The sequence below is a fragment of the Coturnix japonica genome, chromosome 20 (assembly GCF_001577835.2).
Source record: "Coturnix japonica isolate 7356 chromosome 20, Coturnix japonica 2.1, whole genome shotgun sequence".
Lineage (NCBI taxonomy): Eukaryota > Metazoa > Chordata > Aves > Galliformes > Phasianidae > Coturnix > Coturnix japonica.
Window position 1 is genome coordinate 2296744 of NC_029535.1, and position 283331 is coordinate 2580074.

General features: G+C 47.4%; 8 protein-coding genes and 1 long non-coding RNA gene across 17 annotated transcripts; 4 read left to right on the top strand and 5 right to left on the bottom strand.

Annotated features, from left to right (window-relative positions):
• The first annotated feature begins 6461 nt into the window (after positions 1-6461).
• LOC107322864 (ER degradation-enhancing alpha-mannosidase-like protein 2) lies at positions 6462-12739 on the top strand. Its single transcript, XM_015881390.2, has 11 exons — positions 6462-6827; positions 6902-7012; positions 7098-7141; positions 7703-7816; positions 7967-8092; positions 8516-8727; positions 9310-9451; positions 9769-9893; positions 10570-10714; positions 11237-11358; positions 12083-12739. The coding sequence occupies exons 1-11, from the start codon at positions 6700-6702 to the stop codon at positions 12566-12568; spliced, it is 1755 nt and encodes a 584-aa protein (XP_015736876.1). The 5' UTR covers positions 6462-6699; the 3' UTR covers positions 12569-12739.
• Positions 12740-13797: 1058 nt separating this feature from the next.
• Positions 13798-42904, top strand: TRPC4AP (transient receptor potential cation channel subfamily C member 4 associated protein). Its single transcript, XM_015881358.2, has 19 exons — positions 13798-13963; positions 21668-21796; positions 22057-22173; positions 23624-23681; positions 24791-24846; positions 26336-26464; positions 27489-27690; positions 29716-29904; positions 31356-31498; positions 33458-33589; positions 34139-34197; positions 35598-35699; positions 37039-37122; positions 37472-37562; positions 37923-38063; positions 39211-39319; positions 39444-39556; positions 39764-39970; positions 41006-42904. The coding sequence occupies exons 1-19, from the start codon at positions 13847-13849 to the stop codon at positions 41141-41143; spliced, it is 2316 nt and encodes a 771-aa protein (XP_015736844.1). The 5' UTR covers positions 13798-13846; the 3' UTR covers positions 41144-42904.
• Positions 42905-43862: 958 nt separating this feature from the next.
• On the bottom strand, positions 43863-65706 carry MYH7B (myosin heavy chain 7B). Its single transcript, XM_015881346.2, is given in 45 exon segments — positions 43863-43871; positions 43960-44003; positions 44006-44096; positions 44173-44268; positions 44535-44639; positions 44738-44908; positions 45021-45146; positions 45239-45442; positions 45548-45740; positions 45885-46000; positions 46177-46301; positions 46555-46904; positions 47071-47267; positions 47460-47578; positions 47691-47817; positions 47955-48036; positions 48123-48430; positions 48564-48654; positions 49218-49363; positions 49691-49867; positions 50242-50484; positions 51026-51281; positions 51560-51696; positions 52114-52237; positions 52816-52933; positions 53326-53413; positions 54645-54721; positions 55250-55382; positions 55466-55645; positions 56066-56236; positions 56329-56478; positions 56686-56804; positions 57088-57226; positions 57447-57550; positions 58545-58643; positions 58765-58828; positions 59256-59348; positions 59912-59935; positions 60855-60951; positions 61897-61924; positions 62029-62185; positions 62290-62433; positions 63715-63821; positions 64659-64814; positions 65506-65706. Coding segments are annotated over 44 exon segments (5826 nt in total). The 5' UTR covers positions 64756-64814; positions 65506-65706.
• A 3735-nt stretch (positions 65707-69441) lies between these two features.
• GSS (glutathione synthetase) lies at positions 69442-75993 on the top strand. 2 transcript variants are annotated; one of them, XM_015881367.1, is made up of 13 exons: positions 69442-69552; positions 69930-70059; positions 70137-70282; positions 71048-71123; positions 71361-71500; positions 71586-71702; positions 71947-72027; positions 72442-72519; positions 73360-73426; positions 73837-74031; positions 74214-74295; positions 74528-74717; positions 75234-75993. In XM_015881367.1, the coding sequence occupies exons 1-13, from the start codon at positions 69461-69463 to the stop codon at positions 75355-75357; spliced, it is 1518 nt and encodes a 505-aa protein (XP_015736853.1). In that variant the 5' UTR covers positions 69442-69460; the 3' UTR covers positions 75358-75993. The 2 variants fall into 2 exon arrangements, with proteins under 2 accessions (XP_015736853.1, XP_015736854.1); XM_015881368.1 differs by having other exon boundaries at positions 69548-69562.
• A 1097-nt stretch (positions 75994-77090) lies between these two features.
• Positions 77091-105718, bottom strand: ACSS2 (acyl-CoA synthetase short chain family member 2). Of its 7 annotated transcripts, none has more exons than XM_015881360.2 (20): positions 105542-105717; positions 105249-105444; positions 91446-91537; positions 91087-91190; positions 90744-90816; positions 89864-89939; positions 88207-88318; positions 87772-87831; positions 86649-86687; positions 83938-84075; positions 83544-83714; positions 82528-82661; positions 81884-82016; positions 81453-81509; positions 81262-81342; positions 80785-80887; positions 80567-80635; positions 79701-79877; positions 78919-78993; positions 77091-78704 (listed from the first exon to the last, which is right to left on the bottom strand). In XM_015881360.2, the coding sequence occupies exons 1-20, from the start codon at positions 105663-105665 to the stop codon at positions 78577-78579; spliced, it is 2142 nt and encodes a 713-aa protein (XP_015736846.1). In that variant the 5' UTR covers positions 105666-105717; the 3' UTR covers positions 77091-78576. The 7 variants fall into 7 exon arrangements, with proteins under 7 accessions (XP_015736846.1, XP_015736845.1, XP_015736852.1 ...); XM_015881359.2 differs by having other exon boundaries at positions 80779-80887; positions 105542-105716; XM_015881366.2 differs by lacking the exon at positions 79701-79877 and having other exon boundaries at positions 105542-105718.
• A 2806-nt stretch (positions 105719-108524) lies between these two features.
• On the bottom strand, positions 108525-111956 carry LOC107322855. Its single transcript, XM_015881371.2, has one exon. The coding sequence runs from the start codon at positions 111922-111924 to the stop codon at positions 110740-110742; it is 1185 nt and encodes a 394-aa protein (XP_015736857.1). The 5' UTR covers positions 111925-111956; the 3' UTR covers positions 108525-110739.
• A 725-nt stretch (positions 111957-112681) lies between these two features.
• On the bottom strand, positions 112682-131769 carry SOGA1 (suppressor of glucose, autophagy associated 1). 2 transcript variants are annotated; one of them, XM_015881370.2, is made up of 15 exons: positions 131393-131769; positions 126683-126907; positions 125658-125816; positions 123440-123502; positions 120389-121600; positions 119311-119430; positions 119005-119130; positions 118480-118710; positions 118277-118384; positions 117949-118116; positions 117024-117275; positions 116879-116950; positions 116427-116497; positions 114735-116184; positions 112682-114647 (listed from the first exon to the last, which is right to left on the bottom strand). In XM_015881370.2, the coding sequence occupies exons 1-15, from the start codon at positions 131633-131635 to the stop codon at positions 114498-114500; spliced, it is 4650 nt and encodes a 1549-aa protein (XP_015736856.1). In that variant the 5' UTR covers positions 131636-131769; the 3' UTR covers positions 112682-114497. The 2 variants fall into 2 exon arrangements, with proteins under 2 accessions (XP_015736856.1, XP_015736855.1); XM_015881369.2 differs by having other exon boundaries at positions 119311-119427; positions 131393-131747.
• On the bottom strand, positions 131689-132154 carry LOC116654301 (H/ACA ribonucleoprotein complex subunit GAR1-like). Its single transcript, XM_032448637.1, has 2 exons — positions 131772-132154; positions 131689-131701 (listed from the first exon to the last, which is right to left on the bottom strand). The coding sequence occupies exons 1-2, from the start codon at positions 132092-132094 to the stop codon at positions 131689-131691; spliced, it is 336 nt and encodes a 111-aa protein (XP_032304528.1). The 5' UTR covers positions 132095-132154.
• A 2783-nt stretch (positions 132155-134937) lies between these two features.
• LOC116654295 lies at positions 134938-159599 on the top strand. The gene is made up of 3 exons (XR_004309435.1): positions 134938-135601; positions 157299-157459; positions 158712-159599. It is a non-coding gene; the product is annotated as an uncharacterized LOC116654295 (long non-coding RNA).
• Positions 159600-283331: the final 123732 nt, after the last annotated feature.

A 283331-nucleotide genomic window follows, 5' to 3' on the forward strand; every position in this document is an offset into this window, starting at 1 on the left:
ATTTTCTTGCCCTGTGCTGACTTCAAGATGACCTTGTTCAGCCTGCAGGATTCAAGCTGTGGCTGCTGTAGCTCTCACTCTCACAAACAACAGGAACAACCCATGTTCAGCAGTCTGGGTTCACTCCCACAGTCTGGACATGCAGACCTGGCCCTGCTCTGCAAACAAGCACTGGGGGCTAAGTGTAGTCACAATATGGTTTTTCCAAAGGTTTGTGATATAGCCAAACTGGGGCGCATATGCATAGAGAAAGCAAAACATCCCCGTAGCAAAATGATGACCCCTTACCTGGTTCCAAAGCCTGGCTGAACCTGCACATATATTACAAATATTGGTAGGAGGAGGACAGTTGGACTAAATAATCTTGGATATCTTTTCCAACCTTGGTGATTCTGTGACTCTATGATTATATGATCATGACTTTGTAATGGACCTTCTCCTTCGATGCCTTAATAATTGTAGTCAAAAGATCCAGAGCTCACATGAAGCTGCCAGCCCAGACAAGAGGGATTATACAAGATCCAGAAGCCTTTTGTCCTCGGTGGCCTTTTACAAAACCAGGTTGTTGTTGTTGTTTGTTTGTAGTTTCATATGTATGAACTGCATATGAATGACTGCATATGAATGACTGCATATGAATATGACACTGGGAAATGCATGATTGCATTTCCCAGTGTCAGTCCATGGCAGCACATGGCTGAGTCCAGTGAGACTCAGGACGAAGACTGGAAAAGGGCAAAGCCTTCACATGGCTTTTGATGAAGATTCACCCTCTGCCTTTCTTCTTTGTGTTCAATGAGTGTTTCCCAAATGGGCACTGGTCAGGTTGGTCACTGGTCCCCAAATGAGCCATTGCAATGTGGAAACAAAGGTCCCTCCAGAAGCAGAGCTGTGATAGATTGCATCAGATCTTGAAAATGAACAGCAAGGACAGGTCTGTGCAGCTGTGAAGAGCTTATGGACATGGCCCAACCCAAGGAACAAGGGCCTCACCGCAAACAAAACATCCTCATTTCTCTTCACTTGCTCCTTCTCAGCTCTCTGATGGTGATGTTTTGTGCAGCTCCACCAATTGGATGTGTCTATCTAAATATTTTGGCCTGTCTTTAAGTCCAGTTCAGGCAGGAAAACACGCATGATTGATTGGACAGTTAGAAACAAAGCAGGCCATGGCATCAGATCCCACAGTATCACCATCCAGGGATGGTTTTTGGCATGGCTGGCCAAAAAACAAGCCAAGGTTGGAGAAGACTGACAGCAGCCATGCCCTTAGTGGAGCAAAGGTGCAAAGACGAGACTTTCTGTTTTACTAAGACCGAGCCAGGTGGAGGTAAATGGGAATTTCCTAAGTACTCTGTTTTGAAGCATTTGACAACATTACTCTGTCTTGGAAAGTGTGGATTTGTTGAAGCAGAGTTTTTTCCTCTGCCATGAGTTAGGTTTTCTGAAATTTGCATTGAAAAATGTTTCTCTGGTCTGGAAAGAACACCTGGTTAAAACCAGAGACAAAACCAGCAGCTCTTAGAGACTTTCTATAAGGATGTTGATGACCATATTTGAAGTGTCTGCTCCAGAAAATGAGCGTTTTGCTCTATTTGTTCGGGACACAGAGAGCAAGGAGCAGGGATCTGGTAGACAGCTGAAGACCACCTGGGGCCGGGCAGGTCTGGAGGGAGGGGGATGTGACACCCTCAGGAGACCCAGCCCCATCCTCACCACCAGCTGTGTTCGATCTCAGCGGGCAAGATTCTCACAAGAAAAGTCAGAAAGTTGTGTTTCCACTTCAACCCGACAAGGGAAGGTGGCTGAGATCACGACTGTGCTGCAGAGCGGAATTAGCGCTGCTCACCACCCGCGTGCATGGAGCACCAGCAGCTCTGATCGCTATCGCTGCTCGCTTCGCTTCCGCGCATCGCACGGCAGTGATGGCAGTTATGAGATGAGCTGGCTAATGAGCCCCAGGGCAGCACTGCAGCTTGGCTATGGATGTAACACCAGCATGCGAAAAGTCACAAGTGCTAGACCTGCAGGATGGCGATGCTCTGTTGGCAGCCCAATAGCAACCAGACAACAAATAATGGATCTGAGATCTCAAGAAGAACCAAGCTCAGGCCAATGGCACCCAGGAGATTGGCTTTGTTTCCTAAAGTCTCAGCCAACGTGGGTCAGTTAGAAACCTCAGCTGTCAGTAAGAGAAATGCTCTGCTTCTGGCCCTGAAGGTAGCGAGAGAAGGTTGGAAAAGTTTTTCTATTTGACCTGTCAAAACCCCGAAACAAAGAGAGAAACCTCAGAGTTTTGCAGCCCATCTCCTGATTTCAAAGTCCCAAAGACTAATGGAGGGATAATTTACCCTCTCCTGCACAAGGACTCTTGCAGAACACAGTTTGAGTTTCCTTTGGCTGCAGGTTAACAGATCTGTCCCTCATCTGCAGAAGGAACCTCTCAGAGTTTTGTCCCATTGGATTTTGATTTGGACAGGTCATGTTTTTTCCGTTCCAGCTATGAAAACTGCTCTTCATCTGTATACATGTGTGCAAATTCAGAAAGCATGTGTTGGCACAAGATATTGCCCTCAAAGTCTTGTTAGATTTAAATCTAGATAAGCAGTCAAGCTTAGTCATCTGAATTTTAACTACATTTTACTAAGCTTGCTACATCTTGTGAGCAAATGGTACAAGAAGAAATTGCTCCAAAATGGCTTTAAGGCATCCAAGTGTTGTTCAGTAAATTCCTACCCTAGTTCTAATTCCCACCAATTCTGATTCTCCACCAAATTTTGACACATCACGAGGAAAGAAGACAGAGGAAAAGACAGGAAGTGAGCCCTGACAGCCAGGTCTCACCATAAGCAAAATTCAGTTCAGATCTGTTGGCAGCATCCAAAGAAACCTGGTCCCAAAATGGCAGTGTGTTCTTGCAGTAGGCTGGTATGTTGTTGTCATTATTTGCTTGTTGGTACTCTTCCAATTTATGAGAAATCACAACTATAAACATGAAAGACGAAGCCTCAGCACTGATATGTTTGGCACAGAAGAGCAGATTCAACGCATGCTGACATGGAGGCTTAACAAAGGCAAAGACTGATTGGTTATAAATGCATTGCATGCTAAAAGTGCTTCAGAAAGGGTGCAAAGTGAGGGATGTGAGGTGTGCTCTGGTTGTTTTGAGCTGCAGGTACCCACCCCATGACCAAGGAGAGGCTGGGATGCCCCTCATACCACTGCTGGTTACTTCTTTGCATGTGGCTGAGCAAAATGGTTGGGTTCACAGGGGCTGAGAAGCTCAGAGGCAGGAGGTGCCTTTACATTCTGCTCAATCATGTCCAGAACTGAGGTCCATCCATAGGTGTCAGATCTGTTGTGTTGGTTTCAGTGGGAACCTACTTCTGTTTCAGTGGAGCTGGAAGCTTTCAAAGCCCAATTCCATCACATCAGCAGACCAGACAGCAGCAGAACTGCTAGGAATACAGATCTCTGGTGTCACAAAAGCTACCTGAGCACCCATAATGATTGTAACAAGAAATGCAAGACTTCTTAAAAAGTAATTTCCATGTTGACAATTCTCTTAGTTGTTTGCATTCTCTGCAGTGCTGTGGTCACCCCTCTGCTTACAGCCAGTGGCAGAACAGGCCATGGGAGAGGAGACAAGAGTGTCACAAGGGCTCAGACACAGCAGTGATGCTCCTATGGGCCAGAGCATGCTACAGAAAGACAAAGAACCCAAAGGTCACTGCCAGCATCCAACAGCACAAACACTGCTCTAAAGAGATGATAAGATCAACTGCAGCACTGTCACCCCTGTGTTATGCCTCAGCAATCTCATGTGCTTCAGAGGAAGATAAAATGAATGGCAGCTGCCAAGTCCTGCTGCAGTGAATGAGGGGCAGGAGCTCCCTGGGGAGAAGAACTGGGAACACAGTGATGTGAGGCCGCCTTCAGATCCCTTTTGGTTGCCCCAAATGACTTTTCACTGCAGAAGTGGCCAATTCTGGATGGGTTCTGCCCATCACATCTGTCTTTGTCCACAGCTTTGCCAGACAGTAAAGAAAACTCCAATGGGAGAGGAAGATTCGCTGCCTGCCCTGACACCCAGCAGCATCAGCAGCTCATACACACAGCCCTTGTCTCTTGCCTCAAAAAACAAACTTACCTTTGTTCCAACCTTTTCCTAGCAGCAGGAGACCCCTGTTCTGCGACAAGTGTATTTGTTTTACACAGTCATAAACTAGGGAATAAAACATCTCTGCAGTCTCTCTGTGTTTCCAGACACAGGAGGATTAACTCATTGTTTCTTTCCAGCTATGAACTCCATCCTTTTGCTATGTTCAGCATGAGAATGTGAAAGCTGGGCTACACTCAGACAAAAAGAAGAAAGGGTTTTTTTTTTGAGTTTTTAAATCAATCTGGAGCCAAGAACCAAACTGGATTTCCCAACCCTTTCCACCATGTGTGCTATAAGGCTGAACATCTATAGTCCCAAGCTCCATCTTTTTTTCCCCTCTATCTCTGAATGAATCAACAAGAAAAACACAGGATGCACAATCAATGCCTTCCCAGACAGCCCAGGCTCATGTGGCCCAAGGGACTGACCGCAAAACATGATGAACTGAGGCAGAAGGAAAATGCAGCCCATCCTCTGCTCTGCCCATCTGAATTCTACAGACACCAATCATCCAAACACCTCTAAATCTTCCTGGTAAAAGAATATCAAAGCCACAATCCCTATGGGAAAATGCTGGCACTCGGATCAAGAAAATGAAACCTCATTTGCACCAGTTGGCAGCTTTGGACTTTATCGATGTCATGTAACGTGGGTGCCATCAATCCTCACACTAAAAACCAAGACACATTGATGTTAACTCCATTTTATTTTTGCTTTCTCACTTGTCAAAACCTCAACAGTAAGCCAGGCTTGCATAAAATATTCAATTCTATATGGAGCCACAACTCTTTGTGAACACAGTACAACAGCTCCCGCATGAGCCTGTTTGGAACAGGAGCTCTCACTGCATTAATTCTCTGGTTGCTGCCTATCAACAGCTTCTGCAACGACTTGTTAGTTAAGTTAGTCGGGATGGTGAAGGAAAAAGAAAGGATGGGGAGATGTAAAGAGAGAGAGTTGAACTCGGGGAAGGTGCACGGAGGAGTGCTGCAGAGCCTGCTCATCTCATCTTTGCTGTCGCTTCCAAGTGCTGTCTCTGAATCTGCAGCATGGCTTAACATCACAGCAGCAAGAGGAAGGCCGTGTCTCCAATTGGGCTGTATGTCTTTTACATTCGGGTGCTAAACAAATAAAATCAATTCTGAACTTATAAAGAAAGCAATTGGAAATGTCTTTTATAGTGAAATCTCAACTGCAGCAGCCCACAGCACTCGGAGAAAAATCAATCATCATTTCCATCCCGCTCTGGGTGCCACTCAGATTAAGAATCGATGTTTGGCTGCAAAGGAAAATTGTTTCAAGAGAACCACCTCAGCAACAGTTTTCAGAGCTCAGAAAACTCCTGTTTACGCCCCTTCTCAGAACAGGCAAACTCCTACATGAATAATAAATATTAATGGCTAATCCTGATTTACATACTTTCCATCTTAATGGGCATCAAAATCGCAAGCAGGGCAACAGCGCTACTTAGTGTACTAGCGAGTAGTAAACAAGCCGTCAGCCTAAAGATGCCATAATGTTAAGTTAGTTCAACGTGTTCAACACCCCTGTCATTACATTCCCCCTCACATCCAAATGAAACTTGGTATCATTTTGCCTTTTCATAAAGTCCTAAAGCCCGAAGAGCCATTGACAGACATATGGAGCAGCACTTATCTCCGAGGCAGCTGAAATATTGCAGTCTTATGTCTGTTTGAAAGCACTGCTTCCCCAACCTCTGATTTGTTGCATCAGTGCAGATATCACTGCATGATCAGAGGAAACGTGCATGCTGTGCTGGTGTCCCTCTGCTGTGTGCTATGGGCGCATCAGACACCATTCAGACCTCCAAGTGATGTCCATCCCATGGCAGCTGTGTGTGTTTGCTGACTGTGCTCCCCACAAACCACAACCTTAGAACCCACCTGGTCCATCAGTGTCCCCGGAGCAGTGACAGCACTGCCCTCGGTGCATGTTGGACATCGACTCTCATCATCCCTCCCAGCTGGAGGGACAGAAAGCAGCGTCACTTCTGATACTTCCCCGTGCAACAGCTGCAGCCTGGAGAATCGGAGAGCTGCTAAACAGCCCCAGAACCGAAATGAGAGCACTGACACCTAGCGGGGCAGCACGGCGGAGCATCGCTTTGGCTTTAGCTGATGGGGGAACGCCACCTGCAGCCCCTTGTCTTGCTGAACAGCAGCACGGGCTGTCAGAGCGCTGGGTTGGCTCTGCTATGCATCCTATGTCAGAGCGCTGGGTTGGCTCTGCTATGCATCCTATGTCAGAGCGCTGGGTTGGCTCTGCTATGCATCCTATGTCAGAGCACCGAGCTGCCTCTCCTAAAGCATCCTGCTTTGCAGCTCTAATAACTGTTGGCTCCAGCTCCCTCCAAAGCGGAGCGGGGAGGTGGAGAGGGAGGGTTTGTTTAGGGTCAGTACCGAGCTTGAAAGCAAGAAGAGGAGCAACTATTTGCATGATGTGAGGATGAGGAGGAGCGGCTTTAAGCCAGCAGAGGAGATGTGCGGGTCGGATGTGAGTTGTTGAGCTCTAAGCGCATGCGTTCTGCCGGCGGCCCGGCCATGGCGTTGCTCCGCTCTCTCGGTTCGCTGCTGTGTCTCTTCTCGCTGCGGATCCCCGCGGTGCCCGGTGCGGCCGCCCGAGGGTTGGACGTGGCTTCGTACCGGTGAGTGCGGGGTTCGGAGGGGCGGTGTGCGGGGTTAGGAGGGTGTGAGTTATGTTGTGCTGTGTGTGCTGCAGGGAGAGGGTGCGCGCCATGTTCTACCACGCCTACGAGCACTACCTGGAGAGCGCCTTCCCCTACGACGAGCTGCGGCCGCTCACCTGCGACGGGCACGACACGTGGGGCAGGTATTGGGGACGGGGAGGGGTGGGGAGGGGCGACGGGCTGAGCGTGAGCTGCTCCGAGCTGCAGCTGCTCCGTGATTCCCCGCAGCTTCTCGCTGACGCTGATCGATGCGCTGGACACGCTGCTGGTGAGTACGGGCAGCTGCAGGGATGGCACTCAGAGCTGTGAGCAGCGGTGCCAGCTCGGCATTGCCCTGTGAGCAATGGAATAACCACTTATATCTAACCCGAATCTCCAGTAAACTCTTGGCAAAGGGCTGACAAAGCAGGACTAGGGGAAATGGTTTTAAAGTTAAAAAGAGGGAAGATTTAGTTTGATGTTAAGGGGGAAGTTCTTTACTAGCGAGAGTGGTTAGGCCTGGAACAGCGCTTGCCCAGGAGGTGTCGGATCGGCTCCCGTCCATTTTTTTTTTTTGTTTTTGAAGGTGTTCAAGGCAGGTTGGTCGGGGGCCCTGGGCAACCTACGTGTATCTAGTAAAGAGGCTGTATGTTGGTGGCAACCTGCACAGGCAGGGGGTTTGGCAACTACATGATCCTTTGAGGCTCCTTCCAACCCGGGTCATTCTGTGATTCTGTAAAGCATTCCCCGATCTCCTACCACTCCCTGCCCATGTAAGAAGTCAATTTATCCCCCCTGTTTGGGGGTTGTGCCCCTGTTTTCCTGTGCTGTCACACTCTTGTCACACACTGCAGATCCTGGGAATGTCACTGAGTTCCAGCGTGTGGTCACGGTGCTGCAGGAGGGGTGGATTTCGACAATCGATGTCAATGCATCTGTCTTTGAAACAAACTATCCGAAGGTGAGGTGCTTTTATCTGTGCTTCTTTTAAGGCATCGAACTGGGTCTTAACCATGTACTATCCCATTCTGCATCAGGGTAAAATGCAACCGGTTTGGGACTTTGTTCTCCCTCTATCCCAGCATTTCCTAATGGGATTCTTGCTATGCATCTTCCAGTGGTTGGTGGCCTCCTTTCTGCTCACTTGCTGTCCAAGAAGGCTGGCGTTGAGGTGGAGGTGGGATGGCCGTGCTCTGGACCTCTCCTAAGGATGGCAGAGGAAGCAGCTCGTAAACTGCTGCCAGGTGAGAGCTTGGCTGTTTTGTGCTGCTGAATTGTGGTTCCTGAAGTGACTGGTGTGCTGGAGGGAGATGGCACTGCTTGATTTGTGAGCTTACAGAATAGCCCTGTCTGCCCCTCTTTGGGTTGTGCTGTGTGCTCTGACAGCATAACACCATTTCCTTCTTATGCTAGGCTACCCTTGAGCAATCCTGAGCTCAGTTTTTATCTGCTGCTGACCATTGTTTGTAGTCATGTTTCACTGCCTGCTGTGTTTGTGCAGGGATGCAGACCCTGCTCTGGACAGTGAGGAGTAGATCTGCAGTAGTTTCTGTAGCTCCATCCCAATCAGTTGCTGCTGTATGTGCCTGGGATTGCAGGGTGCACCTTATCAATCTGATAAGATGTGACAGTGAATGCCTTCACGTGATCCAAATATCTCATTTCAGCTTTTCAGACTCCCACTGGGATGCCCTACGGAACAGTGAACTTGTTGCATGGAGTAAACCCAGGGGAGACCCCAGTTACCTGTACTGCTGGAATCGGTACTTTTATAGTGGAATTTGCCACTTTAAGCCACCTCACTGGTGATCCAGTGTTTGAGGATGTTGCCAGGAAGGCTCTGAAGGCACTGTGGAAAAACCGCTCAGATATTGGTCTGGTGAGTGAGGAAATAGGCTCTAAGCTTCATGTAGCTTAAGGGGATGCTATTTTAAGTGTCGAAAGTATAAACTAAGGAAAAAGGGTTTTTTCCCAATTGTTCTTAAATTCTCCTACAGCTCTTTGAAGGCTGAAGACTGCCAGGTGTGAAGGATCTATTTAAACATTAGCATGGCATCTCTCTCATGCCCCTGATGTTCTTGGCATCCTGCTCTGTACCTTGTCATCCTTCTCTATGCTTTCATAAGATAGAAATTAGCACCAATCATATGATGTGCAGACTGTGGATTTTTACAGTAGCGTGATACTTTGTTTTGGCCAGTGCAGTGTTTGTACTGGAAGCAGAAAATCCACGAGTAATGATTTCCTATGGCTTGTACTTCTCTAGTGCTGGTAGACGTCTCTTGTACTAGAGAAAACACTCATTAATATTGTCACTGTATTACTGTTTATCTGTTAGAGGCTTTTTGTGTGGTGTTGTCGGGGAATTTAATAATTTAATATTTCAGTAATTTAATTAATTACAAGATGGGCTCTGTCTCCACTCTAACATTCCCTTTCCTTCTCCCTACACTTCCTCCAGGTTGGTAACCACATTGATGTGGTAACTGCCAAATGGGTGGCCCAAGATGCTGGCATTGGAGCAGGAGTGGACTCCTACTTTGAATACCTTGTTAAAGGAGCCATTCTCTTGCAGGACAAGGAGCTGATGGCCATGTTCCTCGGTAAGCAGGTTTGTTTGTTTTCCCTAGTGTTGAAGGGTCCCAGGAATGTGCCCTTGTATTCACCTGTAAAAGTTTCCCTGTGGGAGTATAAGGCTAATAAGTTCCATTTGGGACTGTTCCCAGTGTCTTTGCTGTAATGCTTTGGAATGGTCTGTGATAAGAGTTATCACATTCTGACAAGGAGGAAATGCACACTCAGCACAGCTCATTCATTTGACACAGCTGAGGTGAAACAGGGACTCCAGTCATTCTGAAAAAGAACATTAGTTTTATTACCACCTCACCTTTGCTTTTTATTTCTCTTTTTTAATACATAGAATATAACAAAGCTATCAAAAATTACACAAAGTTTGATGACTGGTACCTCTGGGTTCAGATGTACAAAGGAACAGTGTCCATGCCTGTTTTTCAGTCTCTGGAGGCTTACTGGCCAGGCCTACAGGTGAGAGTTGTCGCATTGGTAGCATACAGCGGTGTTGTTTAAGTTGATCTATAAGTCACATATGTAACCCTCGTCTGTGCTGGCTTAAAGCTCTGTTCTAAACTCTGGTGATGTCTGCAGCAGTACTCAGTTTCTGGAAGAGTAAATGTTGACTACTCCTGTAGTCTAATTAAACAAAGTTACTAAGCGTAGAAGGTGGTTTTGATGTAGCAAACTGATGGTGGCCTCGTAATCTGGATGGGGACCTAAAGGGAAAGCAAGACAGCTTTGCTGCTGCTACCACATAAACACATGCTTTTTGGGAATGCTTCCTACAGGAATACACTGAGAAGTTTGCTTTCTTATCTCTACCTATGTTTGGTCTGGGACTTGGTTATCCCTACTGGAACAAACTGGATTCTAAAGGAATCCCCACCTTCTGTTAACTGGAAATCAAGGCGACTTGGAATTTTGCACACCCAAAATAATGTTATCCAACAGAAAAGCAGTATCTGATATCTCTTCATTACTACCTATTCTTAAGACATCATGTCTAAATGCTTATCATACCATTTAGACTTCCCGAGCAACTCATTTCTCATCCCTTGTTTTGACTATGGGAGTGTTACTGAATCAACCTTTGTACTGTTTCTTCTTCACTCTGACGTTGCTTTGCTGATTGTTTTGTCTCTCTCAGAGCCTAATTGGGGATGTAGATAATGCCATGCGAACCTTCCTCAACTATTACACTGTTTGGAAGCAGTTTGGTGGGCTGCCTGAGTTCTACAACATTCCTCAGGGCTATACAGTAGACAAGAGAGAGGGATACCCACTCAGGCCAGGTAAGCAAATGAAAGAAAAAGGAATGTGAAGTTCTGGTTTTGTTCTGGTGCTGAGATAAGAGCAGATGTTTGCAGTAACTGCCATTGAAAAGCTCCTGCCCAGCTTAGTTCTGACTGGGTCCTGCATGGGTTTCACCAGTGATGTCCATTGGTCAAAGCCAAATGCTTTGCTTTCTGCTATTCACAAAGGCAGGGTTATTAAAGAAAGCAGACAGTAGTGTTATTATATAAAGAGGCCCTGTTAATGAATTGAGTTCCTGGTGTCGGATATGACAGGTTTGTGTTACGTTCTCTGACGTGGAATGGTTTTACTTTAAAGTCATGTGAAATATGAATGTGACTGCTTATACCCTTAGATTTAAGAAGTGAAAGACTGTTCTAGTTCTGCTGAGTTCCCGAATCAAATTAATTCCAGTTATATGAGCAGACATCAATGCATAAGAGAATTAATGTTGTCTGTAGTACTACAGTGCAATCCATTTCCTATTAAGATCTTTTGGGTTGTTTTTTTTTTTTTGGCAGAGCTGATTGAGAGCGCAATGTATCTGTACCGTGCTACACGAGATCCCATACTCTTAGAACTGGGAAGAGATGCAGTGGAGTCCATAGAGAAGATCAGCAAGGTGGACTGTGGGTTTGCAACTGTAAGTGTGGCTGCTAAATAGCAGCTTTTGGGTAACAAGTTTTACTTATGGATGATTTTGTGCTTCAAGTCAAACGATCACATCTATTAAAACACAGCTTCTTTTTCAAACAAACCCCATGTTTTTCTCTAAAGCTGAACTGACAATCATGTTTCTGGGAGTACTCTTCCCAGGCCACATGTACAGGCAGTGGAAACAAGAACATCTCAACATAACATCTCAATTTGACCAGCTTAGCCTTGCTGGTTTCATCCTTCCCCGTTTCATTTCTTACATATGAGGATGGAGAGCTCTGGTACTCTAATAAAAGCATCCTTAAAGAGTTGCCAGCTCTGATCAGTTCATCTGTTTCTATAGTCAGTTTCCTAGGGGATCCCATCCGCTCATTAAACAGCTGGAAGTTCTCTTTTCTGAAGATTGAAAGTGTCTGTTTGTTTGTTTGTTTGTTCGTTTATAATTAGGTAAATGATGGGAAATATTCTCCTTACCCCTGTAGGAAGCATATTTCTTTTGACTTAGTTCCCTGTTTTATATCACTGGATTATACTAATTCAAAACAGCTGAAAATGTGTTGGTAAACTGTATACGACCATCTAAAATATGGGCTGTGTTGATACTGTGCTGGTTGGCATAGATGAACTGCAAATTGGTTTTACTTTCTTTTTCCCTTCCTGAGTTCTTGAATTGGATATAAATGTAACCCACTGGTTCTCTTCTTCTGTAGATCAAAGACTTGAGAGACCACAGGCTGGACAACCGCATGGAATCCTTCTTTTTGGCTGAAACAGTGAAATACTTGTACCTACTGTTTGACCCAGACAACTTCATTCACAACGATGGATCAGACTTTGATGCTGTGATCACCCCTTATGGCGAATGCATCTTGAATGCTGGAGGGTACATCTTCAACACCGAAGCTCATCCCATAGACCCTGCTGCACTGCATTGCTGTAGGAAGAGGAAAGAAGAGCAGTGGGAAGTGGAAGATTTGATGCGGGAGTTTTACTCACTTCAGAAAAACAAGAAATTCCCCTTAAAACAGACTTCTGACTGTGGTGAAGGGGGATGTGTGAAAGACCCCACGGGTGCATCTTTAGGTGGAAAGAAAAGAAACTCTAAGAAGAGCTCACGCTCCCTTTTGAGTTGCCCCAGTCAATCTTTTAACTCTAAACTCGCTGTACTGGGACAGGTCTTCTTGGACAACACTTGAGTATATGTTTATTATCAGTATAAATAGTAATTTATACTTGAACTTGATCCGGACTCTGGGAATATATTTTTCTAGTTTTGTAATGGGGAAAAAGTCGTACCTCACAATGTGAATTGTATGAAGTGGAAAAAAAACTTCACATTAAATTCTGCTGCTGCTGATTAGACTGGACATAAGAAAGAACTTTTTCTCTCAGAGAGTGGTCAGGCACTGGAATGGCTGCCAAGGAAGGTTGTGGAGTCCCCATCCCTGGCAGTGTTCAAGAAGCATCTGGATAGGGAGCTAGGAGATATGGGTTGGGGTTTTTCTGTAGGTATGGTAAAGGGAGGACGGTTGGACTAGATGATCTTGTAGGTCCTTTCCAACCTTGTGATTCTATGATTCATAAATGTGATTCGCTGTTGATGCTATGAAGTTGCTAACTTCAAAACAGTTGGTTACCTGAACAGCAAGCAGGCGTTCAGAAGGAAAAGCCTGTCCAGGTTGAGAGGTACTGTGTTTATTTCACAGTAACTTCGAAGTATTGCAGCCTTTTGCAGAGTCCACAGCTTACTGTGCTCCATAAAAGCGAGCCTAAATGGTTCCTTGTCAATAAGGAAGAAGAACTGAATTATGAGCTCTAGTTGCAGCTCTGAGATGACAAATCCCTCCTCTGTGATTTGCTTTGTTTTGTTTTTCACTGGCCTCATTATGAACGTGTTGTTGCCTGAAATGCCTGTGATTTGTTAGGAAAACCTTGTGATTCATGAGGTGAGGGCTCGTGTTTGTAGATCTAGCACGTCTATCAAGCACAAAGGATGGCTCAATGGATGGAAGGCATTTGTGACATGGGGAACTGAGCGCGTAGAATCAGCACGAGTCAGTACTGCCCACCTGAAACTGGTTTAGGAAGCATCCAGGTAATGCCATCTGCAAACTGAGGTGTAACATGGCTTAGCAAAGGCTTGGTTTACCCTGCAATGTGCTCTTTTCTTCAGAATCTGATACGCTTTTCCTATGAAATTGCCCCATTTCCTTCCTCTTTTTAAACTTCCCCTTGGGGCCTCACTTGTTCAACTCCACATCCCCTCCGCCGTGCTACCTCCCAGCGCGCACCGCGCATGCGCCAAGCCCCCCAGGGCTACATTTCCAGGACTACATTTCCCAGCATGCTCAGCGCGCGGCCTATTTCCGGCATGGCGCCCGCTGACCGGAAGGGGGCGCTGTATCCGTCCGTCGTACAAAGCAGCGGGGGAGGGGGCGCTTCCTGTTTGTCTCGGGCCGAGCGGGGCAGCGGCCATGGCGGGTGTAGGCCCTGCGCCCGGCGGCCGGAGGCGGCGCGGAGCCCCCACGAACATCCTGGCTCAGCTCCGCCACGGGCAGCTCAGCGGGCGAGGCCTCACGCGGGGGGCGCAGGTAACGTGGGGAAAGGTTATGGGATGGGGGAGCTGCGACCGAGGCCTTGTGGGGCGGGCGGAGCGCTGTGCTGCGCTTTGGGCCTGCCCCGGGGCCTGGCCATAAGGCCGCACTGGGAGCCGTTCTGGGCCCGCTTGAGGCTCCCCCACCTACGTGGGCCAGGCCTCCTGCGGGCTCTTTATCTCCCGTCCTATGGATAGGCCGCAGGGCAGAGCCGTGCTGTGCTGCTGGGCTGGGGGCTTCATGTGGCGATAGGCGGCCCTTCACAGAGTAACAGAATTGCAGGGGTTGGAAGGGACCTCTAGAGATCATCGAGTCCAACCCCCCTGCCAAAGCAGGCTCCCTACACCATGTTGCACAGGTCGGCGTCGAGGCGGGTCTTAAATATCTCCAGAGAAGGAGATTCCACCACCTCTCTGGGCAGCCTGTTCCAGTGCTCTGTCACCCTCACAGTAAAGAAGTTCTTCCACATATTCGTGCGGAACTTCCTATGCTGTACTTTCATCCCATTACCCCTAGTCCTGTCCCCACTCACTACTGAAAAGAGACCAGACTCGCCACTATGGCTCCCACAGCTCAGGTATTTATAAACCTGAAGCTCCAACCAAACACGCCGTGGGATGAAGGGGTTTTTCTGCTGTCTGGGGCTGTGAGGGGCACAGCTCCGTGTGGGTGGTTATCCTTGTGTATGTTCCAGGTCTGCTGGAAATCGTCATCCTTCTTAGCTGATGATGTTGGGAAATAGTGAGGAATGAAAGCAGCTCGTTCACCTGGGCTGCTGCCTGTCCTGTGTGTGTGTGTGTGTGTGTGTGTGTGTGTGCAGCTTCCTTAATAAGCTGCTCTGGCATTTTGGACTGGTCGTTTCTTCTTGCCAAGAACAGTCAGTATTTCTTTTAAAGGTTAAACGTGGAAAGGTGCAAAGCCAGGAAACCGAAGCACGGCGTAAAGAACTTACATTTTGGTTGTCGCTTATTAAGCTACAGTATCTTAAGTCTTAAAATGTAATGGAAATGGGATTTAATTGATTTTCATTAGTTCAGACATCAGGGTGTTTTCCTCCATTAAGAAGGCTTCTGAGCGATTACTAGGAGAGTACTTGTTCATCCAAATCAGCATCTAGCCCTAATGCTGTACATGAGGTAGGTAGAAGAGGCAGGAGGTGATTTGTAAACTGCTGCTTTGTCTTGCTTCTACTCCTCATTCAGATGCCAGTTTGGTTAATGCTTGGAGAAAAAGCACATTGCTTGCTTGGATTTAACCCTGTTACTCTCTGTTTTACAGGCAGTTGTTTCAATGGGATTGTTTTAGGAGAGCATTCTGCAGGCATGTAGGCACAGAGCGTGTTGTCTCAACCAGCTCTGCCTCTACGCTCTGGCTCCCATAGCAATTGAAGCCAAATAAACCTGTAACCATGCTGTGCACCAACATGAAGTGCTGAGCTGCTGTGTCTGCTCTGGGCTTCGTTTAGCTTGAGAAGCACAGTGTTGTACCATGTTTTAATTGTTTGATCCAACCACAAGTGGCCAGACTTGGAGAAATCAAGGAGACTTCTGCCAGTTACATCCTCCTTCTCACAAGGCCTGAATTCAGGGAGGATTTTGTTGCTTCTTTGTTTGTTTTTCTCTATAAATTTCATTGTGTCTTTGCTGAGCTGAGAAACTTCAAGCTTGGGCCGTAGGGCTCCCAAGTGCTTCACAAATGTGGTAGGAATGCAGTTTTGAATCACTTAGACTGAGGGGAAGGGGAAGGAAGAACACCAACAACACGAAACTTCTTGAATGATTTTCAACGTTGTGAATTGTGCCTTTGTACAGTTACCTTGAAGCGAGTCTTTTGTTTGTAGATCTAAATTTAAAACGCTTTGACGTAACCTTTAAAGAAGCACGAGGCAGTTTTGGGTACTTCAAGTCTTGTTTTTATCAGAGCTCATCAGACCGTTTTCCTCTTCTGACTCCTCGGTAGCAGCGTGGAGCCCTGGATTGGGGTTCTTAGCTCATTTGCTTTGGAAAGCCTGAGAGCAGAGGGCTTCCAAACTGCTGTGTTCGGGTCTAGAACAGAGTCAGGAGGGTACCCTTACTGTTCTCTGCAGGGAAGCTGTCTCAGGCTGTGTGAGCTGCACATCTGGTGTCCTGTGGAGAAACTCTTTTCCAGCACTTACTTCAGAGAGATTGGGAAACGCTGTTGCTTATTGTGGTTCCTGCCATCCGAGCCCTGTTCTCCCACAGTATTGGTGCTACTTCCAGCATCTGCTCCCTGGGAAGCAATTAATATTCTTCTGTGGGTAACAGCGGAGTTGCTTTGTTTGTAACCAAGCTCTGAGTACTGATTTTAGGTGATCTCAGAATCTCTTTTGATATGAAGAAAACAGTTCTTGAGATGGTAATAACACGTCTGTATGTCTGGAAATTCATCAGTCTGATCGTACAAGGACGTGAAAATAATTTGGACAACAGCTCCGTCAATATCTGGCAGCACTGAGGCCAACTAAACCTCTACAACCTGGATCTTTGCCACATGCTCACCTACCAGAAGTCACCATGTTCTTGGCAGCTGGCCTGTATGCATTATTGTTACGGTGTTAGATGAATTAAGCAGGTTTTAGTAAACCTTGCCATTACCTGTTCATATATCCCTTTTAGCCATATTGCTAGCATCAGTTGCTACCCTGGATGTCTCTGTTTCAGATTGTATAACCTCGTATAAAGGTTTGCCCTGGTGCTGAGCACTGAGCAAGTGAAAGGGGCTTTTCAGGTGCTGGTAAACAAGAAGCAGACTGACTTTCCAGAACTGACACACAGCCTATAAGGAAAATATTACTTGTGAACTGGCCTGTGGTGCCTGTCCTGGCACAGAGGGATTGTAAGTAACACACAACAGGGTTTGTGCTGCAGTTACATCAAGGTAAGGGAACATTTTGGTTCACCTGACCAGGCTCTGAGCAAAACTTCATCCCATCTGTAAGAGGGTATACACCTCATCTGCTGCAAGAGACCTGTGAAAAGCACGTCTACAACATGTAACCAGAAGACATTTAGGTGCAGCAATGTGAATCCCTGTAGAGAAGTGGTATAATAATGGATTAGGCAGAGATTTGCTGGCAAATTAGCATGCTTCTGGTGCAGTCCCAAGAGCAGAGCGTCAGCACTGGTCTCACACTCTCACAGGGCTGCCAAGGTTTAGCTGAAACAATCGGAGTGGAAAAGAGAGTCCATTTTTTCCAGCTCTGTCTCACAATCTGCTGTTCTGTGGTTCTCCTTGGCTGTGTAGTCCCTATTCACTTTGAACTATTTTGCTGTGAAAGGAAAACATTTTCTACCATCTCATGCAGATTTCCATCTCCTCCCATTCTGAAATCTCTGAAAATATTGTGTTTTCCAACCAATTTTGTTTCCTTCTGACAGCAACAACGAATGGACGTTCACGTGAATGTAATCCCCTCTAGCAGCTCTAATTGTATTGCTCTGAGCAGGCTTAGACCTCTTCAGGAGAGCACAGCCAGCTAGTGCTGGACAGCCTGCACTGGCTTTTATGTAACAGGGAGCAGAGCTCTGTCATATGCTGGAGATGATATTGAGAAGTAGCAGTGTTAGTCTCTGGGAGTGTTATTTTGCTTGACTAAACGTGAGTGGGAGGCAAACAGTTGCAGGTGTGATAGTTCCTTGCTCCTGCCTTTTCCTTGCTATCTTTACATGTTGTTTGCTTTCAAAATGGATTTAAGAAACTGGCAGTTTTAAGGCAGGAGTAATCAGTGAAAAGTTAATATTTTACGATCTTATTGATGTTTTTTTGTTTTGTTTTTTTTTTCTCTGAGCAAGAGATCGTCACAATAAACACTGGTAGCCATTCCACTAAGCCCTGCAGTGATTCTGAAGAGCTGCTGCTGCTGAAGATCTGCTTTGGAGTCCTTCTGCTCTCAGAGAGGGTTGTAGATTTTGGAGGTGGACGAGGTGTGCTCTCTTCCTGCAGACACAGGGAGTGGAGCACTGCTTTGGGGTTCACAGGGGTGGCTGAGCCAAGCTGGAAGCTGTGGCAGAGCCTGTCCTTGTCACTGTGCCTCTGTGTCTGTCCCCTCTTTTGGGATGTCAGGAGGAAGGTGGCAGGCTCGGGCTGGGCCTTGCAGGAGCCATAGTGTTAAGAAGTGTAATCCACACCCCAGGGCTGCAGGGAGGCTGGCAGTAGGGATTTTTGCCAACTTCATGCCACCTGCAGAGAGAGCTGCCTTTACAAATAAAACACTGGGGGCCTCTGACGTGTTCTTACCCCGGTCTCCATGTGTCATGGTGAACCGCTGACACCATGCCAAAGACCCAGCAGATAACTGGGAGCTGTGGGCTTCTGCTCTTAGTCCTTAAGCACTTACCAGAGTTGCTGCAGAGGCCTGAGGTTACGTGTCTGTAATGCTGCCTTGTAAAAAGAAATGGGGCAGGAGTTAGCCTGGTGGTAGTAGGATGTCTGCGAAAAGGAGAGGGAGGAAAGAAACAGATTGGCCAAAGGACAGGGAAGGAAAATGCAATAAAGAGCAGAAATGATTGGACGGTCCCCAAAACTGTGAATAATCATTTTCCTGGCGGTGTTTCAGAGACAACTTCCTAAGTTAGTGCTGTGGGGAGGAAAATTAAATATTTCATTGCACAAATATTAGTTTCCTGTTTTATAAAGATGCAGCCTAAAAGGTTTGGCAGAAGGGATATAGGAAGGATTTTGTTTCCTTCTAAATACATTGAGGCCACGTGCTTGTATCTGTTCCTTGAGATCTGTAATCAGGGCCTACAGATGGGAAGATGGTTTTAAAATCTGACCCAGAATGAGTCCTTTAGTGGTGTGAAAGATGCATGGACACCTGAGTTAACTGTTTTTGCCTTTTCAGATATCAGTAGAAAGCACCCTCCTGTAATGACTGCTGAGTAAGACTGAAACATTTGAAGGGTAACGTGAAATAAGGCGTACAGAGGCTTTGAAGCAATCATCACTGCGAGAGGCTTTAGGCAGGTAACAGGTGTTGCAGCACATGGTGCAGCTCTGACCATTGGCAGCAGGGGCTGTGCCTGGAGCACTGTGGTCCTGCGTGAACACAGCAGCAGGTGCTGGGGAGAAGGGAAGGGGGAGCTTGGCAGATGGGGTGTGCATTCAGGGAGATAGGAGCACAGGGCTGCTTAGGGATTTGTTAATATTTGTTGAATGTTAGAAACTGCTAACTGATGCCCTTAAGGAACACAAAAGGATTTCTAACAGGAGGAAGGAGGAAAAGTATATAGATTTATCTGCGGTCTCTTTGACTTTGTGTATAATTCTTCCTCAGCATACATTAACTGTTGGGAAAGTATTCCTACTGTAGCTATAGGTGCATGGGTAATCTGCTGGGAACTGATCGGTTGCAATCCTCTGGGTGAGAAGTGCTGTGCATGCCCTACCTTGCTGTACTGGGGGGGCTTGTTGCTGCATTTCAACTCAGTGCTTAAATCCTCCTGAATGTCTGTGCCCTTCCAGCAGATCCAGGCTGCCACAGCTTGGAGCAGGAGGTGGTTGAGACAGTCCCACCAGGCTAGGTGGTTGGCGAGTTTGGATAGGGTCTAACATCACAACTTTCCTGTGGGGATCCCTCAGGTATCCTCTGCTGCAGTCCAGTGAGTGAAGAGTTCTGAGAGATCTACATTTGATTGAGTTTAGCCTGATTATGTGAGACCAAAAATGTATTGGAGAGAGGGAAGGGGGCCCCATTAATCCTGATGGCTGCTCACGGGATGTCTACCCAAAGAGAGCAAGGAAAAAAACAACTTTGCTCATAAGGGAAAACTGGTGACTTGCTACAGTTACAGCAATCAAGAGATACACATCTTAACCAAAATGGCTGTAAAGGAAGACAGCTCCGTACGATTTAATTGAGTTTGAATCCCTCCACAGAATCCAAAATCTTCATGTTGGCAAATACAGCCCTACCACAATGGAAATACTCAGAGCCACAGCAGCCTCATGACTGCAGAATGGGGAGCACAGGCTGGAGTTTGCAGTGAAACCAAAGATGGGTTTTAAATCAAGAGAAGAAAAAAATTCTCTTGGAAAGAAGTTAAAAGAAGATGAGAGTAAGGAAACGTTTACTACAGTCTTTCAGAAATTCAAGGCTGGAAGTTTTCTGCAGATTAGCACAAATACATCAGTTGGGGAGAGGAGCCCATGTACCTCAGTGTTGCTGCAGTATCATCTCCATCAGCTGGATAGCTGGAGCCTTTCCCTGGCGTTCTTTACACTTTACCCAGCAATTAATCTGGTTCCTCCTGCAGCTCAGTGCTGTGTGCTCCTCCCACGCCGAGATGGGGCAGTGGCAGAACACATCGTGCTCTCTGCTGGGTGCTGCAGGGAGGAATGGGGATCTGTGGCTTCAAAGGAGCTGACCCATTATTCACAGCCCAGGTGACGCAAAGCCATTTTGACTTTCTGGTTTTGCCCTACCATTTCTTGTAGGAACAGCTTCCATAGAAGGAGCTCTGCGTCATTTCCCAGCAATGCTGGTTGATGACTCTTATTCAAAGTTGGAAACATGAGAAAAGTTGAAAACTGAAGAGAACAGCATTATGGACCAGGTTTGCTCATATCGCTTTGATCATTCTTTGTAACAAGAAAAACTGACCCTTAAAAGCCTTGAGATTCTTAAAGTACCGGTTTGAGTATTTGATTGAAGGAAAAACAAACAAGCCTTATGTATCCGGGAAGGTAAGAAGGGAGAGGATCCACAGATGCTGCCATCATGTGCTTGTGTTGGTTTTCAGGATGCATTGTATGCTGTCTTGCACAGAGAGAAAAGAAAAGGGTTAAATTCTCACTCAGAAATTGGAGTATATTTGCATATAATTGTGTCTAATCAGGAACTGAACAGCCCTTGGGGACTGTTCTGAGGTATAGCTGAGAAGGATGCCTGGGCTGAAACAATAAGAAAGGAGATTTCCTGGCTGCAGCTTGGAACAATGAGCATGGAAGGAAGCATGGAGTTAACCAGGGATCAGGGAGTGACTGCACATAGAGAGGGCAGATGGGGTCTGGGGTAATTGAAAATCCACTAGCATTGCACTGAAATATGGTCCTGCTGGCCTGGGGATGGGTGTGTAAAACATATTGCCAGAAATCTTGCAGGATGGACAAGATTGTCATCATCGGCCATAACTTTCTGTACAAAAGTCAGTCCTGCAGATTTGTTAGGTATGTCTGGTGAAGCCCCATTAAGGAGAGGGGTCGTGTTTTGGTTAACATTAACTGCAATGGGGGCTTCACAAAGGAGTTCCTCCTTTAGAGCATCTGCTGGATCACCTTGGAGGCCTTCCTGCTTTGCAGCACTTGCTGCAGCTTCTTTGAGTGGAATATTCATCAGCGTTGTGCTGCAGCTTGATTTTTTTTGTGTTCAGGTGCAATAAATATTGTGCCACTTTTATTGTAAATAAACATTGTGATAAATATTGAGGATTTTTGTGTGTTTTGAGAAGGTGGAAAGCTGGAGGAAGTTGGCAAAAATGTAGTAGCAAATGCTGAGATGTTCTTGGTGATTGCAGCCTTCTTCTTAGGTGATAACACAGTGCTGTTCCCCTGGTGGTGGAGGTGCTGGTTGTCATTTATGACCAATGTGCTGTGCTGTTCCTGTATTGTTATTGTGGACGAATTGTTTTCCTGAGCATTACGCACTGGACACGTGGGAATTAAATTCTTCCTTTGTTGCAGATCACAGAGGCCTTGTTGAAGGAAAGAGATAAACAAGCGAAGTGGAATGGGATTCCCCTGCTGTTACAAAAGCTATATGAGCACAGTCACCCAAACAGTGATTTCTCCCAGTGCCAAAGCATCTTAAAGGTAGTGTCCACTGCTGTGTTCTTCTGGAATCCATGTGCTGTTTTGTTGTTGCTTTCTATAAAGGCTTACTTTACATGTGCATACTAACAGTGATTTTAGAAACTGTTTCTATGATTGTACCTGTGAACTGAATGTAGATAAGAGCTAGGAATGCCTGTAGTTGATTAGTCAGTAGATCACATGGATGCTCTATGGAAGATGTGTATATGCAGATGAATAGTATTCGTTGTGAATCTTTCTTTCTTTTCCATTGCATGCAGGAAATCTCTCCACTTCTTTCAATGGAAGCCATGGCGTTTGTGACAGAAGATAGAAAAGCTGCTCAGGAGTCCACTTTCCCCAATACATACACATTTGACTTGTTTGGAGGTGTTGATGTAAGCATGCTCTATTTGGTTTGCTGTGTTTTGGGGTGGTTTTTTGGTTGGTTGATTGTTTTTTCCAAATATTTCTGCAAAATAGTTGTGCCATTATTACATTCATAAATAGGATCTTTGAGACTCTTCTAAATGCAATCTGCAGAATGATTTTACTGTATTGATGTTAACCATTACCATTGTGGCTCTTCTGCCCCTCTACTCTATGCTGGTGAGGCCTCACCTGTAGTACCTAGTCCAGATATGGAGTCCTTGGTGCAGGAGAGACATATTTCCATGTTACATAAAAGACAGGATTGTTTCTTCAGGTAACCTGCTTGTAATGAGCTACAAGACCTCTAGGATATTAAGAAATAGCTTCAAATGTTTTCTAGTTGTAAGATTAAGTGCAATACAGTCAGATTTAGAGCACTGAGAATTTCCTTTACCACTGAAGGTGTGTGGGGACTTGTTAAGCACACTAAGTGTGCTCTGTTAGCAAGATGGTCTGTGTTTATTGCTGGCCTGCAGTGCGCACCATTTTATCTATGGAAAAAGAAACAACTAAGCAGGGCTGCTTGGTTTATGTGTAGATATTGGTTGCAATTTGGTGTTACAGAGATACCTGAGTCTACTCAAATTCCCAATCATCAGCCGCTGCAGTCTTAGCTTTCATTAGAAACATCTGACTCGTGTTTCTCAGTGGACTGACTTTATGGTTCTTGCAGTCTCTTTGCTGATTCACTCTTATTACAACAGCATGCCTTTGTTTCAAAAACATCTATTTAGGGTGTATTGTTCTGGGAACAACACTGGCTTAGTTGCTAATATCTTGTCAACCGAGGACAAAGTTCTTCAGCTACCCAATAAATTTGGAACATAATATGAAACTGCTTAAAATAATACCTTTTATTTTAAAACAGAAACAGCAGTACTTCTTGTTGCAGTACATTTACTACAAGAATATAAAGAACTTTTATGTTTAAATCTAAGTGCACACGTTTGAGCTTTCAATTGGTAGCAGGTTGTTTTAGGTTTAGTTTTCTTTTAGCTTTCTTGGGTTACAGAGTACAGATCAGACTGAAATCTATAGTTGCAATGTATTTTGAAGTCCAGCAAGATTTGCTGTTTCAAAATCGGTATGTATTTGCAAATTGCTGAAGGTTCATTACTTTGGGAGATGTGTGATACCCATCCTTCATGTTACCTGGAATGTGAAATCACTTTCTTTGTAGATTCACTTTCTTAATAGTTTGCCATAGGAAGACTATTTCATACAATTGTTATTCTTTCTTCAGGATAAGCACAGCTATTTCTGTTAAGTCTGACATCAGTGGTTTTTTACTGTACAGACTGAATCTTAGTGATTTCAGCAGAGGTGGGACTAAGTTTGGGTTCATCACTGACAAATTAATTGGTTATTTGTATCCCAGTTATTATTCCCTTTATTCTTTATCTGTTGTCATTTCAGCTTTTAGTAGAAATTCTCATGAGACCAACTCTTATGACACAGAAAAAGAAACAAAAAAGTGAGTAAATACTTCTGCTGCCTTTTCCTTTGTTCTTGCTGTGTGCCCTTCTTGAGACAGGAGCTGTCCCATTTTTCTGTTGCTCTTTTCTCCATGCCATGGATTTCCTGTTCCAAAATGAGTCACTGGTTTCTTTATTTTCAGTAGTACTGATTCATGTTGGGGTTTAGGATACTCACCTGCTGTGAAGCTCAGGAGCAATCATGCTATCTGCATAACTTTTCTCAGTGCAGAAAATCTCCAACCACGAGAAACTTTTCATCTTACTGTTACTACAGCTGCTGTTAACGATTAATAACAATAACCCACTAACATTATTTATGTAATAGGATTTGTGTGGATTGTAAGATAATGTAAAGTATGCTTTTTCCCAACCTAGGCATAGTGACTAGTAATTTCCAAAATGATGTAAAGAGCGTTTGTTAATGAGGAGCAATGACTTCAGGGCAGTTTTCCTGCTGGAGCAGCTTGAATTTAGTGTTTTCATTTATCTTGTCTGTGATTCGCTTGGTTCCACACAACCCTTCTGAGGAAATGTCATGCTCTGCGCCATGCCAGAGAACTTCAAAGGTGAAGTGAATTGAGCTTGAGGCAGCTGTTTGTCTGTACCAAAAATACATCTGAAATATTGAAATGCTGGTATAAATAGCATTGAAAGCTTTTCTGACATTTTCTGATGCTGCATGAAAAAAACCACGTGAAGAGGCCTTTTTTGTTTTCATGTTTAATAACTGGAATTAATACATCTGTCAGCAGGCTTTCACTTGACAGACTTTGAGTTAATTTCTGATTTCCCTCTCCCCTTTTGAAATCTTGCTTACGCTCTGTCTTTTACTTCTGTGTGTGACTAAGCTGTGCACTAGACTTCAGATACACCTTATTGTCTGCAGTCCAAGGCAGAGGTGAGTAGTTGTTGTGGAAGAAACAAGCAATTAGGGTAGGTAGTGATTCTTCCTCTGTTTTTTCTTCTCCAAGTATTTGCAGGTATGGTGTAAGCCAGCACTTGACCTGAAGTTCTTGCTCTTTTCATAGCTGTTCATATCACTGCTTTGGATGTTAGTATTCCTTATCATCATAAGGCTAGTGAATGTCTGTGTTCTCCTTTGCAGTAAGTGATGACCTCATCAAGGACTGTTTAAGCATACTGTACAACACGTGTGTATGTGTAAGTACGACTGCTGTAAAAAAGTGTTCTTCTAGCTTAACTGATACACTGGTTGTGTTTTAAATGATGTGATTGTTTTATACTTGACAAGATAACAGGCCCTTTTAGGCATAATATGAATTTACTCTGAAACTTTTCATTACAGTCCCTTTAGAATACACAGCCACCCTATATTATGGATTATTATTCGGATATTTTGTTTTCTTAGGCACATTGTCAAGCTTAACTTCTCTTGTTTAGATCTTTGAGTCTCCATGTTCCCATTAGAAAGCTGTGTGGAGCTTTCTAACGTCATGCGTTCAAGCTTGAAGTTGGAAACTGGGATTGAATGCCCACATTGTAACCCAAGCTATATTGTATCTTGTTCAGTAACACTACTGAGAAACACTTTTTAAGTTCAATTGTGCAAATTCTTCATATACTAAATATCAGTTCAATTACCAGTTGATGACAGATCAGTGGCAGCTATGGAAGCAGCTTTAGAATTTTAATGGAGATCTAGAAGGGCATGCCTCTCATTATGCTTACAGGAAACATCTTCAGCATTGTTTACTTAATCACACAGTTCATTATGTCATAGCCTAGGGAGCATTGTTTAATGAAAAAAAAACAACAAACCAAGAAGGTAGTTACTGGGCTGGAGCTCTTCCAAAGACAGCAGCTTTATCTCAGGAGTTTGAGTACTCTGTATCTGACTGCAGAAAGGAGAGCAGAGGGAATGACGTTTTACTTACACAACTTATATTTCTTAAACCAGAGCTAATGTGACTTTTGCAAACTGTGCATACTGTAATAGCTAAGAAACAAGCTGTGTTTGACTTGATTTACTGTGTTGTTACTGCTTGCTTGAAGAAGCAGTGTTTGGGATCGTGGATATCTTGTGTGTGCAGCATTAACCGTTTTCGTGCTTTCAGCATAGAGATTTAAGTTATGTTTAATTCCAGAGTAGATAATCTGTGTTGTCAGAGATCAGAGCACGAAAACTACCTGTAATGAGCTGTGTGGGGGCCCCAGAAATTACTCTTTAGCATGCTTTAGTATGTCTGTTCTGTTCTTTGCTGAGTTTGTTACGGCTGACACTGGATTCTGGTTACTCATGCTCTGAAAGCAACGCTGACAGTTCAGGAGGAATTTGGGAGCTGAATTTGCATACTATGAAATGGAGCTGATAATAATTTGTATGAGAAACTAGAGGCAAGCCTCTCTGACGTGTTTCCAGGCATGCAGTGTTTACTCTTGGCTTAAGCAAGTAAACAACACTGTTCTGAGATGTAGCCTCCCATCCTGGAGTCTGTAGTTCTTGTACAGCCCATTTGAACTTCAAACAAGGGTTGGAGTTACTTTTGGTCACCATAAACACAGTGCTTTCTGGTCTCAGGAGCAGCTGATTTAGTAACACAGCCTCTGAAAAACTATCCTACATGTGCCTGTGCCAGGTGATTCATCAAGGTGGGTTCTAACTGTGTCTACTTGTGCTTCTCCTTTCTAGACGGAGGGAGTCATAAGGCGATTGGCAGAAAGAAATGACTTTGTGCTCTTCCTGTTTACACTGATGACAAACAAAAAGACATTCCTACAAACTGCAACACTCATTGAAGATATCTTGGGAGTAAAAAAGGTTTGTTACTGGTTTCTTATTTTTGTGTGGCTTTCCAGGCCAGTGGGGATATGACACTCTTAAGATAGTATTCTGAGTTCTTGTAGCTTGTTTGAAGCATGACTGTTTACACCAACATTATCTTTAATTACAGTTCAGGCAGAAGCCAGATTATGTATGTGGCTACTTGTAATGGTTCTGCATGACTTGCACGGGATGATAGTCCTTTCCTTCTAATTACACATTGATTATTTCTGTTATTTCAGCTTCTTGTGCTTCTCACTTACCATGGGTTTTGTCATGTCTCTGAGATTACCTGAAATTGTTTGCTGCAGGCTGAGGGAACGGGCAAATGAGATCATCTGCATGAAAAAGGTTTTTGAGCCTGCACTGAAATACTTGCTGATGTCATTGCAGCTTAATACTGTGACATGGTGCAAGTAAAACATCTGGGGTGTAACCCTGAGTAAATGCACCTTGTGTGTGTTAATATGGAGAGTGTCAGGGGCTTGTAGCTGTTGCTGGTTTTGCTTTTTAGTTTTCTGACTGAAGTTGAGGGTGTTGTACTTCCCTAGGGAGGAAACTATCTTAGTTCTTAGTAAAAGTTTATGCTGAAAATGGTTTCAACATCATTCTTATCTCTCTTAATGAAGTGGACTGGGAGGAAAAGAAAACTAGGAGTTAGTTGTTGTCTGTGAGCCTTCAGGAGACTGCAGATAGAAGCAGAGGACAAACCTGAAACATAATTTCTGAATGCCAGTGGTCTATTGAATGGTTTTGAAGTAGTCTACACAGTGAGGGATGGGTTCTTTGAAGACTTTAAGGATGCATTTATACCCTTCTGGAATTGATGAACATAAGTGATGCCAGTTGTGGATGCACAGCTGTTTTCAAACTCTTTACTTGTCACTGCCTATTTGCTTCTCTTCTACTAACACTGAGATACACAAATCTCACCAGGGAGAAACTGTAGACGAAACTTTCAGGCCATGCCTTAGTGAATATCATGTGTGATTCACTCAGCAGATTATGTTGTCTCTTCCAGGAAATGATACAACTGGATGATATTCCTAATCTTGCAAGCCTTGTGTCCAGTTTTGATCAGCAACAGCTTGCAAATTTCTGCAGGATCCTTGCTGTCACAATTTCAGAACTAGACACAGGAAGCGATGACAAGCACACCCTTCTTGCAAAAAATGCCCAGCAGAAAAAAAACTTGGGTCCTTCTCGAGCTGAAGTTAATCAAGGTAATTGTTACATTGTGAACAAACACATAAAAATCACAACCATTTACAATCTAGCTCTTCTCAACGTCAGATCCGTACTGTGTTTGTAGCAGATGCCCTGAGTGATGTGCCTTAAAAAGCATTTGTCTTTATTCCCTTTCTTCGAACGGTCTCGTAGAAATGGTCTTCTCAGTTAATGAAACTTTCTAGCTTTCACTTTCATATGTGATCAGTAATTAGATCAGATGAGTTCTGTCATTTTAGCCCTCTTTGATCAACTGAATGGCTTAAGATAATTGGATTTGTTTTCTGTAGCTTGGTTGTTTCCACGACCTTTCCTTTAGCGTCTCTCATTAATTTCCTGTCCTCCTTAATTCCTGAACTGAATTTCTACAAGCTTTGTTGCTGCTTTCAGAATAATCCCTGCTCTGATTTTAATCAGGCATTGTCATGAGCAGGATGTCTGTCTTTATCAACAAGGGAAGTATGTTTGATGTTAGTCATGTTGTCTACCATTACCATGCCAGCTTTTGCAATCTATGGGTGTAATCTGAACTTGAACCTGGGACACAGTGCCCATTTTCTCATTGTGCTGTAGAGATGCAGAAGCCACACTTAGAGGCACAAGTCTTGAATTCATACTCAACTTTCCAGGCAAGATATTTGAATTGAAATACCCTCAAAGATGGAGTCTGCTGTTTTCAGCTCTTCATATACTGAAAAGATTTTGAGCTTCTGAAGCAGACTTTTCTGTAGGCTCATGCCAGGTCATCTCAGGACTCAGGGAAAATAAAGAAAAGAGTTGGAGGGTGGGGGTTGGAGCTGTGTCTCTCATCTGCATTCTGCATTAGCCATGATTGTTAAAGCTCTGTTTGTAACCACTGCCAGATATGGAGTACATAGCAAGAGACGGAGAGTATAATATGGCTGGCAGAAGCTGAGAACCTTTAGTGGAGTGTATTGTCTTCTGCCCTGTGATCACCAGAGCTTGCTTGTAAACAGCAATGAGCATATGCTGCTGTGGGTGCAAAGATTAATTTAAATTATTTGAACAATAAGCTTAGATCCTGCAGAGCTGAACTTACCTAAGCAAATGTTTAACTAACCGTTTCTTGTTTGCACGGTCGGAGCTGTGTCTAAGATTATAAAGCTTATTCAATTTTAAAACCTTTTATCACGGTGTTTATTCTTTCCAAGATGGTACCAGTGGTCAGAATCACAGCTGTTAGCATAGAGTTGATGGCTAAATTGTTTGTGTTTTTCTACATTATTTGCAAGTGCAAAGACTTAGACGTGTGTCTGAACAGGTCTTGCAGTTACAATTCTTTGAAAATACTGGGACATAATGTACCTCCTGGCACCTTCCAAGTCCTCCCCCAAAGATTTCACAGATCGGTGACTTCTGGCCTTGGACTAACTGCTCTTTTTAAGGGTGCAGTGGTTCTATAATCCTTCAGTGTGGGGCAGGTGTCGTGTGCTCCCCTCCCGTTCTGCTCTGTGGTGAACTAGCTCAGGAAACTAATACATAAGAAACTAAGCCTTTTCCAAACAGGTACTGAACTGAGTTGGTTCAATTTGCTCTGAGGCAAAGGTCTGCAGGAGGTAAAACGTTGGAGGTGGCATTGTACAGAGGAACAGGAAGGTAGAGCTGGCCCTTGCATCGGCTGCTGCTTAATTTCTTCCTACTTAAGAAACTAATCTTGCTGAAAATTGATACCGACTCTCTGTGGGCTGGATAACAACAGTGTTGGCAAAAGGGAATTGGCCAGAAAGAAGCAGTCAGAGTAGGACAGAACTACTTTTTATCCATTGTCAGTCTAATATAAACCAAGTCAGTGCTGAGTTATGCCTGGGTTATGAATGCTGTCTTCCAGTCCTTTGTAGGAGAGTGTAATCAATCTTCAATCTTTGGATTTTTTTAAGTAGGTGGAATATGTTTCTCTGTACTCTTCCGTATTACTAATGCAGGTGTTTTGATACTTGGTGGTATAGAGGATTTGACTATTGATGATCTTGAATCACAGCAAAATGATTTTTCTTTTTCAGCTACACTTCTGAATATACCAGGTTTCATTGAACGATTATGCAAACTGGCAACACGGAAGGTATCTGAAACAACAGGCACCTCCAGCTTCCTTCAGGAGCTTGAAGAATGGTACACCTGGCTGGACAATGCCCTCGTGCTTGATGCATTAATGAGAGTGGCAAATGAAGAGGCAGAGCAGAGCAGTACAGGTATCTGGCCCACATTCCTCTAGCCACCACCAGCTAATGTGTATTTTATCATCTTTGGTGGTTGTCATTTGTTGCTTTTCCTTTCAAACAGTATCAATTCTGGTTTTATTGCATGAAATACTGAAATATGAGCACTTAGGTCTGACTCCTGCTTTGTTCTCTGGTAGCACTGATTTAGTTTTCATAAGCTAAAGTTAGTGAAAAGGAAAAAAAAAAACAACTCCTTTTCACACCATTTATTTGTTATCCTGTGCACCTTCATAACTAATCTCCCTCTGTGACAAGAACATACCTGATAAGTGGGGTAAGTGACTTTACCAGGGTTTGCTCTGAAGCTTAAGCAAATGGAATTCATTTCATACACTTGACATGAAGCAAGCAACCCCCTCTTTCAGAAGGAAAATGGGGTTAGTTGCTGGGGGAGCTTCTTCCAAGGGACTGTTCAGAAGAGTCAATGCAACCATAAGAGAAGGCTGTGAAATAAGGTTGTATTCTGAAAAACACACAAGAAGAGGAGGATGTGAATGTTCCAATAGTGCCTTGCACGTACCTTTATGCACCCTTTTGTGCAAACGGGGACTACTCAGTAATCTGAAATAGGATTCAGAGGGCGATTTTGCTGAGGTGCAACGTGCTCAGTTGCAGCTCTTGACCCACAACATCAGTTAGCAGACAAACCTAGACATACTTTCCCAGAATACTGCCTCAGTCTTCACTGACTTGTGGCTTAGGGATGTATGAGTCAAAGGCGGCGTCTGTGCTTTTTAGCCTTTGATGGTTTCCTTCTTCCATGTTCTTGTCTACTGAATGTTTCTTCACAAGGCTTCAAAAACACTCACACTATCCTCCAGCAGCGTGGTTGGCAGCTTAGTTATGAATGTTATAAAGACCTCATTACTTTTTGAACTGCAACCTGCAGGTTTTTCTGCCCTTATTTACTTTATCCACATCACTCGTAATTTCTGTTTTCTACTTAAATTTGTGGCATCCAGTTTCTTCCTTCAGCAGTGTAATAGGGCATGAAAATGGTTTAACTGTGTCCTAAATATATACTGATAGTGAGGTACAAAATGCAAGTAGATTAACAGTAAATGTTTCTGATACTCTCACCCCTGTTTCTATAACCTTTTCTTTCATGCTCTTTCTGATTCATTGATATACTAATGCATATTAGTTGATCTTGCTTATTTTGATGTATGATTCATTCAGCTTATGGAAAAATTAAACTTTAAGAAGTCAGACTTTCTCTTCTAAAATTTCAGCTGTATTTTTTCTCCTTCCTTTGCATTTAATTTAAATTGGTTATTTGTTGTACACCACCACTTTTAGTTGAGGATTCATGCACACACACTGCTCTTACATCTGCTGTGTCTGAGTGTAGAAGTAATAGCTGTAATGAATCCTTTCCTGTTGAAACCGCCTTAGGCTCACATCTTTGTCATCTTGTTCAGAGTCTTCTGATGAAAGTGGTTTGGCCAACACCTCAACACGAACACAGCTTCCACAGTCTATGAAGATCATGCACGAGATCATGTATAAGCTGGAGGTGTTGTATGTCCTCTGTGTGTTGCTCATGGGGAGACAAAGGAATCAGGTAAGTATTTATGGATGGTTACATGCAGAAGTTGATATCTCTTTAGGCTGAAGCACTCATTAATTAGGTCATGGATAAAGAAACATGAAGGGCAAAGCTCAAGACATAAAGCTGAGAAGATGTACTTCAGTTTTGTCAGTTCTGGGTGCTTCATAGCAGTCATATCCATATGTTCCATTTGCATTTCTTGCATTTGAAATGAAAAGTAAATGATTTGTTCCCTATCTTATGTAACTTCTGGAGAACCTATCACTGCAGCGTGGCTGTAGTTGAATTTCAAACAGGTTGAAAGCATGTTGAGGAGGTAAAGAGGAAGCAATCTGCTGGTGCAGGTTTGACAGATTTCCAGTACTGGCAATCTGCTCAGCTTAGCAGAGCAGCTTGGAATAGCAGTATATTGGGATGCCCTAAAGACTGGGAGGATCCAGGATCTTTTTTGTGTCCTTGAAGGGCTGTTGTATTAAGCAAGAGTTAGCTGTACTGGGGGCTGTTGCTTGAGCACACCTTCTACCCTATAGGAGTCACAAATACTTGTCATAGGCAATCCTTTAAATATATTAATTTGAATTTAAAGTAGAAGTGTATTTGTAGTACAGTTCTGCAAGGTGACTTATCTGTTCACTGTGACCCTGCAAAGAGATGCTCTGCATTAGAAAGAAATTCTATATAATAGTAAACAGAGGAAATATGCTGCTGAAGTAGCTGGCTTTGAAGCTGACTCCTAGTTTTATTTGCTAGAAAAACTCCTTACTCTTCCTTTGCCCTCATGGGAAGCCTTGGGGTAAAACTGCCTTGGCTTCTTGTTCTCAGGAGTTCATTCAGGATGGGATTTGAATTGTTGCAAGATTTAAAGTTACTTAATTCCCAAACAGTTACTGCTGAGAGCCAGATCCTTATGTAGAATTCCCTGTTCTTGCTTGACACATGATAACATCCTTAATTCTTTAATCTGTTTAAAACTTCCAAGGAATTTTGTGGCAGATATAAATCCATTCCCCTTCTTGAGAGGAACTCATGAATTAGAATTGAGCTACTCTATGTGCAGCTGAGCAGCAGTGGGCAGGTAGTGGCAGTGTATGCAGTAGCATTCTTGTTGACAAGCATTTCAGCTGCTTGATGGTGTCCTTTTTCTATCAAGAAATAAAAGCATAGGATCTGTAACTTCAGTCTTCCAGTGTAAGCAACTGCAGGATCTTACTAGTTGTATATTTTGTGCAGAATTTCTAAAGGGCATCACAAATCTGCTTCAGTTCACTGTGGTCATCAATGTAATGATCTGACATTTGCTTGAAGCATGATGCATGTCCTTAACAAACTAAACCTGTTGTTGAATGTTTGTTCTAAACCCTTGGTTTAAACTTGACATACTTGCATGTATTGCAAACTATGTTTGCAATGACTTGGCTCCTGTTTGCTGCCACCTTGGGATGATCACACCCTTGGGGATGAGTGGTGTCTCACTGCAGATCTGTGCCTCTGCTTCCTTCTCATTATGGTCACACCCTTAGTTAACTCTCCTCATTCATTTTCTACTCTGTCTTGCATGTTCCTATTGTAACAGATATTCAGCTCAAAGCTGCCCACTGCTCTGTAGATTGTGTGAACAAAAATTGTCTCCACGCTTTCTGTTGTCTTCAAAGGGCAACCTAAGCTTCAGCTGCATGAACTAGAAAGGCAAAGGACGCTCAGAGGGTGACTGGCAGCAGAGAATATATGCAGCTTAGTGTTGTGACACAGGTTATGTATGGATGTATTCTCAGGGTGTTGCAAGCGATCTCCCAGCTTTTTCCCAAAGTGTGTGTTCTGTCTGTGCCCACCAGGCTGCACACCATGCTGAGTGTCTGTTACTACATGTATATGCTGTTTGGTAAAGAATTTCCTTTTTCTGTTGTCAGGAGATGCTGTTTTATCTGTATATGAGGCTGCAGCAAGTGAATCCTTTTTTCTCTTCTTTTCCAGGTTCACAAAATGATAGCAGAATTCAAACTGATTCCTGGCCTCAATAATTTGTTTGACAAACTGATCTGGAGGAAGCATTCAGCATCTGCTCTTGTTCTGCATGGACACAATCAAAACTGTGACTGTAGCCCAGTGAGTCAGTTTTTAAGTTCTGTACAGATTTTGATGTTATTTATCATACAGATCTAAGAAATTGTATTGAGTAAAGGAATGCCTGTACAATAAGCTTAGTGAAACACGGTGGAACTCTGGGTTTTCAGGTTCTTCAGCTGCAAATTATTGTTTTCACTGTAGTCTTCATCTGTGGTGCATTGTAGCATTTATCAGAGGGCAGTTTCACTTCTCCTCTCTTCTGCACTGGGAACTGAGAAGAGCATTCCTTCTGTGGTTCCTGGAGGCCAAAGCTAGGAGAAGACCAAGACTTAATGAAATAATTACTGATGGGTCTAGCAATGAATTAACTGTTGCATGCATAGTCTTGCTGGCAGCCTCCAGTACTGTTTGGTTTTTGGGAAGCCTGAGAAGTGCAGCCTTCCCTGTTTATGCAGATCATTTGCTCTGCTGTTCAAATGGGTTTGATTTGGGTAGGTTTCCAATTCAGCTGTTTCATGTCAGCCTCATGACCAATGATGTCCAAAAATACTGAAGCAGCTTTGTTGACATTTCTTTATTCTTTTGTAGGATATCACTCTAAAGATACAGTTCCTGAGGCTTCTTCAGAGCTTCAGTGATCACCACGAGTGAGTATGAGAAGCTGTGGTATATTGTGGCTGTTATACAGAGATAATTGTTGTTCTAGTTTGACTTGAAAAGTCATATCTTGAATTCTGTCACTGTCCTTTTGCTGTAATTGAGCCCTACAAGATGGTTTCACGTTCCACACAAACTTCGGCATTTGAGGCATATTGCTCTAAATGTGCACATCTGCACTTGTTGCCTTGCAGGTATTTTATGTGTAGGATTTATCTGGTACCATTAAGCTTGTTACGTATGTGTGCTGGAAGTGGCAGCCTTTTTGATTTGGCAATATTAGCTGTTAGAACCAGGGATGTGCTGAGCTTTTAAACATAAGAGGAACAAATCCTTCCTTAAGGCATTGTTTGCTGAGGAATCACTCTGAGTTTTCCAATAGAATCTCTCTGGATGATGCTGTTACTTTGATAGCTACTACAAGGATCTCAGGCTTGCTTAGGCAGAAAACTGCTTTCATCTGTAGCACTTGAGCAGATGGTATGTGTGGAATCTAGTCAGGGTTTTTAAACAAGCAGTTGCCTGAACTGTACGAAATGAGTTTAGTGGAGTTAGCTGAGGACACAATGGGAGGAAGTATTTATATCCTGATAGTGGCTGCAGTAAAATGACGAATAAGCTAAACTTGCAGAACTGTTTGTGCATGGAGAGAGAGGCTGTATTTTCATTACAGAAACCTGCAGATCAAAAGAAGCTTCACAAGGCAGTCTCATTGGGCACTAATCTGGAAGATAGAGTTTGAAGCAAGAAGGCATTCCAGTCACCTTTCTGGTCTAATAACTTATTTTCTTTATAATTTCCATGTTTTGATTAATGGCTTCTAATATCCATTCCTGTTTTCTGTGTTTTATGAAGCCTTCAGATATTTTCAGAGTAAACAGTTTGTTCAAAGCTATAAAACACTAGGAAGACTGAGTACTCTTTGGCAGTTGCTGCTTTCCAGTTGAGGCTAATTACTGATCAGCAGCATAGTCATTATTTGGTGGAGAAGACCTATTGAAAGCTATGATAGAAATTGGCTATTTATGTCTGCAGAAATGCATCCAGCTGTTGCAGAGGTTTTCTAAAGCCATCTGGAAGCAAATATTTGTAAGACTCTCCATGTGATGATGAACATATAAGCACAGAATAGGCATCTCAGAGCTGCTTGGTGCTGAAGTTGTGTGGGAGACCAGTTACTAAACAGCAGCTGGTGGGCCTAGCATGGGGGAGTGCTGTGGAGGAGGGTAATAGAGTGAAAAGGTGTGAGAGATGGAGGTGAAAACTGATTGCCTTGTTCTGCAGCCCGCAGAGGCCTGTGGCATTACTTCCAATAGAACTGCAAGTGTGCTTGCCACTTGGATGGATTCATCTTGTTTTTCCCCCCTACTCCCCAATTGTCTTGTTTTAGGAACAAGTATCTCCTGTTAAACAGCCAAGAACTTAATGAGCTGAGTGCAATCTCCCATAAAGCCAACATCCCTGAGGTTGATGCAGTTGTCAACACAGACAGGTGAGTTGAGACAGAGGGTTCATGACAGCAGCTCCCAGCATTATGCAAGTACTTACACTGGAAATTTGATGTCACCAGTTTTGTTTGAGATCCACCATACTTGCTTTGATTTCAGTCGCATTTTTCAACAGGAAGTGTCTAGCTTTCTGTGGCATTTATGCTCATTAGCAAACTTTAGTGTGCTTGTGCTCTCTTTAAAAAGAGAAGCAACTTAAAATGAAGATTCTAATTTCACAGCCCAGACATACAAAGTACTTGGCTTGGCTGCATGTTGGGCTTATCACACTACTGGCATTGCAGACACAGCTGGGAATTAAGCTGGGATCCCTCTAATGCATCAATTGCTGCTACTGGGAAATCTTAGTTTTCAGATTCACAGTCAGTTTGTGCACACAATGTCAGTTTAGGGGCTGCATAAGTATTTCCAAAAATGTCTGCCTAAAGTCTGTATTTTAAGAGTGGCTAAAAACTAGAGTAAGCTAGAATACATTGATATGTTCAACTGCTTACAGAATCCCTAGTGCTATAGTTGAGTGTTTGTTAGACTTGCTGCTTTGGTTTCAAGAGCTCTTTTAATACGTAGCTCTGATACAACCTCAAAGGTTGGTTGTCAGAGTACTGCTAGAATGCCTGCTAAACCACTTCCCACAAGGGTGTGATCAACACACTCTTGATTGTCCAGCAGAGGCGCTGGTGAGAATGAGCAGGTTAATGCATGAATGCATCAGATGAATGCGCCTGCTGAGGATCTTTGAGTAGAGAAGCGTGGTGAGAGGCATCCTGCTCTGCCTCTTTAAAGTGGTTTGTGTAGCCACATGTGCAACACTGCTTGGTTTCTGGCATGAACCTGGCTTCTTTTCTATCTTTCATATTTTGTTTCCATGTTGCCTTTCTTGTTACAAGAGTTCAAGGCATTGCTTCTGCACAGAGTTCCTGTAGGTAAATACTTCACTGAGGATGTTATTTAATACAGGTAGTACTGCAGTCCTTTCAGCCCCTATAGTTTTATCAGTACATGCAGGAGGGTCCCTCATGTAGAGTCTTAGAATCATTAAGGTTAGAAGAGACCTCTCAGGTCATCTTGTTCAACTTTTGACCAGTCCTGCTGTTAAAACGTTGAGAGAAGAGGAGTGTTTTTCCTTCTAGGATTTATCTGTAAGCTGTATTGCAGGTATTGCAGGAGTTTACCAAAGCCAGTGAGAAGAGGTAGAACTGTTAATGCATTTTCATGATGCATATTGAATACACTGCATTTATCTTTCGGAGCACTTCAGTCTTGTACAAGGTGCGGTGTTCGCCAGCCCTCCCAGTCACACTGTCATTTCTTCCCATGCTTTAGGAGTCTTGTCTGTGATGGGAAGAGAGGTTTGTTGACCAGACTGCTTCAGGTCATGAAGAAGGAACCAGCTGAATCCTCCTTCAGGTAGGCTGGCTTTACATTGCATTGTGATGTTTTGAGTTGAACGGAAGGTTGTTCTGTTTTCGTGCAGCTCACGTGAAAATGCAGTTGAAAATGCTCAGGAACCATAAGCTGTGAAGATAATGTGGCTTTGTTGTGCTTGGCTAACAGTGGCAATGCAGGTGAGGGAGAGAGCCAAAGCTTGCATTGGACCTCATACCCAGTACAGGCAGTGGTTTTCTGCAGGATCAACACATATCTCTCCAGCTTCAGATTGGCATGAAACTGGTTAGGAAACTTGGTTTAAATTGTAGCTGTGATAGAATTCCCGGCCTTATTCCAAAAGTAAAACTTCTTTTCTTTCATTTCTCAGGTTTTGGCAAGCAAGGGCAGTTGAAAGCTTTTTGCGAGGCACCACCTCCTATGCAGACCAGATGTTCCTGCTCAAGAGAGGACTCCTGGAGGTAATGAATTACTCATCAAGCTGCCTCCGTAACATAACTCTGTAGTGACTGAGAAGGATTTATCTGTAAAGAATTCAAACGGGGGTAAAAATCCAGCATTAAATACTCTGCTCTGTAGCAACAGAACAAGTTTTGCAAAGTGTTTGTGAGTTCTGCTCATGGCAACCAGTTACAGGGTGGCCAACTCTATAGGTTTGCATCACTGGGAATGTCAATTAATAGGAGACTCCTGAATTTTTGTCCTTGGTTCAAATTTAAGACCTAAACCTGCAGGAAAGTGTTTGAAATTAGTGATTAAATCAAAGTTTGTGCTGAACTTGGGCTCAACTGTGACAATAACACGTTTTCCTCCCATGCCAGCATATTCTGTACTGCATTGTTGATAGTGAGTGCAAATCACGGGATGTGCTTCAGAGTTACTTTGACCTTCTGGGAGAACTGATGAAATTCAATATTGATGCATTCAAGAGGTTCAACAAGTACATCAACACGGATGAGAAGGTAAATATTTGTAAAAGCTGTCACCAGCGGGTCAGCTTACACCCTGTTATAATCAAACATAGCACTTGGAAACTCACATTCATTTGCTGCTTTTGGTCCAACCATTGAGCTTGGTGCACTGTAAACACAGAGCAAGCTGCCAAAATCTCTTCATGGGCACACGTGTCGCTGCATACAGTTGTGTTTACAGGAGCATTCCCTGTTGCTCTGAGTCAGCAAGTGCTGAGAATGTGTTGCCCAGGTATGTGGTCAGACAGGGCCAAGGTCAGGGCTCAGAGGCGATAGAACAGTGTGAAGTCACTGCCACTTGGGTTACCCTGCTGGTTACAAGCATTCAGGTGGGCTCCAAACAGTGTTTCATTGGAGCTTGTTTAAAAGAGTAAATGCATCCTTAATGGAGATGACTTAAAAACACCCATATGCCTTTTTGCACCATCAGATGTTTTCTTTGATATTATTTGGACTTGTAGGCATTTTAAGTCCCATCTGATGTGGTTACATAGGAGGCTGGGTTGTACATGTAGGTCAAGAATGGGTAGCTCTCTTTTTACCAAGTGATTTTGTGCTTTTATGCACAGCCCTTGGGTAGGTTTTGAGTTGCCTCCTACTCTTGTTTATGTATCTTCAGTTTTCCTCTGGTTGCTGTCAGATCTGGCAGATCATGGAGAACAGAAGCAGAGATGTATTTACAAGGCCAGGAATTCACATCTCTTTTTATTCTTGTTAGGGTTAACACAAATGAGTGTATGTGTTTGTGTGAGAAGAAAATAACCAGATGTGTTTTGGCGTTCAGACTTAGCCTAGGCCTCACTCTCCCTTTGGAGGGGAAGTTCTCCACATCTGTGCATGCTTCAGGTGTTTGTGCTCAGAACTCAAGGTGGTTTCTCTGATAACCTTCAAGAACTGTATTCGTTCAGTGTTGAGAATCTGGATGAACTTACTGTTGCCCAACTCTGTATCTCTTCCTGCTTAGGACTGCAGTTCCCCTGTACTAATGAGGTAATTAGTTTGTTACACCTGCAGGCCATACACAGTCTGAAAAGGGCATGAAGTGCTGCCCTGTGAAACCTCATCAATGTGTGCCCAAGTAAGATGGCCTGTTGACTTCTGCTTTTCTTTAATGGAATTTTGAATTATTCCTCTTTAGTTCCAGATATTTTTAAACCAGATCAACAGTTCACTGGTTGACTCCAACATGCTGGTTCGCTGCATCACGCTGTCCCTGGACCGGTTTGAGAATCAATCTGATGCTAAAGGTAAAGGAACATTGCCATGCACGTTTGTTCCTCTAGCCTAACCACAAGCTTCTACTGCTGTGGTGTGTGCTCAGAGTGTCTGAACTTCAAGCACCTGATGAGTGTCTTTTTCCTCTTGCTGCAGTTGCAGAAGTCCTGTCAGAGTGCCGCCTGTTAACATACATGTCCCAGATGTCCATGAGAATGTCCTTTCTTTTCCGTCTCATTAATATTATTCATGTACAGACACTTACACAGGTAAAGAGCTGACAGTTACTTTCTTGTTATCTCGCTGGTACTGCATGTTGAGGTGCTGGGCTGGGATCAGGCTTTGCTTGAGGAGATCTGCATCTCTTCTTTCCTGATGCAAATGGGAGCACTTCTTCCACGTGCTTCCCATGAGCACGCCTTGTGAGGACACATATACAGCTGAGATGTTGATTTTTGTGTTGTTTTTATTTCTAGGAAAACGTCAGTTGTTTGAACACAAGTTTAGTTATCCTAATGCTGGCCCGAAGGAAAGAAAAGCTACCATTTTATCTGCGCACTTTGCAACAGATGGAATACACAGAGAAGTATCCAGGCTTCATCCTGAACAACTTCCACAGTCTTCTGCGATTCTGGCAACAGCATTACCTCAACAAGGATAAAGACAGCACCTGCTTAGAAAATGTATGTAGACCTATGACCAGAGCCAGAATCAATTGCAGCAATATCTGACAACTGGCAGAAGTGGGGCTGGCTGTGTGCCCTGGGCCCTGCAGTGGCCAGGCATTGTGTTGCAGCTTGTGCCATGGCTTGCGTTGATGCTTCCATGGTTGCAGACAGGAGATGCTGCTGAGGGCAAAGTTGTCTGCCACACTGTTTTAGGGTGCTGTGCTTTCATACTACAGTATATGCTGTGTTTTGGGCTACTGTTTGGTGCGTGGAATCAGATGTGGCTGTCCAGTGGGTAAATAGCAGACAAAACATAGTGTGAAATGGGGCTGCTGGCATCTGGTTGTTGCAGGAGATGCCTTTTGGCTTTACAAGATGGATATGAGCAGGGAGGGTGTCTTGTCTCTGTGTCTTGCCCAGGAGTGGGAGTCCCTCTCCCAGCTCTGGCATCATCTGCAGCACCACAGTGACCTGCTTTGTGCCTGATTTGGGCAACAGAGGAGGAGTTGGCTTGTGAGCATGGCCTGCTTCTGAGCAGCCCTGCCTGCCCACCTTTGTGCTGCTCTCTGCAGGGTTATGAGTTACCCAAGGGCTGGAATGCCTCTCCTATGAGAACAGGCTGAGAGTGCTGGAGCTGTGCAGCCTGGAGAGGAAAAGGCTCTGAGGAGGCCTGGGAGTGACTTTACAGTATCTAAATGGGGTGTAAAAAAGGGGCAAGCTCTTGAGCAGGGTCTGTTGTGATGGGAATGGCTTCAAACTACAAGAGGGGAGGTTTAGACTGGATGTAAGGAAGAAGTTCTTTAGAATGGGGGTAGGTGGTGGGTGCCCCATCGCTAGAGACAGCCAAGGTCAGGCTGGGTGGGGCTCTGAGCACTGATGGAGCTGTGGGTGTCCCCATTCATTGCAGGGCAGTTGGACCAGGTGGCCTTCAGAGGTCATCCAGCTCAAATGATTCTATGAAGCTGGGCTGCATAGGAAGCAATTTTCAGTTTTCTCTGCTGCTGCACGTCATGTTTGACCACACTAACTGCTCTCCATCTCTTCCCACAGAGCTCATGTATTAGTTTTACCTACTGGAAAGAGACTGTATCTATACTGCTCAGTCCAGACCGGACATCCCCCTGTGCCATAGTTAGCTACATCGACGAGGCATACATGGACATTGACAGAGACTTTTCTGAGGAGTAATTCTTTGCTCTGGCTTCTGATGGGCAGCACTCAGAGGGTACCTCTCAGCCCGTGGATTATCAGGGATACGCTGTGCTGTGCTGTGTGTGTGCGACTCGGAACCCCACCCCCATCTCCGACCTCTGATGGATGAGACTTTGAAAGCTCTCTGGGTTCACATTCAGGGATGTATTTTCCAGTTGTTCTGGGATAAAAAGAATCACCTGCAAAAAAAATGAGCTCCCCCCACCCTTTTTTTTTTTAACCCCACTTATTCTCTTTCCCAATCAAATGTGGATGAGTTTTGAGCTGGCAGATGAGGACAGTCTGTGTGTGCCAATTGAGTTATGATTCTTTCCCATGGCCATCACAATTGGTAAGTCGACAAGCACAGCAATTGCCCTCCATCCAAATGTGAGCTTCAAGGAGCCGCTCTGTTTGGGACCTGGATGCACCACACACACAGAGGGCTCCCTCCAGGTGCAGCTCCTCTGTTGGGGTTTGGAGCAGGGGGCTTAGGGTTGGTCAGAGTGCGAGTGTGTGTGAGTGTAAGTGTGTGTGCTTTTAATTCCTGAGAGCCCTTGCTCCAGTCACCTCTTTATCATCTACTTTTGGATCACTTGGTACTAAATCTGTTCAGCCGCTGTCTGTGTTAGCAGAGATCCTCTGCTCCTGCTCTCTTTCCTGCAGATCCTCCCCACCCAAAGGCATTTCACAGTGCTGCAGAGCACAGGGACATTGCAGTGGTGGAATTGCAGCAGGCGTTGCCTTGTTCCATGGAGCACTAGCATTAAAATGTACTAATTCTTTTTTAAACTTGGGGCTTGTAACTAATCTGGTTTTAACTCATTTTCAGGACCCACTGCTCTCAGTGCTCACCTGCAATGTGTGACAGTCTCTGCTTTCAGTCCTTAACATCAACACACACGTAAATCTTTTAAGTGCAATATTGAGTGGAGACGTCAGTTATTCCTGGATCTGTTTGAACCAGCACGTGTTAAATGCTGGGAATAAACACTCTTAGCTGAAAAAGAACTGAGCAGGATGTGTTGGAAGGGGGAAAGCAGGTTCTAGCAGTCACAACTCATGCTTGCCAGGTTGATGCACACCCTGCCAGCTCCCCAGTGCTCATTGTGTTGCTCCAAGAATGTCATGTTCTTGGAGTTGAAGTACAGTCTGCAATCCTGCACCACTGCATTGCATTCAAACATTGCATTCAAACCATCTGCATCTTGCAGCTCCAGCTTCAAGGAAGGGGAAATGCAGCTGAGTTTTTAAAGGAATCTTTTAACTTCTGTGAGTCAATGCGATGTTGGCTCTCTCTGGGGCCCAGAGCTGGTTGGTCTCTATCCCTTTACCAGCAGAACGAAGCCCCCTCTGAGGGGTCCCCTGTGCTGGGACCTGGCTGAGAGGAGGAGGCTTCCAGCCCCACATACAGGACTTGCTCTCTGAATCCACCCCTTGCTCATCTCCCACGTGTGTCCTGCTCCAGCAGCAGGCACTGCTTTGCTTGCAGGGTGCTCAGAGCTGCTGAGCTGGAGCAGGAGCTCCTGGGGGCATTTAGCCCCTGCTCAGCCTCTGCCCAGCTCCAGCTCCTGGCTGCCCCTCTGCTCTCCATCAGCTCACCCTGTGCTCTCCCTTCCCCTGGCTAATTTCTTTCTCATCTGTAATTTTTTTTTGTTCTTGTGTATTTGTGTTTTTTGGTGTATCTTTGCATCTTCTTAACTGTAATAGATGTACACTTCAAATAAATGCTTCAAATTAAAAGGCTTTTTAAGTTAAGGGATGCCTTTTCCATAGTCTAGTTAATTGGTGTATCCAATGATTGCTGCTATCAACCTGCAAAGTCTCATTTACATCTCTGTATTTATGTAACGAGCAGTGAGGGACCAGGCTCTGTCTGTCCTTGGCTGGTGAATCTTCCTCCCCATGTGGGTGTATGTATGGCCATTTCCACTCTGCCCTGCATTGTGGGCACTGCCTGCTGCAGGCAGCTTGGCTCTGCATTCACCTTCAGGCTGAGCTGGCTGCAGAAGCCTCCAGCAACAGCAGGTGCTGGACTGTAGGAGCTGGCTCTGTTTGTAAGGGGCACAGAGCCCAGCACAGGGGCTGCCCCGGGCAGTGCTCCTTGGGACCAGGCAGAGGCTGCAGTGGGTGAAAGGATGGGGACAGAGCTGGGATCCCGGTCACTAACACATCTGGAAGGCTGCACTATCCCCACGGAGCGCTGAGGTGTGTGCTGCCCAGGTGAATGCCAATTTACTAACTGCAAAGTAAAAGTAAACGTATTAAATGGAAACCTATTAAAGAAATCTATTTTAAAAGAAACTAATGGAAGGTGTCTTTTCTTTCACAGTCCCTTCGCCAAAGCCCTGATCAACCTCTTTGTGCAGCTCAGGATTGTGCTTAACGATGGTTGGAGGTTTGGTGAGGTCTGTTCTGCACTCCACCCTGCCCCAGCTCAGTGATGGGAGTGAGGACGAGGCTCTTTTTGCCACCTGAAGCAACGTGGTGCATGGTGAGGAAAGGCCTCTTTGCTGCTGCCTGGCTGTGAAAGATGCTCCCCAGAGATCCCAGCTCACCCTGCACCTCATGCTGCAGCCCCCAGTAATAGCACAGACTCAAAGGAGCCGGTCCTGGCACAGCTGCATTTATTCACTGGGTGTGAAGCTGGCAGTGACTGTTGCAGCCATTTGCCTCCGAGGTGCAGCAGGTGGCAGGGCAGGCAGCCAGGCTCCTGCTACTCGTGCTGGTGAGAAAGAAGGGTGGAAAAGGGTGTTGGTGCCACGCAGCTGCTCCTCTGGCTGCAGAGTGTGTGCAGCAGGGCTGGGCCTTACCTTGAAGGTGATGACCTCCTTGGTGCGGGCACGCAGCTTGTTACCTGGGACTCAGCCGTGTCAGCACGTTCCTCTGCCTCATCCAGCATGTGCTGTGCCCTGGGGAACTTGGCCAAGTTGGAGTTGGCCTGCTGCTCCTGGGGGGGCAGGGACAGGGTGAGGGACTGACCTGAGTACCCCCATAGGATTGCAGGGGTGGGGACGTGCACTTACTGCCTCCTCAAACTGGCGCTTGTAGCTCTTGACTTTGCTTTGCAGCTTGTCAATCAGATCTTGCATCCGGGTCAGGTTCTTACGGTCTTCCTCAGTCTGCAAGTGCCCCCCACCCCAGTCAGCAGGGGCCCAGTGCTGGGAAAGACCCCTCAGCCCTGCAGCCCCAGTCCAAGGCAGCTCTGTGCTTCCAGGGGCCCTTTGCATCCACCAGCTCCATGCCACATAGGCTGCCCCTGCTGTGTCCCAGTCTTCAGCTGAGTCTATGCCATCAACACTGAGCAGGGGGTGGATGCTGGCAGTGCTGAGTAACATGAGGGTCAGAGGAAAGGGGGGAAAGTGTGGGACTGGAGCTGTGTCCATACCTGGTAGCTCAGCTCCTTAATCCTCCGCTCATACTTGCGAATGCCTTTCTGGGCTTCAGCCATCTTCTTCTGCTCCGCATCCAGCTCTCCCTCCAGCTCACGCACCTACAGCCAGGAGAGGCCACCTCAGCCACAGGACCCCAGGCAGGGACAGCCAGAGCCAGCCCCTCAGTGCCACCAGGGCTCTGCCCCTGTTTCCTCACCCTGGCCTCCAGCTTCTGGATCTGCTTCTTGCCCCCCTTGAGAGCAATCTGCTCCGCTTCGTCCAGGCGCATCTGCAGGTCCTTGATGGTTTGCTCCATGTTCTTCTTCATCCGCTCCAGGTGCGCGCTCGTGTCCTGCTCCTTCTTCAGCTCCTCTGCCATCATAGCAGCCTGCAAAGCCAAGTGCCCAGAGACATCACTGGGCAGCCCTGCCTGGAAGAGCTCTGAGACCCTTTCCTCCCACCCACTCACCCAGCAGCATGCTTTATAACCCCGCTCTTACATCCGTAATGGCCTTCTTGGCCTTGTCCTCAGCATTGCGGCACTCCTGCACAGCATCCTCCACCTCGCTGCTCAGCTGGGAGATATCGGTCTCCAGCTTCTTCTTTTGGTTGATCAGGCCGGTGTTCTGCAGGCAGACAGGCAGTGCCACAAGGACTGGCCTTACCCAACAGGCTTCTGTTTCACCTGTGTCCCAGGGGCCATTTTGCAGCCCCTCACCTGTGAGTGGAGCAGGTTGACCCTCTCGGTGGCCTCCAGCAGCTCCTGCTCTGCCAGTTTCCTGCTCCTCTCAGCCTGCTCCAGGGCAGCCCGCAGCTCCTCCACCTCCGCCAGCAGGAGGTTGTTGCGGCGTTCCAGGGCTGCTGTCTGCTCCTTCAGATCATCGTTCTGACGCTGGGTGTCATCCAGCTCGATTTGCAGGTCCTGCCGGGCAGCGTGGGGTCAGTGGGGATATGAATGAGGAGGAGAGAGCTGGGAGAATGGGGGGGTGGCACAGGGACAGCAGTCAGCACATCCCCCCACACACACCTTGATCTGGGCCTGCAGCTGGCGGCCCAGTTTCTGGAACTCAGCAGCCTGGCGGTTGGCATGGCTCAGCTGGATCTCCATCTCATTTAGGTCTCCTTCCATCTTCTTCCTCAGCCGGACAGCCTCATTCTTGGCCCGAGCTTCAGCATCCAGTGTGGCTTGCATGGAGTCCATGGCACGCTGATGGTTGCGCCTGCAGGAGGGATGGTGTGTCAGCCCCACTCATACAGGGCACATTGCTCTGGGTCAGCATCAGCCAGAGGCGCTTATCTCATCATGGCCATGATGCTGGCTCAGCCCACAGCAAGAGCCCAGCCTGTCCCCATGCAACACACACCTCAGGTTCTCAAACTCCTCATCCTTCTCCGCCAGCTTCCTGTCCACATCAGCCTTGATCTGGTTCAGCTCCAGCTGGATGCGCAGCGTCTTGCTCTCCTCATGCTCCAGGGCTCCCTACAGACAACAGCAGCTCTGGGTAAAGTCCCCCATAGAAGCCTCTCCTCCCATCCCAGCCCCCACAAGCAGAACACAGGGGTGCATCCAGCCACCCCAGCACCATTTCCCCATAGCTGCAGGGAGTCCAGGGGCACAGATGCATCTGTGAGCATCTGTAAGAAGCACAGACACACCTCAGCCTCCTCCAGCGCTGCCTGGATATCGCTCTTCTCATTCTCCAGGGCTTTCTTCAGCTTTTCCAGCTCATGGATAGTTTTGCCGCTCATGCTTATCTGGTCAGTAAGATCAGCAATTTCCTCTGGCAGGAGCAGAAGGTGTTTGGTCAGGAGCAGGGCAGCAGGGCCAGCCCCATGCAGGACACACTCATCACCACCCCCCACCACCCCCGTCCCCCCGACCCCCCAAGCTGAGCCCATATTTCCCCAGACCCTGGAGGAGCAGCAGCCTCAGTGCTGAGGCTGTGCCTGGGGAATAGGAACCAGCCCCCTTTGCTGGGCCCTGCTGTGCTCCCTTCCAGCAGTCTGAGTGGAAAGCCTGACCCCAACACCTACCCTGCAGGTTCTTGTTCTCCCTCTTGAGGGTCTCCAGGTTGTCCAGAGATTCCTCATAAGCATTCTTGAGCTTGAAGAGTTCCGTGCTCAGGCTGCGTGACTCTTTCTGCGACGCCTCCAGCTCTGCCTGAGTCTCCTCATATTTCTGCTTCCACTCGGCCAGGATCCTGTCGAAGTTGCGTTGCTTCTTGTCTAGGGCAGCACAGGCAGAGTTGGCTCGCTCCAGGTCCACCGAGAGGTCCTCGATCTCCTTCTGCAGCCGGTGCTTGGTCTTCTCCAAGGAGGAACACTTGGCATTGACTGCCTCCACAGCCTCCTCCGCTTCCTGCAGCCGAATGGCCAGCTTCTTCCTGCAGACAGCAGCAAGGAGTAAGCGCTTCCAGCCCAAGTGCCAGCCCAACTGCAGCTCCACAGGGAAGGCCTTGGCCTGTTCCAAATGCCTTGGATTTGGGAGGGCTTCAACCTTAAATAGAAACCTGCCACCCACAATTAACCTAATCCTGGCATGAGACTCACTTGGCTTCCTCCAGCTCCTCTGTTCTCTGGATCGCATCTGTTTCGTATTTGGTTCTCCACTGGGCCACCTCAGCATTGGCCTTGGACAAGTTCCTCTGGAGCTCGCTCTTGGCCTCCACCTCCTCCTCGTACTGCTCCCGCAGCAGGTCGCAGTCATGGCGGGCTGCTTGCAGGGCATGTGCCAGGGCATTCTTGCTCTGAGGGAGGAACAGCTCATGAGACGAGCAGTTGGATGCCAGCTGGGATGTTAGCAGGGAAGGAACTCTGGTTTTCAGTGGCTAAAGGCTGTTTTGGTGCATCTGTATGTAGGTTACATCCCACCTCCTCAGTACTGCACTGCCATCTGTCACTGAGCCACCCTGAGACCAGCCATACCCCAGCAGTCTCACCTTGGTCTCCTCCTCTAGTTGCCTCTTGAGCTCCTCAATGGTCTGTGTGAACGAGGTCTTGCCACGGCTCAGCTGGTTGATGAAGGACTCCTTCTCCTCCAGCAGCCGGCTCAGCTCCCCTGGTTTCAAACAGAGCCGAACAGCCGTGATGGGGCTGGAAACCCATGAACGAGCCCACAGCCACACACATCTTGTGGCCAGTACAGGAACAGCCACACATCCCCCACCTACCATTCTCAGTCTGCAGCCTGCCCCGCTGCGCGCTCACATCATTCAGCTGCCGCTGCAGCTCATCCACCTTGGACTTGGCTTCGCTCAGCTGGTCCTCATAGGTGCGGCACAGCTTCTCAGCATTGGCCTGAATACAACACGTAAAGTCCACATGAGACGAGGCTCTGCCCAAAGAGCATCCTCCCAGGAGGGGCTCAGCGACTGCATTGCCCTGGGACCTCACAGCCCTGCTCAAGAACAAGCCGCCCAGCGTGGAGCGCCCACCTTGTTCTTGGTGAGGTATTCGATGTTGGATGACAGGTCGTCCACCTCCATCTTCATCTCGCTCTTCTCTTTCTCCAGCTTCAAACCTTTTCAGAGTAAAATTTGAAACTATGAAACTTCAAAGGACTATGGAAATATTTGCCCAGACATCTGAAATTNTCCAGCTTCTGCTTGACACGCTGCAGGTTGTCGATCTGCTCGCTCAGCTCAGCCACGCTGTCTGCGTGTTTCTTCCGCAGGGCAGCCGCCGTGGACTCGTGCTGCAGCGTCGCCTCCTCCAGGTCCCTCCTCAGCTTCAGGAATTCAGCCTCCCTCTTCTTGTTGAGCTCCAGCTGCACCGACGTGGCTCCACCAGCCTCCTCCAGCCGCTCGCTCAGCTCCTCCAGCTCCCGGGACACTTCTGCCCGCTGTTTCTCCACCTTGGCTCGAGCTGCGCGCTCAGCCTCCAGCTCCTCCTCCAGCTCCTCAATACGGGCCTAGGAGGGACAGGATGGGGCAGATGCTCCAGCATCTCTGCTCCCCACAATGGGCCAACCTACACAGATGACCCCGGCACGTTACATCTGATGGGAATCTGGGGCCATTGGGCTATTGAGAACAAGACCATACCTGGAGCTCCTTGATCTTCTTCTGCAGCTGGGCCTCAGTCACTTGCTGATCCTCAATCCTTGAGTTCAGCTGACTCATTTCAAAGTCTTTCCTGTACAGAAAGAAGGCAGAGCTCAGCTCTGCTCAGACAAACGCTGTCCTGCCCTTCATATCTTGAAGCTGGAGAAAACGTATTCCCTGCACTGTATTATCCAGGATCAGAGGAAAAATAAACTAACCCTCATAGGAAAGTGACCAACAGGGTGAAGAGCAGCAGATGGGATGTTCTGAGGGAGGTGGCAGATGGCCTGGCTGTTAGATTTTACCTGCAGGTGCCCCAGGTGCTGCTCTCCAGTTCCCCAACTAGAGCTGGGGATTGGAGCGACCAGGTGATGAAGTTTGTACTTATAGCTGAGGTCTCAGCTCTGAATTAGAATCAAGTTTGTTCAAAGGAAGCCCTATAACTCCCTGATCTGACAGTCTCTGCAGCTGAGAAACCCCTCAGGACCTCTGCAGCACCTCTGCACAGCACCCATTAAAACTAAACCCTCCTATTGCTTTGACATGATCACATGTGGCAGAGCGCAAAGCCACATCCCAACAGCTCCTGCAAAGACCATGTTTCTACCTGGTCTAGCAGGTAGATACACAGCCCTGCCTGCACCACACACTCACTTTTTGAGTTTCTCCTCCAGTTGCTGTTTGTCATTCTCCAGATCCATCACAGACTCCTGTGTCAGCTTCAGATCTCCTTCAAGTTTCCTCTTAGCTCTTTCCAGGTCCATGCGGATTTTCTTTTCTTGCTCAAGAGAGCTTTCCAGCTGGAGAAGAAAGGGCAACAAGGCTAGGGAGGGAGAAGAACCCCCAGTAGTGCCTGACCTCCCCCATACCCATTGCTTGGGAACTTCACCCAGCCCTGAGAGTTGAGCTGTTTCCCAGTTGGCCTCCTGTTCCTTTCTGTTGGCCCAGGGGTGCTCTCAATGGGCCACCACTTGGTTCAGGGGCAGTTTGTCAATGAGGTTGCTCACCAGTTGGTCTTATTGCATGGGAATCAATAATCACCACATATTCCAGACCCCACTCAGTGGCAGCCCAGAGGTGTTTGAGTCAAACCACTCTCCCTTCAGTGTCACTGGCCCATGACTCACATCATCCACTTGCTGTTCCAGTTTGACCTTGGCTTTGGTCAGCGTGTTGACCTTATCTTCCTCAGCCTGTAAGTCATCCAGGGCCTGCTGATGGGCTTCTTGTAGTGCTTTCTTCTCTTTGGTCAGCTTGGCAATAATCTCATCCAGAGCAGCCATCTCCTCGATCAGGTTTTTAACCTAGATCAGATAGGTTAAAAGTGCAACTTCTTAGATGATGCAAAGCTAATACAGCAGCTTGGCCTACGAAAGGCAGGAATCCACGATCAACAGCAGTTCAGCCCCACAACAGCAACCAGCTCCTTTCCCCTTGGCTGGCTTTGGTCAAAACCCCCAAACATTTGCTATTACACAGAATCATTTGCCCATGCCAATCCCATGCAGTAAGACATGGACACTGTGGGGTTTTGCTCTCTCCCACACCTTTTTGCACTCTTCTCAGCCTCATCTCCCAACACATTAACAGTATTGTCCCCAAGAATTCCCTTACATACCCCTATAGTGGCTGGCATATCTTAGCAATTAGGCTGTTCCCTGCAGGAAGGGTCAGTTACCTTGTTCTCGGTGGCATGCTTCTCCTTTTCCACCTTGGCCAGTGTGATCTCAAGATCATCAATGTCTTTCTTCAGCTCTGCACACTCATCCTCCAGCTTGCGTTTCTTGGCAGTGAGGTCTGAGTTCATCTCCTCCTCATCTTCCACACGCTCTGTCAGCTCCTTCACCTTGGCCTCCAGTTGGATCTTGGACTTGATCAGCAGGTCACAACGTTCCTCTGCATCTGCCAGGTTGTCTTGCTCCTAAGAAAGACACAGGAAAGCTGGTGTTCACCCACTGCCCCAAAAGCATACAGCAGTCACAATGTCCTTGCAAAAGTCAAGAAGTGGAAGACAGAGCAAACCCAAAGTGATCAGGTATAAAGAAAGGAGCTCCATGCCAGGCCATGAGACAACAGCTAACACTGATCAGAGCCAAAGAGTTAACTGCACCAACTCTGCCCAGAGGCAAGAAACACTGAACTGACACTTCCTGGCACAGAACTGCCACACATCAGCCACAGCTTGGACAGCAAACATTCCCATCACTTCCACCTCCACGTGAGATCACCCTTTTCAGAGCCAGGGAACCAGGAATTCCCACAGCAGCCATAAGACAAAAAGCCTGGAATGCAGCTTCAGGTTTTCACCGAGTCTAACACTGTATTTCAAATGGATTGTGGCAATGCCTGGGTCTCAGAACTGCAGGAGTCTGAAGAAGGGAACTCCAGAACTCTCTGCTCCTTTCTCTACCCATGGACCCTGCACTATGTTTGTGCTGCCAGAGAGAGGGTGAGGCACTCACTGCCTGTAGCTGGAGAGCCAGGTCATTCTTCTCCTGGATCATGGAGACCTGCTTCTCTTCCAGCTCCTTCCTCTTTGCCTCTGACTTCTCCAGAGCCTCCTTCAGCTTCTGGAACTCCTCCTTCAAGTTGGACATTTCCTTCTCAGTCTGAGCAGACTTCAGCAAAGGCTTGATCTTGAAGAACAGTTTCATCCAGGACCAGTTCTTAACAGCATTGAAGGCTCGGATGTTCCATTGGATGGTATAGAGGGCTTCCCTGGAAGAATACAAGCACAAGGATCATCATGGGTGTAGATGACCCACCTCCAGCTCTAATTGCAGCAGAGACCTGACTCCATTCTCCACCAGCAAGACAAATGGCAGTATCACAGAATCACAGAATGGCCTGGGTTGAAAAGGACCATAACGCTCATCCAGTTTCAACCCGCTGCTATGTGCAGGGTCACCAACCAGCAGACCAGGCAACCCAGAAACTGAAATGCACAGAGGAAAAAAGAAGCACTCACAAAACTCTTTCTGCCCCCACAACTCTACCTCCTGCTGATGATCTTCTGATACTCAATGCGCGCGAGGTGCCCACGGATCCTGGCCTGCAGCATGGTCAGGATCTTGGCCAGGCGCTCATCTCGCATCTCTTCCAGCAAGCCCAGCAAACCAGCCTTAAAAAACACCTGTAGGCAAAGGTGTGAGAACAGAGTCAAACATAAAGAGGACAGAGAGCTCATGGGTGACATGACCTTAGCAATATGTGCAGCCCAAAGTGGGGATATTCAGAGCAGCAGAGCATGAGCCCAGGCTCTGCAGAGGGGGGAGCAGCTGGACACCAGCTCTCCTTGCCTTGCATCCCTCCCCACATACCCCCAGTAGGATTTGTTGCTGCAGTGGGTGGTAGGGGCTCAGGCAGCAGCACCCTCAACTGTTTCATCTCAGCCCACTTTTCCCTTCCCTCAGTCTCATGCAGAGCTCAGGGCTTCAGCAGAGCTGCAGTCAGACAGGGGGCAGGCTGGGAAGTACCAGCCAACTGGGGTTGCAGTGAGATGGGCAGTATAATGCCTCCCTCCCAAGGACCAGCAGTTGCCTGATCTCACCTTGGTATGACCGAACTTGTACTGGGAGTGATCCAGTTCCAGAGAGCTCAGCAGCTTCTCTGTGGCCTTTCTGCTGTCCACAAACTTGTCATCTGGAATGGCTGCTGGGTTCAGAATACGGTAGCTGCAAGCACAAAGCAGGGGGAGGGAATTCAAGAGGACTTCAGCACAGAACTGGTGGCTCCATCATTGTCCCTATATCCAAGTTATGCCATTTCCCCTAGCAGTGCATCACTACAGTATGTGCTGAAGCCACAAATGGACCAGGAGCTCCAGGCTTCAGTTTGGGATCTGCTGCAGAGTAGACAGGAGACCTTGTCATATCTTAGCCCATATCCTAGTACAGGAGGAGGACAGTGCAGGAGGAGGCCACTGGCCTCACTTTGGCTCAGGCCCAGGCTGAACAGGATAAGTGGAGCCAACTTGGGGAATGGTAATGATCCCAAGAGCAGAAGGATATCAGAACCAGGATCAGAGGTCCTGTGCCTTGCCACCAGTCACCTGCATCAGTCCTGCATTCAGCACCTTAAATATCGGTACTCCTGCAGTCTCACTGTGCCTGGCACAAAACTATCCACATTTAGCACCACAGAGATAACCACACAGCTATCCTGCCCTGTGTACACACTGCACATAGTGTGGGCTTCAGAGCAGCCGTGCACAATCTGGGACTTTATCTGGGAGGGGAGAAGAGGGAGTTACCGCTGCTTGAAGTCTGCATAGAGGATCCTGTTGGGAAATCCCTTACGGCAGATGCGGATACCTTCAAGGACACCGTTACACCGCAGCTGGTGCAGCACCAGGAAGGCATCCATGGCTCCTAGGGGTGAGAGAAGGGACAGATGAAACACTCAGCCCAAGAGGAAGCATGACCTGAACTCTGCAAACAGCCTATGAGAGCTGTTCTGGGAACACAGGTGTTAAGCTGTTTTCTAAGCGTATACAGAGCAATGGTGCTGCAGCCCAGGCCCAAGAGGATAGAAATCAGTCTGAGTAATTCATCTATGCCTGATGTCAAACAAGTGCAAGGCTGGGAGCCTGGCAAAACTACATCCCTGATAGAGGAGACTGGCAAGGGCCACACAGAGATGGAGTCAGGTCTCAGCAACAGCAGAACTGCTGCGAGGAAAGGACCATGTAGCAGGTGGGTACAGGAGTGGGGCAGGAGGAGCCTGGACGAGCTGCCAGGGTGCTGTCTCGGTCCATGCATACCTGGGGTCTTTGTCTCATTGGGGATGATGCAGCGGACAAAGTGGGGCTGGGTGGAGCGGAGGTTGGTCATCAGCTTGTTGAGGTTCTCCTGGAGGGCAGACATGGGGCATCCATATCAACTGCAGCACTCATCTCAATAGGGGTTTTCCCTGTACCCCAGAGTGCTGCCCATGCCCTTTAGCAGTGACAGAGGACCCTGCCAGGCCAGCCTGAGCCTCCTCCATCCTTGCAGTGGCTTTGTGTCTGCTCTGGCTCATGAGGGACTCCATGAACATCTGCTTGGAGACCAGCATGCCCTGGCAGGACAGCAGAGCTGAGGATTAAAGCCCTACAGTAGAACAATGTCAGAGGCCCTGAATCTTGGGATGACTCACAGTCCTGCCTCTTCTTGTGGGAAAAGCATTTGCATCCTTGTTTTTTTTCCCCAGGCTGCCTTTCCCACCTTAGAGGTTCAGCCAGTCCAAGACCAGCTCTGGCATGTCCTATCATGGGGCAACTTCTCACCACAGACACCTCCCAGGAACTGAGTTGTCCAGAAGAAAAAACACCACCTGCTTCCCTGAATGGGGTTTGCTCAGGAACCTTGTCCCCAGGAACCTCTCCTTGGCTACCAGAGCTCTCAGTGGATCTGATAGTAAGAGTCTCTATGAACACCCTGCCACCATAATGTTGACACAGCAGACCACAGCTTTGGGATTACAGACCCAAATTCTCTGTGCTGTTTTTAAGTTGACTGAACTCTGGGATGGACAAATAAATGCCATGGTCAGCATGGGATCAGGGGCACGTGTTATCCTGAGCTGTCACATAGCTCTCCACGGATAGGAGAGCAGAGAGCTGCCTGCTCAGAGACCATTTTCTTCTGCCCAAAGGCTGTCCTTCCGGCCGACAAGAATGAGGAGAGAAGTAGCACAGACTTAAAGTGATGTTCATGTAATACATTATCTAAACATCACTACAAGTCTTAACTGCCGCTCCCTCAAAGGTGAAGGAGCTGCAACAAGCATCATGTGGGGCAGAAGCAACACAAGCCCCAGCTCAAAGGGAGCCATGGCTCTCCCAGCCTGGAGCCCCACATCCTTCCCTAGCAGCACGGGGACAGGGTTGGGACTCTGCCAGGCACAGGATCAACCTTTGCCCAGGGATGAGTAGAAGACACCAGGAGTTTTTGTCTAGTCAAGAAAACTCTCTAGATCCCTTGTGATCCTTCAAAACTGAGGAGCTCATGTGTAAGATAGATCTGGAAGGGGAGTAGGACTGGTGCTGGGATGCTCTGTACATAAATCCCTCATGGCCACATGTGAGGGGTTGGCTCTTACCTTGTGTAGCTGGGACACTGTTTGGAAGGAAGCTGCCTTCTTACGTTTCTCCTTGGCCCCTGGTTTGTGAGGTTCCTCTGTTGGGTTAAAATATGGATTAAGTACAGCAGCAAAGTGTCAGCTTGCTTTGAAGGACTCTATAGCTTCTCTGTACTGAAAATGTCAGCAATATGCCCACAGCCCCTGCTCTCCATAAAGCAGAGACAGCAGAGATATACAGAGATACAGAGATAGCTCTCTGTAAAGCAGAGAACACCCAGCTGCAGACTTAACCTGACAAAAACTCCTCCCACAGCATCCAGCTTTGATGTCATCCCCCCCCATCTCTTGGCAACAGGTCAGTCCTTCACACATCCTATTTCACTTCTTGTAGGTCTACCAGTCGTACAGACCTACATAGGCTCAGCCTGCTTCTGCACGGCCACCTAAAGCCCCTTGGCTAGTGCTGCACATCCAGAGCACCCACCCAGGTGAGAGGTTTTAAGGGTTGGTATGGGTCCTGCCTTTGCCCAGGCTGCTCCACCTACAGCTGGGTGTGGGTGTGATGAGGCTCTGCTGTTAAGGGATCAAAGTCCAGCTCAAAGAAGGATGAGGTTGTTCCTCACCTGAGCTGGAGCCCACATAGTTCTCATAGAGAGAGGCCAGGAGCTTGTTTTGGGATTTTTGGAAGACAGACACCACTGTCTCATTCAGGGGGTCCTTGTTTTTGTCCAGCCACCCAATGATGTTGTACGGCACCTGCGGGTAAAGGAGAAAGGCAAAGTTAAGCTCAGCCCTGCAAGAGGAGTGTGAGCGCTGCAGAAGAGCAGGCAGAGACATACCACACCAGCATAGTGCACCAGCTCAAAGTGAGCCTCGTATTTCCGCTTCTTATCAGGCCGGGGTTTCTGGAAGTTGGGTGACTTCCCAAGGTGGTTGTCGTAGAGCTTAGCTTTAAACGACATGTCAGAGGCTTTGGGGAACATGCACTCCTCTTCGAGGATGGACAGGATTCCCATTGGCTGCAGAGCAAAGGCGGCATGAGAAAATCTGATATAATTCTTGCCATGTGTCATCCCAGAATGGAGAACCCTCCGTGCTACTGGGCAAGGTGAGGCAAGGCCTGACTTGGTCACGTCCTCACTCAGGCAAATAGTACAAGATATCTGCCATGGGGCAAACTCCCCTTGCTCCCAGTGTACCCCAGGCTGCTTCTTCTACCCAGTGAGAGTGGGACTGGCCAGGCCTACAAGACATTGCTCTTGCCCAGATGCAGAAGGTCCAATCAATGAGCTGAAGGCTCTTAGGGAAAATGAAGTTGTCCAGTTGCCACTGACTGGGGAGAGACTAACTATTTCTGGTAGCAAAGCACCTCTCATTGTTCCAGTCTTTGCAAACAAGCTATCAGAAATACCAATTCAGTGTCCTGGTTCATGCTTTACCTTCTCAATCAGGTCAATGCAAGCCTGTAGGTCCAAGCCAAAGTCAATGAAGACCCATTCGATGCCTTCCTTCTTGTATTCTTCTTGCTCCAGGACAAACATGTGGTGGTTGAAGAACTGCTGCAACTTCTCATTAGTAAAGTTGATGCACAGCTGCTCAAAGCTGTTGAACTGCAAGAACAAAACCAACCTGGTTCAGCAGGTAAAGCTCCAGAGCTTTACAACATTCCCCCGAACCCACTGCAGGGGGATATAGAACTCACATCAAAGATCTCGAAGCCTGCAATGTCCAGTACTCCAATGAAGAACTGCCTGGCCAACTTGGTGTCCAGGGTCTTGTTGATCCGAGTCACCAGCCACTTGAACATACGATCATAAGTGGCTTTAGCCAGGGCTCCCACAGCATAGACAACCTGCCAAAGGAAACAAGGGAGCAGGTGTGAGCACCACGCATCATATTGCTTTTGCAGGGATTAAGCTCCAGCAGAGCACCTTATAGCGCTCTGGGATCTCCTCCCTAAATACCAGGCCTCCTGTGTAGGTAACACTATACAAAGGGTCTGACTGCAGAGGATAACATACCAGCATGAGTATCGATGCCTGTGTCCTGAAACACCCACCTGCTCCACGTTCTGACCTTTGGTCACGTACTCATTGCCCACTTTCACACGAGGATGGAGCAGCCCCTTGATGAGGTCAGCTGAGCTGATCCCCATGAGGTAGGCAGCTTTGTCAGCACCTGTAAAACCATAACAAGACATTAGGAAACTAGAAAGTAAGCCATGTGAGAAGAAAAACCACCAGGTATTCTGCTGATCAGTGCTAACTATACTGCTTCAGAGTATGCTCCAGTGGCTGTACAGTGATTACACATTCCTCTGTGTCCTCACACTGCAGCTGCTTGGGATCACAATCACTGACACTCACAGACCAGCCCAGGGCTGCTTTCACAACCTGCCCTCACTGGAGGTTGGATGCTCAGCTCAGACTGAGTGAATCTGGCAGCACAGGTTAAAACTCACTTTCAGTGCCGTCAGCCTCTGCCTGCTCTTCCCGCTGCTTCTGTTTGAACTTCATGTTGCCAAAGTGCATGATAGCGCCCACTATTTTATAGGAGCCGTATTTCTCATCGTTGCTGAAGCCCAGGATGTCCATGGCATGCTGAGGGGGAGACAAAATAGCACAGACAGAACAAAATCAGCACCCTGAGGCGAGGGTGGGTGCTCCCGTTGTTTCCCTATGGGGCTGAGTGGGACAGGATGCTCTAATTGGTGAACATCTGGCTGAGGAATCCCACTCTATGAGTCCAGCTCCCCCAGGACGCCCATGACCTCCCCCAGGTCCCACTTCTGGCTCTGTGGCATGAAGGAAGCACACATACATCTGTTGCCATGAGCTCCTCGCCGTCATCCAAGTTGTCCACAGTTGTTACACCCTGAGAGCAGAAGTGGTAATCGTAGGGGTTGAGGGAGAGCAGCAGCATGTCTGTAGTGGGAAGACACACATGCAGTGAGGCCAGAGTGACAAAGCTGGTGCAAAAGGGGCAACACTGGATACAGAAGAGGTAAGACCACGCTGGCCTCAACTAGATGGCACCAACCAGCAGGACAAGCCTTCCCATGGGTCCACCTCTCTGTGATGTTCCTCCTGCTTGCTATCTTGGGAGATGGCTTTGTTGCAGACTGATTTAGAAGTGGCCATCCATGTCCTTGTGACCACCAGATAAGATTACTGCTCAGTGCAGCAATCCAGACCTGCCTAATAAGGTATTGTTCTGGAGCCAGCAGAGGGCTCGAGAGCCTGCAGCCAAGTGGCTGACCTCCGCAGGGCATTGTGCCACCCATCTTTCTGCAGCATGGAAAGGTTTCCTGAGCACTCCGTGCAACCTGGCATCTAGAGGGCAGGGCTGCCCAGCACACAAGAGTGGCTCCAGGGCAAATTCAGGGTTAGCTGGGACTGTATTGGGGAACACATTTAGGATATGTCAACACCTGAGTTGTTGCAGCAAGAATGAGGTGCAGCTGTTTGCAAATTCACCTGAAGGAAAATGATGGCTGTAGGGTGGAAGGAGCTCAGATCAGACTGCAAAACACTTTCCCTCACCCCAAAATGAGTAGATATCTCACCTGCATGTGAAGTCAGTGCAGAGCCACTCAACAAGGAGTTTCTGCACAAGGCACTTTAGCAAGGTGCACTCCCACCCTGCAGACAGGCTCAGCAACCACTGTCCCTCCTCCAGGCAGCTGCAGAAATGGCTTTAGTTTTCAGACTAAAGCGATTGGTTTCTCCACCCTGAATTACCTGAAAATCCTACAATCCTGCACAATCATCAAAGCATTTGAGGGCCAGACCTGTATAGTGAGCTGGGTTTGCTCAGCCCCTGTGCACAGCAGGGCCCTGGCACCCAAAGCAGAGCTCTTCCCAGCTATATTCAAGCTGTCACACTGTAAAGGTTATGTTGTAATTTTCGCTGCCTTACCTTGCAGCTCTGGTTTCTTTCCAGAGAGGATTTGGTAGTAGATATGGTAGCTTCGCTCTTTGGGTTGCTGGAAAATCACTCTTGATTTTTCCAGAAGATCTAGAAACAAACAAGGCACAGAGGTTAGAAAGAGGGTTTGCTTTTCCCTGGAGGTGACCCAACATCAGCAGAAATAGGGAGAAAGAAATCCACCCCCCTGCAGCTGGCACGTGGTACTCACAGATGTCGATGTCCGCAGAGGCCAACTTCCCTGAGGGGCCAAAATGGATGCGGATGAACTTGCCCTGAAAGCATTTACAGGGAAGTAAAGACCGGGCTTTGTCTACACAGACACAACTCCAGCTCCTAGTAAACTCGTATAGCTAAAGCACAAGAGCAGACATCAAAGCCACCTGTGGTCAATCAGCTCTACAGCCCAACGCAGACCCAGGCTGGGCTTACAAAAGGGATGCAGCTGCCTAAAAGGCACACATTTATCTGTCTCAGCTGAAGTACTCCGGGCTTTGATTGCTGGTCCACGGAAGGGACAGGGGCAATTCATTCTGACCAACACACCATCCATTGCACCAATTTAGTCAGCAGAAGTTTGGCTCTGCAGTCCAGTCCTCCTAGAAATGAGCTACCTCTGCACCCCCACCATACAAAAGCAATAGTGATGCGTTTAGCTTATGCATATCCTGCACATCAGCAACGTCTCTCTAAGACACTTACAAAACGTGAGGAGTTGTCATTCCTTATGGTTTTGGCATTGCCAAAAGCTTCCATAGCTGGGTTAGCCTCAATGATTTGATCTTCGAGGGTGCCCTGTAAAACAAAACCAAGGAATGCATCAGCTCTCACTCAGCCAGAGGGGATCAGTCACCAACATCACAAAGAAATGGAGTGTGAGGTTCTGTGCCCATCTGCCTGCTGCGCTTGTTTGTTGCCTTTAGAGCCCACTGTTCCTGAAGTCTCATTTTGTCTTATGAGGGGATGCAGAGAGCTGGATTTTGCAGCCATGCTCTCTCTGGGATTCCCCTTGCCTAAATTGCACCCAGAAATCCTTTGCTCCCTTCCTAGGTTGCTACATGTGCCAACCAAGAGCAAGCACACATTGCCACACAGTCCGAAGCATTTTAGGTTCTGCCAGGCATTTCCCCTTCCACCAAACCAAGGACTTGGATAGTTCAAGCATCAGTGAATGCAGTTGGCCATGTGTATAAGCTAAATGCAGCCCCTTGGTGCTCCAAAAGAGGAGCTGGAAGCCACGGGCATACAGCTGAGCTGCTACAATGGCTGAGCCATTCCCTATCAATCACCCTGCCATGGCATCCACTGCAGCAGAACCCTGTCGTCAGCATTAAAGATTAAGAGTCTGTAACACTTACCCCAGTTTTAGTGGCAAGAGCTGCCTAAAAGAAAGAAAAGAAGATTATCTTTAGAAATCCAGAAAAGCCAGGTAAGAACCACAAGAAGCACGGTCAGAAAAGCAGGACATGGCCATTTAGTGCCAAAAACGGCCCAAGAAAAAAGAATAATGGGAGGATTAAACTTTTTTAAGAGATGCCAAAAAGTTGTTAAATAGATTAGCTCAAGAAAATGAAGAAATGCATCAAAAAGCAAGAACAGTTAAATCCAAACCAAGTAAGAGTAAAGAAAATACTGAAGTATTGTTTGTCTGATACCTAAAGCAGCCAGTTTGCTTCTATAAGGGGAAAGCAGGCTGGAGCCTCAATGTATCAAGAAGAAAGAAGCAATTGCAAGAGCAGCACAAAAATAACCAGCACCAAAGAATCAAAACAAGAGCAAGAAAAGCACAAGGTAGAAAAGGGTCAAAACAACAAAAAGGGGGAACAACAAAAGAAAAAGAGGAGAAAAGGAAGAAAAGCAAGGCTTAAAAGAGCCAAGGTGGGAAACGGCAGCTTTACTCCATTTCTCATTGAGCTCCTTAAGAAGATCTGTGGGGTGTTGAAGAAGGAAGGAAGAGAAGATAAAGAGGGCATCTGAAATGACTCTTCCAGGATGCTCAGAGTGAGCAGGTGCTTAAAAAAATATCCATTCCCCCCCTGAGCAAGATAGTTTCAAGCCTTGCTTGTTCAAAAGTCAGGGGAAAAGCCAAGCCCTGAGCGGGTCAGACCAAAACACGTTTCCAAATGCAAAAAGTTGAGAGAAGAATTAAAAAAGGAAAGTAAAAAGAAGAAATGGGGAAGGGAGAAAGAAGGAGGGAGGTGGGGGGAGGGAGAAAAACAGAAGAAAAAGGGGAAAAAACAAAAAACAAAAACAAAAGGAAGGAAGAAAACAGCAAGAATTTCTTTCAAAAGAAGGTCTTACTAATTTCTTGCCCGGTGTGTCGCCCAAGGCTGCGACAATGGCAAAGTACTGAATGACCCGCTTGGTGTTTACAGTCTTACCAGCACCAGATTCTCCGCTTAGGGTAACAGAAATACACAGATCAAGGATATGAGGCAAAGAAAAGGCAACACTTCAAACAGAGACCCTGTGAACCTGCCGGCGTTGCCCAGCCACCCCACTGGTTGTGCTGTGTAGGGTAAGCAAAGCACGAGGGAGGGATGGGGTGATGGGGTGATCTCCCTGCCGTTCTCAAGGGAGGGCAAATGTGGTGTGGAAATGAGCAAAACCTGCACCATGTCAGCCTGCCGTCATAGCCCCTCTGCTATGGGGCTGTGTGTGGCTGTCGGGAGGTGCCAGCAGACATTGAGGCGGTGCTGAGCTTTGTGCTGGTGGGCACACAGCCCTGCCCCAGGGCTTCAGCTGTCTGGGATTGAGTACGGGATGAGTGCTGACTGGTTTCAGCACACCCTACTTTGTTGGCTGCTTGGACATGGCCAGGATGGCGTGGCATGGCCGATCCTGCCCAGGTTGTACCCACACAGGGCCGGGTGAGCAAGGGGCTTGGGTGGCTCATCGACTGCAAAGGGCCTGGTGAGCTCATCCCTATAGATAGCTGCTCCCTATTGTAATCCCAGATGACAAAGAGAGGGGGGAGCCGGGGAGCACAGCACGCAGGACCAGAGCCAAGCATCTCTCCTCAGCCCCTGCATTACCTAATTAGGCTATGGCCGCTGCTAAAAATGTCCGTGGCTCCTGGCAGAAGCCTGGGGTCCTTTTGAGTCCTTTATATAGCCCTTATCTATATGTCACTTGAAATCAACCTGGCCTACACCCTCCCACGTCGCCCGCTGTCCCTCCGCCCGCCATCGCTGCCATTTCCCTCTGGTCACGGCCACCATCCATGGTGCAAAGATGGAGCCTGGCACTGTAGGACAGACTGACAACCTCTAGGGTGGGATGAGGGCAGCAAGATGGCGGCTGGGGGGGAAAATGAAGGCAGGAAGCGAGGGGAGAGACTTACGTGATGAGCATGGACTGGTTCTCGCGGTCTGCAAGGGAAGGAGGCAGCAGTCAGTGCATTTTGCCCCCCCCAACCCTCCGCCATTGCTGGCAGCAGTGCCCCCCTTACACCACTATTGCCCCCTGCCCGTACTGCGCAGCATGTCGTTGTAGGCGTTGTCGGCGATGGAGTAGATGTGTGGTGGAGCCTCAGAGCGCCGCTTCCCCTTGTAGGCCGCCACCACGGGCGCAGTGTAGACCGGCAGCCATTTGTAGGGGTTGATGGTGACGCAGAAGAGCCCCGAGTAGGTCTGTGGGTGGGAAGGGGGTGGTTGAGGTGATGGGAAGCCCTGGCAGCCCACCCCCTCTTGGTGGGGGGAAGGGAGGCAGGGACCCCCCAGCCGTGGCAGCTTACGTAGATCATCCAGTGGGAATAGCGGCGCTTGAGGTTGTAGAGCACGGAGGCCTCGTTGAGATGCGTCAGCATGGCCATGTCTTCGATCATGTCGAACTTGGGGGGGTTCATGGGCTGCAGCTCATCCTCCTTCACCACCCGTGTCTGTCAGAGTGACATGGCGGCACTGGGCTTGGACCCAATGCAGCCTCCAGCCCTACATCTTCCCAGCTCCACTATGGGGACATTTCCCTGCAGGTACCACCTTTGACCCATGGGGTCCTTCTGCCCTCTTTGGGGTGCCACCCTCAGGGCAGGGGAACAGGCACAGCCCCTGTATAGTGCTCAGCACCCCTTGTCCCATCAAAGAGGTCTGTGGTTATTTGGGCAGACAGCTGAAGTGCATACCCCACCACTTCGAGCTGGATCCATTTAATCCTTCAAATCCCAGCCTTGGGGAACTATCACCTTACATATCTAGATGCAAGGGCCTGGATTTAGCAAATGGGCTTGTTAATGCATCTGAAACAAAATCTTTCCTAGATTTTTTTTTCTTTAATAGGTGAGCATTAAGCACGGGGTGTTGAAAGGTGTTAGATGGGTTAGAAGGGAAATAGATGGAAGAATAAGAGTGGGGTTGTCTCTTGAAAACATCTCAGTTGGAGAGTGAGATCGTGAGGCAGCAGGTACAGCGCTTTTCAGGTTTTGGCAAACTCCCTCCACAGTAAAGTTACCTTTCATAGGAGGAATTCTTTTATTATTATTATTATTTTTCCTCCCATTTCGGATAAAAACCTTTCCAAAGCCTTGGCACATTCCGAAGGCAATTAGATGTAGTTAAGTCAGGCAGGCACAAGGCAGTTCTCAATGCCCGTGAAATCTAGCTACCGTAACAAACACAACCAGGTCAGCCCTGGTTCTTTTTCCCATGTTAATTACCAGTAAGAGTTCTGCATGGCAGCAGTGTTGCCATGCACTTTGCATCACTGAGGAGGAGATATTAATTCATCTAGTTTGCAGCTATTTGTAATGCTCGTTGTTCTTTGCCTGTTCTCCGTTCCCCAACCAGTACTGCTTAATCTACTGCAAATCCAGGCTAAAACAAGCAAGACCTGTCTCCTTACCTCTGCTTTTTACCTCCAAGATTAGCAAGGCTAATGGTTCAGCATTGCAAAACGGGCTGAGCTGGAGCTGATTCCTTTCCCCTTCTCTCTCCTTGCCCGGTACCCCAGGTTTGAAACATTTGGTGGGGGATGCTGGGCGGTCCTTGGCCTACAGTGTGCTGACACTGCACAGTGACAAAGCCATGGGCAGCCCTCGGGGGACAACTGAGTGCTAAGTGGGGATGGGTTCTCAGCTTGGCTAGGTTCAGATGTGATCCTGTCACACATATCCCCTCCACACATAGTTGCAGGCCCTTGGAAAAGGAAAGGTATTTTGGCTTACTTGGTCTTATCTTTCCGTTTCCACAGTGACTTTGCCACCGGTGCTTTCTTTGATTTCCACTTCAATGTAAGCTTCTTTCTCATCCGGTATCCAGGCACGCTTCTTCCCTGGGGAGGGCAGGGGAGGAAGGGAAAAGAAGGGAAAGGATAGAAGGAACGAGAAAGGAAGAGAAAAGGAAGGGAAAGAGCAGAGGGAGAAACAAGAGGGAAGGAAGGGAAGGAAGGGAAGGGAAGGGAAAGAAGGGAAGGAAGGGAGGAAGGGCAGGGAGGAGGAAGGAAAGGGAAGGCGGAAGGGAAGGGAAGGGAGGAGGGAAGGGAAGGGGAAGGGAAGAGGAAGAGGAAGGGGAAGGGAAGGGAAGGGAAGGGAAGGGAAGGGAAGGGAAGGGAAGGGAAGGGAAGCATATGGTGATTTCTAGAAAACTACTTAACAGTGTCAAAAGAATGCTGCGTGAATGCAGTGTGGTAATGTGGAAGGACAGCGATTATTCCTTCCTACAATCTCAGTGATAGGAGTGAGGATTTTTTTTGCCTTTTCCATGTTTGGCAGCTGTTTAATTTGCCTGCGTCAAATATATGAATGAAGTCTGATGTTTTCCATGTGCCTGCAGGCAAACTGTAATAAAAAAGGAAGGCAAGAAGTGAAACTCCCCTGGTTTGATGTGTCGGGCAGAGTGGGATGGCTTAGAGCAAGTTCTGCACACTTCCAATAGAGATGCAGGAGGTTTTGCCACTACCAGTCCCTCAGCCCATCTCCCCCAGTCCTCCTGTCCCTCAGGGTCACAGAAGACCCTCAGCCAAAGGGACACTCAGAAACCTTCTGAGATCCCCCCATTCTCTGGGGTGCCGGGGGTAATTCTGCAGCACCTGCAATGTCTCAGGGAGCAGACCCAGGGAAGGGATGGGAGCATCTCCACTGAGAGCCATGACCGAGAGCTTGGGGCTTACCATCAAATGGGATCGTCTGAAGCTTCAGCTGCTCTGTGTAGCTTTTCCGGAGGTATTCAGCAGCCTCCCCAAACTCGCTCATGTCCAGCATAGACATCTTGTCTGGCTGGAGGAGGACTTGGCAACAGCAAAAGAAGAATGAAAGACACCTGAACGCTGAAAGGAGGGAAGAGGTAAGAGGTCAGTGCACAGAGAAGGCACCCATCATTGGGCTGCTATCAGTCACCAAACATGCTCTTGATGTTAGAGAGTGAGAGAAGACAGCGACGACAATACTAGCAAATAATAACTGCAGTAACAACACGATCCCTTCTGCTGCTGTGCAAGCCTGTATCACACTGGTGTCAAAAGCAACACTTGTGTTTTAGGGCTTGGCGAGATGTTGGTGGTGGCACCCATTTTCTTGACAAAGCCAGCTAAAAGCTACTCCAGTCCTGCTGGAGCCTTGGTGCTCTACACAAAGCCTCTGTAAAGACCCGTGTTCATGCTGCCGAGCAATCTTGCAGAATGATAAAAGCAAGAACGGAGGCACGATTCCCTTGGAAGACCTTATTCTAGAGGACCGAGCTGACAGCTGCTTGGAAAGGCACTTTTACGACACTGCTTTCTAACATCCATCTCATGCAACATCCCACTGCAGGACGCCAAAATGCCAACACTGTTAGGAACAACACCACCAGGCAAGCTGGCAAAGCACAGAAACTATAGCAAAATGCTCTTGGTTCAGGTTCATCCCACCCTGTGCCTGCAGTCAGCCCCCGTCCTGCAGAAACATCCACCCTGCGGAGGTGAGGAGGGTTAGTAGAGGAAGAGAAGCGCGCACACAGACATGCTCTTTCTTACTAACCTTAGTGATAGGACTGAGTGGCTGTGTGCATGCTGCAAAGCCCCTTTTTATTGTGTCTGTCAAGGTCAGAGTGGGAAAAGATATGTCAGAAATTCCCATGTGTCATGTCCACACAGCTCCATTGGTGCTGCTGTCCCACTGCCCGGACAGACACAAAAGGCAAACTTCACTTTTATCTCCCTGCAGATGCAGCCTGGTTATTTTTACTCCTGTATTGTCAGGCGAGCACAAAGGCAGAGAGAGGGACTGCAGTCCCTGCAGGCAGTGCAGCTCTGCAAAGCAGCAAGGAGTTGAGAGCTTTGCTTTCTGCCTCCCTGGGTCAGCACACCCAAACCTCTGGCTCAGTGCTGGTCCAGTCACTCCTCATTGAACAGTGGAGAACCAGGGCTCAGGGCTCAGGGCTGGCTCCTACTACCTAGGGGTAGTAGGGTCACACCAGACCCTTCCCATTTAGCACCAAAAGTCTCAACTTTGCTTTACTGGTAGGTGAAATGCAATGGTTTTAACAGGGACTGATTCTGGGAGGATTCTGCCCATAGCTAAATGCCCAAACCCTGCTTCCAAAGCATAGTCACCTCAGTGAGGGAGCTTGGTTCCTGTCTAGGAAGGATTCAAAATCCCTCAATACAGAGGGGCTGTGGAGTTTCCTCCATATCATTTTACCCATGCTGGCCCCAAAGACTCCACAGGCAATGCAGCAATCACCACCCAAAGCACAGCCCTGTCCTGACAGCACCACCATGAACTCCAGTGCAAACCACCTTGCCACTATGGAAGCAGGTAGTTTCCAATGATGGAAGTGAGTCTAACCAGAGAAGTGATAGGAATGGTTTCTGGATGGGGACAGCTGGTTGCTATCCCCCTCCTTAGCAAGGGGAGCATCAGTGCTGAACTGTCCCTTGGCTCCCCACACCTGTGGCCATGTCCTGGAGACACGGAAATGACAAACAAACCCTTTAAAATGACTCTGGAGTGATGAAGGAGGACTGCAGACCTGTCCCTGTGCCCTGAGCCCCAGTGAAGGGGAGGAACTGGCATTGCTTTCATTGATTGCACAATATAATGTAAGGGCTTTGCAAGGTACCAGTCTTCCCTGTGAATTAAAATGGAGAGGAGTCTGTAGGCATGTTCTTTTGGCACTAACAAGATGGTATGGAGCCCATCAGGGTAGAGCAGTCTGTAAGCCCCTACCTAACCCTAATCCTAACCTTACCACTGTGTCCCATGTGGGCAGCCTCCCACCAGGCTGATGGCCAGAAGCCCATGACTCTGTCAGGACTCAGGAGCAGCTGATGCAGAACTGGGCTCCATGATGTGACTACTGCACCTCCCTTGGGGAAACCATCGAGGAAACACCAACCCTGAGATCCCATTTGGCCACGGTGTCACAGAGGCATTAAACCTTGCCCAGATGGCAGCGTTGCCATGTCAGGAAGAGCAGCAGGCGTTTGTAGACCACGGGTTCCTCTGAGGTCACCCTGGTGGTCTTCTGCTTTGTCAAGGGCTCGGAGTCAGATTTCCACCCACACCCTGGAGGGGCCCAAGGCCTTTGGTACCTTTGCCATGAGTGCCCCGGCAGTGGGATGAGCTCTTGGCCCTGGCCTACCAGCTGCCCAAGCCTTGTACATTCTTCTCAGGGCACGTACCCGTCCCGTGCTGTGCTCACCCCCACCCTGCCTTATCTTTAAAGAGATTTTATTTTTGGAGATTCCTTCTGCAGTTCCTTCTGCTCGCCCTGGTTTCTGTCCCTCTTTGAAGATGTTCCAGCGGGGTCCATCAAAGGCCGAGCAGATCTGTAGAAAGGGAAATGTGGAATGGTCACTTTGGGCAGCTGCTGAAAATGCACTTCCCGTGAGTTCGGGTGTTTTCAGAGCTGGCCTTTGTGATGTGGTTTTCAGGGTGGTAGGAAGCTCATCCTCACGTTGCTGGACAGGCCTGAGCCTCAGACAGGTGCAGAGCAGCATCCTCTGCAGAGCAGCAGCTCCCATGGAGCCCCATGGGCACAGTGAGGAGCCCACAGCTATAGCTATATAGGACTTGCTTTAGGCTGGCAGTCTGCTTGGCCAGCCCACAGCTCTCCACAGCCATCCTCAGCAATGGGAGCATCTCTCCAGCCATTGAGGCACCCTTGTTTTCCCTTCTGTAGCTCTCTGCTTGACATGTTGGCATCCTGTGAGATGATGGATGAGGATGGGGCTCCTCAGCTGTGCCCCTGAAGGCTGGATAAGTATCTCCCCATGGGCTGGGATAACACCAGCACCCAACTGTTCAGTGTTTTGCAGTCAGATCAGCTCCTCAGCAGGCCCAGAGATCCATGGGGTGCTGGGGAGCTCAGCCACCCCTCGGTGATCCCCCTGCTGCTCCCTGAGCCCACAGGAGGAATGCTTCCCATTAGCAGTCTCTGATAAGTGGCTGGAAGGAGAATTACTCTCCGTGTTGGGCAGTTTGCTAGAGGTTTCCACACTTAACATATCATCGCTATCAGCTCCCTGAAATGCACAGGAGAGGAGTGTGAAGGCGGCTGTTCAGATAAAGACAATCTGCAGAAGGGCTATTTCGGGCATATTTCCATCCAGAGGGAATGTCTGCTCACAGGAGGGGGTGACAGCCCAGCACTGCCACCTGACAGCATCTCACCAGTCAGACTGGGGCTGCCAGGCTCCATCCAAAGCAAATGCATGCTCTGCAAAGCACTTTTTCACCAAAAAGCCTTTGGGGACGTATGTGAAGTTGCTGCTGCTTGATGTGGCAAAAGACTTGGGTAGAAAGAGGGTCCGATCACTGTGCTTCTAGTGCATGCAAGAAATGAATATCCAAAATGACTATCAGGACTGAGAATGTACCTGGAAGAAACATGACTTGATAAATCATGGCTGCTCCATGGGCTGGTGGAAGAGCTAAGGAAGTGAAATTACTCTGGGGGAAGAAATGACACTACTCGTATATAAATAACTCAGGTTTCATTGATCTTTTAGATGCTCCCTTGGCAGAGGGTCCAATGTCACCGCTCCAGTCATGCAGACAATACTCGGGCATTGTTTTATTCTCAGTTACAGGGGAAAGGACAGCACCAGCTGCCTGGCTATCTTTAGCCCATGAGAGCACCCCTCAATTGTTCTGCACTTCAAACAATAGGCACACGTGTGGAGGGTTTAAGATTGCTGGCCTTAGCAGAGCATTTCACATTGCAATGCAGACAATAGATTTCTTTCATGCCCTTGCTCAAGCTGGTATTCCTATGACGGAGAAGCCGGGGTGCAGGAGCTCTGCCTTGTTTTGCTCTATCAGGATGGGACAGCGAGGGGGCTGGGCTCCCTGGGGAGCCCTGTGAGCTCCATCCACATAAATAGCCCTATTGTTCTGCCTCTATTTGGCAGCTGTGGAACATCACATCATCCCTTTTTGCTCGCAGGGTCGAACCAGAGGCTCATTGCTACTCCATTGCACAATGTGTTTCAGTGCCTGCATGCAAACATCTCAAGACACAACAGCATCGGCCAAAGCACCATGAGTTGGTTTCCCTGCAGCCGGAACTGCAGCAAAGCAGAATGAAGCGATTGTGTTTTAACAGGGTACCAGGGGAAGCGAGCACTGGGGACACCAGCAGCTGTATCGTATCGAATGCCTGCATACCTCGGCAGCACGGCCGGCTCACAGCCGCCCTCTCCCTGCCCACTGAGTAGCAGAGACATGGGTTATCTGCATGCACTGCTCATAGCATCATATAGAACGGCTTAGGTTGGAGCAGACCTTAAAGATCCAGACCCAAGGTCGTCTACACCCACCCCGTACTATACCCAATGCATCCAACACCCAGCGCATCTCAAACCCAACATGCCCTATACCCAACATAAGCTCCCATAACCACCCCCCACACCCCAGTGCCAAGCACGCATGTGCTCTCTGAGCCCTACCCTCCCCCTTTACCGCTTTATTCCACGTTGATAGGCCGGAGATGCTGCCCATCGATGGGCTTTTAGGGGCAGGACCAGACTGTTGTCCTATCGCCGGCAAGAAGGCGGGGCAGCCCGGGAGCGCAGGAAGCAGGTAGGGGTTGGTGTGTGCGGCTATAGGGGGCTTATGGGGTGTAGGGTTATGGGGTGCAAGGGGGGGAGTGGGGTGCTGCGGGACTCAGGGCTGTGGGGTGAAGGGAGGGTGTGAGGTGAGCCATGGGGTGCAGGGTGGCAATGGGGGACTGGAGGGACATGGAATGCAAAGGGGGGGAGTGGGGTGCCTATAGGGTGCAAAAGGGCTGTAGGTAACGGGGAGGCCGTGGGGCTGGATACTGGTTATAGGGTTCCATGGGTGTCCATGGGGAGCTGTGGGGTGCTGGGTTCCAGCAGTGGGGCAGGGCAGGCACTGCAGCTCCTCACCCCAAAGCCGGGGCTGCTCAGGGGGCTGTGGGTGACCTTATGGTGCTGCAGCATGGCGGGGCCGTGGGACGCGGTGCTGAGGGATGAGGCAGCCCTGAAGCAGGCAGCAGTGGTGGCGGTGGATGCGGCGCTGCTGGAGGGTGTGCTGATGCGAACCGATGCTGAGCCCAATGCCTCCGAGGTAAGTGCAGCCCCTCCTGGTCCCCCCCTTAGAGCAGCACAGCCCCATACCAAGACACTGATGCTATGCCCCTGCAGGTGGTGAGCTATGCGCCCTTCACGCTGCTGCCCTCGGCCGTGCCCCGTGCCCTGTTTGAGCAGGCGTATGCTGTGCAGCGGGACTTCAACCTGCTGGTGGATGCCATCAGCAGGGACAAGGAGTTCCTGGAGCGCACCTTGGCCAGGTAACGTGTTGCTGGTTGTGTTTAGTGCAATGCAGAGCCATGGAATCATTGAGGAGAGTCATTAAGGTTGGTAAGCACCTCAAAGATGGTCTAGTCCAGCCATGAGCCCACCGTGCCCACTGCAGCACAACCCTCAGTGCCGTCATTGCTGCCTGCAGTGACCTCTGCCTCCCCATTACTCGAGCCTTGTGGCTTCTTGCTTTGCTGGCACTGGGGCTGTGAATTCGAGTAGCCTGAGGCTTCCTCAAGTCTTGTCTGTAGCAACCTGCTTTGGTCTTGTCTGCGCTTGCTGCCAAAGCCTTAAGTTGCCTTACATTGTGTCATGGGAAGTTCAGCTTGGAGACTTCTGTAGTTATGCATTGGGACAAACAGGAGTTGGTACAGTCACTGTCCCTGGGGGCGTTCAGGTAATGTGGAGGTATGGCACTGACAGACATGGGGAGTGGGCATGGTGGGATGGGTTGGGGTTGGAGTGGATGATCTTGGAGGTCTTTTGCAACCTTAATGATTCTGTGGTTCTGTGAAGCACTCAGCACTGCAGCACGTGGAAACCCAGCAGGACAGGCAGCTGGTGCAGCCCCTGAGCTGTGTGTGCAGGCACAGGGATGCCTATGGGCCCTTCCCTGTATCTTCAGACCTTTGTCGTGTTCCTTTGCTTTTGCTCCCACATCCCCATGCACTGCACTAGGAATATCCCCAGCAGGGATTCTCTTAGTGCCTCTGTAGTGCGGTTATTGGACTGACCTGCTCCTGCTGTCCCTCCAGCACCATCAAGGTGGACGATTTCACAGCACGGCTCTTTAGGATCCATCAGCAGGTTCTGGACGAAGGGCTGGCACAGGTAGGATGCAGCTGGGTGGGTGGGTGGCTAAAGGGATGTTCCATGCCATATGGCATCATATGGAAGGGGTTTTCAAGGCAGTGGGAGTTCATTTCACTCTCTTTTGTTTGCTAGGGGCTGGCTGGGCATCAGTCGCGGGTGCTGGGCATCAGTTGGGGGTGCTGAGCAATTGCTTGTTCATCACTTGTATACACTATGGATGCAGGGTCCCACCTCACTCCCTCCCCTCCTTCTCAGTCCGTGTTTTTAGGCATCAACCGCTCTGACTACATGTTTGACTGCGGGGCAGCCAGCCCTCCAGCACTGAAACAGATTGAGATCAACACCATCGCTGCCAGCTTCGGTGGCCTCGCCTCCCGCACTGCTGCTGTGCATGGGTATGGAGCAGCTGCGGCCCACCCTGTGCCCCAGCACAGACCCGTGGTGCATGGGGTCAGGTTTGGAGCCATGTTTGTCCTGCAGGAGGGTGCTCAGAGTGCTGGGGAAGCCTGAGGAGGCGGCGAGGTTGCTGCCCAATAACCCTGCACTTGGGTTGGCCATGGGCATCGCCAAGGCCTGGGAGCTGTACGGCTCGCCAAGGTGAGTGCTGCCAGCTCCTGGAGCTGCATCTGTTTAGTTTACAGCTGTATTTCCTGGACAGTTTAATGACCCTGATAGAGCCCAGCCTCTTCCTGCCTTTCCCCTTTGTGTATGTGCTCAGCACGTGGTGCTGTCATAGGGCAGGTCCTGCTCTCTGTGCCAAGAGGCTGTGGATCACAGAGCAGTGGTGGCTGAGCCTGGTGAGAGAGCTCAGGGTTCATGGTGCTCCGTGTGTCTCTTGCAGTGCCGTGGTGATGTTCCTGGTGGAGGAGTCCCAAAGGAATATTTTTGATCAGCGATGTGTGGAAAATGAGCTGTGGGACAGGTAAAGCAGAGTCTGTCTGCTTCTCATTTGGCCACCTATGCAAGGTTAAGGTTAATACATATCCTGGGTTCCTGGCCTGTTGGCTGAGAGTGGTTGGGGAAAAGCCACGGCCCCAGCATGAGCTCTGCAGGGCCACAGTGCCACTGTGTGGGGAGGGACGATAGAGCTGAAGGGAGGAGGTTCCCCAGGAAGCAAAGTGTCTGCAGCCACAGGCTGGAAAGCCAGCAATGAGCCTGTCCTGCAGGGTGACAGAGCAGAATGGACATGGCTTCTCTTAAGAAAAGCTTTTGGAAGTGAAAAGAAGGCGGGGTGTTCAGCACATTCTGCTTCTGCAGCATTATGGGCTGGGTGCTGGAAATGGGGCTGTTCTATGAGCTGTGTGTGCATCTTGTGACCGCCCTGCTCCTCCTGCAGGAACATTCGGGTCATCAGGAGGCGGTTCCGGGACGTGTATGAGCAGGGCTCCCTGGATGGCACCCGGAGGCTCTTTGTGTGAGTAGGAGCAAGGTGCGCGCTCTGGCTCTGCACTGGGCACACAGCAATAGGAGTCAGTGGGATGCTTTTGAGTCTAAATAATAGCTTTCTGAGAATGCAAGTCTCTTCTGTGCCCCAGGCTGCTGCTGCTTCCCTTAGGGATTATGTGATTGTGTTTTCACTGTGATGGGATTTTGCATGCGCACATCAGCCTTTTGCAGCTGATGCTCCCCCAGATCACATCCTCTAAGCTCTACGGGGCCCTTTCTTCCTCCGTGCACATCTGCAGCACACCCAGGCTGTCTCTGAAGTTTGCACCAATACATTTCCTGTTGACCCTTCACGTGATGCTCTGCCTGGGTCTGTGTTACCCGTGCTGGAGGAGGAAGCAGCGTGTCAGTGAAGCATTGGCACTGAGCACACTCCACATCTCACCCACGCAGGCAGCTGATGCCAAGTGTGACGTTAGTCCTATCCCCAGGCTAACGTGCTCGGAGCTGCACGAGCCCAAAGGAAGCTGTGGTTGCATGCCAGTGTTTTTTCTGTTGTCAGGCAGATTTTTTCCATGCTCTGACCTTTGGGGCCTCCGCTACATTTAATTAATGAATACAGTTGTCAGCGCCGGGCGGTTAAGGGAAAAGCATTGCAGTGCTTCCTCTGGAGCATCCTTCCCCTGGGCTGCGTGCCTGACTTATGGAGACTGTGCTTAGGGCAGGGCTTCCCATGTCCCAGCTGCTCGGGAGGCAAAGCAGAAAGGGCAAACCCCATCACACGCTGCCTGTGGGCCTGTCAGCCCCTACGTGCTGGGCTTTGGGCAAAGGAACTGCTGTTTCTGATGGCTGCTGCTTTCTGTTCCAGGGACGGCCAGGAGGTAGCAGTGGTGTACTACAGAGAGGGCTACGTGCCGAGCAACTACGATCAGCAGGTCAGCACCCACTGCTTGCTCCTAGAAGATGTGGCAGAGGTTTGGAGCACCCCACGGTCCTGTCCTGGCTGGTGTGGGATGCTGCTTGTCCCCACTGCTCATGTGGTGCTCCTGTAGTAAGGAAAGGGGGTGACTTCCTTCTGCAGCCACCACTCCTGTGGGCACCTCCTGTCTGAAGCACTGAGACGCTGCTGAGCAATGCAGGTTAATGCAGATGAGCACCTACTTAAAGGCTTGAACTACAAACCTTTTTGTGCCCTCAGCTGTGCATTAGGACTGGTAGTAGCAGGTGAGAACAATACAGAGCAGCTCTTGCAGGCAGAACAGGGATCTCACATGAAGGGCTGAGCAGAAACAAGAGGTGGAAGCCTGGCTGTGCTGAGGGGCTGATTGCTCTCCCTCTGTCTTAGAACTGGGAGGCACGGCTGCTGCTGGAGAGGTCACGGGCAGTGAAGTGCCCCGACATTGCCACACAGCTGGCTGGCACCAAGAAGGTGCAGCAAGAGCTGAGCTGCCCAGGGACACTGGAGAAGCTGCTCCCTGGTAACGCCGAGGCTGTCAAACGCATCAGAGCAACATTTGCTGGGCTGTACTCGCTGGATGTGGTGAGTGGGATCAGAATGAGGGTGAAGACGAGACACACGCTTGGCCTGCATGATGTAATTCCATGGTTCAGAAACTTCATTGTGTTTTGCTGGCCTCGGGCCCCTGGTAGTCATGCTCAGAGAGGTATCTGGAGGAGCTCCTGCTCCTCACTGATGCTTTGCTGTTGCTGTCTGTCTTCCAGGGTGAAGAGGGTGACCAGATTGCTGCCACAGCTATCGCCAACCCTGAGCGGTTTGTGCTGAAACCACAGCGAGAAGGAGGAGGTATGAAGTGGAGCGGGTGCCCCTGGGTTTTGGTGTGATTCACACTGTCGTGTCCAGGATCACTGTGATGTCTCCTGGTCCTGGCTGGAGGGGTGAGAGGCAGGGTGGAGTGGAGTGACTTTGTGCCTATGGGGATGAATCACAGTGGTGAGGGAGCACTGCTCCTGCTGAGCTCCAGGTCCCAGTGCTGACAGGGCAGAACAGGCACCTGACCCATGTGTTCCACCCTCAGGGAACAACCTGTATGGTGAGGAGCTCAAGCAGGTCTTGCAGAGGATCAAAGACAGCCCTGAGAGAACCTCCTACATCCTGATGGACAAGATCGAGCCGCAGCCATCAGTGAATTACTTGTTGAGGGCACGCAGTCCCCTAAAAGCCTCCAAGTGCATCTCAGAGCTTGGTATTTTCGGTGTCTATGTCAGGTGAGCATTGTGCAGTGTGGGGTGGTTCCTGTCCCTGCTCCTGTCTCAGGGGAACATCTCAGCAGCAGGGCAGGTGTTCCAGGGTGGAGGGATAGGGACAGGTGGCATTGGGTGGGATATGTGCCCAGCAGCAGCTTTCCAGACTGGTGGTTAGTGGTGTGACAGCTACATGGAGTTGGAGCATCCCAGCACCAACACAGCCACACTCAGAAAGACCTGAAGGTGGAGGTGGTGATGTTCAGCTCTGAGTAGCTGCTGCTTCTGTTTAAAGCCCTCCATAGAGGATCCACGGAAACACTTCCACAGCTTATACATTGAAGCCCTCCTACAACTTTTAGAAGCAATTGCACTCTGGCAGCACTCACAGCCCAGCACTGCTCCCGTGCAGAGCATTCCAGCCACCAGTCAAAGAAGGGCAGCATCACCAGCAGGGGCCACGACTCAGATTGTTGCAGATGGAAGAAATGCTGTGGGCTTTCTGTTCCACTATGCTTCCCTGCTCCCTTCTCTTTGCAGGCAGGGCACAGAGCTGGTGCTGAACGAGGCAGCCGGGCACCTGCTGCGGACGAAGGCAGTGGAACATGCAGATGGTGGGGTGGCAGCCGGGGTGGCAGTGCTGGACACCCCCTACCTGGTGTGAGCTCCTCGTGCAGTGCCCACAGGGCTGGGCTGTCATGGGACTGCTTCCCTCAGGGTGTGCCTGGCAAGGTTGGACGGGCTGGAGACAGCCAAGGGGTTTGTATTGGTTTGGAGGCTGCTGCAGAGCTGGAGGTGACCCTGCTCAGTGCCAATCCCAGTTTTGTTATGCTCCTATATACGTGGACAGCTGCCGTGCTGTAGCTTCCCCAAACCTCTATCACTGTCCATGCAATCTCTTGGCTTCACTGTGGGACCAGCACTGAGGGATGACAAGATGCGTCTCCCCCAGGTTTCCTGAATTAATGGGAACAGAGCAGTGGGTGCTCCTGCCCATGGGCTCATGTCTGCAGTGCACCCCTGTTCCACTCCAGCCCTGCTCAGCTGAGCAACTCCAGGTGTGACACAAAGTGCCCCTTCCTGGTGTGAAGCACCCAGGCAGCCTGAGCTCTGCTGCTCAGTGACTGCAGCGAGGCTCCATGCCTGTGTTCCTGATGTCCCTGCTGGCTGTGCCTACAGCCTGCGGTCCAGGTGCCTCAATCAAGCATTGATCTGCCAGCTGATTTCCACGATCTGTGGCTGGTGTTCAGTTGGGGAGGCTGATTACCCCCACCAGAGATTAAAACATGCTGAATCTAAACAAGGCTCTGGGGTCAGTTTTGTCTGAGAATAGCTGTGCAAAGAGGGACACGTATCTTAAATTGTACCTGGAGCTGGGGTAGCATGATGGGTGTTTTGCAAGCCAGGCTGAGTGCAAGCTGTGGGGGTATGCCCTTTGCTGAGCTCTGTCCCCAGCTTCAGGTGAAGCCATCAGGGCTGCTGGCTGCTCTGGGCTCTGCTCGAACTCCGTCCTGTAGTCAGAGCTGGGGTCACAGCCTCCTTTCCACGCTTGCTCACTGCTTTGACACCCGGGGAGCTGGCTCTGCTCAACTTGGTCCCTGCAAAGCCAAATTTGATCTGACAAGCTGTGGTGGCAGCTGAGAGCTCACTGCAGCCCATCAGTGTCATCCTCCCCTCCAAGCTCAGCTGGTCCAGGCATGGCTTTTGGGCAGCTGCACACCTGTGCGTGGACATTTCATGTAACTTAGCAACCTGGCAGCTTCTGCTCTGTTCAAGTCTGTGCAGCAGCATTGGAGATGTGTCCTGTGCTGCAGCCCAGCATGAGCAGCCAATGCTGAACTGCAGGTGTGAGGCATGATGGACTCCAGGAGGAAACAGTTTGATCTTAGTCCTTGGGTGCGCATTTTGCTGGAGCAATGAGCAGAGAGGTTAGCTGCTGCCATGAGGAGCAAGAGATGAGCAGCACTGGAGCAGGGCTCTGAGCTGCTGGAGGCAGCACATGCTGTTTTCTCCCTGGTACTGCTCCTGAATCCATCCTGCACGTTGATGACACGTGGGTGTCATGCAGTCTGGTGCTTTCCATACACCTTGGTGGAATTATGTTGGCTGCAGACCAGTTAAAAAATAAAGCACAGGCTGTGGCCCTGGAGTTTCTGCCCTCTGCCCAGTGTAGGGGCAGCACAAACTGAACCACAGCCTTGGGAAAAGAGATAAACATCACCTGACACCACTGCAGCCACATAAGCATCCTCAGTGCTCAACCCCAGCGCAGGGATGAGTGTCTGTCCTGCAACACTTGTGGGTCCAGAACAAATCCTGGCTATGGCACAGGGGTCTCCCCTTGGACTCTACACCAGACAAACATTTACAATGCACTTACTCCTGCACACGCTCTAAACCCATTTCTGTTTTGTTTTCTTGATTTTTTAATTCCATTTTGCATAGAGTTCTAGCTGTCTCCAGCCAAAATTACACAACAGTAGTAACGGAGGAGGAGAGCAGATGTAGGAACTCATGTCAAAGTGGCACAGTCCTGCGGAAGGGAGCAGTGGGTGGCACGTGGGACACAGGCACGACTGAGGTTACACGTCACAGACAGATACCATGCTGGTGAGAGCAGCAGGCAAGAAATGAGACTTGGGCAGCAGCTCTGCAGAGCACCTGCAACAACAGCTGCCCTGAGCTTTGGAAGAGTTACCACCTCCTCCCCAACCAGCCAAACACCAGCTCAATTTCAAGGTAAAACCTGTTGCAACAAGATTTAAAGCTCATTTCTCCTTTGGTTTAAGTGTAGAAATCAAATGGCTCAGGTGTGACTTCAATACAGACATTACAAGGAGGTATCTTTCCCAGCTCAATCCAGGGCTGATGTTCAGTGTAATCAACTTGATGAGGAAACATTGGCTTTGGTAGTACCGTCCTGGTGTTCAGGCTTGGGCTGGAGTTACTGTTTTCTCTCATCATCATCAAGTCATGCCAGATTTAAGCAGAAGTAACACCACATTTGGTTGGTTGGCAGTGGGAAAGGTGCCTCTGCAGTGCTCTGGCCCTGCTTCATTTGGTACCAGCAGCACACACCTGACCCAGCCCTCAAAAGGAACATTTGGCTGTGCTGCCTCTGTGAGGATGAGCCCATGTAAGCTGGGTTGCAAGCACCCAGACCATGGCCACAGCCAGCAAAGGACCCCACGCTGGGAAACATGCACCAGCTGGCACTACATGGGTAGCAACAGCAGAACCTGGTACCAAAGAGCTCTAAAAAATCCAGCTAAAACACAGAGCTCCCAAACCTTGCCTTGTTCCCTTTCAGGTATGGGACCTAAGCTAGAAAACAGTGGATGCTAAAATTCAGTTGTGCTTATGATGTGAGAGTGCTTTTAAGTTTTCCCATAGCTCTGAGTAGAAAAGGAAGCTTACTCAGCATGTGGACAGTGGCAAGTGAGCCTCCCTTGCCTGCCTGCATTAAGTAACTCCAGTACCACTTCCCCTACAACCTGCTCCCAGCTCCTTCACACTAAGGGAAGGACACCAGGACCCCTCAACTACATAAAGTTAATCAACACCCCCCCAAGAGAAAACAAATAAAAATCAAGATCGAGGTGATGGAAACAGAGGAGCACAAGTCACAAGTCCCTGTGTAAATGAGGCCAAACCTCAGATGCATGATACTCATCTCTGATGCGACATGCAGGCTCCTCCAAGGCATGAACACACTGGCAAGACACAGCCTCTCCAGGGTCAGCCTTCCTTCGTCTCTTAACATTTGTACATTCAATTTCAACAGGTGAAGGTTTCTTTCCCAGGGCAGACAGTAGTTACTCGAGGGACCTGCTCATTGGGACACTGCTGCTACAGTTCTGTTCAGCAGGGAGAGGTGATGCTGCTACAGTTTGGTGTTGCATCTGTTGTTGAAAAGCTGGTTTATAATGCCCGGGTTTACCAAGGTGGAGATGTCCCCCAGATCTCTGTCATTTTGAGCAATCTTCCTTAGTATCCGCCTGGTGATCTTTCCTGTAAGGACAACCATAAAAAGGAAAGCAGGACTTAGGATCTCTTCAGCATCCTTAACAGGAGTCAGTGCCCAGACCTACAGCATCCCATATATGCCCTAGGGTTGCCCACAATGGATTCAGCTGTTCCCTGACAAACATTTCAGGGATAGTTAATTCCTTTCCACTGGCAGGAACTGATTGATCCTCCCCAGCACATTAGTTGGGTGCCTTACCTGATCGGGTTTTGGGCAGGCTGGGTGCATACTGGATGTAATCAGGTGTTGCTATCGGTCCGATTTTTTCCCTGACTGCAAAACAAAAAAAAAAACAACAAAACAAATCTTCATTATAGGTACAAGAAGATCTTGCATCTATTTTTTTCTGGCAGGACTACTGAGATCAGGCATGCAGAGCCCAGCTCCCAGGGCAGCCTGGTGCTCACAGAGCACAGGGCTCAGCACATCTTCCCAAAGGCAGCTGCACTCCACTTCTCATTCTCTCCATTTCCAAGAGACCTCAATAACTGCTGCACCAATCACTGTTACCGTTTTGACAGAGCTAGGATTGATTCTTCCTAATGTGTTCCTGCAGAGAAGAAAGTCCCATGGCAGGTCAGTCCCTGCTCTGCCAGTGCTCTCTGGCTGCAGGAGATGGGTTTGCAAATGTTCCCTTCTGCCTCCCAAAGTAACCAAACAGTTCTGAAATCAACCAGGGAGAGCCACAGGAACCATGCCCTCCATGCAAACAAAAGCTACCTAAATTCTCCCTGTGGTTGCCAGCTCCCAGGAGGTAGAGATGGCATCACACGAGCAGCCAAAGGCCAGGAGAACTAATTTTAGTCTTTGCCAGCCATGCTCTGTAATCAGAGGGGGCACCTTGATGCAGTTGTCCATGCTGCATTCCCCAGACTACATGCACCCTCATTTATGCACCCAAGCCCTTAACCCCTCCACTCCCTGCCCATCACTGCCCTTCTCTCTGCAACACAGCCTCCAAGCAGTTTGGCTGTTACTACCTTGTTTCTTCAGCTCATCTATCATGTTCTTGGTGAATTCATGGCCATCTTTCAGCGTCACGAAGCAGTAGAGGCATTCGCCTTTCAGGGGGTGTGGGTGGCTGACCACAGCGGCCTCAGAGATGGCTCCATGCTCGAGCAGAGCTGACTCCACCTCTGCAGTGCTCAGCAAGTGGCCTGGGAACAGAGAGGCAGCGCACTGCAGAGCTGCATGGAGGCCTGCAGTCCCCCACAGCAACTAGGAAGAAGAGGTGTGCAAGTGTAAAACGCCCTGAGCTGCATGTTTGAGAGGACTGGTTTCACTTGCTTCTCTCTCCAGCTGTTTTCTCAAACCAGTTTGCAGTGGTGTGGGCTGCCAGGCATCACTCACATGAGCTCAGGCTGCATGGTGAGGCTACCATCTCTGTCTGTTCTCCTTCCCATCTTTAGGCTTCCTTCTTTAACAGGTCTGTGAATTGTTCACAGACACAGGATTAAACATATTACAGGCTGAGAAGGAGTTGGATTTGGTAAAAGGAGAGCTGCCCACAAGGTCAGCTGAGGAGGAACAGGCTGGACCTGCGCTGCTCCAGGTCACTGCTGTGCAATGAAACAGAGCTTTCCAACACAAGGCTGGGGCACAACTCACTTTTGTATACTGCCTGCACTCACACTCTGATGTTCTGGGACTGCTGCCACAGAAAACCACAAAGTCACAGGCATGTCTGATTTGGAAACAAACCTGACCCAGCAATTAGATCCATCTAGAGGACAGGCTGCTGGGCAGTCTCACACATGGGGAAATGCTGCCCATAAAAGCAAAGAGGCTCTTTTAACTAGCATCAGGAAGCACAGTGGCTCCCACTGAAGACAAAAGTTGTTCTTACCAGAAACATTCAGCATGTCATCAATTCGCCCTGTGATCCAGTAATAACCATCTTTATCTCTCCTGCAACCTAAAAATAGCCAGAAATGACAACATGAGGAAGCAGTGCCAGCTCTTAAAGCAACTGATAAGGAATCCTGAGGCCAGGACATTGCAAGATTTTAATTGCTATCCCCAGGCCTCTGCACCCACACGCTGCCCAGACAGCCTTACCATCACCTGTCACGTAGTACCCAGGGAACTTCTTGAAGTACGTGGTTTCAAAACGCTGGTGGTTTCCATACAGTGTGCGCATTATTCCTGGCCAGGGCTGCTTAAATACCTACAGTGAAAAATGCAGACCTGAGTCAGTGGTCAACTCTTAACCAAGCAGCCTGATGCTAGTTAAAAGAGCTGTGCAATGATAGAGATGCTGAAGAAGTGGCCATAAGAGATGGCACTCAGATAGCTACTGCCTTGTGCTACTGAGAAAGCCTCTCCACTCCCTCCTGCCATGCTCATGCATACAAGTGCCTTTATGGATCATTTAACCAGCTTGTTCATGGCACAAAATTCACAGTGAGTTACAGGAGTAAAGGGAGCTCCTACCACCCAAGGGATCCAGTGTAAATAGAGATGTGCATACACTACCCAGAACATCTTGGAGCTTGTGGGGAACAGACAAGGGTATGGTGAGGAAGATCAGCCCCTCTTTACCAAGTAGCCTTCTGCTTCTCCTTCCAGCTCTTCCCCCGACTCGTTCATGATGGCAGGGACCACACCAAAGAAGGGGAACGTCTGTCATGGGGACCAGACAGCAAGGAGACAGAAAGATGAGCCCAGGCATTCAAACTTTGCAAACAAGAGGGGTGGGGAGTCCTGTCTGTCAGGGCAACAGCGATACTCACAGCAGAGCCTGGTTTCATGGGGGTGGCAGCAGGGAGAGGCGTAAGCATGTGGCCACCCTGAGAAGAGAGGCAAAAGGAATGAGGTTAGATGATGCCAGCCTGTGGGGAAGAGGAAAGAGAGTCTGTTTGGGTACAAAGCTTTGTAGCTGCTGGAGATGATAAAGAGTGAGCGCAGCGTTCAGAGCAGCAGACCTTGTCAGGAACCCTTCTGAGAAGGTCTCCCCATGTAGCCTGTTTGAGGCCATGGGAGAGAAGGGGAACCAACACTTGCAAGCTACATGAGATGCTGGGAAAAGCTCCTAGACAAGGAGAACAACTAGTCCCTGTAGAACCAAAGAAACATTAGGGGAAACCTGCACAGACACCCACACTGCCTGCTGGGAGCACATTCTGCTGGGAGAAGTCCCAGAGACACCCAGGTGAGGACTCACCGTCTCTGTCTGCCAGAACGTGTCCACGATGGGACACCTCTCCTCTCCCACCACACGGTAGAACCACAACCAGGCTTCAGGGTTGATGGGCTCCCCAACGGTCCCCAGCACCTTCAGAGACTTCCGGCTGTGCCTGCAGAAAGGAGGGGGCTCACGGGGGCTCAGCAGGCCGCAAAGAAAAGCAGCTGTGAGCCTGTGGCACTGCAGAGCCTGTAGGAATCCCCAGGCCTCTCAAATATATTTGATGTTTCAATGATTCAGTCCCTTCTCAGCTCTCTGCCATGGGGGAAGGAAGAAGGGAAACCCCTGTGGTTTTGTTGCCTCCTGCTTGAGCTCCCACTTGGCTCTGCTCCTTCCCTTCTTTGGGCCAAGCTGCAGCACAGAGAAGCCCTCTGCCCAACACACTTCTGTGAGCTCTGGGTGGGGTAGCAGGGGAGAACCTGCAGTCTCAAAGCTTAGCTGCAGCTCACAGTGAAATTAAGGACCTGCTCTGGGGTGCCACAATGGAGATAGTGAAGGGGTGCAAATTGCTGTGTTGAAGGCCAAAGATCCTGTTTTGTTCAGACAATATGGTGAAATACTGCTGCTCAGAGAGGAAGCTGTGCTGGTGCCAGGGACCCCGGTGTTCCTGGGGACTAACTCACTTTTTGACGGGCTCCTCCCCACTCTTCATCAGCAGCCGGATGGCTGTGGGTGCCGTGTAGAACTTGGTCACCTTGTACTTGTCAATGATACTCCACATTCGCTCAGCGTCCGGGTAGGTGGGGATACCTTCAAACTGAGTGGGAGACAGGGCAGTGATGCAGCTGTTCCTCACTGCCATCTCCCCACAACGACCTGCAGCCCTTCCTCAAGCAAGAGAAGCTGAGAGCAGCTGTACCCCTGTGTGTTCTTAGAGGCATGCCAGGGGCACCACGCAGTGAAACCAGTTCAGGACCCTTCTTACTTCTTCCTCAGGACGGATTTTGCACCCTCTCACCTCAACTGTCCTAGCAAATGTCCCCTAAAACATCCTAGCAGGGAGGACACTTGGGTGGCTATCACAGTGATGCAGTCCCACCAACCCAAATGACTGTCCATGTGGCGCAGGGTGATCGGTCCAAACACAGTGACAGACCCACAGCCAACAGCACTAAGAACCCTAAAAAGGATTCTCCCAGCATGACATATTTTCCTGTTTGCTCTTCCACATGGGAATCTTGGACCCAAGCCTTTGGTTCCTGATGTGTATACAAGTTACAGCCATATACTGACAAGGGAGAAACAGGAATTAAATGCAGGTTGTCAATTTAGTGCCAGCAGCAACAGCTTTACTCCCTGGCTCCCAATCCAGCTTTCACATTAGCTTGTAGTTGTCCTGATGCCTGTTTACACAAGGCTGGCACTTCTAAGAGAAAGAAATGTGAGCATTTGAGAAACAAATTACCTGGAAGTCATACATACAGCCTAACCATCCTCTCTGCCACTAAGGAGTAACCCATGTCCTCTTTGGGGAATACCATCCTTCCTCACAGACCACAGCATGCTACAGCATAGCATGGATGGTACAAAGGGCTTCATACAAGGGAGAAAAGCAAATCTTAACATTCTCCTTGCAGAGCAAACACCACCATGCATAACTTCTTAGAGGACAGGCACCCAATGGCCATCCAGCACTTACTAATATGCTAGTTGCCCCATTTGCCAAGGGTCCATATGTGATGTAGGAATGGCCTGTTATCCATCCAATGTCAGCTGTGCACCAGTAGATGTCCTCAGGCTGGTAATCGAAGACATACTTAAATGTAGTGGCAGCATAAAGCATGTATCCACCCACCGTATGCAGCACACCCTGAAAAGAGAAGGCACAGAACCATCAGGTCATGTTCCCACCAAGGCCCTCAGCTCCCAAGCCAAGCAGAGCATCACTGTTTCACTGACATTACACAGCAGCTGAGCACAATGACAAACACAGCCCCTCCACCAAGGCGGCAGGACCTCCCTCACCCCATCATTGGGGGGTTGCTGTGGCTCAGCCCATCCCCACAGGGCAGCAAGCTATATAGGACACGTACCTTGGGTTTCCCAGTTGAGCCACTTGTGTAGAGGATGAAGAGTTCATCCTCTGAGTCGCACCACTCAGGCTCACACTCCGTGCTGGCACCGTTCATTAGATCTTGCCACCACACATCCACGTGTGGATCCCAGGGGATCTGAGAAAAGCACAAGACTAGGAACAAGCCCCCCACAAAGGCACAGAGAGGGAACAAGTGGCTGCAGCCCCAACCTTGTCACCCCTTTTGGCCTATCCAGGCAGGAATTCATGGCACAGCTTCTGCCCAGAACTGCAAATTATGCATCAGAGCTGCAACTTCCCAGTCAAGAAGTTCCTGCAAGATCTGAAGTAGATTTTCCAAACCAACAAAACCCCCCTCAGGAGCAGCTGTGGCTGCTCTACACTTTCATAGAAAACAGGATCCCTCCTGGCTCTATGGGCCGCCACTGAGCTGCAAAGAAACAAGCCAGGAGCCTTGTCACAGCCACACATCCTCCAGTCCCAGCCACCTTGCAGGATCTTGTTGTCATGGGAGTCACAAGACCAAAGGAACACATCAGTCTTCTTGTCTCTGCAGACCCGAAAATCTGTTATACCCAGATTTTAAGACAACTATCTTGATGAGAAGTGGCTCCTCCGGTGCTGAACCACCCAGCACTGACTGCCCATGAAGGGTGCCAAGGCTATGACAGGGCTACCAGCACCCATAAGTTAGGCTGTCATGGGGGCTGAGGTCACCCTGAGAGCTGTGCTGGCTGGCACCATCACTGGAATGGACATCTCAGTGCAAGACCCAGTTCCACCCAACCTTCTCTCCACTCCTTGGAGGAGCCTGGGGATAGCTCAGACTGAGAGCAGACCTCCACTGCCCCCACCTCCACAAAGCCAGGCACAGCGATCCCCAGTCTTGCAGCACATGGAGAGTTCACCAGGGGCACATCAGCTGAAAGAACAAGGGCCCACTGTGTAGCGTAGCTTGTGCAGTGTCCTCAGGATGTCACCCCATTCTAGCAGTCACTCGTACAAGAATTTCTTGTTAGCAAACAGAAATGGAAAGTGCCTTTGGTCCAAGAGGTAGAGACTCAAACAGTGAGATGTCACTTCAGCAAAGCAGGATGGAAAGATCAGCACAGGGATCTTGTGGTTCTGCTGGAACTCTGTGGCTGAGCAGACACAGCAGCTGCCTGCTCCTGGCACTCACCAACACAGGGAACCTGCTCCATGTACTGGATCCCAACAGCTCACGGCTGCAGGCTATACAGAGCAGCCCAAAGGAAGCAGATGTACCCCAGAATTCCCTCAGCTGGAGCACCCCTGTGCACAGAGTAGCCACGGGGTGGCAGTGATGCACTGCAACCCTGAGACGTGCATAGACCATTTGGAGGCGCTGAGATTCCACTGCTCCGGTACGTGGTGCAGGAACACCAGCCCCTCTGCCCCTTCACTGACAGCACTGCACAGCTGAGCCCATTTTGAAAGCTCTCACAGAACCCCACGGCACCTGGATTTACTTAGGAGGGAATTTCCATAAGTGTGGTACATCAGCAAGCTCTCAGCAAGGCACCACATGGGACACATCCATACTCAGCTTGTACCAGCCTATCTGTTGCCTTCTGGCATCTCTCCTCCACGGATCACTAAATTTTAGCACCAAACTTCCTCTTTCTCATGGAGCAGCTCAGACCTGTGCATGGCACACAGCCCCCAAGGCCAGGCCTGCTTGGCAGCACCCAGACCAGTGCACACAACAGGGCATCCTGCCTCTGTCCTACACAGTTTCTCTACCGGGTTAGAAAGGAAAGAGACCTGGAGCTATGAGGCACAGCAGTGATAGAGGTGCCTGCAGTCTCTGAGAGCTGAACACCCTGATCCAGGGACATCTGAGAGCTTGATATAGCTAGGATGGGAGCTAGCACGCACCTGCCCATCACCGGACATCCCACCTGGGTAGGCAGCAAGGCCATGGGGCAGCTGATGCCAAGGTACCAGAGAACATCTGAATCTCAAAAAGTCACACAGTGATGCTGACTAATAAGAGCCCATTCAAGTGTGCAAACCCCAGCTCTCCTAGTGCTCTAGCAGAGGACATGTGCTGGGTGGCCTGTGTTCAATTCACACAAACCCTGTAACTGCAGCTCCTTGGTCAGGCAAGCAAAGCCCTGGAGCTGGGCTGGGCTGTGGGGCTGCAGGCTTCCTGGCCCTGCACACCACTGTGCCTGGGGAGCTGCCCGTGGTTCCTGCCGGCCCGTGATGATGGGAAGCACATTGTGAGAACTGCCTGTAGAGGTGAAACGTCATCCTGATGCTGGCAGCAAGTCCTACTGGTTCTGAGTTTCACCTTGCAAACATACTCACATGCATCCAGGTGTTTTCACAGAAGCCAGTCTGTTTCCACCAGAACAGAAAGGGCTGGACATCCCCTTTGTGAAGAGGAAGCAGAAGGCAGCCAGGCAGTCCCAGCACACACACACACCTCCTCACACTCTGATTGTATCACAGCCACTGCAGGATCCCAAGCCACACTTGCTGCCCTTGTGCATCTGGGCAAAGGGCTGCACACTCAGTGTCTGCAGCCAAGCAGAGGGTGGCACCTATTGCTAACATGCAGCTGCTGGTCACACAGTTAGCAGGACACGCGTGGCCGTGCAGATTCAGTGTGGTTAGAAAGGGATGAAGGGGGGAACAAGAGGGAAGTGCCAAGAAGAGAAAGACAGCACTGCACGTAAATACCTTGGGATGGAGTCTCTGTGAGCTCTCAGACTTTTTTTCCTGTTAAAAATCCACAAAGAGGGTGTGAAAGTTGAGAAGAGGAGGATCCACATAAGGCTTTGCAGGCAAAGAGTTGCATGCTGATCTGGCAGGCTGGAGACTGTTCTGATCCGGAGCCCAGGCCAGGAGGTGCTCTCTGAGCACAACCGTGGCCCAGTTTGCCTTCTCTAGGGGCCTCAGCCAGTTGAGTACAACAGCACAGAGCAGGACACAGTGCACTGACCGCCCAACAAAAGCCAACAGAGCAATAAAAATGCACTCAAAGGGGAAAGTGACCCCTAATAATGTGTCCAAACAAGAACCAAAGGGTAAAAGGCAGCCCAACTCCATCTCTGCCTGGATGGCTGTTCAATAACCTCACATCCCCAGCAGTCAGAATAGGGATAGGCTTCACCATAGCATCTCATCCAGGAAACGCAGCACAGAAATGCTGCCCAACTCCACTTTTCACACTCCTTGCAGCTCCCCACGGCACGTAAGAGACAGTCAAATGAGCTCAATGTAACATGGCCAGGCTGGCAAACGCTGCACAGCATCCCAGTATCATCAACACAGCTGAACAAACAAAGGTAACTCAAAGACACAGTCTACTGCCAGAGACGTGCACCAACCATCCTTCTGAAAGCAGAGCCCAAGACTCTGTCAAACACAACCCCAAAACAAAACCCTTTGCTGGGCAAGCAGCCACCTGCCCAGGCCATACCCCAGCACCTGGGGATGGCTCCATGCACTGATGTGAATTAATTGGCCGACATTTAGGGACAGAAGATACAGAGTGTGCTGTTAGTGTTGGGTGGTGACAGAAGCATCCATCAAGGCAAAGGCAGCACTTGGCTGCACTGTGCAGCAGGATTGTGCACAGCCTCAGGAGCTTAGTAGGAAGCCATGACTCCCTGACACCTTCTCCTCCTTCCACCCCATCTTACCCCATTGTTTCTGGCCCACATCCTCCCAACTGGTTTCATTTACAAGGGACAGCCCCAGCAGCTGATGCAGTTCTTGTGCCAGATATGCAGGGACTGCACTATTCCCAGTGTTTCTGTGATTGTTATGTTGGGGCCTGAAGCCAGGCACAAGAACATACCTTCTGTTTCTCTCTTCTGTTTCCACTGCTACAGCTATAGCACAGGAAAGACATTGCTCCCTGCACAAAATGGGAGACATATATGATTGGAAAGGAAGAACCCTTCAGTGGTCAGAGAGAAGCAAATATCTTGTCCTTATCCTGAGAGCTTCCAGCCTGTGGAAGCTGTACCCTGCTGTGCAATCAGGAGCCCTGTGGGTTGGCAGCTAGTGATGGTGTTAAAGGAAGCAGCAGGAGGGGATCTGGGAAAGACAAAAGAACCCTTCTTTGTATCACTCACAAAGCAGCAACAGCAAGCAGGGGAGAAAGCAGGAACAGGAGTCAGAAAACAGAAGCAATGAGAGAAACACAGCAGTGGTTTCACACTGAATTTGCTGAGGGAAAAGAAATAATAAAAAATACCCTCCCTCAATTCCCAACCTCCTGAGAGCATACCTGCACATCCTGGCACAGCCTTTTGAGAGGAGGAGACTGGCTGCATGCCCCATCAGCTGACTCCTCCCGTCCAAGGTGCTTCACCACAATGCACTTCTTCAAAGGGAAGCCCCTGTAAGGAGGAAGGAGCTGTCAGATGGGGCTGCTCAGGCTATGCCTGCCCTTTGTGTTATATGGGCTGTGCTGAAGGCAGAGCTGAGAACCTGAGCTGCTTTTCTTTAGCCAGAGTGTATGCTGCCTGCACGCCCTCACAGGCAGCTCACTGGGAAGAGCTGTCCTGCTGCCTGACACTCCTGGGAGCCAGGGAACAGGAGAGCAGTCTGGACACAGCTGCACAGGGAGGCCCTGCTGCACATCTCACCCCTCATCACCGCTCTTCCATCTGCACTGCAGTTGCAGCCATGCAAACCCCAGACATATCATGAACTGCTGTGGGACACGAACAATGCCACAGCACAGGAGTGGAGTTTGGAGAAAAGGAAAGGTCTGTGCAGAACTTAATGGGGTATTATTAGGTAAACCATACGTGTACCATTCCTAAAGAAGAAGGAAGGATTCCACAAGCACCTCTCACAATTCGCTGCCTTGCAAATCCCTAATTTGCCTGTCTGTGAATCTGCACAGGACCTCCCACAGCACCCACAAGACACTAGGCAGCTGCTTCCATCCCTAGGAGTCATCAGCTGTGCACTCCAGAAAAGGGAAGAACTTCCAAAGCCAGATCGTACATCAGGAAAAAGAGCAGGGCTTTGTTCCTTCGTGGGGACTAGCAGAGCATCCTGTCTCTGACCTGTCAGGGCACCAACACATTATCAGTTAACTCCATCAGCTTTAAGTTCTAATTCTGTCCTACCATGTAACTGCTTTGAAAAACAAAAGACTTGAAAACACTTCTAAGCAGTTTCAATTTTGAACATTCTATCTGCCCTAGATTTGCATGTTTGATCTAACAAGTTGAATGCAAAATCACAGTGAGTGTTAGCAACTCTCTTCTACAAATATGTTGCCTTTATTCTTACTTACTACACAAGGAATACTTTGCCTACTAAACAAAAGGTTACAAAGAAGTCATGACCAGCATCTGTGTGTTTTTCTCCCCAAGTGAAGTCATCTATTATTATGACGTGCATCTGTCTTGTCAGTGCAGAAGCCAGAGCAATGGGAAGAGGAGACTTTGGCATGGAAGTGTAAGGATCTGGGTGTGGTCTCCAGCATGACAGTGACTGTGTCTGTAAGTCTAGTAAAGTCATTTCATCACATTTATTTCCCTTTCTTTAAAATGTGACGGTAATATCTGCCCCTCTTCATGCTTCACCAGTATTACAGTGAAGGCATTCAAAGAAATGGAGTCAGGTATTAATCCTGTGCATAGACTGCTACCTGCCAATTAAAGTGCTGCTTCCTACAACACAGCCATCTCGCACAGCTGAAATATTTATCTCATTACTGTTGAGCAAGTGGCTTTTGGGCAAGGTTTAAGCTCCATCTTAATATGCACCACAGTACGGTGTCAGACTGCACAAAGGTGTGTTATTCCCTGCCACAGCACTGGGAGATCCACCATTGCTCACGGCTATTTTCACCATGAAAATTTACATTCCCATTTCTTAGGAGTAGATTCCAACAAATGCCCTTTCACAAAAGAATCTGAATTTACTTGTCTTTGCTCTTCTGGAGGGCTTCATCTGCAATTTGTTTCAGGTTGACCAGCTTGTCCCCTCGATAAAAGGCATCTGCAAAACAGTAAGGACGGTGTGAGAGGGGCTCTGCAGCCAAGTCAGCCTGGGACAGCTAGAAACAACAGGCAGCTTTAGGAGGTCAGAGTAGAACTTGTGCACCAGAAGGAGGGAAAGCAGTCAAGCAGCTGATGGGAAAGGTTTCCTAATACGCCCTTTTAGCCTAGAGAAACAGATGCCAAGGGAAATGGTGAAATTCCTTCCCTGGGAGAGGTTCAGATTTGACCTGAAAAGTCTCTTAGGAATATTCTGTGGGGAATAATCCAACTTGGCCAGAACACACAATAATGGGTCCCTTCCATGCCATGGACCTATTAACAGTAACAGCACTAACTCAGAAAATATAGCTTTGGAAAATGCATTGGGTTTACATGCAAACACTGACACTTTCTTGATCCCTTGCTTTGCAAAGCTGACGGCTTTGACAGGAATTTGCTTGAAATAGGGAAGAGAGGGAATCCCTCAAATTTGGGCTGGCCTGTGAACAATACATCTTGCGAGCATCTGGCACGTTCTGAAGAGGAACATGGATGAGAAGTGTTGGGAAACATGCTATTAGCAGCTGGTGACATCATGCTTTACAGGACAAAGTGGGCGGGCTGCTTAGATGCTTCACAGTACATTCAAAGAGGAAAGCAGTCCTCAAGCACAGCTACAAGCAGCACATCCGCCTTGCAGCAGCTCAGCTGAAGCACTGCCCCTTCCTCTTCCAATTCCAAGCACATCTGGCTTTTAAAATACAGATCTTTCAGACAGCCAAGAGAAACAGCTCGGAGTCAGGGACACTGAAGCACGTTTTACCTGCTGTAATGAGGAGGGAGCAACCGCAGTCAAGGATCCGCTCACAAAGAGAGTCTGCGGAGAAACCTGCAAACTGGCAGACCATACAACCAAGTTAGTAAGCAACACAAAAGGAATGGCCACAGCCACACTGTTATCCCATGATAAATGATAACAACATGCATTGATGGAAAGAGTTAGAACAGCTAATTCTGTGGTGAAGGACAGGGCTAGGATGCACCACATTTAGTTTCCATCCATCTTATGGTCAGCACCCATCCTTTCAGCTCTTCCAGTTCTTCTTCCTCATTCCCCCAAAACCAAGAGATGCTCCCAAACACTGAAGCACAGGGTTTGCTCTTACCACAACAGAGTGGATGGCTCCAATCCTGGCACAGGCAAGCATGGCTATGACCAGCTCCAGGATCATGGGCAGGTAGATGGAAATTCGGTCACCTTTCTTCACACCTACGGAAGGAAAATGAAAATGTCATGGTTGTTCCTTCCAGCTTCCACAGAGTTCAAAACAACTGTGTAAGAACACGCTGCAGAGTAAACCTGCATACACCCTCCTCCACAGCTGTGGAAGCAGCCAGAGAAATGAAGCATTTTGCATTTAATAGATTACCAAGCATGCAAAAAAGCTCATCCCATCTCCAAAAGCTGGTCTAGTATGCAAAAGATTTCCCAGTATGTAACACTCCCCTTGCTTCAGCCACCTACCGTGGTTACGGAGGACATTGGCAAACTGACAGACTTTGCGCAGCAACTCGCCATATGTGATCTTCATAGAATCCCCTGGTTCATTCCCTTCCCTGGAAAAACAAGATCTTTATTACTGTGCAAGCACTATAAGGGAACTGTGTACATTCAGAAGTAATCTCCCCATGGACAACACTGATGTTCTCACTTGTTCGCCTGAGCACAGAGCACAGAGTAACTGAATCCAAACCCAGACTGAAGTTCTCCATCAGTAGGATGATTTAGGTCCCCATTCCATTCAGATCACTACATCTACAAGCAATTGAATGCATGCAGTGGAAATGCATGGTACCTTCAGACAGGAGACAGAGGAAGAAGGGGCTGACAGACCCAACAGTAAGGATGGCCACACTTGAAAGGAAGCTGAGATTTATGGTATGACACCCTTGCTCACATGCCTGCAGACACGTCTGGTTGAGACACAGGCCAGCACTGTCCTGTAGGAACACCCTGCCCTTACATACCTACCTTCTGATAGCCTGGGATTAATGCCAAAGGCTGTCTTATTTTGCAAGGTCACACATAACAAATGCACGCAGGTATATTTAAGTTACTGCATTATTATGCATTATCATACATGTTATTAGTGTTACACTTCATTAAATGTGTTAAATTATGCATTATTCTCTCTGTGATTCTCCACAAACAAGCTCTTGGCTCCTGCTACAAAGGTGCCAGTTCAGTGGGACCTTGGCATTAGACACAGCAGTGTGAAGAAGAGCCAAGAGCTGCACCCAGAGATGGAACAGAAATGTCACGTTCCTCAAGGAGACAGTCTGTTACCAAAATAAAAACCTGCTGATTTAAAGGACGCTTCAGCCACTGCACAGTGAGGCAGGAGACTAACAAAGGAAACCTGAAATGAGCTCCCAGGTGGCAGAGCTGTGGTCCCCCTATGCCTAGAAAAGGAGGAGACACCTCCCCACGTCTCTCCCCAAGGCAGACAGCACAGCACCATCAGTGACTCCCAGAAGAATAGCTATCGCTCTCAGCTGCTTGTTCCCCTTGAAAAGTGTCCCCTGAGGTATGTGGAGGCACATGAAAGCCAACACCAGCTGGGGAGCTGCCAGGATGCACCTCTGTGCACAGGATCCTGCCCCATGGCCACGCCAGGCTCCCTCTAACTTGGGAGCACAAACCTCACACCTTGAACATCTCAAACAGCCCAGAGCACACAAAGTCCAGTGCTGCATTCTAGCTGAAACTGCTGCTTCCTCTTCCCCCATTAACACGAGCAGAGGGAGGGCTGCTGCGACACTGAAATGTGTTAAAGAAATACACCCATTTCCCACGTAACTCCCCAACAAGGGCTGTTTTGCATCAGCATGACAGTGCCAGGGAGCCATGCGCTCTGATGGCAGATGTGCTCTGGGTAGAAACAGCACAGTGGCGCATGTACAAGCTCTGCAACTTCTGCTGCAAGCAGGATGGGGCTCTCAGGACTGGTGGCTTCATCTGGGTCACCTGTTTTGAAAACCACTCCTGGATCTGTTGTTTATAAACTTGACCCCTCACTCTGGATACTCATTCATACTTGTGGATTCCACAGTGCTCCAGCAATCAGGCCCATTGATACCTACACTGCTGCACGGCCTATCTTCTGACCCAGGGTTTTAGACAGAGGATTCCTGGTATGATCCTGAACCAAGTTTGACCCCATGTAGATGCAAAGTGAAAATCAATGGGAACAAGAAGCAGCACTCAGTGCAGGCAGCTCAGCCCTGGCTCGTAACCAAGAGCATCACTTGGAACTACACAACACAAAACTGTTACATGGGTTCCTTACAACAGGGCTCACAGCTTGTAAAGAGAAAGCAGGAAATCACAGGGTTTCCTTTTAGATTTTATTACTTGAAGGTCAAAGATTCAAGAACTGATTTCAGGGTTGGACTGAGCAGCTGTAACCGATCTGACTCAAAGCAAGAGAAGCTGCTTCTGTTACACTGCTGCCAGCCTTTACTATGCAATGATTGCTACTAAGGCATCTAAGCTATGGAGGTACAGCAACACTGAGCAGCGTGCTGTGCAAAACAGCTTGGGGCCAGACACACAGGAGTGCTGCAAACCCAGCTCTGTGCTTCAATAATTGCATTGGGTTTATGTGGCAGGTGTTGGGTAGTAGAGGGCTGTATGGTAGCCTGAGTGAGCAGGGAGAAAAGGAGGTACTCCAGCCACAGAGCAGAATTTCCCTGCAGCCTAGACAAGGCTTGTGATAGAACAAGCTGTGCATCTGCAGCCCGCAGGCACCATACAGAGCAGATCTCCCTGTTCAGCCACATAGGACCTATGGTACAGCAGTGGATGTGGACTGAAGGAGGTACAGCCCTCAAGGCCCTGAAGGAGCAGGGCCCATCCAGAGCTGTAGCCCATGGAGAAGAGCTGCAGGGAGCAAGAGGCCTGTGGGAGCTGCCACCTGCTGGACCAGCATCACTTCTGAAGGATGAGCCCCATAGCAGGGTCCATGTTGGAGCAGGGGATGGAGAGCTTCAGCCTGTGGGAGGCATACACAGGAACCATTCAGGAAGGAGAGCATCCATGGAATGGACATTCCTGTCCTCATCTCACCCCTTAAGTCCAGTTCAGTATTTTCTCCCTTTCCTCATTTGAGGAGGGAGAACAAGAGAGCTGTGTGTGGGAGTTCAGCCACCTCATAGGGTAAAACCCTAACCATCTCCTTGCACTACAATTATAACACCTCCAAATAGGAGCAGGAGCACTGCAGCCCTTTCCTTGGCTCCATCCTCACAGCTAACATCAGCAGGGGTGCCTCAGGCTTCAGAATGATGAGATCAGATCTTAAGATCTGCACCTTAATGGAGTGCTGGCCACATCTCTATAGAAGATGCCCACTTGCATCTCCTGCAAAGGCCTCTGAGCACACTCTCAAGAGCAAGCTTCCTTTTGTCTGAAAATAGTTTGTAGTGCCCACAGCTACACTTGGGCTGCAACAGCACTCAGGCTGCTCCATGCTTTTCTCTGGCACAAAACTGAACACAATTACACATTTCAGATGGAGCATTTAGAGGAATGCCCACTTGCAAGCTACAAAGTAAAGTACCGCATGTCAGAAATGAGTTTGAATTCCTGGAAGCAAAGCTTTTTGAGCAGCATCTTCCCTCTGGTGCCCAGCAGATAAAAGCCAGAGCTATCAGCCCTGAGCCTCTCATAGGGAGCTCGCTTGTCCAAATTCAACTGACAAATAAATAAATACAACTCAAACAGCATGACAGCAAGGCGCTCAGCTCCACAGCCCTGACTGCATCTTCTTTAAGCGCTGCTGATGAGAACCAACAGCAGTGGCTCTGCTGCAATGGGAGGTGTGTGACTGAGCTAACAGCAAGACTTCCTCTGAAACAGAAAGCAATTTTCGGCTCCTCAGGCCTCCCAGAATGGATGAAATATGTGGCAAACCACAGGTTGAGCCTGGAATTAGACCCTGCATTTGACAGCTTGCGATCCAAAATGTTACATCATCATCTGGACCACAGCAGGGATACATTTGCATTTTTCAGCACTTGAGAAGCCTGTGTTTTTACATACTCCACGTTGTGTGCATACTCAGCTGGAGAAAAGTATTTTTTGGCTCTGCTGAGCCTCCCACTGACTTCATTAAATGCAAGATCTTTAAGGTAAACACACAGATGCGCACCTTCCAGAATGCTCTGATGAGAAAGGCAAGTTTCCTGCATGGGTGAGAGCCTCCCAGCTGCCTGCAGCCATTCACCTGGGACCACACAAGGACAGCAGTCACCAGCTGCACAGCAGCACGCAGGACACCAGTGCCAGGCTCTGCACAACACAGATGGGAATCCTGAATGGTTATCACCTCTGCAGCAGAGCCACGCTAATGGGAGGATTGCAGACTGGCTGCCTGCACAGCCAGGAGCCTGACCTTGGAGATGCAGAGCTGCTAAATCAAGGCGAAGCCTCCCTGTAAGAGCGATCACACAGGTTAGCAAAAGATTTAGCGTTGTGCTGTGCAGTAAGAAAAACGGTTTGTAGGAGCAGGTAAGTGTTTCTTGAGGCACATTAACTCAAGCAGTGACCCTGTGGAGCAGCCAAGGCTCAGGAGCAGCCACATGGGAGCAAAGCTGTGGCAGATCCACGCCTGGGCAGCTGCACTGCAGCAGGTTAAACAGTTTTGCGCTCCATCAAGCATCAGAACTGACTACCAGGCTTGTTATTCCTCAGCCTGCTCCAGCCAACACATCACATAACCAATGGAGCATGACTGTCCATCCAAGCACACTGAGCCCATTTCAGCTGCTAGATCTCAGCTGCAGTGTAACAGGCAGCAGAAAAGAATGGGAGCTTCTTAACCTGCTACAATTCCAAGGAACACATGCTTCCCAGAGCATCCAAACAGCCTCAAGTGAAGCTGAACCACCAATAAACCAGTAGCACTCTCCCATTTCTCTCTTTCCTTGGAACTGACTAATAATTATTTGAATAACCTGTTTGAATAATAGGGAATAGAGCTTCCTTGTACTATGCTGACTGAGCAATGGCACGGAGCAGCAGGAAGCACAGGTTGCATCAGTGGGAATTATGATTTGCAAGGTAATTACCAATGATAACTGTGGTCTACAAGGGTTGTAACGCCAGTAAGAGTAGCTGGTGCACAGGAAAGTGATGAAGTGAAGCTGAGCAAGTGAAGTGTTAGAAGCTGTCAAGATCTGTCAGACCACCCACAGACCCACAGTGTGTCAGCTCTAATTAGAGAGGTAAGATAAAGCTTTAAAAATAATACAAATCACACAAACCACAACAACCAGGGCACAAAGCCAAAGCCTACCCAACCCTTGTCAACATTACTGCTGAGAACTTTTGTTTCTCCTCTAAACTCCTGTGCCCACATCACACCCAAATAACAGCAGTGACTAGTTAACAGACAGGGGTGCTCATCAGCCCTGGGGACACCAGCTGTCAGCCCCCCAAGGACAGCAGGGATCTGGGGCATGGCTTGGCTCCAGGTGGAATCCAGCAGCAGCATGGAAAAGCTTCCAGCAGGGCAGGCACAGGGACTGTGAGAAGGTTACTCCATTGCCATCCAAACCACAGCAGTCAGAACTGTCCTGAGCAAGGAACCAAGCTGGTGCAGGAGCAGCGCAGGATGGAGACAGCAGCCCTCCAGCTCCCCAGCCAGCAGCACGTCCCAGAGCTCAGAAGGCAGAGATCTTTCCACACAAGCTCCTCCTCACGTGCAAGGTCATAGGGGGCAGCCAGACAGTCCCTGGCTTCCCATCTCTCAGGCTCCAGAATTAGAGCAGCCAAAATGCCAGGCACGGTGTGGCTGGGCCGAGCCACAACCATCTGGGGAGCGGGTTCACATGTGTGCCACGTGGGCAGCAAAGCCCCCAGTGGTCCAGAGCCGTGCCAACACGCGCCTGCCGCATGCAGAGCTGTCATCGTAAGCCTCCACGCTGCCATTTGGCCTCACTGCATTCAGAGCCAGGAAACCTGCAGTCTGAAGGAGAGGCTGGGACAGCCTGGTGGCTTGGTAACAGCCACCCAGCCTAAAAATGGCCATGTGTCACGCTGCAGCTCGCCTCGCTCATCCGTCTGACACAGGAACGGTGCTTGAGTACTGGAAGCCCTTCAAATCTGTCCTTGAAAAAGCAGAGTAGGTTGAGATTGAAGCCTGAAGAGCTCAGTTGTGCAAGAACAGTTTCACTTTAAAAAGAAAAAAAACACACAAAACCCCCACCACCACCACCACATGTATTCGCTTGCACATGGATTGTTCAATATGGGAATACTCCTAAACTGACTTCCCAAAAGCACAAGCACAATCCAGCAGGATTCCATTCCACACACCATATAGGATTGCAGAAAGCCTCCAATCAAACACTTCATAACAGTGGGACAGATCACCCACCTCAGTAAGACGCAGCAGGAAATACCCAGCGGAGTTCTGGGAAGGCTGAAGGTTTTTATAGGGGGTTGCCAGAAAGCTCAGCCTCCACATTCCCTGCGGTCACACTCAAATCCTATTGCATCATGGCAGGATCAAGAAAGAAGAAGTTGTGTAAGGGCAGCGCAGCCAGGGAGGGGCTGGTGCAGGGTTTTCCCACCCCGCACCCCCCCAGAAACATTTGGCAGCACTGTATGAGAAGACTGCAGGGCAAACCTGGCAGCTGCAGTCCAGGGGAAAGGAAAAACATATCCATTTATCAGCATCACCTTCTAATTCTAAGTCCACACAGCTAACTTGGAGACTCATTTTCCACTCCACTGCCCTCTACACACAGATCTAACAAGGCTCCACTGTCAAACCTGTCAGTGTGAACTAAGCCATTTCAACCAGAAGCTGACCACGTACCTGGAGTGAGCAGGTTCCTACTGCTGCAAGAAACCCAAACAAGGGCAGCACATGGTGCACAGTGCCAAAGCAGGGCCTGCTGAGCTGCAGTCAGCCTCTCCCTGCTAAGTGCCTACCAGTGCCTGTCCTTCACAGCACTGCTATATGATGGTTATCTCTCCAGAGACACTGAGCCACCACCTGCTTTACAGGCAAGGAATCGGGCTTCTCATTGCCTGTGAAAATGGCCATATGGGAACACAGGCTAGAATGAAAACACTAAAGACAACTGCATGGTGTCCCATAGCAAAAACCCCAACCAACCTTTGTCCTTCCTTCTCATTAAAGACACTCACAGCTCCTCCTACTACCCACAGCCTTTCTGAATCTGAACAAGTACCAGATGCATCTGAAGAAATAATATTCCCTCCTGCATGGATGGAAGACGTTCAGCAGGAAGGAGAATCCTGCTCTTCTTGCAGCTTTGTTCTTTCTGCTTGTTTGATTCTGGGTATCCATCAGGTAGAGGTGATATACATTAACTGTCGGTATGTTGCAGGTATTTTACAACATGGGAGCAGCCAACAGGAAAGAAAATGATATCTTATTACCTATTTTATTTAGAACCCGCTCCATTTAGCTTGTTTTAAACAACATGCCTTAAGGATTGTGGTGTTGCAACAGGGCTCCTTCAGCTGGGTGACCTCAGCCATCACTGCCGACCCTGTGAGCCAAATCCTCTGGATGCTGCAGGAGAGGAAGATAACTGACAGGAGAAGAAACATTTTAGATGTTGACCATAAGGAATACTGTCAGGAACATGGACTATTTTTACCAGCCCAACAGGAGGGGAGCTTATTTCCAGCACCACATGCTGAGCCCTTGTTTAGACAATCTGCAGTCAGGCCATGACATGAGCTCCACTCAGGAGCTGCTTGCAGATGGGAAGTGCTCTGCTTTGGAAAGTGCTGCATCCCTGCATGTGCTGCCAAATTGCCAAGGCCTGGAAATTGAATGCCAGGCAAGTCGATTTCAATGGAGGCTCAAAAAAACATCCACTGAGCCCACAGTAGGAAGTTATGCCATTAATCAGGTGGTCTTTCAACTTCATGCCTTGAATCTCCACAAGGTGATGGCCAGATGTCATCTGCTGGACTGCCCTCTTGTTCGGTGTCAGAACAGCCCTTGGAAGATGCTCGGTGGTAATGCAGAATGCACTCAACTCTCAGGTATGTGGATGCAAAGAATAAAACAAGAAGCAGGAAGGTCGTCCATTTCCTTGAGGGATCCCCCTAAACAGTGAGCAGACACCTGCTAACACAGCCAGCTGTGAACTTGCTAAAGCTCGTGACTTTGTACCACTCCATATATCAACCAGCGGTGTGCAGAAACACAAGCAGACCCAGAAGGCTGCTCCAGCCAGAGGGGCTCCAGCACAGCATTGTGTGGAGGAAGGCAGCTCCTGGTGCTGCTGAGAGCCAAGGGGTTTTGTCAAAGCACTTGTAAATCAATAGCACAGCCCTACAGCTCTGGCACAGAAACCCACCAGGCACAAGGTACCCAATATCTGCCACAATTGCAAGACACAAGTTGCACTGGAAACAGAAAAATCCCAGACGAACTGTGCACACCACCCTCCCTGTACTTCCCCAGGTGGGTATTGTGCAAGCACGCACCCATAGGCATGCAGAGGTGGCTCTGAAGAGGTGTAAGCCAGTGTTAGGACAGTGGTGTAAGAAGCAACTCAAGAAAGATGAGTGACTCCTCCGTGCTGAATCAGAGCCGGACCCTCTGTCAGTCCAGTGAGCAGCATGAGAAAAGCAAGTAAAATATTAAATCAAACTAGATAACATAGAAGCTGCCCCACATCTTGTGTATATTGAAGTACAGCACACCAAGCAATAGGATGTTCATAGCAGCTCAGTCAAGAGCCTGCCAGACTAAACCAAAATGCTGCATCAAGTCAGAACCAAGGCCCAGAACCTGGTCTCCAAGAGCAGCAGCAGGACAAGCTGTTCCATTCATGGGCAAATTAGTTTCTTGATTAACGTTTTTTACAAAGCCTCATGAAGACTGGCTGAGAAAGGCTTTACCCACATGCTATGGCACCAAGCTCCAGCTGGCCTTCATTTTACATAACCCCATCAACCCTGCCACTATTCCATTCACACAGTGACCCTACTCCCACCTCCAGCACCCACTGCACCACTGGGGATGGTTCACATCACCACCAGGCTGCTTGCCAGCACACCTCACAGTTTAGAGCCCTCTCCAAAGCCATCCAAGCAGCCTCCCAGCCCTGCATACAGGCCCTGTGAGCTGCTCCATGACCTGGTCAGCAGCTCTGCTATTTCACACGCAGCTTCCTGCAGCACTCTTAGGGGCACAGCATTTAATCCCAGGCATTTAGTGACATCTAACTTGTTTAACTGGTCAAATACTTCCTGGACGCTCCTTTGTATTTATACAGGCGGATATCGTATACCTGTCAGTAGCAGCTACCAAGGAGTGCAAAGCAAAAGGCTGAGAACAAACAGCTCTGATTAACCAAAAACAAGCTGCTCCACTGCCTCACTGCTGCCTTGTGCTCCCAAACAGGACAGCTTCCTTGTCCAACCCCTTAGCATGGAGCAATCACACCAGTGCCATGCTCCTACACTGCCAGGGTGCTCACAGCAGAACCAACAACTGCTGCTAAGGACACATGCCAGCCCTCTGCTTTGTCCTACCCTGCCAGCTATCCCAAGACAGAAAAGGCCGTGGTGTGGATTTATGTATGCATGGGGAGGCAGGATTTGGATTCAATGAATTTTGAGTGTCCCTTTCAGCTCAGGATACTCCATGGAATCAGCCCTGAGAAGGACAGCACTGTGTTTGTGTCTGTGTGTGTGTGTCTGCTGAATAACATGATGCTTTTAACACCAACTCACATCCAGGAGAGCACAACTCATGCATCGCTCCTTTGACTGGAAGAGCACAGGACAGCCATAGCCTGAAGAAGGCATTTCACTGCTCTCACCCATTTACTTCAGCCCCCTGGCACAGTCCTTCAGCTGGAAGCCGTCTCAGAGATTTCACTAGAAATGAGGATGGAGGACACAACACAGAGCACAAGCTATTAACAGAAATGCTCAGGATGAAACAACCTCGAGGTATGACAGAAGAAAGCTGGCAGGAGCCAGATCTCAGCACAAACACACACAGCCTCCAGAAACAAGCACTCAAGCACAGCAGCTGCTTGCACTTCCACTACACCATTAACCACACCAGGAGGTGACTGTACCTGCATGTGGGACAGAAGAAACCCCAATGAGATGAGTGAAAAAACACTTCTCCAGAAGTGTTCAAGTTACAACAGCAATGTGTTGTAACACTCCTTGTTTTAAGGCTAGGTTTCTGCTGATGCTCCCCCGCAGCCAAGCAGCAGCGTTGGGAAGGGCCCTGCAGAGTCATCACCATCTGAAGGAAAAGCACTGCTCTCAAGCATTCAGGGGCAGCTACTATAGAAAGCTCTGCAATCCCCTGGTCGGCAGAGACCAGTAGGGTCACCCCTTCCCCAGTGAATAGAGGCAGAGCCCTACACCTGGATGGTACAACAAGCATACATCAAACACACGGTAATTTTTCCATAGCACTTCTTGCTGCTGTAGGACTTCCTCTGGTTCCCCTGCAGCTGGGGGCATGGAGGGGGGGCAGCAGTTTGGTTGCACCTGTACTCCAGCTTCTCTCTGGCTGGAGACCACAGAATGGCCTGGGTTGGAAGGGACCTCAAGGATCACGAAGCTCCAACCCCCCCTGCCACAAGCAGCGCCATCAACTTCCCTATTTAATATCAGCCCAGGCTGCCCAGAGCCCCATCCAAGCTGGCCCTGAACACCTCCATGCACGGAGCCTCTCTGAGCAGCTGTTCCAGCACCTCACCACTCTCATAGTAAAGAGCTTCCCTTGGTATCCAACCTAAATCCTCCCTCCTTCAACTTTAAACCATTTCCCCTTGTCCTGCTGTTACCTATCCCTGAAAGAGTTGAGGTGGACATTGGGAAACACAGCCTTCCCAGGTTAATTATTTTTTTCTCCTTTAAACAAGCTGCACAATTCAAGGATGAGTTTTCGCTGTCAGAACAGCATTGAAAGTGGCAAATCATCCAGGAAGTTACCAAAGAAACAGAGTCCACTTGGCACAGGGTTTGAGTGTCCTAAAGCTGGTGGGAGTAACAGAGCAGAGCACATCAGATGGAAGCTGACTCTAATTAACACAAAGAGATTCAGAGCTGTTTAACAGCCAACATCCTCATTTACAGCATCCACACACATGACACTGATAGAACACACTGATACCTGTGAAGATACCCAAAGGAATTAAAAGAAAGCACACAAACTCATTCTGATCTGGATTCTGGAAACCAAGCAGTGAGTAAGTACTGCTTTGCTTTCCAATCAATTTTACTGACCACAGCCATTCTCTTTATGTTTGTTACTGAAAGATGAATTAGAAGAAATTCTTATACCTGCTGGCCCCCTAAATCCTTTATCACATTTAGATGAACACCTTGTTGCATTTAGATCTAGTTCCAGAAGAGGAAAGATCCGCATTTAGTCTTCCATTAAAGCAAAGCTGCAGTTGAGCTCTGGCAGCCATCACCACCTCTTCTCTTTTCTTTTCTGCATGCGTCCCTTCATATGCAAACACAAGAAAGCAGAAAGAAAAAGAACAGATCTATCCTTCCAAAGGTGGCAGAAGCTGCAGCCCCACTGCTAAACCCACAACCAATGGGGAAACTACAAGCAGTGCGTGCCAAGCTCCAACTTCTGCCTCATTTCCATCAGATACCACCAGTGCTTCACCCCACATCGGTTACAGACAACGTGCTTCCCTTTTTCAAACCCCATCTGGTTAAATTTTTACCTCCACTGCCTCACCAGGCAGACGCTCCCACTAGATGATTAACAGGCATTTCAACAGAGATGAGAGTTTGCCCACACAGTGAACATAACTCCTACGGTTGCCAGGGCAGGAATCTACCTGAGCTGCACCCACCAAGTGAACAGCCCCCTGCTTTCCATACAGCTACAAAAGATTTCCCTTTTCAAAACAGCACTTTATCAGGCATTTCCTGCTTCTTCTGTTCCTTCTTAGACCACATCAGCAATACCAAACAGAGAAAGAGGAATCAAAAGCAGCAGGGGCAGAAATACTTCTAACGTTCACAAGCAGCACGAGATATCATACAGAAACAGGCAACGGAGAAACAGCAAGTGCTTCCTACCAACCCAGGAGGGTCACTTGAACTACAGCTCCAACTGCACCAACAGGGTGACACCCCAGCAGTGTCACCTGTGAGCAGGTCATATAGCATGGAGCAATCCCACACACCACTCTTGGTGCTGGAAGAGCACATCCAGCTCTGAAAGTTGCTGGCCCATTGTAGCTTTGCTTCATAGCCTCAGAGTGGGACCCACGCTGTCCTGTTCCGGCAGCAGTACACAAGTCTTCAGAGCAGCAGCACAGCCCAGCTGGTGGAAGTGCCAGCTCTCCCCAAGCTTCACACAGCCATAGAGAACTGCTCTTGCTTTCACCAGGACACATTTCTTCCTAGAGACACCCAGAAGCGCTTGGATTTATTTCTTCCCTTTTTCCTATTTCCTCCCCTCTGGAAGTGAAGCCATGACATCTAAAACTCTCATACAGCCAAGCAATGTTAACCTCAGCACCATCTCAGGCTACAGGCAGAACTTGGCCGTGGTATTTCAACACTCTAAATTCTCCCTAAATTCTCTTAGGCTTTTGGAGGCTCTCATTCCCCTCTTGACCGCTCACCCACTATGACAAATCTCAAGCGTTTCTAGGAAGCTGGGCTTGTTCAGTAACAGTGTTAAAGGCAAAATGGGAGAGGACAAGATGACAGCAAGTATATTTTGTTACTGAAGATAAGCATGTGCCCTGAGAGGCATGTGTGCTTCCCGGAAGAGTGATTTTACAAGTAACAACCCTTAGCCCAGCTTCTCAAGGCCCCAGTGCCATGAGTTCACAGGTCAGCACTGCACATGTCATGCTGACCATGCCTCTTCTGCCTCTCACACCGTTACCTTTCACAGCTGACAGCCCCAAACAGCACCAGCCACAGAATCAGTCTCATATCAGACCCAAGCTGGGAGAAATTAACCCAAAATCACTGTGGGGATAAAAGCACGTTAAGGTGGAAGATAGCCCATATGACACCCATCATTTGCACCATGAGTGTTGCTCGGCGTCACAAATACCCCACAAAGGCTGGGAGAATAACAAGAAAATCCCTCACTAAGACCAAATGAGAGCTGCATGCTGCCATGCTGCCAACTGAGTGCCACATGAAAGGCTGTGCCCGCTGCCCCCAGAACAGCTGGCAGCTCAGGATCCTGCCAAATGGCTCTGTTTGCTGACACACCTTCAGCAGGGCGAGCTTCGTTCAGAAGCTGAAGTCATTTCACATCTGAGCGAGCTAGAGAATGTGTTTGACTAGTGGGGAAGTAAATACTTCCCACCATTTCGCCTGTGTAAGATACAGTATCACCAGCGCTATTATCTCTAGGCAGCAAGTGCCATTTTCTCCTGCTGAAGCAGCAGCCATATGGATAGAAATACCTACATGAGCCAAGCTCCCCATCTGCAGCTGTATCCATACCATAGGAACACGCTTCTTCCCGTAGCGTGGTTGTTACAAAACAGCCCTATGACAGCCACACACAGTTTGGCTGCACAAAACTACTGACACTCAGGACAGCTCTTTGTAGTTGGAGCACCTGGTGTTTTTATCACAGTGACAGGAGGGCTCCTGAGCCACACACAAACAAGTCACTGCATCCTAACTGCCCGGGTTATGCTCTACTTTGGTTCCACACTGCAGCCATGGGAACACAGATGCAGTGCAAACACTGATTGTGAGGTGGGTGATATTTGGCTTCTCCAAATATTGACTACTCTGGAAATAAAGACCAAAAAAAAAAAAAGGGGATAAAGGGAATAAAACACACTTCATTTTTTCTTCCCAAAGGCTGAACTTGATAAGGCAGCCTTTAGGACAGCACCACTGCATTATAAACACCCCAGTACAAAGCACCAACATATAAAGCTCAGGACTGTTTTTACAACCTTTCCATCCCAGGAGCAAAGCCTGCCAACCCCACGGAACAAGGAAACAAGCTCAATTTGCATCTCAGCCCCTCCTGAACCCACATCACCCACAGCTCCCTACCCTGTTAGGGGCACGGCCCCATGCACACCTGCAAGCGGGGACAGCCATGTAGGGGCTGTGGGCATCACAGCACTTCAGCACAGCCTGTAATGGCATGGAAAGCAAACACTTGCTGTATCAGGTATAGAGCTGAGCTCTTCACTGCTATCGTGCTTTAATTCACCCCAGCTGCAACCAACACCACACATACACCTTGACGTTACGTTCTATGTAACAACAAAAGGACTTTACCAGTAAAAAGCCACTTTGTCGCCGAGTTTCTTCTCACCGACGTTCCTATCCAGGAGGTTGTAACAGATGTTGGTCTTCGCCCCTTTCATCCACTCGACGAAGATCTCCCCCTTGGTCACATCGAAGTTGTACCTGAGGAACGGCCCCGAGTGCTGCTGCTTCCAGTAGAACTCCTTGGCGATGTCACCCCAAAACTCTACAAAAAAAGCAACGGGCACAGCTTAACAACGCGAAGGGCCGAGAAACGGAAACCGCTCCGACACCACAGGGACGGAGAGAGAAGCGACCCTCACCCTGCGGCTCCTCCACGGAGCGCCGGTACAGCCGCCTGTAATCCGGCAACGAGGTGACGTGAGCCGCCGGCAGCAGCTCGGGCCGCGGCCGGTACAGCCGGGCCTGCTCCTCGGGCTGCACCATGGCGGGCAGCGGCGGCTCTGAGCGGGATCGCGGCGCTCAGCCCGCTTCAAAGCGGCGCGGAGCCGGGGGGCGGGGACGGCAGCGCCCGAGCGGCTCCGCCCGCCGCCCCCGGGGCCGTTGGTGCCGGTCGGCCCGGAGCAGCCGAGGGGAGAACGGGAGGAGGGCCCGGCCCAGCTGCGCGTGTCCCGCTGTGTGCGGCCGACCCCGCGGGTGTCTCCCGTCGGCCATGTCGCCCTGTCGGCCCTGTGCCCTCAGCGGCTGCGTCCCGCTGTCAGCCATGTTCCCCCGCCGGCTGTGCGGCCCCATTGGCGGTGTGTGGTGTCGGCTGTGCCCCCATCGGTGCTGTCCCCACACCACTGCTGTCCCCACACACCAGCAGTGTACCCCCATAGCTGCCCTGTCAGCAACACCTGCCCCATCAGCGGTGTCCCCATGTCCCTCTCCCCTCCCCAAGCACACTGGGAGGATGCTGAATCCTTGAAGATGCAATCTTCAATATATATATTGAAAATAATCCTTCAGCACCGATGGGTATCATCCCTGCCAATGGAACTTTACCACATCAGGGTTGCTGCTCGCCATGTGGTACTTAGTGCTGGGGCCCAGGAACACCCAGAAGATAAAAACCCAGAAGCTCGTGCTTGGCACGTATTCCTGTCAGTGATTAGGTCCAGTCTATTCTGGGATCCTTGGTATTTTCCATGTTCAATACACACCCTCGGAGCGTTGTGTTGCTACACAGACAGACCCATGGGCACCCAGGCTCTCTATATGGGCAGACATGGCACAGGCACGGCCAAAGCCTGCAAGGTGTTTCCCTCAGCAGCCAGTGCTGTCATTACCTCCTGAAATATGGAAACATCCTGGTCTCTCTGCAGTTATATCCTAGGCTCCAGGGCACGGGCAGGATGCTGCATGACCACACTTTGCTGCTCCATCTCCCTTGGCTCCAGAGCAGCTTGCATCCAGCTGGGCTCCTGCCCTGGAGCCAGGCCTTGGTGGGGCAGAGCTCAGCTCCAGGCTCACCAGGAAACCTTGGGAAATCAGCTTCTCTTCAGGCCCTTCACTTCCACTCATAGTAAAGGAATAAAAAAGCATAAATAGGGCACATAGGGTTTTGCATAGCAGGTGATGGAGTGTTCTGGAGGTTAGCTGTGTTCAGGACCAGCTCTGAGCAATAGTCATAGAAGGGGCACATCCGCAGGGATGTGGCTCTTCCCAATGATGTTTCCACTCTACTTCTCATTTCAGAGCCAGGCTGGGCAGCCCTTCACATGTGCCAGATGAATCAGCACATCGTGGTGGTGGGGTTAAACACGAGGACGCACATCTTGCTGCAGATCAAACTCCTCTGTGTTGGCTGCAGGAAGAAATTTTAATCAGCGCTGTGATAACAGCCTTTGGGTCCTGCTGAGACTTATCAGTGCTTTTGTTTGCAAATGGGGCTGCTCGATACTGCTGCAGCTCTGGGCATTGTGTGGGCAGCCATGCAGCCCCTGGGCTCCTCAGTCCTCTCCTCCTGCTGGCATGGGGAGCTAAAGTGGGTCTGGTTGGGAAGAACCAGGTCTGAGCCATCCCATCCCTCTGCTGTCACAGGGAGACAGATGGCTGAATTTCAGGCTTCAGAGAGAAGCTGATGAATATCAGAGCCCGATGATTTCGCCTTCTGCAGAGTGCACACAATATATTCATAATCATTTTGCATGTAGATGAGCTTATAATGCAACCATGGTTTTAAATCAAACCCAGGAGACACATTACTGCTGTTTGCTTGAGCTTTCAGAGTGATTGAGCCACACAAAAATGCTTTTCTGTCTCCTAGATGGGGCCAATTAACCTTATAAAGATGCTCTCCCTCTCACAAAGGCTTGTTTGTTTATTTGGGCTCTGCTGGTTGCTGCTGTTTTCCATCTGGAAGATGGAGCCGAGTCAGAGAGAGAGAGATGGTGGACATTAGGCATGCAGAGGAAGGTATACCAGGCTTCGAAGAGTCTGTACTGGTCTGCAGTGCATTAAGAGAGACAGGTTCAGGAGCTGCTTTTGCCATGGGGTTTCATTGGTGTCTCATGACTCCCATGGCAGCGACGTGCCCTCTGCTGCTGAGCTCCAGCCCTGCAAGCCTGAAGTGCCAGCCATGCCAGCACCACTGGGGCAGTGAGACAGAGTCTGGGGGGGCAGAGATGTGCAGCACATGGGGCCAGTGATGTGGGGTCCCAGGGGTCAGTGATGTGCCTCCAGTTCATGACAGCTATGTTTCATGGTGCAGCACATCCCAGCCATGGCATCCAAGCACACACATCCCTGCACTGTTCCCTGGCACCCTCTGCTTTTGCCCTAAACCTGGAGCAGCCTGGAGCTGAGAAAGCTCCTCCAGCTCCCAGCATTAAGGCTACTAGCTGGCTGCACGGGGGTGACTCAGGGCTGGTGGTCAGCCCTGAATCCTGATACCTCACTTGAAACAGCATTTGCTCCTGCATGGAGATGGGTGCAGAGAAGGGCTGGGAGCACAGCTGGGCTTCAGGTCAGCCCAATGCTTCTGAATGGGAACTCTTTCATTCATTGCCCAGGACATCACAAAGCCTCAGGAGCTGCCTTCACTGTGGCTGACACCCACAGGGGCTGTGGCAGGCAGTTGCCAAGGGGCACCTGGAATAGGAAAGCCAACATTTAAGGTGGTGGCTGCAACACACTAATGAGAAGACTACTAAAAAGGCAGATTTTATTCCAGCTTTTTTTTTTTTTTTTTTTTCATAGAGATTTTTTATTGTTTATTTTTAAACAGACTCGGTTTAGATTTTTGTTTTCTACAATAATTCAATGTAAAAATCCCAGTACAATATACAACAGTTTGAATGTTTGGAATAAGAAATCCAGCTTGGGGAGACACGTAAGTTCAGCTAGGTTCTAACACAGGTAGGAAATTCTCTCCACCCTCTCCCAAATTCACCAGCCAGGAAGGCATTTGGATGGGATCGCTTTACAAATGTCACCTCTGCCCCATCCAGACTCTGGCTGCCTGTGTTGCAGTGGGACACATCACCTCAGGAAGGGGTAGAGACCCTGCTCCTCCATGGGGTGGTTGGGAGCCTCCAGCATTACAAGGCAAAGTCTGCATCAAGTGAGCTGGCTGGCCTTTGTGTGTGAAGGATGTAGGATGCTCTGAGAGGGTCCTCCACGAAGGTCCCTCAGGGTCTGGGGCTCCCATGGGATGGGGAAGTCTGGAGAAGGAAGGCCTGTCCTCCCATAGGCAGTGCCAGCAGTTTGTGCCCTGCTGCAGTCGAAAGTGGTAGGGAGGGAACAGTCATGCCTTTGCATGGCCCAATCCAAGGGAAGGAAAACAAAGATGATGCAAGGGTTGCTGGCTTGAGGGGCTGAGCGGTCATCTCAGTGTATCTCACTGGCCTGGGATCTGGAAGCCACTTTGGCTTGGCCTGTGGTACTCAAGCAACTTGGGATGGTCCTGATTGAGCAGCCTGGAATGGTCCCACTCAAGCTACACGGGATGGTCCTGCTTGAGCAATATGTGAAGGCCATGCTCAAGCTACATGGGATGATTCTGCTTAAGCAGCCTGGCGTGGTCCTGCTTGAGCAGTGTGGAATGGTCTTGCTGGAGCAGTATGAAGTGATCCTGTTTGGGCAGTCTGCAATGCTCAAACAGCACAGGGTGGTCCTGCTTGAGTACCACAGAGCAAGCAGCAGTGATGGCTCCTCATGTCCCACAAACATCACACTTAAAGCCATGTCTGGCCTTTCTTGACACTCTAGGAAATCCTCCATTGTTTGGAGAAATCTCTTACGGGTGTGAGTGCTTCAGTGGATTCCAAGAGACTCTGGCTGAGCTCCCATGTTCCACAGGGTTATTGCTAACAAGTCAGAACACCAGTGACTTCAGCTGAGTTTTGCGATCTAATAGCAGAAATCTTCCCACTTCCCCAGTGACCAGTTCCAGCTGTACAGCTCAAGGAAGAAATGTTTCCTGACATCCAGCAGGAATCTTCCAACCTGCAAGCTATGGCTATCACTGCTGCTATGCAAATGTCATGAGTAGCAGGGATAGGGTGGCAGGCTGGCCCTTCATCCAACCTAGCCTCAGCTCAAGTCTCTGTCCTTCCTGCTTGCAACAGGGATGGCTGTGCTGGAAGTGGCTTTCCTGGGTTGGTGAGGGATGGGATACAAGGCAAAGGGAGGAGGAAGAGAAGGGGGCAATAACAGCAGGGGACAGATGTGCTAGGAGTAAGAGTGCAGGATGGAGGAGAGCAAGAACAGCAGGAGGGTGGGCTGGGAGAAGATGGAAGGCAGGATGGAGTTGGGAGGTGAAAGAGAATGAGAAGATGGCAAAGGAGGGAAGTATGAGTTGAGTGAGGATGAGTGGAGGTCAGGAAGAGGCGGCGGGGAAATCAGTGAGGGAGGTGGGACACTTAGAAAATGAGGAGGGATAGGAAAGTGGAAGAATAGGAGGAGAAAGTGAAACTGGGAGGTGAACAATGATAAGGGACGGTGAGATTGCAGGAGAAAAGGTATGAGGAGAGACAGGGCAACAGCCAGAGCTGAAAGAGTATGAAAAGGGATGGGGAAGGATGGAAGGTGGAAGTGGGCAGGAGGGACAGAAACTGAGATGGAAGAAGAGGTGAGAGACAGAGGAAAGAAAAGCAATAGGAGATGGTGGAAAGCAGAGGAGGACAGTGAGATACAGGGAAGATGGAAAGTGAAGGATGACAAAAAGACTATGAAAGGTTGCAGGAGGATGAGGAGAACTGGACAGGTGTTAAGGAAGAGGAAGAACAGGAGGTGTTGGGGAGCTGAAAGGGATTGGGGACAGCAGGAGCTGGAGGAGAATGAAGGAGCATAGAAAAACAGGCAGTAGAAGAAGACAGGAAGAGAGATGGTAGGTGATGGAGGACAAGGGGGGGGGGGAGGGAATAATGCTGGAGGTATGAAGAGATGATGGGAAATCACAGAATATCATACAATCTTTTGAGTTGGAAGGGTTCTTTAAAGGTCATCTAGTCCAACTGTCCTCCAGGGAACAGGAACATCTACAGCTAGAAGAGATAGATGAGAGATAGAGAGGTGCTCAAAAGTTAGAGAAAGACAGAGATTGGTGGGAGATGGAGAAAGATGTGAGAAGATGATGGGAAATGGAGAAGGGGTTGGAAATGTTGACAGCTGGAGGTGCAGGGCAAAAGTGGGAGGTGAGAATGGATTTTGAGGTGGGGAAGTGGAGGAGGATGAGGGAGGTGAGGAGAATGGAGGAGGTAGAGGTGGATGGATAAAGATAGGGAGGGGAAATGAAATAAAGCAGGATGTGATGATGGTGGGAGCTCATGGAGGATGAGAAGGGATGGTGAGATGTTGAGATGAGGACAAGGTGATGGAGGATGAGGACAGATGAGACAGGGAGGTGGGAGGAAGAAAAGATGGGATGTCGATAACAAGGGATGGGATGGGATGTGGTGGGAGATGGAGGAACACAGGAAGGAGAGATGGGAGATGGCCAATGGGAGAACATGGCAGGGAAGAATGAGATGCGGAGGTGACAGAAGTGAGGGGATGTGGTGGCTGACAGAGAAGCACAGAAAGAATGGGGACATGGTGAGTGATGGAGGAGCACAGTAAGGATGAATAGGACATGCTGGGTGACGGAGGAACATGGCAGAGAGGGATCAGACACAGAGGTGAGGTGACAGGTCACAGGAAGGAGGAATGGGAGGTAGGTGATGGTAGAACACAAGGAGGGACAGCATGTGGTGGGTGAAGAGGGAGCAAGGAAAGAGGAGGTGGCAGGTGATGGGAGAATAGAGAAATGAAGGACGGTGGAAGGAAGAATGAATAGGAGGTTGTGGGTGATGGAGAAGCAATTAGGGGAAATGAAACATGATGAGTGATGGAGGAGCATGGAGGAAGGGATGGGGAACAGTGGGCAACAGGAGCTCTGGAAGGGGGGGATATGGTAGAAAATGGAAATGCAGAGAAAGAGAGGTAGACTGTGGAGGGCAGTGGAATATGGGAAGCAGAGAAGAGATATGTGGATGATGTAGGAGCAGAATAAAGTGGTGTGGGATACCATGGCCAATGGAAGAGCACATGAAAGTGGAAAGGGATGTGACTGAGGATAAAGGAGAATAAGAAGAAAGGATGGGATGTGCTGGGAGACTGAGGAGCAGGGACAGAAGGGGTGGAATACAAAAGATAGAGAAGGAACATAAGGAGGGGTGTGACACAAGAGATGGTGGAGGAGCTCAGGGAGGGGAAGTTTCATTCAGTGAACCTAGAGGGGGGCTGGGACCTGCAGGTGATGAGGGCAGGAAGCTGGGGCAGTGATATGGGGTCTGTGAGCAGGTTGGAGTGAGCAGCTAGGCAGGATGGGGCAGGGAGGCATGAGAAATGCCAGCAACATGAGAACACGGAGCTGAGAGGTGTCTGTGTGGGGTGAGAGTCCATGAGGACACGGGGGTGATGGCAGGGAGCCATGCGGCACAGCCACGGTCAGTGCTTGGAGATGGGGAGCGGATGGGACACCAGGTGTGGGCAGCTGGCAGGGATATTGAGGACAGGACCTCCCACCCCTTGCTGCCCCCTGCAGCCTGGGAAAGCAGCACCGAGGGTGCGGGAGGGTTTGCAGGGCTTTTATTTATCACACGACAAGCAGGCACAGCACAGGGCGGGCAGGCGCTGTCATCGGGGCAGAGCGAGCCCTTCATGTGACCTTGGGGCAGGGACAGGGACTGCGGAGAGGACAGGGGCAGATGCTGCAGGGGCTGAGGCCAAACCTGGCACCCCCACAGCGTATTCATTATCCCCATCTCCCCAGGCTTGGCTGAATCAGCTCCTGCCTCTCGGTGATGCTGCCTTCACAAAGCCCCTGCCGTCCCTTGTCCCTGTTCCCATCCTCGTGGGTAACACCCAGCACCGCTATTTACAGAGTAAGACAGAACTGACTAATATTACAAATAATTAAAAGGCGGTTGTAAAAATGAGAAAGAAAAAAAAAAAAAACAAAACCAAAAAACCACACATTCCAAAAGTAGAGTCTTTAAAAAACCAAAACAAAGCCTAGTTTTCAAGGAAAATGCTAAAAACCACCCCGAAAGGATCTATGTACAGCAGGAGAATGCCGGCGGCAGTGCCGGGGACGTGAGGGTGGCAGGCAGGGATGCTGCCTGGCCTTGGCTGCTGGTGCTGGGGGCAATGCCTGCCCCACGGCTGGGTGACAAGGACCTCGTGGGGCCGGCCAGGTGCCCTCGGAGTGAAAGGCCATCAGTGCTGGGCCGCCTGGCCCTGGCTCATGCTGGTGTGTCCGGAGACACAGGCAGTGAGCAGCCATCGCGGAGATGCTGACGGAGGCTGCGACGTGGCAGTGATGCAGCCGTCCTGCTGCGGGCAGTGTGCGGCTGGACGGGAGGGGGCAGCAGCTGCGGCACAAGGAGCAGTTTCTGAGCGTGGCTGCGAGATGACAGCAGCGCACAGAGCCCCTGCGGCGATGTACACAACACGAGAACAACGCCCACAGGCTCTGGAGCGGGGTAGAGAGCCCCAAGGGTAATGTGCAGAGCCCCCAGAGCACCGTACACAGCCCCTGAGCAATGCAGAGGTCTCTGGAGCTGTGTACAGAGCCCCCAAAACAGTGTACATGGCCCCTAAAGCAATGCACAGTGCCCCAGGGCATTGCACACAGCCCTGGAGCCATGTGCAGAGCCCTCGGGACCATGCACAGAACCCCTGGAGCATCGTACAGAGCCTCAATGCACGGCACTCTTGGGGCCATGCACAGGGCCCATGGGGCAACATACACAGGCTCAGAACAATGCACAGAGGCTCTGGAGCAATGCCCAGAGCCCCTCCAAGCAATGCCTGCAGCTCCAGTAGGCAGAGGCACCTGCAGGCAGTTCCATCTGTGCAAATCCCTGCCCAGCCTCTGACACGCAGCTCAAAAATAGGTCAAGCAGCCACCTCGGAAATCTCCCTTCTTGCCCGGCACCAACACTGCCAGGATGCTGCTCTCCCCCCTCCCTGGATAAGGCTTTTCCCCATGGTGATGACCCAACCTCTGGGCAGTGGAAGCTGCGGAACCACAATGCAGCCTCCCAGCCCACAATCTCTTAATCCAATTGGTACATCTCCAATTTAGCTCATTTCGGTACGTTTGGTTTAAATTGCACTTGGTTTTACATTGCAGGCTGTTCGGAATTGGGTAGAGCCAAAAGCAGATGGAGGAATTAAAAAACAAAAACAGAGCGAGGAATATGGAAATTCAGCACTTGGAAGAACAAATAACTACAAGTGGCCCCAGGCAGGGAGGTGGGGGCTCAGCGGGGCTGAGGCTGCAGTGGGGGGGGGGTCCCACACACGTGCATCCAGCACCCGTCCCAGGAGCCGGATGGGAACGCCTCCGCACACCGCCCAGCCCAGGGACCCCCCCGCCTTCCTCCTTCACAAGGCTGATGCAACCACGCTGCAAGCAGAGCTGGCAGGGATGCACCCAGCATTGGCCATGGGGCGGATCCATCTGTCAAATCCAACCCCTGCTGTGCTTCACCCCTCCCCGGACCAGCAGCATCACAGCCACCGCCTCACATAGCAGCTGTCCCACTCATAGGACCATGGCAGGGACCCCGGTGCTTCCCATCCTGCCCGTGCCACGGCCACCCTGGTGGGATGCCCCACTGCTGCCGGCAGCCTCCGCCGCCCGGCGCCCTTCACCATCTGCTTCCTAAGCACCCCCACAAGAGAGGGGATGGTCAGGAGACAGATGCATCCCCAAGAGGGGCCCCGTGGGCTTTCTTGGGGAAGGAGAGTGGGAAGCAGGCCAGGCTGCGTGCCCCATCTCAGTCCTCACTCACTCAGCGGCCCGGGCTTCTCCTCCGCCCTGGGGATGTCTATGGGGTGCAGCCTGCACTTGGAGGGCGAGTGGCGGGCGGCGGAGCGGGATGGCCGGGCAAAGCAGGAGGTGAGGGACTGTGAGCTGCAGTCGCATGCCATGTCCTGCAAAGAAAGATTGAAGGGCAGTTAGAGAGGGCTGCAGTCATCCCCACCGCACAGCCCAGCACATGGGGGCCCCCACCTCATTACCTCGTTGGCCATGGCTGAGATGAAGTCAGGGTCCCGGGGGAATGCCTCTTTGCTCCCTTGGCCAGGGGATATCAGCTTGGGGTCCTCGCAGCTGCTTTGCTTGAGGACTTTTTTGCTCAGGATGCGGGAGGTGCTCTCGGTGGGGTGGTAGGAAGTCAGGCTGGAATGCTCGGTCTTCTTGGAGCCCTCCTCCCCTCCACCAGCATCCTTCTTCTCTGGGGGGGCTGTGGGGCTCTGCGCCCGCCCACAAACATTCCTGAAGAACTCCTGCACCAGGCCGTACTTGGGAGCCTCAGCCTTGGCCCTGCTGCCCTCAGGGCAGCCCGGCTTCCAGATGGACTCGGTGCTGCCCGCGTGCTCCACCACACTGAAGAGGCTGGACAGGCCATCGTTAATGTTGCTGAGGACGGGGCTGTCACGGGTGGTGGTGGAGCGGGCCCAGGCGGAGCCATTCTGCTTGCCCTGGTGCAGGTTCCAAAGGCTCCTGTCCTTGGAGGCATCCAGCTTGGAGGAAGATCTCCGCTGCAGCTTTGGTGAGCCGTACTTGGGTGAACAGCAGGGCCGCTCGATCCTGGCGTGCACCTTGTCCAGGGAGGTGGAGATCTGTTTGCCACGCACCGAGACGAGCGAGGAGCTGCGCGGGGACCAGCTCTTGCCGTGCAGGCTGCCACGTGGCAGGTCTGTCTGCAGGCCCACGCTCACTGTCTGTGTGGTCTGTGTCCCCACGTGGGCCAGCCCCACGGTCTGGCTCGAGGTGCTCTTCACTTTCCTCTCCAGAGAGCTGGAGCGGATGGCCTGTCGCACGCAGTTGGTGATCTCCTTCATGTCATCACTCATATTGCCAGAGATCTCCAGGTCGTGCAGTGAGGGGGGGAAGCGGGGCACTGGTGGCACCGTGCTCTCCCCTGTGCTGCTATCAAGCAGCTCTCGCTGCTGCTTGGAGAAGTTGCACAACCACTGGCTGTACGTGCTCTCTGCCCTGGCTGACTCTTCAGGCTCCTTGGGCTTGGCCATGGTGAACAAGAAGCCAGGCTCAATCATGATCTTCCCCTCCTTGTTGTGCACCACAGCTGCCTCCAGGCGCCGCACCACAGGTGGGCTGTAGTAGATGCGGATCCCTGTCTTGTCAGGTGCTGTATAGCTCCTCTGCATCTGCTTCTGGGCTGGGTCATGCCCTGAGAGGCTGCTGGCCCGTGAATAGTCCCAGGAGGAGATGCCCAGCTTCTCCTTGGCCAGGCTGTCGGAGACGGGTTGCTCGATATTCACATAGGTACAGTTTGGGGGAGGAAGGCCGGTGCTGTCCCGGATCCCGTTGGGCAGCAGCTGGGAGGCTGCAGATGACTTTTTGCCTCGGGAATGGTCACCCAGCCCAGGCACAGTCTTTCCAGAGAGGTAGGGAGAACAGTCGAGCAAGCTTTCAAACTCTGACATGGAGGAAACGGACTTGGTCCTGTGAGAGAAGAGAGAACAGGGCTCAGCAGTCACCCATCCAGGCAGTGGGACAGGGTGATGATGTGGGGTGCTGGAGGCACCACCCCAATGGGACCCTGCTGCGCACCCAGCCCTACTCACTGCCTCCAGGATGATAATCCTGGACCACAGCTGTGCCCAGATGGAGCTGGATGCTGATCCAGCTGTGAGAGCCACTGATAACCCCCACAGCATGGGGATGATGGCCACCACCATGCTCACCTTTTTAAGTTGGTTCCCTTGGCGTCTTCTTCAGAGATTGTCTCTTTGTCTGTGATTTTTTCATTCAGAGCCTAGGAGGACACAGAAGAACGCTCTGGTGGAGTCAGGCACAGGACCACAACACACAGATGTGTTGGAGTAAGGGCTGCACCCTGCTCCTCTCCAGCAGCACCTCCCCATACACAACCAGGTCCTGCACCTCAATCCCAAAGCTACACAGGGCTCACTCTGCCCACAACTATTTCTTAACAACTTTCTGAAGCCCCTGCGGATTGGCACAGCAAGATGAGCCATGCTCTCTGCTGTCTCCATCTACTTAATTCCCCCTTGCAACTGCTTGAGACTGCTGTTCAGGGAATGTTGCTGCAGGGTACACCCAACCTCCATCTAATTTTTAGCATAGACCCGAGCCCAACAGGAAGCCACAACACATATAGTCGTCTTTCGCCCACCTCTTTCCAGTTGCTGCCATGCTTCTCCATTTCGGAGTGCTTCAGAGCCCACGGGTTGGCTCCTTTCTGCAACTGGAGAACACATCTGTCACCAACATGTGCACAATGAGCAGAGGCAGATGACACATGCATGGGGACACCATACCTGGTTGAGTTTGTTCTGCAGGTCCTTCGCTTGCTGCTCTGCCTGCTGCTGCTCTTCCTTGAAGCGGGCCAGCAGCTCCACCTTCTCCTGTTTCCAGTTCTTTTCACTGATCTGCAGCTGCTTGGTCAGGTCCATGACGGCACTGTAGGATTCAGCCAGGAGATGCTGATGCTCTTCGCGCTCCCTCTTCAATGCTACCTTCCAGTCTGGTAGTGTCCGCTCCGTGATGCCTTTGCCTGCTTTTGCCTCCAGCTGCAGGAACACAGTGTTGGCAGCCAGATGGTCACCCAATGGGATGGGGGTTGAATGTCCCCACAGCAATCCTGACAACCCCGAGAGGGTGGCATCCCTGTGGGGCTGGCAAAGAGCACCCCAGAGCTGCTGCTGCTGGTGGCCAGGATGGCATCTGGAGCAAGAGAACTGGCACCATGGAGGCTCTCCTTGCTTCTGGGGAGAGGGGTGCTGGGAACTAGAGATGGAGACTATAGAGAAACATGGCCCAAGAAGTACTGGCATCACTCTCATGAGCAGATGCACAGCCACAGGCTGCTGCCAGAATGGCAAAAGGGAGCTGCAAACTGTCATCACCAGGAGCTCAGGGCAGACTGGGGCTGCGGGCTGATGGGACAGGAGAGGAAGGCTTTGGTGCTGCTGCAGCCTGGGGTAACGAGCATTGTGCATGACCAGAGCACGCTGAGCCCTGGTGCCATCCTACCCGCCCTAAGCAAGCCTGTCAGAGGAATAAAGTGCATCCTCTGCTCCCACTGCAATTTTCATGCCAGCTCTGTTGCTATAGAAACTCGCCTGCTAGAGTGGTTGCTCATTGTGATTCCTGCCGTGCCATGCTTCCTCCCAGCAGCCAAGCTTTGACTGACAATGCAGGCAGCCCCCCAAGCCCCACATCCCCCCCACTCCAAGCTCCCACCTGGGCAATGTGGCACTTGAGCTCAGCACGCTCCATCTCCCAGGCAGCTTTGGCCTTGGTGAACTGCTGCTGCAGCTCGCCTGCACCACGCCGCTCCTCCCTCAGCTCCGTGCACAGCTCCTTCAGGGTGACCTTCATGTCCGCCAGCGTCTTAATGCACTCGTTGGGCTGTCAGGAACCAAAGGTGAACAATGGGAGCCACCTTGGTGCCCCAGCTCTGCACACTGCCACCCCCATGTTACATACATGGGATGCCAGCAGAGCACAGGACCCCCCTGCAGTCCAGCAGTGACACCCAGCAGGGACCAATCCTGCCCACTCTACTCACCGTGTTGGGAGTCCAGGCATCCCCAGAACAGGTCCTGTTATCTGCCTGCTGCTGCGGGGTGAGCTCCTCCTCTTCCAGTAGCATGTACAGCTCCTTCATGCTGTTCACCTGCAGGAGATGTCGTGGGCAGGTTGCTGAGGATCCCAGCCAGGGACTGGGGACAGCTGAGTGCCCTATTGCCCTATTGCCCCTGCCCACAGTACCTCCAGGAAGTCATCGCCCTCGCTGTGCACCGTCTTGCCCTGGCGCCAGCACTTGAGGAACCACTTGAGCTTCATGAAGAGCAGAAGGAAGCTCTGCCTGAACTGCTGCGACTCCTGCACCAGCAGGTTCTTCTCCTGGCTCCAGAACTTCTGCTCCAGCCTCCTCTGCAGGTTGAGGCTCTGCAGTTCAAACTCACGCCGCAGCAGGGCTTTCTGGTGGTCCTCCTTCAGCTGTGGAGTGATGCACTGAGCCATCAGCATCCATACAGGCTGCTGTGCCTCCTCCCAGAACCAGACCCAGAACATGACTCTGCCCCAGGGGGAGCCACAGCATCCATGGGACAGTGGGGTCATGAAGGCAACGGGGAAGTCCTGCATGGCTCTACCCTCACGTACAGAGATTGGCAGGCTCAGCCCCCACGTTTCTTGAGGACTGTTCTGAGTGTCCTCATGCAGGTCACCAGCCTGGGGATGTCCCAGCTGTGCTCACAGGGATCCCATCTCCTGAGGGCAGCACCTGCTCACCTGGCAGATCTTCTGTGAGAAGTTGTCCACCTCGTCCTTCCGCAACTGCCTCTCCTGCGAGAGCTGCTCCTGCAGCCCCCTCAGGCTCTCATTGGCTTCTGACAGCACCAGCTGCAGCTCCTTCATCTGCAAAGGTATGGAGAGGGTAGTGGGTACCCACCGGGCAGGGCTCAGCATCTCTACATAGCTCCCTGACCCCGCATCACACCCACTGGGGCATCAAGTTCCAACTGGGGCATCACCAACCCTCCAGCCCCACTGAGGGGACACAGCTCCTGCTCCACTCTGGGACAGGTGGCTTCATACCTCGGTGGCATAGGAGTCGTTCTCGTCAGGTCGGCAGGTTTTGTAGCTCCGGGAATGTGTGGGGTCTGTGTCCTTGGTGTGGGTGATGCGATAAGGGTCGGCGTCCCTAAAATCAGGCTGCTGCATGCGTGGGCAAGTTAATGAGAACAAACCAAAAGAGCGGGAAGAAAAGAAAGCCAGAAAACAAAACAATGGGTTTCCGAAACAGTAAAGAACTACAAGACAACAAAAAGGATGATGAGGAGAAGGAACTTCATCACCATGGCGGGAGACAATGCGGAAACCAAAAGGAAACACAGGATGAGACACGTGGCCTGGATTGTTTGGGGAAAGGAAGGGAAAAAAAGAGAGAAAGAGGGAAAAAATGTGCAAACACCAGTTACGGTGCCATGCAGTGACTAGGGGGGACCGGGACCTGGGGCTGGTGGGACTGCAGTCCAGCAGCATGCAGAAAAATAGGACTCTGAACAAGTGAGTGTGCTCCAGAAAGGGGCTCATGCCCATGATAGGACCTACATCCCCAGTCACGTCCCCATCCCCGGCTGTCCTGGTGAGGAGGTGCACAGGATGCTCACCGTGGATGTGCTCCCCATCAGACTCAAATTTGCCTGGCCATCTCTGCTCTGCAAATTACCCTGTCTCAGTGCATGCCATAAGGCTTTTTCCAAGCTGGCTGCCTGCAATTCAGGGGGTTCTTAGGATGCCGCCCATCCCAATAAGCAGAGAGCATCAGAGGAGGGGACACTTGGCTCTGCAGGGAGCCTGGTGGCAGTGGAGGGGAGCAGCTGGGTCACCAGCCCTGTCTAGGCAGCTACACAGCACTGCAGCCACGCAGACTCCTGCCACCACCTCCTGCCTCACACACTCTGTTGGAGCAGAGTCCTATCTTGTCCCAGGTGCCACGGCATGCAGCGAGGTGAGCATTAGTTTGGGGATTGCTCTGGAAGAGGCACAAGGAGCGGGGTATGTTACAGGTTGGGGTTTGTTCTGTTAAAGCAGGAAGAAAAAGGCAAAAAAGTGGCAAATAAAGCAACAAGTGCTGTGGGGCGGCCATGGGGCGTGGGAAGGAGCCCCGTACCTGCAAGTCAGAGCCATGCTCCTTCTGCAGCCCCTCTTTGGTGGCCTCGTGGCTGCTGGAGAAGTGGAAGGAGCCGGAGTGCTCTTTGAGGCCGCTGGAGAGGAGGTCCACCTTCCGCATGAAGCAGCCCAGGTCCTGCTGCAGCACACCCAGCCTCATGAGGAGCACATTCATCAGCTTGGCGTCGCTGGGGCTCTCGCTGCTGTTATCCAGGGCCTCAGCAAGCAGCCCCCCCACGCACTCGTTGTCCAGGCACACCTTCAAGCTGGAGGTGAAGCCATTGGCATCTGAAATCAAGATGTCAATGGCTTTGCTGACGAGAGCTGCTTGGTCCCGGATGCCCAGCAAGGTCTCCAAGTCCTTGGCCTTAAGCAGCTTGCTGCTTGAACCGCCATCCAGCACCCTGTCCTGCACCTCAGCCTCACTGCCACGCTCGTCCCTCCAGCCAGCAGTGGGCACACACTGCGCTGAGTCACCGGCCTCAGCATCAGTCTCCAGCATGGGCCGGGTGGTCTGACAGGAGGCCAGGTCACAGCGCTGCACATTGGACATCAGGACCCTGTTCTCGTACTGCAGCTTCTTCACCTTGCCGCTCAGCTCGCTGATCTGCACCTTCGCCGTGGCCAGCTCCTCCTGCGATGGCTCGCTGACCACCGAGCAGCTGTCCTCCGACAGCGTCACATCCAGCTCGTGGTCCGACTTGTATTTGTTGAGCTCGTTCAGCAGGAGCTTGTTCTGGTCCTCCAGCTCCAGCAATGAGCGGCGCAGCAGGTCGGCCTCCTCCTCCACAAACTGCAGGTGCCGCCGCAGCTCTGCCACCGTGTCCCCTCCATCCCCGCAGGTTGAGGTGCAAGCCAGGAACCGCAGATCCTGCCCTGGCAGCTCCCTGTCCCCTTGGCCCTTCATGTCGTCCATCTCAGCCCGCAGGCCGCGGTTCTCCACCTCCAGCTCCACAATCCTGCGGCTGAGGATGTTGGCTTCTTCTTCCACCAGCTTGAGGTGGACCTTGAGCTCAGCCTCGCGTGAGTGGGGTGAGTCAGCAAGCTCCTCCACAGACAGGGAGCTGTCGAGGTCCCCATAGAGGGATCTGTACTTCAGAAGCTCCTCCTTCATGCCATCGTTCTCCTTGGCCAGCTTGGTCAGCTTCTTGCACATCAGGGCTGACTCCTCCTTGGCAAAGTGCAGCTGGCACTTTAGATCTGCACTGTCCTCCTGGGGACACAGAGGGTAGAAGTGTTAGGGTGACAGGCTGAGAGATGGTGGCTCTGAGGGACATGGAGCATGGACATGAAGGGGGGATGCGGGGACCTGGCCTTGACACCGCCCAAGATGGGGAGGAAAGCTGTCAGATGCCACAGGAGAAAACTCCAGCCACCAACAGACTTCCTCTCCCTCTGCTTTGTGGTGGCAGAGCAGCCACGTGTGTTTGTTTTTCTCTCCCATGCTCCCACCCCTCACCCAGCCTCTTTCCCCCCAGCCTTCCATCCCCACCCCCATCCTGTACCTTACAGCCCCAGCCAGGACCCTGGCCCTGTCCAGGCTCCTTTGCTTCCCCTTTGCTTGGAGCTGTGCTCAGGCTGACTTTAAATTTATCAATAACCAGATCTGCTCTTTGCTCCGAGAGACGATTTCTCAGCTATGGAAATGTTTCTGGACAGAGGACCAGGATTTCCTGACTCCCAGCTCGTGACTTCCTGTCCAATGTGGTCACTCTGGCATAGCATCTGCCCAGGGGGGACCCACTAGAATCACCCACCAGGTGGCACCCACCTCCAGCTCCCCCTGCCCCCAGCACCCCAGTGCCCCCCCAGCATAGCAGAGGTGCCTACAAAGCTCTAGGAGTCACCAAAAATTGTGGTGCCCCCATCCCAGAAGCACTGGCGGGGGTTTGGGGTGCTGCTTTATTCACCAAAATAGCCACAGGACAGTGTAGGGGGGGGATGGGGAGGGAGGCGGGAGCAGGGCCATGGGGCTGTTATCCCAGTCAGGCAGACATGACCTCAGTTCCTGTTTTTCCAGGAAAAAAAAGCTGCAGCCGGGCACTTCCCCCTGCCTGAGTGACCAGCAGCACCTCAACTGCTCCTTGGGTTGGGGACAGAAGGGACAGAGCTTGGTTTTCAGTTTATTCTCCCCCAACAACTCCATTTTCTATGAGTGCCCAGCACTGCCAGGCAGGAAAGGAACCCAAGAAGCTACTAATAAGTCACAGATAGCTGTGCCTGGAGGCACCCGGCCATGCTGCACAGGAAGCAAGCAGGGACTGGGGGATGCTGCCAGCCCAGGAAGCTGAGGCTGGCTTTGAACCTCCAGCACTGAGCCACAGTTGGGTCCCATGTCCCTAAATCAAGGGGTCTGTGAGGATGACAGCATGGGAAGCAAGGAAGCAGAGGGGTGTTTTACTGCATTTTGTCCCCACATGGGGTGAGATGTGATAGCAGTGACACAGTAACCCCAGAAATCCCAGGGTCACCATGATGAGATGCTTACAGCTTTATGGGGCTCCCTCCCTGCCCAGGCTTTAGGAGAGCAGCTCTACTCCCCAGAATAGATCCTGTGGCTGCCTGCCTTCAGAAGAGGATTTTTTGGGTATTAAAACACTCGTATATCTATCACCACAATGACAAGTCTGCCCCTCTGAGCCCTGGTAACAGCATTAACGTCTCACAGCAGCTCAGTGCAACCGCAAGTGACAGATAAAATCCCCCTGCTGCCAGCACAGCCCCTCCCCACAGCCACCCAGCAGGCTGCACAGGGCAGGGATGGTGACAGTGGCCTCGAGCTGGTGCCACAGGACCCCAGGCCTTTGCCTCTCGGCCATTGGCACAGGCAACAATGACACATGGAAGGGGCTAAAGGCACTGCCTGCCACTGGTACTGCATTGATAAAGGAGACAAGGGACCCCTGAAGACAATGACAGCTCAGTGCATCAATCCCTGCCTTGTGCAGGGGCTGGGGAAGGCAGATGAGCTCTGAAAGGAAGAGATGGCTCTTCCCTGCCCAGGATTTGCTTCCAAGTTGCAGTGGCCAACAACTGGCACCATGGCCCATACCTGCACCGACGGCTTCTTCTCGGTCTTCCCAATGGAGCGAGACCCTCTTTTCTTCAGGGAATTCTGCAGAGAGATGAAGGAGATGTAACCCACAGCCAAAGCATGGCACTCTGCTGCAGACAGACAGAGCAACCAGGACCCTCAGCTTGGGGACACTGCAGCCAGGGCACTGCTGACTGCTCACAGTAGCTTGAGAAAGGGACAGAGCACTAGTGGGATGAGCCCCTGGTGCTGGGGGAGCCAGGGTGTCTGACATCATGTCATGGGGTTTGGCCAGAGATGTCCCTTGCAGGCAGAGAGTAAATGGAAAGGCTGAGTCATGGGCCGGATGGAGTGGGGAATCCCAGGCTGGGATGGCTTCAGGGCATCCTGGCTTGGGAGCTCCTCTGTGTCTCTCCCTTGCCCGCATGCAGATGCAAGCACATCCCAGCTGCCTTTCTCCCATCCACCCAGGGATGGGGCCTCAAATGGGGAACTGGGATCAGCCACGGGCTCTCACACTGCTAGAGACAGTGACATCTGGGCAGAATGGGACACCGAGATTCCCAACCCTAAATCCCCCAGCAATCATCCTCCTGTCCCTCTGATCACCCCAACACAAAGAGCGCCTGGTAACATCTGAGGGGCTCCCAGTTATTAATGGAGCAATGCTGGCCCCCCCTCCGGGTCCCTGGGCAGACAGGGGCCAATCCCCAGGCTAGCAAAGACTGCTGAGATACAGGGAACCCCATATAGGAAAAAGAACCCACACAAGTTGACCTGTTCCCAGTCATGCAGTGCCATGCTGTGCCTTGGTGGGCGATGCAGTGAGGCTGAAGCCCCCCCAGGCTCACAGAGCTGGGGCTGCCCCAGGCACGTTCCCATGCTGGTGTTGAGGCCCCAGCAGCCAAAGAAAGCAGCTGTGAAATGTAAGCTGCTGCCTGTGCCAAGGTGCAGGGCTCCAGCTTTCCTATTAAGGCTAAGACCAGTGCTGGAGCTGCTCGAACCCCACCCGGGGGCTGTCTATGCCACGTCGGCATTGCTCACCCCGGCTGTGTTAGGGACAGTCATGCCCTTACCCCACAGCATAGTGGTCAGGGGACACTGCAGTCCCTGCACCCAGGATAGAGCTGAGGGAGGGGGTGTTCAGATCTGGGGATGCACTGCCCAACCCACAGCAACCCAACCACGGGTAAACCTCTTTCAAGCAAGAAATAAGTGGCCTCCAGGGGAAAGCCCAGCCCTGCCCAACCTGCTGCTGTTTGCACGCTGCTAACAAGCTCTGCCACTGTTTCACATCCTACAGCAGAAGGGAGGAGGAGGCTGAGGCTGGTAACTCACCCTGCTAACTCGTTTCCTAATTAGTGTTCTGGAATAGGTGAGTAACCCCAGTGCCTGGGGAAATGCCCTTTCCAAGAGCGGATGTAAACCCATGGTGCCTGCTGTAGAGCCCTGCAGGAACTGCAGGAACACAACACTCAGTCCCCACAGGGCTCATCTATGGTGACAGCCAGGTTTGTGCCCGTTAGCATCCCACCAGCACAGACCTGCCAGCCCCAGGGAACTCAAGCAATCTCAAGCACATAGCAGCCTGTTCTGCACCAGCCAGCAGCAGCCCACTGGGGCTCACAGGGCTGCAGAAGGGACACCTCCCATTCTATTCTCACAACCTACTGTCCCCACCCCTGTTCCTACACAGACAGTGAGGGCATCAGGGCTGGGCAATGGCACCACATCCTCTCTGGCATGCTGCCTGCAGATCCCTGGGGACCCATCGCATCCCAGGCAGTAGGGAAGTGGGTTATGAGTGCTGTGATGGATTACGTGCCTGTGCTGTCACTACGATGCCTTTCCTGTCACCTAGAAGGGATGTCCCCTCACTGCACTGGGACCAGCAGCACTCCTGGCCAGGAGCTTGCTCCAGACTAACGTATCTGGAGTCAGATACACAGATACACAAGCACACATGTGAATTTCCAGGACACACACAGAGGAACCATGTGTGCCAGCTATGCCCCAAAGGACAAGCCTGATCAGTGTGAAGCTGTTCCCCCTCCCAGGCAATCAGGGCACAGCCCAGCATCACTCCACACAGAGCAGCACCGCTCGAGTTTCATGAGCATCTGCAGCACGGTTTGGGTTTCAGCGATATGAATGCCCTGTGGCACCAGGCCAGGCCACCTGCTGGGGGCTGAGCCTTGGGGTCACCCCCTCCACGTGCCCCCTGTGTTCCCCTCACCTCTCGGAGCTTGTCCATCTCATTCTGTACCACTTGCTTGGCCAGCTCCGTCTCAATCAGTCGCTGGCGCAGGTCCTCGTTCTCCTCCTCCAGCCTGATCCTTTTCTTTTCCACCACCTCCAGCTCATTGTGGAGCCGCACGGAGACATCCTTGGCCACCTGGGGACACAGTGGGACCGTCACTGGGCTGGGTGCAGCACACTGGGACCACAGCACAAGGGCAGGACCTCATGGGCACCTACCAGCCCCATACAATACCCACAGAGATTGCCACAGGACTCTCTGGAGCAGACACCATGCCAGGTAACATGCTGTCCCCAGTTCACATATCCCCTTCATCACCACCATTACTCCTGCCCCTGCTTCTACTGGTCAAACCCTGCTTTCCCCAAGCACAGCACAGTGCTGTGGGATGGATGCCCGTCAGCTTTTTGTGCTTTTTTGTCCTCCACTGTGCTGGAAAGCAGCTGCTGCGTGGCTGGGAGGGGAGAGGAGCAGCCCCTCGGGAAAGGAAAGACGAGCTGCTGCATTAGGTTACGGAAAAACTGCACAAGAGCCCCCAGAGCTGAGTGAGTCCCTGCTGCAGCCCCTGTGGGGGGCATTGCTCAGGGTCAGCACAGTGCTTGGTTTCAGGCTCCTCTGTCACCTCTTTCCAAAATCTGAGCTGCTCCTTGAGCCACTCCCCAGCACTGGAGACATCCCCTGCTGCCAACACTCCTTCTGGCAGCAGCACAAGCGATCAGCAAATACAGCTTAACAGCAGGCTGGTGGCCGGGGTAAGTGATGCGAGGCCATCTCAGAGTCATCATCTTGTCCCTGTCCCAGCCTGGGACCTTGCAAGGCTCCCATAATGGCCAAGACAAGAAGCAGCTCCCAGGTCCCCAGCTACAGAGGAAAATTGTGCCCCAGCAACTCGCTTCCTATCTCAGCCCAAACTGCTTTAGGACAGATCCCTCCCCAACCTCTATGCACTGCCCCCAGCACTTGGGATGGGAGATGTGGGAAGCAAACCCCCTGAGCATCACCTTGACATCCTGCTCCAGGCTGTGGATGAGCTCTCCATCCACCTGGCCAGTCTGTGCCACACGCAGGCTGCGCCGCTCGGCCTTGCGCAGGCGGTACTGCAGGATGCGGCACGTCTTGCTGGCCTGGTCCAGCTGCTGCCGCAGCTCCTGCAGCTGGTAGACGTCCTCCTCCATGTAGACATCTCTCATCTCCAGCATCTCAGCGCGCAGCTCCTCAATCTCATCCTGCAGGGAGAGGCATGTTGGAGAAGTCAGAGCCTACAGCCGGTCAATCCCTTTCCTTGCCCAGCTGGCAGCATCAGGCCTGATGTGCCCCAGGGGACGGCTGACCCTTCTGGATGCCAGTGACTCATGGACAACTCACCACAACCCACAGGTCCCCTGTAGGATGAGAATGTGGATGTGAAATCACATGAGCCCCATAGAGCTGTAGGGGACTCTGGGGCTCCCGGTGAGCTGAACACCACGTGTGCCGCTGCCAGCACCTCTCGTATAAATAAACCAAAATAAAAGAGGAAGATGGGGGAGGGAAAGGATTCACCGTGGGAGCAGCCCAGGCAGCAGTTACAGTGAGAGAAATGTAGGTCGCCTTGCAAAAGATGTGTCAGGAGGAAGGAGGCAGGCACAGAGCAGAGAGGCAATGCAGGGACATGAGCGAAGCTGCCAGCGCTGAGCCCTGAGGCTGCCCCACTGTTTGCCACCAGGCAGCCACAGAGGGGAGCACGAAGCTGGGCTGGCAGCACACACAGCGCCTGGAGCTGCCCCAGATTTGGGTGGCAGCCATTCTGCCCAGCTCCAATACAAAGCCCCAGCTGCATTTTCCCTTTCTACAGCCCCCCCCCCTCAAAACCACCACCCCGAAAAACAAAGCCTGAGGGCGGCAGCTGCAGGGATCAGCCACAGTCGCACACTGTTGGCTTTTGCAGTGAGATGGCAAATCGGGGACGTCACCGAGACAATCCCTGATTATCCCAGAGCTGCCAGCACTGTGGTGGCTGTGTGGCACCGTGCCGGGGCTCTGGAGCAGGCAAGAACCAGGGGGTGACCCTTGGAAGGAGCAGGGTGATCTGGGAACTGCTAAGTCTGCCCCACTGAGGGCATCGCTACAGATACATCCCATGGCTCTAAAACCCCCAGGCACAAAGCACAAGGATGTACAGCACCAAGAAACATTGCTGTGAAGGCTGTAATGCTCCCCAGGGTGACATCCCTACTGGAAACCCCACACCGACTTGGGGTAAGAAGGCTGAAATCAGCCTGGGTTGGGTGGTTCAGGAAAGCTCCACCACTAAAGCTATTTGAATGGTGGCCTGAACAGGACTGTGAGGCAGCTGAGGTGCTGTATGGGACACTCCGTGCAGGGCACCCTGCAGTGCTAAGCTGAGGTAATGGGATTAGGATCGGAGAGCAGCAAGATGCCAGCAGGCTGAGGGCAGCTTAGGGCGCTATGCTGACACCCTCTGTGGGCAGAACAGCTCACCCTGACCACCCTGCAGCTGCACCTCTGTGGAGATGCTGTGCATATTGCAAAATGCAACCAGAAAATGCAGATTAATGCAAGGGTAGAGCCAGGAGCAGAGGAAATGCTTGAGAAACAGGACTGGCATTGCAAAAGCAACGTATGTGGTGCTGAATATGGCATGCCATGGAGGTGAGGGGGGTGTCAGGAGACATGATGGGGTGTGCAAAAGCCAGTGCTCAGCTTGTATTTGCATGAGCCGAGCATTGGCTATGGAGGAGCACAAGATAAACACAAACCCATGAGCCTCAGAGCAACTGCATCTTGCCAGTGCCGGCCCCAAAAGGCAGCACAGCATGAGCACCATCTCCTACAAGCAGAAAGCAGTGCAGGATGCAAAGCTGGATGATGCAAATGACAGCACTGCTGGCTGTCATGCTGGGGTTGGCAGCGTTTGGCTCTGGGGCATAGCCAAGCAGCAAGCACTGAGCCCTGGGGACAGCCCTGTGCAAACACTGAGCCCCAGCACAGGATGGAAAGAGCGAGGAGGGGCGTGGGTAGGGGCTGCTATACATCCCCATCTCTGTGCAGAGCTGGGAGCAGCAGGAGAGCCCACAACAAGCCAGGACCAGCACCCTGCAGCTGTACTGGGGCTACAGGGCACGCACAGCAGCTCACAATGAACTCTGAGCCCCCACTGGACAGAGGAGGGAATTATGCTATAATTTGCTACGGGAAAAAAATAGAGACCCCCCTAAGCAAGAGGGTCCTGGCACAGACCCCAGTCTACCATGCAATGCAAGGCTGGTAAGGGGCACCCTGTGTGACAGCACCAAGGGTTTCTTCAAGTGCTCCAAGAGCACAGCAGCCACCCTTCTCATTGTGCCTCACAGCAAGACAAAACCCAGCGCTTCCCAGCTTTGCACCTGCCCCCATAAATTACCCTGCACACAGCTGGGGGCTCACTGCTGGCTGGGCAGCGGTGATGGGAAGGGTGCTGCCAAACCCTTAGTGGGGCTGGGAACGATGAGGCCCTGGGGCTCATTCCAGCACTGCTGGTGTTTTGCTGAAAGCCTTTGTCAAATGATGTTTTTCTTCTAAGCCTGGGGAAATCGCTGCTGCAGGGAGCAGCGGGAGAGGCATGCTGAAATATAGACGTGCACCGGGTTAGTGCAGCCCAAGAGCAGCACAAGCTGGCAGCTTGCCCTGCCCAGGTGTAGCACCTCAGTGGCACCATGCACGGCCCCAATGACAGCACCCAGTCCATCCCCAAACCCCATCGCTTTAAATGAGACTTGTATCCAGCTGTAACCAAGCGATATTTCATCTGTAACTGTTCCAGTTAGCACCAGGATGGGCCACCTCTGACAGGTCAGACAGATCAGTGCCGGAGGGGAGGGAACCCTAACCCATCAGCATGGAGGATATGGGATGCTCAAAGCACTTTCAAGCCAATTTCACATCTCACTTCTGCTTCCCCACCCCCCCTGGGACTGCAAGGGGAATATAGGGCACATGGTTGGGGGGTCCAGAGGGCAGCACTGCCACACAGTGGGAGTGGGGACACCAACATCCCTGCAGCCCTTCTGGACACTGCTCCATGACAGGGCTGCTCCTTGCAGCAGAACACCCCAAGCCCTGCAGCCTGCCGTGACATCACGTGAAGATGGAGGAAGCAATAGCACGGCCAGCCGGCACAGCAGCATTTTCACACGCATTCTTGGAAACCGGAGGGGCCTCATCTGTATTTTTCCAGCTCTCCATAAATCAAAGCCCTTAAGCTCTTGCTGCTAATTCTGGCAGGGGTTCGGACACCAGCTGCGAGCTGGGGCTTTGCTAATGGACAAAGGGCTCGGCCAAGCATCTCCAGGGTGTTGCACCCGGCTCTCCCCAACACGTTCCCAAGCTCTGGCACTGTGAGGCAGACCTGGCCTGCTCCCACCTGCCACAATGAAGGGATGCCACCAACACAGCACTGACACTTGGCCCTTCTCATGGTGCTGCTGCAGCCTGGATAGTGGCATCAATGTCTTACCCTGAGGAAGAGGGAAGGATACAAAATGCCTGCAGCCCGCCAGGTCACAGCATCTATCCCCTTTCTGTCCCCAAGACACACATCCCCAAACCTGCCCTGGCATCACTGTGTGCCCATCAGCCAGTTGCAAGCCTGGAAAAAGGCCCCGGGGAGTCTGAGGCCCCCGTGGAGAGCAAGCACAGGGACTGGTGGAGGGAAATGAGCTGGAAAATCTGCCCCTGGGGACCTGCCAGTGTCAGGAGGCAGAGAGGACAGTGGCAGCATCCCACTTTGTGCTGTACCGTGCCATGCCATGTGCTGGGCTGAGCTGGGTTTCTCCACATTGAGCTTAGCTTGGCATTGCCAGACCATCCCATGGCATGACAGGCTGTGCCAAGCCAAGCTGAGCTCAGCACTGGCTGTGCTGTCCAGCTGAACCATGCCAGGCTCTGCTCAGTGATGTTGGGCTGAGCTGTGCTGGGTTGAGCCGAGGTAAGCCTTGTATTTGCCTGTGCCATGCCCACCCATGCCCAGTGATGCTGTGGGATGCCACATTGTGTTGTACCCAGGGGTGCTGTGGGATGCCATGCCCAAAGCTGCTGAACTGTGTCATGCCTGGGGATGCTGTGCCTTTCCCAGGGATGCCCATAGATTCTGAGCTACACTATGCCCAAGGAAGCCATGTGATGCTGTGCCCAAGCCATGCCATGCTATGCCCAGGGATGCTGTATTATGCCCAAGGATACCCAGAGATGCTGGGCCCTGCTAAGGGATGCCCAATGATGCCCAGAGATGCTAAGACACACTATGACTAGGAGATGCCATGGGATGCCATGCCCTGCCCAAGGATGCCCAGAAGCTCTATGCCCAGAAATGCCATGCCCAGAGAACAAGTACAATGACCACAAAAATGCTGTGTTACACCCAAGGACGCCCAGAGATGCTGAACTATGCTACATACAAGGATGCTGCGGGATGCCCAGAGATGCTGTCCTCTACTCATGTGTCATGGGATGTGCCCAGGGATGATGTGCCATGCCCAGCAATGCCACGTTGTAAGATAATGAGCTGTGCTGCACCTGGCACGCCGTGGGATGCTGTGTCCCGCCCAAGGATGTCATGGTCTGCCACAAAACGCCCAGGGATGTGATGCTCTGCCCAGGGATGCTGTGGGATGCCGTGCCCTGCCCATGGATGCCCAGGGACGCCGCACCCGGCGATGCCGCCCCGTGCCCACCTTCAGATAGTCGTTCTCGGAGCGCAGGTCCTCCAGCTCGCGGAGCAGCCCGTCGGTGCCGGCGTCCAGCAGTTCCTCGGTGAGGTCGGAGAAGGCGAGCGAGGTGCTGAGCTGCAGGCGGCTGCTGGCCATGGATGCGGCCGAAGGCTCCTCGGGCAGCGGCGAGGCCTCCCCGGCCGAGGGCGGCGGCGGCGGGGCTCTCCCCGGGGACTCGCTGTCGCTGCCGCTGAGCTCCAGCGACATCAGCTTCGCCTCCTCCGAGGCGCTGCAGTCCGACACCTCGGAGCTGCTGTCCGTCAGGCCGCCCCCCTGCCCCGGTCCCGGTCCCGGTCCGGGTCCCGGTCGCAGCGCCCCGGCCGCCGGCTCCGCCCCGCGGCACCGCCCCTTCGCCCTCGCCGCTCCGCGTCCCGCCGCCCCCCCCCTGCCGCCGCCCCGGGCCGCCGCCGCCGTCGCCCGCGGCCGCTTGTCGGGTCGCGGTTCCTTGCCTCCTCCCGCCCGCCGCGGGTGCCCGGAGCCGCCGCCCGCCGACAGCCTCGAGGCCGCCGCGCTGTGAGCGGAGCCGCCGCGCCGGCTCCTGGCCAGCGACCAGCCCGGCACCTCCTTGGGCCGAGCCGGGGACGGCGCCCGCTGCAGCTTCTTCTTCTCCGGGAGCGGCGGCGGCGGCGGCCCGGGCGGGCACGGCTCCGTCGGAGCGGCCTCCATGTCCCCGCTGCGCTGCGCTGGGCTCGGCCCCGGCTGCGGCTGCGGCTGCCGCCCGGCTCCGCCCGCCCCGCACTGCCGGGCGGGGACGAGCGCGGGCGGCGAACAAAAGGCGGCGGAGGGGGGGGAGAAAGGGGGGAGGTTTGGACGATGCTGGCGGCAACAGCGACCCCTCCGTGCGGCCGGGCGGCATCGGCATCGCCGCGGGTGAACGCGGGCAGCACCGAGGATGGTTCCCCCCGCGGATGGTTCCCCACGATGCCAGTGGTCCCTCCCGGGGCATCTCCGGCTGCACGCAGCCTCGGGGCGTCCCCATAAGGTCCCCAATCTCCCCCGCATCTCCACGAGCGAGGTCCCTGCAGGTATCCCATAAGGATGGGGGTCTCCCCTGGGTGGGAGCTCCCCCTGGGCATCACCGGCGGAGGGGAGCAGGGTGAAAGGCCCATAAGGGTCCCCCTCAACGCATCCTCGGCAGCGCAGGTCCCCTAGGAGTCCCTGTAAGTGCGGGTCCCTTGGGACAGCCTCAGCAGTACTGGTCTCAGGGGTCCCAGTGGTGTATCAGGGTCCCCAGGGCTCCCTTAACGTCCCCGTGGGTGAGAGGGATCTGCCGGGAATGGGGTGCTACCAGGGCACTGCTGCAAGCACTGGGCATCCTCCGAGACAAAGCTCTCTCGGTACCCCATGAGTGCGTGCCCCCTCGTGTCCCAGGGCCGCCTGCCGAGCCATTGGGGCACACACGGCCCCGTGGCGTGCGGCTCGGTGCCTCTCGGGGGAAGCCTTCAGCAGCAAGTGCTCCCACCCACCAGCACGCGTCTCTCGTACGTTAACAACCCGGCCCCAAACCCGCCGCGAGCGGCCAAAAGCTGGGTTTGAAAAATGCTCTGGCTGCAGCGCAGCAGGAGCGCGGCGGCTGGATGCAGCCCTGCAGCAGGAAACAGACCCGGTCCTTTACGCTGCTCAGATTCGGCTCCGCACAACGGGCAGCGCGACCCCAATGCAGATGCCGGCGACATAATTCTGTCACCGTGCTACAGGCTGCCTTCACATTCGAGCAACCCGCTCTCCTAAGCAACTGGGGTCTGCGTCCCCAGCTCAGTGGCTTGCAATGTTATTAAGGGAGCTGCGATCCAGTCCTGCTGCACAACTACCCGTACCCCTGTGCAGGATGCTCTGCCGTGACCAACTGGTGCCACGCTCATTAGTGAGGATCGTTATTTTTCCATTGGGCAGCAGTTAATTGCGTAATGTGAGACACATCATGTGCTGTCCTCATCAGGCTGCAGAGCAACAGGGGTGCAGACACAACAGCAGTGTGGCTCCAGCCTTGTCCTTGGGGACGTGCTGTGAACCAGGTAGCCCCAGCACTGGACCCTCACCCTTGTTTAGTGGCACTTTTAGGCACACAATGCACACCCCATCCATACAAGCAGGCTTACACGTGTTTCCCAGCACAGCTGTGTGCTCCTCAGGGATACTTGACCATAGGACAGTGCATGCAGTGGCACATGGCCATCCTGCTCCCATCCATGTGGCCCCAGGCTACACAGCTCCATCCACATCCCCACCTCTGGAACCAGACAAACCAGGACCATTCCCTGGGGGAAATCTGCTCAAGGGCAGGGCCAGGTTTGGGGAGGAGGAGGGAAGGACATTAACAGACCTCAAAACATGCCCTGGGGCTGGAGGCAGTGTGGGCAGCCAGGATTAAAGAGCTCGGCGAGAGACGCTGAGCCAAACCCATCTCATCGTGGGTCTGGTTTAGTGGCCGGCCTTCAACACGCTGCTCCCAGGAGAATTATTCAATAAATTGGAATTAAATGCAGGCGGGCGGCTTTCTGAAGCCTCAGGAAGAAAAGCAATGAGCTTAACCAGCCCCCTGGGCCCTGGAGGGCTGGCTGGCAGCCAGCAGTGCCAGGATGCAGCACAGCCCATGGCAGGGAGAGGGAAGCTTCTCTCATCCACCTCCAGGCTCACCTGAGCACCCTCCTGGATCAGGCCCCAATAATCCCAGCCCATGGCAGCTCCCTCTCTGCTGGCTCTGCTCCAGACCTCTGAGGCTGCTGTCAGCTGTGTTTGGGGCTAAGATGCTAAAAAGCTCATAGCAAAGAGCACTGGGGCAGCAACAAGCAGAGGATGCAGCCTCTGAGACTGTAGCAGGTCCTCAGCTGCTGGCCCAGTTCATACCAGATTGACCTAAAGCTGAGAAAACCCCATAAACCAGTGATCCCCTAATTTCTTGCCAGAAGAATATTTACAAGTGCTTAGCCAACATTCAGCATCTCTTTGATGCAAACAGTGTTTGACAGCAATACTGAACACCTACATTTAGATATGACAAATACATATGCAATTGCTGAGCTTCCCTCTCCCCAGTACTGCACTGACAGAAGGGTTTTGCTGTTAGGAGGGACATAAATAATGGACACAGAGCCAAAGGAGCAGGCAGTGCACGGGGAGACCAAGGCCATGGGAATGGAGGGGACAGGGTGGTGACAACCATGCCTTGCTGCCATGCTCACACCTGGGAAGGCATTTGCTTTCCAGCTGTGCACATCATTTTGCTGCTTCATGCAGCGCTGTGCTGGGGCCAGCTCTGCTGCAGCCATAGCAACGGGGCTGCCTTCATTCTGCACCTTTCCCAGCTAGTAGAGATTACACTGATTTCTCCCAAATTTGCCACTGCCTGAGCAATGCCAGCAAAAACCTCTGCCCAGGGGCTGATGTGCCCCCAGGAAGGTGCAGTCCTGCCTCAGCCAAGCCCCCATGAGCATCACAAATGATAGCTCCCTCCATGCATCATCAGCAAAGTGCAAAGTGCTGCCTGCCTGCAAGAGAAGGGAGGAAAAGCAAAGCAGCCAGCATCACTGGAGTCAGGAGCAACCTGTGAGCATGCAGCACAAGCACCAGCACATCGACGTTCCTCTGCTGGGGTTTGGAGGTGAGGCCCTGGGTCTGGTCATGGGGACTTAAGGGACACGATTAGCCCTAAAGATGACAGCGCTATGGGATCAGGGCAGCATCTGGTTTATAGGGTACAACACAAGCAGCTTCCCAGTGTACAAACAGGCATAAAACCACACAAGGGTGGATAAAAGACCCACCCCAGCCTCCCCTTAACACACAACCCGTGTGGCTCTGCTGTGCAGCAGGAGGCTCCCCTAATCCTCTCCAAGAGAGCTGTTACGCTGGGGGTGGGGGGACATCATGGGGGACAGGGATGTCCTCCCACCCACACCACACGCCTCTTCCCGGCCCCAAAGCCCACAACAAACCCAGACAGACACAGCCCTGCGGTAACCGTCCAAATCTGCATTTCCTGCCCCATTTCTCTCCCTGCATTGCCACCTGGTGACCACGGGAAGCAGAGCAGCTGCCTTGCAGTTCCTCTTAGCGGTGCTGGAAGGAGTTTCTTAAAGGCAGGGTAATGGAACCGTTTAGCAAGAGGAAACGAGACAAGAGGATTTACACGCATGGATGTTGCTGTGCTCGTATTTCTGCTGATAATATCAGGTAGGTAACTGAAGGACACAAATTGCTCATTCATTTCTTTTTCTGGATGCCCAGCAGAGCTTCTCAGCAGCACTGGGAGCATGAAGTGTGATGGGTGTGTATGGGTGATTTTGTTCTCACTTCTCAGAGGGAGCTTTGTAGCCTGGAGCACAGCACGGCCCTTGTACAGCGAGGGGAAAGGGGCAGGCTGAGTGATGTCTGCTAAGGAATGAGCGTTAGGCAGCACTATAAGCAGATCACAATAACTTAATCTATACAGATGATTAAGTGTAAAGGAGAGAAAACACTCAGCTTTGCGTTTGGGCTTCTCAAACCACGTTGGCTGAGCTGCTCCATCTGCTGGCCTGAAAAGAGCTCAGCACATAAGCCTTGCTCACCCAAGGAACACGTGTACTTAGCAAACCACCACGAGGCAGCCCTGGGTTCAAGCACTAATTAGCCTCAACACCCTAATGAGCCCCATCTGGGACCCTGCTCATCCAACCCCCTGCAGCACAGGTGCTCCATTTAAGCTCAGTCCCTTCCTGCTTTTCTGCTCCAGGAGTGATTTTTTGGAGAGGATTCTGCTGTTGGGACTTTGTTTCAGTTCTCAACCACTGTTGCTGTCCTTCTGAACATGGTAAGTGTGGGCTCTGCTTGAAGTTGAGTGGCTGTTTTGTGTGTGTGCCACTGCAGGTGGGATAAGGAAGCACTGAAGCCAGGCTGTGTTACAAGGAGTGTGTTCTCTAGTAGCTGGCTGTGCAACATGTGGCTCTTCGTAGGAAACCCTGGGGGGCTGTTACTCCCCTCACCATGTCCCCTGGGTTGTTGTAGTCTGTGGTCTTAATGTGCATCCCTGGGCAGCCCATCGTGGCTGCTTTTGTAGTGCTGCAGCTTGGATGATGAGAAACTTGCTTTGCAATGAGGTTCTTTGTGGTGAAACCTGAACACAAATGGGGTTTGGCAGAGAAACCGTGTTCCTACGTATGTGTGTGTTTAGGGCTTGTGTCAGTGCAGCTGCTCCTGCTGATTGGGCCTATGGAAAGCTCATGTGGAAGGGGCCAAATTGCACATGGGGGCTGGCAGCAGCTCCCTCTGAGGGCTCTGTGTGGTGAGGAAGAGGAGGGCTGGCTGTACATGAGAAGCAATCCAATGATTTCAAATGCATTTTAAACTTTAAATACAGTGAGGAGGGCTCTTTGATCAAGAGCAGAGCCTTTTACCACTGCCTCCCCTGTGCCCAACATCTACTGCTCCCTCCTTGCCTTTCATATCTGTTTCATGTGCTGTCTAAAGGCTCCTTCTAATTAGCAGAGTGAGACTCGGGCTGCAAAATCCAGAGGAGTGGCAGTGCAGAGGCCAAGCCCTCTGTGCTCAAGGGGATTTAGTTCAGCCAAAAAGAATGGCCCATTTACCAAAAACTTGGGATGGCACCAGGGTTGCTTGGCTCTGCCTTCTTGTTAATGGAAAGACTTTTTGCTTAATTGCTGGGAAGATATTCCTCTGAATTATAGAGGGTCTAACCTTGTTTCTGCTCTAAACCTTGTCCTGTGGTGTAGGCAGAAATCTTGGTCTCCTGTTGATTGCAGCAGAACTTGAAATGGAGTAGAAGCTTTTCCATGCTGTGCTTGAGTTCCTGAAGTTTTAGATGCCAGCAGCGGATCCCTTCAGTCTTTCCTCTTAGTCAAATCTAAGTGTGAGAGAGGCCTTAGTGTTGTGAACTGGGGTCTGGGGGCTAATGGGCTGATAGGTTTCTGCCACACTGACCCCTTCTGGGTGGGCTTGTGGTGGCCAGGAGTCTCTGCTGAACTAAGAGAATCAAGGAGAGAAGGTAAGGGTGGGTAAAATAGCCCAAACTTCTTTGCAGGATCATTCTTTGGACAGATCTAAATGGGGAGGTTGAGCTGCTTGCCCAGCTACTTATGTCTGATGCTGGTTGTGGGACCAGCATGTGCGGTGCTCCCTTCATCACCAGGATCTCACTGCTCAGAAAAACAAATCAGTCTGGATGTAAGCTCTGCAGGATGCCTGAAAGCAGAGCTTAATGATGTTTGATACCCCACGCTTCCAATGTGCTGGAATAAATTGAGCATGTTGGTAACCCTTGGGGGTGGTATCTAAAGGAACTGGAAGCACTGAGCTCTTGCAGTCACAGGCTGTGGACCAAAGCTGAGTTTTGGGTATGTATATTGTTAACACAGTGTGAGTGCCTGCCTCTGTGAGCATCTGGCTGCTCACCAAGGGGGATCCCTCAGTGGCTGAGGGCAATGTGCTGCTGACCACTGCAGGCTGAGCCATTAATACTGAGCTGTAGTGCTGGCTTGGTGTGCCTTATCTCGGAGGACTGCAGCACACACAAGGCAATGAGCTGTTTGGTGCTCCTGTGTTCTCACAGCAGTGCTGGCTGAGGGTGATATCATCCTCAAAGACAACAGATGTTTCTGGGAAGCAGTTGGTGCTGGTGCCCATCAGGGAAAGGGGGTGAAATGAGCTCAGTGTTCCTTTTCTGGGGGAAGGGGGGAGCATCAGATGTCCATGTGTCCCATGGGAAGATCCAGGCAATGACCTGCAGCAACAGTGTTTTCCTTCTGATTTCCCTTGTATCCAAGCGAGCCATCTGCAGCTGCAGGCAAGCTTTTTTTCCCCATAAACCCATGTGGAAAAAAGCCCAACTTAAAGCCTATTTTTTGCATTGCTGTTGCTCTGAGGTGGGGGTGATTACCTCCTGCAGTGTCCTCTCCATGACATTGGGAAGGACAGGCACAGCCCCTGCACACAAGTCACCCAGCTTGGCTCTCCTTTCCTTGCTGTACAGAGCCCACCTGTGGGAGAAACAGGAGGGGATTTGGGCAAGCAATGGCTGCCCTACTTCAGTCATAGCCTCCAAGCTACAGGACCACAAACATAAAATATTTTTGAAGATGAAAATATCCCCTAATCCATATATATATATATATATATATATATATATATATATATATATATATATATATATATATATATATATATATATACATATATATATATATATATCCTGAAGATGTATGGCTTAGGGTCCACTGATGACCTGTCCAAAGGAAGATTTCATGAAACTGCTTTGTCTGAGGGGTACTTGTCAGGGTTATTTGGTGCTTTGTCAGCTGTTGGGCCACGTCTTTCAAGCTGTGGGGACTCATTTGGGCTCTCTTTACCACTGATTGTGTCCCAGGAGCTGAGCATGTGGGGTTAAGATGGCTTAAGAGAGGGAAGAATTGCAACAGGGTGTTTTTTAGTTGGGCTAAATAATTGCTGCATTCCAGCTCCTGCTTGAGCCCTCATCCATCCCAGTGTGTCAAAGAACGTGGGTTTGGCAATGCAGTTTGGTGTGCTCTGCTTTTTACTGGAGAGATAAGCTCATGCTGATGCTGTGGGTTGGGCTCTGTCCCTCTCTGTGTAGTTGCACTCAGGAGATGGTATGAGCTCTGCAGAGGTGCGGTGTTAGTCCTGCTGTGTTGGGATGCTTGGAAGTGAGTTTATCCCAAGTTGGTGGCTTTGCTGGCTGCTTGTCAGAAGGTGGTGCTGTGGGACAGGGAACTGCACCAAATATGATGTTAATGTTAGGGTTTTTTGCTTGCTCTGTTGTGCACTTGATCTTTTTTCCTCCATGCTTTAGCCTGTCTTTTGGCTTTTGCTCTTTCTTCATCGGTCTACAGCAGGATGTCCGAATTCAATGTATGCACTTCCTTCTGCATGTATGAGGCACTGCCTTTATGCTCCTTGTCACCCCTGAAACTGGTTCTGCCCAGCTTCAGGGCTGCATTTCATTCTGTGCATCCACATTGCATCCCATGTCTCTGTTTCTTTGCATTCCCGAGTCCTGGCAAACCCAGTGGCCAGATCAGTGTAACCTTATGGCCTCTTACAGGTGATAGCAATTCTGTACTACATGGCATGTGGCCATGAAGAGCACATAGTCTCTAGAGAAGATGCAGTGTTTCTGCCCTAGAGCTCTTCCTGTGGATTTCCCCTCTGTTTTTGATGCTTTCTGTGTAGGAGAGTTCTTTGGGGCATTTATGTTTTGATGCTGTGCTCCTGATCTGAGTCTTGTTAAGGAGAGAGGTCTTTCTGAATGTGTCCTGTCCAGTGATGTTCTTCTTTAGTAATGATGCTTTTGATCAGTGTCATGGAACATGTGGGCAGTTCTTGCAAGATTTTTTTGGTGTCTTATAAAGAAAATGAAAAAAAAAAAAAAACCCCAAAAAACAGGAAAAAGTCCAGGTGCCAAATGTTAACTTCTGCTTTATTTTATTTGTAATTTCAGATCCCCACCATGTAGAAATGAAAGTATTATTGGGGTTTGATCTGAAGTCCTCTGAAGTCAGGCCAAGACTCTTTCCTCAAAGTGATCCTGCAGCAGTTAGTACTGGACTGAGAGAGGCTTAATAATTTACAGAGCAAAATTCCCACTGCTGTCTGTTTGCTATTCAAACATGCTCTGAGCCGGGGGGTGCAGGGAGACATCCACAAATAGAGACTGCCTTGACTTCGGTACATGAGCTGGATCTGGAGGCTGCTCAGCTGATGTCTTCCTTCCCATCTCTGTGTGTCTGTCTGACTCCTTAAAGCCTTCCCATGGGTTTTGCCCACGTTCCCAGCACTGGTGTGAGATCCGTCCAGCCTGATGTGCACATGGCTTTGTGCTTTGAGTGATGCTCGTGACTGTGCCAGGAGAGCTGCTGCACTGCTAGAGGCAATGAGCTTTCAATGCTGCATTGGTGAAGATAGGTTATTAAAAAAAAATTTGGCTTCTTGTTTGTTCCAAGGAACGGCTGAGCCAGGTAATAGGCATCACACAATGTATTTCAGTAACAAGCCAAAACCCAAATCCCAGCTTGTTTTTCTTCCTTCAGGATTCTTTGTTAGTGTCCAAACAGTGACTTTGAAGCTCCACTTCCACAATAGCAAGAGATGATCAGTTGTGTTTTTCAAACTATTCCTTTTTCTTATTTATATAACCCTGTCATTCAGGTGTAACCTTCCCTGTATCTTCCTTTAATGAGCAGTAGTGTATATTTTACTCCTCTGCTCTAAGACCTGCTCCTTGCTTTTGGAGCAATGTGGCTGTGTTTGGTACTTTGAGTGTCTGGCACAGCTGAGTTGCACACCAGTTTTTAGACATTAGTGCCAGTAATTACTAGTTGCATCTCAGGGAAAATTGTCTCCTGTTTTTTCTGTTGGCAAAAGCTTCTCCTATTGCTTTGGGAGAGAAATGGGATATGGCTGTAGCCTGGATCACTTTGGCTTGCTTTCTCTGCACCCAACAGGCTTTGTTAGTGGCCCTCGGTCCCCACAGTTGCAAAGTAGAACAGCTGAGGCTGTGGAAACTGGGTCACATTACTGAGGAGGAATACAAAAGGACAGTGTGTGAGCCTGGCAGGACAGAACCGAAAGGCCAAGGCACAGGATGATTACAGAACCAGGAAGAACACAGGATGAAAAGAAGCTACAGTACGGGTGCATTAGATGCAAGAGAAAGGCAGGGAAGAGTTGGTCCTCTCAGTGAGGAGTGAAGGCTGTGGATGAAATGCCTGGCATGCTGCAGTGTTTCATGATGAATTTCCTTCAGCTTCAATTAAACTGTCTGGCAGCCAGCACAGAATACAAGAAAAAGAATGTGGACTGTTCTGAAATCAGATAGGTGCGGGGAAAGTCACTGCAAGGTGTGTGGAGAAGAGGCTGGAGCAGCCTAAGAGCTGCTCACTACTATTATCGAGACCTTACGAAGAATGAGGGATGTTGTGGGGAATACAAGGAAAACTATTCAGAGCAGCAGCTGTGCAGCAAGATAAACAGCATGAGAACCAAGGCCACCTCAAAGAAGAGACAAAGCAAAAGGAATGGCTCGTGGCTCTGATTGGATAAGCACCTGCATGCACGGTTATGTTGTCATGTAAAGGTGGATGGGAAAGCTAAAAAAGGAAACTTGTGGATGTATATAAAGGATGTGAGAGCTTGTAATAAGTGATTTGGATTGTTCAAGTCTGAGTCTGTGCATCAGATGCTGCAGAACTGTGTGGAGCAAATCAAGAATAGCTCCACTTTCTGGTCATTGATCACACACAGTGGATGATAACCTGGTACCACCTTGTCTAGAACATTACACAGAAAAGCTGTCCAGGCTGTACTGAAGACTCAGGCATGATGTAACGATCAGAAACAAGTTTACTTGAATAACAGCATCTCATCTCAATCATCAGATCCCATAGTTTATCAGTTGTTTCTGTGCTGTAGATGTGGATGTAGAACTCACTGGGAGAGACAATTAAATTCATAATTGAGCCAGGCTGAGTGAGCCCAGTCCAGCAGAGCTGCCTGACTGGACTGTGGAGAGATTTTGTGTGTGTGCCCACACCGTTCTGCAGGACAGAAGGCATCATTCAGCAGATTGAAGGGTCACAGAATCACAGAATGACCTGGGTTGGAAGGGGCCTCAAGGATCATGAAGGTTAACAACCCTGCCTTGTTTGCACAGCTCAAGGACTGGCTCTATGTGGGTTCCAGCATGATATGCTTGGACTCATCTCAAAGCAGAAAATAGCACCCAGCCCTTGTAATGACTGGGATTGTGTGTTTCTTACTTACTGGTATTGTTTTGTAATTAGTTGTTTTGTAAATAACATATAGGTGCCATAATGAGTGATGAAAAACAGGTGCATTACCCACTGATGGTATTATAATAAGATCAGCGATGGTATGACAAACTGGGTCATTTTCCTGTGTTACCAATGCAGTCTCCAGAATTAGAGTTCTTAGATATTAAAGGTTGCTGTGTGCTTCTTCTATTTTAGTAGCAGATCAAATGTGAATTGAACAGGATTTAATGTTACCAATGGTGGCATCTATGAGAATAGCTCTTTTAGTATATTAGTAACATTTAGTTATGATGCTATTAGCCTTTCCCTAATTGGATGCCTGTGTAAGCGTGCATATATTGACTAAGGCTCATAACCCTCAGTGCTGCTCTGAATGCATGGTTTGCTTGCCTCTATGCTCCTGTGACATCCTGTCTCTTGGATCCAAATGTATCTTGAAACAGTACTGCTCAAGCTTTAGCCACACTCCCCAAGTTAGGCTGCTAGCCAGCTGAGGAAAGTAATGCCCCTGGTGATACTCTAGCAAGATTGCCCACCAATATTGATTCTACATGACATGCAGCTTCATAAAGTTGTGTGACCATTACTTTTCTATTAGCCCAAAGGCCAAAGAACTCTAAAAGCTTTTGTGGTACAAATCTTAGTGGTCGTTCAACATCTATATATCAGTATATGAAAGTTGAAGGCTTTTTCTAACCAGTTATAGATTAGTACAGAATGGGACCCTCAGGGATTCTTTTCCAGGTTGCAGAAACTTGGGCCACAGGCCAAACATGTGTTTGTTCTTTTTAATGGGTTTAACAGCGTTTCTTGTCATTATGCTATGTTTGCCTTGTCTCTTTTCTTATGTTTAGAGTATTGTGAATCGAGGCCTTGATTGAGTTATAATGATTATGTTATTAATGTAATTAGTGCTATTATTTTATGGTATGGTAATAGATCCCTAATAAATAAAAAAGGGGGAACTGTGGGAATACAAGAAAAGCTATTCTGAGCAGCAGCTGTGCAGCAAGATAAAACAGCATGAGAACCAAGGCCACCTCGAGAAGAAGAGAAAAAGCAAAAGGAATGGCTCATGGCTCTGATTGGATAAGCACCTGCATGCACGGTTAAGGAGTGTTTGTAGAATACTCTGTTGTCATGTAAAGGTGGATGGGGAAGTCATGAGGGTGGATGGGAAAGCTGAAAAAGGAAACTTGTGAACGTATATAAGTGGTGCAAGAACTTGTAATAAATGATTTGGATCGTTCACACCTGAGTCCATTCATCAGACGCTGCAGGATCTGTGAAGATCAAAAGGAATTCCTTGAAGTGGGGGTAAGGAGGCTCCAGAAAGGTGCAGACCAGTGTGTTTAAGTTCATGATTTGTTCCAGTGTTTGCCTGGAAGGCTGGCACAGAATGAGGTCAGCAGTGCCATGTTTAAGCCACTCTTAAACCGTCAGCATCATCCGCTGTTATGGTGCAAGGAGAAACAGAGGATGTAATGTAACCTGGTTTTAATTAGGCTTCTGAAATATATATATATATATTTTCCCCTTCCCTTGTATTTTCATAAATAAACTGCATTGTAGAAGAAACTATCAACTGGTGGTTGTAAACTGCTAGGTAAACCATACTAAAAAGTTGTTTCTCCTTCAAAACTGAAGGCTTTGTAAAGTGGGCTCCTCCAAGAGTGTATCCTGGGTTTACAATTAGCATTTTCATTAATAATGTGGAATATGGTGTAGTTATTACTGAATTTGTGAGTGAGGTGAAGCAGAAGGCCTTGGCTGAAGCGTGTCAGAAAGTTTAAGATCCAAAACAGTCTGAAAAGCAGTTTCTGGACTGATGCAGCTCAACATGTTTTGCTTTCAGTTTTGAACTTGAGGAAGATGTCGAAATGAAACCAAACTTGATAAGGGTTTTCATTTTGCATCCCACAGCGGTCAAGTCTTGCTGTGTGTGGTTAATTCTTCAGGACAGAATGCTTCTGTGTGATGTGATGATGAAGTGAGATGTAGTGTCCCATAGCTTGGGATTTGCTTATCAGTTTTGTGTGCATGTTTCTTCTTAGGTCTCACTCCTCTCCTTTGCAGAAAGGCCTTGTCAGTCTTTGCCTTTTTGCAGGTCCCCTTGACTTACCCCTTCCCCATTCAGGGCTGGGAGGTGATGAAGATGAGCAAAACCCAGCCAAAGACTTGGGTTGGCACACAGCCTGTCCTGGGGCCACTGCCAGCACTAGGAAAGGTGAGTTCTGTGCCACAGGGATATCCCTAACTGCTTGAATAGCCTTGGCTGAGGTGCCTGCTTGCACCACATCTGTCTTTTATGTAAAGTAATATTTCTTCTACTCTCTATGAGTGGTCAAGTAGAGAAGCCCAATCTCAGGTTGGTCTCTTACTTTGTGGGGAAGCTCAGGGCTTAGTGCTATCAGTGCTGTTCTCCAGCTACTAGGTATAAAGTGCCCAAGGCAGAAGAGACTTTGGTACCTTAAAATCCAAGCACAGCTGGTAATCCCTTTTCAGATGCATTCACAACATGTACGTGGTGATGTTAAGAAAAGCTCTTTTGGCCAAGGTGATGCTCTGAAGCTGGAACTTGCCTTGGTTATAAATCTGTACAGTGTTTTCAGAGATCTCTTCTTTATTTGAATGATTAAGAAACAGTTTCCCCCATACCCTATTGTTATTGTTAATGGCGCTATCTTGCTGCCGGAGTTTCAATTTATGGAAGCATTTCTTTCAAGAGCAGCTCTCTGACTGCCTTTAGGCTAATTGAGCTGAAGCATCAAATTACAATTAAATCAGAGCTCAGAAAACGGTTGTAATCAGGACCCTCTGAGGGCTGTTATTCCAGCTTTTTGTAAATCAAGATGCTAAAGCGTGTTTCGAGTAAAACTTCTACCTTTATTTTTTTCCTTTAACAAAAGGCTAACTTGAGAATTGTTGGGGTTTTGCCTTTGTTTTGTGTGGGACGTGGCTTGAAGCTGCAATCTACATACTGTGGTCAGAGGACAAGACAGTGCATCTGTAGGAATAAGAATGTATTGGGTTATGTGCTGTTTGCCAGCGGAGGAAGCAATTTCCCCATGGTGACTAGAGGCCTCCATTTCCCTGCCAAGGTCAGTGGAACCATCCTCTGCCTTTGGCTACATCATAATTGCATTAATAAAGACTGAAGCTCCCAGGGGCAAAGGCTGCAATTAGAGGCAGTATCAGAGGCTTCACTGCTCTCTACTGTGTTCTCCTGCAAGCAGACAGGTTATATCTGAATTCATAGATGTCATTCTCTGCCTTTGAACATAAAGCTCCCGCTTGCTTTCTGCACCTAGCAGGCCTCTCTGTGGCTGTAAATGGGTGCTGGGGGTGCTAGTGTGGAAATTGGGTCTGCTCCTCACTGCCTGCAGCATGGGGGGGATGACACAGGAGTGGTCCTCAAGTCAGCAATGAAAACTGGAGGGTTTTGAGTGTATCAGTTGGTTTTTATCAGGAAGGAGGACTGTGATCACCATGTGATGGTGTCTTGGTGCAGTTTCATGGCCAGAAATATCATCTGCACAGTTCATGTTGTCACTGTGCAGCTACTTCTGGAGAGGTTGCTGTGCTTGGGGTTGTCATGGCTGTCCCCATGTGGAGCTGGAACGTACCAATGAGAAGCACTCGTGGTGATGGAGAAGCTGCTCCAAAGCAAAGCAAAGTCTCCACAGCATCTGGGTATGGAAAGGCTGAGCATGAGGAATGGGGGGAAGCTGCATTAGTGGCAGAAAAGCTTCTCAAAAGCTTTTTGTTTTGGTGGAATAATAGAACTTGGTGCAGACAAAGTGAGTAGCAAAATATCTTACAATCACGTATGCTTTGATTTTTAAACAAATGCTAATAATGCTGGATCAATGCTTGAAAGTCAATTACAGTTCAGCTAAGCCGTGGCCTTTAAAACCTCCCAGAATTGCTTTGCTGTTGTTGCCAGTGACACAGTGAAGCTTCCAGCTCTGCTTAGACAGAGTGGGATGCTGTATTCACTTCCAGAGCCTGCACTTTGATTAGACTAAAATGGTCTTCAGCCTTTAGTCTTCTGAAAGAGGGCAGAATTCCTTCACATCTGTGGAATCATCAAGGAGAAGTAATGAAAAACAGAAAAAACAACACAAAATACTTCAACAGCATAAAGAAAAGCTAAGTAAGGATTTGCATTGCAGCACTGATTGATGGAGGTTTGCCATTGTGGCTGGGCTGTGGGCATCTCTGCCCTATGGTAAAGGAAGAGGAAAGAGCTGTCCCTAACTCCAAGTTAATCTGTGAGCATCCTTTTAATTACACTGATGCCGATCAGGATGTGAGCGAGCGTCTCTGCGTACCTTGGCCTCATCGATGCACTAACAAACCTGGGGTGACTTTATATGGAGTAGAAGCTTCTGGAAAATGCACCTCCTGATGTTTCCCAATTACCGCTGCCCTTTGTGTGTTTTGTTCCTTTTGCCTTGATTTGGATGGGTTCTGAGATATCAGGCTAGTCAGGATGATAAATAAATTAACCTTTATTAATTAGACTATTTAGGAGTGATTCATTTATTTCATTTCAGTATTTGTGATTCACCAGCGCTATTTTCTGCTCTGCCTCACAATCTGTTTGTCTCGAATTTCAGTTTATTGTTGCATCTGTTTGAGATCTTTTAATAGGGGAGAGAGTTACGATGGCAAGATTATAAATGCACACATAAACAATGTATGACTAAATTGAGAGGCTTGGCATATTACCTCGGGCTTTGTGCCATGTTAACGTGGCTACTACTGTCTGGCCTGGAGATGCTGCATGTGAGTCTGTTGAAAAGAGGTGATAGCAGCAGCTGCCTATGTCTGCCATGCTGATGTACCTGGCTGCACAATTCCACCTGCATAGCACAGAGCACATGGCCATCTCTGTGACCTGGTTTTGAGATGAAATTGGGTTCAGCAGAAGCACGACATGCAGTTTGTTTGCTGGATGCTTCTGAGGCTGAGCAGAACTTTGCTATGTCTCCATACTGTGGATATACACAGAGGATGGTCTGAGCTGTATTTTGGTCTATCATTGCTGAGCTAATGCCATAGCCATGGCTCCAACATGCCCCACTGCCTCAGGCACCAGCCATGCCCAGCAGTGGTACAGCTCTTGCCTCACCCATCCTGGTGGTGAGTGGAAGCAAGACCACGCTTAGATTGTAGTTGCACTTCTCTCTGCTCCAGGTTTGTGCTTATTTAATATTCTCTTCCTGAGGCGTCAGAAACACAGCAGAAACTGATGTATTTTTTTCATGTGACTGCAGGAAAGCTGCTCAGGAAGGGAATTTAGGGAGATGGAGAGAAGGGCAAATGTTCTGGGAAGGGCATCTTGATGCTCTGCGGGATTTTAAGCAACTACATTTCCCAGGGTTTTGTGGACATGTTTTATCTTATCAAAGTTGTTCCTGGCTTACACAGCCTCAGTTATTCTGAGATGTAGCTCTTAGTTGCACCGTGGATGGATCCTGCAGGTCCTTGTGACGTTGTGCACCCAGCCAGGCTCTGCTATTTATCTCACTGCTGGGGTTGAAGCTGTCGTTGCACAGAGGTTCTTTATCACGGACAGTGAAGCAGTGTCTTCTGCATGGGGTCAGGGCTGTGTGTTGACAGGCTCTAATAAAGCCATTTTTCTTCCCGCAGCCTTGATTAGGCAGGTCTGCTTGGGATGTGGATCAACAATTTAGCTTCACTTCAGTGCCTTGGAACAGGCCCGACTCTTTCAAGGCCAAGTGGAAAAATGAGCCCAACATGTTTGGTGGAAGACCTCAAAGATCTGCCTGCAGCTCCTATGCTGGTGCATCCCCCTAGGCATGTGATTCACGTCTTTAAATTCAGAGCAGAGCACAGTTAGCCTTCACCAGCATCCTTTCATTTGCAGCCCAATCAGCATATCTGAGAGCAACATTAATACTTTACAGTGCGAGACCCAAACACCACAGCTCTGCTAGGAGCGAGCAGCAGGCTAAAGCACCCTGTGAGAAGTGAGCCTGGCAGGTGGTTTGTAGGGGGCAAGGAAATAGCTGTGTTGGAGCAAAGCAAAGCATGAATCCATTTGTTTCTTCACATTTTCTAGAAGGAGGCACAAATAACTTGCACACAGTGCTTTTTATTTTTGGTTTGCACATTTCTGGTGTGTTGGTGTTTGTCTAATAGGTGATCTATCATAATAGAGGATCTATCATACTTGCTTGCAAAATAGTTATATTGCTTTTAGGCAGCAAAAGGCACCGTCCCTGCAGACCAGGGAGATGCTGAGGCTTTGTGCATGGCTTCTGTCTTAAGGTCTGCCTTCAGACATTCCTTAATATTGGGAGTATCATACTGACTACTTTCAGGTAGGGTGCAAAGGGGCGTACAATGTGGCTTTCTTAATATGCATTAGGATGGATGAAACAATTCCCTCAGCAGGTGGATGGGATTAAACCCCCCCAGCTGATTAAGCCCCCGTGCTGTTGGGCTGTACCTCTAACAATGGCTCTGTCTCAAGCTTTGAAGTGTCCGTTTCTTACTGGAAACATTACGGTGTAGCTGGAGTGAAGTTCTCGGAAATCCAGCCTTGGCAATAGGCAGCTTTCTCTGCTGGAGTACACAGCAAATCCACAGTTGTTTTCTTTTAAATGGATAACCTACAAATAAAAAGAAAACAATAACCAAGCTTGACTCTAAACAGATTTAAAAATTGCTTGTAGGATGTCAAGGTTGCCGATTGTCAAGACAGGCTGGTGAGATAAGAGCTCCGATCAGTCACGCTCCAGCAGTTGTGCGCGTTGAGTAAGTGAGAGGTTAAGAAGTATCTATAATAGAGGTGGTTTTGGCAGATTGGTTAATGGGACCATAACTTCCTCCACCCACACATCCTCCTCCCTGCAGACAGAAGTCACAAAGCGAGGCTTTTTCTCTTTGTCTGTCCCTTACAACTTAACTTGGAGCTGCGCAGCCATCTGTGCTTGTAAATCAGCAAATTCTCAGCTGAGCTCCTTTGTGTGCTGTTTTTACAGGCAAATAGGAATACCTTCCTTTGCAGCAGCCCTGCTTTATGCCCAACAACTTCAGCAGCAGCTCCTCCTGAAATAACTGCAGCCCAACATGCCTGAGGTGCTTTAGCAGCAGCATTGAGGAGGATTTGCTAAAAGGTTTTTCATCTTGACAGCGAGTGGCCTCTGCTGTGTATGCCCTGCAATTAAATAGGAAAGGAGAGGGCCTGTGTGAAGTTTGCATCCTCAGACCCGAGGCTTGGCCACACATCCCTGTGAGCAGCTCCTCATGATGTGTATGTGGGTATCTGGCCATAACGTCCGGCTGGTTTCAGGCTTCTATCCCAAAGCCATCACTTATGGTTTCCTCAGCCTCTGCTGAGCGGCACTGTCTGCCACGTGAAGACAGCAATGATTTGTTTTACTAAACTCACCCATTTGTGGCTACAGGGAGAGATTCAAATGCTTGAATTCCTCAAAGCCCTGGATGCAGTTTGCAGGACAGCACACATACCCACTGTGGTGCTGATGGGGAGCTCTGGGAAGGTGCAGCTTGGCTTGCTTCACCCATTGGACAGGGTTGTTGGAACAGAAGAAGTGTCTACATGGGAAAGAAAGGGTTTGCAACACATACAGTTTTTCGAGGTGTGCATAACAGTGCAATTATCTTGACAAGACCTCCAGCTCCTCCTTGTTCCATGGTGCCAACACTCCCAGCAGCCTGCATGTCCTTTTGCTCTCTTATTGTCTCCTATCCATGCAAAAGGCCCCAGGTTCTATAACCAAGCAGGTGCCTGGGTGGCAGCAGGAGCTATGCAAGCAAGCAGCCAGGGAACAAACTCCTTGGGTCTATCTCCCCTGCTGACAGGGGTCAAGCAAAGTGGCCTGGCTGCAGAACAAGTGCCCATGGGGAGCAGCATTGTGCGTGGGTCTGCTTGGTGCAAAGTAATATTGATCCTGTGTTCAGGCATTCAGGAGCAGCTGCAATACAGAGAAATAAAAGTCACACTCATAAATAAGAGTCAAGCTAATTTAAATTGCCCTTGCAAAATAATTAGGAGCTATTACAGCTCCAGATCTGCGTGCTCCCTGCTTGCAATACATCACTGGCAAAGTGAAGAGCCCCTTCCTGCTCTATTTGCTCTATTTTGCTTTTGGAGCCTTTTGAGGTATGGTCATATTGGACAGCAGTGAGTCTGATGCTTACAGCACAAGTTGGGCTTCTTGCAAAGCTCCCCCAAAAAAGACCTTTCCTCATTCCATCTCAATAAAACAAAACAAAAACAAGAAGGATGGAGGGCAGAGAAACAGAGCCTGAAGTGCTTAGGAGCAATCTTTCTAAACTTGCTATTTCACACTGCTGTCTTTTAATTAAAAGTTTACCTTTTTTGTTATTATCTTCCTGGGTGCTCCTGGCTGTGGGCACTCATGGTCCCTGCTCACCTCCAGCCTTCCCACTGCCCTGTGCTGTGTGTGCTCAGCAAAGGGGACTGGGAACATCACTGTCCCAAATGGAATCTGCTCAGAGACTGACGGTAATTGCAAGAAAACAGTAAAGACAAAAAGGGATTCTGATGAACTGGAAGCTTTCCTGGGAAGATAAAGAACTTCATCTGATTGCCTTGAGCCAACTAAAGAGAAAAATAAACCCACAGAGGGGAGGGGTGAAAAGAAGCTTGATGGTAGTGTAAAAGGTGCTGTGCTGCGTGTTATAGGTAATAGATTTAAAATTACCCTGTCAGCCTCAATGGAGGCAGAACAGTTGGGGTGAGGCTCAGCCAGCAGTGGATTTGGGCAGAGCTGTGAGCAGTGCTGTCCCTGTTCTGTTTGCTGGTGCTTCCCCAGCCCCATGCAGGGACCTCTGCTCACGTCCCACCGTGCCTCACTCCGTGCCCTTTACCAAAGCTGAGAATAATCTCTATTTATTTGCTGGCATTTGGCAGTCTGGCGGCATAAACCTGTTTTAGATTTATTTTGTGCACCTGTGGCTCTTAAAGGTTGGGGCAATGTGCTAAATCGTTGCTGCTGCCCTTTGTGCTGTGATCCCAGGTTAGTAAATGGGACTTTTCTCTGGCCCCCAATGCTGTGCCTTCTCCCTAGTGAGGTTCAGAGCCCCATGGAACAGCTGCTCAGGGCTTGTCTCGTGCATTTGATGGGATAAGAAATGTTATTTTCCAGCTTATAGTCAAGTATTGCAAATAATTACAAACCAGAGCTCCGTATTTGTGTAGCTCAGTGTTATTTTAACTCTCATTGATCAATGCTTGCCTTCAATCTAATGCATGAAAAATTCTATCAGGGATAATGCTCATGCAGTGTGAATCTGTTAGAAACAGGTTCTTGGGTGCCGCATCTGTGATGAGATGTTTTCAAGAGGGTATTATGTGTCTCTCAAAGACTTTGGGGAAGGAGGAGGAAAGAGTCCTTTGGGACGATGTGAGGCTGATCTGATGGGTGCATACCAGGAGGCAGCTTGTGTGCAGCACAAACCATTTGGAAGCAGTGATGAGAAGGAAGAAGAGAAAGGAAGGCTAGAGCAAGGGGCAGTTTAACATGAGATGGGTGCACAACTTGGAAGGAGAGCTGTGTTGCTGCATGGATGCTGGCATTGGGCTGCTGGCTGGGGCAGGGGGTGCTGAGCTGCCCAAGGTTGTCTGACAGGCCCAGAGGGATGGATGAGCCTGGGATGTGGCTCCTAAGTCCTCAGTTAATGATTCTTTAGCTGAATAACTAACACCTGGAAGATGCTTTTCGCTCTTCTCTTAAGGGTACAGTGAAAACCCAGCATAGTGGAGACAGGTCTGATTTAAAAGTTCATGCTGGTTTGTCTCAGTTCTATCACGTGCCACACTACCCTCTGCTTGAGCACAGAGCAACTTTGAGAAAGGAAAGCCATCCCATTGCTGGATGGCTTAAATGCCATTTGTGCATGACAGTGATGCGCAGAGCAGGGTCACAGCCACACACAAAGCACGTTGTGGGCATTCAGGGGTCTCAGTCCCTCACAGCATCTCCCTGGACATCCCTGCAAAGCAAACCTGGTGACAAAGCCTTCCAGTCTGGTTCATCATCCTTGAATGAAACCACTTTTATTTTTTCCCAAATGCTGTTTTGGTAATAAAAGAGTTCACAGCTAGAAGTGGGTGAGACTCAGGGTATAATTAGAGGTGCATTCATCACTCCTGCTGGTAATTGTTTTCTAAGAACACATGAAAAGAGAAATTAATGCCTTGTGAAGTGCTGCACAGCGTGCAGCTATGAGCCGCAGCTCTGTGGAGTGGATGGCCCCTGTTCCCCTGTTCCCTATGATGGACCCCAGAGGTCCCCCAGGGCCCTGAGGGGGTGTAGGGGAACCCAGGGCTGTGAGAGCATGCCAGGTGAAAACCTGCTGGGGGGATTTATGGAGCTGGGAGGGAAACCCAGTGCTCAGTGCTGTGTTCTGAACTGCTGAGACCTTCTGTCTGCAGGGGGGCGAAGCAAAGAAAAAGGCAGAAAATGAAACAAATAGTTCCTGCAAGTTTGGGACTGAGCCTCCACCTTCTCCGTGACAGCTTGCATCAAAACAAATCTATATTAAATAACTGTGACTGAAAATGATGCATTTCATGATCTGGTAGTGGTGAGGGGGGGTTTAAAAGTCTCCCAGTGAAAATGAGGTCAGTTGATGTGTGTCTTGGTTGTTTATTCCACAGAATCAAAGCGGAACAAAGCGCTCAGAAGCAGGATAGCAGCGCTGCCACCAACAGCAGTGCCTTCCCCTGGCTCCCCTCCGTCCCACAATGGGTGGCCCAGCATGGTATGCAGACATGGGCTGCTATGGCAAGGAGGAGGATGAGTCCCCTATTTGGGCTCAGGAAAGAGCAGGGGGTGCCAGCTCTCAATGCTGGGCTGGGGTGTACAATTCAAGTGCTGCTTTAATGAAAGTTCTCTTATACCAAGCTGAAATCAGTGCCCCAGACAGTGCTGCTGCTTGCTCTACAAACAAGTTACTTCCACAGAAAAATGCATGCCAGCATTTTGTTTTATGGGACTTTTAATGGGCTGTGCAGCCCGTAATGCATAGTATCATACCCCGGAAAATGACTTTATTGTGGTATTGCAAAGTGTGTGATTAGGAGGGCTTGCTGCAAACACTGTTTTGCACATGCTGCAAGTGCTGAATAGAAAAATCCATTCTTCCGTGAGCTTTCCTTATTAGCAAACTCTAATAAGCTCTTGAGCAGAATTCAGTGCAGGCATTGAGAAATCTGACCACACGGACAGCCCCTTCCCCAGCCCGGCATGCTGCTTGCAGAGCTGGGTGAGCACAGCAGCAGATGGTGCTCGTGCTTTGTGTGAGCTGCCTGCAGCAGCGGGAGATGTCGCGCATCAGCCTGGCCCTAGCAAGAGTCCTCCAAGAGGCAGAGCTGGAGATGCCAAGCTTTGGTGAGTTGTGTTAAGCCTCTCGATGGTGCAGCCCCCACATGCCATGTAGGCAGCCCACCAGCATGTCCTGCAGGAGGGTGCTGATGTTAAATTACGTGCAGGTGGTGGTGCAGCCCCTGAGAGCACCGTGTCATAGAATCATATCATTGAATCATAGAATGGCCTGGGTTGCAAAGGACCACAGTGCTCATCTTGTTTCAACCCCCTGCTATGTGCAGGGTCACCAACCAGCAGACCAGGCTGCCCAGAGCCACATCCAGCCTGGCTTTGAATGCCTGCAGGGATGGGGCATCCACAGCCTCCTTGGGCAACCTGTTCCAGGTCCAGTCACCACCCTCTGGGTGAAAAACCTCCTCCTCATATCCAACCTAAACCTCCCCTGTCTCAGTTTCAAACCATTCTCCCTTGTCCTATCACTATTCACCCTCACAAACAGCCATTCCCCCTCCTGTTTATACACTCCCTTCAAGTACTGGAAGGCCACAATGGGCTCTCCCCACAGCCTTTTCTTCTCCAAGCTAAACAAGCCCAGTTCCCTCAACCTTTCTTCACAGGACAGGTTCTCCAGCCCTCTGATCATCTTACTGGCCCTCTTCTTCAAGACTCATTCCAGGAGCTCTGCATCTTTCTGGTGTCCTGGAAAGGTCCCTCTGCAAAAGAAAACTGGAACCTCAAGAAAGTGCCCCGAGCATCATGGTGCAGTGTCCCATGTGTGATGTGACCCTGCATAGCAGCCTGCTTTCTTCTTTTTGATGCCCCCTCTGTGGGAAGTGGTACACGATTTGGCTTTGGGATGAAGCTGGGAAAGTCTGAGATAGTTGGACAAGGCCCTGAAAAATTAAATGCACTGGAATAAAGCAAGGGGAAATGGTTTAAAACTAAGACAAGGGTGACTGGATATTATAAAACAGTTCTTTACACTAAGGGTGGACAGACACTGGCACAGGCTGCCCAGAGATTTGGTAGCAACGGCAATGGGAGGACAGCTGGACTAGATGATCTTGTAGATCCTTTCCAACCTTGTGATTCTATGATGTTTTGATTCTATGAGATCTGGACACCTGTAGACAGCCAAGGTCAGGCTGAGCTCAGTTGGAGCTGTGGGTGTTCAGTGCAGAGGGGTTGGACCAGGTGGCCTTTAAAGATGTCTTCCAACTCAGTTCCACAGCTCTGTGATTCAATGATCTCTTCAGTCCAAATGCACTCCTAACGCAAAAGTGCTCTGTGAGGGACTTAACGATTCGTGCAAACTCCATGCACTCAACTTTATTGGTTTATCACCACCAGTTTAAGACCGTATATAATCTACAGAAGAGTATTTCTGCTTCAGAAGCAGTTGCTCCAACAGGAAGGAGAGTAACTAAGTGGGGCTGGAAAGGACAGCAGCAGTGATGGTCATACGCGTGCAGATGCATGCAGTGATGTGCCCGCTGCATGCAGAGGCACAAACAGGGTGTTTTAAATCCTCCATGTTGTCTGGATATTAAAAGGCTTTAAAAAAAAGGAAGAAGAAAATGAATGCTTCTGCGGTTTCCTCCGTACTCATTGAATTTCTGTCCATAGCGTTTACAGGCTTTAAGAGGAACCCGCATAATTACCTTTTCTCGTGATAGTTTTTTTTTTTTTTCTTCTCCTCTCCATTTAAAACTCATTGTATTGTGTCATTTTATAGGCGCCAGGAATAAATCTTTTGTCAGCTCGATTGCATTATTATGCAAAGTACACACACACAAAAAAAAAGGGCAGGAATAAAACAGGCCGGGAGAAGCGGAGCGCTGTGCTTCCAACCACTGCTCTGCCCAGCAGCAACGCTCCCACTTTGCTACCACCACCTTTTATCCCAGGCAAACTTCCTCACCCGCAGCCACTCATTGCAAAGAGCTCACTTGACCGTGCTAATTCCTGCTGCAGGGATGTGGATTTAGTGTGGGAAGAAGGACTTGTCGAAGGAGCCATCAATTACCTTTGGTCCAGAGGGGAAGGAGCTGCTGAGGACTCTTGGCAGGATGAGAGGGGTCAGCCCAAGTTTGCTCCTCTCCTCCTGTATCCCTGTGCTGAAGCATCCCAAGAACTGATGTGGGGAAAAACAATCAGTGTCGCTCAAAATATTTCAATGGGAAAAGCTCAGGTGGTGCACGGGAAGCTGGCAGCTCCATCAGGGGCCTCCTTGGGCTCTGTTTGATCTGGGATACTGGTATGGGACAAAAGACCCCAACCTGGGGCTGGCCCTGTCTTGCTGTGCACTGCTGCTGTCTTCCAGCTGGTCACAGAGCTCTGAGAGAGAACTCATTTAAACTCATTAATGGGTGCTTTAACTTCTCGCTGAGGCTTGTTAGCATTGCTGGAACAGAGCTCTGCTCCCACAATGTAGCGGCAAAATGGAATTAAGGAACTTAATTAAGTTGGGTTAAACACAACGAGGGGTGTCATTGCAGGGGGTTGACAGCTGGGAAAACTCACTTACTCTCCCCGCATGGCAGCTGGGATGTCCTTAGCAAAAGGGCTGGAGAAGGTGTATGTGCTGGTAAGTGGGGTTCTGTCCTCCCATGCATGGAGCACTGCGGAGAGCAAGATCATGAGGTGGGAATGCACGAGTGCTCCTCCAGCTGTTTCCCTTGCTGTTCTTGTTCCACCTTGTACAAGCAGCAGTCCTTTTCCTTTGCTTTGCAGAGGAAGAGGATAACGACTGGCTGTGCTGGTGGAACCAAGGGAAAAGCAAGGGAGAAAATGGTGAACCATTAGAGAGCCAGAAGCTCAGCTTACTAGGAGATGAAAGATGAGTCTGTGGTGACTTGGAAAGCTGTCTCCAGGGGCTCAGCCCGCATTTATCCACTCATATCTAGCTACCACTGTCATTATTTTTTGAGCTGGCAACAGAGATTGCAATACGGTGTGAGAACACTTTAGTCCCCATGGTAAACTGGAAAGTCTAAATCTTTTCTTCATTATTTAATGACATAAATCTTTAGACAGAAGGCTGAGTGCCCTGCACACGTTTTCTGGTATGTTGTGGTGGACCATGGGTGCACCAGCAGCAGGTCTTGCTTTGGGTCTGTGCAGTGGGGTGTGAGGTCCTGGGAGCTTGCAGTGATTGTGAAGGTGAAGGAGATGCTGAGAGAAATGTCTGGCATTATTCCTTGGGCAAATCAGATGCTTCTGGAAGTTAAGATGGAGATATGTGACATGTTTAGTGGGGCTGCTGCTGTAATGGCCCAGAGTTGCCATGTTGGAGATGTGATGAATGGGGTTGGGTTACTCTTGCTTGGCACTGTGGGCACTCCTCTCATCCCCATCTCCACAGCTCCAAATTGCTCGCCCTGAGCGTTCCCAGAACTACAAACCTTTATATCCTATAAAATACTAACGAAACCGGGCAGATCACACTTTCTCAGGGTTTTAGAACATCTGTCACTGTGCCTTATCTTTCAGTACAACCCGTTGCAACTCTCTGCTCCGCTTCCAGGCTGCTGCTTGCAAATAGTGACGGGAGAGGAGCTTGAGCATCACTGCACAAACAGATTGCTGTTTGCGTAGCTGTTGGTGAACTGCCGCACTGTGCACCAATGCCAGGCTGTGCAGAAACAAGTATTTATGAATTATTTACATTTCTTTAGTTGCTGCTCATCGTTTGTTGTTTTTCCTGTTTAATCAGTTTGTCCTCTGTTCCAGGAGCAGGAGGAAAGCCAAAATGACTTCAAGTGACAGCTCAGCTATCCCACAGAACGACGAGTGAATAGTCGGAGTAAACAGCTTAGGAAGCAAATACAGACAGAAGAATTATTCATCTCATCCACACGGCAAATTGCTTGGAAGAAAAAAAAAACAGAGAGGTTTGTGTTGTACAGAAAAGCATCAAATTTTAAAAAAAAGTTTAAAAAAAGAGGGGAAAAATTGTTTGCCTTTTGCACGGAGTGAAAATGTTATGAAAAGTGTGTATCGTATATAATTGTGCTTCCTTTGTTTCTAAAATGGGAGAACAACAGAACCACACAGGAAAGTGAAAAAGAAGGGAACTGAGCCAGTTAAGTCAGAGATGTGGTGTTTTTTCCCTATCAAAATGAGAGAGAAGTGCTCTATTTTGACTTTCTCCCATCAGAAATGTTGTGGAAATCAGTAGTTTCCTATACAACACGGATGAAAATGAAATCCACATTTGCTAATGAAACATTGCTGCAGTGACATCTCTAGTGCATCATTGCAAGGTATGGGCCTGATCCTGGCACCAGTCCCCCCAGTAAGTCTGCTCAGTGAACTGGAGCTGCTTCGGACCTACACAGAGGTTTCCTGCTGCAGGAAGGGGCTGTGCTCCTCTCTCCTCTATTCACCATGAATAATTCAACCACTACTTGTCATTGCTTTGCAACGCAAGTTTCTGCCATAGGCTGCATGAATGCAAACCATAAAAAACCTGGAAACTGGAGACAGAAAAAGCATAAGATGTTTTTCCCACCCTGCAGGCTGAGCTGCTCCCTGCACTGTGCTTGGTTTGGAACCAAGAAGGCAAACATGGGAAGCAGAGAACTGCAGCATTGCTGTCTTAGTGAGGGTGTTTGGCACAAAAAACTCATAGTTGGTTTCTAAGCACAGGTGAGATATAGATAAAGAAAAAATGTGTTTTTATGTAAATAAAAAATGAAGAGAAAAAACTTAATTTAAGCCCAGCTTAAATATGAGGACATACTTTGGGGTTTATTTTCCAGGTGAAATTTCAGAGCTTTAACTCTATAAATAAGCCTTGCTCCATTGATCTCAAGGCACGATGCTGATTGACACCTACTGAGGATACATGCATAAGTATTTTTCCTAATGAGCTCCTTCTGAGCCTACGATTGCCAATTGATGTGGCAATTACATATTAATATGTGCAACTGTGCACAATCAAACTGGGTTAGAAGGGATGCAACCTTTTGTTTCTTAAAATTAATAAAATATTTATTGCAATCAGCTCATATCTCCCAATTTGTTGCTAATTAACTAAAGTGTTTGGCGTGCAGCTGATTGAGGCTGCAGTAACAGGGCTGCACATGGGGAACAAGTCGGAGGCTTCTTGTACTCAATTGCTCTCTTCTCATGCCTTGCAAGGAGGAGCACAGCAGCAGGAGCTGGAAATGGTGATGACTTTACCTCCAGGGAAAGATCTCCACTTATCAAGAGGAGCTGAAGGCTCATGGCCAGAACACCGACAAACTTCAGCTGGTGAAGACCAGATATTTTGGGTTGTAAGTGGACTTAAAAATGCTTTTCTTTTTATTTTAGGGGGAAATATTGGCTAAATGGGATGAAGATGGAGACAGTTGCAGAGTGATATCAACTACGGACATTTATTTGTTGTGGAAACACAGATCCTATTTTTTATGTGACCTGGTTTATGGCATAAATTAATTCAATATTATGGGATTCCAGCATTATGAGACTTCACATCATGGTAGCATAACTATATGCTTATGTAGTGGCTAAGAAAGGAGAGATAAAGTTCCAGAGATGATATATTTGAGTGATAGAGGGCCTTCAAAGGTACTACAGGCCACAGTAGTGCTGCTGGAAGGCTGACATTGAATATCCCAAGTTGGAAGGGACCCACAGGGAAACCCTTCCCAATCTACATAGCCCTCCTTTGGATGCTCTCTAATAGCTTTATGTCCTCATATTGTGGCACCCAAACCTGCACACAGTAGACGTGACTGCTTGGATGGTGTTACGTATTTCAGTGGTGATGTGGCAGCTCTGCAAGTCAGGCAATGGGATTACCTCAAGTATGAGGCACTAACGAACATCCATTGCTGTCCAGAGCTGCTCCTGGCCTGTTATGAACATGCCCTGCCCCTGGAAGTCAGCAGGAAGAGTACAGCCAATGTCTATGTGTGCAGCCAAAATGCCTATGCAACCCAAAGCCCAAGTGAGTCCGCTGCCCCTGTTCACACTTCTGTCCCATAGAAATGAGTTATTTAAATTCCATTCGCAGCCTGACTGCTTTGATGGCTCTTTTTTTTTTTTTTTTTTTTTTTCAGAGCTTTTCCCTCCCGACTTGTTTGTTGTTTTTTGTTTTTAATTTAAACTAATGAGATGTTTCTGTGTTCCTTCCTCTGTGTCTGAGAGCTGGAGAGTCTCATTATAGAACTCCTGCACATTCTGGAAATGAGCTTGTAAAATCTTTTCTTGGGATGTTTGAGGTGTGCACAAACCTGCCAGGGGAAGAGCCAGATCCTATTTGTTAAATGCTTTTTGTTCTTCTCTTTCAAAGCCGAACCAACCCCTGTAATGAGGGACTGCCTCTTCATAACATTTCTCCTATGGGATCTTTGATCTTCACTAGGAAGTGGAACTCAGTGGAGAGAGAATCATCATCAGTAGCCCATTTCATCCCAACCCCACTGCTCTGGGGCAGAAAGGATGATTCATCCCCCGGCCAGGCCATTCTTTTCAATGAACTTGCCATTGTTGTGAATTAGATCTAGTGCACGCCACCCTAGCTCACAGAATTGTTAATAAACGGAAAGTTTGCATGTAGAATAAAATCAAAGAGCTTCTCATTTTCTAAGAATGGCTGGGCAAAATGCAAAACTAATTTTGTTCTGGCTTAAAATATTAATAATAGCAAATGAAAGCAGACTCTTGCCAGCAGGGTGAGTGCTTGACATGGTTTCACACCAGCAGTGTGAAGAGCCACAGGACACGGGAGGTGTCAGCACTGCCTCTGCTTCTTGGCTTGCACCCTCCATGGGCTTCCTTGAGCCAAAGTGGAGCTTGAAGGCTCTGTTTGCAGCTACTCAAGCATTCCATTTGAAGAAGAGCATGGGAAGAGGGGTAAGTTCTATGGGCTGGAGGAGGACAGAGATCTGTGTGAATCTCCCCTCCTTGCTCAGTGGTGCCATTTTGTCAATGCTCAGTCACCAGTGTGATGCAGTTATTTCTTTTTTTATGGGAACTTAGCACCTCATAACCTTCACACAGGAACGGGGTGCCATTTAAGTGCCGTCAGTGCTGAAGTTTTGACTGGTTACTGGTTCGAAGCCAAGGAAACCTATGACCATATGCAGCATTAAGCACAGGGAAACTATCCCTCTGGAGCTGTAAACAGGACGAATATGATAAAAGACAATGACGACCAAATTCCTTGGTGCCATTTCCACAAAGTCACTTTTCAAAAGTGGAAATGTATTTCCAGTGATCTTTATAGTCCTGCGTAGGTACATTGCTTGCATGATAGCGCTCATTCAGTAAATGCACCGAGAAACACGGGAAACATGGTACAAGTAATGTTCAGCCAGCTATCACCAGGTATATGCTTTTACAGCCCATTGCAATAGAAAAGTAGAAGAAAGTGGGTTTTTTTTTTTGTTTTCAGGTGTTTTTTTCTTTTTTCTTTGCTATTATTTTTTTCTACCTGGGAGTAAAACTAAAGGAAATCTGGCACAAGCTGTTGTGCAGGGAGAAGAAGCTGACAGTTTCTTTAAGGACAGAAAGAGGTAGCATATAAAAATAGTTACTTGCAAACACGGTATTGCAGTAGATACTTTGCTTTGCTACACCAGGGTGCAACCCTTTGTATGCTTTCCACTGTAACATTATTTCTGATAAATTATTGAGATATGAAAGATATTTTACTCCCCCAGCCGACTCAGGCAAATCATGGAGTGCATCAAATCCTCTGCTATTTTATCGAACCTGAAAATGTTTAAAGAAGTGGGAGAGGCAGATCTGCTTTTAACACAGATTTCATCCTTTCTACATTTTTTTTTCCCCCAACATCCCTCTCAGGACTTGAGGAATTTTCTCCATTGTTCACAAGGGTTTGGGGTGTTTTTTTCTTCTGTTTTTCTTTTAAAGACAATGTTGAATCGTTGAAAAACGCTAAAATATTTATTTTCTGATCAATAATACATTGGATGTTCTGCTACTTGTTTTTATTATTGACAAGAGCAAGTCAGCCATCTGAGATGAGAATACACTAAGATGATGCTGCCATCAAGGCAGCAGGGAATTGGATACATGGTGGCCACAGGCTGGGTTATGGACGTCCTTTTCTGTTTGTGAATATTCAGTCTCCTGGAAAGAAGTGGGAAAGAGGAAATTCTCAGAACCACCAGGTTTGTGCATCTTTCATCAAGCTGTACATTAGAGCTGAAGAGATTCCAGTGAGAGGCTGTGATGGAGTGACACCCAAATCCCTGACATACATCCTTTTGAGAGATGGGAAATTGAGATTGAAGTGGAGATGGAGGTGGGGGTGGAAATGAAGATTGAGTTGGAGATGGAGATGAGATGGAGATGAGATGGAGATGAAGTTGGAGATGGAGATGGTGGAGATGATGGAGATGAGATGGAGCTGGAGCTGGATGTGGAGATGATGGAGATGGAGACGGAGACGGAGACGGAGACGGAGATGGAGATGGAGATGGAGATATCCCTGCCGTCACATGAGAGCCAGCCTTGCATGTTGCACAGCTCTAGGGACATCCATTTCACTGACCAAAAGTTTTTTTCAGTGTTACATGGCAGAATATGACATGTATGTATGTCTAACCAATGCAACCAGGTTCATATTAGAGCTGTATTATACATAAATGAACTGAAAGCTGTTAATAAAACAAACAAACACGAGATGAGGCAAATTAATCAAACCCTGGGAAAAATGTAAAGCACATAGAAACCAATAAGCTGAAGTACTATGCATCCTAGGCTGACAAAGGGACTACCAGGTGGAGTCATTTATTTGTCTTGACTTATTTCTGAGAAATTATAGGAGTACCAGAAGAAAAGGAGAAATGTAAATACTGTCCTGCTCATCAGAAAGTCAGGAATGACAATCAGCTGCCATACATTGGATTTCTGAGTCTTGGAAAAAAAAAAGGAGAGAAGTACTTCTTTGAGGGTGGGTTTGTATACAGGACATAAAAATCATGCAGACACAGTCAGTATCTTATGAAGACAGAGTTACAGTTTCTAGCTGAAAGGAATGTGGTGGGTGAAGTCTATTTGAATTTTAGAAGAGCATCTGATGCAATCTCTCATAAAATTTTAATCCTGAAATAAATTAAAATTGCCTTTGATATAAGCACAGCAGCACGGATCCATAACTGGCTAAGAATCATACAAACAAGAATGGAAAGTGGCATTTACGTTGCATTGCAGGAAGTAGTGGTTCTTAATGCAACCCCAGTAGGAATAATTGGCCTTATTTATGATCTCCCTAGCAATAGAAAATAGGAAGCTCGCTGGCATGTTGCCAGACCAAACAGGAAGGCATAAAATAGACAGCAACACTGGGAGGAGGTAATATAGTGTTTTTCTGCCCATGGTGGACAGTTGCAGCAGGCAGACAAAGTGCTTTAAATTCATGGCTCTTCTTACCTGGGGGGAGCTTGGGCTGGTGGAGATGGGTGCTACAGGCAGCTCTGCTGGTTCAACCAACAGGCATGCAAGGAAATGAAATGTTTGCCTGCAATGAAAGGTAATCATAGAATCATCAAAGCTGGGAAAGACCTCCAAGATCATCTATTGCAACCATCCATCTACCACCAATATTTCCACACTTAGTATAACATCTAAATGCTTATTGAACAACTTCAGGGACAGTGACTCAGCTCCCTCCTTGGGCCACCACCACCCGTTCCACTGCCTGACCACTCTTTTGGGGAAGGAATCCTCCAAGGAGAGCCCGGCTTTGTCCTCTCCATCCTCTGTTGCAATGGATATGATAGTCATTATGCAAACCACAGAACAATAGAATCATAGGATGGCCTGGGTTGAAACAGACCTTAAAGATCACATAGTTTCAGCCCTCCTGTTGTGGGCAGGATTGCTAACTGCTAGACCAGGCTGCCCAGAGCCACATCCAGCCTGGCCTTGAATGCATCCAGAGCCCCGTACGTCTTCCAGTGGGGTAGAGTGCTGTGCAGTAAGCCCTTTGGAGAACAGGAGACAGGAATGCATTTAAAGGTCTTTTCCCTTAAATTGGTGTTGCCTGCAAGAAGGAACCTGCTGTGAGCCCACAAGTCCCCATGGTGGCTCAGGGCTGGACAGACTTTTGGCTGTCTGCTTTTGGGAAAAGGGAAACTTCTGTTCTATTGCTGAGTCCACACCAGCCAGGCCTGGGGCTCTCATAACTCACCTCATGAAGGTGCCATATGGACCAGAGCAAGCAGCGGTGTCGGCGAGGTGTTTTATAATGCAGTACAGCAGTTCAGGGATTTGGGACTTGCTTTAAAGTTCTTTGCTCCAGTTAATCCATGTGCACAACAGAGGGATCCCTTGCTGGATTGACTGAAGAAAACCAAAATGTTTTGGAAAGTTCTGGGGAGAGCAAAAATTGAGCTGGAGAGTCCAGATGAGACAGAAGTGAGAGGCAGCTCGGCACGGTGGTAATTGACTCTGAAGACACTATTCATCTGAATTACTCAGTTTGCAAGGATTGCCTTCCTTTCCATCTTCACAGAGGAATTCAATATATTCGAGAGTAAAGCTGTGCAAAGAACTGATTTTTCTCTCTGTTGCACAACCTGAATAAGGGAATGTAAAAGGAAATCATTTCACGTCAACTCAAAGCAATTCATAAAATTCTTCTAGTGAATTTCAAGCAAAAAAAGCCACTTCTCATGAAATGAAAGACCTTCATTATCCAGCTTTTAATTCTTTTAAAATCAAGTCAATGGCCTGCTGTTATATTGCTTAAAAGGCTCTGTTTAAAGACATGAAGAAAAAGCACCCTCGTTTCAATTATTTCCTAAGGATTTCCTTAGGAAAACCTGATTGTTTTTTTTTTTTTCTAGTGATGATCTTTATCTCTGTGATGGAAAGAATTCCAAGGAAACTCTTCCCCAGCTCCAGCTGCTTCTGGAGGATCCACCACGCTTCCAGTCACCAGGGCCTTCCATAGAGCTCCCATCTCTTCCCACTCCCCTCCTTTAGCCTTCCATGTTCAAGCTCCCATTAGGCTGAACTCAGTAGCACCCAAAGGAAACAGTCCCATCAGCTTGATGGAAAACACAGTTGTGTGTCACGGAGCCTGTACTGTGTGTGACACCACAGCCACACACCTGGTGCTCCATCTTCTGCCCTGCAAAGCACCGCTCTCACATCTGGAGCTCCACACTCTGCAGCCTTTGCTGCATTCTTCATTTTGATGCCTCGTTCCAGGTTTTAAATCGCTGTGAGTCCCCCATTGCTCATTAGCAGGCTCAGAGGAATGACTTTTATAGACCCATGTATTAAACAAATAAAAGACGTCAAGGAAACTTAAAAACACATCCAGCTGCTCGCAGATTAACTGCGCCAACATTAAACTCTCGTTAAATGTACTTTCATAAAAGGTGGCTTTATTTTTCCAGTCTGAATACCTGTGACAGCAGGAAGCAGAGCTGTCGAGATGAGCTGGCTATATGAGAATGTTTCCCAGCCCGGGGCTCATGGGCTGGACCTTGGTGATGGTGCAAGGAAGAAGCAGATTTCTGCCTCCTGTCCTCATGGCAGCCATGGCCAGCAGTGTCTGGGAGCAGCCCATGTGCCAGCCCAAGCATACGATGTGACCCTGGCAGAGCTCTTGTGGGCACGCAGCAGTGAATACAGCTCTAATGGCCACGTTTACAACTGTGCAAAGGCAAGGAATGGAATCTGCTTGCTGCAGCATATTCACACATCAGATGCTCTATTGATATGGACATATGTGAGCAAATGGAATCGGTTTATCCTCCATTTGAATTTTTATCTGCAAGAATAACCCATTTATTAGTGAATAATCCAGGCTATTGAGTACAGAAATCTTTGACTGTGGAAATCACTGCTCTGTGAAGTGGAGAACTGGCAGAAGATGTGGGTGAGCCCAAGATGTGCTGGTTTGTTGCTCCCAGTTCCTCCAACCCCTGCCCAGCCCCAGGCAGCCCTATGATGCCACTCCGTATTGCCACGCTCACTTTCTGATATTAATAACTTTCTAATGTGACTCCTTCATTCTGTTTCTGGTTGCAGAAGTAAAAAGCGATTTGATATCAGAAGGAAGATTTATGTCTTTAGGGCCCAATTTACCGAACACTGCGCTAAAGATGTGCATGCAATTCTTGGCAGTGATCTGGTTTCGGTGTGCTAATTGGGTTGCTGTGTGTAATTGCCCTTTCCATGCATAATTGCCCATGGGCAGTTTTTGCAGAAGATCCTATCGACGGCGTGTGCAGCTGGATCCTACATTTCTATGCACTTAGGAAACGTGCTCAAGCAGGAACTTAAAACCAGACACCCATGAGGGATGAGGGCTGCTCAGTGATCTGGAAACAGCAGAAGGGTGCTGTAACCAGCATCAGGATTTGGGGAGGGTGGTGCACCTGAGAACCAGAGGGCAGCTCTGGTGGGGGCTCAGGACAACAAGGCAGCTTCCCAGATCCCACCTTGTGTGCTCATATGAACCCTTTGCTGTTCCAACCAGTCGCTGTGGAGGGAATGCAACAAAACCATTCTTGGATATTCATTCCCTATGTGAATACTGAGGTCTGGAGGGGTTGCAGCCCTTTCCTTCAGGATGTGTTGGATGAAGCCCGATGCAGTGCCTGCAAGGAATCATCAAAAAACTTGTTTGAGTTCTTACTGAAGCTGCAAGCCTTTGTTTCACCCTTCCCCAATTTTTCTATCATCTCACTTTTAAAGGCACTTTTACTGAAGATTTACTGATAGAAACCTTCTACTGAGTGCATTTGATCGCTTCATATTTCAGAAACAATGTGAGAGTGGAGAAATCTCTCTCTTTAGGCTCCATTATCTTCCACTCTTGTTGTCGGCGCTGAGTTATAAAGAACCGGTGCTGCCCTTAAAGCACTGAATGGCTTAACTGCTCAAAACATAAAATGAAAGCTCTAAACTGATCAGTTTTGGGTAAAAACCGTGCACCTTTTCCTTTGCAATAAACAAATAGATATATAACAGCGGGGGAAATAAAGCAGGTAAATGCCTTGGCTTCTCTCCTCGACATGCCGGGCTGTAGCTGCCTGCTGTAAGAAAATACATTGTTGGCATTGACTTCAAGCTCCGTGCCGGGAATGAGAGTTGCCATCTATTCACAGCCTCGGTGGCAAATTGGGTCATTTCCAGGGGCAGCACTGTAGGAGATTTTGTCTCTGGAATTAGGGCTCCATTTGAAAGGTCTGGTGTAGCTGCAAGGCACAGCCCCATTTCCTACTGTGGTCACAATTGTCCTGCTGGCAGTGAAGCTCTGCTGGGCGAGCTGTGTCTGCTTGTGATAAAATTGATAAGATAAATGATTTTTCAAGACAAAGGGAATGCAGGGTATCTCATCTATCTGGACCAAAGAAATCATTTGATATAGTGCCACATGGGAAATTATCAGCACTACTGAAAGCGCTGCAAATTTAGACAAGAACTGTAAAGTGGGTACGGTGCTGGCTAAAGGGAAGCCAGTGACAGGCAACACTGAACGGGGAATTATCACTCTGAAGTGAGGTTACCTGTGAGCATCCCCCAGGACCAAGAGTGGGACTGAACATATTTCATTTCTGTTCTGACCTTGGAAGGGAAGACAGGAGTGTGCTGGTGTCATTTATAGCTCTGGCAACGTGGGGAGCATCATCAGTGTGTGTCGGATAGGGCTATAGCTGACAACTGACCTTGAAATCTGAAGTAATAGAAATGGGATAAAAATGCAATAATAGGTAATGTATGGAGAAGTATTTATGGGACAGCAGCAAAAAGAAATTCAGCTATTTGTTAGAAATGACGGAGGGTGAGAATAACCTGAGTGTACCTGAATGTCGTAGGTTAACCATTAGTGGTCAGTTAGATGGTCTCGAGAATATAATGATTGGATGTGTGCACATGGATATATCCAGCTAAAGCTGGAGGAGCGCTAATTCAGTTTTATGAAGGTTGGTCTGATCTCAGCAAAGTGGTGTGTACGGTTCTCCCAGCAACAAATTCTGTGGACTGCAGGTGATGTAGTGAAGGGCTTTGGGACTGTCAGAGGAACGCAAGGACAGTTCATCTGAGAGGGGAAAAAAGCACCATGCTGGCTTACATGAAGACCTGGTGTGGAAAGTATGGGGAGGAGATATAGTTTAGATAAGCCAGAAATTAATCTAGACTTGAAATGAGAGGGAAATCTTTATAGTGAGATGTGAGGATGAACCCCTCTTCCAGCCATGCTGGTGAATGGTGCGTGACAATGTTCACATGATGGAGCTGCCAGCAGGAGCTGGTGTCAGGCCAAGGAAAACATCATTTAATTTAGCATTACCAATTTGCACCTGATTTTTAAACAGTTCAGTCATGCAATGAAGGCAGCCCAAATCAGAACGTGGCGTTCACCTGCCCAACATGGGCGTTAGGAGCCCAGAGGGGCAGCCTGGGCTCTGCCATCAGCTCAACACTCTTCAAAGGACTCATAGGATACTTAAAGAAAGCGTGAGCTTTAGCCAAAACTGGGCTTTGGCCATGAATGATTCATGAACAGAAAACAAGGCTGCATTCATCAGATAATTTATATGTAAACCACTCATTCCACCAGCTACAGAAATAAGCTCGGATCCTGCGGGTCACAGCCATGCAGAGCTGCTGGTGGTGCCCTCGTGGCTGTGCCCTGTGCCATTTCCCCCAGCCCTTTGCTCCACTGTGGGGATTCTCGTGCCCTTTGACCACCCTACAGCTTCCACGTGAATTTCTGGGGCACAGTCCTTGCTGCAGATGCTTTGAGAAGCAGCAGCAGTGCTTGCCAAAAGGCGAGATCCCGAGGTCCTTTGGGAGCTATGGAAGCACTGGCTGAGCAGACATAAACTGCAGTTTGTTGGAATGGAAAGAGGATTTGATGGCTTCCTCTGTCCGTAAACCTGCTGTATTGCAGAGATCAAGGGAAGAGGCACTCAAGCATGTTGCGTGTGTAAAAGCAGGCTGTTTTCTGGGCTGGAGGGTGTTCTGCAGATAGACAGTACAAATTACTGTGCTCATATTTGTCTTGCTAACATCCCCTCCTCATTATGAGCATAGTCCAGGGTCACCATGAACTTATTCAATTCCACAACTCTACAGTGGATAATGAACTGCACATAGAGAAACAGGGATAGGAGACTTCAACTCCACGCTGGAGTTTGCCATTGTTCTGCATAAGACAACCCCAGCCTTATGGAGCCCCAAATGAGTCATCCTCCTCATCATCCCTAAGCTCTGTTGGGGGGTCCTGGCTTCTTCTATTTGCTTCCCATTCAATGCAGGCATTTGCTCAGTGGCTGGTTAACTAGCAAACAACAGAATTCTATAAAAAAACAACACAAAAACCCACCAAACTTTTAATATCCTTCACTAGTATTGATCTGGCAGTTAAGTCACTGAATAGTCCTGAACTTGCTGCAGAGCATAATAGGCAGCAGAAATGTGTTTTGCCCTCCAGCAAATGGCTTCAAACCTATGAAATTTAACTGAATGTGTTCACCCACCGCCATTCACCTCGTACCAATAGAAGTAACTCCACCAATTAGCCTTTCTAAACCTCTTTATAGCAAACTGGGCCAGATGGACAATTGCTCAGCCCCAGTAGTGCTGCTGTTTCTTTTTTTTTTATTATTAGGAATAGGCTGAGTTAATAGACAGATCCTACTGACTTGCAGCTGGGGCTGCTCCAAGGCTGTCCAGCAAAAGAGCAGTGAGTTCGCTGGGGAGAAGCAAACAGGGTTGGAATACAGATGGGCAAGCCAGGCAAACTTGTGGCTTTTTTTTACCCTTGTAATCGTCTGTCAGTGAGCTAGGAAGTCAGCCAAAAGGCCTTAAGGGCATCAATAATAGGAATGTCGTCTAACACCCTGCTTCCTCCTTACCTTGGGGAAAAAGCATGAGGGATGGCTGTGCCGCAGGGTCTGACCATGCCAGGAAGTCACAAGTGCCACCCCACATACACCAGATGCGTTCCTCCCACTATCCAGCTGTGGACAGATGTGCTGAACCTCTCCTTATCAGATTACACCCATATCAGACCATGTTGGTTGGCTTCTGGGAGTATGATTGCCAAGTTCGGATGAGTTTCCAATTATTTTAGTCATTTAACATCATTAGCTTCCTGAGCATTTGCTTTCAAATGTGTGTCGTATCTGCCCATATCCGCTATGGATTTCCAGCCTTTTGCATCCATGTGATAAGATGAAAATGGAAAAAAAAAGCAAAAATGCCCTCTTTGATCCTAAGTTGTAGGGCTTCAGTTGGTTCAGTAGATTTCAAGGGTTTCAATAACCAAATCTCACTTTAAAGCAGTAGAGGCAATGGCCACCTCCCAGCTCATAACGTTATTTCCTTCCTGCAGTCTCCCTCCTCACTGCCAGAATGTGCAAAGCAGTTTGGTGATTGTCATCCCTACCTTCCAAAGCTGTTTGTGGGTTTGAAGCTGCTACAGTTCCAGCTGTTTCACACACATTCTAGATGCCAGCTCCACTCCTGGCTGGAGGTTTCCCTGCCTGGAAGCTGGCTGATAGCATCCTGCAAGGTGTGTGACCCATTCAGTTCAAGCTGACATCGATTCTGTGCTTGTTTACAGCCTTTCACCTCTGAGTTTGTTAATTTTAGTTGGCTTTAAATTTAATCCTAAACTCTCTGGTGCAAGCTGTGGTTCCTTCTGGCCTCATTCAATCCATACCAGTGGTCATTCTGGGCAGTAAATGCCACCAGTCTGTCACTGTTCATATTTTCATAATCCAGGCTGCTACTTGATTGCTTTTCTCCCACGCTGCTTGACCATTCATGGCTGAATTTTCTTGTCATTTTAGTGGAAGCCGTGCCTGATTTTCATCAGAGTCTGGAGACAACCACAGCCCTGACCCTGACTCTCATCCTCGATGCTTTCTGTGGATGTGTGATACAGATAAACTGCAACCAGCTGACTGGATCCCAGATTATAAACTGTACTTCTGACATTCAAATTACTAAAAATTATTAGTTGTGTGCACATCATACTGAAACCTGAATCATCTGTGTAAACTAAAGGTTTCAGACAGTGCAAACCTGTGCAGAAGCGTTCCTGCTCTCTGCAGTGCTCTGCAGGTAGAAGTGAGGGCAGCATCCGAGAAGCACACCAGCAGACTTTCTGTTGTTTTATGGATCACAGGGCTCATCACAGCTCTCTGCATTTATCCAGTGCAATGTCCTTGCTGTTTGCCTGCGTACTGAGGTCATAAGGTTGCTGCCTCTGCCTGGATATGTCTCCTCTAGGACTCTGAAATCAAACACAGCATTTTAATGATGTTTCATATTCTTGGGGAGAGTTCCTTCCTAAAATAACCCATTGCATGCAGTCAGAAGCAAGTATCATGCATCAAAATCTCATTACCTCAAATGAAAGGCATGTAAGGAAACTGTCATGTGAAGAAGTGCTTACAAGGAGAAGCAATGTGCTGAATTAGTTGCAAGAAAGGGTGAAAGTTGACCATTGGGTCAGGGTAGGTTCTGCAATTCGCTGGGGAAAGTTCAACACCAACAGTGACAACAGTTTAAGGTCTGTCTTCAGTACCGGGATGGATTTCCTGCATCATCTGGATCTCAGTAAATATCCCCATGAGAAGAGCATCAATGTCAGCTCCTGTTTCAGAGCACTGCCTGGAAGGCGAAGATTGGGCCAAACAGCTCAGTCTGGAACTTTAGTCCAGCTGTTCTGGAAGCAGCTTCTTCCCCATCCCCAGCTTCACGTGCCAGGCTGACATGCCACTAAGGAATCTGCTCTCTTCCCCCTTACATCACATGCACAGATCCTATTTATAGCAGGAGAGAATTTTTGCTCTTATGCATCATTCCAGCCAGCAGGAAGCAAAACAGGAGGAGGCACCAGTGCAAGAAAACGCTCTCATGAGCTGGGTTTGGAACACAGGAGGGAGGATGCTCACAGTGCTCACAAAGAACCACACACTGTCTGCCGTGTGATGCCCAAGAACCTTTTGGAGGCCTCCATACCACAGGGATGAGCACATCTGAATTGAGCCAAGTGTATTTAGTTTTTAGAAGACTGGCATAAGTCATCTTTATTGAATATAATTTAGTTTTAACATATTGCTCTGTGCTTGAGTTATTATCTTCACTGTGCTTGGAGAAATAAATTACATTGAAGCCTTTATTTTTGACCTGTGACATCAATACACGCCATGGACAGATTCCAAAATCTTATCAGCTTTGGCATGGCTATTAAATTACAGTAGTGAACAAACCTCTTTGGAAATGAAAAATGCTTTTGGAGCTTTGACCTTTTACATTTCAATTCGTAAAGAGCCCAGTGCAAATGGGAAATGCTGATCAAAATCCAGTTACTTTAATCTTGCAGGGTGTCCTTTCTGCAGAAGAAAAGAACAAAACATATCTCCTTGCTTCTTGACCCCTCAGTTCTTGACACCAAAGTCTGCCTGGAACATTGAGGTTTGGTGGTAGTAAAGCTGTGTCTGTCGATATGGAATGTGGCAAGTATAGCACATTTTCCAAAGGGAAACCTACTCTAAAACAAAGGCAGGAATTAAAGTTGGACAAGTGCACATGGCTTTTCAGCTGGCAGGTTAATTTATGTGCACACAGCAATCCTGCTGTATTTTAACCTCCACTCCATGTTGCCATCAGCACATTGTGGGACTCCTTCATAAGATGGGGGATTGAACCCCAGCCAGTGAGCAGCATTTTGAGATTTGGGTCGTTTTCTCACTTCTCCCACTGTGGCTTCTGTCTTCACAAAATGATTTTCCCTCTTCCAAAAGCTCTGCGTCATTCCTTGTGCAGCACATGGTGATGTGGAGCCAGCAACATCAGGTGGGGAATTAGATGGGGGTCAGAGGATGGGGGTTGGAAACTGTATTGCAGAGCAGCACATAGCAGCTGGAGGGAGATAGGGTGTAAGTAAAGGTCTGCAGAGCAAAACTGACCAAGTTTGCAGACAACATTATTTAGTGTTCCCTGTGTTTAATTCCAAGCAAGTGGAGCACATGCTTTTGCTGTTTGCAGGTAGGATGAGGGCGTTTCCACATCCCTCCTGAGACATCAGGTGTTGAACAGCCTTCAGAGCAACGCTGCAAGTTAATTCCTTTCCGGATGCCTCTCCTGGCACAGTTTGCTTTCAGCGCTATTTGATGGTGCTTTATGTGTTTCTGACAGTGTTCAGAGAGTGGCAGCGTTTCTGCTGTCGATGAGAACAAAAAGTAAAAGTTACACTTCAATTAACAAATACAGCTGGACAGAGTCTCTTACAAATCCATCTTTTCCTACCGGGCTTTAATGAAGCAGCAGCACTGAGAAGATGCGCTGCAGTTTCTGGTTTGTTTGTGATTTTTCAAGAGAGTAATTCCAGCCCAGGACATCCATCAGCAGAACACATTTATATTCCACTTTAATCCCATATTACCTTTTAATAGCTGGGGAAAATCTTGGCATTCAGAGGAAGGCACTGGCTGGTTTCCTGTCTGAATCAGAAGGCAGCACAGTGCAGCTGTCTGGGGCATGGAGAGGCCCCTGCCTTTGCAAAGCAGAAAAGATAATTGAGTATACTGCAAGATATCCACTTCTAAATGGATAACTACAGGCCAATAAACTCATAAAGAGTGGATTTGCAATTCAATTTTATTTATCTATTACAGGTGTGATATTGGACCTCAAATCATGGGCAAGAAGTAGTTAACGAGTCTGCGAGCCCGGTCCGTTAGCCAGGCAGTTAAAATAAAGCACCGAAAAGCCTAATGTATGTTAATTGAATGCCAATTGATTAAACATATTCATTGAGGTTTCACATCTAGGTCATAAGTAATCTATCTATTACATACTTGTTAAACCTCATTAAATAATTGCCTGCTGGTATTTAACATGCAATAAGTATCCCCTGAAATGCGACTGAAATGTATTCTTACATCTGCTTAGGAATTTGCCTAAGTGAATTGATTGAAGGATGTTAAAAAAAAATAAGAACTGGTTAAATACTGCAAGTGAAGTTTTTCACCAGCAGATGTGTGCTATTCTGCAGGGCAAGATACCCAGTCAGGAATCCTGCTGGAGGACATGCAGTATCTGCATGGTTATCCGTGTCATTCTGTGCTGAGGAAGGTGGGACTCTGCCTAGCTGTGCCATGAGTGGGCCCTGCAGGAGGCAGAAAGCATTGCTAGGCTTTTGCATGAGAAAAGGACCCGGAGATGCAAATCTGAGTTTGATTTTTGCAAGGAAAGATGTTTGCTAAAAACTGGAAGGCTCGTTTGTGCCTCTGGTCCCTCCTGAACCATTAATGCCATCTTGCAGCTTGAAAGAAGCAGCTCAGTGTCCCCCAGATATGGATTTGAGTTGCTCCCCGGTACCCGTTGTCCAGGGGCTGCCAGGTCCCCAGGGCCAGGTCTCCAGAAGTCTCATTGTCCTTAGCATCAGGGAAGAGCTGAATTTGGAGGCCTAATTCCGCTAGCAGCCATTCCGATTTACGGCCAGCTCTAGAGCTGGAAATACACTTCCAGTATCCTCAGCAATTGTTGCAGCCTGCTCTTTGCCTCATTGCTGGCGTACAGCTCAGCAATGATGCCTTGTTTGGAAAGGCAACTTCTGAAATGCAGAGTCGAGGCTGAAGTGGGTGTTTGGAGCGTCCACCATGCAAGCGCAGCGCTTGGCCGTCATCCTAAATGTCCTGCAGGCTGTGTTTGTCATGTTTATGCAGTCAACATTTGTGGAATGGATGTGATGATTTAATTTTTGGAGCGCTTGCGAAGAGAGGAAATTCAGGAACGTTGCTTAATACGCAGCCAAAACATAAAAGCAGCTATTAAACAGTATTCTATAATTAAATTTCCATTTAATGGTGTTTATGCATCTGTTTCTAAGCTGGGAACATGATATATGCACACACTTCATAAAGGATGTGTTGGAAGGTTGTTAGCAGGCGCTGATGATGATCCTGTGAGCTTCTTTACTTTTTTTGCTGTATTAAAGAATCCCTTTCCCATCCTCACATAAACCAATGGCACAATTAGCCTCACAGAGGTAAACACTGCAGCACACAAGTGATGTTTCCATCCTGCTGCTATTTCAGGAGTAACTTTGGCCTTTTTGCTTCACCCAGGTGTGGCAGCTCCTCCATCCGTGCCAGCCTCGCTCCTAACGAGGGACCAAGGAGAGACTTTGCCTTGTTTAATAAGACCCAGGAGAGACAAGAGGGAAGGAGAGAAAGCTTTCTTACGCACACACAGAGAAAGGAAATTGCACCGGAGCTGCATGGCTGGAACAAAGAAGTGATTCATAACTGAGGCTGAAGAAGAGTGTGGGTGAAGGGAGAGGAAGGCAGGTATTTTTCTTACCTATTAAAGTGAGGAGTTAAGTTAGTCACTGAAATTAGTACTTCGTTTGACTTATTTATGTAACTGCTTAATTTTTAATATTAATGTGTTCGGTAACGCTCCAGAAATGAGCTAATGGTCTTACAGCAAGCAGCTGCACATCCCCAAAACTTCTATCACATGCTGGCTTATGTGAGTGCATAAGAGTGGGAGGCTGCGGGCAGGTTCTGGGACTCAGAATGTCATCTTGATGAGTTTATTTCAATGGCAAATAACATATTTTGTCCCCCCTATCCTGGACATGGGAGTGAAAGGGGAGAAGTTTGATAGCAGCAATTAGGGGTGATGGAATATTGGTATGATGGTGGTTGAAGAATGGATTGTTTGGAAAGATGGGAAGGTGTGGTGACGCATGCACACACCAAGTGCTTCAGGGAGGGGGGCTTTATAATGTAGTTGGTGTGGTGGGTTCGGTGTGCTTAACAAAACCAGGTCAGCACCATCTGCATTAGCCAGAGTCAAAGCGTGTGGCTTTTTTTGCATAAGTCAGTGCCAATCGCACCAGCTTAGTTATGCAGCATGGGGTGCGTAGTGTGCTGAAGGGCTGTCAGGTACATAATGTGTGTGAATGTCTCATAGTAGGAATCATCTGAAAAGCACACAGAAGCAATACTCACACTAATCAAACAAATGAGCTAAAAATACGGCAGTTATAACATTTTGTTGGATGTAATGTCATGGACGAAATGCTGCTGTTCTGTCAGAAGAAAACCCACTTAGCTCCAGTCTGTTACTCTTCTTCATGTTCCTGCAACAGGGCAGAGTAAGTGCTATCGTTCAAACATGTCCATCTGTAGTAGGGTCTTAAACGGCCTCTTAAATCTGCCCTTGGGTGGGAAGCAGCTGCTTGACATCAGAGTTTGCATGGGGAAGGGATGATGTGGGGTTATGGGACCTGCCCTACTGCCAAGCCAAAATAATGGCTTAGATTGCCAAAAGCATCAAGAAAATAGTGCATTGTTTCAAGGGATGTTAAAGAATGAGGTGGACTACGTTGGGGTTAAGTGTACGGTGGAGCACACTGAGAGGACGGTTGGGATGGATGATCTTGGAGGTCTTTTCCAATTGTGGTGATTCTGTGATTTGATGAAAAAGGAAACAGTTTAAACTACTCATGTGGAATTGGTAGTAATTTAACCCTGGGTAATTGGAAAAGGAGGAAGGCATCGTTGCCAACAGAACATCCATTCAACACAAAGTGTTGGCTGGGGAAGCAAACGAAACATTTGCTTGAGTAAAGAAAGAATTTGCTAGTAGTACAATCTTATGACGTAGCTTCTAAATGAAGTGACACCTCAACATGAATACTTCACTCAGCTTTGATTTCCTGTCCTAAATAAGGACAAGGCAGAAATAAAATGAGGTCCAGGAAAGGCACTGAAAATGATGGAGGGAATGGAAAGCCCTGGTATGTGGGGACATTAAAATATTAGAAGCATATATCCTAGCCATTGGAGGAATAAGAGGTAATGATAAGAAGAGATTAAAAGAAGCAAAGTGTTTAAAGATGGTAAGGCAAGAAGTCCTGTTCCTTGAGCAGAAAGCCTGGAAAGTGCTATTAAAAAGCAAGTAGTTTAGACTTTTACAGCTTACAGCAGGGTAGCAGTACGCTGCAGAAGACTGACATCTGTATAAAGGTATCCAAGTACACCTCAGCAGCACTGACCTCATTGTGATGAATGAAAATCATGGTGTTGAGCTTGGCCATGGCTTCGTCAAGTCTGCCCAATTTTAAGGCAGCTTAGTTCATGAATGGATTTACTGCCTCCACTCCCAAAGCAGCAGATAGAGTAAGTTTTAGAAAAAAAAATATGATTTTATGTATCTTTTTTATTTTATGTATCTCAGCCTCACAACAAGTGCCCTGCAAAGCTCCTCTGACTTCTTCCCAAGCAGTATGATGTGAAGCACAGGCACTGCCACAGGCTTGGAGATGGGCTGCAAAGCTGGTCCTACTTATTGGCATTTATTAAATTATATTTCATTGCAGCAACAGCAATTTGGGCTGGGCACTTGCAGAGAATTGTTGCACTTTTCAGATGGTTAATCGCTTGGCCTTTGGCCTCCTGCTTTATAACTCCATTTGACATCTCCTCTAATTACTGCCTGGAGAGTTTTACTACTTACTTATGCTATCAGCTATTGCAGTTTAACATGCCATCAATCTCTCCAGACCAGCCCCTATACACCCCCAGCAAAAACTCCCCTTTCACTCATATTTCTCTGCAGATGTCCACAAAACACGGAAGTGCAGAATTTCTCCTATGATCAATGCACTGTACAGTGTGATAAAGCAAAACCTTCTCTCCCCTTTCCTATGCCTCTTCCACTTTGGTGCCCTTTGATTTTCAGACTTTTATTATAGATAGACTTCAAGCAGCCAAATTGCCTCATCCTTTTTAGTATGTCTCCTAAAAACAAATGAAGGCTCCGCCACACAAGCTGTTGGCTTGGTGGAACATCTGCCTGGTGCTCATAGGCTGCATGGTGAGCACTCCGGGGCCGTGTCCTCCCCATTGCTGTGCTATCTCACTTGGGTTTTGAGGAAGAGGCCTAAACCATCTCTATTTCTAATGGTTCTTTCCTTAGGAGAAGCGGGAGGTAGAGACTCTGTAGTGGTTCCTGAAGGCCGTTGTGATAACAGAAGGGAAAAGCATAGAGTGCAAGATAATTTTAAACCACCAATGCAAGGGTGTGCAGATTTATGACAACCTCGCCAGGCTGCCCACAGACGGCCTGACAGCCCAGACAGACATGGATGCTTAATGGTGTGTGGTGCAGCCTCATCCCCTTCCACCTCCAGCATCTCTCCTGCACCAGGACCAGAGCTCACCATAAATCTGCTGTGCCTGTGCCAGGGGAATTGTCCCTGGCCTCCACAGCTTGGGAGGGTTGCTTCAGGAGATAGAATTAGTACCTTGATGCTCAGTATTGATCTCTGTCTGATTTATATGCCCTTGATCTGATTTTCTTCTTGGCGTCACAAGTATAAATCAAAAGTAACACCCACAAGAGTTAGAAGTTAGGCTGGCTTTAAACTCGTGGAAGTGAAATTGAGGTTCTGCTTCCTTCCATTCAGCCTCTCCTGCTGCAATAGGAAAGCAGATGTAAGGAAAGACGGCTGCCTGAACCACAGGAGTGCAGCCATCACTGCAGGATGCAGTCTTCAGCCATTCTTTTTAATTACTTCTTGAACCTGCATTTCAGAGGAATTGATTCCTGGATTCTCTCCCATAGCATCAATCAGGGAGGCCTTGAAGCCTCCCTGCCTACCGCAGCCTGCAGTCCTCCTCTTCAGTCTTCCACCTGGGGGCTGAGTTGAGTTTTCCTGGTGAGAAGCGAGGAGGGAATTTAGTGGGGGCAAAATAAAACACTTCTGCAGAACGATTTTCAATGCGTGACCATTTTGTATTGAGTCCCTGAACCGACAAAGAGATCAAAACCCAGAGCAGTGTTCATTCCCAAGGCTGCTCAGCAACTAACATTTCTCCATCAACTTCAGTAGCATTTCAAATCTTTATCACAGGGATTATTATGGTCCTGAGACTCTCCTTATGAAACTCTTTTTGAGACCACTCTTTGGATGTTGTAGTGGAAATGCCAAGTCATGGTCTGAAAGCAGTGATGGAGCACCTGGTGGGAAGGCAGGGCTGACCCAGGGGAGCTCAATTGCATGAGCTGCACCTGAATGACCAGAAGGAGTGGAGCCAGGATCCACCCCTTCCCAGATCTCATTTAAGGGTTGGCAGTGAGGTAGGAATACTTGTTATTGGAGATCCCTGCATACCTGAGGCCTTCTGAAGGTAAGCACCTCTTTTATGTCTGTATTGGTGGCTGCTGCATTTGGGCTTGTTCCCATTTGCTGTAACCAAGGACTTTGCCACTCTCCTATTTTTATCCTATAACAGCATTACAAATGTCCTAAAATATCCATTAGTTTGGCCTGAAACTCTCTCTTTTGTACTGGTTGCATGGCAAAGGAGCAAGGAACAGTAATCTAGGTGTGTTGTTTTCCTTCGTTATGGTGTGTGTACTGAGGGTTGTTGAAGGTCTGGGGGGATCAGGCTGTGTTCTTATGGTGTGGGAGTCCACTCAGCCAATAATACCATGGTGAAATATTTATAAGGGAGAAAGCTTCCAGCATTCCCCTGGCGATGCTGAGCAGCAGCCCCTCATGAGGGTCTGGTGTGACTGATGGAAAGAGTAAGTGGATCTGAGCAAAGACCATGGAGCGTAAAAGGCTTTGGAGACAAAATGGGCCTTCCAAATTAAGTTCTGCCTTTTTTCTTTTCCCATTGCTGGGGAGGGGGTGCTGCTGGAGTGTTAGGAGTGAGCTCACTGACTGCGCCTCTATGGTTCTCCTTTGCGCCCAGCTGTTCTTCAGCATCCCTCTCTTGGTGCTTTCTAACAAGGCATGGCCAGCTGTTAAAGGATGTGTTCATTTTCATATCTAACGTGTGAAAAGCAGGCTCCTGGGGTTGTACGGCCTATTGTTCTCACAATATTAGTGTGACCGTGATTTATCTGGATCTTATCTTAAATGTGAATGGTCTGCATTTACAACGCTTTCTCTTGAGAATAATTCCAGCCTTTTAAAAATCCTTTCCCTTAAATTACTGGCTTCTGTGCCCAACTCCCAGGTAAGGCAGTGGAAGAAATGTATTTGCATGCCAGCGATCTGAAACAGTATTAAAAGTGGCTCGTTGGGTTAGTTTGAAGTTTTGTCTGATTTTTTTAGTGGGGTTTTTTTTAACGAGTCTTGAAATGGATCCTCCACTGGGACTGTGCTCAAAGAGTCACCTGGTGCTGGAGGCAACGTACCAGGCTGTGTGCAGGGGGGCTACGCGATGTATTGCCATGAGTATCATCTCCTCGCCTTGGGGAAGGATGAGAGGAGAATCGATGCAGGCAGAGCAATACCTGCTCAATTTGTTTTCAGTGTGTTGTCAGCTCTTTTTAGTATTCATTCACTCCTGGTAATGACAAAAGTGGGGAGATTGGTTTCTCCACTTTGAGCCTTGATGCGCCTTGTGTGAGCGATGTGCAACACTCATTGCATTGTCCGAGGCAGCTGAAAGCATGAGGGTCTTTCATTTTGATGCTGCTTCATTTCTTAGGGTAAATAATGAGTGCAATTGGTGGAAGTCCAAAGAGATTCTCTGATTAGTTACAGTAGCTGCTGAGAAACCAATTACTGTGAAGTACGAATGCTCTTTAAGATTGCGACACTTGCTAAATTGGGTTCAGAGAGCAGTGGGTGGACAAAAGGTGTCTGTTTTTATTATTCTATATGGGAGTGTTTGTGTGTGTTCAGACAAAGAGAGGCGGATAGAAAAAGGCATTTCTCTCCAAATACCAGCCTCCATTTCCCAGCGACATCAGAGGGAATAGAAAGCAGCACAGGGACAAGAAGAGATTTGAGATGAGTTCTGCTCATGGCTGCAGGATAGAGGATGGAAATATGAACGGCTCCCTTTGATTAATGTATGCCCAAGGTCACGCATGCAACTGTAACAGTCAATAGCAATCAGATTAGTGTAATGTATTATTCAGTGTTTATGGTGGTGAATTTGTATAGCGCCCGTGAGGCAGCTTTGATCCCCTTGAAATGTTTTCTGAATGCCATTTGGGATTGACACAGAGCCGAGTATCTCTAGCTGACTTTCCTCTGGTATAATTACCCACTACCATTGTTTCTGCATGGGTATGTGCTTGGATTTAGTTGTGCAGTTGGTTACCAGCCTGGCATTCTCTACCTCTAAGAATTACAGTACGGGAAATAACAATAAGCAATGTTTTTAATAGAAGATCCCATGTGCTTTAGAAATACTGCATCATTAAGTTCTGCTGCAAATTGGTGATGGCTATGTAGTTCTTGGCCTGCCAATGTGCATGCAGCATGCTGTAGGATGCAATGCAGCCCCATGTGAAATCCCAGCGTTTCTATTGCCACAAATGCAGCAGATCCCAGGTAGGGCCTGATGGGACCAGGACCAGATGGGAATGTGAAGTCTTGTAGCCGTGTGCTGTGGACCTGCGTAGAATTCAAGGCAGAGAAGTGGTGCAGTTGGGACCCTGGGTGATGTTCCCTGCTGAAAGGAATTCGCTGGGTTACTCATTTTATTAAACTTGAAAGTGTAGGCACATCAGATCTTTACAAGGTTTGGCTAATTAGAACTCTAGTAAGTAATCTTATACAGGAGGTTGCAAGCCATCACTTGAAAACTAACTCTTTTTCAATTGGGTTGGCCTGCAAAGTGTCTAGAAAGCTGTTGGCAGTGCACAGCAGACATTGGTGAGCTGGATCTGGGTTGGGGAAGCAGCACTAGGGAGTATCTTGAGGGACTTTTATTACATCTAGTCTTGTTCAAAAGCGTTGTTAATGATCTAGAAAAGCAGGAAAGAGTGCATTAATTAAATTCCCAGATGATACCTGTGTTGGAAGGCATAACAGAATAATGGGGAAACTATTTTGAAAACAAAGGAAAACAATGCTGGTGGACCAAGAGAGAAAAGAAAATGCCATTAAGTGTGAACTATGGGTGGGTGGATTGGTGGGTGGTGTAAGTGGGTGGAAGAGGTCATTTGAGAAGATCAAAGTGGCTGATTAATTTGAGACTGTGATTTGGTGACACAGCGTGGATGCAGGTAAAGCTGTCACAGTCTGGTCTGGATAAGCAGAAGCATTGCAGAGGAGGATGGATGTAAATATTGACCAGAAAGCACCAGCTGGGCACAAGTAGAAAACTGCATTCATTTATGACCACTTCAGCTCCAGAAAGAGGCTAAAAAAGAAAGGTGATTAAAAAGGAGTGACAGGAAGTGATCTGATAGATGTAAGATTTATAATGGTGGTTTTGCTGAGCTAAAATTTGGATGGAGGAGGGAGAAATAGAGTAGCATCAACATGCATTTAAGATGTAGATAAATGTATTAAAATGTAGATAGAAAAAAAGAGGCAAGGACTCCTGGTGGCAGCCAGAAAGTGCTCACTAGGGAGGATAGGAAAATATTGGCTGAACATCAGCATCAGTTTCCTATTATCAGAGCAATTAGTCCTGTTGAATGAGCTCTCAAAAAAGTGCTGAGTGGTTTTAAAGCGTTACAGACAGAAGGCTGGGAAACAAACCATACTGCACAAAACAGCCTTCCCACGGCAGCAGGCTTTAAAAAGTTCTCCTTTTCTAGCAGTTTTGTTTATGGCTCTGGCACTTAAATCGTTCTGACATACAGGACTGTGGCTGTTAGGACTTTACTGTTGACCACTTTTAGTCTTTCTACATAGGAGGGCAGCAGTTAATAAGGAAAAGACTCCCAGAGCAGGTGAAGGGCTTTCTATAGTCTGATGTGGAGCAGAACCTGATAGCTCTTTGAAATTCACTTCCTTTTTGGTTGTGTGATACTGTCTGAGCACTGGGTTGCAGTGAGTGGTAGAAGACCTCCCAATACTTTTCCAGCCTGGATTATTCTGTTTCTGGGATCATTTTGCCCTTGCATTTTTGTGGGTGGAGTTGTCCCACAACAGGTCCTGCTGATCAGCTTGTCTTGAAGGAAAGGACTTCTTTGTTCCTAAGACTTCCACACCTTTCCAGGAAACTCATTATGTTCTGGGTCAGTCCCAGTAATGGATATTTCATTCCAATCAGCATCAGAAGGAAAATTTGCCTTCCAGGGATTCATCAAAATAGAGCTGAGCGCTAAGGCTTCATCTGGCACATGCAGGGGCCAAACCAGAACAAATCCTTTCTCAAAATCAAGATCCAGATGCCAGACCACTGCATTCATCTCCAAACCACAAATGCTGTAGAAATGCCTCAGCAGGGTCCCCTTGTGCAGTGTTAGGATGGGACTTGGGCACAACACCAGCCCCTGGCCATCCTATGCTTTCTGCCCTGACATCTGCCGCCTTCTACCTGTCTGCACAGTCCCTGTCCAGTGCTCTGTGATCCATTCTCCAGCAGGGACACAACCCAAGGGATGGGGCTGGTGTTGGACTTCAGCTTTGTGCAAGCAGGCAGGCAGCAGGTATAAGTGCTCCTGCAATCATATTATTGCTTACACTGTGATTGTGCAGCACTGCAGGATAGAAAGGTTCTTTCATATCAAGTACAGCAGCCAGACTCAATCCCTATTGTACCCTCTCACTCACTTTATTAAGTTTACTTCATTTCTGCTCTGTCTCTGTACCTCTGTGCCCTCTGCTGTGTGTACCAAATCTTATTGACATTTTAATATTAAATTATTATGACAAGAAGATATTCCAGTTGCTAAGTAATTTGTTTTATTCTGAGGAAAATTGGAAGCTGCAGAAAAACCATTATGAAATATTTAGACAATGGAGTGATACTGACTGATACAATAGAAATAATTATTTTGTCCACAGCACACCCAAATTCTCCACTAAAAATGTAAGTGATAAAGGCAACAAGTTAGAAAATTAAATTTGGGGGGATGAAAAGAATATCATGTACAGATGGAGGGGGGGAAAAAAAAAAGTAACGTTCAGTCATAGATGTTACAGGAAAACACAACCCAAAGAAATCAAGAGCAATGAAAGGAGGAAATCATTAGATGAGCACTTGGCCCCAGTGTTGTTCGTTCAGGGTTTTATGAATAAATTTTCATTGGCTTTGGGACACAATTATTTCTCACAAATCTGTGAGGAAGAATTAGGGATGGAGTTTATTCCATTGTGTGTTGAGAGGCGTTATGATATAGAGAGGTCATATGGACTAAGCAGTATGGCAGCACCAAGGGCAAGTCTTGTCTGGCCAAGCTAATGGCCTTCTGTAATGGTGTAATTGTGTCCATGGATGAGGGAAGAGCCACACTGCTGGCATCTATCTGAACTTCAGTGAGGCCTTTGGCACAGTCTCACACAACATTCTTCTCTCCAAATTGGAAATACATGGGTTAGCTGGGTGGGCTGGTTGATGGAGGTCGGTGGTAAGTGGCTTTGACATGGAGACATGGAGCTGTTGGGACATGTCCAGAGGAGGGATAGGGAAGTGATCCAGGGATGGAACACCTGTATAAGGATAAGATGAGAGAGCTGGGGCAGTGCAACCTGAAGAGAAGGCTCTGGGGATAGCTGAGAGCAGCCCTTCTGTATCTAAAGAGGGGCTGTGAGAAAGGAGGGGATGTCTCCCTGCTTCTGGGATAAATCGGAGCTCATCACTGGCTGGGAAATAATGAATATGGCTGGTAAAGAAAGGATTATGTTACATGGAACTTACAGTCCTAGAGCATCACTGCCAGGGCTTGCGGTTGGGATTTCATTTTAAATGCTCTGTCTTTTGTATAAAGAACTATTAGCCAAAATATTGCTCCCACTTGGCAATTAACCTAGATAGCAGTGGAGCTGTAATTTAAACAAATGTAACTCGCTCTTTGTCATTGTGATATTTTTAAGAGTAAGGTTGCTGTTGGCTTTCTGGATGGAGGCAAGCATTAGAGTCACTCCTGATTTGAAAGTGCTATTGTGTGCTTAACTTAGATACGGATTTCTTTGTTCAAACAACATTGATAACACTCAAGGGAAGCAGCTATTTTGTACAACCATATTAGAAAGCCTGAGCTTGCATTTACATTCAGGAAGGAAATGGCAGGGTTTTTCACAGGTGTCCATGGTCTGGACTGGGTAAAACTAGCCTATGTGTCACAAAGGAAAATGTCCAGCTATGACCTTGCTTGGAAGCTGGGGAGTCACATCTTTATAGCTCAGATTTACAATGATGGTGAGAGATGAACATCAATTACTGAAATCCAGCCTGCCTTGCAGTGAAAATCAGGATAAAGTGCAGAGCTCAGAATCTGATGAGGGTGTCAACCTGTGTTTGGTGCCTTGGGAGAAACTTGAGGACCACCTATAGGTACCTGCTTGACCTAAGAAAAGCCTTCCTACATGGCACAGGTTAGGCTGTGTGTTTCTTTGGACTGGATATATCACAGGGACTGAAACTGTCATATAAGTGTGCTCTGTTTGAAGGTGAGTTGATCACCACAGCCTGGCTCATGGCTCTCCTGGGACTGTTTTCTTTTGGATGATTACAGAAGCTCTATGACTACAAGTCACTGACTGTATAAGCAGCATTGTCCTCTACTAAGTGGGTTTATTCATAGTCTCACTCCACTTTAGAAATGAGTCCTCAGTATTAATACATATTGTCTATAAGGGTTGTTTGTCCAAAACTGAGGGCTATTCCTGGTGAAAGCCTAAGTGCAGTGGGAGCCTTTGTGATATTTGGGTGGTTGGAATTATGTCATCTCAGAATGATTTTTATTTGGGAATAAAATGGCTACTGGTAAGAGAATGATCAAATCTTTACCTAACTGAATTTCTGAGTAGTGCATGAACGCTTACCTTGTTGGATGCAAGTCTTAGACACTGAGCATACGTGGTGTTTGCTGTAATAAGGGCATCCCAAGCACTCTCCTGTATTATATAAGGGTCTTGGGACCCTAGGAGATGGAATCAGATACTTTTAATCTTGGGATGATGACCTCAATTGCGAAGGTAATACCTGTCATCTTGTCCCAAGATGCAACCCGGTTCCTCTTAGCATTTCACACTGGAAGCTCAACCATGCTGAATATAAGTTGAAAAGAAAGCAGGTGATTAAAAGTGTTGGTTCGTTTTTTCAAGGCTCACAGGAGCGCCAGCACTGCCTGTGGGAGGCAGCTGGGGAATTCAAGAATCACTGTGTTCATAAGGTATTGTTATCATATTGAAGTCTAACTTTCGTCGGTCTGTGATGATAAGTTTTGAAGATGAAAGATTGGCCTGTAGAAATTACATTACAGAACAGCCATTAAATATTAATCCTTGGGTACCGGGGAGATTTTGGATTAAAATTTATGATCTAGGAACATATCCATGCTCCCTTCACATCAAAGCACCAATTGTCTTGCTAAATGCAACCCCAATCGGGCAGAGGCGGCATGCCAGGTGAGGAGAGGATCGCAAACAATCCTCGGATCGAAGCGGGGGGGGTCGTGGGGAGGTAGCAGAGCGTGGCATGGCCACGGGAGGGCAGCAAGGGGACATCGGCATCGTGGGCTGCGATCCTCTTGCTGGAACTCATGTCACTGAGCTAGGTGGTATTTTGAGATTGGTTTACCTTGCTTTTTGCTTGCTTTCATCGTGGCTTTTCCAAAGTGAACTGGAATGCATGGAGTGCTGCAGAGCAGCCTGGAAGCAGCAATTCTGGGAGCAGTGCTCTGCTGTGCAGCCCTCTGCCCCATGCAGACTCTTTCAGTTAATAACATTCAACAGAACTGAAATAGGATTACACACTGGAACAGGTTGCCCAAGGAGGCTGTGGATGCCCCATCCCTGCAGGCATTCAAGGCCAGGCTGGATGTGGCTCTGGGCAGCCTGGGCTGGTGGCTGGTGACCCTGCACACGGCAGGGGGGTGAAACTAGATGATCATTGTGGTCCTTTTCAACCCGGGCCATTCTATGAGGTCATGATGCACTTTGGCAGGCAGAAATTAGGTGCAAGGCCTGGCTGAGGAGCAGATGTGTAATAGGGCTCCAGTGGAACAGAGATGATGTGTTATATTAATACATATTTTTTTCATTTTCTATTGATCTGAAAAGCTTGAAGCCAGCAAAAGGGAGGGAGAAAAAAGTCCATTGCAGACTGAACAATATACTAAGTCTTATCTTAATTGAACACTGGGGGATGTTCATGTGGGCAGCGCGGGGCTTTTGCTAGTTCAGCATTTAGGATGGTATCTTCCAATTTCTGTGATTAGCAGCATGCTTAGGGGAAATGCTTTAGGCTTTTACAGGGAGGCCGAGCACCTGGAGGTGTCACTGTGGATGAGCAAGGCTGCGAACTTGCAATTTGTTAGCTACTCTGGTGTGAGTGCCCTTGGAGCTGCTTTTAACCTCCTAATAAATGCAGTGTAGCTCACCTGGCTTTTTACTGTTGGGTAAGACTTCTGAAATGACCTCACACAAAGCTGTGGCATTAAAGCCTGCGTGCAGGCAGGCTCTGAGTTACTATGGAGAAGATAGCGGGCTGTAAATTCGCATCCCAGCGTGTTCCCCAGGAACTTCTGTACTCACATAACCCTTCCCACCCCTCACCTCCAGTGCTGCGGATCTGAAGCTGCCATGGTGATTGGACCAGTGCTTCCAGAAGTGCTTTTCAGTTTCTGGCTGTTTGCTCACAGGAGTTTTGCTGGTATATTGATTTTCCCCTTCCAGCCAGATTCATTCCAGAACTAGAAGTCCAGTTTGTCACATTATCATTTTTCCTTCGGATGTGATTTGTGACTAGAGCACTACAGAAATGTGTGCTGGCTGCAGTGCTATTGGAAAAGTTGACTTAAAAATATGTTTTCTTTTTAACATCCACAGTTTAGGGAGATGGATTTTTTGTTCATCCCTTTTTATTCCTGCTGGGTGGAAGTGCAGTGATACTGTAGCTATCTTAGATTATGCCCAGAACCAGAGACAGCAAAGCAGACACTTTACCTGTCACCTTGCTCTTTCCTTCTGGGGATGTTCCAGTGTGTAGTAACTCTCCCCAGATTTGTGTTCAGAATGCAGACTTCTCTTGATGAAGCCTGGATCTGCTGTGCTGAGCCTCTGCTGTAGGGCTGCGTGCAGCTCAGAGGTTTTGCTCATCATGTGCTTTCTTTATCAAAACACTGAAGATCATGTTTTTCTCAGTTCTTTCCCAGAGATATGCACAGAGTGGTGGGTGATTGTCATTTTGGATAGCTGATTGCCATCCACGGGCTGTAAATGTGCTCTTGCAGGCAGCTACGTAGTGCACAGCTTCATGGAGATTTTTGTAGAGCATTGTCACTTGCGTGAGCAGAATTAACACATCTCAGATATAGGCTGCTTGTGGCTGGAGAGGCACTGCTCCCATCTTCTGGCCAGGAAGGGCTGCTATTCAGACAAAAAGATGTAGGAAGCAAAAAATATTTCCTCTTCTGCAGGCAATTTTTGAGCTTCTAAGGCAACACGGGTGACCGAGGATGGGCTTTGGTGAGGAAAAGAGATCATAGGGGAGGGAGTGTTTTAGCTATTGACTGTTCTAAGGAGAGTTGCCAGCTTGATGCTAATTATATAGTATTCATCTACCACCCGGGCCAAAAGTGATTGAAATAGACTTCTTATTCTGTCATGTGGATTTAATTGCCTGTGCCGAACTGAAAATTGTCTTTGGAAGTTGCTCCGTATTTCCAGTGTCTTGGAAACTGATCCTCTTTAAGGAAGAAGCCTAATAATATCTCTCTTTCCTAACCAGAATGTAGCTTAACAAACGAAGATGATTAAACTCAAAGTTCTGAGTAATTATAACCAATCAAGATCTGGAGGCTCTTTCAACAGCAAGAGTTCTGTGTTGTGCTGTGCATCTACAGTTCCCTCTGTTCTCTCTCCAGACTTTGAAGCTTAAAACATTCACATTCCCTGTCTCTTTCTCATGTCTGTATTGTAGCAGTTAAGTTTGCATTGGGGTTTCCAAGCAAACTTCTCCAATAACATAAGAATTTACTTTTCATTCACTGGAAAAAGTGCTGTGATTTCTTCAAGAAAAGAGTGGAAGTAATCTGCCCTGCCTTATCCATGCGGGTCATTGTGGCATATGGAGTGATAGGACAAGTCTTGAGTTACCTTACAGATTTTCTGGTTTGCCTTTTAGTTTTCATGTAGGGCTAAAACCCCCTTCCATGTCACATCATTCTCTAATATCTTTGAGTGCATCCTCTTGAGACTGTGGAATCCCATCCAGGACTGCGGCCTTTCCCTTATTCCCCTTGCTTGCTAAGCAGTGTCCAGGCATTGCTACTCTCAGACCTTGTTGCTTATGCATTTCTATCATCTGTTACTATCGGAAATGCATCTACTCTCTTCTCATTCCATTGCAGCATTGCCTTATACTTATAAAGTGCTGAATAAATCCCTCCTGGTTGTCTTCCATATTTTTAGATAATTTCAGCTCTGCTGGAACTTTGCTGCTGCTCCTGTCTTCCATTTGGGATATTTTCTGTAATTTCTGTTCACACCTGATAGCGTGCTGTATTCAATAATCTCTTAGGGTCCAAAATGCTGGAAAAAAGATCCTCTATATGCAGCCTCACACTTGCAACTGCTTCTGTTTAAATGAGCATGAATTTCTTCAGCGAGTCATACTCAAAATCCATGATTCCGAGACTTCTTTTGTAGTTACAGTTCCCAGTACTGCAGTTAAGCAGCCTTATTAATTTTCCCTCTCCATTTTTATGATGGAAACTTCTTAAGGGTCTCTTGGGGGGACAAAAAGACCTAAGATCTCTCAGTCTTAGGGTTGGAGCAGGACAGGTACAGACTTGATGTGCACAAGATCAGTGCCTTATGCCTGCATCTCTAGAGGTTCACCAAGCAAATGAGAATGGTCTCCATCTATCACACACAGGTCAGCTGTACTTTGTGCTTTGCTGTGTGTGACACTGATGGGGAAGCTGATCAGAAGATGGTGGGCATGTTGAGCAAAGCTCCATTCCCTCAGTCTCTACTGAGGCCATACCTCAGCAGCTTCCCTGGGGCCATCGGTGCTTCCCATGACAAGCCAGCCAGCTGGACCACAACCAATGGGAGACATGCTGGTTATACTGAAGAGAGTTCCAGGTACAGTCCTCTTGGGCCTCCTCTCTGCTGCACCTTTCAGCAGGAGGCGTAGGCCTTGCTCCCTGTAACCTCCTTGCATAGTTGCATCACTCTATCAGGGCAAATCTGGAGAGCTGCTGTGAATGTGGCTACGCCACTTTATCTCACTTGGGATCCTGGCATAAAATCTGTCTCATTTACACCTTCATTTCAGCATGTGCACTGGGACCAAGAAGCATGTAGATGCTACAGGGTAGATAATGGTAGAGACCAGAGGGGTTATCAGTCATTTAATGCCAGCTTTGTGTCTTACAAAGCTTCATCCTTAGCAGTAGCTTCTTTCTCCTGAAGCTCTAGAGCAACGTGGCTCTTTATCCTGTAGTCTTGCCTTGCTGTGCATGGGTTTGGGAGTAATAGAATGAGTCATCAGCTGGGAGCTTAAAATTACATCTGCCATTGCTTTTGGAAAGCTAGGAAGATCAATAATAATAATAATAATAGAAAAGAAGATACTGTTCACTCACTGGTGTAATGAAAAGGTATTACATGTACCAGGCACCTGTTGGTTAAGGTATACATTTAACAATCTATTACCCTTTGAATGCAGAGAGATATAATACACATTAGTAACTAAGCATGAGGGAAGTTATGCTGTTGTTTGTTATATCAGGAATGCACTAAGAAAAAGCATCAAGCAGCAAGGAGATTTGTTAAAGAAACAAAGAAAGACTTAAAAGAATATTGCTGCTCTGTGTGTTGTGTTGCCTTGATCCTCCAGCAATAGTTCTTTGTGCGTAAAGACAAATTCAAGGATAAATGACAGAATGTACATGAGGTACATGGTAGGAGAAATTAGTCCATCATCTGTCTGGCAAGTGCAGAAACTGGTTCTAAAATGCCACAACTGAGATCCTCCCAGGTGAATTTCCAGTCCTGGAATCCTGGCATTCTGGCACCCTTATGCATGTCACTAATGATCATGTTTTGTTTGAAATAGCACTCAGGTGAAGGTAGGTCGCCTGTAATAAACACCTGCCAAACTCCAAGAAACTCATATTTAACACACAGCGTCATCTTACTGCACAATTACAAGCAAGTACTTCTCATGCATTTTCCTTCCCATTGCTGCTGATAAATAGCATAATCATACTTTTATCTGGTGCCTTTTTGAAGTGCTATACATATATATTTGTGAAAGGAGAATGCCAATGAACGCATTCTTTTTTCCTTTGCTAATGCAAAGGAAGAGCCCAGCTTCTCTGAAGAGATGGTACAAACTCTAGCAACCAGATGGGGCAGGGAAAATTCTTTCTCTTTTCTTCTGTTGATGAAATCGATCAGTGCTGAGTTTTCTAACATGAAAACTACAAAGTTTTTGGAGTAGGTCACTGACATAAGGAAATGCTACAAAGTCTTGAGCTTCACTGTAAAGCCTCCACAGTCACAATGCCATCTAATGTTGAAGGCTGAGGGGTAGCCAGGTCGTATGCAGCTCAGTATAGGTTTTTATTGATGTCTAATTGTTGCTTTGCTTGTTCCCACTGATGACATGTCTGACCCACCCGAAGCTGTTCAAAACTGATCTCTTGATATCTTCACCATGGTGCCCTCTGACTGTTGTTTTATGGGCAGGTGGTTTTGGAGCAGAAGAGATGGATCATGTTGCCACATCTCTCACTCCTCGTTTCTTTTGGGAATTGTGGATGTTGACACAAGCCAAACTATGGCACTGAATGAGGCATAAACTTGGGATCGTAGCAATGTTCACGTTTATTCACATTTCATAGACATACATTTTTCTCTGCGTCACAATTGCTCTGAGATCTCTTTGGCTGGTGGATTTTTATCAGGATATCCCCCCAACTATCATGCAGAATATGATTTTATTTTCCTTGAGAAAGATGGGTGGTTGAGGAGGAAGGATGTTGTCTTTTTTTCCTGCATTAAAGCCAGCAAAGAAAAGAAAGCAGCTGAAACCTGAGAAAATTGCACTACTAATCATATTTTCATAAGCAGTCCTCTGTAGCATTACAGTCACAGAGGATATTTATAATTTGGTTTATATGAGCAACAGTTTAAGTTGAGGAAAATTGGTTTCCTTCTCAAAATGTCATGTTTCTCATTTCCTCGGAATCTTGGGCTGCTTCGAGCTCTTATCAGCCTTTAAATCATTCAGATACACACTCCATAATTAAAATGCCGTAAATCCTCATGAATCAATTTAGCTTTTTTGATTTGTTCTAAAACAGATTTAAATAAAATTGAAAGCTTACTAAAATATGGGATAATAAATGCAAGTGCAAAGCGAAGGGAAGATAAACCCACGCTATAATGATAGCTGGTGGTGGAGCCAGAGTTGGAATGGGAAATGAAGGTTCTGTGCTCCCCAAAACAAGAATTGTCTCTCATTTCTGGTAAGGGCATTCCTGTGGCTTCCTTAAGCTGTTGCTGGTTTAGTTTTGGCTTCTGGTTCTATGAAGAACCTGTAATGTAGACGCTTCACTCCACTCAAGGATCAGTGTCCATTTGTCGCTTGTGCCCGTGGAGTAACAGGATTCCCAATGGCTTGCAATTAGTTATATTCTATTTTTTTCCTTGTATAAATGAAATAAGTTGGGCAGGAGTATCTGCAGGGCTCATATCTTCCTTCAGCAGCTCTTTCTTTACTTCTCACACGTTGTTCATGTCTTTTGTCACCGATCTCTCCATGTAGTTTGTTTTGCTTTGGTTATTTTTGCCTTCACTTCCTTTTCTTGCGTGTTTCAAGTTTTCTCTCACACCCACAGTATTCAAGCACTCTCCTGGCTCCACAAAGTCCCCTCTGCACTATGTGACATTCTTTGCTGGGCAACTGCTTGTGGCTTTGCCAACATGTCACGCTGTTTCACCCAATGTTCCTCTGGATTTCCATTGCATGCTCTGATCAATATTTGTGTCTTGTCAGGAGCTCTGAAACTCTGCTCCCTTCAAAGGATAAAACAAAGAAATTGCAAAATTGTCTCTGCAGCCTCAAACAAATTGCAAGCTGGGTTGTATTTTCTCTTTCTTCTGTAACTCTGCTCTGTTCGATTGCTGGAGGTTTTCTATTCCTCCGGTGTATGTAATGCAGTCAGTGTTTTCTGTGGGACTAGCCCAAAACCTATTAAAAACATGAAGTGTTTCATATCCAGACTGTATCAAGAAAGGAAGACACTTAGAAAGTAGGTTTTTTTGTTTTATATTTATTTCTATTCCCATAGTATTTGAATATCCTGGTGTGATGTATCACCTCAGTTTGTTTAGATTCCGATGCCAGAATCAAAGAGTTGAGCAGAGATCTGGCTTGCTCCTTGTTAGAACATTTTTCATTAAGGGATCAAAAAGCGAAAGTTAAAACCTTTTTTTCTTCTGTTGTAATGGCAGGAGGGCTGCTTGACTGGCCAAGCTCTTGGTACGAGCCCCAGAAGCCCTGAGTTCTTATTCTTCAATTCCTGTCATCCTGTGGATTTTAGGAGAAGTCATTTTGAATCCTGTCTCATGCAAGCATTTAATATGCAAGATTGAACCCCTTCCTCTATCATGGTTTCCAGTCAATAAAATAGGGCTGGGGTAACTGCATTCCTTGAGGTGATAATGGGAAAGAAATTCAGCGAGAGCTCTGAGATGCTTTGGTAGGATGCAAAGGGACACAGTTCTGCCACAGTTCACAGATGCTGAATAGATATTTTGGACACTTATCACCATGAGGGATGGAACAAACCACTGATTAACACAAGAATCTGCTTCTAAACTGTTGCATAGTCTTGTGGCATTTGGTCTGGGGTTTGGACTTGTCCCTTTTGTAATTATAAGAATGCGATAAAATCATGGCTATGGAAAAAAAAACACAGAGACCAAATCTGCTCATTCATAGGGCAAAAATTCTGAGAATCACAATATGATGTTGGTCAACTGTCCCTTCTGAAAGCCTACTTTATCTAGCGTGAAAATAGGTGGGTTTATAGCATTACAGAAACCCATGCTAAGTCTGCATCCAATTATTGGTAATGGTATTTAGATTTATTCAACCTGACTAGTTGCATTCAGATCTCCATTAGTGATAAAATAAGGGAAAATAAATTAAACTTAAACTAAAGAGAAATGAAATAGACAACAGCTGACCCTTGGGCCCTAAGAACATCTTTGCTTCCTGCTATTCTGGTCGTAGCAGCAGATGCGGTAACAAGCTGCTTGTATTAAAACCAGCAAATAAAGATTCCACCCCAGTGGGAACAAAAACATTAATTTTTAAGAAAAGATATTTCCAGAAGGAAGATACCGGGCCTATTTTATTAGGGTTCTTCATACCAGTTGTTTGGGCAGGTAGAACCAAAGCAAATAATTAAATCCCATGCAAACATGTGGTCCTTCATCTAGAAATTTCCCTTCAAGAAAACATGATGAAGGAAAAGCAGATTGCTGAGGGTAAGGGCTGTTAATGCAAAACTTTGTGAAGGAGGAAAACGAATTTTCCTTAGAAAGGCAGGAAGATCAGGACCCTTATATGTTTCTATTAAACTGTGATAAAGCCCCGTTCTCCCAGGTTACAGGACATTGACAGACACTGCATATAGATTTCTCCTTTCCTGCCAGCACAGGGCTGGATGAAAGCCCAGCGGTGCATTCTGTTAAGGAGCTTATTCATACAATTAAGTTTAATTGTCAGCAGTTTTGATGCTTCAAACTAAAATGAAACCTGGCTCCATTTCTGCAGCTTAGATCCACCTGCAGCTGGGAAGGATTCTGGTGGTATTAATATCAGAGGCTTGTATTGCTAAAAGACCAGCAAGTTGCAAGGACAAATTGTGTATTAGCAGGCTCTTTCCTCCCAGGTCTGAATAACTGAGCAGCAGGCCTTGAATAATGTTCATCTATACTTTGTAAGCAATAGCATCTCAAATATTGGAGTGTAGGAAGAGAGCCTTCCCTGGTTCATGTCAGTGGTGCAGTCCTTCCACAGCCCAGCAGGCTTCTGAACAGTGGCTTTGAAATAAAGACATACAAATTGTATTTCATATTTACATAAAGCTGAAGTATATGGAATCTTATATATGTCACCAGGCTCACATGCAATGCAATTGTGAGCCTAAATCTTACTGTTTCTCTCAGTATGAGGCTGTATCCTGCTTCTCCTATTGTTTGGTGAACAGTAGCGAAGATTTTGAAATCCACTACTTAACTTACGTCCATCCATCTCATTTTTCAATACCCCAAATCAAAGTGATGCATTTTTTTTTCTAATGCAAACTATGGTTTTGCGTGTTCACATAATGTTTATGTATTTTAAGCCCTTTTTCCAAGTGATGGTGGATGGTTGGACTGGATGATCTTGCAGGTCTTTTCCAGCCTTGGTGATTCTGTGATTTAATGGACGCTTATAGTCACCTCGGTTAAATATCATTTATTCACACTGTAATCAATATGAGAAGCAATACTTATTGAACTGGAGCTTAGTGCAAGGTCCAACTTGCTTTGCAGTGCCGTGAGCATCAGTTTGCAGAAGCAGGATGGCTACTACTAATCATACTTTGGAAATCACAAAAGATGTGGCATGACTTCACCAAATGCTGCTGTAAACACTGAAACCTCTGTCCTATTTTGGAAACGGATCACAAGAGAAAGACAATTTCATTGGAGCTCTACCTGCCCACTGTAGTACTGCTGGCTCATTAGGCAGAGTAATTAAACATCAGGCAGAAATAATTATTATAATTATAGGAAATTTGAGATTTCATTTGCCTTCATGCAATAGGAGTTACATAAACTAATTCCTTTTGCAAAGTCCACTCGCAATAGCAATGAATGCCTAAGCAGCTCCGCTCATTGCCTACTTATTTCTGCAGCATTATTGGGCCAACCTTACAGTAGCCATTAAGAACTCAATAATTACCAACTATTACAGTGCCAAGATATCCAAATGGCCTCTGTGTAGGTAGTAAAAAAAGTGGAAATGAGTGTAGTAATTGTGTTCATTTGTTCCTTCTGGAATGAATACAGAGATGAAAAAGCGTATAGGGGAATGGTTTGGTATTTTCTCTACCATACTTACTACTAGAACAGTTTTAGCTCCTGATGGCAACAGCCACCTTTTGCTCTTTTAGTATTTTGCATGTAGCTGGATTACAGTGCTGCAAGTCCTGTGTCAGGAGGTAGCTCAGCATTGCAGCCCCTTCTCCCTCACCTGTGTTGGATGAAGAACCTCAGCCAGTGCATAAGGGGCAATCTAAATTAGTCCAAATCCCAACAGCAAGAGGTGGTACCACTGAAGTATTTCATGGGGAAGTACTCATTTCATTGGAGGTTATGAGGTGCAAATCGTCCCGTACTGAAATGCAGAGCAGCTTCCCCAGAGACAATAATGAGTGTGTTCCTCTGCAGCTGAATGAAAGGTTACTTTGTGTGGAGAGAAATAGAGGTGATGCCAAAAGTGTGCATGCAGTTGGCACGCAGACCCACTGTGAGATGAACACATCACGTAGGGTAACCTCACCCTCAGGGCCTTGCAATAGGGTTCCATGGATTGTGTGGCAGCAAGAATAAAGAACAGGAGCACCACAATCACTACCATAATACTGTCTTATCGTTGAAGTTTGCTAGAAAATAAAAAAAGGAAGGTGTCAGACTAGTGGGTTCTAAGACATTGGAAAAGACAGAAGTAAAACAGGAGAGACTGTGTTTATGCAAAAACCTTAAAATAGTTACCAGAGCTTGGCTAAACAAAGCTGTGGGCCTATGTTCACAGCGCTCTCATACACAGACTTTGTTATTGCTTCCCATAGCAGCCCTGGATGGGTTTGGAGGTGGCAGGAGGCTTCGCATGCAGGGTCTTGGGAGAATGATACCAGCTTGGAAACGCATCCAGAAAAAGATGCCAGCAAGAAGGCAAAGTGACTTCAGATGACCAAATTTTTATGTAAAGCTTTGTTAGTAAATAACCCTGAATTCATCAGGAATCGCTTCCTGATGTTGAGATGGCAAAGGAGGGCTCCAGAGCCATGGGCTCTCCTTGTGAGACACTCTGGGCTTGGCCAGGCACTCAGGGGGCAGAACTGAGGTTGGAGGGGGCCAACTCTGAACTTTGTCCCCTATCAATGGCCCTGGATACCTGGTGTGTACTGCTCATGTAACACAAGCCTTCTCCATCAACTGTGGCCACCCTACCGAGCAGCTCCAGCCATGATTTGCACCAGCTGTCCTTTCAAATGGAAATAAGTACAGACCAGGCTATGAATGCAGACTCCTTGAAAGGTTTCCAGAATTACATTAAAGCAGACAGCCTGGGCAAAGAAGATCAAAAAGGAAGTCACAGTCAGAATTTACCTAGGCTTCCAGGGAGCAACCTAATAAAGCATCGTGAATAATACCCAACAAGAGGCAAAGACTTCTATTAATTCATTTGTTTACTTGGCTCCCAGAGAAGCTCCTGCAACATTATTCTGCAAAGGAGGCTCAGGTGGCTTTTTATTTGCTTATTTAAGCACCTTCCCCACCTTATGCTGAGTCCTGGTGGGTTTTGTGAATGTCAGGCTTGCGGTGCTACCATTATTCCCTTGAATGTCTGAGTTTATTCAATCCTCTGTGGGATTATCAGGAAGGGAAGAAGATAACAAAGAGATCCATCCTCTACAGATAGGAGAATTGGCATTTAAAATGAGCCCAACACCTTCACAAAAGTACGAGCTCTGGCGGAACATATCCCTTCTCTTCGTGTAATGAAAAGTGAATTAGAAAGCATCAGTGAGAACCCAGATTAATGCAACAAGCTCCCGTTAATGTATGAGCTCAGTAACCTTATTTTTTGTGTGTTCTTTTTCCTATTCGATTTCAAATGCACGTAATTAGTTACTGCATTTAATTTCTGTTCTACCTCCAGTCTGCAGCAAGCAAACTGGCACTTAGTGGTGTCAAAGCTCATGTCAGTATAAGATGAAAATGTATATGGGCTCTTGTCATGAAATTTCTAAGCATCTTTGGTGTACCCAGACTAGTAATTAAGGAGCGATTGGAAAGAAATTAAATAATATAAATGAGTTATTAGCATCACCATTGGCTAAGTATAATCAAGATCAGACTGTATGTGAGATATTGATTGCCACTTGTTTTTTGTAAGTGCAATTATTGCCTGTGCACAGCTGGCCTTGTTGTTGTTGTAAATATCCAATTGAAGCTGGAGCAGTGCAGGCTTTGGAGTGCCTGAAATAAGGAGTGTGACACCCTTACTTTTGCTTCTTGTTGTGAAGATTTAAATAGAAGGTGAAGGAATAGGTTTCTGTTTCCTGGATTAGATTAGTCTGTGCCCTGTTTGTGTGAGGATAACGATCTCTGGCTGTGAGGCAGAGCTATAACAAAGGCAAAAGTCGGTCTGTAATCTCTCAGGTCATATCTGGCAAAGCCCACAGAAACCCCTCCTGGTACAGGAGCAGCTTGTTGTGTGAGACAGATGGGCAAGGGCATATGCACAATTTAGCTTCTTTTATAAGCTATCCAAGTTGACCACAGGACTGAGCTGATACCTGGCACAGCAGGATTTCAGTCCCAGCAAATCTGGAGGTGTGACATGTCCAAAATTACCCTGTCTGATGTTTGCTCTTGTTTCTTGGGAGGTTGGCCACATGTTTCATCCGAGGTATTTATGGCATAAGAAGAAGAAAGACCTGACTGTGATGATTCATCCCTGTGAAGAAAATACCAAGAATTAAAATATAAGTAGGAAAAAAAAAATACAATAGTTGATGATGATGGTTAATTAGAACACTCATCTAGTTGTTCTCCCTTCCAAATCATTTTCTGAAATCTCCTTGTGCTTTTTGCACTCTGCACGCAGCTTTAGGCCTTGCTTTGCATTCTTCCAACCCAAGGAGTTCAGTGCTGGGCTGTGCTCTGCTGTTCTTGCACTTTTTTGCTCACCAGGGCAGAGGAAAAAAGGATTTGGGACCCGTCAGCATTGTGTTCCCAAACCAATAATGAAGCGCTCTGTTGAAGTAAGGGGATAAACTGCAGCTCCTGTGCGTGCTGCCTGTCCTGCACATCAGAGATGTGCTGTAGCAGAGCTGAAGGATGACATCTCTTTCACTTAACATTAAGCAAACCAACTACAAGTACTAAATTTCCCTAATGGTGTTGCTGTTCCCTACGTCTGGCATTGAAGATACGATCAGCTCACTGGAACACGATGGACATTTGTCCCTGCCTTATTTAGGGCGTCGGGTGCTATCAGTGCAGGCTGGCTTGAGCTCTGTGTGCAAAGAACAAATGTAGGTTGTCTGAGAAGGGTTTCCAGAGCTGTTTCTTCACCCTCATCAGCAAATTTAGAAAGAAGTTTGAACCGAATGCGTTTGGCTCGGGGAGTTGCCATGGTTGCAACACAGACGATCTAAATGTAGGAGATTATATAATCAGCCAGAATGACTATTTATACAAAGAGTTTAATTTAAACAAAAAGAGAGAGAGAGAGAAAAGCAAATGTGCTGCACAACGCATGACTTTGTCACTCTCTGCTCCCGCACGGCAGAGCTGCTCTGGCACTGATAGAGTTAAATCCCAGCGCTCACACATCCGCTCTGTGCAAGGTGCTGATAGTGTGCTCTAAATCTCAAATATAAACAAAAAAAGCAGTAAGTGAAGAGTAACAGAGCAGATCCAGCCAGTCAAGAAAGAGAATGTTTTATTACACGTGAATCAGCAGCAGCATCTTTAAGGCAGATATGTAAGCTCCTCTACGGTTTGCATTGTTGTTTTACTGTAGACTTCTAAAACCCACTAGCACCACTCTCCACCTTCACAAGGATCATCCCATGAAACACTATCATGGGGACTAATTTATCTTCCCCCAGAAGCAATTAAATGTACGGGAGCTGATACTGAAGCCTGTAAGATATTACCTGTATGTGGCAACTTCATTCTTTCTGTGTAATCTCCCAAACAACCTGAACACCCTCTAGGAAGGAAAGTTTTTGTTGTGTTCTGAGCTGGGCTCTCAGCTAAGGAGCATGGTGCTAAGGGTGGTTTACATTAATTTTTCAACAACCTGATGGGAAGGAGCACTTGCTGAGCTCCTTGTGGCTTGAAGCATGTGCAGAAACACCAAACCAGCGTTCTTCTTGGCTTTGGCCTCCCCACTGAGCTGCATTTGTGAGCAATGTGCTTCTTGAAGTGAGACATTTCCCTTTTTGCTCCTCTCTCCAGCACAGGTCAAGCTGTGTAATGGTCTCTCCCTTTAAGCCTTCCAGTACATAAAGGGAGCCTACAAACGGGGGAAGCCAACTCTTTGAATGGGTAGATAACAGCAGAATGAAGGGAAATAGTTTTAAGTTGAAGGAGGGAAGATTTAGGTTGGATATCAGGGGAAAGTTCTTTACTATGAGAGTGGTGAGGCTCTTCAAATGGCTGCCCAGAGGTGCTGTGGATGCCCCGTCCCTGGAGGTGTTCAGGGCCAAGTTGGAAGGGGCCCTGGGCAGCCTGGTCTGGTATTAAATGGGGAGGTTGGCAGCCCTGCCTGTGACAGGGGAGTTGGAGCTTCATGATCCTTGAGGTCCCTTCCCACCCAAGCCCATGTAGTCCTCATGGGCTTGCCTTTAACCATCACAGGGTGGAGAGACCTGAATGGATTTCTTCTGTTCCTTGATGCTATGTGACTGCTGCTCTTGCACCCTCATACCCACCCCTGTGGGCTGCAAGCAGGGTGCTGTTTGCCCCTCTTTGGAGCAAGAATACTGCTGGCTGGGGCAACAAGGGCTGGGCCACCAAGCTGAGCTGAGGCTGCAGTCAAGGGAGCTGGAGCAATGAGTGTTGCTTCTCATTGCCTTTCAGTTCTTGTAATGATAAACCTCGCTTGGAGGCTTGGTTCTGCTCAAGTGACAAAGAGAAATGGGCTGCGTAACTACAGGCAGCAAGGACAGAAGAAAATCTCTATTACAGACACAAAAGTGATATTAAAAATGTTAAAGTTGTGCAAGTAAATCCAGTTAGGGGGGAGAGGTACACAGCAGAAGAACTCTACCCATCAGGCCATGGAGGAAAGTGTGTGCCTCATTTCATCCCTTACTGAATTTCCAGGTATTTATTGCCTCGCATCAGTGTGAATACATCAAGTCTGTATTACAATATACAATGCATACATGGAGTATGAATAAACTCTTTCCTCTTCTAGCAGAGCTGGCCCAAGAATTTCTGTTTAGGACCAAGGACCGGTGCTGGAGCTGCCATAGCTTTCTGCATTGGGAGTGTGAGCCCCAACCTCTGCTGTACTGGGAGGGGCAATGCCCTGGAGCTGGGGTGTGCAGAGTGGGGGATGTGGTCTGAGGAACCAGCCCTGACCTGGAGGGACAAGGAAATCATGCCAAGTGTTTTTTCCTTGCAATTTGGGCTGTCTGGGAGCTGGATCCTGTCTTGCTGCTGAGAATGGCTGAAGAATGCAGAACTCATTCAGGTGTGCAGAGGGATGAGAATGGAGAGAAGCCTGCAGGGAAGGCAGAGCATGAGCATCCTCCTGGCTGTGCCCCAAGCTAGAGGTGCTCTGTGTGCGTGTTTGTGTGTCTTTGTTAGTTGGTGGCATCTCCTCCTGTTGAGAGTATTAGCAAAGAGCTGTGAGTGCTGCCATGCTGCTCTGCCTCTCTTGCTTTCTGCCACATTCATCTTGGTAAAGACAGCAACTGGTGAAAGGAATATGAGCAAACCTTTGGCAGACAGCAGGGTGCTTGCTGGGATAGGATTCATCCCTCTGAGTTTTAGAGTCTTGGGGTGAAATGGAAACGTGAGCTTTGGGCAGAGCTCTACCCTGGTGGGACAAATCCAGGAGTCTACTGTTCTGAGGGAAAAACATATACGGTGAAATCATGAATGAGATTATCTGGAGGTGTTTTGTTGGCTTTCATTGAGCTCTAAGGCAGGATGCTTTCCATTGTTTTCATTCCAGACATTCCTTTTATCAGGAATCTTCCTTGCAAGCTTTCGTGTTTATCTTACTTTCCCCCAGATCCTGTTCATTTAAACGTGTTTCCTCAGTGGCATTTCTGCAGTGACACGGGATTGTATGCAGTGACTTAAGACGTCCTTTCTCATCTGTTACTTTTATCTTTCTAAAGCTCCGTGTTATCTGAGCAGTACTTCAGAACTGAAGCCCCATTCTCCTCTCATGTCTTCTGAATAAAAGGTATGAAATAAGCTTAGCCCAAATCTCTGGAAGAATTTCTTTTCTGACTGACGAGTGCTTGCAAATACGTCCTGGGACCTGTCTGTTCTGCCTAATAAATCATCATTAGCTCTCACCAGATAAAGAGAGATTTTCTTCATCTGGCAGGGTATCAATTCAGTTCCTTAATGTATATAAGGCTTTAGGTCCCTCCACCAGCAGGCTCCAAGAGAGGCTCTTTGTCAAGTGAAAAATGGAATTCGTGCAGCAACATTCAGCTGCCAGGTTGGCTGGTGATGGACGAGGCAGATGGGAATGCAGCTTTTTCCCTGTCTGCTTTATTGATCCGATGGCTCTCACCACTGTAGCAATGTTCCTGTATCAGTAAAACCAGATAGGAATGAATAAGGGGGCAGTGATGGGTTAAGGTGAGTGTTAAAGCTGGAGCAGTCTCGGGGAGAGCTTTTGGGAGGTCAGTGGCAGAGGCAGCTTAGTGTGGGTCCTTGCAGGACTATGAAGTAGAGTGTGGTATCGGCCCAGTGCATGAGGCTACAAAGTGCAAAGTTGCTTTCCATTTTCTTGGTCATCTCATTTAGGCACACCAACAAAGAGCATCAGCAAGGATCCCATACATGGTGTGCAAGCCACAGTTTAGAAGTTCTTCATTGACCAAAACTACCCTGAGCTGGACTTGAGTGGTTTGCTCTGGATGCTGGGATGTGTTCCCTGTTGTCTGCCCTTCCTTTCTATAACTTCTACACTCCTGTCATCCAAAGTTGTTTTTAAAAGAACCCACCTTGTCTTTCCCTGCCTGGGTTGAGATTCTGAAGGAGGGTTTCTTACTTGTAAATAATTTAAAGCTTAGTTAAACAGCGCTGATAGGAAAAACCAGGTTTTGAAATAGTGAAAAGCAAAATGAGATTTTAGCATGTCAATTCTTGCTACACTGAATGCAGCCGAGAAGGTTCACTGACTCCTTTGTTTTCATTAGTTGTCATTCTTGGTCTTAAGCTTGTTTAAACTTACTAGTAGATCTGGAAGAAAAACTGAGGCTGAAACCATTAGCATTTTGTGAACTGCAAGCTCTGTCCTTTTGCATTTTCCCCCCACAAACTACAGGATTAAAAATAAAAAGGATTTAAGGATTTATTTATTTTTTTACCTTAATCCTTTCCCTGCTAGAGCCGAGCTATTAAGAAATGCACCAAACGGAAGTCTCGTCATGCAGTCACAGAAATGACAGTACTGAAATCACTGCAGTGTTTCAGTCCTTGTGCATAAGTCTCAGGATCCCGCTTAGAAAACTATATGCCTTGATACCTAAAGTAGTTTATTGTCTATTTGCTGGCTCAGTTGCTATGGCAGAGAGTTAAACACGAGTGAATCTGTGGGGAGGTGAATGCTGCCTTGTGTTTGAAGCTGGGCTGTGGTCTTGGAGGATCACATCAGCAGGATCAGTGTGCTGTTACATGAGGTGTAGAGGGAGGCTGGATGGGGGCTGCCTTTGAAGAGCCCATGACTTTGCTTGAATGCTGGTGCCCCACTGGAGGTTGGTGCTTTCATATCCACAGTGACTATATTGGAACTAGGGAAAGTCAGATAAATGTGTTGAGTTGGTTGTAACGGATTATCTCAAATCAAACAGGAGTAATTAAAAGGAATAGTCAAATGTTTTCTTCCTGCAAAGACCTTAACAGTCATCCTCTTAATACTGTACTTGAGATATACTGAGGAGGAGCTAGCTTATCTACGCAATGTGCCTCTCAGGCCCCCCTCGATGCTAAGGTGAGCTTTGCCTCTGAGCTTGTTCTCCTTTGGAACACTGCATCTATAAATAAATGAAGATTGCTTCTATTGTATGGTCCAATTCTTCAAGCTTTTGACAGGGCTTTTAAAGGAAGCTACTTGAAATCTATGCTAAAATAGAACATTAGAACACTAATATCCCTCAAGGCTTTGTAAGTATCTTTGCCCAGTACTTAGCGTGGTGAGAGCACAGCAATACAGTCAGTGTCTGCACATGGTATTGAAGGGAACAGAGCTGCTGCCTGGGGGGCTCTGAGGGAGAGACACTGCTTGGGGCAAGGAGCAAGGCAGCAAGAAACACTGCAGATGGCCACCAACCAGCAGAAGAAAGGGTGAAGAAAGGAAAATGGAGCAGCTTGCATAATCAAGGCTGTGTCATAAACTCAGCCTAAGTGCCCAGATAAAGGTGTTATCTTATTGGAATGTAAGAACAAGTAGTTTTGTTCTGGTAGCTTCAGTCAGGTCAGCATCATAGGCAGACACTGAGTGAGGGATCTTGTAATGCTTTTGTTCTGTAAGGTAAATAACATCAGGCTCAGTGTGTATTATTGGTCCTCTTGTTGGATGGACTCAGAGCTGATGGAGCAGGTGTGGGGCTTGTCCAGCTCCTCAGCCAGACTATGGAGAAACAGCCTTGTGGAATAGGAGATTGTGAGTTCTGGACCATCTTCAGAGGCATGTATGGTAAACTTCCATAGCACAGACACCAGCAGACTCATTAGAGCACTGTTACCCGCTTATAGGCATGTTAACAAGCAAGCAAGCAAACAAACAAAAACAAACAAAAAAGAGACTTTGCTGTCTCACTGTATGAGTTGCCTGCATTTTCTCATGGCCTGTTACTGAAGCACCACATCTGTTGCCTTTCTGTAGATAACAGCTTCAGAGTCCCTGGCTGGTTTCCAATGCAGCACCTTTTCTTCATCACTGTCAGCTTCTGTCAGTTCATCTCTCAGTCATAAGAATTATAAAATGAAGACCGCTGTCTGTCTGCTGTTGCTTCCATTAGAGCTGCCTTGCACTTTCATTATGGGGATCTGACTTAGTAATTTTTGGCAGACATTGTTTTACAAACTAAACCATCTCACTGTCACTAGCTGACCCATCCTACACACTTGGGAAATTGCTGTAACTATCTCAGCTTTACAGAGGAACTTGAAAGGAGACTCAGACAGAAGTGACACCCCAATTTTCATTCAGGACTTGCTATTTCAGTGTTCTGTTAGCTGCGCTCCTGGCACTTCAGCCTGAATCTCACTGCTAGTCAGTAATCAACTCTTCATAGGATACACTACTTCTGTCTTCCAGAGATGGGGTATTGCCATTGGGATGCCCCCAAAGGGTGTGCACCAATAACACAGATAAAATCCAAAGCCTAAGCCTTGAATAGTTGACAAGGATCGTTAGGAACCATGCAGATCTCCTGCAAGGATTTTGGTGTGCTTACAACTTCTTATTACCTGGCTTTTATTTATATTTTGGCTTATCTGTGCTGTTCCTCAGTAATACACGACCATCTGCTGAGGTATGCTGTGTCCCAGCAAGCGGAGGTCTTGTTCCTCAGTATTGCCTGTGCTGCATTATTGGATCCTGTGGCTTGGTTTATAACCCATCATATTTTCCCTGACTCTCTCCAGAGAAATAGTGCTTCTGATTAATTTTATTAGTGGGTTTATTTCAGCTCAGAATGAGGTGTGGGTTTCCAAGTGACAGAAAATAGTCCTTTTCTTAGAGTATAACAATGTAGTTCAGAGATGTATTATCCAGAGGAAAATGAGAGGATTCTGAAGGCTTCTTTAGGGGTAGAATGTTGCCAGCTTGATTAAAAACAGAAAGGAAAAAAAGAAAAGGAAGAAGTTCAACAGTAATTTCAAAGCAAGAGTTATAAAGGCCACTTCCGTGGGTTATTGCTGTAATCTCACAGACACAGCAAAGCTGCCCTGAACAGGAGAGGTGAAATAAAGATTCGAATTGGGAGTCAGTGTGTAAAACCCAGACATTTCTAGGCAGAAGAGTGGTGAGGAGCTGGGAAGGTGATGAGCAAAGACTGAGCAATCTTTTGATCCAAGGACTGTTGCTCTAAATGGGGTACTTATAATCATCGCATCCCCTGTTGACCTTAATTTCTTCCTCTTGCCTTTCTAATATCTGACGTCATTTGCTGTCTAATGATCACGACTTCTTTCTTGTTCACCCAAGACACAAAGTCTTCTTTCCACAGTGTTCCTCACAAATGTTCACTCATTCTCATCCCAGATTCCTACCTTTACAGCTGAGCTCCTTTCTCATCTGTGAATCATGTGCCCTGCCTCTTGATACCAGAAGTGCTGTGACTACTGTATTTTGCTTAAATGCAATGATCTTCTTTGCCAGCCCGTCTCTTTTTAAAGCATTCACGGAGCAAATTATGGAGTCTCAAGAGCAACCAAGTCTTCCTTTTCAACCATTTTCATCAGTTTAGTTAAAGTTGTGAAGATACAGAGCAGAACTCATTTTCAGAGAACTGAATGTAACGTTTGTCTCTGCCTTGGCTCCTGAGAGCTCTTAATACAGAGCAATTTCCTCTCATCAAAAGCTTTCTCCAAGGTGGTGCTCATTTTACTCAGTGCAAGCTTCTGTGCATTCATCTTCCTCAATACTTCATTAAACACACAGGTGGAGGTCTGTTGTGGAGGATCCTGGCTGAAATCCTGCCTATTCTCATTTGGTTTACTCTGGGAGTTAATGGCTTAGTATCTTTGTCAAAGAAACCTCTATGGAGGGGAGAGCAGCGTTGGGGGCTGGAGGGACTGGAAGTGCTCTCTGTTACTGGCTCTGCTGCCTCAATCAGACTGGGAACATAGAATCATAGAATGGCTTGGGTTGAAATGGACCCCAAGGATCATCAGGCTCCAACCCCCAGCCACAAGCAGGGCTACCCACCTCCAGACCTGGTACCCAGGTTGCCCAGGGCTCCATACAGCCTGGTCTTGAACACTTCCAGGGATGGGGCCAGTAAGGTTTCTCAGTACTACAAAGTTGAGCATAGCTGGATTCTGATAACCTTTATTGTGGCTCACAGAAGTGCCTTACTTTTCAGTGGCTGACATTTATAGTAATTTTCTGAATGAAAGATTAGATTACTTTGTTTGTGGTTATGAAGTTGTTGGCAGCTACATGCATTAAACTTCATTTTCATGAGTTATTTACAAGGATGGAGTTAAGTATAATTATTTGCAACGCAGTTTGCATATGGCATACATAGACATTCAGTTCCTATGAAATATTAATGGTCTTCATGAATTTTTCTAAATGGCAAAGGTTGTACTACTGCAGTAAATTAAACCCAGAGAAGCAACCCCTTTCCTCAAGAGCTCTAATTTAAAGTGAACGAGTGTCCTGCCTAACAGCCACAAATCAGGTAAAGACATAAACACTTTTATATACTCCGGGTACACAGATGCATCATTTTTAAGATATTCACATGTTCATCTTTAACAAAAGGCAGTTCCTTTTGGTGTCACCTGTGGTAGCACAAACCAAAAAGGCAGAGGAAGGCTTTTGAAATACAGCTGAACTACCAGACTGAATTTATCTATCATCAGGCAGTTAATTAAATTTATCAGTAGTTGTTACGTCTTCCCAGCTCCTCACTGCAGAGTCCTGCATAGCAAGGCATACCTTGAAGAGGAAGGAGCAGTTGCTTCAAAAGAGGAAAGGAATTAACATGTTCAGAGCCAGTCATAGCTTAAGAAAACATGGAAAGCATTTTATATATGAAGGAAAGTATGGTGAAACTCCAGACCTGGCAGGAAAACAGGCAAGAGAAAACAAAGCAGGAAAGAGCCAACGTCAGTCTTTAACATTAGGAAATAACTTGCGTCAGGCCCTCGATCAGCAGAAGGTTGATCTAATTAGCCGTAATGCTTTCTCATCTATCTTTGTTTTCATTTTTTATCATTATTATTGTTATTTTTTGTGATGCAGAGCACCCAGCTTTGTGACACGGGCTAATAGATATTAGCTGAAGTTCACAAAAGAACTTTCCAAAATTCAATTGTAAGTCATCAGGAGTAGTCCAATTATATTACTTGAAAAGTGGGCTGAAATAAGGATGTCAGCATGACCCTGCTAGTGTTGCACACTAACTAGTTAAACAAACTGCTGGGAGTTGAATTAATAGACCGCAGGCTGCTTAGTCCCATGGTAACAATCAGCCTTAAAGATCTTTCTAACCTTTTATTAGAGATGTAGGAAAAGGAAAAATAGTTACAGAATTTAAGATGTTGGGTATTAAGTAGAGCTTTCATTTTAACAATATCCCTTAATCCTTTTTTTCTTTTAACTATCCAGATGGAAAATAACATAATCTATGGAAAATGCAGGTTGGGTACAAAAAACTATTTGGAAGAAAAGAGCCATTAACAGATAATGGATGAGATGTTGCTGCTATTGCTATTGTTTGTGTTGAAATATAATTCTGCTTCCTGGAAGGAAAACCAAAGCAAACCAAACCAGGATGCTCAATGAAGAAGCAAGAAGAGATTAGCAAAGAAAAGATGCATCACTTGTTTTTCATGGGACAGGTATTTCCCAGCAGTCTTACTGTTGGGAAACAGCAATGGGATGTGTGTCAATCAGCCTGGTATCCATTGCCAGTAACAGGTACAGAAGTGCTGTGAAAGACCTAGGGAAGTCTTGCTTGGCTGATGCTGTCTCTTTTTCTTTGTACTAATAGAAGTCAAAAACAGAAGCAAAGAGTGGAAAATGCACAACCTGTGAGCACTAAACATAATGAAGACTCGTGTGTTCTCCTTTTAATGGTAGCTGATAGTATTTTCTGCTGAAGGTGCTTATAGTGGAAACTCTTGCATAGTCAAGACCTTTCCCTTATAGTGACTACTGGGTCCAGTTGCATTAGTTACTTCAGCCTTTTAACCCATATGGGACATTTCCCAGGGGCAGAAACAGGGAATTTCCCTTTCTCTCAGCATCCTATCTTCACAACGCTTCTAAGAAGCCAGTTATCTCTGAGCTTTCTATTGATCCACCAGCTCTGATCGAGACAGACCTACAGGCTCGCAAGTGGTAAGTGAGGTGAAGGGAATAAGAAAGACAGCAGGATCACACGAGCCTTGTTTCCATAGCAAATGAGTATGCGATGGTGGAGGAAGGAAAAGGAGACATATGGCAAGTGGTGAGAGCAGGAACCAGCTCTCTCCCTCTGAGGGTGGCTTCATAGTTTAGTAATGCACTGGAGACAGTGATGTCATTTCTCTGAATCAGACAAGCTGCTTCTCAGGATCGCATGATGGTGCAAAAGTGTCAGGGATGCAGTAAATAATAATATGTGCTGTTGTGGTGAATATGAGTTGTTGTGGTGCTCCCTCTTCTTTTCTATCTACTGTCAAAATACCCCATCACCTCCCTTTTAATGTTTGCAGGGTTGCCTTAGAAGATTCCCAAATGCTGATGGGTTGCATGTTTTTCAGGACCTTTTATTTCCTGCTTTTGCAGTTTAACATGCTATTGACAAATGATTGTTTGCCTCTGCATCCAGTTGTATTCAATGTTAAAGCAACCTTCAGTGTTCCTAGACCATTGACCTCTGCATAACAGGTTGTGAAGAGCTGTAACCAAACATCAAGAATTCTTGGCATTAGGGTGGCCAGGGTGGTGTGTCTGCAGTGTTAGTGGAAAAAAACCCAATAATATTGCTACATTATATAGATGGGATTTGCTACTTGCTGTTTACTACTAATAATCTGCTTTATAATGTGTTCTTAATTATCTTCATTAAAAAGAGCTCAGAAAAAAAACTTGTTTACAGCAGCAGTGCACTTATGGCCCAAAAAGCAAAGTGTTTTCCACACGTTTTTGGAGAAAATAGGTTTTAGATGCACCACTAAACAGTTTGGATCACACATTGGGACCAGCCAGAAAGAGATAAATGCTGCAAAGAACACATGAATTTTAATTCCTGCAAATTGTAGAGAAGAAAACAGGCAATTTTGTGCCTCTTGATACACTGCATGGTTGGAGAAAGGCTCCTCTGGCCTTGTATCAGTGCAACATCATTGACCCAACGGACCCACGTTGTTGGGTTTCCTTCACCTTTCTGGGGCTGCTGTCTGATTGCTCGCTGAATCTGTCATCTGAAAGGTTGAGGGAACTGGGCTTGATTAGCTTGGAGAAGAGAAGGCTCTGGGGAGAACTCGTTGTGGCCTTCCAGTACTTGAAGGGAGCATTTAAACAGGAGGGGGAATGGCTGTTTATGAGGATTGACAGTGATAGGACAAGGGGGAATGTTCTTAAACGGAGATAGGGGAGGCTTAGGTTGGATATTAGGAGGAAGTTTTTCATTCAGAAGGTGGTGACGCACTGTTCACAGGTTGCCCAAGGAGGCTGTGGATGCCCCATCCCTGCAGGCATTCAAGGCCAGGCTGGATGTGGCTCTGGGCAGCCTGGGCTGCTGGTTGGTGACCCTGCACTTAGCAGGGGGTTGAAACTGGATAAGCATTGTGTTCCTTTTCAACCCAGGCTATTATATGATTAGGATTCTCTGCAGCCCCAGCGTCAGGTCTGACTGCATTGCACAGGGAGGTACTTCTTTGCAGACAGAGTTAAACCATTAGAGGCAGGTGCTGTAGGGAGAGGTGCTGTAGGACAAGTGCTGTACATCTTCCCCATGTGCATAGAAAACGATCCCCATGTGTTTGGAGGGGTTTGTTTCTTGACATGCCAGGCCCCATCACTGCTGCTGATGAGAAAATCAGTGTGGGTTTTCCCGTCACTGATATCATCACTGGTGATGAGAAACCCAGTGTGGGTCCTTCAAACCGTGGGCAGTGAGGAGGAGGGAGAGGCTGCCTTTTGCCAAGAGTGACTTAACACAGTGGGGGAAATTTTTGTGCTTTCCAGTAATTGTGAAGCATAATGGCAGTTACCTGCCTGCCTCCTTGAGGTATTTGTACTGAGCAAGGCAAAGAGCTGCTAACAGGATTGCAGAGTTGGGAGATATTTGGGAGGAAGGAGCTTAAGTATTAAATGTGCAGCGTATATGAAGGAAGATGGTAATGAATGGGTATATCTGCCTGGCTGCACGGTGCCAGCCACTTCCATGAGTTTACTTAAGGAAGAGGAGCAAACAGCTGAGTTATTGTGTTTCTCCATCCAGAACTTCACCTTTTTCTCTTTCTTTTTCTTTTTTTACCTCTTTTTGTTTGTCTTTTGGTCAAAAAATGTCAGCTGCCTTAAGTAGCCTTCCTGTCCTGTGGGACTGACTTATTCCCATGGGTGTACCTTGGGGATGACCCAATGGTGCTTTCAGTCACTAGAAGTGCTTCCTTTGACCAAGATACAAAAACCCCGCTGCTAGAACAGAGGAGGAAGGGGTGTGACAGAGCTCAGTGTCTTTTGGAGGCTGTAGATGTGAAGCTGAGAGGATGGGGGTTGCCTTATGTAGTACAAAGAGATCTGTTTGAGCTTGGAGTTGTGCTAAAATAGGAATTTTCATATGAGCCATAAGAGAGTCAGATGGCTCAGATAATAATAATATCACATAAAATAAAGTAATTGCACTGTATAAAGGTTGTCAGTTTATTTGCAACGCGTCTAGTCGTAAAGCTGATCATTTTCTGTTCAATTAAGGTTGCACGGTTTGCCTCCGAGCGAGAAGGGATTGGTACTTTTCATTTTGTATTTATTGCTTTTCTTTATTTTATTGGATTTTTAAGTCATTAACTGAAAAACGGCGTGGCTGAAAGACGGCACCTTACAACCAAAGAAGTTGTCAGCCTCAGGAAGCTGGTTCCTTCTATTTCTGAGAGCCCGTGGTAGCGGGTGTAAACCTGTGTGGCCAAATGTCTCTCTCCAATCTAGAATAGAAAGTGCAGACATGGGAAAAGGAGACTGTTCTGTTCAGCACGTTACCATGAAATGTCCCTGCGAATGGGGCTGCCTCAGCAACACATGGCTTTAGCAGCATGCAGTTCCAGCTGCCTGGTAATTGCTGCTGGAAACTAGTTTTCTTTTTGGGGGTGACAAACTGGTGCTTCCTCTGTTGCTTCAGCAGCAAATCCCTTATATCTTCCATCACAGGGCACTGGTTTGGTGGCCTGCATTGAGAGGCATAACAAACAGGCTCTCAGGTTTGATTTACTCTCCAGATCTGGGTGTATATAATTGTCAAAGCTTATAAAATAAATTCTTTTTTTTTTTTTCTCCTTGCTAAATAAGTTTAAAACTGCAGCCCTTCAGATCAGCTTATAGGGAAGATGAAGTGGGAAAGCAGAGAAAATACTTGTTGGCAAATGGATTAGGAAGTGGAGAACTCTCTCTGTATAGGCTATAAGCCCCAAATCAGATTTGATAAATCAAGTGATATTAGAAGAAGAGATCTTCAGGGCTCTGTAGACTTAAATATTACAAGAAACAGATACTCTCATATTCATCTCAGTGTGCAATGAATGCTGAATAGTAAATGGTGATAGATCAGTCTCCTGTCAGTCTCCTGCTTGTCACATCTGTGAAAGATTATAGATCAGTAACTTGATCAATAAACAAAATGGGGCCAGATTTCTGTTTGAGTGGGGCTGCGTGATGGATGGATTTTATTTATTTATTTATTTGAAGATTACTGCATAGCAGAAGGGAGCACTTCATGCACTCCTCCTCTCTGTGGGTGCAATGCATCCATGGTCACATGTACTAGAATGGAGCAAAGCATGACCAGGCACTGCTCTCACTCTCATGTCATGTTCTGCCCTGTGCTGATATGGGGAGTGGATCAGGGCAGGGTGTCCACCTGCACTGTGTTCATCCCCAGGGGGGTTGTACAGTGCCTCAGCTGCAGCCCTGTCTGCCTGTGGTGACTCCTTGAATCCCCACTGTACTTAAGGATGTTGGTTTTGGGCTCATGCTGGTGTATGCAATAACACAGACAGTATGTAGCGAAGCCCCACGTGTGTGACATGCTGCTCCAAAACCACTCTCTGAATTTCTGTGGTGTCTTCTTAAATGCAAGTGCTCTAAATTTCAATGCAGGTACCTGGCGTGCAGTGAAGCAGAGGCTGCTAACACTGTTCAGACTGCTTACCTCTATGGAATCAGCGTCCAGCAGCTCCAGTCCTGTCACCTCCCACCCCAATGTCAAAATAGCAGCACTAACTCCAGTAAGCCCAGGGTTATAGCAGATCTTTTCTTCTTCCAGCCCCTCATGGAGCACACAATTGGCTGCGAGAGGATCAACATGACAAAGGTAAAGACATTTCTGTCAGCTGAGCCTATAACCTGTCTTAAAAGCCCGGGTTGGGTTGCATAGATGGAATATTACTTCTGGTAATTGTGATCATTTTTCATTATTATCGCAAGCAGGACCCATTGAACTGAAGATATTCCCTGTAGGAATGCCTCTCACTGTCGTTCAGCAGCACCTCTTCCACGTGCCCTGATTATGGGGTGATGAGCAGAGGTGAGCGGGATGTAAATGTTGGAGCAGCCCCACAGGGCTCCTAATGAGAGGAGATATTTGTGCAATGTCCAGTGCTACCTGTAGTGCCAAAAATCAGGGCCTGGACATGTACAAACATACCCACACGATGAGCCTATCGAAAGGGAAACTAATTAGAGCTATAGACAGTCCACCTTTCTTCAATGAAATTATTGCACCCTCTGATCCATAAATCTGACGTTTATCCATATTTATACGCTATCGCTTAGTGAATACCTGATTAAGGAATACAGCTGCCAAGTGAATAAATTTGGTGTTAATCAAACAGCGCTATAAAGGCAGATCATCAGACCTATTAGAATATATTCATTCAGCAGATCAATCTGCGCTCTGCCGCCTGTTAGCACAATGTGTAATGCAAACCTAATTGTTCTTTGGAGCTAAACCTTGAGATTTGCCAGAGTAAAGACGACTTTGCGTGGAGGCAGATGAGATGAAATAGATGAAATCCTATGGTTTCGCTGAGGGCCTGAGAGCTCTCGGTGTTATGTCGTGGATTGAAAGTAAATTTCACCCTAATTGAACACTGAAGACTGAGGGATGCTTAAGTCTGCGTGCTGAAGTCTTTGCTGCAGTATGTAATTGCCTCCCTCTTTGTTAGTGTATCTAATTCAGCCGTATAAATTACCAGCTTAATTTTTTTCTTATTGTGTGATGTACAAATGCTATTATTTTGTATTGGTGTGAATTAGCAAATGGTATTTACGTTCATAGAGCCTTTCATCCAGGGAAAATCTAATGACAACATTGGTGTAAATATTACATTAAAGGGCTGAGATGTGGGAGTGAAAAGGTAGCCCAAGGTGACGGGGAAATGGCCATCATTCAGTGTTTTGGTGACAAGTGCTGCATTGATGGTGGGAGAACGTTTGGACTGGATGGTCTTGGAGGTCTTTTCCAATCATGGTGATTCTATGATTCACACAGAGCTGAAGTGTTTATGGCAGTTTTACGCTCAGCACAACCCACTTTACCCTCATCCTGTACAACACATGTAATGTTCCTTGTTACCTTACATAAAATACAAAAGCAGGCAGGTGGCCCCTTTTTTTCCCCCTCCACCTCCATCCTACTTTTATTTCTATCCCCTTCAGCCTGCTCTCCACCTAATGACTTTCTTTTTCTGATGGGTTTCTTTGAGCCAAGTAATCTGTTAAACCCAACAAAGAAAATTAAGACTCAAGTGGGCAGAGGGTTATTTTATCTTCCTTTGACCCCTAGCATTCCGTACAGGTGTACAGGTGTGTACAGATGTGTGTACAGCCTCAATGGGGTCCTGTCCTTCTACTTTCAAGCAACCTCTGTGTCCGCAACTAAGAAGTTTTCCTGTAGCATTAATGGGCTCGATTAGCAGTGGGGGATACTGGGAACAGAGAAGGGCAAGTGAGAATTGATCATAGAATTATAAATGGTTTGGGTTGGAAGGGACCCCAAGGATCATCAAGTTCCAAACCGCAGCCACAGGCAGGGCCACCAACTTCCAGATGTGGTACAAGACCAGGCTGCCCAGAGCTCCATCCAACCTGGCCTTGAACACCACCAGGGATGGGGCATCCACAGCCTCTCTGGGCAGCCACATTGAGAGGGAGGAATTGGAGGAGATTAAAAAAAAAAAGCTTATAAAATTCAGAACAAACAGAAGAGATGATTAAGCTGTGACTGTAAGCGTGCTGTCTGAAGACTCAAGCTGTGCATATGCTTCAGTTCTGCAGAGCTCTGAGCACTCTCATCACCACCACCCATCACCCATCCTGTTTGTGTGTTCCTGTATGTCACTCGAACCTTCATGGCAGGAGATCTGTGCAAAGACCTGTCTGCCACCCTGTGTTCATACACCATCCCATGCAAAGGCTTTCAGTGCCAATTGGAGTTTCCGAATTCTGCTGTAACACAAGTTCAGCCCTTCTTTCTGAATAGTTTTTCACCAAAGAATGTGTAACTTGAGGGGTTCAGTAGTTTCAGTTCCATTTCCAGTCTCATTATGTCTCTGCTGGTCCCTACCAGTGGTCGCACTGTGCTGAGCCATCACAGCTGCTGGCTGACTCAATGGTATGAGGCCCTGTTATGCCTGTTATGCCAAGGTCTTTGCTCCCACCAGCCCCAACAGAAGAGCACCACGTATCATAGAATCATAGAGCAGCTTGGGTTGGAAAGGACCTTAGAGCCCACCCAGTTCCCACCCTGTTCTGTGGGCTGGGTGCCACCCACCAGCTTAGCGAGCATACTTCTGCTTGCTGTATCCTGTAGAGAACGATGCATGGAAAGGCCATGAAACTGCATCAGCAGTGAGATGGAGGAAATTACTGAATCCACAGTGATGATAATCATAGCCTGAGCAAACTGACTGAAATTAATGCACCAGCTGAACTGTTCTGTCTGCTCTGCCTTGATGTTCCTCATTTAAAATGAATCTCTCCGGACCTGAAGGCTGTTTGGGAACAGCTGATGATGCCCATAATGAGGATCCCGATCTTCAAGTCTCCAAACTGAAATTAGACATATGTCCTGACATGCTGACATTAATTTGAGCTGTTATAGCTGTAATGGGTTTATTTTGCTAGCATTTTTAATAGAATTTCAGGGGAAACAGGCTTCGCTCCACAAGTCAAGTAGGGGAAAGGCTGTGAGCAGATATAATTTCAAAGGTTAATTTGAAAATGCTTTCCTTGACAGAACTTTTCTGAATTACAAGGTTAGGTGAAAATGCAGTATGGTAGTAGCTGACACCGTGGCTGGAAAAGAGGGTTGGGTGCTGCAGTGAGTGTAGCATTGACAGGGATCAGTGTCCATCTCTAGCATGACTCCAAGCAACATACAGCCATAAATCAAGGCAGTGCAAGCAGATAATTGATTGCTAAAGACTGTTTTAGTAATTTAATATGTGGCATCAGGGGAATGAAAGAAGAACCCAAAAGGGAGAGCGTGCCCCAGTCCTGAATGTTTCCCTTGAGTGGAGTCCAGATGGTTCCCCTGAGCCCCCGATCTGCACTCAGTCCCAATAGGATGCCCTCTGCACAGCCCTACAGAAAGCCTACAGATGAGCCAAAGCTATGCCCAAACTGCCTCCTTAGTTTATTGGGTATCATTTAAATCCCATGATCTGAGGAGAGGCTGGATGGGGACAAGACAGCTGCTGCTGTACTGAAATAGCTTGATTTAGGCCAACGGGATGCAGCAGCTAGCTGTGTTTTTGAAGGGTAAAATGTCACTGATGGCAGATTTTTAACCCAGTGCAATTCAGCAGATATTTGATACTTTTATTTCCTTCTGCTGACTTTATACGGTGGAACAGGAGGCGGGTTGCGCGGATTAAACAGTATTCTGTCTGCAAATTAAAATCAATAACTTATTTATAGGGCTGCCAATGTTCCCACAACAAAGCAAGCCTGCCAAGTGGCTGTAAAAGTCCTGAATCAGATGCCATGTATCTCCAGCCCATCTCCACAGTTGGCAGGCTGTGGCTGCAGATACAACGCAGCCTATCCAGTAACCATACCTCCTGGTAATTGCAGCGTGTAAATAAATATGATTCCTGAACCAACCCATGGCGATGGTTGTTTCCAGATCTATATGCTGCCTGCTTGTTTCCTACATACACTGTTGTTAAACTTATTGTTTCTCATCGGGATTTTTTGGGAACCCATTTATTTTCCTGAAATGGACTAGCTAGATAGATAGCGCGCTGTGTTTTAACCTGCCATAGATGCTCAAAAGGGCAGATCACACAGCAGTATTGGTAGCAGGACAGGAGATCAGAGCCTGATAATTGGTTTTCTTTCAGATTCCACACAAGAAACCCTTTCCTGTGATAGCAGCCGTGGTATTTGGAGAAGATGGATAGCAGTGAGTGCAATTCCTGCACCTTTGGCACAGTGTCATTGTGTTCTTCTAGGACAAGGCTGAAGTTGTGCCAGGAGAAGTTTAGGCTGGATATCAGAAGGAATTTCTTCTCAGGAAGGAGTGGTGAACAGGCAGCTTGGGGAAGTGAGACAGTCACCATCCCTGGGGGTGTTCAAGAACTGTGGAGATGTGGCAGTGAAGGACGTGGTCAGTGGGCATGGTGGGATGGGCTGATGGACTAGATGATCATAGAGGTCTCTTCCAACCTTGATGATTTTATGATTCTGGAGTTAAAAGGCTTCTAAAATGGTGCAACAGTGAGAATGTGAGTGGGACAAGAGAGCTGGCAGGAGCAGCATCAAGCAGGAGGGCACCCCAAAGTGTTTCCTCTCCTCTCCTCTCCTCTCCTCTCCTCTCCTCTCCTCTCCTCTAAGAGCTAGGATGTGCTGTGGTCGGTTATAAAAGGCCCAGTTATAGAGTTTTTTCTGTCTCTGATTTCAGACTGGGACCACAGCATCAAAGAGTTTCAGTGAGTTGTAGCTGAAGCAGATACATATTCACATCCTTGTGCACTGGGGCTTCAGCCTTTCATTCCCTTTGCCTACGGATATACGTGATCCTTAGGCTTATGTATCTCATCTGAGACTGATAAAATAGAGAGTAACTTTCCCATTCTGCTTCCTCCGCAGAGGCCGCGCAGCTCTCTGCCCCTCGCTTCTCTTCCTTGCGCAGTAGTGCCTGCCTGGTTAGCAGCACAGAGGTGACAGAGATCTCCCCACCTCTGCCAAGAAAGCAGAGTGAGCGGGCATGGGAGGGAGGAGGGATGCAAAGAGACACGATGCAAATCCTCATTTTGCAAAATGACTTTTTTTGCCAGAGCGCGGCTCTGAACACGCCGTGACACCGCGCAGATGATTCTTGGCCCGTTAAGTAACAGTTTCTCCCTATATTTATTGCTCTCGAGTTGCGCCTGACAGTTTTACTGCATGCAGACTGGCACATTATGAAAAGAAAAGTAAATAGGTCTGTGGAATCATGGCCGCGGTATTCCTGTTTGAGGGGAAAACAACTCGTTGCTTTCACCACATGTTTGAAAAGAGAAGACAGTTCTCCCTCAGTGTTTTATAGCAGCTCCCCCTCCCACCTCCCCCTTCTACCTTAAACAGTCTGGATTTGTTTGGCTTGTATAATTAGGCAACAGCAGCTGATCGGGTTTGAATCAGCGGCATTATATCACTGCAAAAACCGCCTCGATTGATGGACAAGAGAGGCAACAGCCTGTTTATTTGCAAGAGCTATAAAATGGCCCGCCTGTGCCATGCTTGCAGAGAAGTACATTAGCTTCAGCTTTTTCTTATAATTCTTTGAGAGTATATATACAGCTAAGGCACTTGAACTCTATTATGATGTCAAGCTTCTGCTATTTTCTATTATCCCTGGGACAAAAGCAAAAGAAATGCTGTGTATGGGCTCATGAAAGAGACGGCATTCTTTGAAAATAATTGTGCCCGTAGCCCTTAGTGCACCGTTGGACCCACACAAATTAAAAGGACCATGATCAAAGTCAGGGCAGTATTTATTTAGGCCAAAATGCCTCTTTGCAAAGTAATTGCAACGGTGGTGCACACCAGCAATGCTGAAAATGTTTTAACTTCTGATTTCCTTCCTTGCAAATCCCACTAGAAGAGATCCAGCTATCTTCTTTTATCAGCTGAGATTTTGATTTAATGACTTGCCCTCTCCCTCCCAGCTTTTTCAGCCTGGTCAGTTAAGAGAAGTAGCTTTCTGTCTATATATTCCTCCCTATTTTTACCCTCAATTGCTTGCTGTTATCTCCAGCTGTGACCATCTCCTGTCTTATGTTCCTTGGTGTGCATGGAAGCACAGCAGCTCCCCAAGGGTTGCTGCACACAAGGATGCTACAAACCCAAGGGGGGAAAATCCTGCAAATCCTGGAGTTTTCCACTGCTTTTCTTGAGACACAGAGGCTTAACTAGTTGGGTATAGAGCCATGCCTACTTGTTCTGTTGTATCCCTCTAGCAAAACAGTGGAATTGTCTGCAGAAACTCCTGTAGGATTAGAGCTGAATTACTTGCAAGGCGAGCTGCATATCTGATGTATGTGGCTAGCTCAGGTGGTTCAGGTGAGGTGAATTTCCTGGTGCCTGATGGATGCTTGTGAAGCCAGCAGCAAGATGCATTTCCTAAGTCTTCAAACACTGGGTGTGGGGAAAAGGGAGCAAACAGTCATCGGAGCTTGTTTGCTTATCTTAAGAAATTGTCTTGAAATTGGACAGAAATTGAGTCATAGAACCATAGAATGGTTTGGGTTGGAAGGGACCTTTAAGAACACCTGGCTCCAACTCCCTTTCAATAGGCAGGGACACCTCCCATTAGACGGGGTTACTCACAGCCCCATCCAGCCTGGCCTTGAATGCTGCAAGGGAGGAGGCATCCACAGCCTCGCTGGTTGAGCTTTTGTCCTCTTCACTTTCATTGCTGTTCTGTCTGTAATACAGCTCTAGTATTCTGCAGAGCTGAAATGAGCAGAAGGGATGAAATATGCCTTTGGAAGGAGGTGCCTGTAGCCCAGTGGTGCCATGGGTCCCCTGCTGTCCCCTCATCCATCCTTCCTTGCTGCCCAGATCACCAACAGATCATGTTTGAGGAGTCCCTACTTGTGCCACCAGTGCAGACAGCACAGGGATGGCTGTGCCTGACCTGCTTTAGGCTCTCAGCCCCATTTTCATGGATATCAGATTTACTGGGACATTACAGTGAGTATTTTCTCTGTATGAGAGAGGGGAGAGCAAGCCAAACAGCAGCACTCAGCTAAACAGGCTCTTTCCACTTGGCTGTATAAAAGGTACCTTGCCACGCTTGTAAATACGGTGAGAAAATGGTGTCATCAGCCTGTAATGAGGTATTCCAGCCTCAGATTGCCATCTGTCAATGATATTTTAGCTGATTTTCTTTCAGGAAGGAAAGTGAGCTTATTTCCTTTAATCTCCTGAGAAATTACTCCAGTTATTTACAGCATTGGATTTCCTTAAAAAAAAAGATTGTGCTGCAGCTGAGGGGATTATTTGAGCAAATAGAGGGTTTCTGCCTTTGTTTCATGGCACTAGTTCATTTAAAGAGCAAACCTCAGCGAGCACCTTGCGGAGGCTGCTACAAGTTCCTTTACTTGCCGATCCTTATTTCTCTGCTAAAAAAACCCCCACCTCATACAGTATTATCAGCTGCACACCCTTTAGAAGTAATGAAACTCTGTCTACCTGGACTGACTTTAAAAGAGTCCATTTTTACAGTCATGTTTTCACGCTTCTTCTGTTCGCTTTCTGTTTTGAGCTCATTGGAAATGCAGTATCATTTGGATGACATCAAACCAGAAACTTCTGGAAAGAAAGCGTGGTTCTCCAGCAACCCCAGTGAACTGCTGCAATGCCTGAAACACCCAAGCGGGCAGCACCAGCTCAGTTCTGATGATGTGGGGTGGCTGCGATCCTTTTGCTGTCTCTGGCTCCTTCCTAAGAAACACACTTCTCACTCCTGCCATGCAACTGTGCTTAGTGAGCTGGCGTAGGATCGGGGATATTCAGGCTTTTAATTACACTCGAGGGACTCTGGTGAGATCAAATCCTGGACCTGGAAGGGAGGTAGGAAGCACCTGAAGGCAGTCGCGTGCAGCTAATGATGTGCAGGTTCAAAACTGGAAAACATGTCCCCATAGAACCATTCTTCCCTAAACACTGCACTGCTGCTTATTAACACTACTGTTACCCTTAAAAGCCTAAAGGATCAGCTCCAAATCCAGCATTCACTTCACTGCCAGCCAATGATTTTCCCCCTGCCCTTCCACATTGCTCCCTGCTTCTGCTTCCAGCCATGGGGCTCTTTGCACTGTGGTTTGCCAGGGTAGGCTTTGTGCTGAAGACAGTGCTTCCATCCCCCCATAAACAGCCACTGGCCACCAGGACTAAAGAGCAGCTCCTGGAACCATCCATTTCCCATTAAAAAAACCCAAACAATAATGTTGTACCACAGATAAATGTATTTACTGCAGAGTGGAACGTTTTGTCATAAAGTGCATTGCAGAAAATTGCAGCCTGGAGAGCAGGTCGTCTTCTGCAGGTTCTCTTCCCTGTCGAAAACACAGGATTTTGTGTATGCAGGAGTCTCTTGCTTGGTACAGAACTTACTGAGGTTTGTATTTCAGTAAAGCCTCAGTTTTGCTGCAGTGAGCAAAATCTATTCAGGAAGCACATGGAGAAATACAGAAGTAGTAAAAAGAAATCTTCTGCACTCCAAATGTGCTGAATAGTTGCAGCTCCTTCGTTGAGGTCTGTGCCTATCCACAGGGAGGATGCAATGGAGCTGCAGAGCTGGAATTGCTGCGGTGCTCACACTGCAGAGCTGCTGCTCACCGCAAGGGTTCAGCCCTGCCCATCCCAGCAGCCCCAGTGACAGATGGGACCAGGCTGTGGAATTCCCTTATGGCGTGTCTCATTAAACTGCCCTTCATTCTGTAATTAGTTTTCTTTGCTGATCCCATGGCTCACAGTCCACAACTCTTCAGGACTGCCCTCTGAAGCCCAGACTTCAGTTTATGCCTGGCATCCTGCTCCTCCAAAGTCCTGGTGCCTCGGGATGCGATCTGTCAGCTCTGAGCCAGGCACTGGGCAGCACTGCTGCTGCTGCTAAAGGCACTGCTGAGAGTTTGTTGGAATGCATGCAGTGAGAGCACTGCAAATTTCACTTGCGGTCTTCAGAGCCTCCTAAGGATCTCATCGTGAAATGAAGAAGGGAAAACCTATTTTTAACATCTTGGAGGATGAACAGAAAGCGGTAACTGTTTTTCTTGCTTAACTTACACTTTTGTTCCCTTCTATCTAAACATAGTCCTGGTGGTTCCTTATTTCAGGCTGTAAAATTCCTGGAGGTTGACTAGCTGGAAAATCAGGGGTAACATTGAGTTTAAGCTTTCAGGCTGAAAACTCTTTGAATGAAATTCTTTCTACACTGTTTACCCACTTTTCATTGATGCTCCTTCTGTTTTGGACAGAGCCCCACAGATGGGAAGGGGCCCACAGGAAAGCTGGGGAGGGACTTTTTATAAGGGCAGGTAGCAACAGAGTGAAGGGAAATGGCTTTAAACTGGAAGAGGGCAGATTTAGACTAGATAATAGGAAGAAATAACTTACTGTGAGGGTGATGAGACACTGGAACAGGTTGCCTAATGAGGCTGTGGATGCCCCCTCCCTGGAAGCACTCAAGGCCAGGCTGGATGGGGCTGTGAGCAACCTGGTCTATAGGGAGATGTCCCTGTCTATAGCAGGGAGGTTGGAACAAGGTGATCTTAAGCATCCCTTCCAACCTAAACCATTCTATGATTCCATGACAGGAGATGAGCCAGGTCTGCCCAGTAGTGAGAGAGTCAAAGTTTCTGGCAATGGTCTTCATTTATTTTTGTACATAAAGAAAATAAAGACCCATTCGTGTGCAAGTGGTACAGCCAGGGAGCCTGAAAATCAAAGCACTGCCTAAAAAACTGGCAGAAAAAGGCTTGCAGTTTAGGTGTTCTATATGGCTTTGTTTGAAGAAATATTAAAACTGTGACGAGTCTTAAGGATCATTGGCCTCCTGAGGTTGGTTGTTCTGTAATTGTATAAAAAGGAGACTCAGGCCTTCTGGTCGTATGGCAGGATCTCCAATACACTTGTGAATACTGAGGGTAAGTAACCGTGTCCAGCTCCAGTGGGAGACAAATTCATTGCTGCAGCAAAGGTTTTCCATCATATTGCTGTAATTTGATAATTTCAGCGCTGCTGGTAAGGGAGTCTACAGCAGAAGCTTAGAGAATTATCAGCTAATAGCTCCTGGAGGCCTGCAGCTGATATTAAACTTGAACTTTTATGAAACTGGATTTTCTTCTACAAAGTGGTAAAAAGCATTCAGTGCTAAATGAGAAAGCGTTTTCTCCTTTTGCATTGGGAGGATGCTGTGCAATCCCCCAGCACAGACCCAACTCAGTGCTGCCGGATGGCAGTGGGATAGAGAAGGTTCTGGAACAAACATGGCAGCCACCATTGCTCGGGGCAGCAGCTGCAGTTGGTGCACGCACAGACTGGGGGCTGAGGGCCCACTCGGGTTTGGCAATTCAGAGCCATGGTTTGAGGTTTGTGCCGCTGATTTCAGCAGGTTCCAGACCACGGGCAGAAGGGTTGATTTAATTAAAGAACCGCATCTCGGCAAGAATGAGGAAATAAAGGGCACAGAGAGCAAGAGGAAACCTTCAGCATTAAAAAGCTGAGGTTCATGTACTGTTAGGTAAAGGTTTGGTAACAGCAGTCTTGTGGCATGCTTTTTCCTGTAGCCTACAAGTTAGTCTGCTCATTGATCCTTACAGGACTGAAACTAAGAAACTCATGGTTGTTATAAAACCATCATTACAAGACTATGGGGATGTAAGAAAGAAAATTGGTTGGCACTTTTCTTACGTTCTCGCAAGGTTTCTCTGATTGCTGCATCAGTAAAAGGTGTGAGTGATTGCTCCATCATTGGGAGCAGCTGTGCAGGGCTGGGGGGAGGCAGCTTCCAGGGCTCAAAGGAGGGAGGGGTAGGAACCAAGCCAATGAGTGAGCAGAGGGATACAGGTGTCTGCAATCAGGGAAAGGGTCAATAAATGCCCTGCAACTCCAACCTGCTCCATTGGTTCAGCTGCAGGATAGGGAGCACTTGAGCTGAAGTTGAACTTGTGGAGGAGGGCTTGTCTGGAAGGCTAAGGTAGGCTGGAGGAGGAAGGTTTAAAACTTCTATGTTTTATTGATTTTAGTGGTTTTATGTTGTATCAGAAAATGATTGGTCTAACTTACTTATTTTCTCCTGCAGCATGGTTCTTTTTATCTTTTCTTAGGGCTTGTGGTAAAGGAAAGGTTTGGGCAAGCTTGCCTCAGAGTCTGGTCTGATTTGTGATCCTTCCTTATCTACCTTATCTTTGATGTGAATCTGTGGGCAAGTACCCAGTGGTGGTTGCATATATATGTTCAATTTTAGCTAAAAGAATGAATGCTGGAAGGAAATGAGGTATCAGTCTGACTCATTCCAGGTCAGGTTGGTTAATTAAAGAGAAAAATCTAGCCTGTGGCAAAGACCAGTACGGTCTAAAGCATGCAAAGTGAGGGAAGATTAAAATATAAAGATAACCTGCTTTTGATCGCTGCAGAATTCCAGTTTGTTAAGTCTTTAAGTTAGCAAACCTGCAAACTTCAGCAGAAGTTCAGCAGTTTGAAGCATGCTGTGCTGAACAGTATTTGGTTTGTAAGCTTATTTTGCGTTGTAAGATGCTGTTGTGGGTTCTTCAGAACATACATGGGCATCTTTTGTTGAGGAGGGCCTTTCTGGTGAAGGGAGAGCTATGGGTTGAGGTAGAAAGCTCTGTAAGTTGTGGGCCTTGGGCAGGGGGTGGCCAAAGGGACCTGACCAGTATTGGAAGTGCTCTGAATGATGAGGTTCTGAAAGGGGTTCTGTGAGACACAGGGAACTTGCAGAGCTGGCTGTAATACCTTAAATTAAGTAGGGTTAAAAGCAAGGCTTTGGAGACCTTGTGTGCATGGACATAGTGGTGGGAAGCAGGCGTCTTAATGTTTTGTTCTACTGTATTGGTTTCTTCTCTTTTAAAGTTGCATCTGTCTAGCTCTTCTTCAAAGGAAAAGTGGTTTTCAGCTCCGATTTGGAGGGCATGGGAAAGAGCTGTGGTTTGCTCTGAACCTTGCTGTGTGTGGGAGGGCAGTCTGGCTGCAGAATGGGAAGAGTTGGTTCAAGTTGATACAGAGATGGGAAAGTTATTCTGTGCTCTGGCTTTGGGGAGCTCATCCTGCTTAAATCTTTCCAGTGGTCTCTTTGATAATGAGAATGCAAGTTCTTTGAAAGGATTTGCGAGTGTTGACAGTGAATTATTATTGGTCTATTGAGTGTTTAAATTGCTAATATTATACTCAAAAGCCAGCTTTATGAGGCGGGCTCCTCTTGAAAGATTTATGACTGCAGTCACAGAGGCTCTAGTAAACTTAGCATTGAATATGAAGCTGCATCAGTCACAACTTTCCATACTGGATTACTGCTTGCAGTACTTGTGGTAGCTGCTACCTGTTCTTAAGCCTTTAGCTTCTGCACTGCTACGTGAATAGCAACCCTGGAATCCAGTCTAATTTGGATGAACTGCTTAGCAGAGGTATGGCTCTTGCCTTTTCATATTCATACATACCAAAAGTAATCAAAGTTGCCTTTCTATTCATTTTCTTTTGTATCTCAAGCTAAAAAGAGATCTGGAGTGTAATTTACAGCACGGCTCCTGTGCTTTGCTCCATTCTGAAATAATTAGGAGATTATTTTGGTCAATATGAGTGAACTCTGATTTAATGCTTTTCAATGGCTAGTTGTGTTAGTGACTCTTCAAGGATTAGAAGCTTAATGAAATGCACACATCAGGGCAGTGGGTTTAATCTTGTTCTCATAAAATCTTCACAACAAGATAATAAACCGTAGGAGCAAAAAATCATTTTGACAAACCTGTCTGGCTTTCAGGCTGTGTGTAGTGTGAGATAATTACCTGTGGGCCACTTGTGTCATATGGGGGATTGTTGGAAGGGCAACTTTAACCACAAGCATGAAGCTTCTGCGTAGGCAATGGAAGTTCAAGGCTACGAATTAGGAGCAAGAAATCCCCCTTCCTTCTGTGCTGTGATGTATAATCAGATGTATCAAAGCATGTGTTTGCTATCAAGTTGCTTGAAACTTTCCAGTGTTTTCATAATGAAAAGAGTCCCTGAATGTTATATTGAAAGGAGTCACTCTGGTGAATCAAGTAGTTTCAAGTTCAGTTTCAAAACGGAGCAATGGAACATCATGGCAGTTGTGGCCTGAGTGGTTTGGTAATTTCAGTTTGTCTTATTTCTATCAGTCAAGCAAAATCTCTTCATCCTTTAAAGATGAACTTCTCTGTGCTTGTTGGGAGTATTGGCTTAGTTTGGTGGCTGTTCAGTGGCCTGCAAGAAACAGGCAGGGAGCCCCAGTCCAATCTGTAGTAGGTGGGCAGTTCTTGCATATTGTGTAAGAGTGGTGGTTCTGCTCCCCTGTAGTGGGAGCCCTTCTTCCTTTCCTCCATTAGGGGGTATGGATACTGAGCAGAAGAGGAATTGCTCTTGTAACTGATCCTATACTCTGCAGCCTGTTAAAATTGTGGCGCTTCATGAAACTTGTTGGATTCTGAGTGGTGTTTGAGAAGGGATTTCTGCCATGAAACTTGAAATTGAAAAATTACTCATTGATTAACTTTAATAATAATAATAAAAGGCTGCTTAACTTGAACTCTATCTCCAGTGCTGACCTACTGCAGGCTGTGTATTCCTGTCCCTTTTCCCTTCTTCCCCAGGCCTGCCTTGGTCAGTGTAGGAGCAGTTGTGTAGGTGCTAGATGTGCTCTCCCACCTCTGTAGGGGAAGATACCATGTCAGCAGACTGTCCTTCAGCAATGGAAGTGTTACAGAAACCTTGAAGAAAGAAGTATTTGAACAGGAAGGCAAATGTTATTTTGTGCACAGCGTCGTGCTGGAAATCAAGTGTTACCAGTGTTGCAGCTTTTAAGCTGTGTTTCTTAAAAAGAATGGAGTTGATAATGAAGGTGGATGATGTTGATTTCTCATCAGACTTCATTCGGAGTTTTTCATGGTGTTCCTCTCTCTGACAGCTGCTCTGTGGGCACCATTGGATTGCTTTGTAGATGGTTATGAAGTGGGCAGTGCCCCCTTAAATGGTGCAATTTTGCTAGAAATAAGATGGACCAGAAATTTAGGGTGAATGTAAAAACTTTTGCACTTCACTATCCCTCCAGCAGTATCTTTGCACTTCTGTGTGCAGCTCAAACATTGGGGATGCTGAGAATGGAAAGGGGAGGCATCTCTTTTTAGATTTATGTAACAGTTTTAAAATGTGGAGAACTTGCATAGGGGAAACCTCATTTATCATTGGCACTACTTCTGAAGTTGGACTTCTAAAACGGATGTGAGGAGGCTGAATAAGGCTCCAGGGATGCTGAGATGTATTTTCTTAGGGATAATGGCAAGACTTCCTAGAAAACTCTCTCTGGTTTCCTCAGACTGGATGCCCTTAAGCTGCTGTGCTGACATCTTGCTCCATATTTCTGTCTTCCTGGTAATCAAAGCCAGAATAATTCTTAGTTATTACATTTAAAGGAACTGCTTTCTGGTACTGGGATTCAGCTGAGAGTTTTATTTTTTATGTTTTTATACAGTAATTTGGAGTAACTTAATCTGAGCTTGGATGTAAACAAAGCACATAAATTGAAGCTCGGTTATTGAAATGAATTTTCAGACCGATGAATATTTATTTGAATTATGGTGTTGTGATTGAATACTTGGATTGCTGTTCAGACTGATTAGGAATACCTTTAAGTAATATTTGAAAGCAAGTAAATATAGGTATGTCTTTTATTGGGGTTCTATCTCAAATCAAGTAATTTGGAAGCTGGTTTTTGACAGCTGTCATTGTTTGTAGAACATTTGTGTCTTGCTAATGAACTCATTGATTGAGCTTAAAAATTCTGCCCTGAATCTGGGTCTTATTGGTTTATAATGAGTTTACTCTGATTAGATGTACTATTGCCATGTTTTTATCCTTTACTTTTGAGGTGATGTGATGCTTGAAGGGCATTGAGAAGTTGTGTATGCAACCATATCTGACATGGAAGGGGAGGGTCTGTTGGTGATGCTGGGTGGTCTGGACAAGGTAGGAAGCAGGAGGAATGGGAACATGTTCTTGTTTGCCTTTGTAAAACAAGGCCTGTGGTGTGGTAAAAAGCTGAGTGAACACATTGGTAATGAAGGAAATAAATGCAGCAATGGGAAAATCATAAGCTTGATGTACCCAAGGTGGAACAGTTCAGCAGGGGCAGGGAACAGCCACATTCTCAAGTATCTTGAGAATGAAATAATGTCAGAAATCAATTTTTTTCTTCGGTGTACTTGGCTGTCACGGGTTAGTTAGATTTACCTATGCCCGTGACAGGGGAAGCCACCCCACGCCCCCACCCCCGGGGCCCGGAAAGGAGGGGGAAAAGGGGAGTGGGATAAAACAGCGACAATCTAAGGAGGAAAAACTACTTATTTTACTTAAATATGATATCGAAATACAAGATAACACAATTATAATATAATTAAGGCTAACAAATCGAACGAAACAGAGAGAGAGAGATCTCCGAAAACCGAGAGGCCTACTGTGAACTCTAGGCGACACGGCTGGAACGCTTCCACTCTCCGAGCGTTCGAGAGAAGAAGGAAGAGCACTCCAGCCTGGGAACGAGATTATATAGAGTCCTGGTCCCGTGACTTATTGTTACTCCTGTTGTTTCTCTGGATATGTAGTCTTCTTCTGTGGACTGCACATTCAACAGAAGTATCCATACTTGACATGATGTTATGATGTGGAATACTGATAGCAAAATTACAAAATTACAAAACCATGACATTCCACCCCTTATTCTACATTATTACATCATGGTTAATATATACATATATATACATATATATACACGTATGTAAAATTGTGATAGCTAAATAGTAGAATTGCATGTAACATAACTAAATGTACAACTATAATAACTAAAATACACTACACATGCAAACATATTATATATATATATAGATACATAAAATTATTGACTGCACTCCCCAGCATCAAATTCCTTGTGGCAACACATTGAACATCCCCATCCTTCTGCATTACCCACCAAGTGCACCCAGGTCCCTGGGCGAAGACAGTTCCACGGATAGGTTTGCCCTTTCCAGAAGCTGGAAGGACCAACACGCTTTTCCCCAACATTTCTTTACATGTATAACAGGGACCTTTCTCCTTCTACAGTGTGTAGGGGGCTAGATTGACTAGGACCATCACGATTGACAGATCCTCTAGTATTGACCAACCAAGTGGCTTCTGCCAGATTCTTCTCCGCTAGTGCTTAAATGTTCCCACACCCATTTGCTTTCAACATAGTTTTCAACAACCCATTATATCGTTCAATTTTACCAGAAGCTGGTGCATGGTAGGGATATGATAAATCCATCAATGCCATGATCTTTGGCCCAAGTATTTATAAGAGAATTTTTGAAATGTGTCCCATTATCAGATTCAATTCTTTCTGGGGTGCCATGTCGCCACAGGACTTGTTTCTCAAGACCTAATATGGTGTTTCGAGCAGTTGCATGGGGTACTGCGTATGTTTCAAGCCACCCAGTGGTTGCCTCTACCATAGTGTTTGTAAGATTCACAATTCCATCTGGGGTGTAGATGCCAAAATTCTGACCATACCACATCTCGTAAAAGTACCAGGCAGGTGTCTCCATCAGTATCCACCTTACTAGGCTATATATTGCACAATTCCACAACACCAAATTTTATGGTGTTAATAGTTGACCAATACTTTAAGAAGATCATAATTGCTTTCAATCCCTTAACAGAGCAACTGGGATGAAGAGTGGATTCATAGCTGGCAGGCTCTGTAAAAGTCAGAACTAGCTAGCTTTGCTCTAAGGGAGAAAGAAATCCCTTTGTTTTCTACACAAAAGTTAGATAGCAGTGCTGAGAATGTACACAGCCGCCTAATGTTGACAATTTGTCTGGTATTTCAAGGTCACGTTCTCCGTGAGCAGCTACGGAAAGATAACACTCCCACACTCCCGTAACGAAGCTCTTTAAGAGCAAAGAGAGAGTTGTTCTAAAAGCTAAAAAGCTCTATGCCCGCATTCTCCACCAAAAAATCTGTCACGGGTTAGTTAGATTTACCTATGCCCGTGACAGGGGAAGCCACCCCACGCCCCCCCCCGGGGCCCGGAAAGGAGGGGGAAAAGGGGAGTGGGATAAAACAGCGACAATCTAAGGAGGAAAAACTTATTTTACTAAATATGATATCGAAATACAAGATAACACAATATAATATAATTAAGGCTAACAAATCGAACGAAACAGAGAGAGAGAGTCTCCGAAAACCGAGAGGCCTACTGTGAACTCTAGGCGACACGGCTGAACGCTTCCCACTCTCCGAGCAGTTCGAGAGAAGAAGGAGAGCACTCCAGCCTGGGAACGAGACATCTATGAGAGTCCTGGTCCCGTGACTTATTGTTACTCCTGTTGTTCTCTGGGATATGTAGTCTTCTTCTGTGGACTGCACATTCAACAGAAGTATCCATACTTGACATGATGTTATGATGTGGAATACTGATAGCAAAATTACAAAATTACAAAACCATGACATTGGCAGTAAAAGCTATTCTCCCTCTAGAAACCTTTCAACCTCTGAAATCAGGAGATGAAAGTACAGACCTGGGAAGGATCTTCAGAGAGCAGAGCCTGCTGTAGATGAGCTGTGCTGGAAATTGAGCCTGATAATGGGTGAGGAGGCAAGGTGGGGCTGCAGCTGTGTGTGGGGGGGAGATCTTGTTTAAAGGGAACCAGCATGTAGTTCATTAAGGGGATGTGCTGCAGATAGGCCATTCTGTGGCTTTTATAATAAGACTTACAGGTGACTGCTGGTAGGAAGCTGCTTAGTGCGGCTCAGAACTGCAGGAATTCATGACAGCAAAAACCGAAGATGTGCAATATGCATAGACTGCAAGGGTTTAATAAACCAATAGGAGCTCAAGTTTTTAAAGGGTGCCTGCAGTGTGATGAGTATAAATGCCCATCATCCTCTCACCTGTTGAAATCATAAGTAGCCCAGTGTCAGAAATACATCAGCGCTGGATGTGTTTAAGTACAGAACTGTCTGCTACAAGCTCAAGTAAGTAGACAAAGTGAGAGAAGGAAATAAATGAATGTGGTCTTGAAAGAAGGCAGGTTCTTGTAAAGGAACTGAGTTGGTCATAAGATGTTTTTGTGCAGACTTCTGTTGTTGAAATTAATGAGCTCTTTAGTAGTGCAGAGCAAAATTAAATATCCAGGGGGATGGGGAATTGACCACATGTGCTGACAGAGGATAGGCCAGGAGCTGGTCCCTGTTGATGGTCTACTGGAATAACAAAAATAAATGGCTGAATTTAAGGATCCTAGGACAGAGGAGTTGTGTTACTTTCTGAATGCATGTGCCCTTCAGGCTTGTTAACCACACTGTGCTGCTATTGCACAGTGCAGCTGTGTGCATGGTTAGGGTGTCCTTCATGGGGTGTTGCATTTGTTCACTGTGGCATGCCCTGAGTTCAGGGTGCAGCTCTGAGCAACCAGAGGCCTCCTGTGGTTGCTTTTTTTTCCTTCAGCACAATGATTGGGGAAGTTTTTTGTGCATTGATTGATGTCTCTATTCTGAGGTATTGATTGGGTTTGTTGAAAATGGTCAAACAGAATAAAGTAGCATTTGGATCGGTGCACACTGAGAAATTCATCTCTTGCAGACTCAGTGATTGGATCACGCTGGGCTTTTTTTCTTTGCACATCTTTGTTTCAGCCTGGTATTAAAAGTCCTCGTGATCCCGCAGCCAACAGGCACAGCAAACAGCTCTGCCGCAAACAACATGTACATACCATGCAGGGATGAAGGGCCATTGCTCTGACCTTGCCTTGACTTCAGTTATTCAGGAGGAGGCAGTACTGCCCTTTGGAGGGAAGTCAATCCCAGCATTCTAGATGAGTTTGTTTCTGGTTTCAGAAATAGAACCAGAGCATCAGGAACCCAGGGGCAGCCACAGGCAGCTAAAGGCCTGAGCTGCCTCATCCTCTGCAACTGGTTATGGGTGCTGTGTTTCTGTTGTGTGTACCTGGCTGCTCACATGGGATGCTGCAGTGGCACAGGATCCCCATACCCAAACTGTGCATCTTGTGCTCTTTGTCAATAGCAGGTGTTGGTGTTTGGAGCCTAGAAACTGGTTGGAGGTGGCATGGGGCTCTGCTGTAAGCATCCTGAGGGCAGGTTGGGCTGCAGTGCATTGAGCCACGTGCTTGTGATGCATGTTACTTGTCATGTACCTGGGGTGGTCTCTAGTAGCTCCTACAGTTGGTTACAGCAACCGATCTCTAATGCACAAAGTAAACTCAGATTTGCCCTTGAGTAAGATCACTTCATTCAACTGAAGAGGATGTGCCAGTTTACTTTGCAGTGGTTCTGATATCTGAGAACTGAACTTGTAGGGCAAGTAGGAACCCACAGCAGCTGCAGGTGTTGTTCTTGCAAATAAAGGCTGATTTACTTAATGCCCATCCATTTAGAACACAAAGTTAGTCGCTGTGCTGGAGAAAAATGTGCTGATGTTCTTTAGTGCTGACAGCTAAATGACTGGATCTGCATCGCCTCTTCGCTTCTGCGTATGGCTGTTGTAGTGGAACACTTTTAGTGGATTAATTTGTTTTAAAAACAGTTGATTTAGCCTTCACTATAGCATTAAATTCTGCTATTCTGCTTTCTGGGAAATAATTTCTCTTGTTTCAGAGTGAGAAAATATTTCAGCTGCTTGGCAGGAGAATTAACAGACGTGTTTTGGAGATGTGTTCCAAGTTCCACAGCATCTCTTAAGGGGGAAAAAAGCAACAACAGAAAAACCCCACAAACAGCAGAAGTAACAGCTGGGAGTGAGGTGGCTTATTGCTTAATACCTTCCTACAGTAACAGATTGCCCAGTTCCAGTGCTTTTATTACTCTGTTATTGACAGAGGCTCATTTCTGAAGTCACCAGTGAAAGTCAATCAGAGCTTTCTGGGACTTCCACTGTGCTGCATGGGAATTTTGGTTTAAGCATTAGAATAGAGAGGGCTGGTAGATTTAAGGCAAGGATGTATCCAACTTGGAAGCTCTTAATTCTGACGCCCATTCTGTAACATGCAGCTTGCAACTGCGAAGTAGCTGTAAATGTCAGTGTTCTGTTGTGTGGGTTAGCGGCACATTGTGTGGCCTCAACTGTGTTTTGGGAAGCAGTCATTTCTTTTCAGCAGTACTCGGTGCATATGTTTGAGCTCCTGTGGGTAAAAGGTGGGAGGATGTTGATATAATCCAGATTGAGAGATTGCTTGTGAAGCGTGGTCACTAAGCTCTCTCCTAATGGTAGGAGAATGAGTCAGTGTGGGTGTCCTCGGTGCTTTGCTCACTCATCAGACCCAGGATGCTGGTGGGTAAAAAGAGTGGTTGTACCAGGCAGATGTCTGCATTAGTAAAATAGTGATGCTAAGGGGAAGCCTCAGCTGAGCCACTTGGCTATGAAATCATAGAGTTGTAGGAAGGGTTTGGGTTGGAAGGGACCTCTAAAATCATGCAGTTCCATGGTGTAGGCAGGGACACATCCCACCTGACCAGGTTGCTCACAGCCCCATCCAGACTGGCGTTTTGGCATCAGGTGGTCCTGTTGCTTTTAAGGTGTGTGAAATGCAGGTCCTGAGTTGGCAGTGTGTGAGAAGTCCTATGGCAGAAGGCAATTGACGTGCCCCTTCATGCTGTAACTTTCTCTTGCCTGGTGACTTGCTTCTTCTTGGATAGCAGCTTTCATTCTGGATGGTGTAATTAAATGGGTTGATGGGTGCCAACCCACTGGACTGTGGAGTCTGCACACATATACTAATTCCCACTAATAGGGAACGTGAGCTGGGATTAGACCGTTGTGAGACAGGTTAGTTTTACCCTACTGATGATATGTCGTTGTGCTATATATATATATATAACAACTATATATATATATATAACAACTAATAGACATAGGTTCAGATATCATATATATATATATTAAAGGAATTATATATTCAGATATATTTTAAAGTAGCTTGTGAAAACCTAGGTGGGAGAGCATTGAGTAAATGATGTGAGTGCCTGTGACATTCAGGATTGTTTGTATTTTGTACGAGTCTCTTGGTATTTCCTCATTGTAGGCCTCTTCTAGGCATTGCTACAGTGATGTTCCTGTGCTGTAAGCTCCTGGAGCTCAAACTAGAGGAGCAGGCAGAGCCACCTCTCAGAGGGAGCCTGTAATTGCATTTTTTGATGACTCAAGGCTGGTGTTTGTCTTTTTTGTTTGATGCTGGCAGGTAACACGAAACAAAAAGGCTTTTGAAGTTAATACCTAATTAAGATGGATGGAGAAGGTCACAGCCCTGGTAGTGCTGTTGGTTCAGGCTGTCAACTGCTTCAGTAAGACATCAGTGAGAAGATTTGCAGGGAATGCTTTTGTGCATCCAGGATGGGAAGTGTTACTTAAAAATCAATCAGTAAACAAAAGTCCCAAGTTCTGCACACAGAGATAGCTGCCAAATGCAACAACCAAAGGCACTTGGCACATTGTTTTGTAAGAATATCCTTGTCTCTATTCTCTGATTAAATGTAATATAAGAGGAGCTGTATTTTTAACCCCCCCCCATCCTCCCCATGTAAATCTTGCTGCTGTGTTCACAGGCATGTCATGCAGATCCAGCTACAGTCTGAGTGTCAGGGTGTAGGAGGGGTAGACAGGAGCTGATGGATCTACTTCTCACTGATTCCTGTTGTGGAATCCATTGCAACCAGGTTACTGCTGGACCCACAGCAGCACAGCATCTGGGGCACAGGCACTGAAATAAGAATGGGAATGGGTGCACCTGAGTTAGACTTATGGAGGCTGAGCATGGGCTTTAAGTTAACCTCAGGCCCTATGGAATAGGTGAAAAGAAAGCAGAAGGTGAAGTTCTGGATAAATAGTGCTAGTAAACACTTTCCAGAGCCTGGTTCTGCTCCCTGTGCTGTGTGGATAAGCCAACGTTGGGAAAGATCTCAAATCATCACAGCAGCATCAATCTGCTTCATGTGACTGTGAGTTTATGAGCCACAGAAGTGTAATGTGTCTCCTTTCTGAACCAAGTTCCTTCTTATTGCTGTTTTCTCACTTGTACATCGTATCTAGCAGAGAGCTCTTCCAGCCTTAGCTTATGGCTGAGCTACAGAAGCCTTGGAAGGAGCTGGTTGCTGTCAGGTGAACCATACTTGAATTCATCTGTGCAATTAAATGCTCCGCACCACTTCAAAATACAGAACAACTGATGAGAGAATGCTGTTGGGTAACAGCAACACAGAAACTGGTTTCATTGTGGATAATTTCTACTAGCTACAAACAAGGTCTTGTTGGTGCTTCCTGGAGGGTGAAAACACTTGTCAGAAGGGTGTGAGCAACCCAGATCCGCAGCTCCTTTGCACATTGTGCCATCAGTGCTCAAGTTTCAAGGTCTGCTGGTAGATGAGAGGAAAATCCTCATGCTGTTCCACATGGGCTGGTTGGCGCTAACTGTGACCTTGTGCCTTTGTGTCAGTTTGTGATCGCAGCCTCCTACACGTTCCTTGGCAAGTTGGCCCCATTGCAGCTTCTCCTGCTGCTTCGTGTACTTAGCAAAGCTGACTCCTGTATGGAGTAACTGTGTGTGGGCAAACAAGGAAACTTTGGAGGTGTATTTGTGATGATGTGGAAGGATGGGATAGGAGGTTTAGCTCCTCTGTGAAGGTGTGTGGGGTTTCTAAGTGGGCTTTATACTCATTCAGACAGTTGAGAATGGCTGTCTTGTAGGTTATGCTTTTCAATTAAATGTTATTCTTGCCTGTAAAGACAGATGCTTTGGCAAAATCTTGAATTTCAAGAGGAATGGAGGGAAATAATACTATTGAAGGACCTTGCCAAGGTTGGTTTAACAGAACAAAAACTTGGGGGGGCAAAGCAATTAAATAGGGCCTTTTCAACAGTTTGTAAGCATGTTGCTACAACTAAGAAACTTCAGCTAGAATCAAATCAGTCTCTTCATCTTTGTCCAGTGGCACCCTGGGTTAATTATGGGGAGAAAAATAGTGATTTCTTTTCCTCTGTTGGAAGAGACTGCTGAATGTCTCCATCAGCAGAGCACCAGGGAAGAGATAAAAGTGAAGGACTGAAATCTGAGTATTGGGATACTCTGGTCCAGAGCATCCATTAGTAATGCATCTCCTTTGTTTTCTTTTCTAGAGGCCCTATTCAGATGTGAAATCTGTCCTGAATAACATGGGGGGGGGGGGGGGAAAGAGATCTTTGCTCCAAAGGTGTGTGTTTGGTGTGCTTATGAGGTGTGCTTGAGGTTAAGGAAATAGTTGATACAGGCATCAGACAAAGGCTAAGAAAACTTAGTGTGGGTGGTGGGGGCCTAGAAATGATAAGAGATTGGGCCAGAGTGGTTAGGAAACTGGCATGTCCTTAAGCAGAGAAAAAGGTTCTGGAGGGCCTTGTTATTGGTCTTCAGATCTGTTTGTCTGGTTGTTCAGCCCTCCTCTAAACTGCTGTTCCAAATGAGGTTATTCACTGGGAGCAGATGATGGCTGTCACCTGCATGTGCTCCTTTGCTTTGTGCCTTTCAGCACAAGTGCTGTTTCAGCTCTGGGTCAGCGTGCTGGCCGCTTCCAGCAGCCTTACCATTAGGCACAAATGAGATCTGCATCGCTAATATTTATTAGCATGCTATGCTACGAAGTACTTCGTAGCCTTTCTATCATATATGTTTCAAATGATTCTACTTCAGCCAAACAAATTGTCCGGGCTTAATTTCCGAGAAATCATTGTCAAAATTGCTGAACCAGTTTAATTCTAAAGCACATATTTATACTGAGCTGCGCAAATCAGGCTGCCAAGTGAGGTTACAAATGGGAGAGAGAAAAGTTTAATCAGAAATGAGATTGGATTTGAAAACAGTGTTAGTGATCGCTGCTGAGGCTCAGACAGGGTGTAAAGTCATGGGTTTGCATGGCGGGCTCAGAATAGCTCGCCTGGGGAAGCTGCAGAGCTCATAAGCCCAAGTGCTGACAGCAGGAGAGCGCGGTGGTGGCCTGTGAGCAGGAGGCAGTTATTTGTGGCAGGTTGCTGCTCAGAATGAAGCTGAAGTGGGAGGAAGAAAGTAATACAGAAGATGTGTCCTGGTGTCAAAAGGAAATGGGGGGGGGGCAGATTGGTTGGCATGTGCTGGTGCTCTGGGAGGTCCCACCTGTGGCTTGGTGGCAGGTAGGGTCCCCACCTCCTTGTGATGGCTGTTGGTTTCCCCTGGGTGTTTGGGTGGCTGCTGGGTGCCTGAGCAGATGGGTGTGCAGGATGGAGCTGGAGGGGAGGTTGGTGGAATAGTATTTCTCAGTGGATGCCCAGATCTGTGATAAATGATGAAGTAGTGTCTACTAATACCAAGGGTTGACTGCAAGGGCTGCCCTCACCCAGCCCCATTTAGCTGCTGTCCTCTTGTGACTGCAGTTAGATGGAGTGTTGCTATGACTGTCTATGAGCAGTTGTGTATGTGCTGCATCTGGGTTCATAAGGCTGGGGTGCTGATGGGCAGTGCATCCACTCATCCTCCATGCAAAGGAAGCTCATCCTGCTGCAGGGAGGATGCAGCACAGCACTGTCTGAAGCTAGTTTTCTGTATATATGTGTGTCAGTGTGTGTGTGTGTATATATATATATATATGAAAACCAAACAAAAATCCCCAAACGCATATGCTTGGCAGTGCTTCAGTGTTTCTTGTGTAACTGTTGATTGTTTCAGCTGTAGGAGGACAACTGAACCTTGACAAGGAATGTTTCATCTTGGTGGAAATGGATGGATTTTTTTTTTTAATTGAAGCACTTCGTTTTTTGTTTTTTTTTTTTCCCAAGTCACCTCTTGCACGTTTCTAAATAGGAAACAAGAATTGGTACAAACCTGCTGTCATTACAACATCCCCCAGGCTTCTTGATGAGCTGCAGGCAGCTGCAAATACTCCTGTGGTTGAGAACTGAGCAGATCTCTGCCCCTGCTGCTTAGAGAGGTTGTGCTGGTTTACAATAACAGTGGGGAGAAGCAAGGCATAGCAGCAGCTTTGCTTCTTGCTGGAGAACCAGGCTTTGCTCAGCAGTCATCCAGAGCTGTGTGAAGTTGGAAAGACTTCTCTTGAAATTACAGTCAGATAGAAGTGCAGCTCAGCAGCAGTACTACCATCAGCTGAGGGGTAACTGATCACCCCAGCCACTGCTGAACTGCTGGTGCTTCTGTACCCAGGACTTAAATACATCTGTCCACAACAGAGGTTCTCATCTTCCTTTTCTCCCCCCCTCTTGTTAAGCACCAGTGGTCTGATTCCTGATTTGTCCTGCTCCTCATTGTGATGGGTTATTTCTCAGCTCTGTTGATACTGCCTGGTTTTGTCTCTCCTCCTTAATCTTTGTTCACCAGGTAGGTCTTTCTTGCTGACATGCATTTTCAGTGTATGATGGCTGTGAACAGGAGTTGGTATCTGTCTTTAAAAGGCTATGACACTGATTTAAGGGATTTTCTGTGCAGCATGAAGGTACTGCCACTTCTTTTCTTGGTGTCTGTTTGTTCTCTGGGTGGAATGAAGAGAGATGGGGACATTTGTTCCTTGGTAGGTGATGCCTGCATGCAAAGTGAACCCATAGGACAACTGTGAATGATGTAGAAGTGGCGCAAACCAAAGAAGTGGTACCAACCATTTATCTGGATGAATGCAGCAGGCAGTGACAAATGCTGCACATCAAAGTAACCTTGCAGTAGGCAGAGATGGTGAATAATCCTGCCCTGGGAAAGCCTCCTACCTTGTTTAGATCTTGGCTCTCCAAGCTGTGCTGCTTTAGAAGTATCTGTAAAACTGCCTGAAGGTGCACTGAGTAACCCTGGTTCCATTAGGAACAGGGCAGAGCACCCAAGGGACAAACAAAATGCTGCTGTTCCCTTTGCCACCTGTGCTGGATGCTTTAGGGTAGGAAGGCTGTGGTGTAGTTGTTAATGATGCTGGGTTTGTAGCTGCAGGGTAGATTTTGTGTTCAGTTGTGTGGAGTGTGGTGGTGAGGTGCTCAGTAGAGCTGGCTGCCTTGTGCATGTGGTAATGCACTTCATTGGTTAATGATATCACAGTCAGAACTGTGATATACCCTAGTGTATAGGTAGCACAGGTCCTTTGAAATGTCTGTCCTCCTGTGAGTATTAGTGGGCTGGTATTTATGTTTCCAAACAAAAACAGTTCCTGACACACGAGCACCTGGTTGCCAAACTCCTTTCATACTGTTTTTATTGTCACTTGGTAGGATGCCAGTTAGCCATAAACTGGATTGTGGAGCTGCTCTCAAGAATAATGGTTGCATTTTGCCTTTGAAACGCTGAACAGTGTTATTTTCTTAAAAAACAAACAATGAAATCTTTACTGTCTTTCAATACTATAATGGTAAGAATCAGTCCAAGGATTATTTTGTCACATCTACCTAATTTAGAATTATTAAAGCATATAAGGAGAGGAGCAGAACTGAAGGCTAATGGATCATGCAATAGACTTTGTGTCAGGCTGCCCAGGGAGTGATGCTTGGGTAGGCCAGGGCAAAAGTGCTGCTTCATAAGCAGACAGATCGAACACGGTGGCAGAAACCTGTGCTAATGTAGAACAGAGGCCTTCAATTAGGGAAGGCTGCTACTTCCATGGGGAAGAGGAAGCTGGAGGTCATGGTGCAGACCAAACTGTGGGAAGGAAGAGCTGTGCTGATCAGATAAACTTTGGAGCTGTGTAGAGATCTGAGAGCATCCCAGAGGGACCCATTAGGCAGTAAACACTGTATGTGGTCTTGCACAGAGCTGGTTGTGAAAAGCAGGGAATGAATAATATTTGGGCTATTAAACTGCTTGATAGTATGCCCTTAAGTGCAATGATTGCTACAGTGTTAAAGTGCCAAGCATAAAATGGGCTCTAATGTACTGTATGTATTTTCTCCTTAGCCCTAAAGAGGTGGCATTGTCTGTCTTTAACAAGAGTGAATGAAAATGTCAAGGCAAATTCTAAGTGCCGTTGCTTCTTAGGCAGTGGTTAGCTTTACACTGACTGAAATTCCTTGTATGCATGAGCACAGTCCCCTCTTGCTCACGTGGTTGGGTGCCTTCCCGAAGCAGCAGTGCAGGAAGGGAGGAGCAGGTTGGTCTGCAACCCAGACTTGTTTGCCAGAAGTGAATGTGCCTTCTAGCTGGGGTTGGTTAGGAAGGGCTGGCCCAGCATGGGTTAACCCAGCTGTTAATGGAGGCATTCAAGGCCAGGCTGGATGCGGCTCTGGGCATTCTGGTCTGGTGGTTGGTGACCCTGTGCATAGCAGGGAGTTGAAACTGGATGAGCATTGTGGTCCTTTGCAACCCAGGCCATTCTGTGATTCTGAGACATTCTGCCTTGAAAGTAAACAGTGCCAAGTAGACCCTGTTGAGACCCAAGGTTGTATCTGCACTCAGAGCATTAGCTGATGGGAAACAGGATGATCACACCAAGCAGATAATGAGAAGGCAGCAGGTTTGGTGTGTGAACCAGCACCCTGTGCTCTTGCAATAGATGATTCTCACCCGCTCCTGTCTGCTGGTGGGGAGCAAGGAGCAGGCCCCAGGTTCCTGTTGGCTGCAGAGCTGCCTTTCTCTGGTTAGCAGCCAAAGCTTGTTGTGTTGCTGTCCTGTCCCTCAGTGGGGCTTCCCCAGACAGATTAACATCAGGGATGATGGAGAAAAGTGGCAGTGGCACTACAGGATGCCCTGAGACCTATATTTGCTTAGTGAACCAGAAGATCCCACAAAGCCTTGAGGGGTTGGAAGTGGCAGTTCTCAGCTCTGCTGTCGCATGAGACCTTTTCCTCATCTGCTATGACTAAAATGGGATCTGGGCTGAGCTCCAGATCTGGAGCCTGTGGCATTGGGCTGAGGAGATAAGAGCTCACAAAATGTAGAGCGCTGTGAAGTGTACAAGAAAAATCAAAATGACAAAGTTTGTTAAGTAGAACTTCCCTAACTGGAAACATCTCAATCTGTTTTGGCCTTTGAGACAAGCGTAGATAGCTTTCACTCTCCACTTGTATCTTGTCTTGCCATGTGTGAGCAGAAAGATGCTTAATAAAAACTGTGTGTTGTGCAGGTAATCATTAGAGCCAAACAAGGTGTACACAGATGCCCTCTTCCCAGAGGTCTGAATTGTGGCTGATACCTTCTGTATCACAAAACATGGTTGTAAGTGGTGCATGGTGTTACCGACTGGGCACTGTGTGTGCACACTTACACAGCCCAAGATACTGCTGGTTGTAAATGGCAGGTGTAGAGTCTTGCACACTGTTTTGCAGCATGCTTCTCTGCTGCATGCCTGCCTTGATAGTGGCATGCAGCTACTGCTACTGTTTTGTTGCCAGAGGTTTGGTATATTGGAAAAAGAAAGATGAGCTGAGCAAACAACTTCATCTCCTTGCTGTGATCTGCCCCCAGATCCCATGTTTGCTTTTCACCGAGCAGTTCTCCTTAGTGGTGAGCTGTCAGCATTTAGGGGAAGGGAGGTCTTGTCACCCTTGTGTCCTTGAGGCTTCAGCAATGGTAGTGATGAGGCCTGGTGCTCCCAGCCTTGAGCAGAGGGGTGTTGCAGCGTTTTCTGGGGGTGGGAGTGGTGCTGCTCACAGGGGCTGTGAGCCATAACTTATGGGTTTTTCATGTTCTTCTGAACTTGTTACTCACTTTCCCTTTGGCGGTGGGCAAATCAATTGATTTGTGCTCTTAAAAATGGGCTGCCAATTTATCTGCCTTACAGTGCCATTTATCAATGTGTCAGAACAGCATTACTGACCAACAGGTCTTCCCTTTGTAATAAACCTATTCTCCTAGCTGGCTGTACATTGGGGGGGTAACTAAGGTGTGATCTTTGTTTCACTGTGATGTATCGTGCTTCTCTTATTGTTCCTTCCTCCTCTTCCCAGAGAGCAGGTTAAGCACCCAAGACCAATATCTGGGGATGTCTCACTAGGAACAACACTGTTGCATTCCTATTTCTGTCTTCTGTGCCTCAGTCCTGGGTAGGGTGGAATTAGAGGTGCATTGAGGGAGGAATTCAGGAGTGTCATCCATCTGTGTGCTTGTATATTCTCCATCCCCAGTCACGCTCTCTTCCCAGCAGTAGAAAGGGGAAGTGTAATGTGTGAAGCTGCTAGATCAGGCTGATCTGATGAATGTCATCAGTCTGACAGAGCTCTTTATGACAATTCAATAGCTGGAGTAGACTCAGTAAGTTTTCCAAGCCTTGTAGCTCAGAATGCATTACCTGCTCATCTGTTGCGGGACTCCAGCGTTGCAACTATTGTCAGTTGTGTAAAGCGAGTGTCCCTGTAATGTCATTCCATGGGTTTGATTTACATTGCCAGGTGTAAGTGGTGCTATCTGTTGGAAACACAACACTATTTTTTTTCTTTTATATTATAATGGGAGTAAATCTTACATATGTAAAGTCATCTTTTTTACAGATGCTCTGTTTATATGTAGTGTGTAGGTACACACACTTCCCATTGTATGGCAGGACTGTAGACTGTACAGGACTCTGCTTACTTAAATCCACGACAGCAGAGAAATCACACAACCACATGTAATAAATAAAGCTGCTTTTTTGGGGAGGGTGGGGCAGGTAAACAGGAGGAATATGAGATGGTGAAATAACATTGACATTTATGAGTGAGTAGATGGTAATGTATGTTGCAGCAGAAGATGCAGTGATACTTTTCTCCTCTTGCTGACATTCAGTGATGCTTTGAAGACAGCAGGAAGCTTTGCTTTGAATCCCGAGCATATCAAAATTAGATAATTTACATTTTTTTTGGCCTCCAAATATACCTTATCCTCAAGCAGTTTTTATTAAAGATGCTAATTGCCCAGACCCTGACTAATGCGGGCTGTTCTGTGCTGCTGGAGTGTTCTTTGCATCTTCTGAAGTCAAGCAAGGCAAATATTAAAGCAGAAGATGTAAGTACTTCTTTAGTGCTTTATATCGCAAATGCCATTGCAAGTGTAATTTAGCCTGAAGCAATGGTGCTGATGGACCTCTCGTGTAGTTCTTGTAGCTGTGTCCCCTATTGGTGTATATGAGCCTACGGTGTTGAGGATGAATCTCATATCACAGGGCTGGCTGCCGATTTCTTGTACTGCCATGTAGACTGGATATACACATGTATGGATGTGGATCTGAATTGGGTCATGGTCACCATGCATAAGCTTCATTACACTATACAATTAACTGTGTAACTAGAGTACAGTACCCATTCAATGGCTGATGCACATCCTGTGTGAGGTGTGCCCTGCTTGTTTCTTCCCAAAAGCAGCCACTTGCTTGTCCTGGATAAAAGGGACTTTAAAGCTCAAGTGACAGCCTGCTGTGTTTGCCTTCCTTGTCACTTGAAGGCAGCTTTCAGTTTCTTCGAACTTCATGTCGCTAAACCTCAAATATAGACATCAAGTCTTTTGAAATATCACCATTTTCTACTGATACTTTAAAATCGAGACTTCTTTCCTTGTAACCTTTCAGAAATCCTCATGCTTATTGAATTCAACTGTTCTAAGTAATTCATTGCCTCTTTAAATAATACCTTCCTTGACTATGTTATTTGTATTGGTAAAGGAGGAGACTAGACGGCTTTTATGTCAAGATAGCATTAAAATCTCTGACCAACAAGCTGAGCCTGTGGAGCCTAATGCCTTTTTTCATGGAGACTGAATACTAGCATCCAGCTGTTGATGGGTTGCATCAAGTTTTATCTTCTCATTCATCTTAATGCTTATTTAAATGAACGCTTTCAAGGATGCAGGATGATTCCATGGCACACACTATATATTTGAAACACCCTTGTAATTTTTATTTCAATTTATTTTTGCTCTTAAGTTCTGTCAGTTTATCTGGTTACTTATTGTGCTGCTTTTATATGGAGGAGAAACTAAGTAAAGGTACAGCAGATATGCAGTTTATCAGCTGATGATGTGCAGCAGCTCTGCTGGGCACCCACAGGGTCTCATCTGGAGTCTACGGGCAGTTCTGTCTTTTTGCTCCTTGGGTTCACTCCAACACTGTAGTCTTTCTGTTTCTCTGCACCCCTTGAAGGCTGAAGTCTCTTAGTGACTCTTGCTTGGTTAGCCCAGGGGTTGCCTGGGAAGAGAAGCAAAATCCATCATAGCAGAGGATGGCAGAGCAGTCTCTTGGAGTGGGAGTTCAGGAGCTCAGTGAAAGTTGGGATGTCTGTGGTTTATTGATGAATAGCTGCCCTTCTCCTTGCTGAACTTTAATAGCCTACAGAGTGCTTTTCAATTCAAAAATTAACTGCTTTAAGGGAGCTTTTGTTCTATTTGCCTACTGCAGTGCAACTGTAGGTACAAAAAGACTTGAAGTTGAGGCTTGCATTCAAAGTGCAGCTTTGCTGCAAGTGTAATCTTGTCTAAAATGTAAAATCCCAGAGTAACTGGAATCAGCCATCTCCTGATGGTGTCTATGGAGGCAATACTTGGACATGATGAAGGACTAGGAAGCCCTTCTGCAAGGAAAGGCTGAAAAGCTGTTGGGAGAATGGTGAAGTTCTTCAGCAGTGCAGTTTGCTGCTGTTAATATTAACAGCTTTGCTAAGAACCCAGTTGTACAGCATGGCTCTGGAGAGCTGAGAGGAAGGGATTATTGATCAAGACTGAATTCTGGTAAAATGCACCTGGTGTTCTACTGAAATGTATTTGTAATACTGTGATCATCTTTGGGCCTGTTTTGAATAGCGAGAGTTTGGAGGATGAAGGTACGTGAACATGTGTCCCTGTGCCCTGAGTCCTTCAGATGGAAGATGCTGTGGAAGAGTAAAAATACCATTCAGAAAGGGGTGGGGGAGAAAGTACCTGCTCTCTTCAGTAGTTTGATTGCATCCCTAATAACCATTTTGCACTTCTAGGTAACATTTTTATTAAGGGGGGGGGATGATGTGTGTGGTTTTTCTTATTATATAGCAGTTGGATATTGAGTGGGGGGGGGAAAGCAAACCCTCCCTGGGTTTTCCAACTCCTCTGGTTTGGCCTTTCAGAGATGGCTTCTTGTCATGTCTTTCTCTATTACATTAAGAAGCTCTTTAGTCACTGGTATCTTATCCCCACGGACACACTTGTAATCAAGTCCCTTTCAATCTTTTTGATAAAATAAAGAGACTGATCTTTCTTATCCTTCATGAGACTCACTCTCCTCTGGCTTAAAGCAATTGCTCTGACACTTTCCATGCTGTCTCAGTTTTTTCAGTGTCTTACCAGAATGCAGACATCAGTTCCTACCATTCCAGTAACAATGTCTGCTCTGCCCGAGTTTGTGGTGGAAGTAGTTGATGATTTGCTTATTTATTAATACTTGCTGTTCCTGTTCCCATACATCCTAAAAAGCCTTGTTGCTTTAAAATTGCTTGCGTTGTTTTTTGTTACTAGTTCTGTTAGTGGTCAATATGGCCTGTAAATCCATTGATTGCTTTCCTGAACAGGAGATCTCCATTCTACAAGTGCTAATGCTTATTGTAGAGTAGTAATACAGTAGTATTGTATGAGGATGAGTATAAAGCTCTCCAGGCTCCTTCACATGACTGGCCTTCCCATCATCATTTTCCATTTCTTCAAACACTTCCTGCGGATGCATTTGGGTTTATCCCATTTTATTGATCAACATGGCACTGTTTGGATATACTTGCTGTTTGCTGCTGGTGAAATGCATTACAAACAAACTTGATCAGTTTCCTGGATCACGTTTGTTTTGAGAGCTATCAACTTCCTCCTGCTTACTCTGTGTTCTGTGCTCCTTATAGCTTATGGTATGAATTCTGTGGTTAGAATGATGTGTCAATAAAACAAATAGCTTAACATTTGGAATATATCACATTCATCAAGGCCAACTCTGAGTGGAAATTAGCCCAGTTTTCTGTAAATTCCTGGATCAATAACCCTCCTTCAGTTAAGCAGTTGGGCCCAATTTTCTTTTTTGCCAAAGACCAGAGAATGGATGGGTGGAAGGTACTTTACAGACCCCAGCCTCACCCCTGCCTTGTGCTGGCTGCCCCCCAGCTTAGGTGACTCATAGCCCATCCATGGCCTGGGGCAGCCACAGCTCTGGGCCACAGTGCCAAGGTCTTGCTGCCCTCTAAATAAATCTACCCTGAATCTCCCATCTTTTATTGTAAAACTATTTCCCCCCTTGCCCTGTTGCTATTGCAGTGTGAAATGCCACTCCCCTCCTGTTTATCAGCTCCTTTCAAGTATAGGAGGGCTACAATGATGTTTCCCCACAGCTTTCTCTCTTCCAGTCTTGAACACCTCCAGATCCATCAGCCTGACTTTGCTGCTCTCTGAGCATCCTCATGGCTCCACTATGGATGCGCTCCAACAGCTCCATGTCCTTGTGCTGTGTCCCCAGGCCTGGATGCAGTGCTGCAGGTGGGATGGGGGGCAGAGCAGATGGGGACAATCCCCTCCCTGCCTGCTGCCACCCCTCTGCTGATGCAGCCCAGGATGCAGTTGGCCTTCCAGGCTGCAAGCGTGCACTGCAGGCCACTGCCTGGCTTTTGTCCATCTGAACCCCATGTTCTTCTCCACAGAGCTACTCTACATGCATTTTTCTCCTTGTCTCTTCTAAAGCCTGGGGCATCTCTGACCAAGGTGTGGGTGGGGATGAGTGATGGGCACTTTGTTCTTGGCCCTGTTGATCCTCAGTAGGTTCCCATGCACCCACCTTCTAGTCTTGTCCAAGGCTCGCTGCATGACATCCTTTCACTTGTATCAGTTGCACCTCAGCTTGGTGTCATCAGTTAATCAGTTTTTGCAGAGCTGAGTCATTTTGCTTGCCTTACATGGATATTGGCATGATGTTATCAGCCTTTGGAGATGTATTAAAATTAGTACCAGGGCATCAAACATGCCCCAGGGTGTTTTAATAAGTTCCCGTTGTTATCTTTGCAGTTGCTCTTGATTGCAACTGCAGCATGAAGCACTTCATCTTTCTGAAGTGATACAAGTATATTCTCCTGTTTCTTTCTAAATGTAAACCAGAAATATTTATTGAGCTTCTCTGTTGTTATGAATAATTTTACCCTTCTCATGCAGTAGTCTGTCTATGCCGATGATAAAATCTCATTATGTGTTTGAACAACTTTGTCATGCTCAGCCCTTCTGCCATGAGTTCTTCACTCTGTTATTCTATACTGTGTATTTTACTAACATATATTGACCCTTCTCTGTTCATTTACAGATGCTTTGCTTTGTTTTGAACCTCCTTCTCTGGATTTTAGCTGTAGGAAGATGGATTTCCACTCCCTCTTCATGCTGAGATGAATGTTGGTTCCATGTTAATGGTCTGATGAGGTGGTGATGATAAAACTGCTCAATCAGGAAGGAAAAAACTGGCTATCATAGCAATGCTATGTATTGACCTATTGTATGTGATAGCTGTTATCTAGTCGCTAATTCTGATGCCCGATACTACTTTTAAATCATGATTTTAGAGCAAATCAGCTTGAAAGGAATGTCATCTTTTTAATGCCACCTGCGGGAATTAATTTTAACTTTCTCTGGGATTTGGAGGATGCTGAAATGTTACCTCTAAGTCTCTCTGAACTCCCAGCCTAATTTCTTTTTTTTCCTAAATGTCACGAGTATGTGCTTAAGTGCTGTTGACTTTCAGAGCAAAACTGGCTCTGGTATCACTGTGGAAATCATAACAATCCACTTCTACAAATGGTTCCTTCCTGGTGTTGAGCAATCAGTTGTGTATCACTGAACTGCAGGGAGCACAGAAGCTCTGTGATCTGTTAGGGTGAGGTGGGGATGGATCATCACTGTGTTCTGCATGCCCCATCTTCAAGGTGTGTGTGAATGGGGAAGGAAGATGCTGTGTATGGCAGGTGACCAGAGCTTTACTACCTGTCATTGTTAGGGGTATTTCACCTGCTGTTAGCAGTGGAACCAACAGTATTACATAAACCTTGTTTTGTGCTGTGGGTTTGCCCTCTGTTTTCTAAATTCCTATCAGTTCACCTGTGCAGGGAAGGAGAGCTGAGAAGCCTTCTACAGGCTGTGTGGCATGGGCAGTAAAACATTACCTTTGGCTTGTTCAGCCTTAAGACTGAGAATGGTTTGTTATGGAAAGGGAGTCTTAAATACTATTATAGTACTCTGGGAGGGCCTTGGAGAGGCCTGCAATGGAGAGTGTAATGTTTGTAAAAGTACAGGATGATGTAACTGAAATCTGGTTGTTCTTTCCTTTTCATAGCATTGGGTCTGTGAAGTGGATGACAAAGGGAATCCCTTTTTCCTGATGGGGAAGCTGCTTGTATGCGTATTACAATTCGTTAGCAAAATGCTTCAGAGATTGCTCTGATTACTCTGACTTCGGAAGTTGTGCTTTTATGATTTCACTTGTCATGGTATTGCTTTTACTGCACTCTTAACAGGTTTATTTCTGGCTCCAACAGAAAGCAATTACCGCAGCTACCAAAATATTAAGTGCTGAACTAGAACATTCAGCTTCAGAATTTCTAGGCCAAATTTTTTCCTAGCATAGCACAACTTGGTTGTGTTACACCAAGAGGAATTTGATTTATGGAAGCTTGAATTTTTTATTATTGCCTTTCTTAGGAAAAAAAAAAGCTTTAAGTCTCATGTCAAGATTTGTCTGTGGGTTTTTTTGAGGCCTTGACTTGAGCACAGCTGAGCCTTGTTTTCACTTTCTTTGTGTGATGGCTTATAAAGTTGGTTTTGTAGGCTTGCTCCTCGAGTCAGAGATAACATGAACACTACTGAGGACAGTGCTTTCTATTGAAGCATCCAATCTGAGCTTGGTCTCACAGCTGAACTCAAAGGCAGTTCTTGCTTCTAGGTACTGGGTGCACAACTCTTAGTGGTTTCAACTGCAGCATCGCCTACGGCTGCTTACAGGAATAGAAGCAGTGCAGCAAGCACGAGATGAATGCTCAAATCTGTCTGTGAGCGTTAACTTGTAAATATGCTTGTGAAGAGTTCTCACCTCTTGAGTTCCGCTGTGCGAATGTTGCTTGAAGAGATCACAAAATGATTTGTGTTCTATGAGATGTCAAAAGTGGGCATGTCTGAATGGAGCTCTTGCGGTGTGTTAATAGAACCCAACTTCTGGAGCTCCAACTTCCCTACCTGCAGCTTATGGCCTCAATGCGCGGCATGTGCTGGATGTGGATGGTCTGTGTGGACTGAAAGCCAACCAGGAGCAAGAGAAGGGACTCCAAGCATCAAATCACTGCAGCGAGCTGCTCTCAGAGAGTGGTGGGATTGCTGTATGCTTCTGTAATGTGAAATGGCTCCGGCATGTGGCAAGCCTATTTGCTTGTGGTTGTTTTAAACAAAGAATTGAACCATTTCTGTGTATCTTGTGCTGACTGGAAGCTGTGCTTCTGGTGAAGGAGCTAAGAGTGTTTGCTATGTTATTCTAATGTTTTCTTGTTTGGCTATTATGGGCCATAAGGATGCTGATTGCATTATAATAACACTAATAATTAGGGGTTTTAATCCTAGTTCTGTTGTGTACCTCTTCATTGTGTGGATAGGTTGACCCCTCTGTCCATGTGACATCTGTGCAATGGAGATAACAATGCTGCTTTGTTCAGCGGAGTCATTAGAAGAGTGGGTGCTTGAGTGTGTATTGAAAGGATGATGGCTGAAAGAAGCTTGGGGGGGAAAAATCCTATAGGTATGCCTTTAGATCATGCACATAACCAGAGGAATTTGTGTTCTTAATTTGAGTGGGAGTGTGATAGCTGTACAGCCTAGTAGCAGGAGGGCTGGAAATGAGGTTAGATGCTTTTATAGAGAACTCAATAAAATTCTTTCCTCTGTTAGGGGGTAGGGCTGATGCTTTCTAGTACAGAGATCCTTGCCATGTTCCCGGTAGGGGACTGATTCTTCACACGTCTCTGAGTGCGCAGCCACTTAGTGACTTCCCAGGCTGAAATGTTTTCTCCATCAAAAGCTTAAAGCTTTTGTTCTTTTTTTTTTCCCCCCCCTTTTTGAGACCGTATGTAAGTGAACTGGAAATATCACCAGTAGCTGTGATTCAAGAGAAATTCCTGCTGCTAATTACACAGGCTTTTTGCTAAAGGTAGTAAATAGAAATCATTCATGTGTCCTTAGAGGCCTCAGAATCATTCAGTATTCATGGTAAATATATCAGGGAGCTTCATAAGAGAATTATTTAAAAAACAAAGCCTGGTCAGCTGTTTAATAATTTACTGATAGTGATAGCATGGGGAATGTCTAATAACTAGCGAGATTGGCTTTCAAGTAGGAAATAAATTACTGTTATAAGATGTCCTTTTCAAAGAGTCATAATTACTATTAGTGAAACATTTGGTTATTGTGTCAGTTCTTGATTGCTTTACAAGCACTTACTGAGGCAACAACACTTTATTATTTAGGAAGCTGCAAAGCCAAATTTGTTCGCATACTGATGTGAAACAGGCAGCGCTTCTAACAGCGCAGTCTCAAAGTGTAGGGATCTCTTTTACTGGGTAAGGTACAATATCTGATGTCAGTCCGTGCTCACTGGTCTGGTTGTTATGGAAGGTCTCACACCCTCAGGCAGGGGAGGTTGGTGGGTGATGCGAAGAACTGGGGCTTGTCCCTTGAGTTGATCTATGGCTTTATCTGGGATTGTGTGCTTTTTAAGATGGGCTGTGCCAAGGGGTGTGATGTCCATAGTGGGTGAAGCAGATTAGCCTTGAAGAGAGCAAGTGGGATTTCAAGTTTCCTGCTGTTCCAGTTCCCCTCACTGGCATCTTGTAGGCATGAAGTTGTTCCTTTGATTTCCAAACTAATCATGCTCTGCTGTGTAATTCTGCTTCTGTCTCTTCCAATGACTGTGAATGACACAGTGCTGTACATAGGAAAATATGGCCCCGGTGAACCCTGCTGATTACTTGATTTGACTTATTCTGGGGGTATTTTTTGAAGGAGAGGAGGTAAAGATGTAGTAATTACGATCTTAATGATGCTCTATTTTCTAAATACTTGACAAAGTTCATGCCAAGCTGCAGCGATGCAGTAAATTCTAAACAGAAATATTTTACTGTTTTGCTTATCAATTTGTCTTCAGCTTGTATTAGATGCGTGTCATGAGTAATGCACTGAGAAATACTGGAGCGCCTATTCTAAAGCTTTTTACGCTGTTTTTTATGCACTTTCTTGAATGAGCACACAATGGATGTGATCCTTTAGTCATGATTCATCAGTGTTCCTGGGATTAGCACTGAGCATGTTGTAGAGAAGGAGAGGCTTTGCTGCCTGTATCTTTCCTTGTGGTGGGTTCAGAGCATTCAGGTACAGCCCATAAGAGAACAGTCTGTGATGAGCTGTGGGTTGATGCTCATCATCATAAGTCAGAACACAACTGGTTTTGTTTTGAAGTTTTCCGTTTCAGTAATGCTCATCCTTTTGGTTACTTTGTGGAATATCCATGTAGTGACAGACAATGCTTTTATATCTGCAATTTGGAATTGAAAACCTGCCAAAAGTTCACATGTAAAGTGCTGAGGATTTGCTGCTTCTCTGTCCTATCCTGGCAAACCTTGCTCATAGGAACTTGATGAGTTGGAACTGTTAGGTCACCGACCTTCGTTCTTCACCAATTAACTGAAGTAGTGATATTTATTTTTTTTTTTTTTAGCTGAATTGGGAATTCATGTCGTATCCCTTGTGGAATCTGAGCTGTCATGATGAGATTCTGAAGCTCCTTGGGATTAAGTAAAGTGGAGGAGCAGCAGTGTGATCTGTCATACTATGTTGGTATGCTGGGGGGGAAATGATGCTCAGCTGAACTTGTATCTGCTCTATCCATTGATTCTCTTTCCTTCTAGCCTTAAAAATCAAGGGGGTAATAAGGATAAAAGAAACAAGGGATGGAGAACTTGTAACTGGAATATACATACATACTGCATGTTAGTTTTATTAAGCCTGTGTTATCAACAGACTTGCCTCTGGGAGCTGGGATAAGTCAAATCTTATCCCTCATATTTCTTCTTGAGCCTCTCAGTGTTTAATATGCTTTGGCCACAAAAGCACGTAATATTCTTGCTAATCAATTACTTGGCTGGCAAGGAGCTGTTTGGCTTGGTGCAGCACGGTGTGATTGTAGAGCTGTTAACATGAATGCTCAGTGAATGGGGGACATAAGAGTCAGTGTTGGGTGTGTTGCGCTGTCACCTCCTGAAGTCTTCAGTTTAATTATTGATGACTTTTGCTGTGGTTGCTTCTCATTGTCCTGTTATGCTAAGAATTGCGTGCTGAGGATTTCTCTGCCAGGGTTGTCTCTGTTTCCAGGGGTAGGTGAGCAATGGAGTAAAACAGGCACTATGGCTTTGTCCAGCCCACCCCCCTGCACATAACCTGGCGTCATCTGGAGCTTCCCACTCCATGGCTTGATGTGCAGGTGGCAGAGAAAGGGAGGGAGTCTTCCATGGAACCAATCTTTTGCTCTGTGATCATAGCTGCTCTCACCAGCTCTCCTATAGAGAAAGGGAGCAAGGCTCATTATCGTTGCTTCAGTTGGGATGAGCTGTGGAAACAGTTAACTGTGTAGTGGCAGCGAATGAGTTCAGTTCTAAATATATTTGTTTGGGATAGTAAAAATAGAAATAAGTGCAGAACAAAGTGCATTGGAAGGTGAGAGAAACCAAGATTATAAATTTAAAAAAGTGAGAAAATGGGAGCTCGTCTTTGTTAGCACAGGACTGGGGAAGAAAATGAATTGAATTTTAGATGGTTTCCAAGTCTTGGAAGGGTTTTTATTCCAGTTTTCTTGAGTATCTCACCTGGCTTCTTTTCCTTCTGCTCCTTAAGCTGGGTAGTGGTGGTCTCCAACAGATGGGTTCCTGAGCATGGCTTAATTTCACCTATACACAGAATAGGAAGGAACTGGTTGTAGTTAGATGAGAAGCTGAAGCACGAAGTTAGGGTAAGGGGGAAGAGTGATGGGGTCTGGGGTTCTCATGTGATCACCCTTGTTCTGTTGTTTGCTTCTGTCAAGGCGGAAAGGAGCTCTGACGCTATATCTGGGGGGAGGAAGCTCCCAAAAGTGGAAAAGCTGCATGTGAACTCAGTGTGATCACATTGCTGAATTTAAGTGATCCTGGAGGTAACTTGAGCATAAATTGTAGAGATGCTTTTTAATAGAGAAGTGATGCTGCTGTGTGCTCCTGAAGCTGCCCAGAAGTAGTTTTCAACTGGAATGCAACTGTGTGGCTTTCATTCCTTACAGCTGACAAACTTGGTATCTATTTCTGAAGGTCAGTAGCAAATCTGTCCCCCTGCCTAGAAGAACTGCTCCTGCTTCCCCATTTAATAGCAGAGTCCTCAGGAAAACTATAGGATACGTGTAGCCATGTGCTGATGAGCCCTAGGTAATCTAGATCCCAGTTTCAATGGCTGTAAAATAAAACTTGGTATCAAGTGTAACTTGAAGTTTTTTCAGTCAGAAAATCGAGCTGTGTTGAGGATTGGTATTTGGAACATAGCACAAGCAAGTGAGGATGCTCAAGGTACTGCTGAGTCAGAAGATGGCAGTAATGACACTAACATCCCTCTTGGTTCTTTACTGTGCAAGCACTGCTGGAGTAACAAACTTTCTAAAATAGTGAGAAGTTGATGATCTGGAAAATGCAGAGTAAAAACAAAGGGAAACCTCTCCCTGCTGACTTCAGGGTCAGCCTTGTCCTTCAGGTTTGCTTTCAGCAAACACAGTGGCTTCCTGCAGGCGTGCAGCATCTATCCTGGGTGCTTAGGAAAGCATCTCTATTCCCTTTGCTCTGTGGTCCCCTTGCTGTGCTGCTCATATGGGTTCCCTTTGGGCTGGGGCTGACTTTTCTAGACCTATGTGCCAGGAGCTTCCTCCCCCCTGAGCACATGCAGGTGTTTTCCAGAGGGAATTTCCCCTCTCCCTATCTGGGATCCCACATTGTGCTGTCAGCAGCCTGCACTGCCCAGGTGCTGCAGCAAAGGCAGCAGGAAGCTGCAGGGAAACAAAATGCTCTGCATTACTGCTGCCTTTGGTGATATTTATCTCTGAGTTTTGGACCTACAGACCTAAAACACCATGTCTAATCTGCAAAGGCACTTCAATTTGGAGCACACCTATGCACCAAAGCTCTGGGTCTCACTATTTAATAAATTAAAGGTCAGTGTTAAAGTTGAACATTCTTGGTGACTGGGGGAGGAGCTGTTGGGCTGTGTGGCATTTTTGGGCTGCTCAGTGCTTCTGCTTGTCTGCCCATGTTATTTAACGTGCTGCTTTCCCTTGATATGGCTTTGTCAAGATAAACTGCTGCATCCAGGCTGCTCTGGCATCTCCTGGAAAGTGTCACTGTGTTGGTGTAAAGGTGAGCTTGTATTTCTGCATCATGGAACACGGGCAGTTAGCTTTGCCTATTCAAAAAGGGAGAAACTGAGGTGTGAGATGTCAGTGCTAATGTGGCTGAAATCAGTGAGTGGTTCTATCGTGTAACCTGATTTAAAAAGACAGTTGTGCTCACCTGGTTGTCTATAGGGAGGACAAGCAGAGGAGGTAATGTGAGGCCACAGGCAATAGCAGTGGGGCAGAGGTGTCCTTCCTGATTTAAGGAGCTCAGCCTGCTGTTAGCTGCAGTAGGGAGGTGTGTAGCTCTGTATGGGTTCCTTTTTCCATGGGGTGCATGGTTTGTGTGTAATAGCAGAGCTGAAGCCGGTGCTGGAGTCAAAACTTGTTTAGACTGGGAGGACAGATGGGTCTAAGTGCATATGGTGCCAGAACAGCACAAGGTGTGGTGCTGCCTCTAACACCTCTCCACCCACCTGTGACAAGACAACTGAACAGAGCACGCTCTAGACCCAAATGTACATGGCAGAACAGGAGCAAGTGCCAACTCTGAGAGCTCAAGGAGCAGCTTGAGAGGTTTTGCTTGCTGCTCTCATCTGCTGACTTGCAAGGGATATGGTGCATCATAGGTAGTTCTGTAATGAGAAGTGAAAGTGGTGTGTGTGCATATATATATATATATATGAAATACGTGCATCAGGGGAGGAAAAAGTTCACCAAATTGGATTTGCAAAGGCAGGTGAGGATTTATGCACTGATGGGGGAGTGGTGCTGCAGGTGTAGAGCAGAGCTCCTCTGGGATCTCATAACTGCAGCATTTCAGGGAGCTGCAGTCGTGTTTTGTGCCCTGTGCACTACTGAAGGAGCACACGGAGCTGCGAGAAGATGGTTTTTCCTACCCCTAAAGCAGCACGTGGTTGTGGAGCGTTCCGTTCCCCGTAGGAGCTGTGCTGTCTATGGGGGGCAGCAGCAGCCTGGCCGTGCCTGAATCGACTCGCTGCAATAAGGATGCTCCTTAAGCACGCTCCTATTTCCAACCCGCATCAGGCTGGGCTGTTTGCAGACTAAGCCGGTGGTTAAATGTTTCGAATGTATTCATTCTGGTTCACGAGCTTATTTTCCGGATAGATTTTTCTCGGGGGTTCAATGCATTTAGCGTCGCGTTTTGACAGCGCTTTCAGTCGTTCAGCACTTTGATTTCCAGGGGCAAACGGTACGGGCTGAGTCAAAGCAAACGTTACATTTCCTCGTCTGTCACAGCGAGGGAGAGGTTCCGTGCAGCCAATGAGCCCCGAGCAACAGGCTGGAGCAAACTTTGGAACTCATGGCGATGATTTCCTCCTTTTCTTTCTTTTTTCCCCTTTAAGACCTTGCTCTGAATCATTAGCAACGGTGAGACAATAAGCAGCAGAATGGAATTAATGTACAGCTCCTCTTTTGCTAATTTGACACGGTAGCGTATAGTTAGTGTGAGACCACTTATTGGGCCTTAATTCCTTGCAATAGCTGCAAAGGCCACAGCTTGTGTATGTGTTAGTGCTGCTCAGTGCTGGTGCTCAACATACCCTGCTCCTCATTGAGCACTGAACCACACTTCATAGCCCCGTTTGAAGCTCAGGGCTTTCCCTGGCTGTAAAATCTGCTGCACTGAGTGTGTCTGTTTTAGTGTTCCTGGTCTGCAGTGTGTTTTCTCATTGCTGAGCTGCAGTAGTGCAACTTGTTATGGCTGGATTTCATCCCTTCTCTATGTATCCAATCCTCTGTCACTGCTCTCAGTCCTTGTATTAGTGATGCCTATTGACTTTGTGCCATCAGTATATTTCATTAGGAGACAACCAGGGGTATTAATATAAAAAAGTTAAACTTGATCAGACTCTGACAGAGCCTTGCTGTTAGCCTGTGTCTCTGCAGTCCCTGCCTGCAGCCTGTTGCTCTGTTACCTTTCTTTTTAGGGCAGAGTCTCGCTGTGTATTTCTTAGGTGGTAGTGCTGGATTTGGTGTCATTTTATCAGTTGTTTTGGTAAAGTCATGATTTCAATGCTGACCTGATCATGCTGCTTTTTATTGAACAATTCTGGTAAGGTTTTTGGATCTGTGTATTTCCATTAGAACATCTTTGCTGTGATTTTTAGCTGTGTTGTTCAGCTCTAACCTTGTTTCTTCAGAGTGTCTCCCACCAACTTGTGTGTTTTTCTTGTCCGAGCACTTTGTGTTGATGCAGGATTCTCTGCAGTTTCTTCCTGCTCATGCTTTACTGGCTGGATTGTTTCTGTAACTTGGGCTGCTTGGATGGTGATGTTTTCTGTCTCCTTGCCATCATGTTCTCTGCTTTCACGTTATGCTTCTAGTTGTATCCTTGTTTATGTGATTGTCCCTTTACTCAGCAAAAGATAGTGGCATGCCATAATTCTTGAAGTGATGCTGACACCTACAGAAAGGACTGCATTTCCTTGGCTGGAAGGCTTTGTTTTTTGGGCTGGCAGAGACTTTGGTTTTGAGCACAGTGCTCAGACCTTCTCTTACACTCATCTCTGGATGGAGATGCTCAGTATCAGTGAACCTCAGCTCTGTATCTATTTTTAAATAATGGCAATTCCTTCAACACTTTATTTCCAGAGTGCTTGTCATAGAGGAACTGTTCCTATAGGCTTACAGGCAGAGGAGGGAAGAACTTGGACACAAGTGCCACAGTGGGGCAGCTTCAATTACTGTGCTGTGCTCTGTCCTGGACTTTGCTGCTGTCTGCTCTCTGGTGTCACCAGGTTTGCAGTGTGGTGATCCTGCCCCATGAGCAAGGTGTGCTGATGGCGTCATGGTGCCATATGGTTGTGACACTGAGGAGGGTGGAGACTGTTTCTCTCCTTTTGCACTGAGGATGAGTAGTAACTCATTCTGCAGAACTACCTTGTCTTTTGAAAGAGGAATTTAATCTCTTTGGAAATCTTTTGCTTGGGTCTATGGAGGAAGGCCGTATTGTTGTAAACAGTTTTATGCAGTTGGATAAGAAGCTGAAAGTCTGGGATGCTGTTGTGGGCCCAGAGCAAACCAGGGTTCATTGTTACCTGTGTTGCTGTGTTGTTGTCTTTGCTTCCAGCAGTGCAACTCCTGGGGGCAGCAGGTGGGTACCAGAAGCAAATTGCAGTTACCTCCATTAGGTGATGCTTGGCTGGTATAGTGTCTGTGCTTGACAAAACAAGGCATGCAGTGTGAAGTTCTTCAACAGTGACTTCCAATTGTGAACCTTGATGCTGTGGTGCTAAAACCTCATCAGAGGAGTCTCCTCTACCTGTTTTGGAGGGGCCACCAGATGAGTGCTTTGCTTCCCAGTGCCCCATCCCATTGCGGTGTGCTACAGCCCTGCACAGGGTGGTCTCTCACCCTAATTTGGGTTTGGGGTACCTGGGGGGGCTGACCTTGTACACCCCATCCCTGAACCCACTGTGCACTGGGAGCAGTGTGTGCCAGAGGAAGCACAAAGAGGGGGGAGATTAAGTGACACTGAGGGCAGTATTAAATTTAATGTGGTAACACAGTTCTATTAAACCTAAAGCAGTCAGAGGAAAAGAATATGTAGCACCGCTGGAATTTCTTGGGGAAGTTGAGCTGCTGTCTCAGATAATCTCCTGTTGTGCTGATGATTAAAGACTCATTTTATCCTGGGTTGAGGTGGTCATAGCTTCCCCTTTCCTGTGCAAATCCCAGCTCAGGTGGCTGATCAATATTGATGTGTCCTGATTCTGTGCTTATAAGCATATGGATTTTTTTGTAGTAAAGTTGCCTATGAAAAGCGATTTATATACATAGATATTTTACTATCTCGCTCAAGACGGTGTCAGCCTGCGCACCCAGCCCGTGTGCGGCGCTACGTGGAGCGACTCGGTCTTTAGCGGTTAACTCTCGAAAGTGAATAATGACGAAAATGACTATTTTCAGAGGCAGCCGCCCAGTGAGCTGCTGACAAAGGACCCCGAACACTCGCCGCTTTCCCCCCCCCCCCCCGGCAGAGGGTCGCTCCGTCCCTCCTCCCTGCTCTGCCCCGGCCCCGCTGAGCGCAGATCGCTGCATTGGCGCTCCATCCCCGCTAGAAAAGAGAGCGGGCAGGAGCACGGAACCTGAGATTTGCTGGCACGATGCTGTACTTCAGCCGCTACCGATAGGAGATCGTGGTGTGCGCAGCTGGGCTCGGAACGGGATTTTAAAGAAGAGAGAGGGGGGAAAAAAACCGCCAGGCGCGACGGAGGACGGCTTTTAATCCGAAGGAAGGGGGGAGCCGGGCTGTGCCCCTCGGCGGGGCAGCGGGGCGGCTCTGCGCGGGCGCGGCCGCTGGGGGGGTCCCCTCCGCCCGCCTCCCCCCGCTCCCCGCCGCCACTCGGCGGCTCCGCCGAGCAGCACCGCGGCTCCGGCTGCCGGGGCCGCCGCCCGAGCTCCGATGCGGGGGAGAGCGGCGGGGAGGCAGCGGCACGGCGGCAGCGGGGAAAGCGGGCGGTGAACTCGCTGACTCCGGGGAAGGATGACCGGCTTCGCCGCGATCGTCTTTTTCCTGCGGCTTTTGCACGAGGCGGACGGACAGGCTTTCCCAGGTGAGCGCGGAGAGGGTTATGCCCCCGGTTCTCGCGGAGTGCCGACCCCGAGCAGTCTCAACTCTTCCATCCTCAGCTCTGCCTCCATCGGAGCCCCGCGGCGGATCGGCCCCGAGCGAGCTCGGCACGGTGCGGGCAGGGGGAGCTCGGTTCGGCCCGGGAGGGGTCACGGCGATGCCCGCGGGTCGGGACTGCTCGGGAAGTTGTGCTGGGAGAGGGCTGAGCATCGCTGCTTCCTCAGCGGACTCGGAGTCCTTACCGCGACCTGTCGCTGCGGGAGGAGATGCGGCCCCGGGGGTCTCCTGCCTTTCCTGCTCCTCAGCTCGGAGGAGCGTTTCACGTTATTTCTAGGAGTTGAGGACAATTTTTTTTTCCCCCTTTCTCGTCTCGCTGCTCAAGTAACTTTCCTCGGGAAGCCGCTCGGGCTGGCTCCTTCCCAGCTGTCATTCTCGCCGTGGTTCTGTGTTAAGGAATACTTTGCTCCCTGGCATGTGTACGTTAATAGCAGCCTGCTATTTCCCCCTCCTACAAGTTCCTTTAGGCATAGTTTGAATGGCTTCGAGACGACAGGTGCAGGCTTCTCCTCTTGTGCCATTTTGTAGGTGAAAGAAAGATGTGCGTAGTTTTGGTTCTTCCCTCGGATATTTCAATAAGAAACAGTCTAACTGCAGTTTCTCTTTAACGCTGGACAATAAACAGTTGTAACGTTCCCTTTTAATGACTTAATGCATTTAGTTTTTCCAGTTCTGATTGTATGCAGACCAGGGAGATTCTATAGGAAATGAAAATTCCCTTGTTGTTGTTTAATAGTGATGAATCTCAGTGCTGGAGATGGGGTTCCACTCCTGCAGCTTGCTTTAGCTTCTCAAACAGTGGTAGGTTTTTCTCAAGACCGAGAGCCTTGATGACTTTCTCTCCTTTAAAACAGAATTAACTCGCAGAGCAGCAGATGCTGAGTGTGCAGCCAGCACTATGTATGCCTTTAAATAATACCTTTGAAGCACGGCTGGAAAAGTTTGGCACTGGGAGGGCTGGGTAGACACTGAGCCCCCAGCTCGGCAGAGGGGATGCTGTAATCCATCTGTGCTTTGGCAAAACCACGGCATCGTGTTGACATTGCTAGGCAACTGCACATAGCCGTAGTTAATAGGAAGCCGGGAAGTCTAACCCAGTTAGGGAGCTTCTTCCCCGAGTGATACGTGGGGGGCTGTTTCTGTCCTTCCTCTTCCAAAGGTGTTTCTGGGTTCTCAGTGTGTATTGTATCACTTGTGGGTGATACAGTTGGGGGTGAGATCTGCGCCTTCTGATGAGTCACTGAGCCAGGTGCTTAGAAAGAAGCTTTTCTGTGAAAGCGGTGAACTTTTTAGGGGCAGGAAATGCTTAAAAATGAGAGAAATGCCCATATAATATGAGCTAAGCACGTGTGAACTCAATGGAAGCATGTGGTTAAACCTTATATTCAGAAAGCCACGGTATATTTGGCTTTCGGTGTTGGTTTTGCAGGAATAGTGAGTGACCCTGGGGTTTCCTAACCATTAACACAGCGTTTCACCTCCCATCTCCGTGTGCTCTTCGCTGCTCAAAGCAAGAGGGGCTGCTCTTCTTGTTGTCGGGGCTGTGTGTGTAGTGAACTCAAAGGCGACCTTCCTCCCCTTACGCTGCGGGTCCTGTCCAGATCGCTGGGAGTTTAGCGGGGAGAAAGAAGATGCTGAAAGTTGCCCGGCCGCTCTTCGCCTCTTACACTTCGTCGGGGCTTGCGGTGCCCGCACGGCGCGTTCCCGCATCGCCCATCGGGTGGTGCTGTGCCCATAACTATGGGCTGTCGGTGCTGCCGTCTCGCTGTGATTGAGTTCCGAAGCCCGGCGTGTTGCTCGGCAGCCGCCGGTCGGACATCCCGAAACCCATGGAGAGAGAAGTTGGGAACCCATTGGGTGAGAGGAGATGGTGTTCTTCTCGTTTATTTCCCGACGTAAGTTGTATTAACAAACAGCACAGCCACGAGTCGGGGTGGAATGGCGTTAAATTCATACCTGCTTCTTTCCATTATCCCCAGCATGTGAAACTGGAGATACTGCCACCCTACAGCAGGCTGCTGGCTGCCTCCTATTTGGAGTGTGCGGCTTTGTACGAAGGGAGCAGGCTGACATTTATTTCCTTATGTAATTTCTGTGTTCTATTTATAAGCTCCCCCAGCCGTCGCTTTGGGTTGTGTGTGAGCTCTGTGCTCACCACCAAACGTGTGCTTCTGGGTGCTGAACTTTTGGGCAGCTCTGGGGCTGGCTGCTACTTCAGCTCCTCTTGTTTCCCTATAGAACAGGCAATGTGTAGATGTGCTGAGGGATGTGGCTTAGTGGGGGAATAACCAGTGGAAGCTGGGACGGTTTGGACTGGGTGATCTTAAAGGTCTTTTCCATCCTTGGTGATTCTGTGACTGTCTGAAGTAACAGCAGGTAATTCCAGTGACTGCTGATTCTGTATGAGCTCAGAAACGAAGGCACTTCTACAGCAGGATGTTCTCCCAAAAGCATGTGTGCAGCTCTTCTCCCTCTACAAGGCAGATCCTGCTGGTTGCTGTGTGCTTCACTACAGCCCTTCATGTGTTTTTTAACATCAAAAAGTGGAGCGCATGGACATTAAAGTTAATCTGCAGCTGTGAAAGGCACCTGGGGGGGACTGTCCAGTACGTTTGTGCTGGGGCTGTTCCCCTGGCCATCAGGATGCTTGGTCATCTCCTGCTGTCAATGTCATTCTTTTATGTTTTTATTGATATATTTTCTGTTCGTTTATCTGTTGGGTTGCTCCCTGGCACTGAGCTGTGCCTGTTTGCTTTCAGGCTGCTGCCCATCACAAAGTTATGGTGCTGGATGGTTCGTGATACACAGTTTGTCTGGGGATCAAAGGGAGAAGGAGATGGGGGTGAAGGACTGAGCTGGAAGGATTGAGGGCTTGGGGTGGGGGGTGTGTGAAATGAATTCATTTCCCTGGAGTTAATTGAGTCGTGGATTTCTCTGTCGGTAAATTGGCAGTGAAAAATGGATCTTTCCGAGTAAGCTACTCAGTGTGGCAATTGTTAACAATGCAGCCATTTAACTCAATAATCATTTTTCACTCTCACTGGGGAGCTGTTCCTGCTACAATTCAACTTTATTTTCTGTCCCTGGCTGCTTTGATTTGTTTTCTAATAAATAATTAATATTAAAAAGGTGACTCGAAGCTGCCTCCCTTATAGTAGCTGTGGAAGGTTGCTGTATCCAGAGGTGTTTGTGGCTCCCAGTTCTTGTTGTACAGATGTGGAGCCCCTCTTTCCCTCTACCCTTCTGAGAGTCCCTCAGCTCTGCCGTTCTCATTTAATTGTACTTCCATAGAGCTTCTAATTCTCCGTGCAGGCCCACGTGCTCCAGCTCTCAGTAATATTACAGGAATGATTTGGGATACTTATTCTAAAAGAATATAATAGTATTTTTTTTTTCAAAGGCACTGCCATCTGTTGCCATAGAAACCTGTGGAGTAGTAAAGATGTAGGTCTGAGGCTTCGTGAACCTCCCAAAAAACAGCTGCAATCGGGGGCTGTTTCTTATGGGAGCATCTACTGCTGTATATAAAATCCAGTTAAGTAGGGACAGGAAAAAAAGAAATAAACTGATCAGTTCAGCACTGTGCTGACAATCCCCCTGAATAGCTTTCAGCACAGGATTAGCGTCTCTCTCATTCTCTGTGTGTTTAGTGGCTTTTTTAAAGCTTGTTATTCATCATAATGGTGGTTATGCTTCCGTTATCATCCGTTATAGTTTTATAAATGGGAGTAAACTAATATATATCGATGGGTTCTTTGAACATAAAACAGATGTGTGGAATGTTAACTCCTGAGCTGAAATACTTTGTCAGTGTGCAGACCTGACAGAGAGGTGTGGGGAAACCCAGCTGCTGAGCTGTGCTGGGGCATGGGTGGGTTTGCTGGCTCTTGGGAGCACTAAGGGCACTGCTCACCTGTTTCACTATAGGGGATGCTTGAAGCTTAGCTGGCATTCATAAAACTTAAGGTACTTGGGTGAAGAGCAGCAGGAGTGTGTGTATTTATAAGCATGCATCCTTTAGAGAGATGCTTCTTAATTTAGTATGGAGACTGCTTAGGAGCGTTTCCCAAGCGTCTTGTAATGCACAGACACGATGTGCAGTGGAGTTTCAAACATGTGCTGGTAGATGAGGCTCTCCTTGCAGAGAGCTTAAAGACCAGCAGTGTGTGAGGAGGTCACTGCTGGAAGCTGCGATGCACAGAGCCTCCTGTGTCACCTGGTGGTTGGTCCCAGCGAGCTCCCCTGGATTGATGCTGCTTGCTTCTGTGTTCTCATTTTTGAGGAGAATGTGGTGCACTTGGATTTTATGGCATTTCTGAGCATTTTACGGGCCTGTATTACTTGGCTCATTTAAACCACAGTGTTTGGACAGGAGTCGCTTTTTTCTGGTGGCACTTGAATTTTAGAGTTCTCCTGTTTTTCTTCTGATGTTGTGCTGCCTGTTTGTGCTGTCTGGCACCACTTGGGTGTTGTATCATTGCAGAGATACTTGCTTTTTGGAGGGGAAATGCAATTTATTTACCTGTCACCTCTATAGTCCTGTGTCACCTCTTACTCCTGGATGTTGCTTGCTCACTATTGCAACATCATTAAACGCTTTGTACAGCCTGGCCCTAACCTGCTGTACATTTGTAACCAATGTGCAATTGCTTCTAGTATTCATTATTGCAAGCTCTAAAGATGATCTATCTTGATGGAAGAAGAGATCATTCCTGTGTCTTAATCAGACCATACATCATTTAATCAGAGTCGCTTGTTTTTTAATATCTGGTAAATACATTCTATCCATCACGCTGTGGTTCAGAGATGTTGGATGCTGTGCAACCTGGATGGGAGGGCATGGTGTGTTCTGCAAGTGACAGCATATAATCACAGGATGGTTGGGTTGGAAGGGAGCCTTAAAGCCCACCCAGTATCAGCCCCTCTGATGCAGCCCAGGATGCAGTTGGCCTTCCAAGCTGCAAGCACACACTGCTGGTTCACATTAAGCTTCTAATTCACCAGGACCAAAAGTCCTTCTTAGCAGGGCTGCTCTCAAGGAGTTCTTTTTCCTGTCTGTACATGGATCAGGGAAAACCCAGATATAAGTTGAACTCCTTGTATTTGCCCTTTTTGAATCTTATTTGGTTTGCATGAGCCCACCTTTGGGGCTTGTTTAGGTTGCTCTGGATGGCATCCCTTCCTTCTATTACATTAACTGCACTACTCAGCTTGGTGTTGTTTGCCAACCTGCTGAGAGTATACTTGATCCCACTGACTATGCCACTGATAAGAATGTTACAGAGTATTAATCCCAGAATGGGCCCTTGGTGCCACCACTCATCACTGGGCTGCACCTGGACATATAAAGCCATTGACCACCACTCTCTGCTCGGCAACCTTCCAACCAATTCCTTATCCACCAAATAGTCCACCCTTTGGATCCATATATCTCCAACAGAAAGAATGTGTCTAGGGCCTTGCAGAAGTCAAACTCATTATCATGCATAAGGGTATTAACTTTAGTGTAAATTCCATCCTTCTCCATGTCAGTTGTCACTAGTTCTCCTGTCATATTTGTTGGTGGGTTAAGGATGTCTGTTTTGTTTAATCTCCCTTTTCTGGCCAGTGAACTTGTGTAGAAATCCTTTCTATTAGTCTCCATGTTTCTTGCCAGTGTCACCTCCAAGTGCTATTATCTCAGCTTGGATCCCACGTAGTGATTTTGTTGAGTGGCTGGGAAACCTGAGTAGTTTCTATGATTCCATAAAACAGCTCTGGGCTCAGTGCTCACACAGCTGTGCTGGGAGGGCTGACTTGCTGCTTGTCCTCTGTGAAGGATGACAATAGGAAGAGAACTGCACTTTAATCCAGAGTTCATCCACTTTTTTTTATGCTGGGGATCAGTCCTTCTCTTTCAGATCTGAAGAAAATGCTGTTACCTCCTTGAGCAGAAATAGGCCTTTGAACTGTACTGGGGCTATTCACCTTGAAATGTTGCGCTTTTGCTTACTCTGGTACTGCTGAATTTATCAGTTACTTGAATGACCTGTATCATTGCATCTCTGTTACCTGAGTATCAATTCAAAGGCCAGCTCCTTAGCGATGGAGGATGGACCTTTGTAAGTGGGAAGGGAGGTTTTCAGTAGGTAAATAGTGGCTGTGTGTGGAGTGCTTGCAGGCTTTGTATTTTAATGAAAACACCATGCTGAGGATTCTATTCGTGGTGTGCAACTTTCCTTACAAGTGTGATGAATGGTATGAGTGTCTCTTGGTGTAAGTGTTCACGGCTGTGACTGCCCAGCAGAAGGAGGGCTTGAAGTCAGGAGAAGAAGGGAATTGATGGAGTTCGGCTGCTATGGAGGGGGTTCTTTTCCTGCAGAAATACTTGCTGGAATTGCAGCAGTACTTATGGATAAGCAAAAGAGCACTTTGTCAGCGAGATGGGGAGCTGCTGCACTTGATGGCACTTCTCTCCTAAACAGGTTTCTGTCAGTGTGTCCTTTCCTTATGCTTGCAGCCCAAAAATTATTCTTCCCTTACTTGTCAATTAAATGACTTAAAAGAAGCAGTTGTTGATGGTATTTGCACCATAATCAGTTGGTTTTCGTAGAAACGTTTCATGTCTTGGTGGTACTTCAAATGCGTAGATGGAAGATTACTGTTTTAAATCTTACTCCTTTGTTCCCAAGGCCTGAACAACATCAGCATAAACATGTGTGGGCTACCTGTAATGCTGTCCATGCCAATCAGGCTGTTTCCAAGGGCTGCGTGTGCATGCATCCGTGGTAGGCAGGAAGACTTGCCTGTGGTGGATGTTCAGGAGCTTATCTCCCTTCTTGCTGTGTACTTGATGGGCAGTTGTCAGTTTGTATCAGTGTCAGATCCTCTCCCCTAGTGAACATCTTTGTATTGAAGTCCTTTTCCCCTCCTTTTTATTCTTTTAAACTTAATGCACTTGCTTTACTGCATAACAACTCCAAAATAACTGAAGAGCCACCTGTGTCGCATGCTGCAGAAGCAGAACAGCTCTTCTTTTTGTAGCCTGAAGAAGGCTTTCATCTCTGAGCTGTAAAAGCAGAGAAGAAATGGGAGCAGTGATGGTGGCTGCTGGTAGACATCAGTGATGGGGTTGCTTGGGGAGGTGGCAGTGGATCCACATGGGGTTGTTGTGGGGGGAAGAGGAAGGGAGGAAGCATGAAATGGGACATGAAAGGTAAAGGGAACCTGTTGGGATGGGTTTGGGTTGGAGCAGGCATGAAAGAGCTCAGCAGTTAGCTGCTGCTTGCAGGTTCTGAGGGAGGGTGGCTGTTGGTGCTGTTGCCTTTCTTCTCCCTTTCCCCAAGTTAATTGCCAGCTAGGAAGAGAGCTTGTTGTTTCTAAAGAGTTGGCCCTTAGGCCAGAACACGAGCTGATGCATATATATATATATATATATATATTTTTATTATCCTCCCTCAATTGCTCTGTAGTGTTTTCTCAGACTGGATGAGTTTCTCTTCACAACCCAGGCTGATGAGAACACTTAGAATTTATTAACAAACCATTCTGTGTTTGCTTAGAGAAGTGTGTGAGCTTCACTGCTGCATCTGCCAATCACTTAATATTTTAAGAGCCCATAACATGACAGCAGTGAGTTTCCCCTGTTGTTACTGTCTGACTGATACTTTAGAGATCTTTTCCTGTGAGTGCCGCTGTATTTATGGTACAGTGTGCTGCTTATTTTAGTAATGAGAAAGAATGAGCACGCAGCAAACAAAGACTGATGTTCATCTTCCATCTGATAAATTCAGCTCTTGGGTCGGTGGCTTTGTTGCCAGTGCTGACTTAATTCCCTTTAGGATGCCTGGGTTTCCTGCAAGAGAGATGAGGAAGGAGGCAGCGCCGGCCTGTCCGTGTGCCAGCAGCGCAGACAGGTCCCTCCTGTTCCCCCTGCACACAAACACACACGTAGTGCTGTTGCCAGGGCTGCAGCTGACTGCTCAGATGCTGCCTGGCTGGCTTGGACCCTCTGTTTAATTTCTGTGGGGGGAGAAAAATCTTCATTAATTCTAAACCCGGTTGAAAAGTTTCTGTGACTGTGATCTGGAAATTGATTTGAATGAAAACAGCTGTTCTGAAATGAGCGGTTCGGGGTTCAAACATTCTAAGGTGAATTGGAAGGAAAAAAAGTCCATGTAATTTAGTGCAAAATACCAGCTTTCAGTAAGCCGTGTAGGAAGTCCCATGTATACTTTCTAAAGGAATTTCTGCTTTGAATATTCATATTCGTACTATCGCATTCTACAATGGCAGAAGTGATGTTTCAGCTTCCTGATGAACTGCCTTTATTTACAAGTAGGGTCTCCTGGAGAAATAGCGACTATATTTGTGTGGTTTGAAAACGGGAGGTGGTTTATATACTAACAGATATCAGCACGTGGTTGTAATACTCAGAGAAGCGGAAAGCTTGGAAATAAACAACCGCTGTCTCTGTTGGCACAGGGATAACTCTGGAGACTGCCAAGGCCAGAGCCTGCAAAGATAAGAAAGTATAATTAATTGTCCTTAGATGAACCTACCCAGCAGAAGCAACCCTTTCAAAGTCAAGTCTCTGCTTTGCATCTTTTATTGCAAAGCTTTTCAGCGTGTCAAACTTTGTAATGTTTTCTAATGTCCTTATTTACATTTCTTTGCATTTTTACTGTCAATACTTAGCATACTGAGTAGAGCTGCATTGGATGTCTGTTTTACTCTTGCACTTTGATGCTTTTCTAGGAAGAACACAGACTTATTTCTGCAAATGGCTGAGATGTAATGCTCTGGAACCAAGTCCTGCTGTTGGCTGAAGGTCACTCAGCAGTTCCCCATATGAAATCACTCCTATTTGTAGCTGTTTTTAAAGAGGCTTTTTCTCCTGTGCCTGTATCAGACGCTACTCCTGTAGTAAGAAAAGTCATTTCCCCTCATTAAAGATCAAGGAAAACTTGGAAGCAGTACCTATGGAAGCTGTTCTTAGTGATGGTGAAGTGGGGAAATAACATCAAGTTCTCAAAGTTATGAACTGGAGACAGAAACTTTGCCCCAACCTTGGGAAACTGCAGTTCTGCAATACTGCAATGTGGTTTTGGAGTAAATTCATACAGTTACTTTGAGCTGGATGGGGGAAATCTGGGAGCAGTGCTGGGAGTCTGAGAGGGCTGACAGTTAATGGTAATTTTCATGTGACTGAAATGATTCTGGGAAGAAGTAAATTATGATCTACATAAGCAACAGGTCAGGTATTCTGCCTTTACTATGTGCTTGGGATTTATTTTTTCCTGCCTTGAAACCATACCCTGGGCATGATTTTATTCTTAAGGGTGACAAACTGTTACAAGGAGCTGGAAATGTCCAACAATTTATTCCCTTTTAGAACAGATGTAGAATCACCAATGTTGGAAGAGACCTCAGTGATCGTCCAGTCCAACCATCCACACACTACCAGTATTTCTCCACTAAACCACATCCCTCAGTACAAGGCTCAGGTGTGAGACCTAAATATATTTAACTCCCAGATCTGCTGCTGAGAACTGAGCTGTGACGGGGAGCACCTTTGGAGGAAAGGAAGAGGAAGGGAGAGTTATTTAATGTGTGCCAAGGGTAATAGAATGAGATCTGAAACGAGAGCATGATTTACTTTAAGCATTAGGAGAGTCTTATTGCAGGTCTGTGAGGCTGTAGAGTTGTGTCCCAAAGGAAATGGTGAAGCCCTTTTGCTTTTAATTGAGGCAGGGCAAAATAATTGACTGCTGTCTATCATGTACCCCTCCCAAATTCTCTCCAGTGACTCTGGATAACTTTCTCAAAGCTCAGCTTTGGTAGCTGGCTGTTGGCTGTCACCCTGGTGGGACCTTATTCTTATACCCTGGATTTGATATCTATAGAGCTTAAGAACCCACAGCTACAGCTGAAATCAGTGGTGCTCCTACCCATCAGTGAGGCTGGTACTAGTTCCAGGCGATGCTGAAAAGCCCTGGGTGCTTCTCAGGGGAAGATACAGAATTAATGCTATCTTCCCTTAATCTGTGAGTCCCTGAAGCAGGAGCAGCCAAAGAAGGAGCTGTGGGGCATTGCTGAGTGTGTGTGCGTGCATGGTTGTGAAGGAATAGAAATTCTATAGCTGTAGAGAAATCCAAGAGGAAATTAATAATTCTCTCTGTGGAGATCAGTTTGCATACTGTGCAGTAAATAATGCATGGGGTCATGCAGCTAACAATAAGATTAAAACAAAATATTGAATAGCTGCTCATTCAGTGAGTACCATCCATCTTTCGCACAGAACAACAAAAGGTCCCATGGCAGGAAGGAGTATAGGATCAGGTAATTACTCTTCCTTTAATGTTGGATCTCTAGGAGGGCTGATGTAGGGTTCTGTGGATGACCTTTCTGCTGTAGTGCAATTAATAACCTTCTGAAAGCTTGATTTTTGTTTTTAATAATAGTGCTTTATGTTTTTATGCCTTGCTTAGAGGTGGGGAAGTCTATCAGCAACCAGAGCTGGACAGAAGTTTCTGGACTTCTTCATTAGGACTGTATGACTGCATTGGCAGGGGGTTTTACTGCTGCTTTGTGGTTGTGAGCTCATCTGCACAATACCCTGCCACCTTTTTTTGCTGTGCATTATCAGCCTTGAGTTTATCAAGTAGGTGTGTGAGCAAAGCTTTAGGTAGCTGCACTGTGAGCTGTGCACAGGGCTCCTTTCTTTATGGAGGGTTGCCCGGGGTGGTGATGTGGCTTAGGCTTGAGCCATGAGCAGGCAGCTGGGCTGGAGTGTTTGAGATTTTGTGTCTCTGATCATATTTATTACGTGATGCCTCATGGTACAATCACTTTATTCTTGTTGGAATCAGAATCAGCACGTTATGTGCAATTAAGGTCATCCTGTGCTTTGTTCACTTCAACTTGAAACAGTAGAAAGCTGGGTGGGGAAACGAGCGCTGCTGCGATTAAATTGAATTGATTATTTGAATCACATTAAAGAATAAAGGAGGTGAGAAACGGGCTGTGTAATTTATCACTCAACTCAGGGATATTCTGTCTCATGAAAATTAACTTCAGTTCCCTTCCCTCCTGTTATTATTTTTTCTCAGTATTTACCTTATTGCAGAGCTGAGAACAAATAATGAGTTTCATAGAGAAAACCAAACCCCGAACCTTCCTGCTTTCTTCATATACCCTCAGGCTTCCAACTTATCCTTGTTCTGCTCTCCTCTTCACAAGCTGTGTTTAGTGTCCGTTTGTTCCTCCCTGCACCCCGTGTGTTGCTGGTAATGCCCATCAGTGCTGTTAAATTCCATTCCAGGTATTTATGTGCTGCAGCAGCAGGTGTGTGCCTGTGTGCTCTCAATATGTGCCTGATAAATATGCAGAGTGGTTCCCATTTCGAGGCCATAAAGGTGAATGGGTTTATTGGAAATCATCTTTCAATTCTCCTCTTCCCCCTGCAATGCCTCTCTGCTATGAAGAGCAAGAAGGGAAGGAAACTTCCATAATTAAAGCAGTTCTAAGAGCTTATTCCAAGACAGGGCTTTTCTTAAAGAATCCAGTTATAAAAACATCAATGAGGTTTGATGGAAGCCCATGCTGTGGTGTTGTTGGGACAGGGAGCAGAGCTCAGGTGCTCTTCAGCTGGTGCTGGGCTGCAGTTAGAGCTTGCAGGTTTGTTTCTCCCAGGTGCCCATTTGCCTCATGCATCCCTGGCAGCCAGCAGTGCCTCTGCTGCCCCTTTTAGCACCTCCTGCTGAGAACTGTCAATGCTTTTGCTGCTGTGGATACAGTCTTAGATGTGATCAAATCAGCAAAGGAAGGGAAGTCTGTGTGTTGGGACAGTGACTGGAAATGGCATCTACTGTGGAACAACTGATTTCTCTCAGTATGGGAGCTCGAAACAGAGCCTGGAGACTTACAATGCAGTGTATTGATGTTGTGTTGCCCTGTGGGTGCTTACTGCATAGCATGAGGTAGAAAAGGCAGGTATTGTGCATTCAGACTGATGCTTTTCTTGGATTTGTCTTTGACTCTGTTCCCTTCTTTCTATTTTAATGTATTTAAGTAAATACTGTGGTGTTATTTGTTGTACCAAGTACTGTTCCCCAGGGCACCTGTTTCTTCAGGTAATAACTTTGATTCCAAGGAGATTATGGAGGAGGAGAAAGTGTTTACATCCTCACTCTGCAGTGAGGTGAATTGGGTACAAGAGCGTTATCTGCTCTATATGTGCAATTACATGGGGAAAAGATGTAAAGAGAATGTATTTGAAGACTTAACATGAATGAAGCCCTTCCCCAACCTTCTGTGTCAGCTCACTGCTAATTAACCTTTTGGAGGTAGGCATGTTGCAGCTCTCCATGCTCCTGTGTTACTGGGAGAATTGAGGAGCTCTCACAGGTATAAGTGAAGCCTTGTTCAGTAATGAGAAGTTTTCTTGGTAACAAAGCAGCCCACTGGATGTTGTATCCAAATGGGAAGTGTGCTCCCTTCATAATATCTGTATACTCACAGGAATTTCAGCTGTGTGTAATGCTCGGGGAGCAGATTCAGTCATGCTTTGGTTTGGGATTTGGAGACTCAGGGCCTCTGCTCTAAGCTTTATCCTGGCCTTGTTTTATAACCTTGGTTGAGCTAATTTTTCCTTATCTCAAACTATTTGAAATGGCATGGATGTTTCTTTTCTGTCTCACAAGGGAATTAACACTGAATTATGATGACAAGCACTGGGTGCAGTGTGTTTTTCAGGCTAGCTTCCTATCTCCCAGTATTACCAAACGATCCATTCCCTGGGAAGGAAAGTTTTGTTTTAAACTCTGTCCTGTTTGCTTTTTGTAGCCAAGAATAGAGGTTGGGCTTTGGAGCAAACTGCTTTCTCTTGTAGAGCACCAAGTATGAGATAGATGAGACAAATGATGGTTTAACTGGGGTTGTTTGCAGGAGACTGCAATGATCTTTGGGGAGCTCCTTTGGGTTAGCAACTGTGTGCAACATCTTTAGCAACAGAAATTGGAGATTTGCTAGTGAACGTGGATGTCATGCTCCTTCCAAAATGGATGTTGCACTTCCTCAGGCAAAAGCAAAGTCTTATTAGCGAGCTCCTGACCCAGATGTGTGCCCATGTGCATGTTTGTGCTCCTTTCCTCCCTGCAGCTGGTCAGACCAACATTACAAACAGCCTCGGGGTTGGTTTGTGTATTGGAGTAGTGCCTGAATGAGCAGAACAAGGTTACCTTGCATCTGCAGGGTAAATGCTTGGAGACCTCTCCATCATAAACAGGCCCTGGAATTTGCTTTCTGGATGGTGTTCTGGCAGAGGCATTGAGGCAGGCGGACGCTGGTTTTTCACATAGCTGAAAAGTATGATTTTAAGAAGGCTGGTGCAAGACCAAATGCACAAATGCTGGGAAGTGGAAGAGGTTTGCTTTATTATTGGGGAGGTTAAGAACTGATTTAGGAGGCAAGACTGTCTTTTTCCTTTCTGACTGATCTGTGTGATTACTGTAGTGGAAAAGGTGAATGTGGTTAATGCATTTCTTTTAGGCATTGGGGTACTCATAATGGACCAAAGTCATTCTGTCTTTACTTTAAGATGAAATAGAAAGGTCTGAGAGTGGTGAAGCACAGGTATCATTCAAACATGCCATTTTCCTTCCTGAGTAAAAGCAGCATCCAAATGGGCTTCTGAATCTCTTTTTTTCCCCCTCAAAACTACTAAGAAACTCTACTTATTTTGTCCTTAGTGAGAATGTGTACAGTTAAAAATGCTCTTAAAACTTTACACATACCTGAAGCTGTAGGGAATTAAAGAGCTATCCAAGCATTGCGTTAAATGGCATTGATCTTGGAACTGAATCAGTTTGGTGAGGTGAGATTGGACCTTTGGAGATGGCCCAGCACACCCCTGTGCTTGGAGCAGGACCACCACCTGGAGCAGGTTCCTCATGGCTACATCCATATGAGCTTTGCATATCTTCAGAGATGGAGGCCATAGCCTCAGTGGGCAGCATTCTACTCTTTGACCAGCTCTACATTGGTGTGTGTGGGGAGTAGTCTCGTTCAGTCATCCTTATGCCTTTCCATTGGGTTTTTATAAGCGTTGATTAGATCTTTCTGAGCCTTCCTGCCTCTAGGCTAAGCTATCCCAGCCTCTTTGTGCATATCAGATGCTCCAATCCTTCAGTCATTGCTGTGGCCCTTTGCAGAACTTACACCAGTGCATGAACACACGCTCTGTCGTTCCCTGCGCATGCTAGTGCAACCTTAATGTATTTCTCAGCTGATATGCATGCAGTCTTTTTATACATACAGATATACAAAGGATTTTAATTGGAGATGATTGATACATAGGACAGAATTTCCCAGGTGGTTCTTGTCTGATTGTATTTCAATTTGTGTGCTTCATCAAATATTTGGCTGCACTGAATAAAGCTGGTATATTAAGTTAGGCTGTCCTGATTTACTGTCTCAGTCCTGTCCAGTAGATAGAAGAAAGTAATAATCGGTCTGTCAGTTGCTATTATATTTTCATTAGAGGAAAAATACTGCTTTATATATTCCTTCAGCAAAAAAGGAGTGAGATTTGGTGAAGTGCATTTCTAGAGTGGTTTATTTTAACAGCTCTAACTTTTCTAAGATATCTTGAACAATTCTACTCCTTTACAGACCTGAAGTGATTTCTACTAGTTGGACCTCCTTCAAGTCTGGAGGCGTATTTGCTGCCCGGGTTGCTTGGCTTCATAGAAATAAATTCAGAGTGTGCTTTGAATTCTGTAAATCAGGAGGAAAAAAAAAAATCAATGGTTTATTCTCTGTTATGGTCTGTTGAATGACTTAGGGCTGTTTGTGGTTTAACTTCACTAAACCCTTTTATTGGGAGCGCTGCTACAAAGCAGCACTGCTTATTTTGATACCTTCAAGATTGTAGGAGAGTTTCCTGCCAGTGCTATGCTTAAAATTTGTATTTGTTCACATCTAAAGAACTGTACAATAATGTTTTTTTTTTTGGGGGGAGGGAAAGGCAGGGCTTTTGCATGCAGGGTTAGACTTGACTAGAGAGCTGTGGAGGTAGGTTCCTCAGTGGTGCTGTGAGTATGCAGACAACCCAAATCATCACAGCTGTGGCTGACCTATGGCTGTTCACATCCAAAGGTTTGTGCAGGGCTGCATTGGTAATTCCATTTGCTGTTACTGGACTGATAGCCCTGCTGCTGTGCCTCCTTGGAGCATTCTTACTGACTTCAATGATTTGCAATAGGATGAATTTGGCTGCCTGCTTTCAGTAGTCTGTAAACTGCACGTAGTCTTAGAAACACATTAAGTAGTATTTAAATTCATGCATTAAGCAGGGTAAGACACAGCTCCTCAGGGCAGGGAAGGCCTCTGTCTGCTGCGAGCTCAGCTGCTGTAATGAGGAAAGGTAGAGGTGTTTGTGCTGACTTGTGCATGTAGCATGAGGTTAAAAGTCTGAATAGTTGAATTTCTCCTCCTTTGAGTCTGAATGATCTCCTGGTTTATCACTATTCTTGTCTGGACCAGCTGATAGCAAAGGTTGTTCAGGCTTTTCTTGGGCTCTGGTGAGGCTTTGGCTGGTACTGAAATAGTTGCTAGGGATTGGGCATTGCTTGATCTTGTCTTCTCATTGGCTTCAGAATGTCTTGCCAGGACCCAAGTCTGGCCCAGACATTGGATATTCCCCAATCATAGTGTCCCATCTTCTCTGAACTGGAGAACTCCACATTGTTATTCCCAGTCTGTGTGCAGTGGTATGCTCAGAGCAAATCCCATGCTAATATCACAAGATCACAAATAGCATAAAGATGATAGGACTTGAGAGTTTAGAAAGGACTATTAAGACCATCAAGTCCAACCACAACACATCCCACCATGCCCACTGGCTGTGTCCCTCAGTGCAGCATCACTCCCCCTGTCTGGATATGCTCCAGGGCCTCAACATCTCTTTTGTAGCAAGAGGCCCAATGCTTAAAGAGCATTTGAGGTGCAGCCTCACCAGGGCTGAGTACAGGGGGGCACCTCCTTGTCCTGCTGGCTGTGATACAAGCCAGGGTACTGTTGGCTCTACGCATCCATTTGTTTTGTTCCCTTTCTGTGCTGAGACTTGGAAGCCACCATAGTCTCTGAATCTGTGTCAGGGATGGAGCGAGCTTTTCAGTTTGGGACAACAAAAAGCCAGTTTCCTTCTTATAGGAGAATCTGGAAGTGTGTGTGTGATGTTATCACCTGAGATCTGTAATGTTGGCTGCTCATCTTGTTTAGGAGAGTGGAAAAAGGGAAAGATAGCAGCTCAGAAGTGCAAGTTGTGAAGTGTAAGGAAACTTGAGAAGCTCAGAAGGAGGGACTGAATGAAGCCATGAGGAAAAATGGCCCCTGCTGAGCTGCTGCGCTGTGAAGGTGGATGTCTTTTCTTTCCTTTAGTAAAAGAAGTCCTGTTCCTGTTTCTCAGAGCATCCCAGGCCGTGATTTGCTTTGTGTGCTTCCCTGCAGGACCTGTTGCCAGCTGTGCTGGTGCAGGAAGGTGAGGACTTGGGCTGTTGTTCATCAGCTTGGTGACTTGCTGTTCTACAGAGGATTTAAGAGAGCTCCCTGCAAAGAATTGCGCTGCAAGGAGCGTTTTTCATCGACTTGAAAGAAGTTCCTTTCCTCAGCGGAGGGTAGGAGGGGAAAGAAGGCAGTGCTGAGCACATCTGTGTGCTGAGCACTGCCCTGCTTCTGTACCTCCTGCTTTGAGCAGCGCTTGGGTGGGAGGCAGGTGTCAGTCATGCTGATAAATGGTCTGAGATTGATGTACTTTGTAAAGCTGCTTCAGAGATCCTTAGATCTGATGTATGGAAACACAGAGGAGGCAGAAGGAGAACTGGGAGGGGGGTGGGTGGGTTGTAAAAATGAGTGATGGGGTAAGAATGCAGGAAAACACAACTTTGGATCAGATAAGTGAGAACTGCTGAGTTTATAGTATGGCTTTTTCTGTGATTCTGGAACCCTGAGTTTAAATAGTGGATCTTCCTCATCCTGTATGTTGGGATGAGAGCTCTGAGCTTCCCTGCCAGGTTCCATTCAGTGCAGCCTCAGCCACAGCTTATGGGTGCAGAAATCCCATGGCAACAGCATTCCTGAAAACTGAACTGTGAAATGGGCTTGAGGTATCAAGTAACTGAAGGGCTGCAGTTTGTAAGCTGGTGTTCCAGCTCTTGCTCTAAGACCCCTTGTTTTTCCAGAGCTGTATTACTTTAAGGTCCCCAGTTTAACTTCCTGCCACTGCAGCTGGCTGCATCTATTAAAAAAAGGAAGGAAAATGCAACAAAAAGGTGTTAAAGAAGTGTGTGCTTCTGTTTCTTGTCTGCTCTGAAGAAGCCAAGGGGCTCCTGGGCAGTGGTGCATTTCCATGTGGTTGTGGTGAATATACAGTTACCATCCCAGGCATTCTTTGTAGGGGTGTAGGGGAAAAAATGAGGGGAGAAAAAGAATTAGTTTCCACTATATTCATTGCTTAACTTTTCTGCTGGAAACCAAGTTTTCAGTTTCAATGTTGTATAATAGAATGGGAGCCTTTATTTAGATGAAATCAATACCAAACAAACACTTGTTTTGCAGCTTTCTTTAGCAGAGAACACGAAAACTTCTTGCTTTAATTCAGAGCAAGGTGTTACTCTGTTACAATTAAATACTATTGGCTTTTTTTGACTTGCAGGTATTAAAGAAGTTCACATCGGTTCCACAGCTGCTTCCTCATAGCACTGTTTTGCATAGAGATAAAGCCTTGCACATACAGCTGAGTTCTGTTTTTCAGCACCCTCCTCCGTATCTCTTTAATATTTGTGCTAAATTGTAGATATGCACAGACTGCTTATCAGAATTACCAACGGGTGTCTGCTTGCAGATGCAGAATTATGTCTGAATTTGATAGCAAGATAGTGGGTTTATGCTTGCTTTGGGGATCTGCTGAAAGCTGAGCTTTAAAAGTAAGTTTTGGCATGCTGCTCTGCTCCATATGCATCCCAACCTCAATAGTGTTTTCTATACTGTATATTATATATATATAAATGTAATGCTTTAAACACAGCAGAACATGCATACATCTCCATAAAAACCTGTGGTTTCAACCCAAATCAGTGGCTGAGGGACATAATGCTCTTGGGTTTCTCTTTTGAGCTGAAGGATATGAATGTGCATTGGAACTCCTCACACCAATTAAGAGTTCTGTGCTGAGGAAGCTTCTAAGCAATGACCCTGCTCTCCCAGAGCCATGTGGTCTCTCCCATCCTGACTTTTTAACTTTCTGGGGATTTTTGGTGTCTTTATTTTGTAACTCTGAAGGTCTGAGCTGTGTTTACATCTGTGTGCTCAGCCCAATGCAGCAGAGGGCACAGATGCTTCTGGGAAGGTCTTGAGAGAGTTCTTCTAATGAAGCTGGGAACTGAATTAGTGACCCCATATGTAAATGCTGTGCTTTTGTTTGGAATTCCTTTGCTAATATAGTGCTAAAATAAAAAGGCTGTGAAAAGATTATGATCTGAATATTTGAGACAAAGTGTCTTTTTGCGTTTGGCAGTTTCCAGCAAAGGGAGAAGGATGCTTAAAATAGGAACTTTGGGGTAGAGTCAATAGATTAATCTTTAGTTAAATAAAAAGATCTATTTCTGATCAATCTTGTTTTCATTGATGCTCCTTGGAGGTAAAATGCAAGCAGCAGAGTTTTGCAATACATATAGCTTCATAGAATCAAAGGATCACTAAGGTTGGGAAAGACTTCTAAGATCACCCAACCCATCCCACCATGCCCAGTGCCATGTCTCCATGTTTCCTGAACACCTCCAGGGATGGTGACTCCCCCCACCTCCTTGGGCAGCCTGTGTCAATGAATCATCATGAGAAGTTTGTCCTAATTTTCCTAATATCAAACCTGAACCTCCCTTGGTGCAACTTGAGGCCATTCTCTCTCATCCTGTTGCTCTTACATAGAAGCGAAGGCTGACCCCCATCTCATCACAACCTCCTTTCAGGTATTTATAGAGTGAGGTCTCCCCTGAGCCTTCTCTTTTCTAGACTGAACCATCCCAGTTTCCTTAGATGCTCCCCATAAAACTTGCACTCCAGACGCCCCACCAGCTTTGCTTCCTGTCTCTGGATGCTCTCCAGGGCCTCAGTGTCTTGTAGTGAGGGACCTAACACTGAACATGGTGTTCAAGGTGCAGCCTCAGCTTCAGTCACGCAGAAGAGATACAAAGGCATTATCTGGGTTTGTTTAAAGGCTTGTGTGTTAACTCAGCAGCTGTGTCCAAAGATTTGTTCCAAGGCCTACCAAAATACTTAGTAAATCTGTTGATTTGAATGGCGGTGGGTCAGCTCCAGCCTGATTCTGTGTTGTTGAAACAGATGAGTCCTGGCAATCTTTAAGCCATCTTTTTTTCTTGCTGTGGTCTTCCCCTTGTGATCCTGATATCTTTGTTTGCAGCCCTCAGATGGTGATTATTACAGCAGTTCAGCTAACAGAGCAAGCGCTTCCAGGAGGTTGAAGGTGCTTTGCTCGAGTCCCAGTGGGGATGGAGGCCCTATGCTGCTTTGATTGCACCTCCTCCCATTCTGTCAATATTTGGTTCTTATACTTTTCATCTGTTGGAATATCGCCCTTCTCAGGGAAAAAAAGCAAACATTTGCTCTTCCCTCGTTTCAATATTGGGTTGTGAGAGAATGGTTGTGATTACTGCTTCATACCAAGTGTCTGACATGCATCTTAGCTGTGCTTTTGAATTTGCTCCATTGCAATAGCATTTTCTAAATGCCAACTTGATTTTCTGCTTGGGTTGCTGAATATAATGTATATGTGTAAGTGCTTTGTAGCATATGCAGATGGAGGACCTAACTATGAGTTTCTGGGTGTGGCTTGGCCCAGTGTTAAAAGAATTAATCACATATGTAAAGCTCTGCATGTACTTTCACTTTTGCTGAACACAAATCTTCATCTGGCATCTACAGCATCATATTTGGGATGATGTCCAGATTTAAAGGGAAAAAAAACCTGGTCAATAACCATTGCCAGCTACTGTGGCAAGGAACCAATTATCCCATTCTGCTTTCATCCCTCTGTGCACATGTCAATAAATAATCACTCAGCCATAATCCTAACCAACTCTGATTAAACGTGTGTCCTGAAAGCTTCTAAACTGTAAATGGTGGCAAAAATGCCCTTACTCACTTGTTTCTTTCGATCTGTTAAAATACCTATCGAGGCCTTAAGGTGTTTGACTACGCTTAAAATATACTGTGGAAAATCTGATAGCCATTACACAGACCGATCCAAATTGACACCAATTCCCATGTGCTGTATGAGCTGCATAATAGCTCAGGGGAAGGATCTCAGCCCTGACTAATGGGAGGATGTGCTGCAAGTTAGAGGCTTCGTCTCCGTTGGAGCTCTTAACTTTGAAAGTTGTGCGAAGTGACTTTGTAGTTTTTCTTGCTTGTGAGAAGATTTATAATAAGCTGTTCTGCATGCTAATTATGCATCTTAAAGGCTGAGATTAAAAGAATTACATAGGCAGTAGACAGGGTTAGTTGTAGATGGAGCTTGTGATAGCAGTGAGTGATCTGCAAGACTGTGGGGTCTTTTAGTGGTAGCTGGAAGGTTGCAGGTTCTCAGTGCTGCTTGTGGTGCTGGAAAATAATGCTTCCCACAGCACTCTGGTCTGTGCCAGAGCCACAGCTGATGGCATTACATTGGTTTTGGGACTCAGAGAGGGCAGCTGTTTCTGCACCCAGCGATGAAGGTGGTATCTGTGCTTCTCCATGTGTGCACCCTGTACTGCAGGAGGAAAAGTAATTGTAGGGAAAACTGTAGTGACAACAGTATGTATTTTTCTAGGCAACTCTAGTGCTGCGGGAGTTGCTGCTGGAGTTGGACTGAGTTTGTGCTTCGTTCTCTTCCTGCAATTTAATGCTAAATGGAAATGGAGGACTGTGGATAGTTCTAAGCACAAGAATTCAAGCTGTTGCTTTGGCTTTGCGTGGTCTCTCAGTGTGGAGAAGCTGTGGCTGCACAACCCAGACCTGGGGTTTTCCTTTGTTTGAAGGAGAACAGATTGTTTGTTTGCAGTTGTGCTGGAGAAAGAAAAAGAAGTTACAGCTGCAAGGTGCCCAGCCTGGAGCAGATTGGTTTTGGTCTTACTGGTTTGTTCATCTAGTGCATCTATGTTATATTTCATGCATCAGTAATAATTTAATTTGTAATGATTCTGCTCTTATGTGGACTTTGGCTGAAGACTGGGCACAATACTCAAAAACCAGAAATAAACAAAAAATTGTGATGCTTTCATCAACCTTCCCATAGAGAAAGGGAAGGTCTTCCAAGAAGGATGGGAGAACAGTCGTAACCTATATTCTTGTGCTTGTTTCACTTGGGTTTGTCACTTCTAGTGCTTGTTCCCCTTTGTTGCTGTGCAGTGTTAGCAGCTGGCTCACTCTTACCCAAATCTCCTGCTCTATCTGTGTGTTCATACAGAGTGAGTTGGTCATAAAGCCATCAATTTTTGGGAACCTTACCTTGAGATCACAGAATCACAGAATTACCCGGGTTGGAAGGGACCTCAAGGATCATGTAGTTCCAACCCCCCTGCCTGGCAGGGCCACCAAACATACACCTTTACTAGATCAGGTTGCCCAGGGCCCTGTCCAACCTGGTCTTGAACACCTCCAAGGACGGGACATCCACAACCTCACTGGGCAGCCTGTTCCAGGACCTAACCACCCTTCTAGTAAAGAACTTTCCCCTAACATCCAACCTAAATCTTCCCTCCTTCAACTTAAAACCATTTCCCCTAGTCCTGCTATTATCAGCCCTTTCGAAGAGTTTACTCCCCTCCTGGGAGTAAGTTCCCTTCAGGTACTGAAAGGCTGCAATGAGGTCACCTCGCAACCTTCTCTTCTCCAGATGAACAAATGTTGAATGTAAGATTATGGTGTTTGGATTTAGCCACGTCTCAAGTTTCATAATGTTTTCCTGTGTGACACCAGAACTTTACCATTTTGTATTTATTTTGGTGCTGTTTTATGGTGCTCATTTAAATGAGGTACCTTTGTACAAATCAATCTTCCTCTGAGGCCTTGCTTTGGGGCTGCCCTATTTCTCATTATCCGAATGTGCCCAGTTTAGTCAGGAAATCCTGTCTGAGAGGATGGCTGGGATGTAGTTTGGTAATGTCCAGTTGCTCTGCAGACTGGTTGGCTCAATTGCTTTACCTGAGCAACGGGATGCTCTCGTTGTGTATATCATGTGCACAATGTGCTTCTCAGGTGCATTAGATGTGTGGCAACAGTGGTGTTCAAGTAGCATGCCCCTATGCAGGCACTTACAGAGCTCTAGATATGCTGTCTATGCACAGCAGTTTTCAGGAGGCATGGGCCCACTCATCTGTGATGCTGCATAACATCAGCTTCCATGTGTTCTGTACTACTGTGCTGAGTTTCAGAAGGCACTGTGAGTCCTTCCAGCATCTTCGTGCAGACAATGCTCAAATACAATCAAGGTAAAAACAACATTTAAACTCTGCTTTTTGAAAAAGAAAGTCCTTGAAGCCTGAAAACTGGTGTACAGTTTGGCTTCATCATAGTGCAGTTATTTCCCTTTTATAGAGAAGCTGTGTAAAATTGCAGACACCTATGACAAGTATGGGACCCATACCTAGAGCCCATTTGGTAACTCTAACAGAAGTGGCATAGCTGTATGAGCTTCTATAGAGCAGAATTTTGGAGGAAAAAGTAATTTGTAGAAACTGTTCTTAATGGAGCTGGGAGGCTGTTTGCTCTTGTTTCTGAATCTCCTTGGTAGTACAGCACTTTAAAATGAAGGTTGCCATTGGGTAAACAAGATTTGTAAGTGGCTCTGAGAGCACTTTCTGTGCTTTATGAAAGCATAAATCATTTGTTGCCATCTGTAGTCCTTCAGATCTTGAGTTTTGCCCACTTCTTCCTACTTGGGGCTGCTGTGTGTGGATAGAGCCTGTGGCTCAGGGAGGTCTTGTCAGGTGCAGGGAATGAGCCCACTCCAAACAGGCAGAGGCTGAATTGAGGTGAGTGTAAGTGTCCAGAGGATTGTGCACAAAGTATTATGGCAGTGGAGCAAGTTAGTAGCAGTTGTCTCCATACTGAACATGGAAAATAGGATAATCTGAGCAGTCTGTGCCAAGGGCAGCTTGGTGGTGCTGTAGATAATGTGATCAACAGAGAAAAATATGAGCAGATCGATATTTTTAGATGGTGGTTCTGATACAAGCAAAGGCACAGCATTGATTTGTAAAATAAGAGTATGGATGCGGCAGTTAAAACGTGCTCTGTGTATACACATTAGATAATAAATAAAGCAGAGCACCCTCAGCCTCAAAGGCAAACAATAAATCATCAAACAGCGTGTGAGCCCTCTAATGCAGGAGGCTGGGAAATGTGTGGGCAAGCACTGGAGCTGTGCAAGATGGATGGTCTGAAGGGAAAGACAAAACCCAGAGATGTTCTTCATTCATTAAGATGAAGGGTCCTTGTTCCACATGGTGTTGTCCTATGTGTTGTTTTGCCCTTTTGCTTCCTCAACAGGCATTGCCAGCATGATGGGGATTAGAGGAGCAGGGAGGTCCAACATCATGATGCACAGGTGAGGGTACAAGTGGGGTTACTGCTGCTTGCAGTCAGCAGTAGCAAGCCCTCTTTATCTGGATGACAGATGTTAGTGCTGACCAAAGGATGCTGATGTTGAAAGAGCAGTAACAGAATAAACCTACATCCTATGGCACCTCCTCAGTTGCCTTCTATTGTATCCTGTGCTGGTGACTTGCAGCACTGCAGTGGCTCTGGAGCAGTTGGGCTGTTGGGTTCTGGTGTTGGGCTTAACCACCAGTTGAGCTGCTACGGGTGTGGGCGTCTATTAAGCCAGTAGAGATGGTGATGTGGGTTAACATCTGCCAAGGCCAGATGTGAGCTGCCTTCAGAAACTTCCTGCTGGGAGCAGGAGATTGGAGCTGGCTATCTGGGACCCACATGATAAGGCACATAAAACTGCTCAGAATTGGATATTGATCTGCAGCTTTCATTTCAGGTAGGCAGGCACAATTAATTATTAGGAACTGTACATGCAGCTGCGATGTCTGGTATTAAAGCTTTTCAGTTGTGGTTTTTACAAATGGGTTTTTTCTTTCTGAATGCAGGTTTGCTTTAAGCTGAGTAAATTCTTCACTTTGTTGTGGGAAAGCGTGTAACATTGGTGCGCTCAGAAGCTGTGATCCAATCTTAAAGCATCTCTGATGTGGTGGACAGAATGACAGTTCAGTGACAGATTTGGGGAGTTCCTTTATGCTCTGAGCAAATATGCGCAGGGACTTGGTGATGGATGCTGCTGTGTGCTCTGTGTAGGTGTGTTCTGACCGTGTAGTACCAAAGGAAATACCTCTAGACAGTCCCACGGGCACAATGTGAGATCAGCCCCTGTTCTGCAAGAACACTGTAGCTTTAACGTAAGTTGCACTAGGAAGCATGTGAAGACTGAGGAAAGTTTGGAACATTTAGAGAAGGTGACTTGTGAGAGGTGACTTCTGTTTGGAAGCTGGACCTGAGGATCTGGAACACTCTGTGCTAAGGCTGATATTATTGGAGAGCAAAAAAGCAAACCA

Excerpts from the sequence above, each read along its gene's own strand:
- LOC107322855 (XM_015881371.2), bottom strand. The coding sequence starts at position 111,924 with ATGAAACTTCCCCTCCCTGAGCTCCTCCACCATCTCTTGTGTCACACC.
- ACSS2 (XM_015881359.2), bottom strand. The coding sequence starts at position 105,665 with ATGGTGCAGCCCGAGGAGCAGGCCCGGCTGTACCGGCCGCGGCCCGAG. Across the intron at positions 88,319-89,863 it reads CTCCAGAAGAGCAAAGACAA|GGGCTTCCCTTTGAAGAAGT; the intron begins GTAAATTCAGAT and ends TCCTCCTTACAG. Across the intron at positions 78,994-79,700 it reads AGATGAGCTGAAGAAACAAG|TCAGGGAAAAAATCGGACCG; the intron begins GTAGTAACAGCC and ends TTTGTTTTGCAG.
- LOC107322864 (XM_015881390.2), top strand. The coding sequence starts at position 6,700 with ATGCGTTCTGCCGGCGGCCCGGCCATGGCGTTGCTCCGCTCTCTCGGT. Across the intron at positions 7,142-7,702 it reads GCTGGACACGCTGCTGGTGA|ATCCTGGGAATGTCACTGAG; the intron begins GTACGGGCAGCT and ends CACACACTGCAG. Across the intron at positions 7,817-7,966 it reads AAACTATCCGAAGGTGAGGT|TGGTTGGTGGCCTCCTTTCT; the intron begins GCTTTTATCTGT and ends TGCATCTTCCAG.
- LOC116654301 (XM_032448637.1), bottom strand. The coding sequence starts at position 132,094 with ATGGAGGCCGCTCCGACGGAGCCGTGCCCGCCCGGGCCGCCGCCGCCG.
- SOGA1 (XM_015881370.2), bottom strand. The coding sequence starts at position 131,635 with ATGTCGCTGGAGCTCAGCGGCAGCGACAGCGAGTCCCCGGGGAGAGCC. Across the intron at positions 118,385-118,479 it reads AGGGCGATGACTTCCTGGAG|GTGAACAGCATGAAGGAGCT; the intron begins GTACTGTGGGCA and ends CATCTCCTGCAG. Across the intron at positions 118,117-118,276 it reads ATGCCTGGACTCCCAACACG|CCCAACGAGTGCATTAAGAC; the intron begins GTGAGTAGAGTG and ends GGTTCCTGACAG.
- TRPC4AP (XM_015881358.2), top strand. The coding sequence starts at position 13,847 with ATGGCGGGTGTAGGCCCTGCGCCCGGCGGCCGGAGGCGGCGCGGAGCC. Across the intron at positions 22,174-23,623 it reads ACTTGTTTGGAGGTGTTGAT|CTTTTAGTAGAAATTCTCAT; the intron begins GTAAGCATGCTC and ends TTGTCATTTCAG. Across the intron at positions 38,064-39,210 it reads ACATCAACACGGATGAGAAG|TTCCAGATATTTTTAAACCA; the intron begins GTAAATATTTGT and ends ATTCCTCTTTAG.
- GSS (XM_015881367.1), top strand. The coding sequence starts at position 69,461 with ATGCTGCCCATCGATGGGCTTTTAGGGGCAGGACCAGACTGTTGTCCT. Across the intron at positions 70,283-71,047 it reads CTGGAGCGCACCTTGGCCAG|CACCATCAAGGTGGACGATT; the intron begins GTAACGTGTTGC and ends CTGTCCCTCCAG. Across the intron at positions 74,718-75,233 it reads ATTTTCGGTGTCTATGTCAG|GCAGGGCACAGAGCTGGTGC; the intron begins GTGAGCATTGTG and ends TTCTCTTTGCAG.